The sequence below is a fragment of the Somniosus microcephalus genome, chromosome 3 (assembly GCF_052327205.1).
Source record: "Somniosus microcephalus isolate GS21.2 chromosome 3, FLI_Smic_1.0, whole genome shotgun sequence".
NCBI classification, from domain to species: Eukaryota; Metazoa; Chordata; class Chondrichthyes; order Squaliformes; family Somniosidae; genus Somniosus; species Somniosus microcephalus.
Window position 1 is genome coordinate 346,655,695 of NC_140989.1, and position 252,623 is coordinate 346,908,317.

Consider the following 252,623-nt stretch of genomic DNA (forward strand, 5'->3'; position numbering starts at 1 on the left):
TTGAGGGAGGAGCCTGGAGTGGATGTAGGTAGCCTGGTATTGAGGGAGGAGCCTGGAGTGGATGTAGGTAGCCTGGTATTGAGGGAGGAGTCTGGAGTGGATGTAGGTAGCCTGGTATTGAGGGAGGAGCCTGGAGTGGATGTAGGTAGCCTGGTATTGAGGGAGGAGCCTGGAGTGGATGTAGGTAGCCTGGTATTGAGGGAGGAGCCTGGAGTGGATGTAGGTAGCCTGGTATTGAGGGAGGAGTCTGGAGTGGATGTAGGTAGCCTGGTATTGAGGGAGGAGTCTGGAGTGGATGTAGGTAGCCTGGTATTGAGGGAGGAGTCTGGAGTGGATGTAGGTAGCCTGGTATTGAGGGAGGAGCCTGGAGTGGATGTAGGTAGCCTGGTATTGAGGGAGGAGTCTGGAGTGGATGTAGGTAGCCTGGTATTGAGGGAGGAGTCTGGAGTGGATGTAGGTAGCCTGGTATTGAGGGAGGAGTCTGGAGTGGATGTAGGTAGCCTGGTATTGAGGGAGTAGCCTGGAGTGGATGTAGGTAGCCTGGTATTGAGGGAGGAGTCTGGAGGGGATGTAGGTAGCCTGGTATTGAGGGAGGAGTCTGGAGTGGATGTAGGTAGCCTGGTATTGAGGGAGGAGTCTGGAGTGGATGTAGGTAGCCTGGTATTGAGGGAGTAGCCTGGAGTGGATGTAGGTAGCCTGGTATTGAGGGAGGAGTCTGGAGTGGATGTAGGTAGCCTGGTATTGAGGGAGGAGTCTGGAGTGGATGTAGGTAGCCTGGTATTGAGGGAGTAGCCTGGAGTGGATGTAGGTAGCCTGGTATTGAGGGAGGAGTCTGGAGTGGATGTAGGTAGCCTGGTATTGAGGGAGTAGCCTGGAGTGGATGTAGGTAGCCTGGTATTGAGGGAGGAGTCTGGAGTGGATGTAGGTAGCCTGGTATTGAGGGAGGAGTCTGGAGTGGATGTAGGTAGCCTGGTATTGAGGGAGGAGTCTGGAGTGGATGTAGGTAGCCTGGTATTGAGGGAGGAGTCTGGAGTGGATGTAGGTAGCCTGGTATTGAGGGAGGAGTCTGGAGTGGATGTAGGTAGCCTGGTATTGAGGGAGGAGCCTGGAGTGGATGTAGGTAGCCTGGTATTGAGGGAGGAGTCTGGAGTGGATGTAGGTAGCCTGGTATTGAGGGAGGAGCCTGGAGTGGATGTAGGTAGCCTGGTATTGAGGGAGGAGTCTGGAGTGGATGTAGGTAGCCTGGTATTGAGGGAGGAGTCTGGAGTGGATGTAGGTAGCCTGGTATTGAGGGAGGAGTCTGGAGTGGATGTAGGTAGCCTGGTATTGAGGGAGGAGTCTGGAGGGGATGTAGGTAGCCTGGTATTGAGGGAGTAGCCTGGAGTGGATGTAGGTAGCTTGGTATTGAGGGAGTAGCCTGGAGTGGATGTAGGTAGCCTGGTATTGAGGGAGGAGCCTGGAGTGGATGTAGGTAGCCTGGTATTGAGGGAGGAGCCTGGAGTGGATGTAGGTAGCCTGGTATTGAGGGAGGAGTCTGGAGTGGATGTAGGTAGCCTGGTATTGAGGGAGGAGTCTGGAGTGGATGTAGGTAGCCTGGTATTGAGGGAGGAGTCTGGAGTGGATGTAGGTAGCCTGGTATTGAGGGAGGAGTCTAGAGTGGATGTAGGTAGCCTGGTATTGAGGGAGGAGTCTGGAGTGGATGTAGGTAGCCTGGTATTGAGGGAGGAGTCTGGAGGGGATGTAGGTAGCCTGGTATTGAGGGAGGAGTCTGGAGTGGATGTAGGTAGCCTGGTATTGAGGGAGGAGTCTGGAGGGGATGTAGGTAGCCTGGTATTGAGGGAGGAGTCTGGAGTGGATGTAGGTAGCCTGGTATTGAGGGAGGAGCCTGGAGTGGATGTAGGTAGCCTGGTATTGAGGGAGGAGTCTGGAGGGGATGTAGGTAGCCTGGTATTGAGGGAGGAGTCTGGAGTGGATGTAGGTAGCCTGGTATTGAGGGAGGAGTCTGGAGGGGATGTAGGTAGCCTGGTATTGAGGGAGTAGCCTGGAGTGGATGTAGGTAGCCTGGTATTGAGGGAGTAGCCTGGAGTGGATGTAGGTAGCCTGGTATTGAGGGAGGAGTCTGGAGGGGATGTAGGTAGCCTGGTATTGAGGGAGGAGTCTGGAGTGGATGTAGGTAGCCTGGTATTGAGGGAGGAGTCTGGAGGGGATGTAGGTAGCCTGGTATTGAGGGAGGAGTCTGGAGTGGATGTAGGTAGCCTGGTATTGAGGGAGTAGCCTGGAGTGGATGTAGGTAGCCTGGTATTGAGGGAGGAGCCTGGAGTGGATGTAGGTAGCCTGGTATTGAGGGAGGAGCCTGGAGTGGATGTAGGTAGCCTGGTATTGAGGGAGGAGCCTGGAGTGGATGTAGGTAGCCTGGTATTGAGGGAGGAGGCCTGAGTTGAAGGGAGACTGTCGCATATTTCTGGAGGAACCTGGAATGAGTGGCGCGTTGCTATTGCTGGAGGAGCCTGCGTGCTGGATGTCCCCGGGATCTGGTAGTGGTGCTGTTTACAATTCAAAACTCATCCTTTGCTGACTGCTGCGTTCCTTCCAGCTGCATGACAAATGTTTTTTTCAGTTAGTAGGAAAGGAATGTAAAGTACTATTGAGCAACTTGTAACATTCCTCTGAAAAGTATTGCCGGAGCTTTTGATAAAATCACCCGAGTTAGTGGAATGATTGGGAGTAACCCGCTGCTGTGATTGGTGAGAAGGCAGGTCCGAGGTGTGTGTGCTGAGGCACAGGAGGGAGGGAGCTGAGGTTTCCAACGTGTGTCATTTCACTGGATAATATGAGAATGCAGCTACTGTCAACTCTTAGCGTGTTCAGGCCATGACTGAAGGAGATATGTGTCTGTATTAAACTGCCTATGCTGCTTTATCTAAAAAAAAGACCCAGTGATACCTGCAACGGCACAGCTGCTTATTGCTATCTGGTAAGTCTTCAGGAATGGCAACATTTACTGCATGGTTTGCGAGACTCTCCTTGAACTGTGGCGGAAAGGCATCTTGACAGCTGTTTGAGAGCAGGTGCTGTTACGAAGGTAGTGTTGAACTTTATTTCTCTTCTATAGTGTAACGAGTTCAAAGTGAAAACCTTCACAGAATTGCTGTCTTTTAAAAAAAAAACCCAGGCATTGTTAGATTTGCTTCGTTTGACTGGTTCCCGGGATTTCGGTGGGCACAATAGTTTCTATCAGGAGACCTGCCTTTCAGGTGTTGATGTTGTGGAGGCAGGTTGGAACAATGTAAAGAGCGCTTCTCTCATGGCTCAGCCAGGTTATCCAGTCCAGGTGCCGAGTCGCATGTCCCAGGTCAGTGCCGCGTCAGCTGGGGGTGCTGCAGTTGCACCGGGCACCTCTTGGGGTTTGGGGAGGTCCATGGGTTCCTGGTCCTGATGGTCATGTGGTGACTCCTTCGAGTAAGCCCATGAGTGTGGACATCGAGGGAACAAAAAAGTGAAAGACCGTGCGTGCATTTATATAGTGCCTTTCACATCCTCAGAATGTCCCAACGCGCTTCACAGCCAATGATTTTCCCAGTGTGTAGTCACATGTTTTGTCTGCATAACAGTCAGCCAATTTGCGCACAGCAGGATCCCACAAACATCCATGAAATGAATTACCAGCCAATCTGTTTTGGTGGTGTTGGTTGAGGGATAGATGTTAGCCAGGACTCCCCTGCTCTTCCTCGAATAGGAACTTAAAAACATTTTTTTTTATACTTGAAAGGGAAAAATTTACAGGGCTATGGGGAAATGGAGTGGGATTAATTGGATAGGATCTTTTACGCCCACCCGAACAGGCACACAGGGCCTCAGTTTAATGTCTCATCTGAACGACGGCACTTCTGACAATGCAGCACTCCCTCAACAGGAATGGGCTGAGCAGTGGTCACCCCCACGTAAGAATGAGGAAGAAACATAGAAACATAGAAGATAGGAGCAGGAGTAGGCCATTCGGCCCCTCGAGCCTGCTCCGCCATTCAATGAGATCATGGCTGATCATCCAAACTCAGTACCCTGTCCCTGCCTTCTCCCCATATCCCTTGATCCCTTTAGCCTTAAGAAATATATCTAACTCCTTCTTGAACATATTTAATAAGTTGGCCTCAACTGCCTTCTGTGGTAGAGAATTCCACAGGTTCACCACTCTCTGGGTGAAGAAATTCCTCCTCATCTCTGTCCTAAATGGCTTGCCCCTTATCCTTAGACTGTGACCCCTGGTTCTGGACCCCCCCGCCATCGGGAACATCCTTTCTGCACCTAGTCTGTCTAGTCCTGTTAGAATTTTATAAGTTTCAATGAGATTCCCTCTCGTTCTTCTTCTAAACTCCAGTGAATATAAGCCTAATCAACCCAATCTCTCTCCATACATCATTCCTGCCATCCCAGGTATCAGTCTGGTGAATCTTCGCTGCACTCCCTCCATGGCAAGAACATCCTTCCTCAGATAAGGTGACCAAAACTGCACACAATACTCAAGGTGTGGTCTCACCAAGGCCCTGTACAACTGCAGCAAGACATCCTTGTTCCTGTACTCAAACCCTCTCGCTACGAAGGCCAGCATACCATTTGCCTTCTTAGCCGCTTGCTGCACCTGCATGCTTACCTTCAGCAACTGGTGCACAAGGAGTAGGCCATACTGCCCTTCGAGCCTGCTCCGCCATTCAGTAAGATCAGGGCTGATCTTCGACCTCAACTCCACCTTCCCACCCCCAGCTGAAGATCCTGCGGACACTCGCTGCCAAGGACTAAATGGCCAGTTGGGTGCGGTATCAGGGGGCAAACGGTACTGATCAGTGCTTTTCGGAGAGGAGGAAAGGGGCAGATAACTGGTAAGGCGTTTAAGTTAAACTTTCACTGCCGGGCAGAAAATTGGCAGTCGTGGATCGGCCGCCCACGGACTTCAAGGGAAAGGAAAATCAGGCAGGGTGTAAAACGGGCCTCTGATCTGCTACTGCCAGTTTTATGCCTGGCGGTGAAAGTGAAAGTCGACCTTAAAGAAAATAGGGAAACATTTTAAAAACTGCTGCTGAAGAAGAGTGTGGGTAATTTCCTAACCATTTGCCAAAATCTCCGTAAACACAAGTGGCAAATTAAAATGTCAGAATTTTGTCGCGTGTAAGAAAATATTCAGTGAATACTGGAAAAGACCGGGAACAGTCCCATTGTGTTCGGACTCACTGATAAGACAGTCAATCTTTAACTCCTGTTCCTGAGGAAAGATAAAAGGTTAGTTCTCTCTCTCTCTCTCTCGCCCCCACATGCAGGGTATATCATTCCCTGAAAATGCAGACCATCTGCTTTGCTTTACTGTGGAATGTGCCCCTTAAAGCTGTAAGCACAGGTTCAGGTAGGAATAGAAAGTAGAGAGGTGAGGGGAGAGGGGGGCCACGCTGGGAGCCTCTCCACTTGAAACAGAACAGAGGAGTCTCGTCTGTATACTGTGATCCTGTAAAAACAGGGTTGGATCAGAAGTAGTTGCTCTACTGATACTAATTTTATTGAAGATTCTGGGAGACCGGAGTCTTGTGAGCCAGCTTCCTGAATTTACACTACTAAATCATAGACTCTTACAGCACAGAAGGAGACCAATTTGGCCCATCATGCCTGTGCCGGCTCTTTGAAAGAGCTAGCCAATTAGTCCCACTCCATTTCCCCATAGCCCTGTAAATTTTTCCCTTTCAAGTATATATCCAATTTTTTTTTGGAGTTACTATTGAATCTGTTTCCACCACCCTGTCAGGCAGTGCATTCCAGATCTAGCTTTCTTATCCCAGCACCAGAATTGTAGACCCACACAAAACTGTGTCTATGATTTTGTCATCAGGATGAGAGTTGGATTTAGTTATGTAAACTTTGCTCAAGGATTCTGGTCTCCCAAATCCAATCTAAAACAGCATTGGTATGAAAGTGGTTGCATACACACCTTTAAATCTTTCTGTTCCCTTATCAGAACTAACCCCATGCTTTTGGCAAATGACCTCATCTCATTGCGAAATCTTTCATTTTATGAAATGAGCCATAAATGTACCAAATTTGTCATGGGATGTCTTGGAACATCAAATAATTTGCCTTAACCTAAGGTGTCAGCCTTGGCTCAGTTGGTAGCACTTTCACCTCTAAGTCAGGAGGTTGTGGGTTCAAGTCCCACTCCAGGGACTTAGAGCACATAATGGCACGTCAGTGTGTTACTGAGGGAGCGCTGCACTGCCGGCAGGTGTCGTCTTTCAGATGAGACGTTAAACCGAGGCCCTGTCTACCCCCTCAGGTGGACGTAAAAGATCCCATGGCACTATTCAAAAGAAGATCAGAGAAGTTCTCCCCAGTGTCCTGGCCAACAGTTATCCATCAACTAACATCACTAAATCAGATTATCTGGTCATTTATCTCACTGCTGTCTGTAGGACCTTGCTGTGTGCAAATCGGCAGCCTCATTTCCTACATTACTAAAGTGACTACACTTCAAAAAGTACCTCATTGGCTGTAAAGCTTTGGGACGCCCTGAGGTTGTGAAAGATGCTATATAAATGCAAGTTCTTTCTTTCTTAATGATATGGTAGGCTCCCTAATGGCTTAATGAGAAACTTGTGCTGCCCAGTCTTCCACCCCAAGGGGTACTTAGGGCCACAACTGCTGCTCAGCTGTGCCCATGGATGGAACTTCAGTGCCATTCAATGTGTTGCATTTACCCACTGAGCGAGGTGCCAGTGCCATTCTTCAGCTCTGAGTGGCTGGGTGGGACCAATTCAGGACAAAGAAGGTGATATATGCTTAGAGGCGCAGGGCAAGGCTAGAATACTCAATGAGTACTTTGTATTGGTGTTTACTAAGGAGGTGGATGCTGACAAAATATCGGTAGCAGTGGAAAAGGTAGAAGCAATGGAAGGGGTGAAAATTGATAGACAGGATGTAGTACAAAGGCTGGGTATACTTGGAGTGGATAAGTTGCCTGGTCCAGATGGCTTGCATCCCAGATTGCTAAGGGAATTGGGGGAGGAGATGGCTTTTCCAATCTTCCCTAGATGCGGGGGAGGTGCCTGAGGATTGGAAAGTGGCAAATGTGACACCATTGTTCAAGAAAGGGTGTAAGGACAATCCTAGTAACTACAAGCCGGTCAGTTTAATATCAGTGGTGGGTAAAGTTTTAGAAACCATAATCAAGGAAAAAATTAACGGGCACTTGAAGAGGTTTAAGCTAATTATGGAGAGTCAACACGGATTTGTAAAAGGCAGATCATATTTGACTAATCTAATTGAATTCTTTGATGAAGTAACAGGGAGGATCGATGAAGGGAATGCAATGGATGTTGTCTACGTGGATTTTCGGAAGGCATTTGACAAAGTACCACATAGAAGGCTAGTTAACAAAATGGAGGCTCATGGAATAGGTGGGTCAGTGGCAGCTTGGATAAGGAATTGGCTTAAGGACAGAAAACAGCGAGTTGTGGTAAATGGCTGTTTTTCAGACTGGAGGATGGTAGACAGTGGTGTTCCCCAAGGGTCAGTGCTGGGGCCACTGCTTTTTCTGTTATATATAAATGACCTGGATATTGGAATACAAAGTCGAATTTCTAAATTTGCCGATGACACCAGACTTGGGGGTGTGGCAAACAGTGAGGATTACACCAATCGACTGCAACAGGACATAAAAAGGCTAGTAGAATGAGCAGACAAGTGGCAAATGGAATTTAACACAGAAGTGTGAGGTGATGCATTTTGGCAGAAGGAACAGGGAGAGGCAATATACACTTAATGGCACAGTTTTCACGAGTGTGCAGGGACAGAGGGACCTGGGAGTTAATGTGCATAGGTCCCTGAAGGTGGCAGGACATATTGAGAGAGTGGTTAGCAAAGCATATGGGATCTTGGGCTTCATAAATAGAGGTATTGAGTACAAAAGTAGAAAGTTATGCTGAATCATTATAAAGCGCTGGTTAGGCCACAACTGGAGTATTGTGTCCAGTTCTGGTCACCATACTTTAGGAAGGATGTGAAGGCCCTTGAGAGGGTGCAGAGGAAATTTACCATAATGGTTCTGGGATGGGGGATCTTAGCTACAAGGACAGGTTGGAGAAGCTGGATTTGTTTTCATTAGAACAAAGGAGGTTGAGGGGTGATTTGATAGAGGTGTACAAGATTATGACGGGTTTGGATAGGCTAGATGGGGGAAAGGCTGTTCCCACTAGTTGATGGTACAAGGACTAGGGGACACAGATTTAAGGTTTTGGGCAAGAGATACAGGGGGGGATGTGAGGAAAAAGTTTTTTACGCAGCGAGTGAAGCAGACACACTCGGCTGGATTTTCTCAGCCCCATGGAGGTGGGACTGCCGGGAACGTTGCAGAATTTGGGGCGAGTGGCAAACCTGCCCCCAACCCGCCTCCATGCCCTCTTGCCAGGAGGCGGGAAGCTGTCCCACCCCGGGTCCCATCTCCTTGAGGAGGAAAGGGATTAAAGCCTATTAGCTGCCTGTTAACAGGCAGTAAATAGGATTATCCCCATTTTTCATCCTGAAGTGCAGGCTTCCCGGCCTAGGGGAACCCCGCCGGGGTGTAGGAGGTGAGTAGGAGGTCTGCAGGGTTCGGAGGGGTCTGAAAGTGTGATGCAGAGGTGAGTGATGGGTGCAAGTATAGAGTGGTAAGTATGTGAGGTGAGTGTAAAGTGTTAGAAAATGCTAACTTACCATTGTTTCTACCTACAGCCTTCAGCCGCTGTGGAGCCGGAGTCCCCGACATCTCCATTGTAGTGATCACAGACTTCTGTTGCATCCTCCGATACAACAGCCAGCTGATTTCTGCAAAGTAGAAAGGTTTGATGAGTCCTGAACACAAGGCCTCATCAATCTACACAGAATGTCAGTGTTTGACAGCTTCACAGAGCTGTCAAACGATGACAGCTTAACAGAAAGTAACAATGATAAAAGTACCAGACTGAAAACATTCTGCTGCCTTTTGTTCACCGGCCGTTTACGACAAATTCAAAGCTAAACAAAGAAGTAGTTTACAGCAAGCCATCTGATTTTAAACACTTTGCCAGCATGAAGAGCTGATCAGGGCACGCTGCTGCTACAATCATGCTATTTGTGGATGAAAAGCACACATGACAAAGCGACTAAATCAAATTGACTTTACGAACAATGAGCGGCCCCCTAATAGGCAAGAACTCCTCCGCACTCTGACCCACCTGAACCCCAGAAGGATTAAATTGCTTCAAACCTTACACCTGCAGTGTTCCCAGTGCAAGCACAACCAGGCTGAGAAACCTTAATGTGTCAATGTACTTCTCCCACACGCTATCAAATGGTACAGTGGCTTCAGGAAATAGAGCGAGATATATATATATATATATATGAATTTCAATTTTGAAAATTCAATAAGAAAAAATGTGTTTACTGAGCAAAAGAAAATCTAAGGAGCTACATTAAGATACACTAACTGAATATGGAACTTGAACGATCAGATCTTTTGTCCCTGTGCAAAAAGCAATGATTGAAAATATGGTTTACCATCCAGAAAAGGATCTCACGATGGCTGATGCTTAGGAATAATGCAGTAAGGCCAACCCCACCGACTCATAAATAAGAGACAAACTCTTAAAAATCAAGAGATTTGGTATGTAAATCATGAGTTGCTATTTTTTTTAAACTTAAACCAATATAGATTAACAGTTGGCTTATAAACCTCATTAATGGCTTATTTAATTTCTAACAGGTCAGAGCTCTTTACAAAGATTACATGGGGAGTGGGACTAGCTGAAGCGCTCTTGCAGAGAGCCGGCATGGGCTCGATGGGCTGAATGGCTTCCTTCTGTGCTGTAACCATTCTATGACATTTCTTCTTTCAAAAGTTCTTGACAGATGTCACGTCATACGTTGACGTGCTCTGTCACTGACTTCCCCCTAATTGGTCTACTGAGCCCACTGGGTGTGCTTAACAAGGTCAATCAGGGGAAAATCCCGCTGGTTGGCCAGAAGCTGATGGAGGCGGGACTGAAACTTGGCAAGCAGCGGCCCCGCCTCCAAAAGCTTCCCATTCAGAAAATCCAGCCCTCAATGTTTTCAAGGGGAGACTGGATAGGCACTTGTGGGAAATAAACTTGCAGGGCTACGGGGATAGAGCGGGGGAATGGAACTGACTGGATTGCACTAGAGAGAGCTGGCACAGACTCAATGAGCCGAATGACCACCTTCTGTGCCGTTATGACTCTATGGGGGAAAGATTTGGTTGATTAGCGCCTCCCGTTAGCGTGGGGCGCAAAGCAACTAGCGCCCTGGCGTGGCGATGTTTGCGCCGCTTGCGAAATTGACCAGACATTTTGTGGCGGCGCTAAACACTACCGCCACGATCTCCTGTGCCGGCAGATCGTGATGTCAGTCGAGTGTGCAACGCCCCGGTAGCACCCCAGACTGGATATTGAGTGGCACACCCTTCCTTTCCGCCTGCCACCAGCAACAACAGGTTGAGGGGAACGTTTTGCAGTTGGGAAGCAACTGGGGGGAACGTATTTAAAGGTGGCCGCTTCCTGCCTCTTTTTGTCGGCGACATTTTTGCACCACGCATTCTGAGAGAGAGAGAGAGAGAGAGAGAGAGAGTGACTTCTGGAGATATTCAACGCTGTGTGAAGGAGTTTTGGGTACTGAGCAGCACTTTGCAGGTTCATTTTGATTTGACCTTGCATCAATTTAGAAGAGACCATAGGGGCTGCACTCTGAGCTCTTTCCCTGGGCCTCTCCATTGTTCTTTCCAGCAGATTTGATGTACAGGTCTCTCCAGGCCGAGATTCAAGGCTGCAATGAGCAGGGTGTAGATGGAGAGCAAGATCAACCCTCCCTTTTAAGAACTGGCCAGCGCCAGTGTGCCTGTGTTCCATTGCTGACTGACATCAGATGAGCTTCACCAGCGCTCTTGAATTAACGCCTTGAGAGGTGTGTAGCGCCTGATTTTAGTGCTCCAATCACCTCCAGGGGCGATAGAAGCCAAGTTTGCAGTCGGAGGTGATAATTAGCGGCACTCTAATGGGGTGCAAATCAACTAGCGCCTGGGCGCGGCGCTGCTAACGCCTCCTGCAAAATTCAGTGGGAGGTTAGTGGCGGCACTGCGCCGCTGGCAATGACGTCATCACCGTGTGCAGCGCTCTGCTCGTGCCCCAGCTGTAATATTGGGTGGTGCCCCCTGACTTACTGCCGGACGCTATGTCCGCCGGGGTCAGGGGGGCCTACCTGCGGCCGGGGCGGTGCTAATTAAAGGGGAGGTGGCGAACGGCCATTTTTGTTGCTGGCCGCCTGCCAGCACCTGCCCCCGTTGCTATCCCTGGCCCCTGTGAAGAACCCCCGCGGGGTGCCGGCTGCTGTCCATGAGGCCGGCACTTCTCTTGAGTGCTAGGCTCGTTTGCCGGCACTCCCGATCCCTGGTGGCCCAGATGGACGCCGGGACATGCTGTGCCAGGCCCCTCCCCCTTAAGGGGAGGAAGGCCTGCAGTACCACGATATTGGCTCGCAGCGCCCCAAGAGGGATGCCGGACGCTTCCCGTAGCGCCCCTCCTCCCTCTCTGGGCGCTACCTGGGAAAATTGGCCGCGGGGGTGCTAACTTTTTCGGGGAGCTACCCAACTTTTTCCCCAATGACTCTAAGTTTTTTGAATGAAAATCATTCGCACACCAAAAAAATTTCAACCTTAAGTGTAGCATCTCATAATTGATGTTATTTATTATATTAATATATTTATCAGTCTCAGAGCGCCCCTTGTGCTCAGTTCCCCAATCAGATTAGGGGTAGGGTGGTATAGTGGTTATGTTACTGGACTAGTAATCAGAGGGCTAGACTAATGAGTTCCAATCCCACCATGGCAATTGGGGAATTGAAATTCAATTAAATAAATCTGGAGTAAAAAGCTAATATCAGTAATAGTAACCATGAAGCTACCATTGATTGTCATTAAAAACCCATCTGGTTCACTAATGTCCTTTTTAAGGAAGGAAATCTGCCGTCCTTACCTGGTCTGGCCTATATGTGACTCCAGACCCACAGTAATGTGGTTGACTCTTATCTGTCCTGTGCCACTCAGTTGTATTCAACTTCTCTAGGGCAATTAGGGATGGGCAATTAATGCTGGCCTTGCCAGCAATGCCCACATCCCGTAAATGAATTAAAATAAAATCCCCAAGACCCTTCCTCATTTTGATCAAGCTCCAAATAAACACATGTCCTTTGGTGAGCTTAGAGCAGGAACAACAGAAAACGCTGGAAAAACTCAGCAGGCCAGGCAGCATCCGTGGAGAGAGAAACAGAGTTAACGTTTCAGGTCATTTTCTGTTATTTCGGATTTCCAGCATCCGCAGTATTTTGCTATTGTATTAGAGCAGGAACATCTGGGACATCTGGCTGTCAGTGACGATAACAACGCTGTCTGTGGCAACATGTGCACACATTCCCTGAACTTTGGGAGGAAAAAATCAGTCACCACATCTCCCAGAGAGAGAGTGGGAAATTTAAATCCTCTGATAACACACGCAGTGCCACTGACTGCAGTTCCAGTCTCACCAGAGCTACTGCTCTCTGCTCCTCAAAGGCCCTGCGCTGGGCCTTGGATTGAGGCTGTGGGTCTGGGAGCGGGGTAGGCTAAGGGTGGGTGGGGAAGTTGTGTGTAACGGTAGGTTTTGGGGCTGCAGGCAGTGCTGGGAATGCAGTCTTGGGCAGGTGTATCTTGCTGGGGGGGGATGTAGAAAAGCCTCACCTTGCGCTAACGATGAGGAGCTGCAGTGAGATAGAGGAGGGTGACTTGTCCTGCGCTTGTTCTCCCTGCTGGTGAATGGCTGCTCTGAGCTGTGGCATATTGCTGCTTTCCTGCAACTCTGTAAGCTGAGAGCAAAAAAACCAAAGATGAATTTTGCTAAGATAGTTTTTAAGCCATCAGCTGTAGTGCTGGCTGGGCCTTTCCCACCTGAATCTGATTTGCAAATAATTCCACTTAGTGGAGCAGCTGGACTGCAGATGGTACATTTATATTCCAGTGGGCTGTTGGCAGAGCAGTGCTTTCACATGTTTCAGCAATTTTGTTTGAAAGGATTTAGAAAAAGAGTTGAGTTTTTTTTAACAGCAACGTATTCTCGCAGACTTAAAAAGTGTCACCTAGGTGACAGGTGGTTGATATACTAATGGAAGTTGTTTTCCACAAAGCCTGTAAACGATAAACAATTTGTGAGCTTGTCTCAGTAATCAGGCAACACCTCACACCCATTGGAAGGCCGGAAAGTCTTTTATCCCTTTCTGATTGTGAACACCAAGAGACATAATACAAGAATGCAGGCAGTCGGGTCCCCTCCAAGTCACACACCATCCTGACTGGGAAATATATCGCCGATCCTTCATCGTCGCTGGGTCAAAATCCTGGCACTCCCTCCCTAACAGCACTGTGGGAGTACCTTCACCACACGGACTGCAGCAGTTCAAGAAGGTGGCTCACCACCACCTTCTCGAGGACAATCAGGGATGGGCAATAAATGTTGGCCTTGCCAGCGATGCCCACATCCCATTAACAATTTTTTTTTTTTTAAGTCAGGTTTTTCAAACGGAAGGGCCAATTTTAACTGCCGGCGGGAGTGGACAGCACTCATGGCAGTCTGAGGTATGAAAGATGTAGTCCTCTGCTCATTGGCCTTCCAATGGGGACCAGCAGTACACAGGTACAGTAAAAGGGGAAAGTATCGCTGAGGTTGCAGGCCTCCACTTGAGACCCAGCCACCGATGTCAAACTGCTTTTAAGACTTGCGTTAAGGGTGTTGGTGTGTAATTCCTTCTGATGCGCAGCATCTGTGGTATTTCTTGTTGCTTAACGTTGTCCTTTGCCAATGTATTGCGATTCAGAACTGATGCTGGGTAGAAAGTCTGCTCAACCTGTGGTAAGTGTGCAGGAACAGTGGGGAATCAGCCAGAATGTGTAACTTATTGCTTAATGTGACTGTAGTGGGTGGGGCGGAAAATTAGGTGAAAAACAGTTTGGGCGGCTCTGCTCCACCCGTGGTCACTTTCAGAATTGCCCTGCAGTGACATCAGATGTTCAATAAATCCGCCCAAATATAGGTGGGCATATTGAAATGACGTGCATCAATTACACCGTAGCAATGATGGGCTTTAGGAACTGGGTCTGTTCCTGGCATGCAGCTTTGCTATTGTCGTGTGGAGAGGGATTTGAAAAAGATCGTACGGAATCAATTCCTTCCAGCCCTGTGCTTTTAAGTTAAAAATGTTTTTGTCTATCCTGCGGGCAGTTGGCCATAACCAAGGCCTGTAAGAGAAATTTCCTTCGCTCTTCTCCCCTCCCCATCGAGGTGAGTTCCCAAGTGCAGGTAGGAATTCCACTTGGAGCTCGCCAAATTTATTGAAATAAGCTTGACCCCAGGAAACCCACTGAGGTGAGGGGTCACGTCTGGGCAGAAGTTACGCCAGCACCAAGGCCGGGAGGAAAATCTCCCCTCAAAAGGCACAGAGGCCACCGTGAGCCGTGCTGGCATCGTCACATCGGCAAGATGTCTCTACACTTCCACTGCCCAATAGGTCTGAATTACAGTCTGTGGGAATTTGATGGGGCTGCCTCATCAAGATTAGTTATCTTGTACCCTCTTATGAAAGCATGTAAGCTATAGAGACCAGCTTTGAAACACAGGAAGAATCCAGTTAGAAAGCTTCTTGAGGGCTGCGCTGTCAAAGCATCTGCCTCCTCGTGCCAGCATGAGTCACTGCCTTCAGGGAGGAGAGGTAATATGGGAAAGTGGAGGGAAAATTAGATTGTGGGGGGGGGGGGGAAAGATATCCGAGCCGGGAAAATGTCCCATTCTCGATCCCTGGTCTGTGTTGAATTAGCCGTGGTGGCCCTGGAGACTTTATAATTGGCCTCAACACCCTGGGTTGGAGGGGAAAATCAGTCAGGGGTCAGAGGCTACCTGCTGGATATACGTGTGAGTGGATGTTGGGTCAGACAGGATTACGCTCAGGTATCAGTCAGTCAGCCTGCCAGCACACATTGTCAAGGCTCGCACATGGATAATAGCCTCTTGGGCGTGATACCAAAGTGCAACCAATTGTCATATCTTAGTGAATGCTCTTGAATGAAAATCCAGGCTTTGAACAGTCATTGCTGAAAAGAGGATACCAAAAACAATAAAAATGTCTAAAATTGCTCTCTTGATTGGGGAGACCAAACAATTGAAAGTCTTCCATGTGTTGACTTGAAAATGGTGGGACATCACCAGTAAGTCCCTGCGTCAACTGTTTTCCTGAATATTCGACAGAGCTTTGGGAACAATGATGTTCCTCTCAGTGAGTGCGAATTGTCACATTGTCGAGCCTACATTCCCAAATCTGGGAGGTGTGGTGAGAATTGCTCCTCTTGTGGATAGTGTGTAGGCAGATCAGTTGGAACAAAATGTGGAGGTAATTTGGGAAAGTAGTGCTAATTCTTCCGAAATCTACCTGCCCAGTATTGCAATGGTTTGCAAGTGTCGGCCACTCTTCATTCTCCAGATTAGGTCGAAGCTGCTTATAGTTGTGCAGGTAAAAGCACGATGATTTCAATCTGTTGCCAATGGAAGAAGTTTGGTTTGTCAAACCCGCCATGAACTTGTCTTACAATTTCCCCCCCTCCCTAGAAAGCCTTGGGAACTCTCTGATGCATCACCCAATAGGCCCTTTAAAAAAAAAAAATAGAAACCCAGACAGTGTGTGTCAGCAAGTTATTCGATCACGGAGGGCAATTCTTCCGGGCCTGATCTTGATCTCGCACAACATCTGCACTCTTGCATATTGTTCAGCAGGAATTACTGGGCAATGATCAGTAGCAGGATCCCTGGTTGATTTGTTTTTTTACCCCCCCCCCCCCCCCACTCCCTATCCTGGGAGGCACTGAGACTAGTTATAGTGTCCCAGTTGCTGCTCTGGCTGGGACTAGCTAATGAACAAAACCTGTGGCCTTCTGGCTTGTATTGCTCAGTACCACAGCAAGCAGATAACTCCATCCAATCATTAGTTGGAAGAGCTTAGAAAAGTGTTCCCTTTGGTTGTACCCTCTGTCTCCTACTGCCAGTTCCCCCACCCCTGCACATTCCCGCAGTGTCCTCACTTGCCTAGTCTAGCTTCTTAATTATGTTTTAGTTTATTGCTTTCGTGCGCAATTTCTTTTCTTAAAGATAGTGTTTTGCACCTGCTAGCTGTGAGTGAGTCTGATTTAGCACCAAGGGATTGGGTTATTGAGTGTGAGGTGCAGAGAATGGTTATCAGGTGAGAGCACATGGAGCAGGGTAGGTCTTCCTACAGTTATCGGTCTGTTTGTCCTTCCATTGACAGGTATGCCATCAGCCACCTTGGTCCCATTCTCTGGAATTCCCTCCCTAAATCCCTCTGACTCTCCACCTCCCTCTTCTTTTACGATCCTCCTTAAAATCCACCTCCCTGACTAAGTTTTTCCACCCTTCCTAACCTCTGCTCCTTTGGCTTGATATCTGTTTTCCTTGCACCTCTGAAGTGCCTTGGGATGTTTTTCTACATTATAGGTGTTATTTAAATGACTTATTATTATTGCACAAGAGTGACCACAAGGACCTGGTAGACAATTCTGATCAAAGGGCTTATCCAACTGCTTATTGTACCATCTGATACCATACTGAGGTATACGAATCAGGAAAGTCCTGGGTTCGACCTTGTTTGTGCAGAGTTGACTGATTCCAGGCTAGAGAAGGAAAAAAAATCAGCCAGGTTCCTGCCCCTGATCTCTATTCAGTAACCTGTACTGGACACACACAAGTCTAGATGCTAGATGAGAATAGGATTGGCCTCATCGGTGATGCCCCCATGATCAGAACTCACAGTCTATACTGGGACATTTAGAATGGCTAGCTTGGCAAGGTATGGGTTCTTTTTGTTCCCTCTATTTTTTCCTCTTATACTCCCTGTAGGATGCTTACACACATTAACAGCACCCTAGCATAACTGGGGAGTAAAATAAAGGAAAACAACAAAGATCAAAATCACAGGCATTGCAGATACAGGATCTCGGGCACTGAAAGTATTATCAGTAACAACCAATATTTATACAAAAACAAAATACTGCGGATGCTGGAAATCTGGAATAGAAACAGAAAATGCTGGAAATACTCAGCAGGTCGGGCAGCATCTGTGGAGAGAGAAACAGAGTTAACGTATCAGGTCGATGACCCTTCGTCAGAACTGGGAAAAGTTAGAGATGGAACAGGTTTTTAAGCAAGTGTAGGGGCAGGGAAAGGGGGGAGGGGAGCAAAAAAACAAAAGGGAAGGTCTGTGATAGGATGGAAGGCAGGAGAGATTAAGGGACATTTATTTATATATCACCTTTCAGGCAACAAGGCCTCCCAAGGAATTTAATATGAGGAGCCGTGGACACACCAAGCAGGAAATAGAAGTTAAGGGAACGACTGAAGGCACAGTCAAAGATGTAAGTTTCGAGGTGCCTTTTGAAGGTGGTGAGAGAGAAAGTGAGGTGAAGGAGTTTAGGGAGAAAATTACAGTGTAGGAGCATGGTGACTAAAGGCACTGCCATTAGTAGTGAAACAGAGCGGAGGGGGGTGGAGGGATATTCCAAAGGTGGAAGTAAGTTGATTCGGAGATGGACTGGATGTAGGGCTTGAAGCGCTTCAAGACATCCAGTTTGTACAACTGCAAGAGTACAGTTGGAGTGAGCATCTGAGGAAGGAGATGAAATTAGCACCAGGGTGCGAAGTTTCCAGCGAGGGTCAAACAGCTTTGGTTGCCAACATTGAGCTGGAGTAAGTTCTGGCTCATCCAACAACAACTTGTATTTATATAGTGCCTTTAACATAGTAAAACGTCCCAAGGCGCTTCACAGGAGCGTTATCAAACAAAAGTTGACACCAGGTTTTTAAGTCAGAGATCCAGTCAGACAGCAAGGTGGCGGTTGTGGAATAACGGGTGGAGGTAGAGCGGTAAAGGAGAGTGTTGTCGGCACATATGGAAACTAACCGAACGGTTTAGCATGGCACTGCCAAAGGTCCACAAAAAGGTGAGAACTGGAAAGGGGGCCAAGGATGCAGGCTTAATTTATTAAATGATTTGTTCTCTTAGCTTTTATCCAAATTTTCAAAATTGCTTTCATGTTTTTTACACATTCATTGTTCACTGGGCCTATACTCTCTGGAGTTTAGAAGAATGAGAGGTGATCTCATTGAAACATATAAGATTCTGAGGGGGATTGACAGGGTAGATGCTGAGAGGTTGTTTCCCCTGGCTGGAGAGTCTAGAACTAGGGGGCACAGTCTCAGGATAAGGGGTCGGCCATTTAAGACTGAGATGAGAAATTTCTTCACTCAGAGGGTTGTGAATCTTTGGAATTCTCTACCCCAGAGGGCTGCGAATGCTGAATCAGACAGTATATTCAAGGCCGAGATCAATAGAGTTTTGGACTCTAGGGGAATCGAGGGATATGGGGATCAGGCGAGAAAGTGGAGTTGACGTCGAAGATCAGCCATGATCATAATGAATGGCGGAGCAGGCTCAAGGGGCCGTATGGCCTACTCCTGCTCCTAATTCTTATGTTCTTATTGCCTTACCTTTGATTGTGTCCCTTTTGTGTAACACAAACAGATCCCAGGGAGACAATCCCTTTGTGAATCTTTATTGGTAAAGAAAGAGATTGTGCTGCTCTTGTCCCTCCCATCTATTGGTTGTTTCCGCAGGGGGTTTAATGCCCGAGGTAGCTGGATTCCTTCCTCTTGTTCAACAAAGGACATAAACGACGAATAAGTCTATGTCAAACATCTCAAATGCTGACTCTCACTAAGTCTATTATTGTCTGACCAGCTATGCAAATCTAAACTAAATAAGTAGAGGAATCTAGTTTTAATCCCAAATCTGATTTTGAACAAATATTTTGGGACAAAGTTATCAATCCTCTGTAATTTGAATGTAGAGGATTTGCCAAAGTTTTGAAAGTCTTGTCATTCTGGCAGTGAGATTATTGCTAACTCACATTTGGAAGCATAGGCACATTACAGCCAATTAGCAGCAATGTCACCAGCATTGTGAAGAGCAGGAGGGGGACATCTTTACAAATGTTAAAAGCTTTTGTTATTTAGTTCCTTATTTGCCACGGTAACTGTAAAGCTGATTGAGGGAAGATGAGGCCATTTTGTTTTCCTGTTATCCCTAACATTCAGACGGTCAGTATAGGTACTGTCCTTGATGGGTAGAGAAAAGAGTCAGGAATGCAAGGTTTGATGTACTGAAAAAATGATTGACACTGCAGTTCCTCCTCCCATTGCTTAATTCCCTGTAACCTGACATTGTAATGTTGGGACTTGACTTTGCTAGATTGCATTGATGCCATGCCAAGCCAAGCAGGCAAAGATCTAGTGAGATTAGTTTTACTGAATTTATATTGCAGAATTGGTTCGGGAAGTGGTTCTGCAATACTGGCTGTAATTCCCATTGCTGAAGAAACTAACCTGCTTATTTGAGATGGGGGGTGGGGGGAGGAAGAGCAGTTACTGCAGCAACCAAATCTATGTTAAAACAAATGTACACGGGTGGAGAAAGTCTATTGAGGCCAACAGGAGCTAACCTACTTCTGCATTCTGGGACAAAAAATGCTTTACGTAATTCAGGGGGAGTCTATAACTGGGCTTAATTGAGGATGTTTTTGTCTGTTGAAATAAGAACTGATTCGAAATAAGTACTGGACAAATCTTTGACAGTGTAGACTAAACTAAACAAGCACCAGTGTAAAATTTGTCTTGATTTCAAAATTCTCATCCTTGCTTTCAAATCCCTCCATGGACTCGCCCCTACCTATCTCTCTAATCTCCTTCAGCCCCACAGCCACCAACCGCCCCCCCCACCCTCCCCCCCCCCCCCCCAAGATATCTGCGCTCCTCTAATTCTGCCCTCTTGAGCATCCCAGATGCTGCCTGACCTGCTGAGTATCGCCAGCATTTTCTGTTTTTATTTCAGGTTTCCAGCATCTGCAGTATTTTCTTTTTATAAAATTTGTCTTCAGTTGACCTGCATCCGGAAATACACAGTAGGTCATTCAGCCTCCGAAAAGAGAAAGAAAGATTTTAAAAATTGCATTTATACAGAGCCTTTCACGACCTCAAGATGTCCCAAAGAAGCTTTACAGCCAATGAAGTACTTTGTGAAGCGCAGTCATTGTTGTAACGTGGGAAACGCGGCAGCCAATTTGCGCACAGCAATCTCCCACAAACAACAATGTGATAATGACCAGATAATCTGTTTTAGTGATGTTGGTTAAGCAATGCCTCGATTTCAAAATTCTCATCCTTCTTTTCAAATCCCTCCATGGCCTCGCCCCTCCCTATCTCTGTAATCTCCTTCAGCCCCACAACCTCCCCCCCCCCCCCCCCCCCCCCGAGATATCTGCGCTCCTCTAATTCTGCCCTCTTGAGCATCCCTGATTATAATCGCTCAACCTTTGGTGGCCGTGCCTTCGGTTGCCTAGGCCCTAAGCTCTGGTATTCCCTGCCTAAACCACTCCACCTCTCTACCTCTCTTTCCTCCTTTAAGACGCTCCTTAAAACCTACCTCTTTGACCAAGCTTTTGGTCACCTGCCCTAATTTCTCCTTATGTGGCTCGGTGTTAATTTTTTTTGTCTTCTAACATTCCTGTGAAGCACCTTGGGACGTTTCACTACGTTAAAGGTGCTATATAAATACAAGTTGTTGTTGTTGTCATTGTTGAGGGATAAATATTGGCCAGGGAGAAAAGACAGGTTAATGTTTTGTCGAAGGGTTTAAATTTTTACTTTTCAAATGCTGATGGTGCAGGACTTGAGCATATAAATCTAGGCTGACACTCCAGTACAGTGCTGAGGGAGTGCTGTACTGTCAGAGGTGCCGCCTTTCAGATGAGACGTTAAACTGAGGCCCCGTCTGCTCTCTCAGGTAGACTTAAAAGATCACTATTTCGAAGAAGAGCAGGGGAGTTATACCCGGTGCCCTGGCCAATATTTATCCCTCAACCAACATAACAAAAACAGATGATCTGGTCATTATCACATTGCTGTTGGTAGGAGCTTGCTGTGCGCAAATTGGCTGCCGAGCTTCCCACATCACAACAGTGACTCCACTTCAAAAAGTACTTCATTGGCTGTAAAGCGCTTTGAGACGTCCGGTGGTCGTGAAAGGCGCTGTATAAATGCGAGTGTTTCTTTCTTTCTCTGTATTTGCAGCAGTTTCCATTTCGATTTCATATTTCCAGCATTTGTGGTTTTCTTCTCACGAGCTGGTATTGTGTAATATTTTGCTTTCACCAAGCCCCAGGCCCTAGATCTGGGATTTAGTGGATTGATGAGAGAAGCTCACTGTTTTACGCTGCTGTCCCTCGAGGGGGCGGGAGGAGGCAGTTCATTTTTATTTGTACTTCTGGATGTATATGATGCAGTGCTTGTCAGGTGCTGCATCTGTCTCTACAGTTGCTTTTACTTTGCTACTTGTGTAGTTTAGATTGTAAGAGGGTGCTGTCTGCGTGCTGGCTTTCATGTTTGGGATGGTAAAATTGAAACTCAAAAAAGGACGGCCCTCGCCTGCGAGCGAACCAAACAAGTGCCAATGTAACTGGGTCTTATCCTGCATGTGAAGAAAGCAAGAGAGACTTGCATTTATATAGCGCCTTTTACGACCTCAGGACATTCCAAAGCACTTTACAGCCAAGGAAGTACTTTTTGAAGTGTCGTCACTGTTGTAATGTAGGAAATGCGGCAGCCAATTTGCGCACAGCAAGACTCGACAAACAGCACTAAGATAATGACCAGATCATCTGTTTATAGGTGTTGGATGAAGGATAAACATTGGCCAGGACACTGGGAAGAGCGCCCCTGCTCTTCTTCAAATAGTGACGTGGGATCTTTTACATCTATTTGAGAGGGCAGGTGGGGTCTCTGTTTACCATCTTGTCCGAAAGATGGCACCTCCATAGAGTATCAACCTCGAACTTGAACCCACAACCTTCTGACTCCCAGGCGAGAGTGCTACCCACTGAGCCATGGCTGACACATGGCTGAGCGCGGTGAAAGACCTGCAATTCAGCAGCGCCACAGTCACTATACTCCCTGCGTTGAAGAGAGAGTGCCAAGGCCTTCACCACTCGGCCCAGCAAGTCAATGCAGTGATTAGTGGAGTCACATAGATGATGCTGTCTGACCTGTGTTCCGCATTTTCTACAAACATTGGTGGACAGGAAAAGACCCTCTGGTCCGTCCAGCCTGTCCCATACAACTGCGGTGCCTTTGTGCATCGCAATATATACACCCCATCTCCTGGGAGAGATTAAAAACCCAGGCCAACTTGGGGGAGGAAAAAAATCTGGGAAATTTTTCTCCAACCCCATTTTAGATGATCAAAACTAGTCCAGGAGATCATTCTGGCCCCAATCAATGTCATGCAGTACCTACCTATGAGGTGATCTCCGCCCCAGCCAGAAACAGGTCCAGCTCTCGCTTGAAGGAACTCCGCGAAACAGCGTTGACCGCCGGCAGACAGGTCCATTATTCTCTGGGAGAAGAACCACCTTCTGTTTTCATTTTAGACGATGAATGTTCCTAGTTCAATGCCCAGTCTGTGAGATGAGTCATCCCAGTCATGGCAATACCAGGGGAGCTATTGGCCCTGGAGTGGGAGGGGAAGATCATCCACATTTTCTGCGCCTGATTGTTATCGAACAATCTCTGCTGGAACTGCGCGTGGCTCGATGTCGGACGAGGACAGGATCAGGCTTAGTTGTGATACCGCCCATAGCCTGCTAGCGTTCACTGTCAAGGCTCACAGTTGACGAATGGCCAACTGGACAAGGTACTGGCACTGTGTAACTATACCCAGCAAGGAGTTAAGGCCTTCTGAAGAGGAAGGGAAAATGTTGATGAGGAATAACGTGGGAGTGGAGACACATTCTAGACCATAGCCACACCACCAGTGGAAGATGCGGAATGGAGGCAAAGCAGGATGGAAGGGAAAATTGGAGAAAGAGTGAACCCTAATCATGTCATGTTCCTTCTAGTGCCGAGTTATAGAGTGCCATTTACCTGGTCCATGATATAGGAGGCCCTAAAAGGGGAGGTAAAAATAACTGATTAAAGGAGGTTTAAATGATAAAAGATGCATGGTTCAATGTAGTTGAACTGTTGCAAAGGAAAATGGTTTGGTTCTAGTGGGGAATGAAGCATAGCATTCGCTCACTGATTGGTTGCTAATCATTCCCATGATGTTACTTCATGTGCTCGTAATAGTTAAGTGATATTTTTCTTTGTGAATGAAAAATTCCTGTACTCCCGTGAACGTCAAAATTATAAATCGAGTACCATATTCATAGTGTAAAAACACAGTTAAATACCAACACTTAGTACAACAAGTGAGAATATCTGTGGGAATATGTTTCCATGGAGATGCTGTGGTACCCAGTGATGCACTCATGAGTTTGATGAAAGGAGGTGACTATGACAGGGCCTTATAGCAGTTCACGAGATACTAAGTGCAATGGAAAAGGTTAACCCAAAGCATTATTTTAAGTTAGAGAGGAATATGGATAGGTACAAACTGGCAAAAGGAATTAAATCAGGAAGTATTTCTTCACTCAAGAGTGTGATCAATATCTTGAATGGCCTTCTAGTCAGAGTATTGGAGGCAAAACAATTCTGGACTCATTCAAGAGGCAGTTAGATGCTGTTATGGGGGGCTGTTACTTTTAATGGAAGGATAAACTAGATGGGCTGAAAAGCTTCCCTCATCTGTACTTATCTTTGTGACCTTTATGATGCTCATATGGAATGCAACCATCTTCAGCTGCTTCATCAATGAACTTCCCTCCATCATAAGATAAGAAGTGGAGATGTTCGCTGTTGATTGCACAGTGTTCAGTTCCATTCACAAGTCCTCAGATAATGAAGCAGTCCGTGCCCGCATGCAGCAAGACCTGGACAACATTCAGGCTTGGACTGATGAGTGGCAAGTAATATTCGTGCCACACAAGTGCCAGGCAATGACTATCTCCAACAAGCGAGCATCTAACCACCTCCCCTTGACATTCAATGGCATTACCATCGTCGACCCTCCCACCATCAAGATCCTGGGAGTCACCATTGCGCAGAAACCTAACTGGACCAGCCACATAAATACTGTAGCTACAAGAGCAGGTCAGAAGCTGGGTATTCTGCGGCGACTGACTCACGTCCTGACTCCCCAAAACATTTCCACCATCTACAAGGCACAGGTCAGGAGTGTGATGGAATACCCTCCACTTACCTGAATGAGTGCAGCTCCAACAACACTCAAGAAGTTCGACACCATCCTGGACAAAGCAGCCCACTTGATTAGCATCCCATCCACCACCTTAAACATTCACTCCCTCCACCACTGGCGCATCGTGGCTGCAGTGTGTACCATCTACAAGATGCACTGCAGCAATTCGCCAAGTCTTCGACAGCACCTCCCAAACCCGTGACCTGTTCCACCTAGAAGGACAAGGGCAGCAGGCGCATGGGAACGCCACCACCTGCAAGTTCCCCTCCAAGTCACACACCATCCGGACTTGGAAGTATATCGCCGTTCCTTCATCGTCACTGGGTAAAAAAATCCTGGAACTCCCTCCCTAACAGCACTGTGGGAGTGCCTTCACCATGCAGTCTGCAGCGGTTTAAGAAGGCGGCTCATCACCACCTTCTCGAGGGCAATTGGGAATGGCCAATAAATGCTGGCCTTGCCAGTGACGCCTACATCCCTAAAACGAATAAAAAACAATATGATGGAGTTTTCAGCTCTTGTCTCTTCACAGTGGGGGAAGAACTGAAACTCCATCTGACTCACCAAAGCAAGGCACTGCTAATGAAAGCAATCTGGAGGCCACTCACCAAACAATGAAGAAATGTTGGCAAAACTAGGTGGAATATCCAATGAGTGAATGAGGAAAATATTACAAATAAAACGAACTGTAACACGGTGTTGATGTACACAGGATAGTGACTCATAGGCTTGTAATTTAGTCCCAGATGTCAGTCACTAATAATTATTGTTTATGTTTATCAGAAATAGTTTACCAATATGCAGGAGGGGGAGGCATGTTCACATAGTTCATACCTGATTAGTCATTCAGCTCCATTCTCGTCTAAGCTTGTCATAGCGATTACCCTGAAATCGCATGAAAGCGCACACCTCAGCAATCTGGCCTCGTATGCAGGTAATAAGCACATTAAAGTGTTTACTTCGACAGGAGCATTTCTCCTGCATCCCCTTGTACCTTGACCCAGACAGCATACAGTTTTTAGCCAATCATGTGGAATGGCAAAAAGCTGTGTTGATCACTTCAAAATGCACACACTTAAAAGTGTGTTTCGGATTTAGTGTGCATTTGATTTTTCCTACGTTACCTTTTCTCTCCTGGAGGCAGTGACTCATGCTGGGGCGCTGCTCCGCAACTCTCGGATTTATAGGGCCAACAGCCCTCGGTATCTCTTCATGTGAGCACTGGCACACTGTTTAAGTACGGCAGCATCAGAGCCAATCCTGGCCTCATCTCGATTCACATGGGCTTCTTGCAGGAGCCAGTTTTGCATCCCTAACTTAGGGACAATAAGCCAAATTATTGCACCTTCCTCTCTACTGATGCCCTGACTAGTAAATGAGTTAGCTGATTTTTCATATTCCCTTCCCTTCAGCCGTCTAGGTCCCATGATCTGGCATTCCCTCCCTACACCATACAGGACAAAGCAGCCCACTTGATCGGCACCCCATCCACTGGCCTAAGTATCCACTGTCTCCACTACTGGCGCACAGTGGCTGCAGTGTGCACTATCTACAGGATGTACTGTAGCAACTAGCCAAGGCTTCTTCAACAGACTCCAAACATATGACCTCTACCACGTAGAAGGACAAGGGCAGCAGGTGCATGGGAACACCATCACCTCCAAGTTGCCTTCCAAGTCCCACATCATAACTGACTTGGACATATATCACAGTTCCTTCATTGCCGCTGGATCAAAATTCTGAAACTCCCTACCTAAAGGCACTGTTGGAGCAACTTTAACGCATGGACTGCAGCAGTTCAAGAAGAAGGCCCACCATCACTTTCTCGAGGGCAACTGGGGATGGGCAATAAATGCCGGCCTTGCTAGCGACGCCCACATCCTGAGAATTTTAAGAAAAACCCTCTAGGGGGCAATTTTGTGACTGGGGGCGCGATGGCGGCGGGACTGCTGCTTGTCGGGTCGATGTCCCACCTCCAGCGATTTGTGGCCAACCCATGCTATTTTCCCTTGTTTGACCTTGTTAAGCCTGGCCAATTAAGGGAAAGCCGATTGCAGAGCACGTCAACGTATGACGTTTCATCTGTCAAAAATTTTTGACAGATGAATTGTCATCGTTTGACAGCTCTGTGAAGCTGACAAACACTGACATTCTCTGTAAACATAGAAACTAGGAGCAGGAGTAGGCCGTTTGGCACTTCGAGCCTGCTCCGCCATTCAACGAGATTATGGCTGATCATCCAAACCCCAGCACCCGGTCCCTACACCGACAGCCATCCCACCCAAGCCCTATCCCCGTAACCCCGCAACCCCACGTATTTAATCCCCCCTAACACTAAGGGCCAATTTTTATCATGGCCAATAAACCTAACCCGCACATCTTTGGACTGTGGGAGGAAACCGGAGCACCCGGAGGAAACCCACGCAAACACGGGGAGAATGTGCAAACTCCACACAGACAGTCACCCGAGGCCGGATTTGAACCCGGGTCCCTGGCGCTGTGAGGCAACAGTGCTAACCACTACGCCACCGTGCAACATAGAACTTTTACAGAAATGAGATGTTTGTTGCATCTGAGAATGCAACGGCCATCTGTCATCTCCAACGCGGAGGTCTGAGACTCTCCGCATACAAACCGACCGAAGCCTGCAGGGAGAAACAAAAGTAAGTACACTTTTTTAAAAACAGTTTGCACTTACCTCAGATACTCACCTCTACACTCTTGCACCCATCACTTGCCTTCACAGCACACTTTTGCACCCCTCCGACCCCCGCAGACCCAGCACTCGCCTTGTTGAGCTGGTGGGTTTCGGAGCCATCGGGAAGCCTGCACTTGTGAGGGCAAAAAGGGGATAATCCTATTTTCTGCCTGTTAACTATCTGTTAACAGGCAGTTAATAGGCTTTAATCCCTTTCCGCCTCCAAGGAAACTGGACCCGGCGCGGGACGGCTACCCACCTCCTGGGAAGATAGCTTGGGGGTGGGTTGGGCACCTACCCCCAAATTCTGCCATTTTCCTGGCAGTCCCGCCTCCATAACCGCCTCCCCAAGGCTGGCAAAATCACCCCCTCGTCTCTCACCTCCCTCTCCTCCTCAAAACCCAACTTTGGCTTAATGTCCATTTTTTTTTTGATAATGCTTCTGTGAAGTTTTTCTACATTTAAAGGCCCTATATAAATGTTGCTGTTGATTTCAGCTGGTGCTCAGCAGTTATAGTTCTGTGATAGTAGATTGGCGGTTAGGATCAGATCAGCCATGATCTTATTGAATGGCGGAGCAGGCTCGAGGGGCCGATTGGCCTACTCTTGCTCCTATTTCTTATGTTCTTATGTTCAAGGTTCTATAATTGGCCTCCCTGTCCCAGGACCACTGAGGAGAGAAAAAAAATCAGTCAAAGTTCACACTATTGATCAGTAACCAGTAGCCCTTGCTGGAAGGGGTACGTGTTTTAGACTGGTGAGGGAAGAATTGGGCTCAACTGTGACGCCCACTATGGCCAAATAACCTAGTGACACATCACTAACAGGCACTCCAGCAAAGTATCATAAGAGCAACCGGTGCCCATGGAACTGCAAGAGCCGGCACCTTCAGGAAAGAAAGGGCGAAAAATTAGAAGAGCAAAACAAAAAGCAATGTGCTAGACTCTGTTCCACTATCGGGGGCTTTTATTTGGATTTGGGCCATTCATATAAATCCTTGGGCCATTCATATAAATTTTATCAGACGGGGGTTATGTGTAATCAACCTCCCAATCACTAGGATAAATTCAACTAGAAGATTGCTTGGCATTCTCATTCGCTGTCAATGTGGAGAGAGCAAAGTAAATTTATTCTGTGATTAGAAGATTAGGCAATAGGTTAGATACAACCTGGAATGAGTCAGTCTGCAAGACGGAGTTTGAGAAGCTGCTGAATGTACGGTTTTGACAGATTAGGCAAGATTCTAAAAGTATTTCACTTCCCTACAGCGAGGAGGACAGCACTAAAAAAAACAAATCTTCAAATAACTCAAAATACTGTATCGTGATCAGATCCAGTGAAGCAGTTAATCTGTGTGGTGACTATCAGTTGTATAAGGTAATTGTGGAATTGAACATAAAATTAGTTTCCTCCATAATCAACCTAGTTGTTGTTTGTTCATCTAATGCTGGATTATTGGGAATCCTAAAATCAAAATGACAAGAACTTTCATTGACTAGTGCTGGGGTCTTGGTTCCATAGAGCTATCACCTTGCACTACCGTGCTCATGTGTGAGCCTGGATAGTGAATGTCAGCAGCCTTCTTGACCATGAAGGGCATCACCGATGAGCTTAATCCTGCTCTCACCTGCTGCTCGCACAGTTTTAGTGATCAGGAGTAGGCATCCTGGGTTTTTTTTTCCACACCCTCATCCAGGGAGGTTGAGGCTAATGGCAGCACCCAAAGGAGAGACAGAGATGATTAAATGCGGTGTGGTTTTTGATTGTTCTGGAGTCGCTGGGATCATGGGGCTATCAATGCCAAGAAGGGAGGCAGTCAAGGATGTCTAATGGACATCCGTTAGACTATGTGCAAGAAGTTCTGGAGAAATCTTTATAGTAAATCCTTTAAGAAGCACAATAATACCGTGGTTATTTGCACGTTCATGTATTGCCATTTGCTGCTCAATGTGGCTCAGCAGGTGTGCCTGAAGTAGACTTTGTCTTTGATTACAGGGTCTTGAGCGTTTTAAGCCGAGAGCTTTCAAAATTGCAAACCTCGCTCAGAGAACATTTGAGAAATTAGTAGTCATTTGTTTGAGTTTTAAGCTTTGTTCTCTCATAAAATTGTAATTTGTGACTTTTCTGTGCTAAAGGAAGATCGTGATGGTATTATGTGACCTTCATCTTCTAATCCCCCTCCCTCCCAGTTTGAGCTGTGAGGCAGTACTGTAGTTGTTCAGGCTCCTGGGTCTCTTTCAGCACAGCAGTCTCGTGTGTGTGTCTCTCTCTCTCTCCCTCTCACACAGCCAGTGCTGTTCGAGGGTATGCTAGTCAAACAGGATAAACCATCTGGGTAAACACAGCTAATTCATTCAGATGGTAATCGTGCAGATAGCTGGTGTGGAGGGACATGCTCTGCAGTGTCATTTGTGCTGTGGAGTAAGAACAGGGAAGCATCTCGGAGAGGCAGCAGGAAACATTCATGGACGAAGTACTGTAGTTTGCGTGAGGTAGGTTAAAAGTCGCAGCCTGTGCTTCAGCAAGTATTCATTTGTTTAACAGAAAAATTAAGGGCATCACTGGAGGAGATTAAGAAATTGATGCATTATGTGCTTTCAATTGTAAGCTTAATAGTGAATGCATGAGGCTGCTTTGTGCAATTTTAATCTATTGCTGTTGAAGGCTGACATATTATGGGGTGCCGTCTGCAATTATGCAGTAATGAGCATGTTTGAGCAACCTGTGGAAGCTGTAAATGTTACTTGCTGTGCTCTTTAGCCACATGCAAGTGGTTTCTTTTTGATTTGTTGCCTTTTGCTGCGAGTTAAAAGCCTGACCACCCCACTTCTCTAATTCTGATCCTCAACTGTCTTGTTTCTTCTCTGATTTCACCGTCTAGGAGCATCGCCTTGTTTGTGTCTTTGTAACATGATGAGTAAGGGATCCTGAGAAATTGCTGACTCTTATTCTGCAAATGTTTTACTGGCTTCAGGTGTTCGCTTGGGAGGAGAGTTTGGGAGTTAAAGGTCACCTCATCTCTGATCTTCATTGAACTGATTGTTACTGCTCGACAATGAAACTGATTGTTCTGGTGCTAATATATCTACAGAGTTGTTCAGCAAGCCATATAAAGTAAAAAAAAAACACATCGGCTGAAATCGCACTGTGTGACATTAACTTCCTAACAAATCTATTTATTTTAAATGGATTAACGCCCTTGTTAAAACATTGGGCAGAGGAACGTCATATAAGCACATTTGTACACAGGAAACATCTTTGGAATATACCATTTTAAAACTGGTTAAGGCGTCTACTTTAGAGCACACTGATTATAAAACAGGCTAAAGTGGGATTGAATTTAAAGAGAGAACTTCCATTTATATAGCGCCTTTCACGACCTCGGGACGTCCCAAAGTGCTTTATAGTCAATGAGGTACTTTTTGAAGTGTAGTCACTGTTGCAATGTAGGAAACGCGGTAGACAATTTGCCAGCTCTCCCACCGCAAACAAGTTGGAGCCTTATTTCAGTCGGTGTGCTATGCCAGCAGTAAAACCCCGTTTCAATGTTCAGGTAACATCGGGTGGAGTATGCATGGGGAGCGGAATAACCACTGGTCCTTAAAGGGACTGGTGGAGGCCACTCCAAAACAGCACAATTAAGTTTTCTAAATGGTTCTTGTAGAATTAGGAGGAACAAGAATACTGGTCCTTCCGTGCTCTCCCCACCCAGGGATTGCTTCACCCCTGCCCAATTTGCACCAGAGTTAAAATTCAACCTCCAACCCCGATCAATGTGGAGACGTTTGGAGACCATCAGTACCTTTCATAGAATCATAGGAAAGGTACCTTCACGTTAAGTTCAGATCTGTGGTACCAATTTTCCAAATTACACCACTAAATCCAGCTCCCTCTTCTCAGAGCTAGTATTGTCTGTCCATATTTTCCTGGGCCTAGGGATAAGACAACAAGTTCGGTACACAGACATTGCTCACCCATAAACAGGAATACAGAAGCTCTAAATGTTTGCCTGCTCATAGCTTCTCCAGTTTGAGGGGCAAAATTCAGAAGCATATTGCAAGCAGATAATGATTCATCTGCAAGTAGGTGCTCATCAATGGTACAAGCAGCAAACTGCCCGAAGATGTCAGCAGGGGTCACACTGACATGTATGTGTAGGAATTGCCGAATTCCTAACTAAGAACTGAGGTCGACTCAGGCGATCAAACAAACAAGTTTTTAATGTAAAACTAAACGAGTTTAAACAGTTTGTCAAGATCGATACAGGAGAACTACGAAAACAGGTCTGTACAAGATGAAGCCTCTACGAGGACTGCCAGGGCGGTCCCGTGGATGACGTCATCACGTTTTCCCCGCGCTTGGGTGGTCACGTGATTAGCGGCATGACGTCATCACATTTTCCCCGCGCTTGGGTGGTCACGTGATTAGCGGCATGATGTCATCGCGTTTGCCCACGCTTTTAAAGGGACCCCGCCCCGTACATGCAAACAGTATGTACAAACACAGAAATAACTAACAGACTGGTACAGGCTTAGGTTGGAGTAAAACATCGTTAAAGGGAATGATATACAGTTGCTCAGAGTCCCTCAGTGGCTCTGCCACACATGCAGCATTTCCTAGTCCACACGCAGGAAGGTTTTCTCCGTGCACTCTGCACAGGGAAGTCATTGATGTGCCATTTATAAACAGGTTTGCAGTTCAAAGAGGGCATCATCCCAACATATGGCACTCAGAATGGATGGTGAGCAGCTTTTATTTAAATTGGGAAACATAGATGAGGGGCAAAGGCCCATCGTGCCTGCTGAGATTGAAAAGTTTACAATAGAAGATGAAGTTATATCAGGAAATAATGGTTAGATAATTCCCACCGAGATTGCAGAGGTAGGGTAGGGAAAGGGTAAGGTGGGATTCAAACACCAGGATGAGGATCTTCTGTTTGGATTGGTTGGGGTACAAGAAGGCAGTGGAGCTTGGCGGCGATGATGGCGAAAGAGGGGATTTGTGTGGAAGAGAAGCCAAGCTCTGGCGTTATGGGCAAGTTGTAATTTGTTTGCGACAAGGGAACCAAAAAAAAAAAAATCAATCTCTGTTCCTGGTCCTGATAATTAGCAAATGATCCCGTTAGAAAAATGTGCCTTGTGGACATAAGGTGCCAAAAGGAAAGAGCTTGATAGTGATTCTTCTCAACCACCCTCCACCCCACCCCTGCCGACCCAACTGATAGCTGAAATGTTTCTCAGCCTTCATTGTCTTCTCAGTATAGTGTCACTGGATGGGACTCCATCAAACTCCCTGGATACAACTTCAAGCCTGGAGGTGTGAAGCATCGCCATCCTGCTTAACCCCAAATCCAACCTGTTGTCATAAAAATAGCTGCAATCTGTGGTGGAATAAACGCAATGCATATTACTTAAGTGAATACCAGAACAAACACATATTGTAAATGGGAATAAGTACAGCACATATTGTACCAGTACCATAATAAGTACAATATTTATTATGGTACTGGTACAAAATGTGCTGTGCTTATTCTAAGCACATCAGTACAATATTCCTCAGTGATGGCAGAGGCAGAGTCAAGCACGTGAGTGCAAAAGACAAGGCTGAAGCATTTGCAACAATTTTCAGCCAGTAATGCCGAGTAGATAATTCTTGCCTTCCTCCTGAGTCCCCACCATCACAAATACAACTCCCGCCATCATAAGGTCAGAAGTGGGGATGTTCGCTGACCATCTCCAACAAGAGAGCGTCTAACCACCCCTGCTCCGCCCCCTGACATTCAACGGCATTACCATCGCCGAATCCCCCACCATCAACATCCTGGAGGTCACCATTGATCAGAAATTCAACTGGGTCAGCCACATAAATACTGTGGCTGCTAGAGCCGGTCAGAGGCTGGGTATCCATCACCTTAAACATCCACTCCCACCACCGTGGCTGCAGTGTGGGCTGCCTTCTTGAACCGTTGCAGTCCATGTGATGAAGGTACTCCCATAATGCTATTGGGTAGGGAGGTCCAAGATTTTGAACAAGTGACGATGAAGGAACGGCGATATATGTCCAAGTCGGGATGGTACATGACTTTGAGGTGAATTTGGAGCTGATGGTGTTTCCATGAACCTGCTGCCCTTGTCCTTTTAGCTGGTGGTGGTCATGGGTTTGCTTGTCGAAGAAGTCTTGGCAAGTTGCTGCAGTGTTTCCTGTAGATAGTACACACTGTAGCCACAGTGCACTGGTGGTGAAGGAGTTGAACGAAAGCTGGTGGATGGGGTGCCAATCAAGCGGGCTGCTTTGTCCTGGATGGTGTCGAGTTCCTTGAGTGTTGTTGGAGCTGCACTCATCCAGGCAAGTGGAGAGTGTTCCATCACACTCCTGACTTGTGCCTTGTAGATGGTGGAAAGACTTTGGGGAGTCAGTAGGCGAGCCATTTGTCACAGAATACCTAGCCTCTGACCTGCTGTAGTAGCCACAGCATTTATGTGGCTGGTCCAGTTGAGTTTCTGCTCTGTGGGCAAGTGACCAACCCCTTATTTGATGACTGGGAAATTGAATGTGTTGCTACATGAGGTGGGTGTGATGAGGGTTCCCCTGTTTGCCATGGCAACCACACCAGAGGGTGGCAGGGTACCAATCCTCACAGGAGGCTGTGGGCAAAGCCCAACACTGTCTATTGCAATGGTAGGACATAAGGACAGAATATAGTACACTAAGAAATTTGGCAAGCTAAGAATACCCAACAGTACAGGTACCAAGCAAATGGGCAAACTTTCATGCCACAGAGTGTTGCATGCCAGATTTGCTGCTCACCAAGGCTAAGAGCTCACACATTCCCTACAGTTCAATCATAGCATCTCATTCATACCCATACCTCCGGAGGACCACTCTGCTCCAGACCTAATTACAGCCTATGGACAAAAGAGCTGAATTCCAGATGTGAGATGAGAGTGACTGCCCTTGACATCAAGGCAGCATTTGACTGAGCGTGGCATCAAGGAGCCCTGGTAAAATTGAAGTCAATGAGAATCAGGGGGAAAACTCTCCACTGGCTAGAGTCATACCTAACACAAATGTTGGAGGCCAATCATCTCAGCCCCAGGACATTGCTGCAGGAGTTCCTCAGGGCAGTGTCTTAGGCCCAACCATCTTCAGCTGCTTTAACAGTGACCTTGCCTCCATCGTAAGGTCAGAAGTGGGGACGTTCGCTGATTATTGTACAGTGTTCAGTTCCATTCGCAACTCCTCAGATAATGAAGCAGTCCATGCCTGCATGCAGCAAGACCTGGACGACATTCAGGCTTGGGCTGATAAGTGGCAAGTAACAGTCGAGCCACAGAAGTGCCAGGCAATGACTATCTCCAACAAGAGAGAGTCTAACCACCGCCCCTTGACATTCAACGGCATTACCATTGCCGAATCCCTCACCATTACCATTGCCGAATCCCTCACCATCAACATCTTGGGGGTCACCATTGACCAGAAACTTAACTGGATCAGCCACACACATACTGTGGCAACAAGAGCAGGTCAGAAGCTGGGTATTCTGAGGCGAATGTCTCGCCTCCTGACTCCCCAAAGCCTTTCCACCATCTACAAGGCACAAGTCAGGAATGTGATGGAATACTCTCCACTTGGCTGGATGAGTGCAGCTCCAACAACACTCCAAAAAGCTTGACACCATCCAGGACAAAGCAGCCCGCTTGATTGGCACCCCATCCACCACCTTGAACATTCACTCCCTCCACCACCGGCGTACCGTGGCTGAAGTGTGTACCATCTACAAGATGCACTGCAGCAACTCGCCAAGGCTTCTTCGGCAGCACCTCCCAAACCCGTGACCTCTTACCCCCTAGAAGGACAAGGGCAGCAGGTACTTGGAAACGCCACCACCTCCAAGTTCCCCTCCAAGTTACACCATCCTGACTTAGAAATATATCACAGTTCCTTCATCGTCCCTTAATTTAAATAACCTAGGTGGGCAACACGCCACTCGGGGTGCAGGCCAGGTGTCTGCCCACTGAAGGAGGCTGGGAATACTGGCGGAGTGAGCTAGGTATAGAGATGATGACAGGCCAGCTACCTGCCGTCCCCACCTCCAGCAGCCCCAGAATGAAAAGGGCAGCTGAAAAATTTCAGTTTGTAAATCCCAAGCTATCGCCTAGGCCTCCGCCCAAAGGCGAGTCCCACAACCACCACTGAAGCAGCCACTTGCCCCTGCTTCCACTCGGGGTGTCATCCACCAATACTCTACTGGCTGAATCCCAGCAGAGGGGGAACATGGGAACTCTTGGCCTTGGAGCCAGCGCCTCTGACCATGCCCCCTGCCCCCCCCCCCCTCGCTGGTAACATACCTGGTCATTTACTGACATCTAAGATGGACACAATGCAGTAATCAGTGCCCCCTCTACAGCAAATGCAGCAGTGCGGTGATATTGGGCTGCTATGTCGTGCTATTCAGTGATAAAGGAGATGACCGTACTGGGCATACAGAATAATGCATTAGTTACCTGTTTGATCCACGTATGCAGCTGTACAATGCGCTGGTTAGACCACACCTGGAGTACTGTGAGCAGTTCTGGCCACCACCTTAGCAAAGATATATTGGCCTTGGCGGGTGTGCAGCGTAGATTTACCAGAATGATACCTGGACTCCAAGGGTTAAATTACGATGAAAGATTACACAAATTAGGGTTGTATTCCCTAGAATTTAGAAGGTTAAGGGGTGATTTGATCGCAGTTTAAGATATTAAGGGGAACTGATAGGGTAGCTAGAGAGAAACTATTTCCGCTGGTTGGGGAGTCTAGGAGTAGGGGGTATAGTCAAAAAATTAGAGCCAGACCTTTCAGGAGTGAAATTAAGAAACACTTCTACACACAAAGGGTGGTAGAATTTTGGAACTCTCTTCCGCAAACGGTAATTGATACTAGATCAATTGTTAATTTTAAATCGGATATTGATAACTTTCTGTTAACCAAAGGTATTAAGGGCTATGGGCCAAAGGCTATGATCTCATTGAATGGCGGGACAGGCTCGAGTGGCTGAATGGCCTACTCCTGTTCCTATGTGTGGGCTGCATATTGGCTAACATTGCAGCACTAGCGCGGCGTGAACCACAGGCACGATTGTTGAGCACAGTGATTATTTTGCCATTGGATCGATAGATTGTAATACCAAGTAAATTAAATTGGTCACCTGAAGTTACAATGACCCTTAAAAGGGTGAGTTAGTATTAAATGTTCTCGCATTCTGCACATCGGTATATAATCCAAATATTCCAAAGACGAGCTTGCGGTAAGGACTCTCGTCTGCCACCTGCACACATCTGAAAATTGTGGGCCAGGGTGTACTTACCGCCCATGCTGTCAATGACGGAAAACGCTAGTGTTATGTCCGTGTATCTTAATGTTGTGTCCTTCAATAATCAGACAACAGACTGCAGGGAACGTTTCAACAGCTGTTTACTGAATGAGGGTTACTCTAGAACTAACAATACAGATCACTACTCAGGGTTTATATACAGGTGTGGTCACTGCCGGTACTACAGTATACAGGAGCTGTAAAAAGTAGTTCTCTCCCTTAAGGTGTATATATACATTACAATTCCTCCCCTTTTTAGATTAACAGTACCATAATACTCATTTAACAATTAACATTTTTAATATACAATGTTATATGAAAATAGTCCATTCATATATTCAGTCTCTGGGGAGGCTTCCTGATTCTTTCTGGATAACGCCTTTCCCGAGTGTCTCGCTCTTGGTGCAGAGGCGATTCTAGCACCCTGTCGTCAGTTGATTCATCAGCTTCCAATGCTATTGTTTCTGAGGTAGATGCGATCTGTACGTCGGGTTCCTCACCAGGTACTTATGGCCGAGACATGGGGTTGACTCGTTCCTGTGACTCTAGGATCTGGTCAGCATGGCGTCTCACAATGTTCTCCCCAACATCCACTGTGTACATTAGTGGCCCCTGCCATGTGCATATTGTTCCTGGTTGCCATTTCTCTGTTCGGTAGTCGCGGGCCAAGACTGGTTGCCCTACATTGACGCTCCTTGTCGGCTTCTCATTGATGTGCTGGAATTGCTTACTCTCAACATCTCTTCGTACATTTGGTCTGAGCAAATCCAGACGAGATCGCAACCTTCGGTTAAAGAAACATAGAAACATAGAAGATAGGAGCAGGAGTAGGCCATTTGGCCCTTCGAGCCTGCTCCGCCATTCAATGTGATCATGGCTGATCATCCAAATTCAGTACCCTGTCCCTGCCTTTTCCCCATATCCCGTGATCCCTTTAGCCTCAAGAAATATATCCAACTCTTTCTTGAATATATTTAATGAACTGGCCTCCACCGCCCTCTGTGGCAGAGAATTCCATAGGTTCACCACTCTCTGGGTGAAGAAATTCCTCCTCATTTCAGTCCTAAATGGCTTACCCCTTATCCTTAGACTATGACCACTGGTTCTGGACTCCCCGGCCATCAGAAACATCCTTCCTGCATCTAGTCTGTCCAGACCTGACACAATTTTATAGGTTTCGATGAGATCCCCTCTCAATCTTCTAAACTCCAGTGAGTATAAGCCCAATCGACACAATCTCTCCTCATACGTCATTCCTGCCATCCCAGGTATCAGCCTGGTGAATCTTCGCTGCACTCCCTCCATGGCAAGAACGTCCTTCCTCAGGTAAGGTGACCAAAACTGCACACAATACTCAAGGTGCGGTCTCACCAAGGCCCTGTACAACTGTAGCAAGACATCCTTGTTCCTGTACTCGAATCCTCTTGCTACGAAGGCCAACATACCATTTGCCGCCTTAACCGCCTGCTGCACCTGCATGCTTACCTTCAGCAACTGATGCACAAGGACCCCCAGGTCTCTTTGCACTTCCCCTTCTCCCAATCTATTGCCATTCAAATAATAATCTGCCTTCCTGTTTTTGCCACCAAAGTGGATAACCTCACATTTATCCACATTATAGTGCATTTGCCATGTTTCTGCCCAATCACCCAACCTGTCCAAATCGTACTGGAGTTTCCCAACATCCCCCTCGCAGCTTACCCTCCCGCCCAGCTTTGTGTCGTCTGCAAATTTGGAGATATTACATCCAATTCCCTCGTCCAGATCATTAATATATATTGTGAACAGCTGGGGTCCTAGGACCGATCCTTGCGGTACCCCACTAGTCACTGCCTGCCACTCGGAAAACGACCCATTTATTCCAACTCTTTGCTTTCTGTCCGCCAACCAGTTCTCTATCCAAGTCAATACCTTGCCCCCAATCCCATGTGCCTTAATTTTGCACGCTAATCTCTTATATGGGACCTTATCGAAAGCCTTCTGAAAGTCCAAATACACCACATCCACTGGTTCTCCCTTATCTATTTTACCAGTTACATCCTCAAAAAAATTCCAGCAGATTAGTCAAGCATGATTTATCTTTTGTAAATCCATGTTGACTTTGTCCGATCCTGTCACTGCTTTCCAAGTGCTCTGCTATTACATCTTTTATAATAGACTCTAGCATTTTCCCCACTACTGATGTCAGGCTTACCGGTCTATAATTCCCTGCTTTTTCTCTACCACCTTTTTTGAATAGTGGGGTAACATTAGCTACCCTCCAATCCATGGGTACCGTTCCAGAGTCTATCGAGTTCTGGAAGATGATCAGTAATGCATCTACTATCTCTAGGGCCACTTCCTTAAGTACCCTGGGATGTAAACCATCAGGTCCTGGAGATTTATCGGCCTTCAGTCCCATCAATTTTCCTAACCCCATTTTCCTACAAATACTGATTTCTTTCAGTTCCTCGCTTTCATCCGACCCTATGTTCCCCGGCATCTCTGGGAGGTTATTTGTGTCCTCCTTTGTGAAGACAGAACCAAAGTATGCATTTAGTTGGGCTGCCATTTCCTTGTTTCCCATTATAAATTCCCCTGACTCTGACTGTAAGGGACCTACGCTTGACTTCACTAATCTTTTTCTCTTCACATATTTATAAAAGCTTTTACAGTCAGTTTTTATGTTCCCTGCTAGCTTACACTCATATTCTATTTTCCCTTTCTTAATTAATCCCTTTGTCCTCCTTTGTTGACTCCTAAACTGCTCCCAATCCTCAGGATTATTGCTTTTTCTAGCCAATTTATATGTCCTCTCCTTGGATCTTATGCTATCCCTAATTTCCCTTGTTAGCCACGGTTGAGTCACCTTTTTTGTTTTATTTTTACGCCAAACTGGGATGAACAAATTCTGTAGTTCATCCATTTGGTCTTTGAATGTTTGCCATTGCCTATCCACCGTCAACCCTTTGAGCGCCATTCCCCACTCAATCCTACCCAACTCGCTCCTCAGACCATCGTAGTTTCCTTTATTTAAATTGAGGACCCTTGTCTCTGAGTCAACTACTTCATTCTCCATCTTAATGAAGAATTCAATCATATTATGATCGCTCTGACCCAAGGGGCCTCGTACAACAAGATTGCTAATTAATCCTTTCTCGTTGCATAATACCCAGTCTAAGATGGCCTGATCTCTGGTTGGTTCCTCGACATATTGGTCCAGGAAACCATCCCGTAAACACTCCAGGAGTTCCTCCTCCACAGTATTGTTACTAATTTGGTTGGCCCAATCTATATGTAGATTAAAGTCACCCATGATGACTGCTGTGCCCTTATTGCACGCTTCTTTAATTTCCCTTTTAATGCCATCCCCAACCTCCACCTTACTGTTTGGAGGTCTATATACCACTCCCACTAATGTTTTTTTCCCCTTAGTATTTCTCAATTCTACCCATACAGATTCCACATCATCAGAGCTAATATCCTTCATTACAATTGTGTTAATCCCTTCTTTAACCAGTAATGCTACCCCACCTCCCTTTCCTTTTTGCCTATCTTTCCTGAATATCGAATACCCCTGGATGTTGAGTTCCCAGTCTTGGCCATCTTTGAGCCACGTTTCTGTAATCCCAACCAAATCGTATTCGTTTATCTCTATTTGCACAGCCAATTCATCCACCTTATTACAAATGCTCCTCGCATTAAGACACAAAACCTTCAGGCTTGTTTTTTTAACGCTCTTAAACTTATTAGAATTATTATTTACTGTGGCCACGTTTGATTTAAATCGTTGATTTCTCTGACTGCCACATTTGGTTTTTCTCCTTCCTATCTTTTGCTTTTATCCCTGTTTTCCTTTCCTCTGTCTCCCTGCTCAGGTTCCCAACCCCCTGCCATTTTAGTTTAAACCCCCCCGAACAGTGCTAGCAAACCTCCCCGCAAGGATATTTGTCCCGCTCTGGTTCAGGTGCAACCCGTCCGACTTGTACAAGTCCCACCTTTCCCAGAAGCAGGCCCAGTGATCCAGGAAACTAAAGCCCTCCCTCCTGCACCAACTCTTTAGCCACGCATTCATCTGCTCTATCCTCCTATTCCTATACTCACTAGCACGTGGCACCGGGAGTAACCCAGAGATTACAACCTTTGAGGTCCTGCTCTTTAATCTGCTACCTAGCTCCCTAAATTCTTGTTGCAGGACCTCATCCCTCTTCCTACCTATGTCGGTCCCAATGTGAACCACGACCTCTGCCTGTTCACCCTCCCCCTTGAGAATGCCCTGCAGCCGTTCAGTGACATCCTTGACCCTAGCACCAGGGAGGCAACAAACCATCCTGGAGTCACATCTACGGCCACAGAACTGTCTATCTGTTCCCCTTACGATAGAATCCCCTACCACTATTGCTCTCCCACTCTTTTTCCTCCCTTCCTGAGCAGCAGCAACACCCCTGGTGCCAGGAAGTGGGCTGCTGCTGCCGCCTTCCTCTGGTGAGTCATCCCCCTCAACAGTATCCAAATTGGTATACCTGTTTGAAAGGGGGATGGCCACAGGGGTCTCCTGCACTACCTGCCTGCTTCTACTGCTCCGCCTGGTGGTCACCCATTTCCCTTCTGCCTGTGCAGCCCTACCCTGCGGCGTGACCAACTCATCAAATGTGTAATCCACGACCCTCTCAGCATCGTGAATGCTCCACAACCCATCCATCCGCAGCTCCAGCGCCTCAATACGGCCCGTTAGTAGCTGCAGCTGGATGCATTTCTGGCACACGTGGTCATCAGGGACACTGGCAGCATCCCTGAATTCCCACATAGAGCAAGAGGAGCATAACACGGGGCTGGGCTCTCCTGGCATGACTTACCCCTTTAATTAATTTAAATTAATTCAATACCACCAGTTAAAGATATATTCTAGGGTGCTTATTTACCAACTGTCCCCACTACACCACAGAGACCCAAGAAAATATAAACCGCAGAATTTAAGCTTGTAATAAAAGAAATACTCACCAACCAATCACTTACCTGCTTCCTGGTGACGTCACACTTGGATTACTTTTTACCTCTCTCCTCTGCTGTTGAATTGGTATGCCTCTGCTGAATCTGCCGGTTTTAAGTGCCACCGGTCGCGCTGCTGCTCTCCCACAGGTCCAAGCTCTCTGACCTCGCCTCTGCTGAATCCGCCGGTTTTAAGTGCCGCCGGTCGCGCTGCTGCTCTCCCACAGGTCCAAGCTCTCTGACCTCGCCTCTGCTGAATCCGCCGGTTTTAGGTGCCGCCGGTCACGCTGCTGCTCTCCCACAGGTCCAAGAACATCATGGCCGGGGTCTAGTTGGTGACCGCATGTGTCGCATTTCTGTAGGCTAACAGGAAATTGCCCACCTTCTGCTGCAGTGGAATGTCGTCATCGCACATGGCCTTTACTGCTTTTTTAAAGGTTTGTACGAACCTCTCAGCCAATCCATTTGTGGCTGGATGATACGGGGCGGATGTGTAATGCCTTACCCCATTCCTTTTCATAAATCTTCGAAACACTTCGGACACAAACTGTGGTCCGTTATCAGAGCAAATCTGCTCTGGCAAGCCGTTCCTGGCAAAAATGGTCCGTAGGACTGCAATAGTTTTCTCCGTGGTGGTGGAGGACATTTTGATCACCTCAGGCCGCTTCGAGTGCGCATCCACGGCTATTAAAAACATTGAGTCCATGAATGGACCAGCAAAATCAATATGCACCCGCTGCCATGGAGATGAGGGCCACTCCCATGGGTGTAGAGGGGCACGTGGTGGTGCATTTTGGACCTTCTGGCATCCTGAGCAGCTCTTTGTCAGGTCCTCGATTTGCTGATCGATCCCCGGCCACCACACACAAACCCTAGCAAGGCTTTTCATTTTCACCCCTCCCAGATGACCTTCGTGAAGATCATTGAGCACTCTCTCCCTTAACTTGGGCGGAATTACCACTCGGGATCCACACATCAAGGTCCCCTGGCATACTGACAGCTGTTCTCTTCTGGATGAGAATGCTGGCAACAGTGAGTCGCCATGTGCTGGCCATCCCTTCACCGTCAAATCATATACCCGAGACAGTGTCGGGTCATTTCGGGTCTCCTTCTCTATACCAGCGTTAGTTACTGGCAAGCATTCAATTATAGTCGAATGAAATATTTCGACAGGATCCACTGCTGGTGCTTCCTCCGCAGTAGGCAGTGGCAGGCGTGATAGCCCATCAGCGTTTCCATGCTGTTTCGTGCCCTTATACTCGATTTCATATTGGTGCGCCCCTAGAAAAAGGGACCATCTTTGTAGCCGTTGCACAGTCATCACCGGAACGCCCTTCTTTGGATTAAAGATGGAGACAAGTGGTTGGTGTCAGTCAGCAAGGTGAACTTCTGCCCGTGCAGATAGTGATTGAACTTTTTCACTCCCCACACTAGGCTGAGGGCCTCCCTGTCAATCTGGGCGTAGTTACGCTCGGCTGAGGTTAGTGACCGAGGCGCAAAGGCTACTGGCCTCTCCGAGCCGTCTGGGAATTTGTGCGACAGCACCGCTCCAATGCCATAGGGTGATGCATCACACGCCAACCGAATTGGTAGTGCTGGGTTGAAATGAGCCAACACCTCTTTTGATGTGATCAATGCTTTGCTCTTCTGGAAAGCTCGTTTACATTCGTCACTCCACTTCCATGGTACCCCCGTTTGCAGTAGGGTGTTCAGTGGGTGTAGTACGGTAGACAAATTCAGCAAGAACTTATGGTAATGGTTCACCAGCCCGAGGAACGACCTCAGTTGTGACACATTTTCCGGTGCTGGAGCCTTGACTACTGCCTCAATCTTTTCAGGGGACTTATGTAACCCCTCTTTATCAATAATGTGGCCACAATACGAGATCTGCTTCTGGAAAAACTCACATTTGTGGCGATTAGCTCGGAGCCCATATTCCTTCAATCTAGTGAGCACCTGCTCCAGGTTGGCGAGGTGATCACTGTCATTTTCGCCCGTGACCAGGATGTCGTCCAAATAACACTCGGTCCCTGGAATCCCTTGCAGGACTTGTTCCATTGCCCTTTGCCAAATAGCCAGAGCTGATGCTACCCCGAACACCAGCCGGTTGTATTGGTAGAGACCTTTATGAGTGTTGATCGTGAGGTACTGTTTCAAGGCTACTTCTGCCTCCATTTGCAGGTACGCCTGGGCCAGATCAATCTTAGTGAAGCGTTTCCCTTCAGATAGCGAGGCGAAAATATCTTCAATCTGCGGAAGCGGATATTGTACAGTGTGAAGGACTGGGTTCACTGTCCCCTTAAAGTCCCCACAGATGCGAACCTTCTTTGGTTCCCCAGGCGGATTACTGAATGACCTCTTCATTACAGGAACGATGGGTGTAGCCCACTCGCTCCAGTCCACTTTGGACAGTACTCCTGAATGTTCCAAACCTTCCAGCTCTGCTTCGACGGCTGGGCGGATCGCATAAGGTACCGGTCTGGCCTTAAAAAAAACTTTGGGCTTGCATTTTCCTCTATTTTGATCGTCGCTGTTATGCCTTTTAGTGTTCTGAGTCCCTGCTGGAACACTTGTTGTGCGTCAGTTAGCATTTTTGACAGTCGTCCAGGTGTGACGTCGTCATCCTTTTTGGCATCTACAGTCAGTGCTTGTATGGAATGCCAATCTAGCTGTATCTTCCGTATCCATTCACGTCCTAGTAGTGGTGGTCCTCCATCTGGCAATACATATAGGTCTATTTTTGGTGTTTCCTTGCCGTTATATATAACGTTCACCCTTATTCTTCCTTTGGGGTAGACTTTTTGCCCCGTGTACGTCTTCAAGACAATCTTTGTATCTCAAGGGTATATGTGAGAATAGCCACTTGTAGTCCCTTCGGTTTATGACTGTTAGGGCTGATCCTGTGTCCAATTCCATTTTCACTTGGACTCCTGCTATGTTGAGCGTGACCCAGATAGTTTGGTGATCCTCCGTTTTGATCACATTATGTAGTTTCAGACAACCCAGCTCCTTGCTTCCGGAGTCTGTATCACTCTTCTGTTCGTCTGAACTACTCTCCGTCACCTTATGTACCTTCTTGTACTTCTCCTGTGGAGATTTCTTGCTGCTGGTTTTCTTTCCCGACCTGCAGACTCTTGCTATGTGTCCTACTTTTCCACACTGTCTGCACACTTTGTCCTTGAACCAGCAATCATTATGGTCGTGTGTTGTTCTGCCGCAGCGATAGCACTTCACTGTTCCATATGACATTTCATTTGTGCCATATTCTTGCGGTCTCCGTTGTATCTCTGCAGCGCCCCGTGCTGCTGCTTCATGTGATACTGCAATGCTGAAAGCCTTGTCCAGCGTAAGATCCTTTTCTGATAGAAGCCGTTTCTGGGTTCCTTCACTTTGAAGCCCACACACAAACTTGTCCCTTAAAGTATCTGCTAGTCCCGTTCCAAACTGGCAGTGTTTCGATAGCTTGCGCAGTTCCGTTAAATACTCAGCATTACTTTCATCTTTATGCTGGTTCCTTTTGTGAAACTTAAATCTTTCTGCTATCAGCAGTGGTGTGGGGTTTAAGTGGTCCTGTAGGATTGACACTATGTTTTCAAAATCCTTTTCCACTGGCTTCTCTGGGGTTACTAGGTTTCGTAGTAAGCCATATGTTTTTGCACCCATTGAATTCAACAATACCAGCGCTTTCTTGTCATCTGGCACTTCATTCGCCTTGCAGTATACTTCTATGCGTTCGACATATGTTGTCCAATCTTCGACTTCATTGTCGAACGCTGTGATACTGCCACTCTTCGGCATTTTTGGGTGTGGTTAGACTGGCTTAAAATGGCATCTCCCGCGCTTTCCTTTCTTCCCCGCTGCGGCTTAAAATGGTGTCTCCCGCGCTGCTGCCAACACCGCTCTCAGCGGTCCTCGTGGCAAATGGCGACGCCCTGTGGGTTTCGTGCGCTGCTGCTGCTGCCAACGCCGCACTCTGCAGTCCTCGTGGCAATGGCAGCGCCTCTCTCCCCCGTTGACGCTGCTCGGCGCTTGAACACCGGCTGCGCTCTGCTCTTTCTCGTCCCTCTCCCCTGTTGACGCCGCTCGGTCCTGAACACCGGCTGCGCCCTGTGCGCTCTGCCCTCTCTCTCTCCCCCGTCGACGCTGCTCGGCCTTTTTCTGTGCCGCTCGGTCGGGATCTAGCCCGCCGCTGTCCGGGAAGGGTCTGCGCAGTACCTGTTGCCAGCCCGTTTCGCTGGACCACCGTGACTGAAAAGCCAAGCCTGGCTCTCGACAGCCTCCCCTGCGATGCTCAAATCTCCGCTGGATGACTGGGCGGTTGCCCGTGGTCGACGCCCGTGCTTCTGGACTCGACCTTCTTCCACTGTTCTCCAGGAGCGAATCCCTGGGAGGTGATGCAGAGTTGCAGGTAGGTTTGAATCTGCCTCGTCGCCAATGTTATGTCCGTGTATCTTAATGTTGTGTACTTCAATAATCAGACAACAGACTGCAGGGAACGATTCAACAGGTGTTTACTGAATGAGGGTTACTCTAGAACTAACTGTACAGATCACTACTCAGGGTTTATATACAAGTGTGGTCACTGCCGGTACTACAGTATACAGGAGCTGTAAAAAGTAGTTCTCTCCCTTAAGGTGTATATATATATATATATACATTACAGCTAGGATTGTACTTTGCTTCTGAAATGGACCTGCTTGCTCAATACTCAAGAGTAATTCTCAAGATCTGGTTGCTGTATCCAGGTAAGAGGCATTAATTTAGTGAAAAAGCCCCATGAAGGAAACAAAAGTTACTTAATTTGCAGATCAGGTTGAAGTTTGGTTGGGTGCTGGTTGATATTTATTGATTCACTTTGCCCTTTGAAGGTGGCTGGGCAAGTTTATAAGGCTGTTCACAAATTCTACAGGGTCCTTGGCTTTATGAATAGAGGCGTAGAGTACAAAAGCAAGAAGTTATGCTAAACCTATATAAACCGCTGGTTAGGCCTTAGCTGGAGTATTGTGTCCAATTCTAGCCACCATACTTTAGCAAGGATGTCGAGGCCTTGGAGAGGGTGCAGGGGAGATTTACTAGAATGGTACCGGGGTGAGGGACTTCAGTTATGCAGAGAGACTAGAGAAACTGGGATTGTTCTCCTTAGAGCAGAGAAAGTTAAGAGGAGATTTAATAGATGTGTTCAAAGTTATGAACGGTTTTGATAGAGTAAATGTGGAGAAACTGTTACCACTGGTAGGAGGGTCAGTAACCAGAGGACACAGATTTAAGATAATTAGCAAAAGAACCAGAGGGGGGACGAGGAGAATTTTTTTTTATGCAGCAAGTTATGATCTTGAATGCACTGCCTGAGAGGGTGGTGAAAGCAGTTTCAATTGTAACTTTCAAAAGGGAATTGGATATATACTTGAAAAGTAATAATTTGCAGGGCTATGGGAAAAGAGCAGGGGAGTGGGGCTAATTTGATAGCTCTTTCAAAGTGCCGGCTCAGACACGATGGGCCCAATGTCCTCCTTCTGTGCTGCAAGAGTCTTGGACTACTTGACATCCATCAGATTAGTTGAAATGATCTGGTGAAATTTTGTTTAAAAAGCAATGAAATTTAAAGTGGAAGTGTGTGTGAGTTTACGCGTTTGTGCATGTGTGTGAGTAATGGATTGAGCGAGTTAAAAGGTAGCCGAAAAGTATTTTGTTCTCGTCAGTATAAACTGGCAAATTCAGCAATAAAAGGAACCTGATCAACAATAATGAAAGCACTTTCATTGGCCAGAAATATTACCATGAGCAATTGTTTGAATGCTGCTAGGATTCATGTAGCTTGCCCAGAAAGGTCCAACTTCAATTATTGAATTGCACTGTGAACGTGCAAAGCTCACCCAAGTCTTATTGGCTCAGCAGGTGAATGTATCCTTTAGTGTGGTACTGAGACATCCAGACAAGGTGGCACCTAGGTCAATCACTGGTCTGTGCTGAATTTGCCAATGTCAGCCATGGTGATGGGGGGGGGGGGGGGGTGGGGGAGAGCGCCATACAAACTGGCCTCGCCACACTTGGGCCAGGGAGGGCAGAAAGATTACATAGGGTTCCTGCTCTTGTTGGGTATTCAGCTAACCAGCAAGTGTCAGAACAGTACACGAAGATAGGATTATATACATTGTGGAGAACCATATGGTCGAATAGCTTAATGCCATTTACTGTCAGGGTTCACAGGTTAAGGATAGTTCCTTGGGTATGATCCATCAGCGTGTGCTGCTGCAATGCATGGAATGTACCCCAGCAAGAACTGATGGGAGGAGGCGTGAGAACAGAAATTAGCGGGAGTGTTGGAGCACAGAAATAGAAACTATCCAGAACTTACTTGTTGATTGGAAATGCAGAAAGGGTGACCTTGTTTTGTTTTTGTAGATTTATTTTTTTTGTAGCCTTATTTCCTTCATTTCAAGGTCTGTAATATGGCAACAGCTTAGCAGAGGTCTGCTTATCAGCTAGTCCTGTTCCAAACAAAAATATGAAGTCTAAAGTTTTATTTTGGTGCCGATGTAAATAATTGTTTAAAATATTTGCTGTCCGGTTGGAGACGATGCTGACAAGGCCACATTTGTTGCTCATCCTCAGTTGGGTCTTGCTTCCTAGTGATTGTTTTGTAACCGAGTGGCTTGCTGCATAGTTGATTCTCAATCGCCACTGAGCGGCCTAGCAAGTGTTTTTGTAGGTGTCGGCCATGGCTCAGTGGGTAGCACTCCCGCCTCTGAGTCAGAAGGTTGTGGGTTGAAGTCCTCACTCCAGAGACTTGAATACAAAATCTAGGCCGACACTCCATTGTGGTACTGAGGGAGTGCTGCACTGTCGGAGGTGCTGTCTTTTGGATGAGACGTTAAACCGAGGCCCCGTCTGCCCCCTCGGGTGGACGTAATAGATCCCATGGCACTATTTTGGAGACGAGCACAGGAGTTCGCCCCGGTGTCCTAGCCAATATTTTTCCCTCAAATAACATCACTAAAAACAGATTATTCCTACATAAGCACTTCAAAAAGTACTTAATTGACTGTAAAGCACTTTGGGACATCCGGTGGTCGTGAAAGACGCTATATAAATGCAAGTCTTTTGATGTAAGAAAAAGGAGACTTACCATCAAGTAACTTTAAAGTAAGCTTTAAGTAACTTATAAACACACTATATACACAAGAGAGGTCTTTACCATGCCTCTGGTAGAAGCCTCTTACAATACTGAACAGACCAGTATTTATACCAGTCCAACAGGAAGTGACATATGACAGGAAGTGAGGTATGTACACAGTTCATAGTTCACAGGAAGTGATGACATAACTTCCCGGAAGTTATCATTTTTATCACATCTTTTTTATCACATTGCTGTTTGTGGGACCTTGCTGTGCACAAATTGGCTGCCGCGCTTCCTACATTACAGTGATTACACTTCAGAAGTGGTTATAAGGTGCTTTGGGACATCCTGGTAGACGTTCTATAAATGCAAGTCTTTCTTTTTATACGTAGGGCAGACTGGGCAGGGTGGTCGGGTACCTGAAGGCCCATTAGGTTGTCCAATAAGCTGGCAGCTTTCAGAGACTTTTATTTTCAGCTGCAAATCCCCAAATTGTCAGATTTATTGAATTTCATTTCAGAATTTGCCATGGGGGGTTTGAAATCCCGCTAACCCAGTATCGCTACAGGACTGTTATTGGTACAAACAGTCCAGAATAGGAGCTGCGTGCCTCCTTGGCAGGGTTCAGCATCCTCGGATTTATCACATTGATGCACGCGTGGATATCTTTGGGGAGAGGGGTGCGGATGTTGTAGTTCTGCACTAATCTGATTGCCCTCCTTTCGAACTGTTGGGCGAATTACTTACATGGCCTTTTCAATCCTTTTTAAAATTCTATTTTTTCTGTCAATTTTTTTCCCTCCCCTCCCCTCCCGAAGCTGTTGTTCCCTTGCTGGTCTGGGGCACCAGATACCCCCTGATACTTAACCCAAATGTATGGCCCTAGAGAGTGACTGTCAGCTGGCTATATGCTCACTGGGGGACATCACGTGCTGTCCTCCCCGGCATCCTTGTGCGCACACATCTAACAGTCAGTGGGTAGAAATGGGAGTGAATCACCTCTCCTCTACCCAAGGGTGCTAAGACGAACTGTAACACCCCTATTGCCACCCCAACCCCGATCAGTTAATTCAGCACTGGCCAGGGATTGGATCTGAGACGTTCTAACCAAATGGCTCAGCCATTGACTGGATAAACTCAGAGGGTTTTTTAGGAGGAGAATTTCATTGTTACTGTGGCGCGTGAGTTTGGGATTAGCACTTGTCTGAGCTACTGGTGGAGCATCGTTAAACTGAGGCAATCTATCTGTAGGGATTAGTTGGAGAAGGGAGGGCGTTTAAAGCAGGCATCGCCTGCCCTGCTGTGAGAGTCCTTCCTGTTGCCTGGTCATAGAATGGTGTTGACAGTCAGGGAGGAGTTTGCAACCCAGCATCCAACCCAGCATCCCACCAAGAGGATCTGTGGCGGCAAGTGGTTCCTGTTGTTGTTGATTTAACGTCGAAGCAATGTAGACACGAAGGCCGCGAATTTGCCGGCGCTCAGAGGGTGGGTTTGGAGGCGGGTCGGTAGCGGAAATCTAAATGATTGACGGCAGGTTGCGAACCCACTCATGGGGCTGGGTAGCGTGCACGGCGGGCTTAATGAACCCACTTAAATGAAAATCTAGATTGGGGAGCGGCTGAAACCAGCAGCGGGACCGGAGCCCGCCCACCAGACAACCCGCCTCCTCCATTAAATTTGCGGCTGAAAGATCCAGCTGGAATTGTTTGGCAACATAACCGTACAATTAACAAACATTTGCATAGCGTGGAGCATTAATTGTAATTCGGTTACTCTGATGCAAGAGTGTTTAATTGTATTATCTCCATAACCCAAAACCAATAACTGGTCCCTCCCTGTCTAGTATGTTGGCGAATGGCTTAGTCAGGCAGTAAGTTTAGTGGTTTCAATGTGAGAACAACAGACTTCACTTCCTCCCTTGGGTAAATAGAAGTGAGATGTAGCCCTGTATTTAATATTTATATATTGCGAAAAAGACAAAGTGAGGGGTGAAATTTAACTTCAATGGGGGTGCAGAACGGGTGGGAGCAGATCGGCTGCCTGTTATACACCCGGTCGATTTTACTTTCCATAGACTTCAATAGAAAAATGGGGCGAGGTGTATAACAGGCAGCCGAGCCACCACTTTTGCACCCCACCGAAGTTGAATGCTATCCCCCTTTGTCTCTTTGCACATTCCCATTTCATGCCTGAAGACGGGTGGTCAGATCAACGCTTTTAGTAAACTCTGCAGGCAAATCAAAACCTTGAGAGATGAGCGGTCTGAGGGAGTGCTGCAAATGACTAAATATTTACAATACAGATAAGATTGAAGAGGTCCACAAGACGATGTCTTTCACTTTCATATCACGGAATGCAGTTTTGCTTTCTCGCTTTGCTTGTATTGAAAGTGTCCACTCTTTTCCCTTTTAACAGATTCTGGAGCTAGTTTGAGCAGCGCCTATGATGAAGCACCTGCCCATTTCCAAGTGGCTGGCCCAGCTGGGGCTCCCCGAATACTTCAAGCTCTTTGATGAAGAATACGATGGAGTGGAGGTGAGTGAGGCTAAGCTGACTAACAATTCCTAAAAGGACAGTAAACTTTCAACTAACTACAAAAAAAAATTCAGCTAATTTTTAAGACCATTTAATATACGTCAGAGCTTAATACCATATCTAGTTGTGGAAAACCCGGCTGATTTTTCACTCCCTAACCTTGGAATATGGAGGCTAATTGTAGCCCCCTTGCCACCCACCCATTGAGATCAGCTATCTCAGTACAGACTGGGCATCAAACCTGGGACCTTGCTGGTTGACAGGCTCAGGGCTCATTGTTTCTCTTCCCTCCCATTGGATAGCTCAAAGAGGCTTGGGTACGATCTTCTCCACTATCTTTCTGCTCTGCTCTTATTCTGCTTATCCAGTGTTGTAAAACTATTCCTATTATTCCATTCTAGTTACAATATTCTCCATCAGCCACTGTATTATGTAACAGGAATCTAAGACAGTTGGTAGCCAAAGGGTGGGAATTTCTCCTTTGATCTGAGATGCTAGCAATAAAATGATTATTAGCACCTGATATCACAATGATTCTCAATGAAAAATTCAGCCCCAAGTAAACTTGAAATGGCATCCAGTCAGTAACCAAGGGCTAACGAGTATCTTATTCAGTTTCCGGTAATGGAGGTATGTTGTGCAGAGTCGCCAGAAGCTGCAAATAGGAGCAATTGTTTTTAGAACATGCAAAATAAATAGCTGTTTAGCAGGATTTATTTATAGCTCTCACTTTGTTATAAACCTTCGGACGCATTGAGACTCCTCTATCATTTTTAGGAGATTTGTCATTATGGTTCAGATCTGTTAATACTATTACATAGAATTTACAGCACAGAAACAGGCCCAACTGGTCTATGCCAGTGTTTATGCTCCACTCCTCCTACTCTACTTCATCTAACCATATCTGCATATCGTCAACAAACTGGAGAAAGTGTTAGAAGCTAACCTTTGCTTTAAACAACCGCAACAACTTGTATTTATATGGCACCTTTTAATTGAGAAATAAATCCCAAGGCTTAAGCAAAATAATTCTGAGACAAAGGAGATATTAGGAGGGATGATCAAAGACTTGGTCAAATGTGGGTTTTAAGGAGGTTCTTGAAGGAGGAGAGTGAGGCAGGCAGACAGAGGAGTTGGCGAAGGAGGAGAGTGAGGCAGGCAGACAGAGGAGTTAGCGAAGGAGGAGAGTGAGGCAGGCAGACAGAGGAGTTAGCGAAGGAGGAGAGTGAGTCAGGCAGACAGGAGTTAGCAAAGGGGGAGAGTGAGGCAGGCAGACAGAGGAGTTGGCGAAGGAGGAGAGTGAGGCAGGCAGACAGAGGAGTTAGCAAAGGAGGAGAGTGAGGCAGGCAGACCGAGGAGTTGGCGAGGGAATTCCAGAGCGTGGGGCCTACGCAGCTGAAGGCACAGCGCCAACGGAGGAGACGCAAGAGGCCAGAATTAGAGGAATGGAGAGTTCTGGGAGGGTTGGAAGGCTGGAGGAGGTAACCGAGATAGAGAAGGGTGAAGCCATGAAGGAATTTAAACACGAGGATGGGAATTTAAAATTTGAGGCATTGGGGCAGCTGGGAGCCAATGTAGGTCAGCAAGGTCAGGGGCGAAGGATGAGCGAGACTTGGTGTGAGTTAGGATATGGGCAGCAGCGTTTTGGATTTACTGAAGTTTACAGAGGATAAAGGATGGGTGACCGGTCAGGAAAGCATTGAAATAGTCAAGTCTGGAGATACAAAAAACATACTAACTTGATTGAATTTTTTGATGAGGTAACAGAGATGGTTGATGAGGGCAATGCGGTTGACGTGGTGTACATGGACTTCCAAAAGGCATTTGATAAAGTGCCACATAATAGACTTGCCATCAAAGTTGAAGCCCATGGAATAAAAGGGACAGTGGCAGCATGGATACGAAATTGGCTAAGTGACAGGAAACAGAGAGCAGTGGTGAACGGTTGTTTTTCGGACTGGAGGAAGGTATACAGTGGTGTTCCCCAGGGGTCGGTTCTAGGACCACTACTTTTCTTGATATATATTAATTACTTGGACTTGGGTGTACAGGGCACAATTTCAAAATTTGCAGATGACACAAAACCTGGAAGTATAGTGAACAGTGAGGAAGATAGTCTTCGAGAGGACATAGACAGGCTGGTGGAATGGGTGGACACGTGGCAGATGAAATTTAACGCAGAAAAGTGCGAAGTGATGCATTTTGTTAGGATGAACGAGGAGAGGCAATATAAACTAAAGGGTACAATTCTAAAGTAGGTGCAGGAACAGAGAGACCTGGGGGTATATATGCACAAATTGTTGAAGGTGGCAGGACAGGTTGAGAAAGTGATTTAAAAAGCGTACGGGATCCTGGGCTTTATAAATAGAGGCATAGAGTACAAAAGCAAGGAAGTTATGATGAACCTTTATAAAACACTGGTTCAGCCACAACTGGAGTATTGTGTCCAATTCTGGGCACCGCACTTTAGGAAGGATGGTGAAGGCTTTAGAGAAGGTACAGGAAAGATTTACGAGAATGGTTCCAGGGATGAGGGACTTCAGTTACGTCGATAGACTAGAGAAGCTGGGGTTGTTCTCCTTAGAGCAGAGAAGATTGAGAGGAGATTTGATAGAGGTGTTCAAAATCATGAGGGGTCTAGACAGTAGATAGAGAGAAACTGTTCCCATTGGCAGAAGGGTTGAGAACCAGAGGACACAGATTTAAGGTGATTGGCAGAAGATCCAAAGGCGACATGAGGAAAAACTTTTTTATGCAGTGAGTGGTTATGACCTGGAATGCACTGCCTGAAAGGGTGGTGGAGGCAGATTCAATCGTGGTTTTAAAAGGCAGTTGGATAAGTATCTGAAGGAAAGAAATTGCAGGGCTACGGGGAAAGAACGGGGGATTTGGACTAGCTGAAGTGCTCTTGCAGAGAGCCAGCATGAGCTCGACGGGCCAAATGGTCTCCTATTGTGCTGTAATGATTCTATGGGCAGGATTTTCATTGGGCCGTGGAGGCGGGATCCCGCCCCAACCCGCCTCCATGCCAGTTTCAAAGGAGGCGGATACCCGACCTGTGCTAGGAGCCGCCTCCCCGAGGTGGGAAGGGGATAGTGGCAATTAACTGCCTGTTAACAGGTAGTTAACAGGCAGTTTTTAGCCTAATCCCTATTTTTATTCTGAAGTGGGGGATTCCCGATGGCTCCAAACCACGCCAAGTTAGCGAGGCGGACCGTCGGGCTGAAGGTCTTGGAGGGTTTGAGATGTCCGGTGTTCAGGTGAGTGATGGGTGCATGAGTGCAGAGGTAAGTGTGTTTGGTGTGTGTAAAGTGTTTAAAGAAGTTTTACTTACCTTTACTTACCTTTACAGCCTTCCTTCCTTCAGGTCTTGGGAGTCCCTTGTCTCACCGGCACAGAAAGCAGAATGGCCGCGAGCTGTCAAAAGTTGCAGCATTCAGCTTTCTGTTCTGGAGAGATCTCTAAATCAGCCTGAGAGGAAGGAATTAACTTAGAGTACAGATTGTCAGTGTTTGACAGCTTCAAAGAGCTGTCAAATGCTGATATTTCATCTGTCAAAAGCTCTTGACAGATGAAATGTCAATCTGTGACGTCACCTGTTGCCGGGTGGCCCTTAATTGGCCTGCTGAGCCTGCTGGGCGGGCTCAACAAGGTCAATCAAGTGAAAATCGCGTGGATTGGCCACAACTCGATGGAGGCGGGACTACAACCCCGAAAGTTGTAGTCACGCCTCCAGTATCAAAATCCAGCCCTATGATTCTATGAAATGTGCTACCGATGTTATGGTCTTTATGGCGGAGAGGATATGGGATCAGAAGCTCAGCTCGGAGTCAAATGGGGCGCTAAGGTTATGAACAATGTTCCCTCTAATTTTTTTTTTCATGCACGACCCATACAAATTTTCGTGACTGTGCGGATTCTTCAATTGAAAAGCCGGTGAGTGGCCTGTGCGGGACCTCCAGACCGCTGCGTGGCTGCACAGCTTAGTGGGAACGTTGGTTGCGAACAGTCTGGTTCAACGTGAGATGGTGGTCAGGGCGAGGGTTGGAATCGGTGGCTAGAGAATGGAGTTTGTGGCAGAGGACGAAGACGATGGCTTTGGTCTTCACAATATTTAACTGCAGGAAATTGAGATACATTCAAGACTGAATGTCAGACAAGCAGTCTGACAACACGGAGGCAGTGGAGGGATTAAGGGAGGCAGGGGTGAGGGAGAGCTGGGTGTTATCAGCGTACATGTATAAGCTAACCCCATGTCTGCAGATGATGTTGCCAAGGGGCAGAATGTAGATAATGAAGTTTAGGGATATGTTACTGTGTTAGTCAATGCAACCTTTAAATAATTGCCTTCTAGCTGAACTGGGTTTCCACGGGGACCACCTGTTTTGATGGTTTGGCGTTGTGAGCGCCTGTTTCTTCAGGTTACTGTGGGGAACAGCCGTTTCTTTGGGTTGCCTTGGGGGAGCACCTGTTTGTGTTCCACCGATTTCTGTTGGACCTGCACATAACCTTGAGTCACCAGCCAATCCTGCACTTGATGGCCATCGTCGGCATTTTAAAATGCTGACTCTAGATGACATCACGCTATAAATAAAAATAAATAATTTGGGACTAGTAGGAGGTACAAAAATAAATCTTCTCCAACAATTATTTAGGCAGATCCAGCTACTCCTGGCCAGCAATTCTTTTCATCTTTGCCGATTGATGTATGTGATGTTTAGCCAAGAAATGCTAATGTGTTGAATGAGTCCCGAGTCCAGTTGTGTGTTTAGTTGTGGCTAATGAAATAAAAGATTACAAAGACAGTTGGAGCAGAGCTCTATGTTTGCAATTTACTTTTTTCATTCCCATCTCTCATTCAGCATTATGTGGAAGATTCCCGTGGGACAGTGTCTGCAAAATCTTTCAAACTAGTTCATACAGGACAGCATTACAACTTTCCTTATCCATATCAGTAACTACATTAGCAATTAGACCCTCGAATTAGCTAACTGCATGAGGAATATATCCCCTAATTACTAATTGCTTTAGGAATATGATCTCCTAATTACTAGGTGCAGGAGAAATTTAATACCCTAATTACTAATGCTCTTGGGATTTAATCCTCTTATTAGTAAATGCATTAGGAATATCATCTCCTAATTACTAACTCCACTAGGAATTTAATACTGTAATTAATTACTGCATTGGAATAGCATCTCTTAATTATTAACTACACTGGAAATGTATGATCCTAATTACTAACACTTTGAATTTCTTATTCTAATTACCAACTGCGGCAGATAAACCTCCCCCTAATTACTACCTGCATTAGGAATATCATTCCTTAATAATTAACTGCATTAGGAATTTTATCCCTGACCAGTAACTGCACTTAGAACTACATCCTCTTATAACCAAGTGAACTAGGAATTTCATCCTGAATTCACAATGTTGACACATAACTGATTTGGTGATTTTCTACCTCCTGGATGCTGGTTGAACGGTTTGTATTGTTGTTGGTCATGGCACAGCAGATTGAGCTGACAGTTGAGTGTGACAAGAGTTCACTGATTAAAAGTAATGGTTATGTAAGCAACATGAAAATTGCCGGTCTACCTTTTTTATTAAATGATTTTCCGACCATTTAGATAAGTTTATCTCGATTTGAGGTTGTTATCTACATTACATTGTGGACAGAACAGAATGATTCATCATTACTAACTTTATGCCTCGTGCATTACCTTGTGATGTAGCTTGGAAGGGACTTTCACTTTCTCCCCAATTTTTTCCCTCAATTTTTCTTATCTGGCCCCTCCCTCCCCCTCCCAAAAGCATTGACTGCTCATTGGCATTTGGTTCAAGAGGCACTGCCCTACGGTACATTGTTCAAACGATCATTGAGCCTTGACAGTGAGTGTCAGCAAGCTATTTATCCATCACAGCCAAACTCCATCTGATGTTCATACAATCTCCCTTCCGGCGGATTTTTTAACAGTGACCAGGAGCGGAAACCCTGGCAGATATTCCCCTCCGAGACCCAAAAGCAGCGATGCCAACTGTTGCCCCACTAAAGTCCACTGACTCAGCACAGACCTGGACTCCACTCAAATCCAGGAATTTCCTGCTCTGCATTGCGTAATAAACTCGGGGTGGCGGCGGCGGCGGGAAACCTGGTGGAGGCTTTATTTAGGATTTGAAACTCGGCCAAGAGCCCAGTAGAATGTGATCAGAAGATAAGCCAGGCGTGGAACAGTACAAGTCATTTACTTTCCAAACTCTCTCTACCCTGGATGGATTGCAGGGAAATTCCACAGATGAGGTTATCTGTTGAGTTTAATTGCTGTCAGAATCTGACCTGATTGATATTATAGTGTTTATAAATCCACAGTCTAGCTTTCAAGTCTAGTTTTAAAGGTCAAACTACAGCTTATCTTAACTATAAGTGGCTGTAAAATCTGCTAGCAGTCATTTTGAAGAGACCTGTAAATGTAGTTTTATGAGTTTCGAACTGGAGCCTATGTGAAAGTAGGAAATGCTAGTCCTGATTTCATAATGAGGGGGTTGGTGTATTGCTGTGTTAACACCATGCTGAGTGACCCTGTAATCTGTATCCTGTCTCATGCTGGTTCGCACCTGATTCATGTCGGTGTAGGTACATTTACTTGCCGCCTACTGGTTTGAGAAAGGGATTAGTGTGTTTACACAATTCACAATTCAAATCGTTTTATTGGCATGATAAGTTACATCTTATGTTGCCAAAGCATCAAAATACATTTATGGTTTAGCACATAAACGCAGTTCTATTCATACAGTGTATAAACAGGTATATCTCTGAGTGTATAAATATACATTCGCATTGTTTATATATATTTTCTTAGTTTACTGGTTGTCCCTCTGTTCATGGCAAGCTGTAACATAGTGTGCCGCCAGTGTTATACAGCTTCTCTCCTCTCCCAGTAGGAATGGGAGTTTTTGGTTGTCATTCAGATTTCTGTTACTTGTCAGACGCTGTTACTTGTATGCACCGTCTCACACAATAGCTTGTCACAAGCATACACCTCAAACTAAGAAAATCCCGAAACAATCAAATCCTCCCAACGCAATACAATCTGCCAAAACAATATTGCAGTGAGCGAGTGGTCAATCTACGGAACAGGCTCTCTGGGGAGATGGTGGAAGAAAGCACAAAGTATCATTCAAATGCAAATTAGCTAGATTTCTTGCAGAAAATACTATTTTGGGATGCAGTATATGAGTAATTTAAGACATATGTGGTGAGTGTAGCATGCTTGGGAAGAACAGGTGACTTTGGACCTATGGTCCTCAAAGACCTCCACCACTGGGAGTTTTCCTCACGTCATGTTGTAGACTAATTGATTGCTACGATTAGTCAACAACTTACGAACATACAAACAATGGCAGACAGGAAAAGACCTTCTGGTCCATCCAGCCAGTCTCTCACAATTGTGCATGACGATATATAGACTCCGTGCCAATGTTTTTGTTTAGCCGCGCGGCCGCGGTCTGAAGCCCTTTAAGGGGCTGCGCACCCAAAAACAAATTAGAGGGAACATTGCTCCGCACTCCACCTGAAAGCCATGTGAGCTCCTGGGAGAGGCGGAAAATCAGAAAAAACCCTGACCAATTTGGGATTAAATGGGAAATTCTTCGCCGACCCCACTAGGCGATCAAAACTAGTCCAGAAGATCACACTGGTCCTGATAACACAACAACAACGTGTATTTATATCATGCCTTTAACATAGTAAAACGTCCCAAGGTGCTGCACAGGAGTATTTTAAGACACAAAATTTGACATCCAGCCACATAAGGATAAATTAGGACAGGTGACCAAAAGCTTGGTCAAAGAGGTCAGTTTTAAGGAGTGTCTTAAAGGAGGAAAGAGAGCTAGCGAGGCGGAGAGGTTTAGACAGGGAATTCCAGAGCTTAGGGCCTAGGCAGCAGAAGGCACGGCCCCCAATGGTCGAGCAATTATAATCAGGGATACTCGAGGGCAGAATTAGAGGAGCGCAGATATCTCTGGGTGGGGTGGGGTGGGGGGGGGGGGGGGGTGCTGAAGGAGATTACAGAGATAGGAAAGGCCGAGACCATGGAGGGACCATGCAGTACCTACCTTTTGTACAAGGTCATCGCCGCCGCAGCCAGAAGCAGATCTAGCTTCATTATCATTGTATTCTATGACTACCAGGATAGGAGAAGACAAATTAGATGGACCTTGGTATTGTTCTGTCTAGCAATTCCTATGTTCCATGAAACCACTGATGGATACTGGAGACTGCCATATGAAAGTTTTGCTCTTGCATATATGTTCCTTCCTTAGGCAGTCCTCGGAACCGAAGACGACTTGCTTCCACATTAAAAATGAGTTCTCAGGTGACTGATGAGTCCAATGCGGGACCTACAGTCTCTGTCACAGGTGGGGCAGATGGTGGTTGAAGGGGCAGGTGGGTGGGGTGCTTGGGTTGACGTGCGCTCCTTCCGCTGTTTGTGCTTGGCTTCCGCTTGCTCCCGGCGAAGAGACTCGAGGTATTCGGCGCCTTCCCGGATGCTTCTCCTCCACTTTGTACGGTCTTGGGCCAGAGATTCCCAGGTGTCAGTGGGGATGTTGCACTTTTTCAAGGAGGCTTTGAGGGTGTCCTTGAAGCGTTTCCACTGCCCACCTGGGGCTCTCTTGCCGTGTCGGAGCTCCGAGTAGAGCGCTTGTTTTGGGAGTCTCGTATTGGGCATGCGGACAATGTGACCCGTCCATCGGAGCTGATCAAGCGTGGTCAAAGCTTCGATGCTGGGCATGTTGGCCTGAGCGAGAACACTAACGTTGGTGTGCCTATCCTGCCAATGGATTTGCAGGATCTTGCGGAGGCAGCGTTGGTGGTACCTCTCCAGTGCTTCGAGGTGACTGCTGTACATGGTCCATGTCTCTGAGGCATACAGGAGGGCGGGTTCACGACGATATGCAAGCCGTGATCCTGACCAATGGTTCCACCACAGACCCAATTCATGTACGGACCGGGGTCAAGCAATGCTATGTCATCGCACCAACGCTCTTCTCGATCTTCCTTGCGGCAATGCTCCATCTCACCCTCAGTAAGCTCCCCACTGGAGTGGAGCTAATTTACAGAACAAACGGGAAACTGTTCAACCTCCGTCGCCTCCAGTCCAGATCCAAGGTCGTCCCTTCCTCTGTCGTCGAATTACAGTATGCAGATGACGCTTGCATCTGCGCACACTCTGAGGCCGAACTCCAAACCATCATTAACGCCTTCACCGAAGCGTATGAGAGCATAGGCCTTACACTAAACATCCGTAAGACAAAGGTCCTCTACCAACTTGCCCCCGCCACACAGTGCTGCCCCCCGATTATCAAAATCCATGACAAGGCCTTGGACAACGTGGACCGCTTTCCATACCTCGGGAGCCTACTGTCAACAAGGGCAGACGTCGATGACGAAGTCCAACACCGCCTTCAGTGTGCCAGTGCAGCCTTCGGCCACCTGAGGAAGGGAGTGTTTGAAGACCAGGACCTCAAACCCGGCACCAAACTCGTGGTAAACAGAGCAGTAGTAATATATGTTACAGATGTTTAAAGAAACAAAGAAAGAAAGACTTGCACTTCTATAGAGCCTTTCATGAACTCCGAACGTCCCAAAGTGCTTTACAGCCAATGTAGTACTTTTGAAGTGTGGTAATGTAGGAAATGTGGCAGCCAAATTGCACACAGCAAGCTCCCACAACAGCAATGTGATAATGACCAAATAATCTGTTTGTTGTGATGTTGACTGAGGGATAAATATTGGCCGGGATAACTCCCCTGCTCTTCTTCGAAATAGTGCCATGGGATCTTTTACGTCCACCTGAGAGGGCAGACGGGGCCTTGGTTTAAATCTCATCTGAAAGACAGAACCTCCGACAGTGCAGCACTCCCTCAGCACTGCACTGAGTGTCAGCCTAGATTTTTTTTTTTTTTTTTTTTTGCGCTCAAGTCTCTCGAGTGGGACTTGAACCCACTACGCCATTCCTCCCAAGGTTTCTGCCAATCTTCCACTGCAGGTGCAGCAGGAGATCTGGAGACCCCTGTGGAAATTCTCCCCCAATAAGTACAATAAATAACAAAAGAAATGTTACGTAGCTTTATTCATCAAGAAAAGGAGATGAAATACAAAGAACAGAAGGGTGTGTGTAATGAGGCTGCATCTTGTACAAGTATTTTGAACATTCTCACAGATGACTGGGAAGTCAGTTAACTGGAGTGCAGATAATGGATCTGCACAAAAATTAAATTGAGCCAGTGGTTCAAGATAAGTCTTGCTGTGGCAAACTGTTCAATGTACCCCATGAGTAGAGTTAATTGGCCCTGATATTTCCAGCCTTTACTTTGATTAAACTGTGGTGCAGATCTGGTGTGTAACCTATTACTTCCAACAGAATTTGTACAATGATCTTGGTTGAACGATAAACTGCTATGTGTTGACAGATAGTGTTGTGCGTGTGTTTTAACAAGATTACCACACCTGCCAGAGGCACAGGTTTTCTCAATTACCAGCTGCCTGTTTAGACGAGTAACAGATGACAGGCTCATTTAGAATCCATCCTTGCACATGCTCCCGTTAATGAACATGAGATGGCAGGAAAAATGTGAGATGGCAGGAAAAATGTATCTTCCCTGGGGCAGGATACTTTCCACATGCGCACCAGCAAAGTTACCCTCTAACATTGGTGCACTTTATACACAGTCATTCTGATGGTATTTTGCATTTCTAAAAATACCATTGCACTGGAAAATGTCTAGGAACTTCAGACAGATCGAGGAAGGGCTTCACTCAGATCAGCCCTAATCTGCCACAGACTCTATGCAATGCAGTAATCTGTTACATTTCAATCTGTTCCAATATATTTCCTTCTTGAACCTGATATGTAGCTTTAATTCACGGATACATTTTGGGGTCAATTATTCATCTGTAAATTGGTTGGCCTTTGTTTTAACCGGCCTATACCTAGTAAAGGTGAAGCAATAGAAGCCTCTTAATGGAAACGTCTTGATTTACTGCACAGGGCTACCCCCAATCGGAAGGGCTCAGGTGGAGGTAACCTTTATAAGTAGTGACTGATGGCAGTCCCATTGGAGGCATCAAGCCTCTCCCCTTGGGAGGGGGAATCACCAGGTGCTTCCAACCACTGGGTACTGCTGACAACACATTGGCTGGTCTGCCATCTTGGGCCTGGCTGTGGGTAGACTGACCTCTCGGTCTAATGGTCCAAATGTGTGCTTTCCCCATTTCAGGTCGGTATGGACCCCCCCCACCTCTGGTATCGGGGATCACCTGATCAGAGTGTCAAAATGATTTGGCACTGACTGACTGAGTTGTTTTAAAATTGTGTCCTCCACTCCTGCAGCAGCTGTATATGACTGAATGTCAGCTGTGGCTCAGTGGGCAGCACACTCGTTCTCGGAGTCAGAAGGTTGTGGGTTCAAGTCCCACTCCAGAGTCTTGAGCACAAAATCTCAGCTGACACTCTAGTGCAGTACCGAGGGAGTGCTGCACTGTCGGAGGTACCGTCTTTCGGATGAGACGTTAAACCGAGGCCCCGTCTGCGCTCTCAGGTGGACGTAAACGATCCCATGACGCTATTCGAAGAGGAGCAGGAGAGTTCTTCCTGGTGTCCTGGCCAATATACATCCCTCAACTAACATCATAAAAACAGATATAACAACAGAAAATGCTGGAAAAACTCAGCAGGTCAGGCAACATCTGTGGACAGAAATTTGAGTTGACGTTTCGGGTCGAACCCTTCTTCAAAACTGGAAAGAAAAGATAGATCGGAGGCAGGGCTGCGATCGGACAAAAGAAGTAAAAAAGAGACAATAAAAGGTGTTAGAAGCTAGACGAGATGGTAATAGGCTGAGATTGGGTGTAAAGTGTACTGGCAGGGCAAGGGATAGCTGCCAGGTGTGAGAGCGAAACAAAAGGAAAGAGGGAGAGGAGAGGGGGGGGGGTGGAAGGAGTGGAAAAATTACAAGAAAAAATGAAATGGCCGAGGTTATGATCTGAAATTGTTGAACTCGCTATTGAGTCCGGAAGGCTGCAGAGTGCCTAATCGGAAGATGAGGTGCTGTTCCTCGAGTTTACGTTGAGCTTCCGTGGAACAATACAAGAGGCCAAGGACGGTGAGGTCCGAGTGGGAATGGAGCGTTGAATTAAAATGACAGGCGATCGGAAGCTCGGGGTCACCCTTGCGGACTGAACGGAGGTGTTCCGCAAAGCGGTCACCCAATCTGCGTTTGGTCTCCCCAATGTAGAGGAGACCGCATCGTGAGCAGCGAATACAGTATACCAGATTGCGAGAAGTACAAGTAAATCGCTGTTTCACCTGGAAGGGGTGTTTGGGGCCCTGGACAGTGGGAAGGGGGGAGGTATAGGGGCAGGTGTTACATCTCCTCCGCTTGCACGGGAAGGTGCCAGGCGAAGGGGAAGGGCTGTTTGGGGTGATAGAGGAGTGGACTAGGGTGTCTCGGAGGGAGCGGTCCCTGCGGAATGCTGAAAGGGGAGGGGAGGGGAAGATACGTTTGGTGGTGGGATCACTTTGGAGGTAGCGGAAATGCCGGAGGATGATCTGTTGAATGTGGAGGCTGGTGGGGTGAAAGGTGAGGACAAGGGCAACCCTATTGTGGTTCCGGGAGGGAGGGGCAGGGGTGAGGGCAGAAGTGCGGGAGATAGAACGGACACGGTCGAGGGCAGTGTCAATCACGGTAGAGGGGAATCCTCGGTTGTGGAAAAAGGAAGACATGTCTGAAGCACTAGTGTGGAAGGTGGCATCGTCGGAGCAGATACGGCGGCGACGGAGAAACTGGGAGAATGGAATAGAGTCCTTACAGGAAGCGGGGTGGGAGGAAGTGTAGTCCAGGTAGCTGTGGGAGTCAGTGGGCTTGTAGTGAATATTGGTCGATAACCTATCCCCAGAGATGGAGACGGAGAAGTCGAGGAAGGGAAGGGAAGAGTCAGAGATGGACCATGTGAAGGTGAGGGAAGGGTGGAAATTGGAGGCAAAGTGAATGAAATTGTCAAGTTCAGGACGAAAGCAGGAAACGGCACCAATACAGTCATCAATGTATCGGAAAAAGAGATGAGGGAGGGGACCCGAGTAGGACTGGAACAAAGATTGTTCCACATAGCCCACGAAAAGGCAGGCATAGCTAGGACCCATGCGGGTACCCATGGCAACACCTTTGATTTGGAGGAAATGAGTGGAGTTAAAGGAGAAGTTGTTCAATGTGAGAACAAGTTCAGCCAGGCGGAGGAGGGTGGTGGTGGATGGGGACTGGTCGGGCCTCTGTTCAAGGAAGAAGCGGAGCGCCCTCAGGCCATCCGGGTGGGGGGATGGAGGTGTAGAGGGATTGTACGTCCATGGTGAAAAGGAAGCGGTTGGGGCCAGGAAACTGGAAACTGTTAAAGTGGCGGAGGGCGTCCGAAGAGTCACGGATGTAGGTGGGAAGAGACTGGACAAGATGATCTGGTCATTATCCCATTGTTGTTTGTGGGATCTTGCCGTGCACAAGTTGGCTGCTACATTACTAACGTACTTCATTGGCTGTAAAGCACTTTGGGTCATCCTACGGTCGTGAAAGTTGCTCTATAAATATAAATGCAAGTCTTTCTTTCTCTGCTATTGTCAAATCAGACCCGCAGTACAAATGGAGAAGATTTGATAGCGGGTGTGCTGGACTATATATTACCAAGCTGCTTCCATTGGAAGCAGTTCTGTGATATAAATGGGATATCAAAAAATGTCTTCATCCAGTCACTCCAGTTAAACAAGCACTGTGAATGTGTGAAGATAGTCTCTGGTGTGTAAGCAAAATCTTCCTTTTTAGTGTGAATTGTTAATAGGGTGTTGTTAACAGGCTGCAGCTGTAAGTAAACACTCTTTGTGCTCACATATTAGTCGCCATTGTTTTCACAGTAAGACAGCCAGTTAGTTATTTTTGCTAATATTCTCCCCTCACATTTACTTCTTGCTGAGGTACAGTTCCATAGGTTCCAACCTCCTTCGGCTTTCCTCACCTGACTCTCTGAGTGTCAGCAAACTGTTAAATCCAGAGAGGGATCCCGCTCCCATCTGACAACTACACTCGTGTACGTCCATGTTTTAAAAATATTCTGTGTGATAAATGAAACAGTTCTCCCACTGAGATGTATTGCATAGGAACAGTCACCATTCCCTCACACTTAGACAGAGAATGCAATTTATTTATTTTGCTTCATTTGTGCTTAGACTGCGGGACAAGTCTGCAGATTCTCAGGTTAAGTAATGTCGCAGATATAACCGTGCGTTTCAATCATACAGGAACCTTGTCAGCTTTTCAGCCGCCCTCGATGGATAGATTGAGCACCATGTCTTAGGATGTGGGCTGCAGGGACTGAGCAGGGCTTGCCACAAAGCTGAGGTATCCCTGGCTTGTTTGGCAATAAAACCCAGGACTTTATAAGCAGTTCATGCCTAATGGAGACCGAGCTATGCGAATAATCTCTCTCCCTCTCACTTTCTTTCTCCTAGGAACAGGATTAGGCCATTCAGCCCCTCGAGCCTGTTCCACCATTCAATTAGATCCTGGCTGATCTGTATCCAAACTTCATTTACCTGCCTTGGCTCCATATCCCTTATTAGCCTTGCCCAATAACCTTAAATACCCTTACCCAACAAATTTGCCTCAGACTGTGCTTTCTGGTCTGAATATACAGTAGTCAAGGGTTTGCTATTTAATGTTTTTTTTAAAATTTGAAATGAAAGCAGCCTCGAGCACATTGAGTTTCACATATTCATTGCGAGTACCTGTTGCAGCAGGTTTGAATGCAGACAGGCGTGCAGAGAGTGCGGTAACCCTCACTGACAATCGATCGATGATTCACGCACATCAGCACAGCTGTTATTGGCAGCTGCTGCCATCTATTACTTGACATCTGGGAATGAAAATTTCAGGTTAACCTAACGGAGGAAGCCAGCAGTATCCAGCTGCAGCATCTCTGTAAACGTTCCGCCAATGTATAAGCCTTCGGTGCCGGTTGTTGCTTTTCTTTTAAACAACTGTTGAAGTTAATACAAACAGACCTCAAGAGTACATCTCTGCTCTGCATCGACTGCAGCATAATGTAAATATGTAAAAGTTCCAAGGCAAAGCTCTTGGGTAATGTAAAATCAATTAGATACACTGCCCTTTTAATTCCCCAAATTAACCCATTATATACTAAAATCCACTTTTATCTGTTTTTGCCAATAACCATCCATGGCCTCGCCCCTCCCTATCTCTGTTACCTACTCCAGCCCTACAACCCTCTGAGAACTCCTTCCTCCAGTTCTGGCCTCTTGCACATCCCCGATTTCCTTCGCCCCAACATTGGCGGCCGTGCCTTCAGCTGCCTAGGCCCTAAGCTCTGGAATTCCCTCCATAAACAACTCTGTCTCTCTACCCCTCTCTCCTTTAAGACGCTCCTTAAAACTTACCTCTTTGACCAGGCTTTTGGTCACCTGTCCTAATATCTCTATGTGGCTCAGTGTCCGATAATGGTCCTGTGAAGCGGCTTAGGATGTTTTACTGCGTTAAAGGCGCTATATAAATACAAGTTGTTGTTGTTAACCCAAACGCCATGCTGCAGTGGAATCATAGAATTATAGAATCATAGAAACTTCCAGCACAGAAGGAGGGTCTTCAACATGTCGTGCCTGTGCTGGATCTTTGAAAGAGCGATAGTGCTCAGTCCCACATCCCCACATTTTGTCCGTAACCCTGTAAGTTCCTCATCCTCAAAGAATCAGCTTCCACCACCTTTTCAGGCAGAGCGTTCCAGATCCCGACAACTCTGAGTGAAAAAATTTCTCCTCATCTCCCCTCTCGATCAATGATTTTAAATCTATGACCTCTGATTATTGACCCACTCGCCAGAGGGAATAGTTTTTCGCTATCTACTCTATCAAAACCTCTCTTCATCTTGACGACCTCTATTACATTGGCGGACAAAATGTTTTAGGGTTCAATTTAATGTTGCCTGCTATTCATTTCTCGTAACCTCTCTTTGCCTCCCGTATTAACTTTTTCAAATCCCTCCTGTACCTTCCATAATCTATCTGGTTATTAACTGAACCCTGCTCCTGGCATTTGTCATAAGCCTCCTTTTTTTGTTTTATTTTATTTCCTTTGTGCTTCCAGGGCACATTTACTTTGGATGCTCTACATTTTCCCTTCAAAGGCATATGCCGAGTTTGTACCTGAACTACCTCTTCCCTGAATGACTTCCATTGCTCAGTTACTGCTTTACTCTGCAATCGCCTTTTCCAATCTACCTCTGCTAGGTCCCTTCTTAAATCACTGAAATTAGCTCTTCCCTAGTTGAGCATTTTTACCGTCGATATTTTCTGGTCTCTTTCCATAATTACTTTAAACTGAATTATGTTGCGGTCATTGTTAGCTAGATGATCTCCTACTGTAACACACTCCACTTGCCCTACTTAATTTCACGGAACCAGATCCAACACTGCTTCCTTCCTTGTTGGACTGGAGACGCATCGAGAAAGTTGTCCGATACACATCAGAAATTCCACTCCTTTCCTACCCTTAGCACTATGTTTTTCTCAGTCAATATTAGGGCAATTAAAGTCTCTTAATATTACTACTCTATTTTTGTTACATGCCTTTTGAAATTTGCAAACAAATTCACTCATCTATCTCCTTCTCACTATTTGGAACTCTATATAATAAAAACACCCAGCAATGTAACAGCTCGCCCTCTCTTCCTTAGCTCAAGCCAACTAGATTTAGTCCTAGAACCATGCAGAGAAACTCCAGTATGATTTGGACAGATTGGGTGATTGGGCAGATGCAGTATAATGTGGATAAATGCGAGGTTATTCACTTTGGTGGCAAAAACAGGAAGGCAGATTATTATCTGAACGGCAATAGATTGGGAGAAGGGGAAGTGCAACGAGACCTGGGTGTTCTTGTGCACCAGTCGCTGAAGGTAAGCATGCGGTGCAGCAGGCGATTAAGAAGACAAATGGTATGTTGGCCTTCGTAGCAAGAGGGTTTGAGTACAAGAACAAGGATGTCTTGCTGCAGTTGTACAGGGCCTTGGTGAGACCACACCTTGAGTATTGTGTGCAGTTTTGGTCGCCTTATCTGAGGAAGGATGCTCTTGCCATGGAGGGAGTGCAGCGAAGATTCACCAGACTGATACCTGGGATGGCAGGAATGACGTATGAGGAGAGATTGGGTCGATTGGGCTTATACTCGCTGGAGTTTAGAAGAATGAGAGGGGATCTCATTGAAACTTCTAAAATTCTAACAGGACTGGACAGACTGGATGCAGGAAGGATGTTCCCGATGGCCGGGGAGTCCAGAACCAGGGGTCACAGTCTAAGGATAAGGGGTAAGCCATTTAGAACAGAGATGAGGAGGAATTTCTTCACCCAGAGAGTGGTGAACCTGTGGAATTCTCTACCACAGAAGGCAGTGGAGGCCAATTCATTAAATATATTCAAGAAGGAGTTAGATATATTTCTTAAGGCTAAAGGGATATGGGGAGAAAGCAGGGACAGGGACATGGGACTAGGGACAGGGTCACTGGCAAGGCTTGGAAGCTAAGCTAGGGCCAGGCCTGGTTAGTACCTGGAGGGGTGACCATCAGGGAAGACCAGGTGCAGAAGGTCACGGAAGGAGCCCCGAGGAGGGGCGGTTGGTGAGAAGGTTACGGGAGGAGCGCCTGGTGAGCAGGCCCGGGTGTTGGGCTGAAGATTGTTGGACAGGAGGAATGGTGGAAATGGAATGGCGGCGCGCACCGACACAGCGGCTTTGCTTCTCCCAGTCATGGGAGCTTGCAAGATCACATTTTGTTGTTCATGTACTTGTGCAATGACAATAAAAGTTGAATTATTATTATTATTATTATTATTTGGATGATCAGCCATGATCTCATTAAATGGCGGAGCAGGCTCGAGGGGCCGAATGACCTACTCCTGCTCCTATCTTCTATGTTTCTTTCTATTTAGAATGGTAACATCATCCTTAATCATGCCCCACCTCGTTATCCTTCTCTATCATTCCTGAATACTTGGTAACCAGGAATATGAAGAACCCACTCCTAGACTTGTTTGAGTCATGTCTCTGTTAATGCAACCATGTCATAATCCCTTGTGACAATTTGTTCCTGCAGCTCACCAACCTTATTAGTTACACTACGGACATTGACGTACATACAATTTAATACCTCCTTCGTCACTTTTGCTATTTCCCTCAATCTGGTCCCTGCAATTTTTGGGATAATTCTAACTTTAAGGCTGTTTATATCTCTCCATGTCCTCTGATCTCATTGCTGCTCCTTTCTGCTATTTTCTGGTTCCCCTTCTCAGCAGGAAGGAGCAACACCTCGGGAACAAACTCCCAGGTTGCAGATTGTAAACTGGCTGCATATTCCCTGCAAAGTCGGCATCATCGTTATGATAGCGATGTCTTGTGGAACATGTGTAGAGACTGAGTTATGTATGTGCACAATGAACATCAGTAGAGATGTTCTGCTGCCATCTTGTACTGTCAATGAGGTCAGTATTATACTGTAGCAGAAGTGTTGAACCCAAATGACGATGCCTGATTGGATTAGGAAGGTTGAATAACAAGGTATAGTGTCTCAATAATACTGTGCGTTTGTCATTACTACAGCACCTATCTCGCACTCCACAGACACATAAATAGGCCGCGATTTTTTTCAATGGAGGCGGGTTGGGTCTGGGTCAGGTAGTTTCTGGCTTCCAGTCCCGCCCTCAACTGCATCCGGCCCACAGACGTGATTTTACGTCGATTGACCTTGCGGGCTTGCCGGCCAATTAAGAGGAAGCCAGTCAGATAACACGTCATTTGATGACGCGTCATCTGCCGGTTTCCTTAAAGGGATCACGCACAATTTTTTTTGACAGTTGATTTCTCAGTGTTTGACAGCATTGAGGTGCTGAAAACATCTGACGATCACTGTACAAAGGTGACCTCTTGCGCCCAGGCTCTCCAATGACTCCCTCCATAGGTTGGAATAGATGGCAGCTGCAGGTGAGGTGATAGAAGCGATCTGTCACTGGTGAGAGAGGTTCTCCCAATGAGGTGGCACTGGACATAGACTTCAAAACTTGTAATCTAAAGAAATGTGTAAATGTATTAAAAATGCATTTCCCAACATTTTCTTACCTTGGAGACTCACCAGTGCAACATTGGATCCTTCACACCACTTCTGCAGCTGTCATCAATCCAGAAACATTACAGCAGACTCACAACACCCCACACTTACCTGGCGTGGTGTCCGGATGTTGGGAAACCCAAGCCAGAAGTGGCAAAATTTTTAAAAATAGCCTATCAACTACTAGTATCTACCTGCTAATAGGCAGGTATTGCTTTTAATCCTCTTCCCGCCACTAGGGGTCGGGTCCATGCACAAATCAGGGACCCGACACGTGGGAAAATTGTTTGGAGGCGGGTTGATGGCGGGATTGGAACCCGCCGTCAGTCAAAACTATTTTAACCTTTGACCCGCCCTCTGAGCGCCGGCAAAATCCAGCCTATAGAATGGCTCTGCAAATCTTGCAATTTGGGTTCATCATGAGTCTACTTAAAAGTCTTGGTATTGCAACAGTAAGTCTGCACATCTACCACAATTCAGTGCACAATCATTAAAGATTATTGTTGTATTTTATGGGAAAGACACAATCTTCACCCTTGCGTATAAGGTTGCTCCTGAAGGCATTAGTGCCATTTTCTGATTGTCTTCCCTTCTGTCCTGTCATTAAAAAGCTGAATGGTTGACTGATTTCCTTTAGGGAAGGAAACCTGCCATCCCTATTCTGTCTGGCCTATACATGGCTCCAATTCCTCCCTGTGGTTGACTCATAATGTTTCCTGAAATGACCTAGCAAGCCACTCAGTTGTAAAAAAAATAAAATAACCAATTCTCAGAAAGGCCACCACCATCTTCTCAGAACAACTAAAGACAAATACGGATGGGCTATAAATGCAGCCTTGCCAGCATCACCTATCTCTGAAGAGCAGAAATAAAAAGTCCACTGGTACCTCACCATTCTTCATGGGCTGTCAGAAACCATAAATGTGGGGTTGTTCTCCTAAGAGGAGATTTGATAGAGGTGTTCAAAATCATGAATGGTTTTGTTAGAGTAAATAAGGAGAAACCGTTACCAGTGGCAGAAGGGCCTGTAACTAGAGGACACAGATTTAAGGTGATTGGCAAAAGAGCTGGAGATGACATGAGGAAACATTGTTTTACACAGCGAGTTGTTGTGACCTGGAATGCACTACCTAAAAGGGTGATGGGAAGCAGATTCAATGGTAACTTTCACAAGAGAATTGGATGAATACTTGAAGGGGAAAAAAATTACTGGGCTGTGGGGAAAGAGCCGGGGAGTGGGACTAATTGGATAGCTCTACCACAGAGCTGGCACAGGCACGAAGGGCCGAATGGCCTCCTTCTTCTGTGCTGTAAGATTCTATGATAAGCTTCTTCACGCTACCTGTCCACGGCGGTTTTCACAGTGAAGCCCAATCCTGTCCTCACCCAGTGTCTGCATTGTCCAGCAAGGATCACTGGACAGCGCTCGGCAGCATGAAGCCTGCTAACTGAGACTGGCTAATTCGACCGAGAATGAGGCTTGAAGCTGGGACCTCCCTGGCCTGTGCGGTTCAGCGGTGTAGTTTCATCCATGCCACTGGGAAAATCTCTGGTCATTTCTTTTTTGAGGATTTTTTTTAAATGCTAGAAAACTATTTTACCACATCTTCTGAAGTCGCTTCCTCCTCAGCAAAGTGATTTTAAGATGCTTGTCTTTCATTCGAAAGCCCTCCATGGCCTTACCTCAGTGAGCTACTCTAGATGTACATCCCGCTCACACCCTTCACTCATCTAACACAGGTTTACTCCTCGTTTCCCCACTCCCTCGGCAACACCAGCAGCCGTTGCTCTTTCACTCACTACAGCCCCCTTTCCTAATTCCTCCACCTTGTCATCTCCCTCCCTGCTTTCATATGGCTTCCTTAAAAATCCTTCTCTTCTGCCCTCTTCTCCCCTAACTTCCCTTTTGCCCTCTACCTTGATGCCCACTCTGTTCCTCCATGCTGTAAAGTGCTTTGAGACATCTTTCTGTACATGGGGAGCACTCTAGAAATATTTGTTGCGTTTAAGAGTAATATCCACACTTTAAAAACAAAAAATGCTTTCAATGTGCAGAACAATCTACCTATGGAATATATCAAAGTTTTGAACCATACATCACACTTCAGATGTCATAGCATTTAAAAAATTTAGATCACTTCCATATAGCGAGTACCTGAGCAGCGGCCTTAAAGAGGCAGGCCACCTACGCAGTTAAAGAAAAAAATACTTGCATTTATATAGCGCCTTTCATGACCACCGGACATCTCAAAGTGCTTTACAGCCAATGAAGTACTTTTGAAGTGGAGTCACTGTTGTAATGTGGGAAATGCAGCAGCCAATTTGCACACAACAAGGTCCCACAAACAGCAATGTGATAATGACCAGATAACTCTGCTTTTGTTATGTTGGTTGAGGGATAAATATTGGCCAGGACACCAGGGATAACTCCCCTGCTCCTCTTCAAAATAGTGCCATGGGATCTTTTACGTCCACTTGAGGGCAGACGGGGCCTCGGTTTAACATCTCATCAGAAAGACGGCACTTCCGACAGTGCAGCACTCCCTCAGCACTGCACTGGAGTGTCGGCCTAGCTTTATGTACTCAAGCTCCCTGGAGTGGGACTTGAACCCACAACCTTCTGACTCAGAGGCGAGTGTGCTACCCACTGAACCACGGCTGACACAGTTAAACATCACCTCCATGCGCTAAACCAAGACTGCCACAGGAGATCAGCTGGTACTAACCACAAATTTCTCTGCAATATTTTACATCGTCAGGTGGGGTGGTGCATAGTCAGGCGGTGAGGGGCATTTGCTGCTCCATAGGATAATACAGAAGATAACCGCCAACATTACAAATGTACTTTACAATGATGCTGTAAGAAATGAAAATAAGGGGAAACCCTCCCCCAACCTATTCTCACTGTTGCTGTCTGTGAATGTTTGGGCCAAGAGAGTCAGTTTTCTGATCACACGGTAACAAATTTAAGACATTTCTCCTGTTACGTTTCGCTGCTAGTCATCGCTCTAATGTTGGAGCATCTGTCCTTGAAATGTGTTGGTGGTCTGAATGCAATATTACAACATTGTGGAGAAAAGGCTTAGTGCAAAATTGATGACTCTGATAATGTCTTTCGATGGGTTGAAGTGTTTATGTCTGGAAGATGGTGGGATGTGAATGAGTGGTCATTCAGCGTGTGTGTGTTTACAGAACCGTTCATTAGCTGGGTTGTTGGAATCAGGTGCAGAGCCCAGCAGCTGACCGGCCACGTTTAACAGCCTTCACTTCCTGCAGCACAAAAGCCAGCAGAGATTGTTGAGAAGCACCTGCAGAGAAAAGCATTGTCAAAACACCAGAGCTCAAAGCAATAGAAACTTTTTTTCCAAGTCATACAAGAGGTGTGTTTGAACAGTCATAACATTTACAATAAGATAAGAAAAACAAAAGGCTACCAGGATAACGCAACAGCTATGATCCTAAAGCAGTTTGCCCCCAGTACCACTCAGCTTAACAGAAAGTAACAATGATAAAAGTACCAGACTGAAAACATTCTGCTGCCTTTTGTGCACCGGCCATTTACGACAAATTCAAAGCTAAACAAAGAAGTAGTTTACAGCAAGCCATCTGATTTTAAACACTTCGCCAGCATGAAGAGCTGATCAGGGCACGCTGCTGCTACAATCATGCTATTTGTGGATGAAAAGCACACATGACAAAGCGACTAAATCAAATTGACTTTACGAACAATGAGCGGCCCCCTAATAGGCAAGAACTCCTCCGCACTCTGACCCACCTGAACCCCAGAAGGATTAAATTGCTTCAAACCTTACACCTGCAGTGTTCCCAGTGCAAGCACAACCAGGCTGAGAAACCTTAATGTGTCAATGTACTTCTCCCACACGCTATCAAATGGTACAGTGGCTTCAGGAAATAGATTGAGATATATATATATATGAATTTCAATTTTGAAAATTCAATAAGAAAAAATGTGTTTACTGAGCAAAAGAAAATCTAAGGAGCTACATTAAGATACACTAACTGAATATGGAACTTGAACGATCAGATCTTTTGTCCCTGTGCAAAAAGCAATGATTGAAAATATGGTTTACCATCCAGAAAAGGATCTCACGATGGCTGATGCTTAGGAATAATGCAGTAAGGCCAACCCCACCGACTCATAAATAAGAGACAAACTCTTAAAAATCAAGAGATTTGGTATGTAAATCATGAGTTGCTATTTTTTTTAAACTTAAACCAATATAGATTAACAGTTGGTTTATAAACCTCATTAGTGGCTTATTTAATTTCTAACAGGTCAGAACTCTTTACAAAGATTATATGGGGAGTGGGACTAGCTGAATCGCTCTTGCAGAGAGCCGGCATGGGCTCGATGGGCCGAATGGCTTCCTTCTGTGCTGTAACCATTCTATGATTCTATATCACTGCAGCTGAAAATGCATTAAAAAAACTTTTAAAAAATTCTACCTGTTATCGCCACGTTGCTGTGCATCTCAGTTTAAGGTTACAATGACAGTGATTTTATACGTTTCCTTTTGTATTATAGTTTACTTCTTTATTAGTTGTGCCCCTCTTTTTAAAAAAAAGGGGGCACTTTTGTTTGATGGGAAGACCCCAGTGTCTCCTTATCGGCTTATTAGAAAAAGCAATAAAAAATATCTTGTGCAACCTGCAGCTACAGTAATGCGCGTTGCATCCTGAGCATTGCATGTGGTGCATTACCGCTTTAAGAATTGCAAAGTGGGGGGGGGAAGGAATCGAAACAAAGCCTGCCGAAGCTGGTCCCACCTTCTTTTGGGCGGCCATCGCTGATTGGACAGCGCAGACATCAGTCGAGGCGTTATGGTACCGGGACGTCGGCGACGTGCGAGCTTGACTTCCAGTGGGGGAGCGAAGCTGGCGAAACAAACGTTTGATTGTAGAGTGTAATCGGCTCTTCACTCGGCTTAGGCTTCATTTTATTTATTTGTTTTAATTCCCCAGCGGGTTATCAGGTGGTGGGGGGTGTGGGCGCGGTGAGGAGAGTGACTCCCGGCTACCTACTCCCGTTCATTACTGGTGGCAGAGAGAGAGAGAGGGATACCGGGCCGGATGCTTCATGTGAATCACGCCAGTAGATAAAAAAGCCCTGAGATTTGAGAGTTCTATCGCAAGATCATGAGTGGAGGCTTAATTTTACTTCGAAATCATATCTCTCACGATAAATTCATGAGAGTTGGCATGTCCGATAATGTGCTGTAAATTTTATGTTAAATATTGTAGTGACTATGGTGCTCAACATTCTAGGTTATTTAAAAAACGAGTCTGGGCCTGCTTTCAGGCCCAGGCTCGGCATTGAACAGGCAGCGTGCACTCAAACAATGAGGCCCAAAATTGGGCCTCGGGGTTCAGGCCTCAGGCCTCATCCCTCATCTAATTATTCTGGGCACGCTGCCAGTGCCTGTTGAGCCTCCATAGGCGGCTCACCTTTCCCCAGCATTGAATGTAGTGCACCAGCCCTCGGATAAGTCCCAGTGGTGGGGTGGGGTGGGGTAAGGACAGCGGGATGGGGCTGATTGCAGCTGGCAGCAGTTGTCGGAAGTACTGCAGAGCCAGGAGGAGCAATCCTGCACTTTTCAGCTCCACATAAAAAAAAAATGTGTTTTTGGTGGCAGCCTCACCCACGTCCAGAATACCCGAGCAGAGCAGGCTCGAGGCCTGCTCCACTCAGGGTGGCACAGTTTCTGGAAAGGGTCCTTCAACAGGTGCTAGACCCCTCATTAACCTATTTAAGGGGCCCAACGCCTGTTTTAGGCAGTCACCTGGGACGCCTAAAAAATGGGCCCTCTGGATTTAGAAGTGGAACCAACGCCTGCACAGATTGGACGCAGGCCGCCCCTTTGCTAAATTGGTATGCTTTGCACCTGTATTACACCCAATGCATACCAATTTCTACCCAAAAATGTCCAACCATCATATACCACTAATAAAAATAATGGCAGGATCGCGTCTTCTTTTCCCTGATTTTTCAAGCTGAATTACTTCACTTACTTTCCCGTCCTGAAGGCTCTGACTGTTGCCAAGATGTTTAACTATATATGGATCATTGTATGATATGTACTGTATAAGTTATGTGGAGAGACTGGAGAAGCCGGGGTTGTCCTCCCTAGAGCAGAGAAGGTTAAGAGGAGATTTGATATAGGTGTTCAAAATCATGAACGGCTTTGATAGAGTAAATAAGGAGAAACTGTTTCCTGTGGCAGAAGGGTCGGTAACCAGAGGACACAGATTTAAGGTGAGCGGCAAAAGAACCAGAGGCGACATGAGGAAACATTCTTTTACGCAGCGAGTTGTTGTGATCTGGAATGCGCTGCCTGAAAGGGAGATGGAAGCAGATTCAATAGTAATATTCAAAAGAGAATTGGATAAATAGTCGAAGGGAATACATTTGCAGGGCTGTGGGGAAAGAGCAGGGAAGTGGGACTAATTGGATAGCTCTACCAAAGAGCTGGCACAGGCATGATGGGCCGAATGGCCTCCTTCTGTGCTGTATCATTCTATGATAATAGTAATATGTTGTATACAGTAAAGTATGAGCACAATCCAAAATATATACAACATACTGATCATCACAAGATCTCAAAATTCTGGATGAGGAAGGTTTTTCAGACAATCTTAATTCATCCACAAAGACATGACAGCCTCCCCTCCACCCCCCACCACCCATTGCAGCATCTAATTATTACTTCAATAATTCCGGAGTTTTGACCTCCACTACTCCATCTACTCACCCATTCCATGTGTTGATCACCCTTTATGTAAAGAAGAAATTCCTTTTATTAGTCATAAATTTACCTTTTACCTGTTTGAACCTGTGATCTCCTGGTCCTATTCCTGCAACTTAATTTGAAGTAATATTCTGGATTTGCCTTTTTTATTCCCTTGACTATCCTATATAGGGGTAAAAGCAGGAATAAATTGTCAGAAAACATATTTGAAAGTTCTTTATCTGAATGCACGCAGCATTTGTAACAAAATAGACGAGTTGATGGTACAAATAACTACACATGGGTATGATCTGGTGGCCATTACGGAAACATAGCTGCAAGACGATCATGACTGGGAACTAAACATACAAGGGTATTTGACAATTAGGAAGGACAGACAGGAAAGAAAGGGAGGTGGGATTGCTATGTTAGTCAAGGATGGAATCACTGCAATAGTCAGAAATGATATTGGGTCAAAGGATCAGGATAGTGAAACAGTTTGGGTGGAGATAATAAGGAATAATAAGGGGAAAAAGTCACTAGTGGGCGTAGTCTATAGGCCTCCTAACAGTTGCAACTCTGTTGGTTGGAGTATAAATCAGGAAATAGTTGGGGCTTGTAATAAGGGAACAGCTATAATCATGGGGGATTTTAACTTTCATATTGACTGGACTAATCAAATTGGGCATGGCAACCTTGAGGAAGAGTTCATAGAGTGTATTAGGGACGGGTTCCTTGAGCAGTATGTAACTGAACCAACCAGGGGGCAGGCAATCTTAGATCTGGTCCTGTGTAATGAGACAGGATTAATAAAAAATGTCCTAGTAAAGGATCCCCTTGGAATGAGTGACCATAATATGGTTGAATTCCAAATTCAGTTTGAGGGTGAGAGAGTTGGATCTCAAACCAGTGTACTAAGCTTAAATAAAGGAGACTATGAAGGTATGAGAGTAGAATTGACTAAAGTGGACTGGGAAAACAGATTAAAGTATAAAACGGTACAAGAGCAGTGGTCTACATTCAAGGAGATATTTCACATCTTTCAAGATAAATATATTCCACTGAGAAAAAAGGGGAGTAAAAGAAAAGACAGCCATCCGTGTCTTAGTAAAGTAATAAAGGATAGTATCCGACTGAAAACAAGGGCATATAAAGTAGCCAAATCTAGTGGGAGGATAGAAGACTGGGAAGCATTTAAAAGCCAGCAAACAATAACTAAAAGATTAATTAAGAAAGGGAAGATAGATTATGAAAGTAAACTAGCAAAAAATATAAAAACAGATAGCAAGAGTTTCTACAGCTATATAAAAAGAAAACGGGTGGCTAAAGTGAACATTGGTCCCTTAGAGGATGAGATTGGGAAACTAGTGGTGGGGAACATGGAGGTGGCAAAGACGCTGAACAAATATTTTGTATCAGTCTTTACAGTAGAGGACACAAAATATCCCAACACTGGACAAACAGGGGGCAATGGGGGGGGAGGAGCTAAACATGATTAAAATCACTAAGGAGATGGTACTCGGTAAAATAATGGGACTTAAGGCGGATAAATCCCCCGGACCTGATGGCCTACGTCCTAGGGTCTTGAGAGAAGTGGCGGTAGGGATTGTGGATGCATTGATGATTATTTTCCAAAACTCTCTGGACTCAGGAAAGGTCCCGGCAGATTGGAAAACTGCTAATGTAACACCCTTATTTAAGAAGGGAAGTAGACAAAAAGCTGGAAACTATAGACCAGTTAGCCTAACATCTGTGGTTGGCAAAATGTTGGAGTCCATTATTAAGGAAACAGTAACAGAGCATTTGGATAAACATAATTTAATAGGACAGAGTCAGCATGGTTTTATGAAGGGGAAGTCATGTTTGACAAATTTGCTCGAATTCTTTGAGGACGTAACATACAGGGTGGATAAAGGGGAACCAGTGGATGTAGTGTATCTGGACTTCCAAAAGGCATTTGACAAGGTTCCACACAAAAGATTACTGATCAAAATAAAAAATCACGGGATTGGGGGTCATATACTGACATGGGTGGAAGATTGGCTATCTAACAGAAAACAAAGAGTTGGGATAAATGGTTCATTCTCAGGATGGCAATCAGTAACTAGTGGTGTTCCGCAGGGGTCAGTGCTGGGACCCCAACTCTTCACAATCTATATTAATGATTTGGAGGAAGGGACCGAGTGCAACATATCCAAGTTTGCCGACGATACAAAGATGGGAGGGAAAGCAGTGAGTGAGGAGGACATAAAAAACCTGCAAAAGGACATAGACAGGCTAAGTGAGTGGGCAGAGATTTGGCAGATGGAATATAATATTGGAAAGTGTGAGGTTATGCACTTTGGCAGAAAAAATCAAAGAGCAAGTTATTATCTAAATGGAGAGAAACTGCAAAGTGCTACATTACAAAGGGACCTGGGGGTCCTGGTGCATGAAACACAAAAAGTTAGTATGCAGGTGCAGCAGGTGATCAGGAAGGCCAATAGAATCTTGGCTTTTATTGCAAGGGGGATGGAGTATAAAAACAGGGAGGTCTTACTGCAGTTATACAGGGTATTGGTGAGGCCACACCTGGAATACTGCGTGCAGTTTTGGTTTCCATATTTAAGAAAAGATATACTTGCTCTCGAGGCGGTTCAGAGAAGGTTCACTCGGTTGATTCCAGAGATGAGGGGATTGACGTATGAGGAAGGGTTGAGTAGGTTGGGCCTCTACTCATTGGAGTTCAGAAGAATGAGAGGCGATCTTATCGAAACATATAAGATTGTGAGGGGGCTTGATCGGGTGGATGCGGTGAGGATGTTTCCACTGATGGGTGAGACTAGAACTAGGGGGCATAACCTTAGAATAAGGGGCTGCCCTTTCAAAACTGAGATGAGGAGAAACTTCTTCACTCAGAGGGTAGTAAATCTATGGAATTTGCTACCCCAGAGAGCTGCGGAAGCTGCAACATTAAATAAATTTAAAACCGAGATAGACAGTTTCCTAGCAGATAAGGGAATTAGGGGTTACGGGGAGAGGGCAGGGAAGTGGACGTGAGTCTAGGTTCGGATCAGCCATGATCCTATTGAATGGCGGAGCAGGCCCGAGGGGCCGTATGGCCTACTCCTGCTCCTATTTCTTATGTCCTTATAAAATCACCTCTAAGGTGCCTCCTTTCCAGGCTGAAAACAACAACAACTTGCATTTATATCGTGCCTTTTTTTGAGACAAAAATTGACAACGAGCCAAAGAAGGAGATATTCGGAGAGGCGACTAAAAGCTTGGAGCCCAGGTTTCTCCAGTCCTTCCTCATAACTCAGCGCTTTGACACTTGGATCAGCCTCGTAACTCTTCTTTGCACTGCTTCTAGTTTCTGAATGTCTCCCTAGTTTCTTGGCAACTAGAACTGGACACAGCTGCGGTTTAATTGTCCAGATTAATCACAACTTTTCCTGACGTGTATCCTACTGTTTTAGCCCTGTCGTTCAACATTCTGTTGGCTTTGTTGATTGCTGCTCTACACTGCTTCGACATAAGTGTAGAGTTTACTAAGACTCCTGGGTCTCTTTTTAACTTCACCCGTAGCTATTTCAACACCATTCATGGCGTACGTGTGTCGCCTATATTTCCTTCCTGATGCGGTACTTTGCACTTGTCTGCAATAGTTTCATTGGCCATTTTTCTGCCCATATGCATATTTTGTCCAACTCTGTCTGTAATCTCTGATCTGCCTCCTCTGATTCCAGTGCCCCTCCTAGTTTGGGATCATTTGCAAATTTGACCAGTTTCTGAATCCAAGTCATTCTTGTAAAATGGAAGCACTAAGCCTGGGGCACCTCACTCAGTACTTCCTCCTAGCCCAATATAACTTCTCTAACAAGTACCTCTTGTTTTCTACTTTTCAGCCAATGTCTTAACTATAGTTTTGAGTTTAATTAATAGAACATAAATATAAGACATAAGATGTAGGAGCAGGCGTAGGTCATTTGGCCCCTCAAGTCTGCTCCGCCATTCAATAAGATCATGGCTGATCTGATCTTGGCCTCAACTCTACGTTCCTGCCCGCTCCCCATAACCCTTGACTCCCTTAGCGTTCAAAAATCTGCTATCTCCACCTTTAAATATATTCAATGACCCAGCCTCCACAGCTCTCTGGGGAAGAGAATTCCAAAGATTCACGACCCTCTGAGAGAAGAAATTCCTCCTCCATTTCCAATTTAAAAGGGTGCCCCCTTATTCTGAAATTATGCCCCCTAGTTCTAGATTCCCCCACGAGGGGAAACATCCTCTCTGCATCTACCCTGTCAAGCCCCTTCAGAATCTTATATGTTTCAATAAGATCCCCTCTCATTCTTCTAAACTCCAATGAGTATAGGCCCAACCTGCTCAACCTTTCTTCATAAGACAGCCCCTTCATCTCCGGAATCAACCTCGTGAACCTTCTCTGAACTGCCTCCAATGCAAGTATATCCTTCCTTAAATAAGGAGACCAAAACTGTACGCAGTACTCCAGGTGTGGTCTCACCAACGCCCTGTACAGTTGTAACAGGACTTCCCTACTTTTATACTCCATTCCCTTTGCAATAAATGCTAACACTCCATTTGCCTTCCTAATTACTTGCTGTACCTGCATGCTAACGTTTTGTGATTCATGTACAAGGACCCCCAGATCCCTCTGTACCTCAGCATTTTGTAATCTCTCCCCATTTAAATAATAATTTGCTTTTTTATTTTTCCTACCAAAGTGGATAACCTCGCATTTTCCCACATTAAACTCCATCTGCCAGAGTTTTGCCCATTCACTTAGCCTATCTCTATCCCTTTGGAGATTCTTTGCGTCTTCCACACAATTTGCTTTCCTACCTATCTTTGTATCATCAGCAAATTTGGCTACATTACACTCGGTCCCTTCATCCAAGTCATTAATATAGATTGTAAATAGTTGAGGCCCCAGCACTGATCCCTGCGGCACCCCACTAGTTACAGTTGGCCAATCTGAAAATGATTAGTTAGTTAGCCAATCCTCTGTTCATGCTAACATATTACCCCCAACCCCGTGAGCTCTTATCTTGTGTAGTAACCTTTTATTTGGCACCTTATTGAATGCCTTCTGGAAATCCAAATACTGTACACCACATCTACTGGTTCCCCCTTTATCCACCCTGCTCATTACATCCTCAAAGAATTCCAGCAAATTTGTCAAACGTTATTTCCCTTTCATAAAACCACGTTGACTCTGCTTGACTATATTATGATTTTCTAAATGTCCTGCTATCACTTCCTTAATGATGGACTCCAGCATTTTCCCAATGACAGATGTTAGGCTAACTGGTCGATAGTTGCCTGCTTTCTGCCTCCCTCCTTTCTTAAATAGGGGTGTTACATTTGCGGTTTTCCAGTCCGCTGGGACCTCTCCAGAATCCAGGGAATATTGGTAGATACAACCAATATATATGGTATACTGGTCAGAGTCCAATATATACAGTATATATCGATCACAGTCCGATATATACAGTATATATCGATCACAGTCTGATATATACAGCAATATCGATCACAGTCCGATATATACAGTACTAGCTGGGGGGCCCGGTGTTGCCAAGGCTTTTTTGTAAAATGGCAGTTTGAAGGATTAGGCCCCGCTCACCCCGCAGGATTGGTCAACCATCAAGTCAATCAACGCTAATGAGCGGATTCCCCCGTAGGATTGGTCAACCATCAGGTTTTTGAATGTTTTTTGTATACTGCCCGAACAATTTTTGTCTGACCAAAATGTAAATATGCCTATGACACTCCCCTAATCATAAGCTTTCTTTTGATATAACATATGTGCAGGTACGCTCTATAACTTTTGAGTGTATAGCGGACATACACACAGACAGACAGACACGCAGACAAACAGACGGACGGATCCTTTTATATATATATAATATATATAGATATCGATCAGTCTGATATATACAGTATATCGATCAGTTTGATATATACAGTATATCGATCACAGTCCGATATATACAGTATATCGATCACAGTCCGATATATACAGTATATATATCGATCACAGTCTGATATACAGTATATCGATCACAGTCTGATATACAGTATATCGATCACAGTCTGATATACAGTATATCGATCACAGTCCGATATATACAGTATATCGATCACAGTCCGATATATACAGTATATCGATCACAGTCCGATATATACAGTGTATCGATCACAGTCCGATATATATAGTATACCAATCACAGTCTGATATATACAGTACTAGCTGGGGGTGCCCGGCGTTGCCAGGGCAATTTTGGGCCGCGCGGTTTACATCCGGGCGCTGCCGCTCCCCCGCTCTGTGTCACTCTTTCCCTCTCTGACCCTCTCTCTCTCCCTCCCCCTCTCTCTCCCTGCCCCTCTCTCTCCCTGCCCCTCTCTCTGTCACCTCTCTCTCTCCCTCCCTCTCTCTCCATCCCCCTCTCTCTCCCTCCCCCTCTCTCTCCCTCCCCGCTCTCTCTCCCTCCCCCTGTCCCTGGTTTACTCTCTCTCCCTCCCTCCCCCTCTCCTTCCCTCCCTCCCCCTCTCCTCTCCCTCCCTCCCTTCCTCCTCTCCCTCCCTGTCCCTTTCCTCGGAGCCCGGACGCGGATACGCGAAGCCCCCGATCACAATGCTAGATCGGCGATTTTCCGTCACTCACCTCAACGGCCCGCAGAGCCCGAGCCGAGGAAACTACAATTCCCAGACTTCTGTGCGTGCTCAGGTCCCGCTCCGGGCCGCCGCCGACGTTCACGCGCTCGCTGTCTCCCGCCCCGCTAGCCTTTACGAAGATGGCGGTGATCGCGGGGCGGGCCCAGCGGGACTGGCGGTGCCTAGCTCGGGCGTGGCTGGCGAGGAGAGGCCGAGGCCTGAGGCCTGCAGGCAGCTCATCCACCGCCGAGGGGGGGAAAGCCCGAATCCCCTTTGCAAAAGGATGTTTTTTTCTTTTAAAACCAACTTTTTTTTTCCTGGAAATGTATATTTCAAAATAAACACACAAAGTGGGAAAAATAAATGAATAGTTAGGAATCAAGATGGTGGCCACTCACCTCAGCTCAGAAGGATTAGGCCCACCCACACACGCAATGAAATGCCCCCAGTGACGCACCGATTGGTCAACCATCAGGTCACTCAACTGTAGGATTGGTCAAGCATCACGTCACTCAACGCTAATGAGCAGATTGTTTTCCATTTTTTTCCATTTTTTATCCACTGTCCGAACAATTTTTGTCTGACCAAAAAGTAAATACACCTATGACATTTCCAGAATCATAAGCTTTCTTTTGATATAACATGTGTGCAGGTACGCTCTATAACTTTTGAGTGTATAGCGGACATACACACAGACAGACAGACACGCAGACAAACAGACGGACGGATCCTTTTTTATATATATATATATATATATATCGATCAGTCTGATATATACAGTATATCGATCAGTTTGATATATACAGTATATCGATCACAGTCCGATATATATACAGTATATATATCGATCACAGTCTGATATACAGTATATCGATCACAGTCTGATATACAGTATATCGATCACAGTCTGATATACAGTATATCGGTCACAGTCCAATATATACAGTATATCGATCACAGTCCGATATATACAGTATATCGATCACAGTCCGATATATACAGTGTATCGATCACAGTCCGATATATATAGTATACCAATCACAGTCCGATATATACAGTACTAGCTGGGGGTGCCCGGCGTTGCCAGGGCAATTTTGGGCCGCGCGGTTTATATCCGGGCGCTGCCGCTACCCCGCTCTGTGTCACTCTTTCCCTCTCTGACCCTCTCTCTCTCCCTCCCCCTCTCTCTCCCTCCCCCTCTCTCTCCCTGCCCCTCTCTCTGTCACCTCTCTCTCTCCCTCCCTCTCTCTCCCTCCCCCTCTCCCTCCCTCCCCGCTCTCTCTCCCTCCCCCTGTCCCTGGTTTACTCTCTCTCCCTCCCTCCCCCTCTCCTTCCCTCCCTCCCCCTCTCCTCTCCCTCCCTCCCTTCCTCCTCTCCCTCCCTGTCCCTTTCCTCGGAGCCCGGACGCGGATACCCGAAGCCCCCGATCACAATGCTAGATCGGCGATTTTCCGTCACTCACCTCAACGGCCCGCAGAGCCCGAGCCGAGGAAACTACAATTCCCAGACTTCTGTGCGTGCTCAGGTCCCGCTCCGGGCCGCCGCCGACGTTCACGCGCTCGCTGTCTCCCGCCCCGCTAGCCTTTACGAAGATGGCGGTGATCGCGGGGCGGGCCCAGCGGGACTGGCGGTGCCTAGCTCGGGCGTGGCTGGCGAGGAGAGGCCGAGGCCTGAGGCCTGCAGGCAGCTCATCCACCGCCGAGGGGGGGAAAGCCCGAATCCCCTTTGCAAAAGGATGTTTTTTTCTTTTAAACCCAACTTTTTTTTTCCTGGAAATGTATATTTCAAAATAAACACACAAAGTGGGAAAAATAAATGAATAGTTAGGAATCAAGATGGTGGCCACTCACCTCAGCTCAGAAGGATTAGGCCCACCCACACACGCAATGAAATGCCCCCAGTGACGCACCGATTGGTCAACCATCAGGTCACTCAACTGTAGGATTGGTCAAGCATCACGTCACTCAACGCTAATGAGCAGATTGTTTTCCATTTTTTTCCATTTTTTATCCACTGTCCGAACAATTTTTGTCTGACCAAACAGTAAATACACCTATGACACTTCCAGAATCATAAGCTTTCTTTTGATATAACATGTGTGCAGGTACGCTCTATAACTTTTGAGTGTATAGCGGACATACACACAGACAGACAGACACGCAGACAAACAGACGGACGGATCCTTTTATATATATATAATATATATAGATATCGATCAGTCTGATATATACAGTATATCGATCAGTTTGATATATACAGTATATCGATCACAGTCCGATATATACAGTATATCGATCACAGTCCGATATATACAGTATATATATCGATCACAGTCTGATATACAGTATATCGATCACAGTCTGATATACAGTATATCGATCACAGTCTGATATACAGTATATCGATCACAGTCCGATATATACAGTATATCGATCACAGTCCGATATATACAGTATATCAATCACAGTCCGATATATACAGTGTATCGATCACAGTCCGATATATATAGTATACCAATCACAGTCTGATATATACAGTACTAGCTGGGGGTGCCCGGCGTTGCCAGGGCAATTTTGGGCCGCGCGGTTTACATCCGGGCGCTGCCGCTCCCCCGCTCTGTGTCACTCTTTCCCTCTCTGACCCTCTCTCTCTCCCTCCCCCTCTCTCTCCCTGCCCCTCTCTCTCCCTGCCCCTCTCTCTGTCACCTCTCTCTCTCCCTCCCTCTCTCTCCATCCCCCTCTCTCTCCCTCCCCCTCTCTCTCCCTCCCCGCTCTCTCTCCCTCCCCCTGTCCCTGGTTTACTCTCTCTCCCTCCCTCCCCCTCTCCTTCCCTCCCTCCCCCTCTCCTCTCCCTCCCTCCCTTCCTCCTCTCCCTCCCTGTCCCTTTCCTCGGAGCCCGGACGCGGATACGCGAAGCCCCCGATCACAATGCTAGATCGGCGATTTTCCGTCACTCACCTCAACGGCCCGCAGAGCCCGAGCCGAGGAAACTACAATTCCCAGACTTCTGTGCATGCTCAGGTCCCGCTCCGGGCCGCCACCGACGTTCACGCGCTCGCTGTCTCCCGCCCCGCTAGCCTTTACGAAGATGGCGGTGATCGCGGGGCGGGCCCAGCGGGACTGGCGGTGCCTAGCTCGGGCGTGGCTGGCGAGGAGAGGCCGAGGCCTGAGGCCTGCAGGCAGCTCATCCACCGCCGAGGGGGGGAAAGCCCGAATCCCCTTTGCAAAAGGATGTTTTTTTCTTTTAAAACCAACTTTTTTTTTCCTGGAAATGTATATTTCAAAATAAACACACAAAGTGGGAAAAATAAATGAATAGTTAGGAATCAAGATGGTGGCCACTCACCTCAGCTCAGAAGGATTAGGCCCACCCACACACGCAATGAAATGCCCCCAGTGACGCACCGATTGGTCAACCATCAGGTCACTCAACTGTAGGATTGGTCAAGCATCACGTCACTCAACGCTAATGAGCAGATTGTTTTCCATTTTTTTCCATTTTTTATCCACTGTCCGAACAATTTTTGTCTGACCAAAAAGTAAATACACCTATGACACTTCCAGAATCATAAGCTTTCTTTTGATATAACATGTGTGCAGGTACGCTCTATAACTTTTGAGTGTATAGCGGACATACACACAGACAGACAGACACGCAGACAAACAGACGGACGGATCCTTTTTTATATATATATATATATATATATCGATCAGTCTGATATATACAGTATATCGATCAGTTTGATATATACAGTATATCGATCACAGTCCGATATATATACAGTATATATATCGATCACAGTCTGATATACAGTATATCGATCACAGTCTGATATACAGTATATCGATCACAGTCTGATATACAGTATATCGGTCACAGTCCAATATATACAGTATATCGATCACAGTCCGATATATACAGTATATCGATCACAGTCCGATATATACAGTGTATCGATCACAGTCCGATATATATAGTATACCAATCACAGTCCGATATATACAGTACTAGCTGGGGGTGCCCGGCGTTGCCAGGGCAATTTTGGGCCGCGCGGTTTATATCCGGGCGCTGCCGCTACCCCGCTCTGTGTCACTCTTTCCCTCTCTGACCCTCTCTCTCTCCCTCCCCCTCTCTCTCCCTCCCCCTCTCTCTCCCTGCCCCTCTCTCTGTCACCTCTCTCTCTCCCTCCCTCTCTCTCCCTCCCCCTCTCCCTCCCTCCCCGCTCTCTCTCCCTCCCCCTGTCCCTGGTTTACTCTCTCTCCCTCCCTCCCCCTCTCCTTCCCTCCCTCCCCCTCTCCTCTCCCTCCCTCCCTTCCTCCTCTCCCTCCCTGTCCCTTTCCTCGGAGCCCGGACGCGGATACCCGAAGCCCCCGATCACAATGCTAGATCGGCGATTTTCCGTCACTCACCTCAACGGCCCGCAGAGCCCGAGCCGAGGAAACTACAATTCCCAGACTTCTGTGCGTGCTCAGGTCCCGCTCCGGGCCGCCGCCGACGTTCACGCGCTCGCTGTCTCCCGCCCCGCTAGCCTTTACGAAGATGGCGGTGATCGCGGGGCGGGCCCAGCGGGACTGGCGGTGCCTAGCTCGGGCGTGGCTGGCGAGGAGAGGCCGAGGCTTCGAGGCCTGAGCCCTGCAGGCAGCTCATCCACCGCCGAGGGGGGGAAAGCCCAAGTCCCCTTTGCAAAAGGATGTTTTTTTCTTTTAAAACCAACTTTTTTTTTCAAATCAAGATGGCGGCCACTCACCTCAGCTCAGAAGGATTAGGCCCACCCACACACACAATGAAACGCCCCCAGTGACGCACCGATTGGTCAACCATCAGGTCACTCAACTGTAGGATTGGTCAAGCATCACGTCACTCAACGTTAATGAGCAGATTTTTTTCCATTTTTTGAACGTTTTTTGTCTACTGTCCGAACAATTTTTGTCTGACCAAAAAGTAAATACGCCTATGACACTTCCAGAATCATAAGCTTTCTTTTGATATAACGTGTAGGTACGCTCTATAACCTTTGAGTATTTATACAGTATATCGATCACAGTCTGATATATACAGTAATATCGATCACAGTCCGATATATACAGTAATATCGATCACAGTCCGATATATACAGTAATATCGATCACAGTCCGATATATATATGCAGTATATATCGATCACAGTCCGATATATACAGTATATCGATCACAGTCACAGATATATGCAGTATATCGATCACAGTCACAGATATATGCAGTAATTCATTCATAATCTGATTTACTGTTGTGCCTTTTAACTTGTCACTCACTCTCCATTCTTCTCTCCAGGATTTGCTGCATTTGACAGAGGCCGATCTGAGGCAGCTGGGAATTCAGAACCAGACACATAGGACTCATATTGTATCCAGCATCTTCCTGCTTCAGGAGAGGGAGAGACGGAAAGGTACTCCAGCACCAGACCTTTACTGCGAGTGTGTGTGTGTGGAGAGACACAGTCATTTACAATCTAACTGGCTCAGAATTCAGTCAGTTTGTAGAATATCATTGGGCCGCGGTCCAGGTCCGGGTCCATGTTCACTGGGGGTTTGGCACATGTTTTCTGCTGAAATTATCCTCCCTCATGATAACGGTCCAATTATAATGAAAGCTTGGTAGCAAATAAAATGCATCAATAATTGTCAGCCATGGTTCAGTTGGCAGCACTCCCACCTCTGAGTCAGAAGGTTGTGGGTTTAAGCCCCACTCCAGAGATTTGAGAACAATATCTAGGCTGACACTGAGGGAGTGCTGCACTGTCAGAGGTGCCGTCCTTCAGACGAGAGGTAAAGCCGAGGCCCCTTTTCTCTCTCGGGTGGAAGTAAAAGATCCCATGGCAGTATTCGAAGAAGAGCAGGGGAGTTCACCCTGGTGCCCTGGCCAATATAGATCCCTCAGCCAACACCTGAGTGTGTGGGAGCTTGCTGTGGGCAAATTGGCCGCCACGTTTCCTACATCACAACAGTGACTACACTTCACATGTACGTCATTGACTGTAAAGTGCTTTTGGAGCATCCCGAGGCTGTCAAAGGCGCTATATAAATGCAAGTCTTTAATTTTCCACCCGCGGTTTCTCACCACGATTTGTAATGACCAAGTGATGACCCGGGCGAGCCTGCCAATCTCAATGTGCATCATCAACACAGCTGTTTTTCGGGCGTGTGTTTTTGTTAGGATAAGGCAAACTGTGCTATCCTTCCCACTGCTCCATTGGTGTGAACAACAATAAGGACTGGTTAAACCCACCTACAGAACGGAAAGAACTACTGCGATGGCAAAATCACTTTTCTTTGCAGCAAGCCCAGCTGTCGGTTGATATTTCTGACTGATCCAGAGTATTTATCTGTATTAAGTTCAAGTATAACAGTGACTGCAATTTCAAAGTACTTCAATGGGTGTGAAGCGTTTTGGGACGTCCTAATTGTTTCTTTCTATTCAATATTGTGCTGATTAATTTTGATGACTTTTTCAACTCATCGAGTTGAGGGATGTTGGAATTAGAACAGTTTTGGGATGTAATATTGATACTGGGCAGTTCACAGATGGGCAATGCATGGCCAGCGCAGAGTAAAACTCTCCATACTCGGCTCGAACTCCAACTGCAGAATATTCCTGTTGCACCAGCGTGAACTTCTCATTTCCAGCATCATCATCTTTGTGGCTTCCCGGCATCAGATTGCCAATTGAGTGCCAATTTGTGCTGAATTATTGTGCAGTTTGATGCCACGGACCAGAGGACACCAGGTACTGAGCTGTAACTGTCCAAACTCATTTCACAAAGGACCCCTATGGATCAACGGTGTCAGGCGTGGCTCAGTGGGTAGCACTCTTACTGCTGGGTCAGAAGGTTGTGGGTTCAAGTCCCACTCCGTGGGGTTGAGCACATAATCTAGCCTGACACCCCAGTGCAGTGCTGAGGGAGTGCTGCACTGTCAGAGGTGCCGTATTTCGGATGAGACGTTAAACCAAGGCCCCTGTCTGCCCTCTCGGGTGGACGTAAAAGAGCCCATGGTATTATTTTGAAGAAGAGCAGCGGAGTTTTACCCAGAGTCCTGGCCAATATTATCATATTGCTGTTTATGGGACCTTGTTGTGCAAAATTGCCTGTCACATTTCCTACGTCAAAACAGTGACTACACTTCAAAAGTACTTAGTTTATTGTAAAGGGCTTTGGGACATCCTGAGGCCATGAAAGGCACTATATAAATGCAAGTCTTTCTTTCTTTCTTCTGGTCAGTACTGAAATGAGATAGTATTACATTAGACCTGGTTAAAACTCATGTCTCAAAGTACCTCGCAAAATGAATGGATGGAAAATCACAGGCTGTATTGTCCACAATTTCCCTGCTAGTGCTACCAGAAGGAGCACCAGATCACAGCATCACCCCAATACTCCAATAGCCTTGGCCAGACGGAAGCCCCGTTTGGGTGAGGAAGGAGCTCCATAATTGCAAGAGGACAAGTTTGCTTTCCTGCTCTCCTCTGCCAAAACTGCTCACACTTCTAGGATCATCCTGGAATCCAAAGATAACCCCCGGCTTATTTTCGCTACTGCAAACCTCTCTCCCCTGCCTCCTCCACCCTCACCTCCAACAACAAGTGCGAGGAGCTCATGGACTTCTTTGTCACTAAGATTGAGACCATCCGATCAGCTGCCTCTGCCTGGCCCCTCCCCTCCCCTCCCCTCCCCTAGCCCACCGGGCCAAACTTCCTCTAAGGTTCCCCCCTGCCCGAGCCCTGAATTTGCATCTTTCTCTAGTTTCTCTCCTATCTCCCGTCATGCCCTCTCCGAGCTCATGTTGTCCACGAGACCTACCTCATGCTCCCTTGACCCTATTCCCACCAAACTGCTGACCACCCAACTTCCCTTCCTGACCCCCATGTTAGCTGATATTGTTCATGGTTCACTCTCCTCAGGTACTTTCCCCCTCTCCTTCAAATCTGCTGTCATCACCCCTCTTCTCCAAAAAAAATCCTTGATCCCTCCATCCTTGAAAACTACCGCCCCATTTCCAACCACCCTTTCTTCTCCAAAGTCCTTGAACGTGCTGTTGCCTTCCAAATCCGTGCCCATCTTTCCCAGAACTCCATGTTTGAATACCTCCAATCAGGATTCCGTCCCTGCCACAATACCGAAACTGCTCATATTAAAATCACAAATGACATCTTATGTGACTGACTGTGGTGAACTAGCCCTCCTTGTCCTTCTCGACTTGGCTGCAGCCTTTGACACAGTTGATTTCTATCCTCCTCCAAAGCCTCTCAACCGTTGTCCAGCTGGGTCAGACTACACTCACCTGGTTCCATTCTTATCTATCCAGTCGTAGCCAGAGAATCGCCTACAATGGCTTCTCTTCCAGCTTCTGCACTGATCTATCCTTGGCCCCCTCCTATTTCTCCTCTATATGCTGCCCCTCGGTGTTGGCCCCCTCCTATTTCTCATCTATATGCTGCCCCTCGGTGACATCATCCGAAAACACAGCGTTGGTTTCCACATGTACGCTAATGACACCCAGCTCTACCTCATCACCACCTCTCTCGACCCCTCTACTGTCTCTAAATTGTCAGACTGCTTGCCCGACATCCAGTATTGGATGAGCATAAATTTCCTCCAACTAAATATTGGGAGGACCGAAGCCATTGTTTTCAGTCCCCGCCACAAACTCTGTTCCCTAGCCACCATCTCCATCCCTCTCCCTAGCAACTGTCTGAGGCTGAACCAGACTGTTCGCAACCTTGGTGTCATAATTGACCCTGAAATGAGCTTCCGACCACATATCCGCACCATCGCTAAGACCGTCTACTTCCACCTCCGTAACATCGCCCGACTCCGCCCCTGCCTCAGCTCATCTCCTGCTGAAACCCTCCTCCATGTCTTTGTTACTTCTAGACGTGATTATTCCAACACACTCCTGGCCGGCCTCTCATCGTCTACCCTTCATAAACTTGAGGTCATTCAAAACTCTGCTGCCCATGTCCTAACTCGCAACAAGTCCCGTTCACCAATCACCCCTGTGCTGTGACCTACATAGGCTCCCGGTTAAGCAACGCCTCGATTTAAAAATTCTCATCCTTGTTTTCAAATCCTTCAATGGCATCGCCCCTCCCTAACTCCGTAACCTCCTCCAGCCCTATACCCCTCCAAGGTCTCTGCGCTCCTCCAATTCTGACCTCTTGCGCATCCCCGATTTTAATCGCTTCACCATTGGCGGCCGTGCCTTCAGCTACCTAGGTCCAAAACTCTGGAATTCCTTCCCTAACCCTCTGCCTCTTTCCTCCTTTAAGATGCTTCTTAAAACCTAACTCTTTTCCTACTCTAATATCTCCTTATGTGTCTCGTTGTCAAATTTTGTTTGATAACGCTCCTGTGAAATGCATTGGGACGTTTTACTACGTTAAAGGCGCTGTTGTTCCCAACACTAGACTCTTGTCAGCTCAACTACATCAAAGTTTGGTTTATGTTCTATTGAAAAGATTAGAACGAGGCCAGGAAGACAGTCTGTGTTAAGCTTGCTTATGTCAACTGGAGATCAGTGCCCCTGTGTATGGCGGGGGGGGGGGGGGTAAATCAGTCAGCGTTCCCGCTGCTAATTGCTATTCAGCGACCCGTGTTGGAAATGCGTGTGTGTGTGTGTGTGGACATTAACTGCAGACAGGAGCGGGGTTGGCTGTGATGCTGCCTGCAGTGGATCAGTTGGGCAACACTCATTCCCTAGGCTCGCCCATGATGGGGCAAAGTACCAGAGGGACTGCAGCCCAGCAAAGAGCCATCACCTTCAGGAGAGGGTGGGAAGGGAAAGATATTTGTCAAGCCAAAAAAATTACAGTTTAAATAACTAACTCTGTTCAGTCTGATGGGTAATTGAACCAGCAGGCTGGAGTACAATGATGTACAGTGTGGCAGGAAATATCAGTTGGCAAAGAGCACTGAGAAACATTGCTGTCACATTAGTCGCAGATGCAGCAGATAACGCATTTATTGCAATTCAGTTATGGTTTCAGAACAAAGCATAACAGGATATATCTACAAAATGAGGCTTTTACTTGCTCTGTGGGATATATCATTAACAGCAGCCATCACCTGGCAGGGAATTAGAATTATGGGCTAAGAGAAGGAGTCTAAGGACAAAGAAATGTGTCTTAATTCAGGCTATCCGTATCAGACAAAACGAGAAGCAGCAATAAGTAGTTCAGGTATAAGATGAAAGACACATCACAAAGTCATTAATTCTGGACACCAGGGGATGGTTCTAACTGAGATTAACTTTCCATCACTTTACTGCTTACCACTGTAGATTCTACTCAGCGGACAACCCAGAGACGAAGCCCTGCCTGAGGCTTCACCCCAGAAATTCACCCCTCCTTCCACATTTTCTCATTCTCCAGTTTTCTCCTCTCTTCTGATGGGATTCACTGCTTGTTGGCACGCGGTTCCACAGGAGCTGGCGTCCCTCCACATGGCCATTCTTCACACACGAGTGCTGGCAGGCTATTCAACCGTGGATTGCATCACGCATGCGCCGGAATCTGTCCTCGCTCAACTTCCACTCGTAGAATCACAGAATGATACAGCACAGAAGGAGCATCTTAAAGGAGGGGAGAGAGACGGAGAGATTTAGGGCAAAAATTCCAGGGCTTGGGGCCTAGACAGGTGAAAGCATAGCCGCCAATGGTGGGGCGAAGAAAATCGGGGATGCGCACCCTCCTGACTTGGATGTACATCTCCATTCCTTCATCATCACTGGAATCCGTTACTTAACACCATTCGGCCTGTAGTGTCTTTGGTACCCTTTGGTAGAGCTATCCAATTAATCCCACTCTCCTGGCCTTTCCCCATAGCCCTGTCAATGATTTCCCTTCAAATATTTATCCAATTCCCTTTTGAATGTTATTACTGAATCTGATTTATTTTTTGTTTCAAAAATATACTTTATTCATAAAAAAATTTGTTCAAATACATTCCAGTACAATCCACAAATCCTATTTTATATTGTACAGTCCAGGTTCAATACAATACATGGCAGTCTCGTTCATTTCATGCCAGTTACATAGAAAAATTTGTTCAAATACATTACAGTACAATCCATAGATCATATTTTACATCTTACTGTCCAGGTTCAATACATTACTGTACATGGCACTCACTTTCGTTTCATGCCAGTTACATTTCAAATGTTAGGTACATTTACATTTCAACAATTTGATACATACGACGCAAGTTTTTTTTATACTGGTTCCAGCCCCTCGGTGTACAGTGGCGGGAGGGCCTTAAACGTGGCCTTTCCTCACTGAGACTTTGCGGCGGCGGCACCAACCTTTAGTGCGTCCCTCAGCACGTACTCCTGGACCTTGAAATGTGCCAGTCTGCAACACTCGGTCGTGGACAACTCCTTACTCTGGAAGACCAGCAAGTTTCGGGCAGACCCAAGGGTGTCTTTCACCGAGTTGATGGCCTTCCAGCAGCAGTTGATGTTTGTCTCGGTGTGTGTCCCTGGGAACAGTCCGTAGAGCAGAGTCTTGTGTTACGGAGCTGCTCGGGATGAACCGCGACAAAGACCACTGCATCTCTTGCCAGACCTTCTTGGCAAAGGCACATTCCAGAAGGAGATGGATGACGGTCTCGTCCCCACTGCAGCCGCCTCGAGGACAGCGTGCGGTGGAGCAGAGACGCCGGGAGTGCATGAAGGATCTGACCGAGGAGGGCCCTTTTCACCACTAGCCAAGCTACGTCTTGGTGCTTGTTTGTAAGCTCTGGCGATGAGGCATTCTGCTAAATCACTTCAACAGTCTGCTCAGGGAGCCATCCGACAGGATCTACCATCTCCTTTTTATTACTGAAACTGATGCCGAGGGCAATCGTAGCACCTCGAACTACCGCCCCATCTGAAATTGGCTAAATTATTACACGTTATGGTTCGGATATGGCACCTTTTGGTCTGTATGAGTATAGCTACACATGGCAGAACCACCACTTTGATTCTCCAGAGTCGGGGCATTTAAACTGTCACAACTCGTGAAAACTTTCACAAGGCCCAGTGTTCGCCTGACAGTAGTGAAAGTACCGGGGTGGGTTGAACGGCCTCCGATGTTTCTACTCTATCCTATTTTATAATGTTCTGCTGCCCTTCTTCAGCCAGCGAGCAGATTCCATGCCAGCTGTCAGCACTGCCCCGAAGTGACCAAGAGGTGCAGCTCACAGGGTGGGCGGGTCTCCCTGTCGATATTTTTCTCACCTGAGCAGTGAGGAAAAGTTAGAAAAACCCAGACACTAAAGAGGTGAATGGCAGTGGACCTTACAGAGATAACGTGTAGAAGATGCTACTTGAATGTAGAAAAGGTTAATCCGCGACTGCAGGGCCAGGAGACAGAGGTACAAACTGGTAAAAGGCGAGTCCAGGAGAGCTGTCGGGAAGCACTTCTTTGCACAAAGAGTGATTGACGCCGCTATCAATGAACTCCGTACCCATCCCCTCCACCACCAGTGCACAGTGGCTGCACTATGTACTATCTACAGGATGCACTTCACCGACTCACCAAGGTCACTTCAACAGCAACCAAGAAGGAGAAGAGCAGCAATATCGTGGGAACACTATCACCGCCAAATTCCCCTCCAAATCGCACACCCTCAACAGCAACAACTTGTATTTATATAGCGCCTTTAGCATAGTAACACATCTCAAGGCACTTCACAGGAGCATTATCAGACAAAATTTGACACCGAGCCACATAATTAAGCGGAGATGACAAAAAGCTTTGTCAAAGAGCTAGGTATTAAGGAGCGTCTTAAAGGAAGAGAGAGGCCGAGAGATTTAGGGCGAAAATTCCGGGGCTTGGGGCCTAGACAGCTGAAAGCACAGCTGCCAATGGTGGGGCGGAGGAAATCGGGGATGCGCACCCTCCTGACTTGGATGTATATCGCCATGCCTTCATCGCCGCTGGAGTCCGTTACTTAACACCATTGTGGGAGCTCCATCAACACAAGGACTGCAATGGTTCAAGGAGTTCCACGCCACCATCTCAGGGCATCTAGGGATGGACAATAAATGAGGCTTTGCCAGCGTTGGCCACATCCCACGAGCAAATTAAAAAACATCGGAATCTCCACATACCACATCTGCACTTTCACTTGGCAAAATACTGTTTACACAAAATATGAGGGGAAAATGGCCTCTAGGTATTTTATTTTAGCAGAAGCAATGATGCAATTCTACAACAGCGGCAGCTCCAGGAGCACCTAGAATAATACTTAGGATAGAAAATGTGTGGAAAATTCACGGAATCCTTGGTCGTCTTAACATAACGTGAGTGAGAACAGCCTGAAATGTTATCACAGTGTAGGTCTGAAGACTCTTGGGGTTAGAAATTGGACCTTGCTTCGCCCAGGTTGTGGGGGTAAAACTGGTGTGACGGGGCCCAATTTCAGGGACCGGCATTCTGCGCCACGAGGACCACCTGAAAACCGTCCGACCCGAAATTGGGTCAGGCCGTTTTTCAAGCAGTCGCCTAAAACAGGCATTGGTCCCTTTGCATATGGTAATAAGGGGTTTCCACCACACCTCTGGCGAAGTTACTGCGGCAGAGAGGGAGCAGCTCCAAGCAAATTCCCGGCTATTCCTACTGCGGTCAGTGCTCCTCTGGACTTCCCTTTCTTGTTCCTCTTAAACTCAAAATATGCCATCCTGTACTCTCTCCTCCTCCTCCTCCCTGCAATCTTATTATGTCGAAATCAAGACATCCCATTGCCTCCTACTCTAATTATTTTTTTTCCCCAGACCTCAAAGCTGTGGAAATTCTCCCCTCCCACATCCTTCAGGCCTTTGAAAACAAATTTGGCACCACCTGATCACTGAGTGCTTATTTACATCATCTCTTTCTTCACGCCTGTCCACCTTTGCTGGTGCCTTTATACCATGGATCTCAATAAAAATACCCTGAAAATCTGCCTCGGAGTTGTGATCGGAAAGTCGGCAGTACCCCCACGGAAAATGCTTAAACAACCGGAAAAAGGGCTCGGTGTTTAATAAAGTGACCGCATTATCCTCTTAAGTAATGTCACGCTAATATGCTGCAACCTCACAGACGCTTTCATTCTGAGGTTTCAGTAACTTAACTTTAGAATAATTTTTTTGTTGCTTGAGTCTGGAGTCTGAGCTTCGGACATTGCGACACATCAGGGAGGGGGAGAAGTACCTGGACTTTGTGTATCAGGAGGTGGTCACACCTATGAAGTTAAATAATTCAGATGTAGCCCATGGTCAGGGACAGGACGGTGTGACTACGAGTGAGGCAGGTACGGGGATCCAGGAGGTAGAGCTGGAGGAGCCGCAGCCCTTGCTCTTGACCAACAGGTTCGAGGTTCTTACTCCCTGTGGGGATAGGAGCAGGGACTGCAGGGAGGATGAGCAACCTGGCCACAGCACCGTGGAACGGGGGGCCATTCAAGAGGGGGGAGTAAATAAAAATGTTGTAGTGGTAGGGGATAGTATTATTAGGGGGATAGATAGAGTTCTCTGCAGCCGAGAGCGAGAGTCCCGAAGGCTGTGTTACCTACCCGGTGCCAGGGTTAAGGACATCTCCTCTGGGCTGGAAAGAAACTTGCAGTGGGAGGGGGTGGATCCAGTTGTCGTGGTCCATGTTGGTACAAACGACGTAGATAGGACAAGGAAGCCGGTTCTGTTAAAGGAGTATGAGCAGCTAGGGGTCAAATTAAAAAACAGAACATCAAGGGTAATAATCTTTGGATTATTACCTGAGCCACGAGCGAATTTGGCTAGGACAAATAAAATTAGAGAGTTAAATGCGTGGCTCAAAGACTGGTGTGGGAGAAATGGGTTTTGCTTCCTGGGACACTGGCACCAGTACTGGGGCAGGAGGGAGCTGTTCCGTTGGGACGGGCTTCACTTGGCCAGTGCTGGGACTAGAGTCCTGGCGGATCATATAACTAGGGCTGTAGAGAGGGCTTTAAACTAACTAGTGGGGGGGAGGTTCCTAGAGAGCAAATAATAAAAATGACAACAGAGAAGGTCATAGACTTAGGTAGCAGTGGGGAAATTAAAAACCAGAGCATGTCAGGAAGGGGCAGAAGGTATGGAGTAAAAGGTAAAGTAATAAAAAGGGCAAAAGCAGGAACTAAGTGTCACAAAACATACTTGAAAGTTCTCTATCTGAATGCACGTAGCATTCGTAACAAAATAGACGAGTTAATGGCACAAATAACTACATATGGGTATGATCTTGTGGCCATTACAGAAACATGGCTGCAGGGTGACAATGCCTGGGAATTAAACATACCAGGCTATTTAACGATCAGGAAGGACAGGCAGGAAAGAAGGGGAGGTGGGGTGGCTATGTTAATAAAGGAAGGAATCACTGTAATACAGAGAAATGATATTGGGTCAAAAGATCAGGATAATGAAACAGTTTGGGTGGAGGTAAGGAATAATAAGGGGAAAAAAACACTAGTGGGCATAGTCTATAGGCCTCCGAACAGTTGCAACTCTGTTGGACGGAGTATCAATCAGGAAATAGTTGAGGCTTGTAATAAGGGAGCATCTATAATTATGGGGGATTTTAACTATCATATTAATTGGACAAATCAAATTGGGCAGGGCTGCCTTGAGGATGAGTTCATTGAGTGTATTAGGGATGGGTTTCTTGAGCAGTATGTAACTGAACCGACCAGGGGGCAAGCAACCTTAGATCTGGTCCTGTGTAACGAGACAGGATTAATTAAAAATGTCCTAGTAAAGGATCCCCTTGGAATGAGTGACCATAACATGGTTGAATTCCATATTCAATTAGAGGGTGAGAAGGTTGGATCTCAAACAAGCGTGCTAAGCTTGAATAAAGGAGACTATGAAGGTATGAGAGCGTAATTGAGTAGAGTGGATTGGGAAAATAGATTAAAGGGTAAGACGATACATGATCAGTGGTGTACATTTAAGGAGTTATTTTACAACTTCCAAAAAAAAAATATTCCACTGAGAAGAAAAGGGTGTAAAAGGAAAGACAGCCATCCGTGGCTAAGTAAAGAAATTAAGGATAGTATTCGACTAAAAACAAGGGCATATAAGGGAGCCAAATCTAGTGGGAGGATAGAGGATTGGGAAAACTTTAAAAGACAGCAAAAAATAACAAAAAGATTGATTAAGAAAGGGAAGATAGATTATGAAAGTAAATTAGCAAAAAATATAAAAACAGATAGTAAGAGTTTTTATAGTTATATAAAAAGAAAAAGGGTGGCTAAAGTAAATGTTGGTCCCTTAGAGGATGAGACTGGGAAATTAATGGTGGGAAATATGGAGATGGCAAAAACACTGAATGAATATTTTGTATCAGTCTTTACAGTAGAAGACACTAAGAATATCCCAACACTGGACAAACAGGGGGCTATATGGGGGGAGGAGCTAAACACGATCAAAATCACTAAGGAAGTGGTACTCGGTAAAATAATGGGACTCAAGGCGGATAAATCACCTGGACCTGATGGCTTACATCCTAGGGTCTTGAGGGAAGTGGCGGTAGGGATTGTGGATGCATTGGTAATAATTTTCCAAAACTCCCTGGACTCAGCAAAGGTCCCGGCAGACTGGAAAACTGCTAATGTAACACCCTTATTTAAAAAGGGCAGTAGATAGAAGGCTGGAAACTATAGACCGGTTAGCCTAACATCTGTGGTAGGTAAAATATTGGAGTCCATTATTAAGGAGACAGCAACAGGACATTTGGGTAATCATAATTTAATAGGACAAAGTCAGCATGGTTTTATGAAGGGGAAGTCATGTTTGACAAATTTGCTGGAGTTCTTTGAGGAAGTAACATATAGGGTGGATAAAGGGGAACCAGTGGACGTAGTGTATTTAGACTTCCAAAAGGCATTTGACAAGGTGCCACACAAAAGATTATTGCTTAAGATAAAAAATCACGGGATTGGGGGTAATATTCTGGCATGGATAGAGGATTGGCTATCTAACAGAAGGGAGAGAGTTGGGATAAATGGTTCATTCTCAGACTGGCAATCAGTAACTAGTGGTGTTCCGCAGGGGTCAGTGCTGGGTCCCCAACTCTTTACAATCTATATTAACGATTTGGAGGAGGGGACCGAGTGTAACATATCAAAGTTTGCAGATGATACTAAGATGGGAGGGAAAGTAGTGAGTGAGGAGGACATAAAAAACGTGCAAGGGGACATAGACAGGCTAAGTAAGTGGGCAGAGATTTGGCAGATGGAATACAATACTGGAAAGTGTGAGGTTATGCACTTTGGCAGGAAAAATCGTAGAGCAAGTTATTATCTTAATGGCAAGAAACTGGAAAGTACTGAAGTACAAAGGGATCTGGGGGTCCTGGTGCACGAAACTCAAAAGGTTAGTATGCAGGTGCAGCAAGTGATTAAGAAGGCCAATGGAATGTTGGCTTTCATTGCTAGGGGGATAGAATATAAAAATAGGGAGGTATTGCTTCAGTTGTACAAGGTATTGGTGAGACCGCACCTGGAATACTGCATACAGTTTTTGTTAGATCCGTGTGTTAATGGAGACACGGAATGCAGGAGTTGATTAAACAAGTGTTTACTGAACAAAGTCTGGAGGTGAACTAACTACACAAGACGCTATACAGGCTTATATACCCGAGTGGTCACTACTGGTACTACAGTATACAGGGGCTTCAAAAACATAGTTCCTCTTAAAGGTACATACACTACAATTCCTCCCCTTTTAGATAAATAGTACATAACATTTTAAGTAATCATTAAATAACATTTTTACAAGAACAATAATATACATATTTGCTGAAGTTAATCAATTACAAATTCAGTCTCTCTGGAGGCTTCCTGACTCGGTCCGGATAACGCCTCGGTGGTGTAGTAGGTTCTTTTGGCAAGGTCGATTCGGCTTCAATGCCAGTGTCGGGTTCATCTGGTTCCAGTATCACCGGATCGGAGGTAGATACTATGGGTATCTCTGCTTCATCACTAGGCATACAGAGTTGTGGTGTAGGTTGTCCTTTTTCGGATGACTCTATGATCTGGTCAGCATGGCGCCTTATTATGCTTTCTCCAATGTCCACGGTATACATCAGCGGTCCTAGTCGTGTGCAAATAGTTCCAGGCTGCCATTTCTTGGTATGGTAGTCCCGGGCCAAAACTGGTTGACCTATCTGGAAGGTTCTAGTTGGCCTTTCATTCATGCTTTGAAATTGCCGGTTCTCTACGTCCCTTCTGACGTTTGGCTTGACCAAATCCAGCCGGCATCTTAGGCTTCTATTGAAAAACATCATGGCGGGGGTTTGGTTTGTAACCACATGTGTTGCATTCCTGTACGCAAACAAGAAGTTATCTACCTTATGTTGTAGATTTATGTCTTCATTACCCATGGCCTTTATGGCCTTCTTGAAGGTCTGGACAAACCTTTCATCCAATCCATTGGTGGCGGGGTGGTATGGGGCGGACGTGTGGTGCTTAACCCCATTGTTTTTTAAGAACTTCCTGAATTCTTCGGATACAAATTGCGGTCCATTATCAGAACAGATCTGTTCAGGCAGCCCATTCCTGGCGAATATGGTCCTTAATACTGTGATGGTTTTTTCCGTGGTGGTGGAGGACATCTTTATTACCTCCGGCCACTTGGAGTGTGCATCCACCGCGATTAAGAACATTGAGTCCATAAATGGATCAGCAAAGTCGATATGTACCCTTTGCCATGGCGATGAGGGCCACTCCCATGGATGTAGAGGGGCTTGTGGTGGGGCGTTTTGGACCTTCTGACATCCTAGACAGCTCTTGGTCATTTCTTCGATGTCTCCATCGATACCTGGCCACCACACAAATGCTCTGGCTAAGTTCTTCATTTTCACTCCACCCAGATGCCCCTCGTGAAGCTCCTTTAGCACTCTATCCTTGAGTTTGGGTAGAATCACCACTCTGGATCCACACATCAAGGTTCCTCGGCACACTGACAGCTGTTCTCTTTGCGAGAATGCTGGCAACAGTGGTTCGCCATGTGCTGGCCATCCCTTCACCGTTAAATCGTAGACTCGTGAGAGAGTCGGGTCATTTCGCGTTTCCTTTTCAATGGTAGAATTTGTCACCGGTAGACATTCCACTACGGTCGAGTGGAACATCTCCACTGGGTCCACTGTAGGCGCCTCTTCCACCGTTGGCAACAGTAGGCGCGATAACCCGTCAGCATTCCCATGCTGTTTTGTTCCTTTGTATTCTATGTCATATTGGTGTGCCCCTAGGAAAAGGAACCACCTCTGTAGCTTTTGCGCTGTCATAATGGGAACGCCCTTTTTAGGGTTGAATATGGAGATGAGGGGTTGATGGTCAGTCAACAAGGTAAATTTTTGTCCGTGTAGGTAATGGTTGAATTTCTTCACCCCCCACACCAGGCTGAGTGCCTCCCTGTCGATCTGGGCATAGTTACGCTCAACTGAGTTCAATGAGCGTGACGCAAAAGCTATCGGCCACTCCGAGCCATCAGAGAATCTATGCGATAATACCGCTCCCACGCCGTAAGGGGATGCATCGCACGCCAGTCTGATTGACAGTGATGGGTTGTAATGAGCCAACACTTCCCTGGACGTGATCAAGCCTTTGCATTTATGGAAGGCACGTTTACAGTCTTCGCTCCATTTCCAAACTACTCCCGTTTGTAGCAGTGCGTTAAGAGGGTGCAGAACCGTCGACAAGTTTGGTAAAATTTATGATAGTAATTTACTAATCCCAGGAACGACCTTAATTGTGAGACATTTTCAGGCGCTGGGACCTTTACGACCGCTTCAATTTTTTCAGGTGACTTATGCAACCCTTCTTCCTTAATGACATGGCCACAATATGATATTTGTTTCTGGAAAAATTCGCACTTAGGGCGATTTGCTCGTAGGCCCCGTTCTCTCAGCCTCGTGAGCACCTGCTCTAAGTTGGCATGGTGCTCGTTGTCGTTTTCTCCTGTTACAAGGATGTCGTCTAGGTAGCATTGAGTCCCCGGAATCCCTTGCAGGACTTGCTCCATAGCTCTTTGCCAGATAGCCGGAGCTGATGCCACTCCGAAAACCAGTCGATTGTACTGGTACAGGCCTTTGTGTGTGTTTATCGTGAGATACCTTTTAGAGGCCTCCTCAACCTCCATCTGTAGATATGCCTGTGCTAAGTCAATTTTGGTGAAACGTTTCCCTCCGGATAGTGAGGCGAAAATATCTTCTATCCTCGGAAGAGGATACTGTGCCGTGTGAAGAACCGGGTTTACAGTCACCTTGAAGTCCCCACAGATGCGAACTTTTCTCTGTTCTTCAGATTTATCATTATTCAACGTTTTCTTCATGACCGGGACGATGGGTGTTGCCCACTCGCTCCAATCTACCTTGGATAACACGCCTGCTTTTTCCAAATTCTCCAGCTCTGCCTCGATGGCTGGACGAATTGCGTATGGCACCGGCCTTGCCTTAAAAAGCTTGGGAATTGCCGCATCTTCCACTTTTATTGAGGCGGTGGCGCCTTTCAGGGTTCCTAGTTCCTGTTGAAACACTTCTTTGGCGTTAGCCAAGATTTCTTTTAATCGTCCAGGTATGACGTCATCATCGTTTTTTTTCTTACTGGTCACTGTCAGTGCCTGAATGGAGTGCCAGTCTAAACGTATCTTTCTGATCCATTCACGTCACAACAACGGTGGACCACCATCTTGCAGAACGTATAAATACAACTTCTGTATTTCCTTGCCGTTGTATACAACAGGCACCCTTATTTTCCCTCGGGGTATACTTTCTGCCCCGTATATATCGTCAAGATAATGGATGTGTCTTTCAAAGGTATATGCGGAAATAGCCGCTCGTAATCCCATTGACTCATGACGGTCAGAGCTGATCCTGTATCTAGCTCCATTTTGACTGGGGACCCCGCTATCGTGCGGGTAACCCAAATGGTCTGGTAATCTTCTTTGGCAATTACATTATGTAATTTGAGACAGCTTAGTCTCTTGTTTCCGGAGTCGCTATCGCTCTTCTGGTCTTCGGAGCTACTGTCCGTCATCATTTGTACCTTTCTGCACTTTTCCTTATTGACCTTTTTACTGTCAGCGGATTTCTTTCCAGATCTGCATACACGTGCAATGTGTCCCATCTTTCCGCATTGCCTGCATGCTTTGTCCTTGAACCAGCAGTCCTTCTGGTCATGGGTGGATCTGCCGCAGCGATAACATCTCTCGAAACCCCGTGTCATTTCATGGGTGCCGAAGTCCTGTGGCTTTTGCTGTATCTCTGCAGCTCCTCTTGCTGCTGCTTCGTATGATACAGCCACACTGAAAGCCTTGTCCAGTGTCAAATCTTTCTCAGAAAGTAGTCTTTTCTGTGTTCCTTCGCTTAGGAGACCGCAGACGAATTTGTCTCGTAGAGAATCTGCCAGTCCTGCCCCGAATTGGCAGTGCTTTGACAGCTTTCGTAATTCGGTGAGGTAATCAGCGTTACTTTCATTCTTGTGCTGATTCCTCCTGAAGAATTTGAATCGTTCCGCTATCAGCAGCGGTGTTGGGTTTAAGTGCTCCTGTAAGGTATCAACAATCTCCTTAAAATTCTTGTCCATCGGTTTGGCTGGAGTGATCAAGTTTCGTAACAGCCCGTATGTCCTTGTGCCCATCAGATTTAGAAGTACCGATGCCTTTTTATCATCCGCTACTTCATTCGCCTTGCAATATACCTCCACTCTTTCCACATATGTCCTTGTGGTCCAATCTTCTATACCACTATCGAAAGCAGTAATATTGCCAGTCTTCGGCATCTTGAACATCTAAAATGGCGCTTCCCGCGCTTTTCCTCCGTCCCCGATGGATCAAAATGGCGCCTCCCGCGCTTTTCTTTCTTCCCCGCCGAGTTAAGATGGCGCCTCCCGCACTTTCCCGCCGCTGCCGCTGCTGCCAACGCTGTTCTCCGCGGTTCCCGTTGCGACCTGCAGCTTTTCGCGGTATTTCTATTTTTTTTTATATATCGCTTCAATAGTTTCTCCGTTACTTGGAGAACCGTTCCCGTCGTGGAGCGGACCCTCTGGGACTTTCCCCTCCCTCTGTTCAGTCCGAACGCCGACCTGCTTTGCAGCAGCGGCCGTGCCCTGAGTGCTCCACCCTCTTTCTCTCTTTGCTTCTGCTTCCCGACTCGCTGCCCGGCCCCGTTGCAGAGCCACCCGATCGAGCTCTAGCCCGCCGCAGCCCAGGAAGGATCAGTGCACGACCTGCCACCAGCCCGTTTAGCTGGTGAAACCACAGTTTTTTTTTCTTGCTTCTGGCTTCGACCTTCTCCTGAGGAATCGATCTCCTTGAGGTGCTGCCGAATTGCAGGTAAGTTCATTTCTAACTCGTCGCCACTGTTAGATCCGTGTGTTAATGGAGACACGGAATGCAGGAGTTGATTTAACAAGTGTTTACTGAACAAAGTCTGGAGGTGAACTAACTACACAAGACGCTATACAGGCTTATATACCCGAGTGGTCACTACTGGTACTACAGTATACAGGGGCTTCAAAAACATAGTTCCTCTTAAAGGTACATACACTACAGTTTTGGTGTCCATACTTAAGAAAGGACATACTTGCTCTCGAGTCAGTACAAAGAAGGTTCACTCGGTTAATCCCGGGGATGGACATATGAGGAGAGGTTGAGTAGATTGGGACTCTACTCATTGGAGTTCGGAAGAATGAGAGGCGATCTTATTGAAACATATAAGATTGTGAAGGGGTTGGATCGGGTGGATGCGGGGAGGATGTTCCCGATGATGGGTGAAACTAGAACTAGGGGGTATAGTCTTAGAATAAGGGGCTGCTCTTTCAAAACTGAGATGAGGAGGAACTACTTCACTCAGAGGGTGGTAGGTCCATGGAATATGCTGCCCCAAAAAGCTGTAGAAGCTACATCATTACATAAATTTAAAACAGAAATAGACAGTTTCCTAGAAGTAAAGGGAATTAAGGGTTACAGAGAGTGGGCAGGAATTTGGACATGAGTCTAGGTTCGGATTGGTCATGGCCCTGTGGGTAGCGGAGCGGGCCCAGGGGCCATGTAGCCTGACCTCCTATTTCGTGTGTCTAATTCTGTTAGATTCAGGAGATGGTTCTGTGATAGTAGATTGGCGGTTAGGATCAGATCAGCCATGATCTTATTGAATGGCGGAGCAGGCTCGAGGGGCCGATTGGCCTACTCCTGCTCCTATTTCTTATGTTCTTATGTTTTAGAAGAATCGAGCTCTGTGCAAACGAGCATTTACCTTCGAATCCTAACCCGTTGAAAGGGCACTTTCACATTAGAAGGATTGCAGCTGATAACAGATGTGCAGTTCTCCCACACAGATCCCACACAAACTCAGGATAGTGCGCATCCCCGATTTCCTTCGTCCCATCATTGGCGGCCGTGCCTTCAGCTACCTAGGCCCTAGGCCCCCAAGCCCTGGAATTCCCTCCCTAAACCACTCCGCCTCTCTAACTCTCTCTCCTCCTTTAAGACGCTCCCTAAAACCTACCTGTCCTGGCCAATAATTATCCCTCAACCAACATCACTAAAACAGATCATCTGGTCATTATCACATTGCAGTTTGTGGGACCTTGCTGTGTGCAAATTGGCTGCTGCGTTTTCTACATTACAACAGTGACATTTAAGCACTTCAAAAATACTTTATTGTCTGTAAAGCTCTTTGGGACAACCTGAGGTTGTGAAAGGTGCTATATAAATGCAAGACTTTCTTTCTTTACCTCTTTGAAAAGCTTTTGGTCACCTGTCCTTATATCTCCTTATGTGGCTCGGTGTCAAATTTTGTTTGATAATCGCTCCTGTGAAGTGCCTTGGGATGTTTTACTATGTTAAAGGCACTATATAAAAGCCTTGTTGTGCAGTTCTGTTCTCTGTACTCCTGTGTTTGTATTGTGGCATTGCCACATTGGGGAAACACTGTGTGTATGTAGATAAACCTGTATAATCCCCTTTTAACTGCTGTATTCCCCTCCCCCCGCAAGACAGTTGCAAGCTGAGAGGAATAAGGCACGTTCAGACTTGCCTGCTGCTGATAGAAGGAAAACCAATCAGGTTCCAGCAGGTGACCAATCCGTGAGTCATCACAGGTTCGCGGGCTTCACGAATTCAGCACAGTATTGTGAGAGTTGGAGTAAAGACCTATTTCTTGTAGCTCGCTGTGTTGCCTATTTCTTTACGCGGGAGACCGTAGTCCCCCACATTGGTGACCCCGAATGTCGGCGGCCGAAGCCCCCGACTCACGCAGCCCTACAGAGGCCAGCAATGACCCGATGGCAGCCAGCAGCAGCCTGATGTCAGCCGGCGCCGCGTCCTTGAAGCTCCCCACCTTCTGGGAACACCAAGCACCAGCTTGGTTCGCGCACTCGGAGGCCCAATTCACCCTTCGCAGGGTTCAAGACGATGAAGAAAGGTACCTCCACGTAGTCTCAGCACTAGCAAGCTCTACCGCCGCCGAAGTTCTCAACCTGCTGGGGAACCCACCACAGACCAGCAAGTACTCAACCATTAAGGGCCGCTTGCTGCAGGCTTACGGCCTGTCCAAGGAGGAGAGGGCCCGCAGGCTTCTCTCACTACCAGGCCTCGGCGATTCTACCCCAACCCAGTTGATGAGCCGGATGCTTGCGCTCCTGGGCTCTGAACCGCAGTGCTTTTTGTTTCGGGCCCTTTTCCTCAGCCTGCTTCCTCAGCAGGTACAGACTGCCCTCGCGGGGTCCCCGATCACGGACTGCGTACAACTGGCAGCCGCCGCGGACAAAGTTTTCGCCGTCGCCCAACTCGGCTGTGCAGCCGCAAGGCTCCCCGACACCACCGAGCGCACGCCGCCACGCCAGGCCGCAGAACTATGCTACTACCACGTGCGTTTCGGCCACAAGGCCCAACGCTGCAGAGCACTCTGCTCTTTCGATCAAACCAAGATGGCCGCCCGGCCCAACGCACCAGCTCCGCGCCGCCGCTTAGGCCCGCTCGACCGCACCCCCGCCGCCACGATGGCCATCGGCACCGCAGGTAAACTGCTGTACATAACCGACTCTCTTTCAGGGCGCAGATTCCTTTGCGACACCGGAGCCCAATGCAGCATAATTCCTGCCTCCCAGCTCGACATCCAGGCAGGCCGCAGCGGCCCACCCCTCGTGGCGGCAAATGGCACAGCCATCGCTACTTTCGGAAAGCGACGGGCCGAGGTTTGTTTCAACAGCCAGCAATTTACGTGGGATTTCGTGACGGCCTCGGTGGCACATCCTTTGCTGGGCACCGATTTTCTTTGCGCCCACGGACTCCTGGTCAACGTCCGCGACAGGCGCCTGATCAATGCAGCAACTTTCGCTTCACTGGCCTGCCAGCAGAGCAACAGCCCGGCCCTCGTCGGGTCCTGCTCCGCCCCGGCGCATGACGACTACGCCCGCCTACTCGCAGATTTCCCGAGGCTCACACAACCGACCTTCTCAGCTGCGGCAGCCAAGCATGGGGTTGAGCACCATATCGCCACTACGGGACCACCAGTTTTCGCTCGAGCCAGACGCCTGGACCCAGCCAAGATGGCGGTGGCCAAGGAAGAATTCGCCATGATGGAAAAACTGGGCATCATCCGCCGCTCGAACAGCCCTTGGTCATCCCCCCTCCACATTGTGCCCAAGCCGGGCGGTGGCTGGCGCCCCTGCGGCGACTACACACGGCTCAACAATGCCACCACGCCCGATAGATACCCCATTCCGCACATCCAAGACTTCTCGGCACACCTAGCAGGAAAGTCTGTCTTTTCCAAGGTCGACCTGATTCGCGGCTACCATCAGGTCCCCGTCCACCACGCAGACGTCCAGAAGACGGCGGTCATCACCCCCTTCGGACTGTTCGAGTTCCTGCGCATGCCCTTCGGGCTTAAGAACGCCGCACAGGCCTTCCAACGGCTCATGGACTCCGTCCTACGGGACCTGAGCTTCCTGTTCGTCTATCTGGACGATATCCTCGTGGCCAGTACCAGCAAGGCCGAGCACATCGCGCATTTGCGCTCCCTTTTCCAGCGCCTCAGCCAACACGGGCTAATCGTCAACCCGGCCAAATGCCAGTTTGGAGCAGCCCAAATTGACTTTCTCGGCCACAGAATCTCGCCAAGGGGAGCCATTCCCCTACCTTCCAAGGTGCAGGCGGTGGCGGACTTTCCCCAGCCCACCTCGGTTAAGGCGCTGCAGGAATTTTTGGGGATGGTCAATTTCTATCACCGGTTCATGCCCAAGGCTGCTGCACTCATGCGCCCCCTTTACGAAGCCACCAGGGGCAAAACGGGCAAAGAGCAACTCACCTAGTCCAGCGAGATGGCGACAGCCTTCCACCAGACCAAAAGCGCCTTGGCCAACGCCACACTACTGGCCCACCCCATCCCGGGCGCCAAGACCGCCCTCACCACGGATGCCTCGGATTACGCCGTCGGCGCCGTCCAGCAACAGTGGGTCGAAGGCGCGTGGCAGCCACTGGCATTTTTCAGCCGACAGCTGCGCAAGAACGAGCAGGCCTACAGCACGTTCGACAGAGAGCTCCTGGCCCTGTTCCTGGCAATCCGGCACTTCCGTTTCCTTCTGGAAGGCTGGCCGTTCACCGCATTCGTGGACCACAAGCCGCTCACTTTCGCCATGGCCAAAGTAACCGAACCCTGGTCCGCGTGCCAACAGCGCCAACTCAACTTCATCTCGGAGTTTACCACGGACATCCGCCACGTCGCCGGCAAGGACAATTTGGTGGCCGACTGCCTCTCAAGACCCTCGCTCCACGCAGTGCACCTGTGCGTCGACTACGCCAGCATGGCGAGAGACCAGGCTGCCAATGCGGAGATCCAGGCCCTCAGGACGTCAACTACCAGCCTCACCCTGGCCGACATCCACTTCCACGCAGCCGGCACAACCCTCCTGTGCGACGTCTCAGTCCCCTCGCCTAGGCCGGTCGTTCCATCCGCCTGGCGCAAGCGAGTTTTCGACATCATCCACGGCCTTTCACATCCAGGGATGCGTGCGTCTCAGAAACTTATGTCCACCAAGTTCGTCTGGCCTGGACTCCACAAGGATGTGAGAGACTGGACCAACACATGCGTGCCGTGTCAGCGCGCTAAGGTCCAGCAGCACACCAAGGCGCCATTGGAGTGTTTCCCGGTGCCCGAGAGGCATTTCGACCACGTCCACGTCGATCTGGTAGGCCCCTTGCCGCCATCGCACGGTTTTACACACCTGCTCACGATCGTCGACCGCACCACCAGATGGCCCGAGGTGGTTCCCCTCGCCTCCACCACCACGACCGACGTCGCACGAGCATTCGTCTCGACATGGGTGGCCCGGTTCGGCGTGCCGACTGACATATCCTCGGACAGAGGCCCCCAGTTCACCTCCCACTTGTGGAATGCCATCATCGCCGGCTTCGGCACCAAGTTGCACAGGACAACAGCCTACCACCCGCAGGCCAACGGGCTCTGCGAGCGCTTTCATCGTTCTTTGAAAGCCTCCCTCCACGCCAGCCTGGCCGACACCAGCTGGATCGACAAACTACCCTGGGTTCTCCTGGGATTGCATACTGCGCCCAAAGAGGACCTCCGCGCCTCTGCGGCCGAGATGGTCTACGGCCAACCGCTCAGAGTACCAGGCGACTTCCTCCCCCTGACAACGGAGCCGTGGTCGGCCGCCAGACAGCTTTCCCTGCACCAGGACGCGGCCCAGCAATTCTGTCCTGTGCCCACTTCGCAACACGGCCCGCAGCCGTCCTACGTGCCTCGAGACTTACGACATGCGGAGTTCGTCTTCGTGCGCTGGGACGTGCACAGAGGCCCGCTGCAGGCACCATACACCGGCCCCTTCCCAGTATTGGAGACGGGGGACAAAGCTTTTCTTATCGATGTCGGCGGGAAGCCGGACCTTATTTCAGTAGACCGCCTCAAACCGGCGCACCTGGACCTCAGCTTCCCGTTTCGGCTGGCTCTTCCCCCACGGCGGGGCAGACCTCCCGCGTTGGCGGCGGCCCCACAAGAGGACCAAGACACGCCCGAACCTTACTTCCCGGCCGCCGCCCCACCTTCGCCGGCAGACCAGCCGCCAGACCAGCCGACGAACCAACCGGCCGACCTCCCAGACAGCCCTCCTCACACGCCAGATAGCTACTACAGCCGCTACGGCCCCTTGGTCAAACCTCCGCAGAGACTGACTTTTACAGTTAACGAGGATTCTGGGGGGGCGTATGTGGCATTGCCACATTGGGGAAACACTGTGTGTATGTAGATAAACCTGTATAATCCCCTTTTAACTGCTGTATTCCCCTCCCCCCGCAAGACAGTTGCAAGCTGAGAGGAATAAGGCACGTTCAGACTTGCCTGCTGCTGATAGAAGGAAAACCAATCAGGTTCCAGCAGGTGACCACTCCGTGAGTCATCACAGGTTCGCGGGCTTCACGAATTCAGTACTGTATTGTGAGAGTTGGAGTAAAGACCTATTTCTTGTAGCTCGCTGTGTTGCCTATTTCTTTACGCGGGAGACCGTAGTCCCCCACAGTATAACCCGACCGGAAGAGGACTGATGGTATAGAAATTGTGAGTTTCTAAATCCCCACCAGATCAAGCACCTCTTGTTGCACAAGTTTAATTCGGGGAGTCTGCTTGCTTTGCTACACACCTCTACTGTTGGGTCTTTTGTGTTACGCTGCGGAGTGCAGTTGGGGAACTGTTAGCTGCCCATATCGAAACGGAACAAAGTCTCTCGCCAAAGAACGGAATCAAAATTAAGTAAGTGTGGAGTGTAGCAGTGACACAGTGCTTACAGCTTCAGCAGATTCCTGTACTTACAGCCTCCACTTCAGTTTCCCTTTAGGCATTAAATTCCAATCCTGGCAATCTAGGCGTGAGCTGGGGTTCACCCAGGATTGTCTGATAGACTGATAATTGAATCCTGTAGTCTTCACCAAGTGGTTGGCAACACTATTGTCTGATAATAATAATGACTCCTCTTTCTGTGCTGTACACTTCATGTAATTCTATGTAACATATAAACACTGGGGTTCAGATCAGGTCTCAACCAAATAAGATTTGCCCAGTATATTTATATGCTTGCCTACATTCACAACAGTGACTACGCTTCAAAAAGTACTTCAATGGCCATGAAGCACTTTGGGACGTCCTGAGGACATGAAAGGTGCAAAATAAATACAAACTATTTCTTTCTTTCTCTCGCTCTCTCTCTCTTTCATTCTTTCTTTCTCTCTCTCTTCCTTTCATTCTCTTCTTTCTTTCTCTCCTTTGTTCTTTCTTTCTCTCTTTCTCTCTCTCTTTCATTCTTTCTTTCTCTTTCTTTCTCTCCTTTGTTCTTTCTTTCTCTCTCTCCTTTCTCTCTTTCTCTCTCTTTCTTTCTCTCTCTCTCTCTCTCTCTTTCATTCTTTCTTTCTCTCTTTCTCTGTCTCTCTTTCTTTCTCTCTTTCTCGCTCTCTCTCTTTCTCTCTCTTTCATTCTTTCTTTCTCTCTTTCTCTGTCTCTCTTTCTTTGTCTCTTTCTTTGTCTCTTTCTTTCTCTCTTTCTTTCTTTCTTTCTTTCTTTCTTTCTTTCTTTCTTTCTCTCAAGTAGACCCAAGGCATGATTTGGACAAGAGGAAACGATTGACCAACACCTGCCATGCTGCCCAGTACTGTAGGGCCCAAGATATTGCTGGGGGTTGAGTAAGTCAGCCTGCAGGAGCCTGGTTTGAATCAAATTACTGCCAAGCTGGGGTTTTTTTTTAATAGAAAATCGAGAAAGTTTTCAAAATAGTTTGAGGATGAGTTGAGTGCATTCTATTTGTTAGAAGTATCCGGGAAGATTTTGAGTTTGACTTGGACCAGGGAGAGTGGGGAAGTTTCCAGAAGTTTGGCGAATGCATAACTGAACACACTGGAGCCGCAGGTGGGCACAAGCAGCTCACAAAAGGGATGTCAGCTCTGTAGAAACAAAACTCTCCCCTCTTCTCTGAAAGGACCGACTCTTCTCAGGTGACAGTTCTCCAGCCAATAGCAACTGCCCATCAGCTAGTCCTCATGTTTCAGCTTCTGATTTGATTTGTTGGCATGTTAATCGATTGCGGGGGGTGGGGGGGGGCATCATGGCTGTTCTCACCCACTGTCCAAATGTACAGACGTTCCAGCGGTGGTCGTTGGAGGGCGTCCTGGAGCAGGGAAGCGGCTGATTATTTTTTTCCCCTGGAGGGTGGGGGAGGGGCACTGAGATTGATTGTGGAGCCCCAACTCCACCTGGGGCGTTCTGCTCCGTATGGAAAGTGCATTTACCCATTGAGTCCGCGGGATGACTGACGTAAGAAAACTACTAGGCACTTGGTCTGAGTATTAAACAAGGCTTTAATCAACTGTTTTTCAACATGGAGATCTAGTTGTGTCCTTCACTAGTTCCTGTTAAAGAATGTCCTGAGCAAGCTGGGCCCATGCCCGAGTATTTATACTCTCCCTGGACAGCGCCACCAGCAGGCCGCCCAGTATCATTTCATAAGTCATTTCCACATGAATGACAAGATTCATGTCAATGACTAAGGATGCCAGCTGTTTGACAGAAATGACTAGAGTCTTACGATTTTCACAAGACCTAAGGAAAGGCATGAAGGATTTCTGAAAATGTTTGACAGGGTTAGATGCCGCTCCTCTCACTTACCTGAGGTGTCACTGCAGGGGAAAAGAAAGAGAGACTTGCATTTATATAGCGCCTTTCACGACCTCAGGATGTCCCAAAGCGCATAATAGCCAATAAAGTACTTTTGAAGAGTGGTCACTGTTGTAATGCAGGACTGGCGGAAATGGTTCTGTAATGTGCTGGGGCTCCCGGTGCATGGTGGGCTGGATTCCACAGCACTGGCAACTACACAGAACCAGCTGGGTGCATGCGGTGCCTTGAAAGTCGCAATCCCGGCTATCATTGCTGGTCGATGGTTGGAAGAGGCCTGTGAAAACCACATTGATGGCCTGTCTGCATTTGGGAGGGGGGAGGGGATGGTGGGGGATTGGGGGGTGGGGGAGGGATGGTGGGAGATTGAGGGGAGGGAATGGAAGGAGAGGCGAGCGATGCTGGCAGTAGCTGCTGACATTGGTTCTCTCCTCCTTGGTGGCAGCTAATGTGGTATAGAGAGAGCCGTTGACATGAATCAGTCATTCATGAAAGAAAGACTTATGAAATAATACTGAGCAGCCTGTGGGTGGCACTGTCCAGGGAGAGTATAAATACTCGGGCACGGGCCCAGCTTGTGCAGGACATTCTTAACAGGAACTAGTGAAGGACACAACTAGACTGCCATGTTGTAAAACAGTTGATTTAAGCTTTGTTTAATGCTTAGACCAAGTGCCTAGTAGTTTTTTTACGTCGGCCATTACTGAGACGAGGCAGAGCACCTTTGAGAAACGGTGTATTGAAACACATTTTCCTAAGTCAGTCCCACACTTCCAGCGCAGCACCATTTTTAGGCACTGATTGTGAGCATTCTTTCCAATGCAGCATATCGAGAAATTACTGCCCTGAAGTTAATATCAGTCACGGCGCTTAACCAGTCGACACAGTTAATAGAGCAACAGTAAAATAATCCAGTGATCATGATGTTACTGCTGTATGTTTTCTCTCATTGATAACGAACACCAACACTCTCAGGATGTTTCTATGAAAGCTCTAGTTATACCGGCTACTTCACTTCACAAGAAGTTTGCTTAATGCGTGAAAAAGCCTTTGCCAATGTTTTTTTAATGATTTCATGGGTGATGGTGCCCCCTGAGTACCTTGCCCGAGGGGACCGTGCTTTGTGTATGAACCTGGAGACTGAGAGTTACACGGCAATCAAAGGAAAAGGCTGCTGCTGCTGCTGCCGCAGTGTGAAAACACTAACTTGTCAGGAAATTTGTATTTTCTTTATTCTTCCAGAGTTAGTCAGGAAAGGGTTTTAACGCCAAGGAATCTGCTGTTGTCTGCCCAAGGCAGAGTCATGTTAAATCCTCTCTACTATTACCTGGGCGATACAGAATGGAATTAAATCAGCGATGAATATGTCACACCGCACATATTACGGCCCGGAATTTCCGTGAACTTTTCAGCGTAGATGCGGCGTAAGAGTGGAGTCGTGCCCTATTTTTCTGAGGAAATTGACTTCTGCCTGTTTTACGCCGAAAAATCGCTCCGCGCGAATTTCCTCAATCTTTGCGGCACTTCCGAGATACACCCGCTCATTTACATAGCCACGCCCCCATGCAAAAGACCAGCTCGTGCCAGTTTCCTGCATTCACACCAGTAATGCGCGGATGAAGATTTACCCCCAAAAATGGGACCCAAAGCCACCTGGCTGGAGGAGTGTCTGCATTTCTCAGGTCTGAAGCTTCAAATTTTTTTTTTTTTTTAAAGGGGCACCTTTATAATTATTGACGCTTCCTTGTTCAAAAATACTTGTTTTATTTCCTTCTATATAAATAATTTTAACTGTTAAATAGAAACTTGTCAGTGTTTGCCCTAGAGATTCCAATATTATTTTCCAAGTTCCCCTCCAGTGCACCATCAATAAAAATTCAACAAAATACATAAATTGCAAGATCTGGAAGATTCGCTATAGAACTGTGTTAGTGTACTCATAGAATCATAGAAAACTTACCACACAGAAAGAGGCCATTCGGCCCATCGTGTCCGTGCCGGTCGGAAAAGTGCTACCCAGCCTAATCCCACCTTCCAGCACTAGGTCCGTATCCCTGTAGGCTGTGGCTCTTCAAGTGCGTATCCAAGTTCTTTTTAAATGTGATGAGGGTTTCCGCCTCTACTTGTGTAGGTTCTAAAGAACTGTGTTCATGAAGTTTCATTTTACCCACTTACGTTTTGTAAATAACTGAAGCACAACTGCAGAGTTCGCAATTGCTGACTGCTTCATTGTTATCTGGTTTGCTGAAATAGAGATTGGTGGATTGGGCAGGAGAGATTTTGCAAGTTTTTAAAGCATTCTTGGGATGTGGGCATCACTGGCGAGGCTGGCATTTATTGTCCATCCCCTAGTTGTCCTGAGAAGATGGTGATGAGTGAGCTTTCTTCGTAGTCCTTGTAGCGGTTTGATACAACTGAGTGTTTGCTCGGCTAGCTCAGAACAGTTGAGAGTCAACCATGTTGGTGTGGGACTGGAGTCAAATATAGGCCAGACTGGAGTCAAATATAGGCCAGACTGGGTATACCCAGGTAAAGGTATATTTCAAAATACAGGAAACTCTTTTTTTATCTGGGACCGGCGTGGTGCCGGTTTATCAAAAAGTCCAGATTACAGAAAGGTATAGTAAAAGGTACGAGAGTCCCGTACACGGCCACAGATCCAGGCGTCCCTGTTGCATAGCAACAGGTGCAGGAACACCATCCACAGATCCAGGCGTCCCTGTTGCATAGCAACAGGTGCAGGAACCCCGGTTACACGGCCACAGATCCAGGAACGGCCACTAACATGAAGTAAAACTTACCTGAACCTACTCCTGAATTTTGCCGGTTAATAGAGATTTCCGGTTATTTTAAGTGCTGGTAAATCGAGAGTTTCCTGTAAATAAATATTGGTCCAATTCAGCAATGCAATTACTTGTAAAGATGGCTGTACAAAACCATTTGATCCCGTTGTAGCTACTGTTCTAATTTGGTTTTCTAAAAAAATCACATTTGGGCCTCTTTAATTAGTTGCTCTTATCAAACACTAACATCGTGAAGCACAAGGTTGAATTTATTAGAAAGTTTGATTGTTTAAAGAAAGATACCATGAAGTAAAAGTGGGAGCATACAGGTGTATAGTATTGCTCAACTTTATTAGGACATGACCAAAACAACCATTAATTTAAGCCTCTGTCCAGCCATTTAAACTACAGACAGTAGAATGCAAGATAATACTGGTGAATTTGTGCTTGTTTTACGTTCTACCGTAGGCACATGTGCGGCACAGGTCATTTGGGCGTAAGTTCTCGTCGGCAAGATCAACGCAGAAACTGCCGTAAATTTTGGTGTAATTTCTGCCTGTGCGATCCAGGAAACTCCGGGCCTATATGACGGTTGCTATTTCTACTCCTGCCTTGAAGGAACATAGGAGCAGGAATAGGCCATTCAGCCCATCCAGCCTGTTCCGCTATTCAATTAGATCATGACTGATTTACCTCAACTCCACTTTCCCGCCCTATCCCATATCCCTCGATTCCCTTAGCATCCAAAATCTATCAATCTCAGTCTTGACTACACACAATGACTGAGTATCCACAGCCCTCTAGGGTAGAGAATTCCAAAGATTCACAACCCTCTAAGTGAAAAGCATGAGATCCCCGGCCATCATTATTCGGGTCGAGTAAGTTATCAATCCAGGGATCTCCTCTGTGCACCGCAGGGACAGGCAGCTGATGATTTTTTTTACCCATCATTCCTCGATCTCTTTTCCCATGATTCCATGTATTAATTCATCTCCAGTTCTAACATTGCAGTTTGTACAATTCCTACCTGCAGCCAGTTCCAGGCTGGTTAATCCGAATGACTTATTCCCGCCCCCCCCCCCCCCAAGGTGTTGACTCCTGCTGAGGTACGCTTCCATGGGCTCTGTCCCCCAGACAGTAGGCAAACAGTCGAGGATGAACCTAGATTGTGAGGCCCTGAAATTCCATCGGGATAGTGGATACAGTAGCATAGTGGTTATGTTACTGGACTAGTAATCTGGAGGGCCGGATTGATGATCCAGAGACATGAGTTCACAATCCCACCATGGCAGCTGGGAAATACAAATTCAGTTAATTAAATAAAAACTGGAATAAAAAAAAAATCTAGTATCAGTAATGGTGACCATGAAACCACTGGATTGTCGTAAAAACCTATCTGGTTCACTAATGTCCTTCAGGGAAAGAAATCTTCCATCCTAACCCAGTCTGGCCTATATGTGACTCAAGACCCACAGCACTGTGGTTGACTCTTAACTGCCCTCTGAAATGGCAGCTCACCCCCACCTTCTCGAGGGCAATCAGGGATGGGCAATAAATGCGGGCCTTGCTGGCGACGCCCACATCCCATGAACGAATATAAAGAAAAATTATACCAATCTCCTGCCTCCAGCAGCAGACCGGCAAACTCCCCAGGGAAAGGGCGTAAGCGATTTATATAGGCTGTTTCCCTGGGGGGTTACCCCAGTCTCCCATGGGAGTTCTGGCAGAAGACTGGGATTTCAGGGCCATGGTATCGGGGGCCATTTTGCGATGGGGGCCATCATAGCTGGGTCTGATCCTGTCTCACCCGATGTCCCGTTATCAGCAGCAGTCACTGGGTAGCGAGCAGGAGCATGAACCCTGGCCAATTTCCCCCTCCCCAAGACCCAGGAGCACATTGGCCAATTGTAACACTGTTGCTGCTTTGGCTCAGATCGGCAAACCTGGCCCAGACTGGAAATTGAACCTGGGACATTCCTGGTCTGGATGACTCAGTACCACACTGGGCAATGTCTTCACTAAGTAAGCCTGCAGGAAGCATGAATTGTTGTTAAAGAGAGTGGGGTTAGACTAGATGGTGCAGACTTGATGGGCTGATTGGCCTTGAACTGTGCTGCGTCATGCAGTGGTTCTGGATGATATTACTCGGCACATTGTTCCGTATTTCTGTTTTTTTTTTAAATGTTCTAATTTGTTAAAAGTGGTAAAAACAGAGCAAGGGGCAGAGATTACAACAGGTCAGTTCTTTTCCAAGAAAAAAATACAAGTAGCAGAGTTGAGTCAAATCCTCTTCACAGCGCTGACCCTGAAACAGACAGCTGATATTGAGAGTGCTTTGCATCCAGAACTGCATTAAAAAAAACAACAGCCAATTAGGAACAAAGTCTGAGCCCAAATTGCCTCCTGCGACCGGCACCTTGGGACGTTTTACTATGTTAAAGGCGCTATATAAATGCAAGTAGTAGTTGTTGATGGTGGGCAGTGTCTAATTGACACAAAGAACAATATTACGATTTATAATTCTAATGTTTCTTTAGTTAATTGCACTTTATACCTAAGTTACATTCGTGGGAGCCTTCTCTCCACTGGGAAAAACACTGGGCCGACCTCTATTGGTTTATCAAAAGAGGCAGGGCCCTAATTGCTTGTGGATTGGTGCGGTATGGTTTGAGTAAGTTCAGTGACATGCTTTATAGTGATTGCTGGTCAGATGAGCAGCTCTGACTGGGTTCCTCAGTGCCCACACTGGGGTGTGGCTGTGAAGCAGTAGATGAGAGGTCAGAGCAGTGCCTCTTCGAGAAGTGTGTGCTCTACACTGACAGCAGCAGCAGCAGCAGCACTTTGGGACTGTGACTGTGGGGAGTGGGTGAGGGGGGGCGATTTAAAAAAAAAAAGCAGAACTTCATAAATAATTCTTCAGTGCTTTGATGTGTAATCTGGCAGAGAGCCCCAGGCTCAGCCTGCTGTGCATACACGGCTCAGTTGTGTGAAAGACACTGGATTCAGTGTGTGGAGCTCCATTTAAAAAAAACCCTCATCATTTATTGGAGGTAGGTAGAGATTGGTTCTCAAGTTAGCTGTCGTTGAAAGTTCCTGTTAACTTTGGGACCTACAGTGTCTTTGCCCATGATGAACCCATCTGTTTTCTCTTTAGACAGTTCAGTAAAACCGCACTGTGTTGAGAGATGATGGCTTAAAGGTTGCTACTTTAAGGCATAAATGTTTTCAGTTTGAGTGTTTCTTATATTTAGATATGTGTGTCCTAGCAGCTATTTTCTGGTGTGCTCCTCGATGTGACCATAGTTTTTACTTGGTTTACTTGTGAACGTTTCGATGTATCGTAAAATCTTGTTCTGTATTTCTGCCCCGGGGTCGCTGCTTCTGACATTAACATTCGTTAAAAGATAAGTGATTGTCGGTGACTTTGACGCGAGGCGCCCTATGGTGCTAATTGTTGGCCGTATCCTTTATCCTGGTGAAGGTCATGGTGCATGTTAATGCCCCACGTTCGTGGCCTTGTGCACATGTGGCCGGGTAAATGATTGTCTACTGTTTAAAGAGCGCACAAACTTGCCAGGGTCTGTCGGCGCGAAATGCTTAACTTTCTTTATGAAACACTTTTGTGCAGCAAGTGTTTATTGCCTCGGTTGCAATAGCCACTGCAGCTCTCTGCTGGACGGTCCTGCTGGGAATCTCTCTCACACTCAGCCCGGGGGGGGGGGAGCGCTGTGCTCAATCGACAGGCATCTGAGATACCCATTCGCCCTGATGAAGATTTGTTTCCCCTTTAACTTTACACCTAACGCTTGCCCTCGGTGGCCGAGGAAGCAGACTTGTGGATCGTTCCAAGATGTCTGGGTGATTTTAAAAAAAAATATTCTTTGGTGATCACACTGAGCATCATCAAAAACCTTCTGGAAGGAGCTGATTTTAGAAGTCAAAGCCTTTGGGGGAAGCCAGAGGTTGGGAGACATTCTTCTCCAGTTAAGTATGAAAAGCCAGCAGTGTAGGTTGCAGTGTGACACTATAGAAAACATTGTTCTCCTCAGCATTGTTCAGCGCAGAATGAATTGCCTTTTTGTAACGGTCCTTTGTGTGGGTTAAAGTGCCCTAGAGTCTGAAGTTTGTCTTGAGCTCATAAAATGGTGGCAATTTGTCTGCCAGTTTCAACTAAGCCTATCTGGGATTTGCTTTAAGGTTGTGGTGGAGGTTTGCTCCATTTCCCAGCTGTAATGATAGAAATCTGCCCCTGGACTTCAAATAAAAAAACAAGTGATCTACTCATCGTGTTGTTTATGTCGGTAAATTAGGTGCAATTTAGTGTAGATCAAATGTGAGCCGAGTGTTGTAAACCGCAGGGCTGTAATTTCAAATGTTTTATTTTAAAACTTGCTGTAGTGTTGGAAAGAGACAGGTGGTTGGATAATGTAACCAAACGACAGATTCAATAAATGCCTTTTAAGAACAGCGAGTTCACAATAGTACGATAGCAAAATACTGCAGATGTTGGAAATCCGAAATAACAACAGAAAATGCTGGAAAAACTCAGCAGGTCAGGCAACATCCGTGGAGAGAAATTTGAGTTGACGTTTCGGGTCGAAACCCTTCTTCAAAACTGGAAAGAGAAGAAAATAGATCGAAAGCAGGGTTGCGATCGGACAAAAGAAGTGAAAGAAACAAAAGAGCTAGACGAGATGGTAATAGGCTGAGATTAGGTGTAAAGTGTACTGACAGGGCAAGAGATAGCTGCCAGGTGTGAGAAAGAAACAAAAGGAAAGGGGGGGGGCGGGGAAAGGAGTGGAAAAATTACAAGAAAAAATGTGTAACGGGCCGAGGTTATGATCTGAAATTGTTGAGTTTGCAATAGGAAGCGGCCCCAAAATGATTCTCTCATTCTGCCAGAACACTTCACACCTAGTCTGAGCCGTCTTTTGTCTCCACTAGTCCTATCACCATCTCGTCTGGTTTTGAATACCTCTTAATGTCTCTTCACTTCTTTTGTTCCCTCCCACCCCTGCCTTCGATCTATTTCATTTCCTTTCCAGTTTTGAAAAAGGGTTTCGACCCGAAACGTCAGCTCTAATTTCTCTCCACGGATGTTGCCTGGCCTGCCGAGTTTTTTTCCAGCATTTTCTGTTGTTATTTCCAAAATGATTCTGTTTGGCTTTAAATTTCTCCGAAGGACAGAAGCTGCTTTTATACTGGCCGCTGGTTGAGGTCGGATTCAGGCAGACCTGCTCCTGGCCTTTCCACCACTAAATCCAGCTCCCTGATCCCAGCGGCAGAATCATGGTTCCGCCACTGCAGTAGCCGAGCCGGATGTAACAGTGCTGGGAGACAACCCATGGGAGATTCCGATGTCCCGGCAATCCGACCGACCAACAAGTGGCAGTATAAAAGCAGCGGAAGAGGCCGTGAAATCTGCATTCGAATTTGCCAGCGCTCAGTGGGTGGGTGTTCTCTATTGTCTGATGAGGTGCTGCTGAGCCTCGTAAACCAGGAAGACCCCAGGCTTGATTCCTAATCTGTGCTCAGCATTGAATGAGTTTTCCCTCAGAGCTGTTGAAGCGTGGGGAGGTCAATTGAAAATGTCAAAACTGAGATTGATTCATTTTTGTGGGGTAAGGGTATCAAGGGATATGGAACCAAGGCGGGTAAATGGGGTTAAGATGCAGATCTAATGGCGGAACAGGCTCGAGGGGCTGAATGGCCTGCTCCTGTTCCTACGTACAGTTGGTTTCAGCACCCTTGGGCACCAGGAGAAAAGTTAATGGTAGATCCCACTCCTAATCACGAGGGCAAATGATTCATTAACTCCAATCTGCTCAGACACCGGGTGCAGCTTCACAGCTACTGGAACGATTAATGCAAAGTCATGGTGTTCAGGTCACACGTGGCAAATGTTGAAATCTGGGGAATTTGTTGCTGATCGTCTCCCGCTCGTCAAATCACTTCCCCTCTTGATCGTTGTCCTATGACTCCTGCTGCTAAGTACAGAAGTGCGGACGTCAGGTTTGACTGTGCCGCCCTCACAGTTGATTAGCCTGCTGATGGAAATTGTCCGGGCTCACACATGAAAAATAATCAGAAATGCCAGTACAGTGTCAACATTCTCAAAGCTCCTGCAATAATATACAGACGCTGGTGGGTGGAGATTGAGTGATGATTGAGGGAGACAGCCAGCTAGTAGCAAATGTAAGTGGCTGCTGTAGGCCTCCCAGACCAGCCAGACGTGTAATTTGCATTGGACTTTGCAGCAGCATCATCCTGTGCGGACTTTGCCTGGGCAGCGAGAACTCCCTGCAACCACAATGGAGGTTCCATCACCAGATCTCCCGCCTCCAGGCTCCCACTATTAATCACCCGACATGTCCACCATGATCTCCAGGCTCCCACTATTGGTCACCCGACATGTCCACCATGATCTCCCGCCTCCAGGCTCCAACTATTGGTCGCCCGACATCTCCACCATAGAAACATAGAAGATAGGAGCAGGAGTAGGCCATTCGGCCCCTCGAGCCTGCTCCGCCATTCAATGAGATCATGGCTGATCATCCGAATTCAGTACCCTGTCCCTGCCTTCTCCCCATATCCCTTGATCCCTTTAGCCTTAAGAAATATATCTAACTCCTTCTTGAATATATTTAATGAATTGGCCTCCGCTGCCTTCTGTGGTAGAGAATTCCACAGGTTCACCACTCTCTGGGTGAAATAATTCCTCCTCATCTCTGTTCTAAATGGCTTACCCCTTATCCTTAGATTGTGACCCCTGGTTCTGGACTCCCCAGCCATCGGGAACATCCTGCATCTAGTCTGTCTAGTCCTGTTAGAATTTTATAAGTTTCAATGAGATCCCCTCTCATTCTTCTAAACTCCAGTGAGTATAAGCCCAATCGACCCAATCTCTCCTCATACGTCATTCCTGCCATCCCAGGTATCGGTCTGGTGAATCTTCGCTGCACTCCCTCCATGGTAAGAACATCCTTCCTCAGATAAGGGGACCAAAACTGCACACAATACTCAAGGTCTCACCAAGGCCCTGTACAACTGCAGCGAGACACCCTTGTTCCTGTACTCGAACCCTCTCGCTACGAAGGCCAACATACCATTTGCCTTCTTAACCGCCTGCTGCACCTGCATGCTTCCCTTCAGCGACTGATGCACAAGGACACCCAGGTCTCGTTGCACTTCCCCTTCTCCCAATCTATTGCCATGGGAGTCTGGTGGCGGGAGACCATGATGGACCTGTCGGGTGATTAATGCTGGAAGCCTGGTGGCGGGAGACCATGATGGATGACATAATAAAGACTTACTACACACTTGGTTGTACATAAAGCAAGGCTTTAATCGACTTGTAACAAAGCATGGAGGTCTAGTTAGTAGTCACTAGCTTCCTGTTTCTAGACTGTCTCTGGCCAAGGTGGGCCCATGCCCGAGTATTTATACTCCTCGGGCGGCGCCCTCAGCCTTCCTGTTTTTGCCACCAAAGTGGATAACCTCGCATTTATCCACATTATACTGCATCTGCCATGCTTCTGCCTAATCACCCAACCTGTCCAAATCATACTGGAGTTTCTCGGCATCCTCCTCACAGCACACACTCCCACCCAGCTTTGTATCATCTGCAAACTTGGAGATATTACATCTAGTTCCCTCGTCTAGATCATTTATTTATATATATATATATAATGTATGAATAGCTGCAGTACCCCACTAGTCACTGCCTGCCACTCGGAAAAAGACCCGTTTATTCCAACTCTTTGCTTCCTGTCTGCCAACCAGTTCTCTATCCAAGTCAGTACCTTGCCCCCAATCCCATGTGCCTTAACTTTACACGCTAATCTCTTATGTGGGACCATGATCTCCAGACTCCCACCATTGGTCGCCCGACATGTCCATCATGGTCTCCCGCCGCCAGGCTTCCACCATTAATCACCCGACATGTCCATTGTCATAAATTGCAACTTCTACAAGAAGTACTACTGAACGGCCAGCTGAGGGCGCCGCCCGAGGAGTATAAATACTCTGGTATGGGCCCACCTTGGCCAGAGACAGTCTGGAAACAGGAAGCTAGTGACTACTAACTAGACCTCCATGCTTTGTTACAAGTCGATTAAAGCCTTGCTTTATGTACAACCAAGTGCGTAGTAAGTCTTTATTACGTCATCCATCATGGTCTCCCGCCACCAGGCTTCCAGCATTAATCACCCGACATGTCCATCATGGTCTCCCGCCACCAGACTCCCACCATTGGTCGCCCGACATGTCCACCATGATCTCCATGCTCCCACTATTGGTCGCCCGACATGTCCACCATGATCTCCATGCTCCCACCATTGGTTGCCCGACATCTCCACCATGATCTCTTGCCCCCAGATTCCCACCATTGCCCACCCGACATGTCCACCATGATCTCCAGACTCCCACCATTGGTCGCCCGACATGTCCATCATGATCTCCCGCCGCCAGGCTTCTACCATTAATCACCCGACACGTCCAGCCTCGTGGCGCACCACCTTCCCATGCCAATATGAAAGCGAACAGACTCGGGGCGTGGTTTCAGGGCGGGGAGGGGTTATGGTTGGGTAACCCGGAAGTATGGGTAACCCGGAAGTATGGGTTTCCACGAACGTCCTGGAGTTTTAACTCCAGGGTGGGTTTGGTTTTCTTTTTCTTCCCCGGTTCCCCGCCTGACAGCCAGCCTGATTGACAGGCTTGATGCCTGTCGGACAGAGAACGGTGCGACACTAGGCTGCAGCCCAGGAGCAGGTAGGTTTAGTGGTGGCGAGGGGAGAGATCAGGGTGGAGGGGTGGGTAGCGCATGGTTGGGGGGCTCGGTCATCGCAGGGAGAGATTGGGGTCGGACAGATCGTGGGGTGGGCGGGTCGGTTTACTGGGAAGCTTGTTGGAACTGGAGGAAACACTCCTGCTCCTCCTGGCCCACAAGCAGTGCTGTAAAGGCATTTACCTCATCAATCCAGCCCTTTTCGCCTCCTTTTACCTGCCGGTTTCACTGAGGCCAGGGAAACCCGGCTGACAGCAGTTACAAATAAAAATCATGATAAACTGGAGGCACGTAGCCTCCTTAAAGGGTTTCAACCACCGGCCCGCCACCTGAGAGCGGATTGGTCGCCCGCCCTTCATCCCGCCGCTGTTAAAACCAGAAGTGGGCGGTTTTGAGGCGGCTTGAGTTCTAATTTGAAACTTTTAACATTTTCACTTCCTACCCGACCCAAACCCACCTGTTTTGGGGGTTTTAAATTAACCCCTTTGTTACCCGATTGGATAATTCTTGACTGTCAGTCAAGCAAACTTCCTCCCCGCCCCCCCCCCCCCGACCCCTCCAGTCGAATATTTGTATAGGAGAGTTTACACAAACTAGGGTTGTATTCCCTGGAATTTAGAAGGCTAAGGGGTGATTTAATCGAGATTTTGAAGATATTAAGAGGAACTGATAGTGTAGATAGAGAGAAACCATGTCCACTGGTTGGGGAGTCCAGGAGGCTAGGGGGCATAGTCTAAAAAATTAAAGCCAGGCCTTTCACGAGTGAAATTAGGAAACACTTCTACACATAAAGGGTGGTAGAAGTTTGGAACTCTCTTCCGCAAACAGCAATTGATGCTAGATCGATTGTTAATTTTACATCTGAGATTGATCGATTTTTGCTAACCAAAAATTGGACAAGGTATTAAGGGACATGGGGCAAAGGCGGGTATATGGAGTTAGTCACAGATCAGCCATGATCTCATTGAACGACGGAACAGGCTCGAGGGGCTAAATGGCCTCCTCCTGTTCCTATAAACCAATAAATGAAAGTATTCCAAGAAAATGAAACAAACACACAATTTTGTTTTATTACCCCTGTGATTTTTCTCCTGGTTTACTTACAGCAGCATCTGGGAGATTCGTCTTTAATTCCTGGAGACTCCAGGACAGTCTGGTAGGGTTGACAACTGAACTACCAACCCTTGCTGTTGAGACGCTCACATCAATAATGGCCAATTGGACGAGCTATCAGCGGGCAAACTCTACTCTATTATAAAATTCTAACAGGACTAGACAGACTAGATGCAGGAAGGATGTTCCCGATGGCGGGGGAGTCCAGAACCAGGGGTCACAGTCTAAGGATAAGGGGTAGGCCATTTAGGACTGAGATGAGGAGGAATTTCTTCACCCAGAGAGTGGTGAACCTGTGGAATTCTCTACCACAGAAGGCAATTCATTAAATATATTCAAGAAGGAGTTAGATATATTTCTTAAGGCTAAAGGGATCAAGGGATATGGGGAGAAAGCAGGGACAGGATACTGAATTTGGATGATCAGCCATGATCTCATTGAATGGTGGAGCAGGCTCGAGGGGCCGAATGGCCTACTCCTGCTCCTATCTTCTATGTTTCTATGTTACCCATGGAACCTCACTTGGGAAGGGGAGTAAAATTAAAAAAACATTCCTCCACATAAGATATTGGACGGAGCAGGAACACAAAAGGAGCTTTGTGTTGTGGCCTAATCTCAAAGACTAAAGTCGGCAGACATGAATAGAACCAAATTATCACAGTCATATCAATCCTTTCTGAAGCCTGATATGATGTCCAGTCAGATTTTCAGAAATCTTTGGACCTTTGGAGTTTCTAAAAAAAATCATTTGTAAAGTGAGCTGTTAGTCATTACTGTTAGCTATCGTTAATGGACTCTAATTACCGTGAAGTCTTAAAAGCTTCTTTTGTGCAATGATTAACTGGCGCCTGATTTGTTAATTGTGTCTGTTTGTCTTTCGAAATGCAGAGCTGAAGATGATGGCTGCAGGGAAGTATGCGAGCTTACCTCGCAAGCCCCACGCTGCTCGTAAGTGCTCGCTCACATCTTCGATGGAAGTACTCAACACTTTCACCAATCAGCATTCCAGCTCCCTCCAGAGTATTTCTATCCATGGCACACTCCCGAGAAAGAAAAACGGGAAGGTGTCCGTCATACCTTGTGGCACGTACAGCCCCACGGAAAATCAGTTCCAGTCCCCGCAGCCCCGGTTTCGCAAAGCGTCTTGTGACATCATCGAGGAGCATCCGTTACATGATGTCAAGGAATTCCATTCCAGGTAACTGATCGTGGCGTTAGTTATGTCAATACGCTCAGGGTGGATGGGGAGTGATTCAAACTGGCTGCGAGGGTGGGGGGGCCTCAGGAGGAGGACGAGAAGGATCACCGCTCAGCACTTCTCACGGAAGATGCTTTTGAATGCTTCATCCCTATCTTCTGCACTCACGCACCATCGTTGAGACGTTCATGGAGCTTCCTCCTCCCCTTTGGTGGTCCATAAACTATAGCTTTGCCAACCTGCGCATAAACTCTCTGGAGTTAGGTTGGTGGGGTGTGTCCCTACAGGGAGAGTGTGTGTACTCCATATCAGGGAAACAATCGCACAGGTTAAACACAGAGATGGGTTTCTGCATGTGCCAGATAACCAGCTAGCCAAATTAAAAAAAAATTATTGCACTGGCCGCGCTCTCCATACCTGATTTTATCTTGCTTTGTGTCCGTCTGCATCGTGCCCCATTCCTTGAAGAAATAAGGTGGGCACTGTCCTGGGACACGACCTTGAACCACCAGTAGGACGTGGAGAAGGGTGTCACAGGTTAACGCAGTCTCTGCCACCTTCAGCAATTGACTAGACGGCAACAATAAGGTCTATCCAAACTAAATCTGATCCGACTACCTTTACTCCATCCCTGCCATCTGTGTCCTTTTCACCCGCTCCTGGCTTCTCGTCCTGAATTCCCAGCCTGCAATAATAAACTAGACAGGACACAGTTGGATTCAATGGTTTTTTGAATATTTTGAGTCAAACACAGCTGTGTTTTGCATTATGCAGTTAGGGTTAGTGTCGACCCATGGCCTTTCCAGTTGACTTAGCCCTGTACCCTAGGTTGGCTTTAAATAGTCTTATGCAGGAACTGGAGGTACTTTGATAAAAAGCAATTGTATTACTCGATCGCTGTTTGCAGTATAACCAAGTTGTTAAAATTATTTAAGCATATTTCCTGTGTACATTTCCCTTGTGGAAACCGCCCATTATAAACCCTGGGCCATGCAGCCCAAGAAGGTCGCAAATATAGAAGATTAAGCGATGATCTAATTGAGGTGTTTAAGATGATTAAAGGATTTGATGGGGTAGACAGAGAGAAACTATTGCCTCTGGTGGGGGGAGTCCAGAACAAGGGGGCATAACTTTAAAATTAGAGCCAGGCCGTTTAGGGGTGATGTCAGGAAGCACTTCTTCACACAAAGGATAGTGGAAATCTGGAACTCTCTCCCCCAAAAAGCTGTTGAGACTGGGGGTCAATTGAAAATTTCAAAATGGAAACTGATAGGTTTTTGTCAGGTAAGGATATTAAGGGATATGGAACCAATGTGGGTAAACGGAGTTAAGATGCAGATCAGCCAGGATCTAATTGAATGGCGGAGCAGGCTCGAGGGGCTGGATAGCCTACTCCTGCTCCTATCTTTCTACGTTCCCATGTTTGGCTTCCCCAGTCAGCTGGTGATGTTTGTGGAGCTTCAGTTGGCCTCAGCACCCCTGGGCAGTGGGGAGTGGAGCAGGTTGGAGGGGGGGGGGGGCGGTTAGGGGGGAATCAGCAGCCAATGACCTGTGCTGCAAAGTGGATATGTTGACATGGGGAGAGGATAGGATTGGACCTTCCTGTAACACTTTCCCTCTGTTTCCCCTTAATCGAATGACCGACCCACACTCACTGTCTAGGATCACGCATGAGGAGCAACCATCGAGGTGAGCTACTGGGAGGTGTCTGCAGAAATGTATCTCAACACCAGTCACTGCCTTCAAGAAAGCTGCGTGTACAGAAATATTTTTAACTATGTTACTCGCTTGTATTTACTTTTTCTTTTCATTTGTCTTTATCTTCGAACTGTGATCCTTCCGTAAGGGTAAGCTGTATGTACCTTTGCTGGAGCTTATCAATAGCTGAACCTTGGTTAAGATGGAATAGCTTGTTTATAGGTGTTTGCACATAGCTTTGCCACTGGCAGGTTCTTGCAGGTTTGGCTGTCAGGCTGAAAACATGCATTGTGGAATGATCTATTTGGAAAATCTTGTTTCCAATGCTTATTTCAAAAGTGCATTTAAGTAACATATGATAAAGACCCATAAAAGTACTTGGTTGAGGCTGACTTATTATCACATATTTTCACTCGGTAACTGTCCCATTCCGTGATTCTCCCACCCTTTCCATTCTCACTCTCTGCCCTCTTCACTCTGGCCATCTCAATCTCTGCCACTCTCGCCCTTTGTCGGTCCTTCCCTCTTCATTCTGGCCATCTCAACCCCTGCCACTCTCACCCTTTGTCTGTCCTTCCCTCTTCCTTTCTCACCAGTGCTCTACTTGTTACTAATAGCCCAGTTGCCGGTAAGCTGTCAGCTGAGGCTCGGGGGGTAGCACTCTCAATACTGGGTTAGAACGTCATGGGTTCTAGTCCCACTCCAGAGATTCGAGCACCCTGGCACTGTCGGAGGTGAGATGTTAAATTGAGGCCCCGTCTGCCCTCTCGGGTGGGCATAAAAGATCCCCCTGGCGCTATTTCAAAGAAGAGCAGGGGAATATAAATGCAAGTTCATTTGCTCTTTTTTTCCTCTTTCTTGTATCTCACATTCTGACACATTCAGCGTTGTGGGTTAATATTACCGACTCTAGACGACATATTTTACTTTCCAAATAACCAGAATATAATGCATTTAAGGGGAAGTTAGATAAGTACATGAAGGAGAAAGGAATAGAAGGACATTGATAGGCCTACATTTCGTTGTGCTGCACCTGTGCACTAACAATGACAATAAAGTTGATTATGATTATGAGATGGTGGGAGGAGGCTCATGTGGAGCATGGACTAGTTGGGCCGAATGGCCTGTTTGTGCTGTTAAATTCTGTGTAATAATATCTTGGTTAACACAAGAAAGTTAGCTGTACTGTGCCCAGGTCTGAGATGATTTCCCTATTTATAGCCTTGGCGGTTGAGTAAATCACTGCACGAACATGCAGTTACTGGCGGGTTTAAATAACCCGCTGATGCTCTGAAATTCGCCCCATTTGCACTGTGCAACATTGCCTTGGCACACAGAGCCTTGGCGACTGAGAGTGACCAACCCTGCATGTTTGCCGCTGGTGACGCCATCCCTTCGCCGGTGTGGGAAGGGCACTTCCTCTGGTGATACTCTGCACTGCCAGGCACGCTTTTGCCATCTCACCTTACTTATTTACTAATTCTTAGTACCGTGAAGTCTTAAAGTGCTCGTGTGTGGGGTGGGGGGTGGGTATCAGGCCAAGTAATGCTGAGCCATATCCCCACAGGAGAGACAACAGGTTAATCGGCGCGTTCAAACTGAAATGTAGATGTGTGCTTCCTTGAGGTGGTATACAGAGTGACATTACAGCAAAATAACAACAGAAAATGCTGGAAAAACTCAGCAGGCCAGGCAACATCCGTGGAGAGAGAAACAGAGTCAATGTTTCAGGTCGAAACCCTTCGTCAGGACTGACATTACAGCAGCCTGGGATCAGAGTCTCCATGAGTGAATACTTATCGCACAAAGTGAATGAAAACTAAGTCTTGAAATTTAGCGGGGGAGTGCTGCCCTTATAATGTGTGTCAGAAAAGTTACATTAGCATCAATCAAATTATATACAAAAGAAAGTTCTAAATGGGTGCCATGATTTTTTTTTGTTGCATTTTAATGTACTTTTAATAAGTTGTGTGAAATTGTTCCTGTTCTAAGGGAGATTTCTTGTTGCCAAGGTTGAATATTTGGTCTGACGAGCAGCATGTGCAGATGTTATCATGGGCGAGGAATGTTACTGTGAGTAATGGAGCGAATTTCTGCTCCCCAGATAACCCACCGCCGTGATAGATAGATTAGCCTTTGAATGCCTGGGGGGGGTGGGGGTGCGGGGAGCTGCTTTTCAAAGTCTCGCTCTGAAGTGCTCCACTTTGTTTTAATTTAATGGGCTTTTAGTGAGTCCTATCCGTTACCTGAATAATAGAAAGCCTTACTGTGCTTTAAATGATTGCAGTCTGATAAGCAGGCTACAGACAGCGGCAGAGCGGTTCAGTGCCGCTTGTGCAGTGACACCGATGTGTGTTTGATCCCCTCCCCTATGGCGTTGAGCTTCGAGTCTCTTACCAACTGTACTGTTCTAGGGAGGTAGTACACAGAGGCCAAATGCCTCCTCTTGACAGGTTGGGGGTGGCGAGAATGGGGTTTAGTTGGATGGAGAATGGTTTCCAGGCCAGCATTGCACACTTCATTGGGGTTGGCAGTGTTAGCTGCCACGGAAGCTGTCAACAGAGGCTCCCATCAGTAGTAGGGAAAATGCTAGGATCTAATATTAAGGATGCGGTAACCGGGCACTTAGAAAGTGATAATAGGATTGGGCAGAGTCAACACGGATTTATGAAAGGGAGATCCTGTTTGACAAACCTGTTAGAGTTTTTTGAGGTTGCAACTAGCAGAATAGATAAGGGCGAACCAGTGGATGTGGTGTATTTGGATTTTCAGAAGGCATTCGATAAGGTGCCACACTAGAGGTTAGTAAACAAAATTAGGGCTCATGGGATTGGGGGTAATATACTAGCATGGATTGAGGATTGTTTAATGGACAGAAAACAGAGAGTAGGAATAAATGGATCATTTTCGGGTTGGCAGGCTGTAGCTAGTGGGGTACCGCAAGGATCAGTGCTTAGGCCTCAGCTATTCACAATCTACATCAATGATTTGGATGAGGGGACCAAATGTAATATATCCAAGTTTGCTGATGATACAAAACTGGGTGGGAATGTAAGTTGTGAGGAGGATGCAAGGAGGCTTCAAGGGGCGAAAGACAGGATAAGTGAGTGGGCAAGAACATGGCAAATTAAATATAATGTGGAGAAATGTGAAGTTATCCACTTTGGTCGGAAAAATAGAAAAGCAGAGTATTTTTTAAATGGTGAGAGATTGGGAAATGTTGGTGTTCAGAGGGACCTGGGTGTCCTCGTCCACGAATCACTGAAAGTTAACATGCAGGTACAGCAAGCAATTAGGAAAGCAAATGGTCTGTTGGCCTTTATTACAAGAGGATTTGAGTATAAGAGTAAAGACGTCTTACTGCAATTATATAGGGCCCTGGTGAGACCACACCTGGAGTATTGTGTACAGTTTTGGTCTCCTTACCTAAGGAAGGATATACTTGCCATAGGGGGAGTGCAACGAAGGTTCACCAGACTGATTCATGGGATGGGGGGGATTGTCCTATGAGGAGAGATTGAGTAGACTAGGCCTATATTCTCTAGAGTTTAGAAGAGTGAGAGGTGATCTCATTGAAACATACAAAATTCTTACAGGGCTTGACAGGGTAGATGCAGAGAGGATGTTTCCCCTGGATGGGGAGTCTAGAACCAGGGGGTCACAGTCTCAGAATAAGGGGTCGGCCATTTAGGACTGAGATGAGGAGACATTTCTTCACTCAGAGGGTGGTGAACCTTTGGAATTCTCTACCCCAGAGGGCTGTGGAGGCTCAGTCGTTGAGTATATTCAAGACAGAGATTGATAGATTTTTGAATATTAAGGGAATCAAGGGATATGGGGATAGTGCAGGAAAGTGGAGATGAGGTAGAAGATCAGCCATGATCTTATTGAATGGTAGAGCAGGCTCGAGGGGCCAAATGGCCGAATCCTGCTCCTATTTCTTATGTTCTTATCATGGTGGGTGCCACTATCATGTTCATGGAGCTGACCATTTGGTCAGGTTGGACGGAATGGTCTCCATGCTCAGAGCAAAGCCTTGACACAAGTTGGGAGCTAAGCTGCTACCATTGACTTCCTCTGCAACCTCTTCCAACTGGCGGTTGAGGTGTTGCCTGAAGTCTTTCAGTCCCCTGGGGAGAACAGGATCTCCCTCTTCCTGTCCATCGCCTGCACCAGGGCCTCCAATGCGGCATCAGAGAACCTGGGTGCCCTGTCTGGACCTCTTCCAGCCATCTTCTTGATTCTGAGGAATTTCCCCATTGTCAGCAGCCAGAATGCACCTCCCCTTTAAGAGTTGCTGGCTGCCTTTAAGTGGAAGAGACACCTTATAGCCCGCCCTCAACCAACCACCCCCCCCCCCCACAACATAACGTGCAGCCAGTGAATAGTGCGGGTAGCACTGGCTGCATGCCTGAATCATTTTAATGAGGTCCCAGACCAATTTTAACCCAGGACCATGGTTTTGGGCATGTTAGAATTTCTAGGCCAATGAAACTATTGGTACGTCTAAAATAGGAGATAATTCCTTCTCTGTGTGCAAAGTGAAAGGCAAAGAACCTGGCAAAACTATTCTAAAATGTTGCACCTCAAGTCCTGGAGTCTCCTTAGCAAGCGGAAGTGTAGATTGTACTGTCTATCACAGAGAATGTTGGCTTTCCGTGGTTGTCATGAGCTCCAATGTGGTGCTTGGTCGCTGGGTTAAGTGACTGGTATCAGAATCGGGTATTGTTCTCTGCTCGCTCTAAGAAGAAGACTTGCAGTGGACATTTTACTCGTGAATTATATTTTAAAGCTGATTGACGTAATAAAGACTCACTACGCACTTGGTTGTACATAAAGCAAGGCTTTAATCGACTTGTAACAAAACATGGAGGTCTAGTTAGTAGTCACTAGCTTCCTGTTTCCAGATTGTCTCTGGCCAAGTTGGGCCCACGCCCGAGTATTTATACTCCTCGGGCGGCGCCCTCAGCTGGCCGTTCAGTAGTACTTCCTGAGTTACTTCTTGTAGAAGTTGCGATTTATGACACTGATTATTTTTTCAAAGAATTTAAGAGCGAGACAGAAACCCCAGAGAACAGGGCAACAGCAGCAGAGGCTGCAAGTTCAATCCCCAGCGCCGACTGACCTCAGTCACGTTGCTGGAGGGAGGAACTGAGGGAGAGAGAAAATCAGAGGCCGAGCTGCCTCTCGGCTGCTGTCCCTTCTTCTCAGTGAATGGCGGCAGCGGCCTAGAAACAGATTGGCCACAGGTACTGCACGGCAAGATCAACCAGGGCAAATAGAAGGGCACATACTCTCGTGAAAGGAGAGAGAGAGGTCAATGCAAATTGGTTTTGTGAGACTAGCTGAAGGCAAGGTTCGGCCGTAGGTTTTGTGCGGTTATGAATTTGTCAGAGATTGCACAAAAGAAGCACTCAGTTCTTTCATAAATCTGTGCCCAGGGCACTGTAGCCTCGAATCACTGTTGGCAATATTAGCAGAGGAATGTTTAACACATTTTTTTGACATTCCCCATACCATTATTTTCACACAGACTTTAACCAGGGTTATTTTGAACAGGTTACTCTAGCATCGAAGTAGCAACGACAACTTGCATTTATGAAGCGTCATCAGACACCAAGCCAAAGGGTGGTGGTTGTACAACAATACAACAAACATTAGGACAGGTACAGGAGGAGAGAGAGGTAGAGAAGTTAGGGAGGGAATTCCAGAACTTGGGGCCTAGGCTGCTGAAGGCACGGCCACCAGTGGTGGGGGTGAAGGAAGTGGGAGAATGCACAAGAGGTCGGAGTTGGAGAAACGTAGAGATCTCGGAGGGTTGTGGGGCTGGAGAATGTTACAGAGATAGGGAGGGGTGAGGCCATGGAGGGATTTGAACACACAGATGAAAATTTTAAAATCGAGGCGTTAATGGACCAGGAGCCAATGTAGGCCAACAAGCACAGGGATAATGAACTAATTGGACTAGCGGAATGAGAAGCGTCATAAGAACACACGTGCTAATTTCACCAGGGGTAATTTCTAGGCTCGTATCTGCTTTTGGAGCAGTGGTGTTCACACGTGATCGGCACTGATAACTGTTGCATAGAAACTTCATGGAGAAAGAGGGAAAATTTCAGAAACCTCAATGATATTCAAACGGGAAGCATGAATAGGCCAATCTTTCCGTTTGTTACTGTTGCATGAGTATAAATGCTTCATCACTGGGCTTCAGTCTCATCTTAAAGCCACAAAACCAATTTACAATAAGCGAGATGATACAACATCTGTCCTTCTGAGTAAGCAATCTATAAATGATGTGCTTGCATAATCATATCTACAACCCATGAAATTACTTAGATTTTTCTCCCTCTTTGGTACCTTTCTCTATCTGATATCACTGAGAATTCCATTCTGGGGAATGTATGCACCGTGTCCCATAGTCACAACCCCAAAAGTATATTTATGCCCTGTTACACTGCACTTTGAGGCTGGTTTGACAGTGGTTTTATTTACTCTTGCCCAAAAGTGCAGTGTAACGTTGCTGGTCCCACCCAGCCATCACTTGGCCACTGACCTTGAAGAAAAGGCCTAACATTGGTTTGTCTTTGTCCTCAACCATAGTATTAATACACAACACTCACCCTTTGGGTTACTGTATTTATGCACAAATAGCACGCATATAACAATAAAAAAAAATCTGTTTTGAGTCAGGGTATGAAATATGTAAGTTAATTTTTTTCAAGGGGGAGAGTGTGGGGCTCAGGTTTGGGCTGCGGGCTGAAAGCAGGGTGACTATATCACACCCGTTTCTATCACAGCCACTTTTAAACATGCGCCATCTTCTCTGCTGCCATTCTATTTCCCTCTGATCGACAACCATCCTGTCAGTTCTCTCCAATCACAAAATAATGCCATTCATTCTCGTTACGAGAGCGACATAACTCAGCATAATTGGTTTGCAATGTCACGCTCACTTGGTACAAACCTGGCAGTGAATGGGGCTATCTGTTGGAAACTGGCTGTTTTCCTGTGTTCAGTCTTGGTTTTTATATGACATATACCCTACACTGGTGCTGTACTGTCGTTACACCAGTGATTAAATGAGAGTTCACTGCGGGCTCTGTCCCATCAACCTTTTGAGTTGTTTAAAATTAAATAGGTCTTGCTGCTAGGAGTAAAGCTACATTAGATCTAATGCCAGCTAAGTTGGCCTAAAGGCATCAACCACTGTTGCACTAAACCATACAGACCGGTGAAGAATGACACTTTGGCACCCTCACCCTGCACTGCGCTGAGCTCGCTGGTCTCAGGAAGTGGACAATTGCTCTCCGTGCCTCTGGGTGCACGAGGGGGAAATTAACCACTGAACAGCTTGCTGACACCGTCTGGAATCTCAGCTAAAGAACAGCCATTTGGGCGAGGTGCTTGTGAAACTATATCCCAGCAGCGAGTCAACACTTACAGCAGAGGCGAGGAGGAAGACACGAAACTACTTGCGGCTGCGCATCGCAGCAACCTGAAACTGAACAGAAAAGCGAATGAGGAGGTTCGAGATTAATGACCTTTTGAAGTTCAATTTTATCTCTCTTCATTCTATGGATAGCTGAGTAGAGTGAGGAATGCCGGGATGGGCAAGAGCTAGAACTATGGCATTCTGTTAACCCACATACTTGGTTGGTTCTCTGACACCTGGATTCACTTGCCCTTTTTTTCTCTCTGTTCTTTCTCCGTGTTTGTTTTTTTTTTTTGCTTTCCCATCTATTCAGAGAATGTGCCACGTTATAAAAGGGGGTAGTTTAATGATCAGAGCTGGTCTTTCATTCACCAGTTTTCAGTAAGAAGGTCAGCCTTCATCCGGTACGTGTGTCAGCTCCTGACTTTGGAAGCTGAGTGACGGTTCTGTTCATGGCTTTCCATCCAAGATCGGACGGGTGTTGGCAAAAATGGTTCCTGTCGACACCTGTTATTCCCTGTGTTATGTGCTCAGTGCTGTGTGGGAAGCATTGGTATCAATTTGACATTTACCCAAGCTGTTGTATGTAAACCGTGACTGTCACAAAATGTACACACGGCAGCTGTTCCACATCTTTTGACAGGTTTTCAAGAGACCGTATCCCAATAGTGTCAGCTTGGCTCAGTCGTAGGACTCCCGTCTGTTGAGTCAAACCCCACTCCAGTGACTTGAGCACATGATCTAGGCTGGCACTTCATAATCATAATCATAATCAATCAATCATAATCAACTTTATTGTCATTGTTAGTGCACAAGTGCAGTACAACGAAATGTAGGCTTGCGGCTCCCGAGAGTGTACATTTAGATTAAGACATTTAAACATTCAACACACATTTGGCTTGTAATACATTAACATAACCATAATAAAGTGCATTGGCAGATGTGCAGGCTTTAGAGTTTATTTGTGGAGTTCAGTAGGATGACAGCCCTGGGAAAGAAGCTGTTCCTAAATCTGGTCGTACGGGTGCGAATGCATCTGTAGCGTCTCCCAGATGGCAGGAGGGCAAACAGACTGTGGCTGGGGTGGGTAGGGTCTTTGATGATGGTCCGTGACCTCTGTAAACAGCGTTTCTGGTATATGTGCTCTATGGTCGGTAGCCGGGTGCCGGTAATGCGTTGGGCAGTTTTGACTACCCGCTGCAGGGCTTTCCGGTCATAGTAGCTACAGCTGCCATACCATACTGTGATACAGTTCATCAGGATGCTCTCTATTGTGCAGTGGGAAAAGTTAGAGAGGATCAGGGGTGACAGGTTACATCCCTTCAGCCTCCTTAGGAAATATAGGCGCTGCTGGGCCTTCTTCACCAGAGAGGAGGTATTGAGGGACCAGGAGAGGTCTTCCGTGATGTGGACTCTGAGGAACTTAAAGCTGTCCACCCTTTCCACCACAGCCCCATGGATGTGGATGGGGGTGTGACTTCCGCCTTTAGACTTCCTGACGTCCACAATGATTTCTTTGGTTTTCTTGATGTTAAGGGCCAGGTTGTTATCGGCGCGCCACTTCACGAGATGCTGGACCTCCTCCCTGTAGGCTGACTCATCGTTGTTGGTGATCTGGCCTACTACCGTGGTATCATCCGCAAACTTGATGATGGTGTTGGAACCATGAACAGCCACACAGTTGTGGGTGGAGAGGGCTCAGCACACATCCTTGTGGGGCCCCCGTGTTCAGGGTCGTGGGGGCGGGGGGGGGGGGGAGGTGTGGTTACCTAATTTGACAGACTGGGGTCTGTTTGTTAGGAAGTCCAGGGTCCAGTTGCAGAAGGAAGTGTTCAGGCCAAGAGTGTGGAGTTTGGTGGCCAGCTTGTTGGGGACGATAGTGTTGAATGCTGAGCTGTAGTCTATGAACAGCATTCTGATGTAGGTCTCTTTACCATCTAAGTGATTCAGTGCAGAGTGTAGAGCAGTTGTGATTGCATCCTCCATTGATCTGTTTGCACGATAGGCAAACTGGTGTTGGTCAAGAGAGGTGGGAACACTGGCTTTGATGTGAGCCAGGACCAGTCTCTCTCAACACTTCATTATGATGGGTGTGAGTGCGACAGGTTGATAGTCGTTCAGGCACGTCACAGCCGTTTGCTTTGGCACAGGAATAATGGTAGCGGTCTTGAAGCATGTAGGGACTACTGCCTGGGCCAATGACAGATTGAAGATGGCGGTGAAGACATCAGCCAGCTGATCAGCACATTCCTTGAGTACCCGTCCAGGGATGCTATCCGGTCCAGCAGCCTTTCGTGTGTTCACTCCGCGTAGAACACCCCTTACGTCGGAGGTCGACAGAGTGAGCACCTGGTCTTCCAGGGGTGGCAAGGCTTTGGTAGCCGGCTCCCTGTTGTCCCTGTCGAAGCGAGCGTAGAAGTTGTTAAGCTCCTCCGGAAGGGAGGCATCGCTAACCGGGGGGCTGGTGTTTTTGCTCTTGTAGTCAGTGATGGACTGGATGCCTTGCCACATGCGCCGGGGGTCCGAGTTGTTGTGGAAATGATCCTCTATCCGCAGTGTCTGTTTCCTTTTGGCAGTCCTGATACTCTTTTTTAGATTGGTCCTAGCTGCACTGTAAGCCGCCGCGTCGCCAGATTTAAATGCTGCGTCGCGTGCTTTCAACAGCGAGCGGACCTCTCCGTTCATCCAGGGTTTCTGGCTGGGGTATGTCCTGATATTTTTATGGGTCGTGACGACCTCGACACAACTGTTAATGTAGAATAGCACTGTGGATACGTATTCCTCGATGTCATTATGGGCAAACATGCCCCAATCAGTGTGTTCGAAGCAACCCTGAAGCTCCGAGACTGCCCCCTCTGGCCATACTTTCACTGATCTCACTGATGTTCTCACTCTTTTGATGAGTGGTTTGTATGCCGGGGCTAGGAACAGGGAGAGGTGGTCAGACTTCCCAAGGTGGGGGCAGGGAATGGCCTTATAATGCTCGTGTAGACTTGATCCAGAGTGTTCTCCCCTCTTGTGGGGCAGGAAACATTCTGGTGGAATTTCGGTAGTACAGATTTTAGGTTTATATGATTGAAGTCCCCCGCAACGATAAAAGCTCCGTCTGGGTGCGCAGTTTGTTGTTCGCTGATGGCCCTGTAGAGGTCCTTCAGTGCTAGTTTGGCATTAGCGTGTGGTGGGATGTAGACCGCAGTGATGATAACAGCCATGAATTCCCGAGGCAGGTAGAAGGATATCTTGGCCTTGGAGGGGATGCAGCGCAGATTCACCAGAATTCTGCTGAGGCTAAAAGGGTTCAATTACGAGGACAGGTTGCATAGGCTAGGCTTGTATTCGCTTAAGTATAGAAGATTAAGGGGTGATCTAAGGAGGTGTTTAAGATAATTAAAGGGTTTGATAAGGTAGATGGAGATAAATGATTTCCTCTGGTGGGGGAGTCCAGAACAAGGGGGCAGAACCTTTAAATTAGAGCTAGGCCGTTCTGGGGTTGATGTCAGGAAGCACATCCTCACACAAAGGATAGTGGAAATCTGGAACACTCTCCTCCAAAAAGCTGTTGAGGCTGGGGGTCAATTGAAAATGTGAAAACTGAGATTGATAGATTTTTCTTAGACGAGGGTATTAAGGGATATGGAATCAATGCGGGTAAATGGAGTTAAGATACAGATTAGCCATGGATCTAATTGAATGGTGGAACAGGCTCAAGGGGCTGAATGGCCTACTCCTGATCCTATGTACAGGAAACTCTTATTTATCCGGCACCAACGGGACCGACATGCTGCCGGTTGATCAAAAAGTCCGGATTACAGAGAGGTATACTTACTAAGGTACGAGAGCCCCGTACACGGCCACAGATCCAGGCGTCCCTGTTGCATGGCAACAGGTGCAGGAACCCCGGTTACACAGCCACAGATCCAGGCGTCCCTGTTGCATGGCAACAGGTGCAGGAGTCCCAGTTACACGGCCACAGATCCAGGCGTCCCTGTTGCATGGCAACAGGTGCAGGAACCCCGGTTACACGGCCACAGATCCAGGCGTCCCTGTTGCATGGCAACAGATCCAGGAACCCCGGTTACACAGCCACTAATATGAAGCAAAACTTACCTGAACCTACTCCTGAATTTTGCCGGTTAAGAGAGATTTCTGGTTATTTAGGTGCCGGTAAAAAAAGAGTTTCCTGTAATTTTAAATTGATGATCCCTTGTCACTGATTCCCCAATCAGAGGAAATAATTTTTTCCTATTTACCCTATCAAAACCCTTTTTTTTTTTAAAAAAAAGATAAAACCTCTAAGATCTCATCTTGAGTTTCTCTGCTCCAGTGGCGATAGACCCAGTATCTCGAGCCTTTCTTCATAACTATAGTTTCTCAGCCCCATGCGAATCTACTCTGTGGCCTTCAGTGTATTTTCTAGTTGGGTCTAAACTTCATGAATGAGTAATGCTGCGACCTAATCCTGATATTTTAAAATAAAATTCCCACAGAGGAAAACACTTGTAAAAGCAGCACTCGCACTTGGCCGATTGGCGCGCGCCCAAAGCAGTCCCTGAGAATGTGATCGGGAGGCGAGCTACTTCTGAATACTTGGTTAATTATTGGGACTTGGTTAATAAGTGTGTGTTTGTTCAGGCTGTGTGAGAGATGGGCTGTGTGTGTGTGTGTAAAACTGATCGACAGTGCTATTGCATAGCAGCATTGCCTGCATTGTAGACGTTAAATGGAATGTAGACTTGGAATGATTCCACATCACCTCCCAGTCTACTCCTTACATTGTCTCTGTAATCCACATGGAGCAAAAAACAGGGAGAGGAGCAGCTCCATTCAAACAAATCTTTACGGGGCTTCCTCTTTTTAATTTGACTGGAATAATATCAGCAGTGCAGCTAACACTATAAGGGAGGATAATGCTAGACTGTAAAGATATTTAAAGGATGATACACAGAGCCAGAAGATCTGTGCTGGTCTCAGTTGTAACAAAACATGGAGGTCTAGTTAGTAGTCACTAGCTTCCTGTTTCCAGATTGTCTCTGGCCAAGTTGGGCCCACGCCCGAGTATTTATACTCCTCGGACGGCGCCCTCAGCTGGCCGTTCAGTAGTACTTCCTGAGTTACTTCTTGTAGAAGTTGCGATTTATGACAATTGAGCTCCGGCTCCTGGGTTAGGCAAAGTGGGCCAGCGTCCACTCCTGATCACTGTCCAGTGGCCCTTTCTGGGGGGTGGGCTTATGTGGATGTGAGGTCAGGCTTGGCTGTGCTGATTTCCACACCTCGCCCCCAACTAACAGTCGAATATCCTGCCAACATGCTCTGCCAAGGCTCACATGTGAATAATGCCACTTAGACGAGGCATTGGAGGTTGTTCGGTGTCTGTAGAATTGTCCCCCAGCCACGAGGCAACAGGACTGGAAGGGAGGGGAGAAGGATTTTTTTTTTTTTTAAATGGCCACTGATCTCCTCTCGAGGGGAGAAAAATGAAACTGCTTCCTCTGGTGGGAGAGTTCAGAACAAAGGGGGGCATAACCTTAAAATTAGAGCCAGGTCATTCAGGGGTGATGTCAGGAAGCACTTCTTCGCACAAAGGGTAGTGGAAACCTGGAACTCCCCCAAACAATTGTTGAGGCTGGGGGGAGTCAATTGAAAATTTCAGAACTGAGATTGATTGATTTTTGTTGGGTAAGGGTATTAAGGGATATGGAACCAAGGCGGGTAAAAGGAATTGAGACACAGATCAGCCATGAATGGCGGATCAAGCTCAAGAGGCTGAATGGCCTACTCCTGTTCCTGAAAAAAAAACACTCCCACACCGGTGAGAGAGTGGACTCCGGACTACTCTCACACGCCCCTTGGTGGCTGACTGCAGAATAGCATTTGACAGAGTCCTGGGGTGACTCCAGTATGGGCAGTGAGCACCAGGCAAGGGAAGGGCACAGAACACCTTTTAGTAAAAGAACCTCATTCATGCCAACAAAAAAAGTGCAATGTGGAAACCGCTGACCGTCAAAGCAAATTAAAGACAAAAAAAAAGCCCACTTGAGTTTTTGCTATTGTTGTTTACATGATAAAAGCTGCTGATTTGTGAGGCTGGAACAGGCAGCTGATCACCAGCCGTGTATCAGATGGTGGAAAGCATGGTGCCGAAGTGATTGTCTGGCACACGGTGTATTCACAGGTTTAGGCTTGACTGGAAAACGCTCCAAATGAACTTTTGTAACATGAAAATGACTTTCTGTGAAATCCACCCCAGCTCCCTGTGGCCAAACTTACTTCTTTCTATTCATGCACCACGGGTGTGCGGACAAACTCCATGATACATTTACAGTTTTGTATTCAGATGTTGCCATACATTCCATTGTTTGCCCAACTGATGTGCCTCAATTATTCCGGAAAAGACACAGAAAACAGGCAGTGATGAATGGAATATATTTCATCACACCAACATTTCATCTTCAGTGTTTTATTGCATAAAGCGTTTGTTGTGCAAACGGCATTCTTGAAGGAACAGGGCTCCTGAGAGACAGCTAAAGAGCTCCATGATTTGGTCGTTGTTTGGTCGTTCCCACTCATGGAATAGTCAGTGTAACCTCCATTGCTCCCTCACTAGAGTGACCTCCGTTAAATAATAGGCTCATTTAATAATCTAGATCTGAAAACTGGATGTTCCCAACAGTGAGCTAAGAATTCCTGTGATTGCAGTGTGCCGTAACATTGCAAGTTTTGTGAAATGTCCTGATACCTGTTTACAATGAAACTATAAACACATTTTTAAATGAAAGCAGTTATGATTTTAAATATGGAACAAAAATCTTAATGAACATATTTACAGAGGACTTACTTTAATTTTGTTTTATTCGTTCCTGGGATGTGGGCGTCGCTGGCAAGGCCAGCATTTATTGCCCATCCCTAGTTGCCCTCGAGAAGGTGGTGGTGAGCCGCCGCCTTGAACCACTGCAGTCCGTGTGGTGAAGGTACTCCCACAGCGCTGTTAGGGAGGGAGCTCCAGGATTTTGACCCAGCGACGATGAAGGGTAGTGGAGGCAGACTCGATCACGGCTTTCAAAAGGGAGTTGGATAAGTACCCGCAGGAAAAAAATTTGCAGGGCTACGGGGAAAGGGCGGGGGAGTGGGACTAGCTGAAGCGCTCTTGCAGAGAGCTGGCACGGGCTCGACGGGCCGAATGGCCGCCTTCCATGCTGTAACCATTCTATGATTTTATGAGGGAACGGCGATATATTTCCAAGTCAGGATGGTGTGTGACTTGGGGAAATTGGAGGGGGTGGTGTTCCCATGCGCCTGCTGCCCTTGTCCTAGGTGATAGAGGTCGTGGGTTTGGGAGGTGCTGTTTAAGAAAAAAATGTTTTTGGTATCTAATTCTCAAGAAAGTACTTAGTGCTTGTGGGAGGAGTGCATTGATATATTCAGGGTAAAGGATACTTTCATTTAATTATTTTTTAAATGCTGCCAGACGGAACCTGAATTTGCAGATGTACTGTGAGGTGAAATCATTTGTTGGTCATCAAATAGATGTATGAGCTCCTTATGTTTTCTTATAAATCATTCTGATACTCCAGTAAACGTCACCAACACTCCTTTTCTCACCTACAGGGACAAGCACATTATGGACTTTGCCCTTGAATACGTCAAGGTACGTAACCTGTTTTCAAATATCGTGCATACAATGATGAGATTTACTATAGGCGCAACTGGTTGCTACTCTGCTTTAGAGTTGATTTGTGGCTGGCTTATCTTGCCTTGTTGCGCCCTTATCAAGTACTTTCCTTTAGAGAGCACAATAACGTTACAGTTCCAGCTCTCTGGGAGTTTAATTCCCATCAGGTGGCACAATGGCCAAGGCATTCATGTTCGGGTTAGCGACTGCGTGAAACAGGACACAGAGCAACTTACATGGCCACATTAGCCAACACAGCCCTTGAGTGTAGTCGGAACATTACACACTTAAGATGTCTGGCCTGCCATAATATTATTTCTCGTTCTAAGCTGTTTCCGAGAACTGATCAAACAGCCTTCCTTACAAAGGTCCACCCGCTATTCAGCTGCCCTGGCAGTTTGACACTCCGCACCTACCTCTGTTAATCTGAGAAAGTATAACCCCATAAACTGGAATGAATTGAAAAGCGGGATCAGGGTTCAAGACATTATGGACTTAAACCTACAGAAAGATAATAAGCTTTTCACTGACCGCAACGTGAAAAGCATTTTAATTAAATCATTCTCGACACTTGATCTGTGTGGCATTTTAAAAACCCTATTTGTGAAATGGCTTCTTTGGAAAATTCACCGATTGTCGCAGCAGTTAGATCTTGCCATTCTATGCGAGATTAAACTGTTGACAAGTCAGACACGGATTTGTAAAAACAAGGGACGCTTTGTTTTGCTTTGTGAGATTTTGTGAGCTCCATGAACTAAATAATAGGCAACACTGGACGACTTTCCAACTTCAGACCTTGGTCACAGAATCTGAAGAACAAACTTGTGTCTCCTGCCTTTTTGGAAGCTGTGAGGCTGTGTCGGTGCCAGAGTCGGTGTGTGACTGCTGTATCACAGCTGGATTACAGAGGGCCCTTTCTTAACAGCAAGCTCTAACATGCCAAAAAAACACAGGGAGCAAAGCTTCTCTCAGCAGTTTAAAAATCTCTCCAGTTACCCTCAGCTGACCCCTTTGATGTGAGTCGCAGGAGAAAAATGACCAAGAACTTGCAAAGTGTTTGTTTGTTTATGGTGATTACTGAAAGTCAAATAACATAAGTGGCCAAGCAATTAGTGCAATTTGTTGCACGAACTAGGAAGAAACAACATAAAAGTGATTATGGAGCACGTTCTGTGTCTAATTACGCCGTTGCTCCAATTCTGGCCTCTTGCACATCCCCGAATTTCTTTGTTCCGCCGTTGGAGGCCATGCTCTCGGCTGCCTAGGCCCTAAGCTCTGGAATTCCCTCCCTAAACCTTTCCGCCTCTCTCACCTCCTCTGAGACGCTCCTTAAAACCTACCTCTTTGACCAAACGCTCGGTCACCTGTCTTAATATCATGTTGTGTGGCTCGGTGTCAAAATGTTGCCTGATAACACTCCTGTGAAGAGCCGTGGGACGTTTTTCTACGTTAAAGGTGCTGTATAAATTAAAGTTGTTGTACAGTTGACCAGCAGGGCTGGTGGTTATGGCATTTGACTCTGGTACTCGATTCTAACAAATGGAGACAGTCTGGCCTTCAGAACACAGTGTGCAGTGCGGTTCATCCGTTCAAAGCTGGGCAGCGCTGGTACATAAAGAAAGAGCGACATTGTACCGAATGGCCACGGCACGGTGACGGTGACATTGGTCGTTAAAGGGCGAGCGGCTGAAGAGGCCAGCTCCACACAACAGCAGTAACCTGCATTCCTACAGAGCTGCTTCTGTCAAGAGCGACGTCTCTAGGGGCACTCGACAAAGTCAGTGATTTATTGCTGCTAGTTTATTATACATGTGTGGTTCATAAGAGCACCATCCATCCAGTGCGGCCGCCAGGAGTCTGCACTTCCACTCGTCTCAAAAGACCCTCCCTCCTCTTTTTGACCGTGCTTTCACCCTTCTTAGTGTCTAACTATTCGTCCACCGCCCTGTGAAATGCTTTGAGACACCTGTCTGCCCACAAGGAGCCATGTACGTCGTTGTTGTTGTCGGGCTGTAAGTTCCTGTTGCAAGTCTTAACCACTGTTAATTATCTTGCTTTGCCAATCTTAAAGAATTCTGGGTGTAACTCGCCCGTCGGGGAGTAACAGGGTTGACGGTGTGTTGAAACACTGTACAATATTCGTCGACTGATGCACCAGGTCATTCCATTTGGAAAATAAGCACTCAGTAATAGGCCAAATCATAGAGTGAGAGTTGGCGCCCTCTAGTGGTAACAACTAGACTGTCCTCCTTGATTTAAGGTTGCATTAATGAACCATGATGGATGGATTAATCACATTAAGTGATCAGGCTGTCGGAGAATATTAATCCATGAAAAAGAGCTCGTACTTGTAAAATGAGCACCATAAGGTCTGGGCAGCACTGTGCTGCTTGCGAAGTCCTCTCTGTTATGTTGGGTTTTTCTCTCGCTGGGTGAAGGAGTGAGAGCAGGACAGTGTTGGGGTTAAAAACAGAGTTGAGACAAATCAAGAAATAGGTGATGCCAAATTTGAAGATTAGAATAGGAAGGGATGACTAGAGGAGGTAAGGAGTTTCTGTAGTTTGGAGTTCCTGGGAAAAAATGGTTAGTGTAGAGTCAGTGAATCATAGAATGGTTACAGCACAGGAGGCCATTCCGCCCGTCGAGCCCGTGCCAGCTCTCTGCAAAAGCACTTCTGCTAGTCCCACGCCCCCGCCCTTTCCCCGTAACCCTGCAAATACTTTTCCTTCAGGTACTTATCCAATTCCCTTTTGAAAGCCACGATTGAATCTGCCTCCACCACCCTTTCAGGCAGTGCATTCCAGATCCTAACCACTCGCTGCATAAAAAAGTTTTTCCTCATGTCGCCTTTGGTTCTTCTGCCAATCACCTTAAATTTGTGTCCTCTGGTTCTCGACCCTTCCGCCATTGGGAACAGTTTCTCTCTGTCTAGACCCCTCATGATTTTGAACACCTCTATTAAATCTCCTCCCAATCTTCTCTGCTCCAAGAAGAACAATCCCAGCTTCTCCAGTCTAGCCACATAACTGAAATCCCTCATCCGTGGAACCATTCTCGTAAATCTTTTCTGCACCCTCTCTAAGGCCTTCACATCCTTCCTAAAGTGCGGTGCCCAGAATTGGACACACATACTCCAGTTGAGGATGAACCAGTGTTTTTATAAAGGTTCATCATAACTTCCTTGCTTTTGTATTCTATGCCTCTATTTATTCAGTGCATGCAATGAATCTTGATTTCAGCATAGTGAGGAGGCAGGGAGCAATATGCATATTTGGAGTTTCGAGGGAGCAAACGAGGAGTTCCGAGGTGAAAGGGCCAAATTGGTATTGATAGACCTGAGAAATAAGAAAGGTTGCAATTGGGAGACAGCAAGGCTAGAGGGAATGGGCCAAATCTTGCTGGAGCGGGGAATCTCACAGCATGCGCTGTTAATTAGACGTTTTCCTGCAGCCTTCAGCTTGAAAAGATTTTGCGCTGTAACTCGCTGGAAGTGCGAGCTGATAACGGGGCATCTGGGACTTTAGTGAATGGCGGGACCGACCTTGACCAATGGGATTGAAGGATTGAGCAAGAAACCGAGAAGGAGAGTGAATTAGAGCCAAATCAGGTACAGAAAGAGAAATAAAGAGAGGGAAATAAAGAGTGGATTAAGAGGGACAGAAAAATGAGACAGATAGGAAAAGTAAGAAAAAAATGTAATGTTTGACTTTTTTAAATCTCCAACAACAAATTACTACATGCAGGAATGAGACTCAGCAGTTTTAAATTGTTCCCTGGGCTGGAGAGATTGGTATTGCATTAACAATTACCACACCGTTAAAATGATAGTTACGTTATTAATTATGAGCCCTAACTTTCTGCGGTGAGGTTAATGGACAATTATCGTTCAAATCCAGCAAGTTCTTAAAAATAGCGGGGAGGCTAAGGGCGAGATGCCGTTTGTGTGAAGCAAACAGTCGAGCGGCGTAAATCAACCAGCAAGTTCTGGAGATTCGCAACTCATGGCGTATCGCTTACTCCCCTGACCTTGCTGGCCGATTTACGTGTTAATACAGCATAGAAACATAGAAGATAGGAGCAGGAGTAGGCCATTCGGCCCTTCGAGCCTGCTCCGCCATTCAATGAGATCATGGTTGATCATCCAAATTCAGTACCCTGTCCCTGCCTTCTCCCCATATCCCTTTAGCCTTAAGAAATATATCCAACTCTTTCTTGAATATATTTAATGAACTGGCCTCCACTGCCCTCTGTGGCAGAGAATTCCACAGGTTCACCACTCTCTGGGTGAAGAAATTCCTCCTAATTTCAGTCCTAAATGGCTTACCCCTTATCCTTAGACTATGACCACTGGTTCTGGACTCCCCAGCCATCATAAACATCCTTCCTGCATCTAGTCTGTCCAGGCCTGACAGAATTTTTTAGGTTTCGATGAGATCCCCTCTCAATCTTCTAAACTCCAGTGAGTATAAGCCCAATCGACACAATCTCTCCTCATACGTCATTCCTGCCATCCCAGGTATCAGCCTGGTGAATCTTCGCTGCACTCCTTCCATGGCAAGAACGTCCTTCCTCAGGTAAGGCGACCAAAACTGCACACAATACTCAAGGTGCGGTCTCACCAAGGCCCTGTACAACTGTAGCAAGACATCCTTGTTCCTGTACTCGAACCCTCTTGCTACGAAGGCCAACATATCATTTGCCTTCTTAACCGCCTGCTGCACCCGCATGCTTACCTTCAGCGACTGGTGCACAAGAACACCCAGATCTCTTTGCACTTCCCCTTCTCCCAATCTATTGCCATTCAAATAATAATCTGCCTTCCTGTTTTTGCCACCAAAGTGGATAACCTCACATTTATCCACATTATAGTGCATTTGCCATGTTTCCGCCCAATTACCCAACCTGTCCAAATCGTACTGGAGTTTCACGACATCCTCCTCACAGCTTACCCTCCCACCCAGCTTTGTGTCGTCTGCAAATTTGGAGATATTACATCCAATTCCCTCGTCCAGATCATTAATATATATTGTGAACAGCTGGGGTCCTAGGACCGATCTTTGCGGTACCCCACTAGTCACTGCCTGCCACTCGGAAAACGACCCGTTTATTCCAACTCTTTGCTTTCTGTCCGCCAACCAGTTCTCTATCCAAGTCAATACCTTGTCCCCAATCCCATGTGCCTTAATTTTGCATGCTAATCTCTTATGTGGGACCTTATCGAAAGCCTTCTGAAAGTCCAAATACACCACATCCACTAGTTCTCCCTTATCTATTTTACCAGTTACATCCTCAAAAAATTCCAGTAGATTAGTCAAGCATGATTTACCTTTTGTAAATCCATGTTGACTTTGTCCGATCCTGTCACTGCTTTCCAAGTACTCTGCTATTACATATTTTATAATAGACTCTAGCATTTTCCCCACTACCGATGTCAGGCTTACTGGTCTATAATTCCCCGCTTTTTCTCTACCACCTTTTTTGAATAGTGGGGTAACATTAGCTACCCTCCAATCCATGGGTACTGTTCCAGAGTCTATCGAGTTCTGGAAGATGACCAGCAATGCATCTACTATTTCTAGGGCCACTTCCTTAAGTACCCTGGGATGTAGATTATCAGGCCCTGGGAATTTATTGGCCTTCAGTCCCATCAATTTTCCTAACACCATTTCCCTACAAATACTGATTTCTTTCAGTTCCACCCTTTCATCAGACCCTATGTTCCCCGGCATCTCTGGGAGGTTATTTGTGTCCTCCTTTGTGAAGACAGAACCAAAGTATGATTTTAGTTGGTCTGCCATTTCTTTGTTTCCCATTATAAATTCCCCTGATTCTGACTGCAAGGGACCTACGCTTGACTTCACCAATCTTTTTCTCTTCACATATCTATAAAAGCTTTTACAGTCAGTTTTTATGTTCCCTGAAAGCTTACTCTCATATCCTATTTTCCCTTTCTTAATTAATCCCTTTGTCCTCCTTTGTTGAATCCTAAACTGCTCCCAATCCTCAGGATTATTGCTTTTTCTGGCCAATTTATATGCTGTCTCCTTGGATCTTATGCTATCCCTAATTTCCCTTGTTAGCCACGGTTGAGTCACCTTTTTTGTTTTATTTTTATGCCAAACTGGGATGAACAAATTTTGTAGCTCATCCATTCGGTCTTTGAATGTTTGCCATTGCCTATCCACCGTCAACCCTTTGAGTGCCATTCCCCAATCAATCCTACCCAACTCGTTCCTCAGACCATCGTAGTTTCCTTTATTTAAATTGAGGACCCTAGTCTCTGAGTCAACTACTTCATTCTCCATCTTAATGAAGAATTCGATCATATTCTGATCGCTCCAACCCAAGGGGCCTCGTACAACAAGATTGCTAATTAATCCTTTCTCATTACATAATACCCAGTCTAAGATGGCCTGATCTCTGGTTGGTTCCTCGACATATTGGTCCAGGAAACCATCCCATATACACTCCAGGAATTCCTCCTCCACAGTATTGTTACTAATTTGGTTGGCCCAATCTATATGTAGATTAAAGTCACCCATGATGACTGCTGTGCCCTTATTGCACGCTTCTTTAATTTCCCTTTTCATGCCATCCCCAACCTCCGCCTTACTGTTGGGAGGCCTATATACCACTCCCACTAATGTTTTTTTCCCCTTAGTATTTCTCAATTCTACCCATACAGATTTCACATCATCAGAGCTAATATCCTTCATTACAATTGTATTAATCCCTTCTTTAACCAGTAATGCTACCCCACCTCCCTTTCCTTTTTGCCTATCTTTCCTGAATGTCGAATACCCCTGGATGTTGAGTTAACGTGTTGTTATTTTTCCAGCAAGATTTGGCCCAATATGTTAAGGATATAACTGACTTTGTGTAGCTTGTTATGCAGGTTCCTGGGTAGAATCATGTCTGTTGTGCAAAAAGTGCATAAATTTCAAGGATGTGGTCTTGGGAGAGGGGAATGCAACTGTTTTATTTCTTGTGTATCTTTGAGCTCATATAAGGGTGAGAACCGAGCAGACTGAGGGGTGACCTGATGGAGGTCTTTACGATTATGAAAGGGTTTGATCGGGTAGACGTAGAGAAGATGTTTCCACTTACGGGGAGACCAGGACTAGGGGCCATAAATACAAGATCATCGCTAATAATTCCAATAGGGAACACACGTGAAAACTCTTTACCCAGAGAGTGGTTAAAATGTGGAATGAGCTACCACAAGGTGTAGTTGAGGCAAATAGCATAGAAGCATTCAAGGGGAAGCTAGATAAACACATGAGGGAGAAAGGAATAAAAACAGAAAATGCTGGAAATACTCAGCAGGTCCGGCAACATTTGTGGTGAGAGAAACAGAGTTCATGGGCTGGATTTTGATTCTGGAGGCGTGTAGGAGGCGGGACTACAACTTTCGGGGTTGTAGTCCTGCCTCCATCGAGTTGTGGCCAACCCACACGATTTTAACTTGATTGACCTTGTTGAGACCGCCCAGCGGGCTCAGCAGGCCAATTAAGGGCCACCCAGCAACAGGTGACGTCACAGATTGACATTTCATCTGTCAAGAGCTTTTGACAGATGAAATATCAGCGTTTGACAGCTCTTTGAAGCTGTCAAACACTGACAATCTGTACACTAAGTCAATTCCTTCCTCTCGGGATGATTTAGAGATCTCACCAGAACAGAAAGCTGAATGCTGCAACTTTTAACAGCTCGCGGCCATTCTGCTTTCTGTGCCGGTGAGATGAGGGACTCCCGAGACCTGAAGGAAGGAAGGCTGTAAAGGTAAGTAAAGGTAAGTAAAACTTCTTTAAACATTTTACATACACCAAACACACTTACCTCTTCACTAATGCACCCATCACTCACCTGAACACCGGACATCTCAAACCCTTCAGCCCGACGGCCCGCCTCGCTAACTTGGCGTGGTTTGGAGCCGTCGGGAATCCCACACTTCAGGAATAAAAATAGGGATTAGGCTAAAAACTGCCTGTTAACAGGCAGTTAATTGGCGCTAATCCCCTTCCCGCCTCGGGGAGGCGGGTCCCAGAACAGGTCGGGTATCCGCCTCCTTTTGAAACTGGCATGGAGGCGGGTTGGGGCGGGCTGGGTTCGTGCCCCCCGATTTCGGGATTTTAACCCCCCACACGCCTCCAATCCCGCCTCCATGGCCAATGAAAATCCCGCCCAATGTTTCAGACCGATGAAGGGTCATCGACCTGAAACGTTAACTCCGTTTCTCTCTCCACAGATGCTGCCTGACCTGCTGAGTGTTTCCAGCATTTTCTGTTTTTATTTCACATTTCCAGCATCCGCAGTATTTTGCTTTTGTATTGGAGAGAAAGGAATAGAGGGTTATGCTGATCGGGTTAGATGAAGTAGTATGGGAGGAGACTCGTGGAGCATAAACACCGAATGGCCTGTTTCTGTGCTGTACATTCTATGTAAATCTATTCTAGTGCTGGGGGATGGGCGACGGTGTTGGTGCTGGGCCACAGTGTCAGTGCTGGGGGATGGGCCACGGTGTTGGTGCTGGGAGCAGGGCCACTGTGTCGGTGCTGGGCCACAGTGTCGGTGCTGGGGGATGGGCCACGGTGTTGGTGCTGGGAGCAGGGCCACTGTGTCGGTGCTGGGCCACAGTGTCGGTGCTGGGGGATGGGCCACAGTGTTGGTGCTGGGAGCAGGGCCACTGTGTCGGTGCTGGGGGATGGGCCACGGTGTTGGTGCTGGGCCACGGTGTCGGTGCTGGGGGATGGGCCACGGTGTCGGTGCTGGGGGATGGGCCACGGTGTCGGTGCTAGGGGATGGGCCGCGGTGTTGGTGCTGGGGGATGGGCCACGGTGTCGGTGCTGGGGGATGGGCCACGGTGTTGGTGCTGGGCCACGGTGTCAGTGCTGGAGGATGGGCCGCGGTGTCGGTGCTGGAGGATGGGCCGCGGTGTCGGTGCTGTGGGATGGGTCGCGGTGTCGGTGCTGGGGGATGGGCCACGGTGTCGGTGCTGGGGGATGGGCCGTGGTGTCGGTGCTGGGCCACTGTGTCGGTGCTGGGCCACGGTGTCAGTGCTGGGGGATGGGTCGTGGTGTCGGTGCTGGGGGATGGGTCGCGGTGTCGGTGCTGGGGGATGGGCTGTGGTGTCAGTGCTGGGTGCTGGGCCACGGTGTCGGTGCTGTGGGATGGGCCATGGTGTCAATGCTGGGGATTGGCTGTGGTGTTGGTGCTGGTGGATGGGCCATGGTGTTGGTGCTGGGGGATGGGTTGCGGTGTCGGTGCTGGGGGATGGATCGCGGTATCGGCGTTGGGGGATGGGCCGCGGCATCGGTGCTGTGGGATGGGTCGCGGTGTTGGTGCTGGGGGATGGGCCATGGTGTCGGTGCTGGGGGATGGGCTGTGGTGTCAGTGCTGGGCCACGGTGTCGGTGCTGGGGGATGGGTCGCGGTGTCGGTGCTGGGGGATGGGCTGTGGTGTCGGTGCTGGGCCACGGTGTCGGTGCTGTGGGATGGGCCACGGTATCGATGATGGGGATTGGCTGTGGTGTTGGTGCTGGTGGATGGGCCATGGTGTCGGTGCTGGGGGATGGGTTGCGGTGTCGGTGCTGGGGGATGGATCGCGGTATCGGTGCTGGGGGATGGATCGCGGTATCGGTGCTGGGGGATGGATCGCGGTATCGGTGCTGGGGGATGGATCGCGGTATCGGTGCTGGGGGATGGATCGCGGTATCGGTGCTGGGGGATGGATCGTGGTATCGGTGCTGGGGGATGGGCCCCGGTATCGGTGCTGGGGGATGGGCCCCGGTATCGGTGCTGGGGGATGGGCCACGGTGTCGGTGCTGTGGGATGGGTCGCGGTGTTGGTGCTGGGTGATGGGCCACGGTGTCAGTGCTGGCGGATGGGCTGTGGTGTCGGTGCTGGGGGATGGGCCACGGTGTCGGTGCTGTGGGATGGGCCACGGTGTTGATGCTGGGGATTGGCTGTGGTGTTGGTGCTGGGGGATGGGCCGTGGTTTCGGTGCTGGGGGATGGGCCATGGTGTAGGTGCTGGGGGATGGGCTACGGTGTCGGTGCTGTGGGATGGGCCACGGTGTCGATGCTGGGGATTGGCTATGGTGTCGGTGCTGGGGGATGGGTTGTGGTGTCGGTGCTGGGGGATGGATCGCGGTATCGGTGCTGGGGGATGGGCCACGGTGTCGGTGCTGGGGGATGGGCCACGGTGTCGGTGCTGGGGGATGGGCCACGGTGTCGGTGCTGTGGGATGGGTCGCGGTGTTGGTGCTGTGGGATGGGTCGCGGTGTCGGTGCTGGGGGATGGGCCACGGTGTCGGTGCTGTGGGATGGGTCGCGGTGTCGGTGCTGGGGGATGGGCCACGGTGTCAGTGCTGGGGGATGGGCTGTGGTGTCGGTGCTGGGTTGCGGTGTCGGTGCTGGGGGATGGGTTGTGGTGTCGGTGCTGGGGGATGGATCGCGGTATCGGTGCTGGGGGATGGGCTGCGGTATCGGTGCTGGGGGATGGGCCACGGTGTCGGTGCTGTGGGATGGGTCGCGGTGTAGGTGCTGGGGGATGGGCCACGGTGTCAGTGCTGGCGGATGGACTGTGGTGTCGGTGCTGGAGGATGGGTCGCGGTGTCGGTGCTGGGGGATGGGCTGTGGTGTCGGTGCTGGGGGATGGGCCACGGTGTCGGTGCTGTGGGATGGGCCACGGTGTCGATGCTGGGGATTGGCTGTGGTGTTGGTGCTGGGGGATGGGCCGTGGTTTCGGTGCTGGGGGATGGGCCACGGTGTAGGTGCTGGGGGATGGGCTGTGGTGTTGGTGCTGGGTGCTGGGCTACGGTGTCGGTGCTGTGGGATGGGCCACGGTGTCGATGCTGGGGATTGGCTATGGTGTCGGTGCTGGGGGATGGGTTGTGGTGTCGGTGCTGGGGGATGGATCGCGGTATCGGTGCTGGGGGATGGGCCACGGTGTCGGTGCTGTGGGATGGGTCGCGGTGTCGGTGCTGTGGGATGGGTCGCGGTGTTGGTGCTGTGGGATGGGTCGCGGTGTCGGTGCTGGGGGATGGGCCGTGGTTTCGGTGCTGGGGGTTGGGCCACGGTGTCGGTGCTGGGGGATGGGCCACGGTGTCGGTGCTGGGGGATGGGCCACGGTGTCGGTGCTGTGGGATGGGTCGCGGTGTCGGTGCTGGGGGATGGGCCGCGGTGTCGGTGCTGGGGGATGGGCCGTGGTTTCGGTGCTGGGGGTTGGGCCACGGTGTCGGTGCTGGGGGATGGGCCGCGGTGTCGGTGCTGGGGGATAGGTCGCGGTGTCGGTGCCGGGGGATGGGCTGCGGTGTCGGTGCCGGGGGATGGGCTGCGTGTCGGTGACGAGCATTTCCAGGTTAAATTCAGGGTAAAGCTCCTTCCGCTCTGCGCCTCAGCCTCAATCTCGGAAGAGCTCCCTCTACTGGACCAGGACTTTCTCCAGATTCCACACTAACCATCCTTGGGCCTCTTTGACTGAGATTGCCAATTAGCACCAAATGAGGGGTTGTTTTGTACTGTGGGTCCATACCCAAGAACAGGATCAAGACGAGGAAATTAATTTCATGTCGGACCCTTGAATTCAGAAGGGAAAGCTCACAACCCAGTAAGAAGTAGTTGTAAGTGGGTTTTATTTAAGTACGAAATTGGGCTGGAAAAGAGCAGCTGCTCCGACAAACCTGCCCCACACACCATGATGGCCAGAGCATCATGACTCAACACTCCTCCCCCGCAGCCATGTAATCTCTTGGGAGAGGCAAAAAAATCCAGGGCCAATAAGGGAAAAGATGGGAAATATTTCATGTTCTACTCTGCACTCCCCTCTCTTTCCTTTTGCCTCTCCTCTCCTGATTCATACTGGGGTACAGTTCCACAGACTCTGATGGGTGTCCTCCACCACTGTATTAGATTTCACTTTGTTACCCAGACGGTGAAGGACTGCAGGTCACGCGACAGTTGGGTAGGAGGTCCATGGGGTCTTCTGCAGCTAAAGCTGTACAGACAGGCATGTTTAGCAGCAGGGTTCCTGGAGAGCAGTCAGGAGTGGGGGAACCTTGGCCAGGCCAAAGTGTCTGTCTTCACAGTAGAAGACACAAAAGCCTAAAAATTCGGTTGCTTTGCGCCTCCCATTAGCGCCCTAAGAGTAACTAGCGCTCGGGTGCGGTGCCGCCAACGCCTCAGCAAAATTCCGCGGGAGGTCAGTGGCGGCGGTAACCGTTAGCGCCCCGTGGCACTGCGCCGCCGGCGATGACGTCATCGCCGTGCGCAGCGCCCCGGCCGCGATCTTCGGTAGCGTACCCTGACTTACCGCCGGACGCTATGTCCGACGGGGTCAGGGGGGCCTACCTGCGGCCAGGGCAGCGCTAATTAAAGGTGAGGTGCCGTGCTGCCATTTTTGTTGCTGGCCACCTGCCCCCGTTGCCGCCCCCGGCCTCCTCTGCACCACCCCCCCCCCCCCCCCCCGCGGAGTGCCGGCTGCGCTCCATGAGCCTGACACTTCTCTTTTGCCAGCACTCTGATCCCTCGTGGCCCAACTGGGCCCCGGGTCGCGCTGCGCAAGGCCCCTCCCCTTTAAGAAGGGGAGGAAGGCCTGCAGTACCGTGGCACGTAGCGCCGTGATATTCCCTCGCAGCGCCCCAAGAGGGAGGCAGGGTGCTTCCAGTAGCGCCCCACTTCCCTCTTGGGGCACTAGCAATGAATTTCGGCCGCGAAGTTAGCGCCCTAAAGGGGGCGCGACTCAATTTTCCCCCCAAAGAACATACATCAGTAGTAGGGAAAATACTAGAATCTATTAATAAGGACGTGCTAACAGGGCACTGGTAAAATCACAATATAATTAGGCAGAGTCAACACTGTTTTATGACAGAGACATCATGTTTGACAAATCTATTAGAGTTTTTTGAGGATGTAACTAGCAGGGTAGATAAGGGGAAACCAGTGGACACAGTATATTTGGATTTTCAGAAAGCATTGGATAAGGTACCACATAAGAGGTTGTTACACAAGATTAGGACCCATGGGATTGGGGGTAATCTATTAGCATGGATTGAGGATTGGTTAACAGAGGGCTGAGGATGCTCAGTCGATGAACATATTCAAGACTGAGATCGATAGATTTTTGGGCACTAAGGGAATCAAGGAATATGGGGATCGGGAGGGAAAGTGGAGTTGAGATAGAGGATTAGTCATGATATTATTGAATGGCGGAGCTGGCTCGATGGGCCGTATGGCCTACTCCTGCTCCTATTTCTTATGTTCCACCGACCCCACCCACCGTGCTGACTACGGTCAAATAACCACCTTTAGTTCAGGGAGCCTACTAGGGAGCATCAGGTGCCTCAGTGTCACATTAGCTGGAATGTATTATTGAGTCTGTGGTTTCATCTGTAAATTCTTTGATGAGCAGCTCGAGCAGTGAGCAACTTTGACATGGTAATTAGCTACAATTATTGTTTGTCATTGCCATTAATGATTTTGTTTCTGGGCTGTGTTAGTATCATGAGCACATTGAGGATACGTGTTTGTCATCATACATAAGTTTCATATAAGGGAGGCAAGAGCCCTTGTGGAGCAATGCCAAGCAGAGAGCAAGTGCTTCCTCCCAGGGAAGAGAGGCAAAATCAAACAGCAAACCAGCCCATGTCACTCCCAGGCCTCTGCCGGCAGCAGGTAGCTGATCAGCACTGGCAGGAAGCCTCTGAGAGCAGACCTCTTGTCCCGGGTATGGGTACTTTCTCTCCTTTTCTTATTTGTAGGGAGGGCGGAATTCTACTGTATATTAACCAATGACTCATTCAAAAATCTATTTTAATTTGGTGTATTTATATCCAGTTGTGCAGCTAAATATTCTCTCTGACTCACTGGATGACAAGTTATTGACTCATTAGGGAAAAGAACAACAAAAGGCCCATGAGGGGTGACCTGATAGAGGTTTTCGAAATTATGAAGGGGCTTGACAGGGTAGACGTGGAAAAGATGTTTCCACCTGTGGGGGAGACTGAAACTCGGGCTCATAAATATAAGATAGTCACTAATAAATCCAATAGGGAATTCAGGAGAAACTTCTTTACCCAGAGAGTGGTGAGAATGTGGAACTCACTACCACAGGGTGTAGTTGAGGCAAATAGCATTGATGCATTTAAGGGGAAGCTAGATAAGCATATGAGGAAGAAAGGAATACATAGAAACATAGAAGATAGGAGCAGGAGTAGGCCATTCAGCTCCTCGAGCATGCTCCGCCATTCAATTAGATCATGGCTGATCATCCAAACTCAGTACCCGGTCCCTGCCTTCTCCCCATATCCCTTGATCCCTTTAACCTTAAGAAATATATCTAACTCCTTCTTGAATATATTTAATGACTTGGCCTCAGCTGCCTTCTGTGGTAGAGAATTCCACAGGTTCACCACTCTCTGGGTGAAGAAATTCCTCCTCATCTCTGTCCTAAATGGCTTACCCCTTATCCTTAGACTGTGACCCCTGGTTCTGGACTCCCCGACCATCGGGAACAACCTTCCTGCATCTAGTCTGTCTAGTCCTGTTAGAATTTTATAAGTTTCAATGAGATCCCCTCTCATTCTTCTAAACTCCAGCGAGTGTAAGCCCAATCGACCCAATCTCTCCTCATACGTCATTCCTGCCATCCCAGGTATCAGTCTGGTGAATCTTCGCTGCACTCCCTCCATGGCGAGAATAGAAGGATATGCAGGTGGGGTTAGATGAAGTAGAGTGGAAGGAGGCCTGTGTGGAGCATAAACACCAGCATAGACCTGTTGAGCCAGAAGGCCTGTTTCTGTGCTGTAAATTCTATGTAATTGTGTGCATTGTCCACAGTATTGTGCATGTCTCAGAAGCTGAGGCTGGGTTGCACTCTGTCCCTACAATATACCCACTCCCCACCTACGAACAGCTCTTCCTGCACCTAGTCCTTCCCTCCTATTGCCTGCAATGCCACCAGTTTGTCTCCCTTGCTCTCTCTGGCTCAAAAGCAACACGCAATTAAAAAAAAAAAATTATCATATAGACGTATAAGTTATAACATCCCAATGTCATCACAATATGGCTTCAAATGATTTTTCTTGCGCGACAAAAAAATGCTTATTTAAAATCATTTTCATCAGTTCAAAATCTGCTGCCAAGCCACCAATTGGCTCAGCTGGTACAGACTAGATCAGTGTCGTCCAACAGAAATCGTTGACTGGCCACAGGCGTGGCTACCACCACACCGCTTTGGCCACGTGCACACATTTTAGTAGAAATCATCTTACACACATTACAGTAAATGTATTTACGTGTATGTTTACTTAACAAACATCTACCACCATTCAGTGTGAAACTTTGCAGTCTTTCCCTTGCACCAAAGTTTGGATTTCTGGCATGAATTTATGAGACTGTACATCTTAGTGCAACTTCTGGGTTTGTGTGCAGCAGTAGCAAACGGTACTTTGACCTCCGAGTGTTTGCTGAGAATGTTGACTCGCACACCGTGACACGCCAGACCCGCCCCTACTCCATCCAGAACACGGTTGGACGGCACTTGTCCATTGCCATGACCCGCCTTGTTGTAGATGCTTGTCCTTTGCCATGACCCGCCCTGTTGGAGAAGCATGTCCTTTGCCATGATGCGCTCTGTTGGAGAAGCATGTCCTGTGCCATGACCCGCCCTGTTGGAGATGCGTGTCCTGTGCCATGACCTGCCCTGTTGGAGGTGCATGTCCTTTACCATGACCCGCCCTGTTGGAGACACGTGTCCGTTGCCATGACCCGCCCTGTTGGAGATGCGTGTCCTGTGCCATGACCCGCCCTGTTGGAGGTGCATGTCCTTTACCATGACCTGCCTTGTTGGAGATGCATGTCCTGTGCCATGACCCGCCCTGTTGGAGACACGTGTCCGTTGCCATGACCCGCCCTGTTGGAGACACGTGTCCGTTGCCATGACCCGCCCTGTTGGAGGTGCATGTCCTTTACCATGACCTGCCTTGTTGGAGATGCATGTCCTGTGCCATGACGCGCTCTGTTGGAGACACGTGTCCGTTGCCATGACCCGCCCTGTTGGAGATGCATGTCCTGTGCCATGACCCGCCCTGTTGGAGACACGTGTCCGTTGCCATGACCCGCCCTGTTGGAGATGCGTGGCCTTTACTCTGACGTGCCCTGTTGGAGATGCTTGTTATTGGTCAGGCCTGCTTAATTCTGCTGACCTGGAGCAGTTAATCCGATTGGTCGAGCTGGTCATGATGACAGGTTCCCCTCTCCATACAATGTTGGTGATTCATGATGCTGAAGTCTGCTGTTTTCACCCGTGTTACACACCATTTTAGCAGGTAACCAATAAGCAGTAACCAAGGAAGTAAAGCACTCACAACGATCAAAAAAACATTTCCACACTCTGCTTTTGGTTTTACCATTTTACCAACAAATGCACAAAAAGGTTAAAGTGCACCTGCATATGCCATGCAAATGAGTATTGAGATCACATACCCAACAGTGGTGGTGTCTATTACTCATCTTTTATTTGCTAATCAAAAATACAATTGGCTACATCTGGATTCCAAATTAGCCATCTGTGACGAGTGGCTTATGTATTGGACAACAGTGGACTGGAACCCTGGTCATTAGGAATTAGCTGGCCTTTGCTGCAGCGTCAGTGAGGGCACTACCATTAGCCTGAACGTACTCAAGCCAAGAATGACAGCGGTACTGGGCCTACGGAATTGTATCTCGGCACGAATCGCCTGCTTCAGGAGAGGAGGCCGAAGGAGAGAAAAAGGTCAAGGGAGGGGGAATAAAAGGTAGTGGGGGGTAAACGGCTGCAAATGGTATCGCTCAAACCTGTTATGATCAGCCATAAAGGATGACAAATGCTTCAATTGTGAAGTAACCGTGGGTTAGTTGTGACTCTGTCACTGTGGGTACAGTTATGACCATATCTATAGTTGACCATATGGTGTGCTATCTAGAGCAATACCATTTCTTACAGCAACACATGCTTACATGGTGAATTCTCTGTTTTTCTAATGTTTTATTTTTCTCTGTAAAGGGGAGTGTCGCTTAATTTACCCCTTATCAAACATCTTGGTATGAATGATAGGAATGAGCGATAATGTTATAATTGCAGACTAAAAACATTAGTTGATTTTACTGATGGACACTGATAATCTGAGTGAGTCTCCATGGTGACCTGAACTCGTAAGAGTGCAGTTTGAAATCGATTTGAACCTTCTTTGCTGGTCAGCATTGTTGTAGTGTTGTCCTTCATTTTCATAAAAGTTTATTCCAACAGAAATATTTTTCTGTTAACTTTGCTCATCTTACCCAGTTTGTTGCTGGCATATAGCTAGAGATTTAAAGAAATAGTCCCGAAGCGCTTTACAGCCAATGAAGTAGTTTTTCAAGTGTAGTCACCGTTGCAATGTAGGAAAGGCGGCAGCCAATTTGCGCACAGCAATCTTTACACTAAAGAGCGGAGAGACATATATTACAGTGTACCCGTTGATGGTTCAGCTCTCCAGTGGGATATTACACTGACTGTACTCTGAAGTATCAAAGAATTGTCCAGCCACCCAAGGCCCTGCGGTGGTAGGTTTGGGTCCTGGCTAAGGTGACACCAGCCTGCGTGCCAGTTGCTTCTCTAAGCCACTTTGCTTGCTCTCAGTGTTGCAGTGAAGCAGAAAGGGACTGGCACCTGGCCACTGCCCGCAGTCACAAAGAACATTCTTGTGACATTTTCAAATCAGAAATTTGCTCTCAACCAGAACCAGTCTTGCATTTCTCCTCTATTACTGATGAATTGCTTAGTAGCACGTAATTCCCCTAAAGTCACTTGTTCTTAACCCCTCCCACCTGGTGCCCTGTTGATGCCCAGAGCAATGTTCAGTTTTTTTTCCCCTCCTTTTACCTTGAAGCTGTTCCATTCACCAGATGTGGGGTGTTCTTACCAGTGAGAACAATCACAGGATGATTTGGACAGGTTGGGTGATTGGGCAGAAGCATGGCAGATGCAATATAACGTGGATAAATGCGAGGTAAACCACTTTGGTGGCAAAAACAGGAAGGCAGATTATTATCTGAACGGCAATAGATTGGGAGAAGGGGAAGTGCAACGAGACCTGGGTGTTCTTGTGCACCAGTCGCTGAAGGTAAGCATGCGGTGCAGCAGGCGATTAAGAAGACAAATGGGATGTTGGCCTTCGTAGCAAGAGGGTTTGAGTACAAGACCAAGGATGTCTTGCAGCAGTTGTACAGGGCCTTGGTGAGACCACACCTTGAGTACTGTGTGCAGTTTTGGTCGCCTTATCTGAGGAAGGATGCTCTTGCCATGGAGGGAGTGCAGCGAAGATTCACCAGACTGATACCTGGGATGGCAGGAATGACGTATGAGGAGAGATTGGGTCGATTGGGCTTATACTCGCTGGAGTTTAGAAGAATGAGAGGGGATCTCATTGAAACTTCTAAAATTCTAACAGGACTGGACAGACTGGATGCAGGAAGGATGTTCCCGATGGCCGGGGAGTCCAGAACCAGGGGTCACAGTCTAAGGATAAGGGGTAAGCCATTTAGAACAGAGATGAGGAGGAATTTCTTCACCCAGAGAGTGGTGAACCTGTGGAATTCTCTACCACAGAAGGCAGTGGAGGCCAATTCATTAAATATATTCAAGAAGGAGTTAGATATATTTCTTAAGGCTAAAGGGATCAAGGGATATGGGGAGAAAGCAGGGACAGGGTACTGAATTTGGATGATCAGCCATGATCTCATTAAATGGCGGAGCAGGCTCGAGGGGCCGAATGGCCTACTCCTGCTCCTATCTTCTATGTTCCTAACTGCAAGCCTGAGGTGTAGGTGGCCAGAGACATTGGTGGCCACATCTTCACAGCAATATAATATGCAAAATGCTATGTCCAGCTGCGCAATTCTATCACTTGCAGGTTGGAGAGTATAAAATGCTCCAATGTTATTCTAGAGGAGTACAAACATTTACACATTGTGGTATATTTATGAATATTCAATCATTAATTAGCAATTGTAATTTGTAAGCAAGTCAATCCAGATCTTTATTCTGTTTTTCCCACAAGTCTGTGGCTCTGACTGATCAGTCCTCGGGTTCTGATGCTATTACCAGCATTCAGGCTCTCATTGTCTGGTGTGGTGGCCTTAGATGTTGTGTGTGCAGTAGGGAGAAGCCAGGTAAATGCTGGTGAGCACTGCTAACATCCTCATCAACTATAGAGACAGAATGGAGTCAAGGGATGTTCTTCCTCAAACCAATATAACACAACACTGACCTATGAAGCAATCAGTTCCTCTCTTCATTATTGAGCTCTTCATTGGAAATACATTCAACCGTCCTTCTGAAATATGATTCTGAATTACATCTTGAAGGAAATAAACTTGCAGGGCTATGGAGATAGAGCGGGGGAATGGGGCTGACTGGATTGCTCTACAGAGAGCCGGCACGGACTCGATGGGCCGAATGGCCTCCTCCTGTGCTGTTATGACTCTGTCCGTGCAGCAAAGAGCCTGAGAAATCACCAATCAGAAACGGAAGACTGTCAGACCAAGGTATATCGGCAATTGCAGATTTTAATACTTATTTCAGCTGGATAAAGTCTTACTCTTGTCCTGTTGAATAGAAAGTAAATCCAAATGTTGGAGGAATTGATTTGGTAATTGTGTAACAGCAGCATCAATGCATTCAAAAAGAACAAAAGGCCCAGAGGAATTTTCACTCCATTAGAAGTGGCTGGTCCTTTTAAGGAGTTAAATTAGGACACACTAGATTCCCTCCAAAAAACCACTTATCACTAATGGATGAATAGATGCACCAGTGTTACCATTTTCACAAGCCATCTGTCATTTTTTGATTTAAATGTAATTTCCCTGCCCACTTTGCAGCTTATGTGGGTCCAAAGGCCATGACCGATACCTTGGTCAGTGGTGGACTGTAATTGTACACAACCACTCAGCACATCTCCAGGCTTTCAGTGCGTGTATTGAGGTGTTATTTCTTGTTTTAAGCCTCTTTCTGCTGGGCCCCGAATGAAGATTTAGTTTGATATCTGATTCTCAATCTGCTGCTGTGTATATTACCGAGCTTATAGATCTGCAGTGGCCCCAGTGCACTCACTCTGCATAAGCTGCGCTCCCAGTATATTTAAATAATGAACGGTAACTATTTTATCAGGCACATTGTTTCTTAAAGATTTTTTTTTTTTTAACGGCAAAGGGATAGGAAACGCCTCTTCCATTTCCCCATGCGATAGGAATGCTACAAGTGGAGGGGGCAAGTTTCAGCAGAGTAACCGAATGCTTGGGTGGGACATGACACAAAACTTCCTGGTACACCAGTCATGCATTGTATTGACTGATGATCCGGGTGTGTCCCTCAGTTTCAGTTATCGCAGTTTATGTTACAGTATTTACTGTGGTGCACAGAGCTAGGGCTGTAATTAGCCTAAGTGCAGGGAGATCTAAGCTCAGATGTTTGTCTGATCCATTTGTGTGCACGTTTGAAGGTCCCTTTGAGACCGTGATGAGGGTGATGATTGTGGCTTGTTTAGGAACAGTAACTTCTGGTTGGGTGTAAAGAGCAAACCTATTATGTTACCACAGTAATGAGTCAGAAAAATGTCATTATCAGCAACTGCCAATACAGATTGATTTTCTGAATGCACGCACGCGGTCCGATTAATGGACGGACAATTTTGGGGAGAGAAAAGAAAGACTTGCATTTATATAGCGCCTTTCACGACCTCGGGACCCTCCAAAGTGCTTTACAGCCAATGAAGTGCTTTTGAAATGCCCGCAATTTCCTGATATGCTCTCCCCGTGGGTGAGGCTCTATGCCATGAGCATATGGAAAATTGGCCCCTCTCTCTCTCTGCAGCGGTAGACTTTATGAATTAGCACTCCCAGTGCAGAGCCTTGCACAGTGGGAGCACAAACTGGGAATTCATGTTGGAAAAATCACTAACCCCTGCACCTGAATTCCTGGTATGTGCTCCCATTGCGCGAATCTCTTGTCAGGACAGCTCATTCGTACAATCCACTTCTTTGTGTCTTTCCTGCTCTGGCGCTCGATCTCCAGTGCACTCCGTACCTCACCGTCTCTATGCAGGTGGATTTCGGCTCCTGAAATTACACCTGCTCATTCCGTCACATCGCCTCATTAAGTTCCTCTTTGCCTTCCTCTTTATTCTATTACCATCAGCTTTCCAGATAATAAATGTCTTATTAGGCAGCTCAAGTAAACTGCTTTATCTGCCAGCTATATTAGAATATTATTCATAGAATTACATATTATTTACAGCACAGAAACAGGCCATTCAGCCCAACAGGCCTATGCTGGTGTTTAAGCTCCACACGAGCCTTCTCCCACCTTACTTCATCTAACCCCATCAACGTATCCTTTTCCCCTTTTCCCCTCATGTATGTATCTAGTTTCCCCTTATATACATCCGTGCAACTATTCATTTAAAGGCCCATTTTGGGGGAAACCCTTTCTTTGCGGGTACCACTGGCTTTGCCCCTTTTTAAAAAAAATTATTTTTGGGATGTGGCCATCGCTGGTACGGTCAGCATTTATTGTCCATTCCTAAACCCCATTTTGGTTGGTCCTCAGACCGACGTCTTCGAGCGCGCGTTCGAATCGCGCTGCCCATTTTCACGCCAAAAATCGGCACTACTCAAATTTCTCCTCCTTAGCAGCTGAAGAATATTGATTTGAATCAGTCGCAGATTTGTGTTATGAATTTCGTATACTGTTTAATAAGATGTACAAACTATTCCGGTTAAGACCTGGTTGGAACTCGATTGCAATATCTGTTGGCCAGGCTTGGATACCCTGGGAACATCCAGCGATCTGTGGGTGGTTTGCAGGACAGTCTGGTCCAACTAGGAGTGGTTGCTGGGTGGTTTCGGGCTTCTAGTTGAGGCTGTATTTCTGGAGAACGTTTACCAAAACAAATTTCCATCCAATTGTTTCCCACTCAAACTTTCCTACAGTTTCTGTAAACCACGCGTGTTTTACTTACTTACTTATGTTTCTTTCCTTGTTCTAACTTTTATCCTTTCATTACTTGTTGTTTTTGCGCCTTAATGGTGGGAGCTCTTACCCATGCTCGTTTTCATCAGGGACACTAAACCTACCTCTCCGCCACCACCACCCTTGGTTTCCTGACCATCACCGTGCTCACAAACTGCCTCTCTGACACCCAACTTCTGGATGAACCTGAATTTTATTCAGCTGAGCACCAGCAAGATGGAAGCCATCCTTTTTGGCTCCCACCAGTGGTTCTGCACCTCGGGTACCAATTTCATCTCTCACTTCGACTGAAATGGAAATTGTGCAAACTTACTGTCCCGTTTGACCCTGCGTGGAGCTTGAAATCCCACACTCACTGTAACTTCAAGACTGCTTACTTCCACCTCTGGAACATTGTTTATTCCATTGCTGTTTGCGGGACCTTGCTGCGTGCAGATTGGCTGCCACGTCTGCCTACATAACAGTAGCGACTACACTTCAAAAGGAATTCATTGACTGTGAAGCACTTTGGGACATGAAAGGTTTTGCATAAAAACAAGTTTGTTCATTCTTTCTGTTCTACTATGTCTTCCTCCTCCCCTGCCCCACCCCCCACCTCCTGCTGATCTCTCCATTCCACTATTGGTGGCATAGTCCACAGTCACCATACCCTTGCACTCTTATCCTAAACCTCACTGGCCTGTTACTACCATTCTCCCCACCTTTAAAATCATCCCTAAAACATAGTTTGTTTTGCATTTATTCACCTGACTTGATCACTAATTTTTCTCCTACTTCCTACTTGGTGTCCATCACATTATATTGTTGGTTACCTGAGTGTCTGTTATTCATAGAAACCCATCACTCTGTTTAAGGAGCCCCAAACCAATCCCCAGAGAAATCCGCAAAGTTAGAGGATCTCTGTTTACCCCGAACAGAATACACGCACTCATAGAAACATAGAAGATAGGAGCAGGAGTAGGCCATTCAGCCCCTCGAGCCTGCTCCACCATTCAATGAGATCATGGCTGATCATCCAAACTCAGTACCCTGTCCCTGCCTTCTCCCCATAACCCTTGATCCCTTTAGCCTTAAGAAATATATCTAACTCCTTCTTGAATATATTTAATGAATTGGCCTCAACTGCCTTCTGTGGTAGAGAATTCCACAGGTTCACCACTCTCTGGGTGAAAAAATTCCTCCTCATCTCAGTCCTAAATGGCTTACCCCTTATCCTTAGACTGTGACCCCCTGGTTCTGGACTCCCCCGCCATCGGGAACATCCGTCCTGCATCTAGTCTGTCTAGTCCTGTTAGAATTTTATGTTTCAATGAGATCCCCTCTCATTCTTCTAAACTCCAGCGAGTAGAAGCTCAATCGACCCAATCTCTCCTCATACATCATTCCTGCCATCCCAGGTATCAGTCTGGTGAATCTTCGCTGCAGTCCCTCCATGGCAAGAACATCCTTCCTCAGATAAGGCGACCAAAACTGCACACTCTCCCTCTGCAGGGACATGCCCCAACTACCTAATTCTGGAAAGGTTGGGGGCAAGAGCCAAAGTTTCAGGGATCACCCAAGTGTGCTTAAGGGCACTGCTAGAGCTTAACTGGCTAAAACTGCGCATCTCACCAGCACCGGTAAGCTTCCCATTGCTTATCTAGAGAGGAACACCCTGCTCTTTAGGACATTGGCCAGATGGGGAGCATTCCAGCCCATCATGGTGTCCAATTAATGAGCCAGGCAAGCTGGTCAATCATCAACAGTGCCCTGGAGAACAGCAGACCTGCCTAGCTCAGGTATTGAATCACTGGGGGTAACCGAACCCACCTGACGGGAAACTGACAAGATCAGGTGGAACGGTGGTTTTGTATCCCGGCCAATATTACTCCCCATTGACTTCAAAGTTGGGTGGGGTCCTAAAACTAGCGTTGCACCCGATCTCGCCAGCTTCCCGACGGCTGGATTAGGTTACAATTGGCCCCCATTGAGTCTGTCTTGGAGCATTGACTCAGTTTCAACTTTGCATCACTAAGAATGTTGTCTTGAAGCCAATTCAACCCCAAAGACATCCCATTTACCTACTGCCCCCACTCTTAAGGACGCTAACCATTTGATAGCTGGTAAGTGTGGGCTTGAGCCACCACGAGATGGAAAGGAAATACAAGGAACTTCTCATGACTGACTCGATGAACAGCACAATCACCATACAATGGAGCTGTAATACTATAAGTTGTTGTATAGAAAGCTCCTGGAGTGCTTTGTTGTCGTGGCTAAGGCTCATAGCGTGGCCTTAAATTTCTGAACATGGATTGGGTAACAGTTACCACACAACAATGCCTAGCAACCAAGTGTGAGCAGGACTGGAGGTACAAACAATAGGAATCAAAGTAAGAATATCACCAGTTACTGAAGCGCTGTAAGTACATTGGTGTTGGACTGCCCTGTGTCATGGAGTAACGGGGATGTTCCCAGTCTCATCCATACATACCACTGGTGTGTAACAATGAGTACAAGATCTTCACATTCTAGAAGAATGATTCATCATAAAACGCCTGCCCTGGAGCATCCTATTTCTAACTCTGCATTTCCTGGTTAACTGTCAAGAAGGTACGTAGAAATACATGGAAACAGGCCATTTAGCCCAACCTGTCCATAGACCTTTACACTCCATGCAAGCGAAATAGTTACATATATAATTACATATATATATCCCTGTTCCCATATCCCCTTTAACCGCTCTTCCCTCATCAACCTAACCAATCTAACCTTGAATGTGGAAATAGTTTCTGCCTCAACCATTAACCCAGCCTCTCAAGTCTCTGTGTGAAGACGTTTCTCCTGCCCGCTGTTCTAAATCTCTTACGTTTAATCTTGTATCTCTGGTCCCTCCTTCTTGACCCCTCAACTACTGGGAACAGTCTGCTTCTAGCTACCCTGTTCCATCCTTTCATAATTTTAAACACATCTAATATATCACCATGTAATCTAATAAACTTATGTTCTAATGTATATATTTTTTGTTTGTTATACAAAATATTTTATAATGCCAATAAAATGAACAATAAGATGTTATTGCTAGGGTTTCAGGTATTTGATTATTTTCAGAAACTTGTGCGTGCCTGAGAAAAGTAGCTCGCAAGTCTATGACAGATAATTTGACACTGAAATAGTAATGGGGATGCATTAAAATGTTATTTAGCTTCATTATTTTGTTTGAGTATGTGTGTGAGGGCAAGGAGGGTCACTGACTGCTCTAACTTTTCTGCTCAAATTATAGAGGTAGATAGGAATGATATAAATAAAAAAGAAAAGCATGAACTTGCATTTATATAGCGCCTTTCACATCCACAAGATGCCCCAAAGTGCTTCACAGCCAATGAATTACTTTTTGAAGTGTAATCACCGATGTTATGTAGGCAAACACAGCAAGAGCCCACGCACAGCAAGAGCCCACACACAGCAATGAGATAAATGACCAGTTATTCTGTTTTGCTGGTGTTGGTTGAGGGATGACTATTAGCCAGGATACCAGGAGAACTCTCCTGATATTCTTCAACTAGGGCTAGGGCGTTTTTCACATCCACCTGAACAGGCAGAGAGGATCTCAGCTTAACATCTCATCTGAAAGACGGCACCTCTGACGATGCAGCACTCTCTCAGTACTGCACTGAGGTAATTTTAGGTAAGACGGGAGTAAGAAGCTCTTCATGTAAAGAGCGACTTACACCTGGAATGGTCTCCTGGGCAGCGAAAGATTCATTCAAGAATCAGTTCGATGAGGTGGTGGCGGTGGGAGAAATTAATGTTTTATTTTTGGCTGGATGCTCAGTCGAATACTCTCTCTGAACTGTATTTATCTTGTGAGAGTGGTTTGCCTGCTTGCATTCTAGAATGGTGCATGTCCTGGGTCAACCTGTAACAAGAGAGGGGGGGGGGGGATAACGAGCGACCCCTGATTATTGTAACACGCTCATTCACTCATAATACTGAACCAAGATAGCATGCTATATAATTACAGACATGTTGGTTCCCTTTCTTCTGAACTCCAGCTTTCTGTCTAAATACCTGTGTGTTAATAATTAGTTTGAAGAAAATGTAATGTATGTAGGGCTGTAGTTAATCTCGGTAGTAATTACTTCTTAAGATAGCTCATGTTGTTTGCAGTTTATATCGAGGACTGAGGTTTTGCAACTTTTATGTTCATGCTGCTTTCGAATATATACAATTGGCAATTAGCCAGGAGTTGCTTCATTAACGGGAGGATGCGAAGGCGTTATCTGCATATTTCGGATGAGTAAATCTTTCAGAATGTTGAAGCTTCAGTTATACCTAGTTGTCATTTAACTGCGGGACTATCAGTTGAGCTGGACCCTCTCGGCCCATCGCAGCCCTGGGAACACTGTCCTTAAACAGCTGTGACTGCAGAGAGTCGTCACAATGGTCTTCCAGGTAAGCCTCAGACAGTGAGTGGGTGGGTAGGTGGGTAGCTGACAGCTCTACAGAACTTACAATTAAACCCTCTCTGCTTAAGGGCTGTTCCCGGATGGTGGGAAGTGTGTTTGCCAGTGCAGAGTACGCGGGATCACATGAGGAGCCCAGCCCTCCATACATGGACTGCTTAAGGGTAGCGTGCCAGGAGGATACAGAAAGAGCCCCAGAGTCTGATTCGCCAGGAGACCCGCTGAAGCAGAGACGTGTGGATAAGAAGGGCTCCCACTCACACATAGAATGGGGAAGATGCGCGGGTCCCTGTGATGGGCTTGCCTCTAGCTGTGGAATACACGGTTTAGTCCAGTATACTAGGAACCTTTTTTCCGTGGGTTTATTTTTAAAAAAAAAGACAAAAATAACGGACTTCAACATCTTCAAAAATGACTGAGAGATGCAGTATTTTAAGAGCTCTTTCGGCAGCCCTGTGCTGTTTCTACCGGAACTCCTACATTGGAGTCAAGGTATGTACTTTGAATTCTCGGCACGGGGGAACAGTAACGCAGTTGTATTACTAATGAGGTATTCAGAGAGGCGAAATATAGTGTAGAGCATCGGTTCACAGCTCGGAGCCTGCGAGCCCTGTCATTACACTGTCAGCAGAACCCGGCCAACACAATTTTAATTTGATTTGTTTAAGTTTCATTTGAAGTTTGTTTAATTTACAGTTAAATTTGTTTAAAGTGCCCAATAAAATAGTACACTGTCAGGAGTCCGGAGCCCAGACAGGGAGAGTTTGGTGAATGGCAGGTTGTGTTCAGATTTCCTCTTTCCTAACTAGTTGCACTCTTGCTGGGCTCGGCTCCCCTCTGTTCACACCGGTTGATGCGGGACTCCTTCCAAGTGTTTAGCTTGAGTTATTCAGAGGAAGGCAGCGTTTGGTCCCCCCCCTCCAATGTCTGTTCTTCGAGACTCGCGGAGCTTGTTTAACTGCACGATATGAAGCAATGTTGCACTGCTTAGTTTGGCGTGAAGTGTTAATACCTAAATAACTGGAGAGGTTGTCATGGGAACTTTCCATTCAGTTGGGAGCCAGCTCTCCTCTCTCTCTGGGTGAGCGCTACGGTATTATTAGTGTTGGATGGGCTCTGGGTCCAACCAGCGTTTTTGCTGAGGAAATGATCCACAAATAACCCTCGCACCACAAGTAAACTGCATGCTAAAAAAACCCCCAATCGTTTAAAAATAAAGATCGGGCCGTTTTTTGTCGTCAGCTGGAAGGCAATTGGTGCATTTTCCCAACTGAATGCTGTGATTCACGGGGAGGGGAACGGCCTTGAGACTTGTTTGGCTGCAGCGTGAATGTGCAACTTGGGAACTGGTAGCTCGCACTTTGATTGCATTTTTGTATACACTGGACTTGGGAGCAATGAAGTCAGCGAGACTCTTCCAGGGAATCAATTTCTGGATATGATTGAAACCCATCAAGTCGGCACAGCCTGGCGGAGCTGGCTTCACTGAACCCTGCCTCCACAGCAGCCCCCCGTATGATTTGAAAGGGGCATGTTGACAAGCCCACTGGGCAACTGATAGTCTGCGAAACTGCCCCTTCTTCCGACCTTGCTCCTGTCTAAACACAGGCGGTTTTTTAAAAAATTCCTTTTATCTATGTTTTAGATACGAAATCCGAATAAAGATACATTTAAACCCCGCTCCTCCTCCCCCTTTTTAATCCCAGATGGACAGAATTCACAAATTGGAGGTGATTAATCGCAGCCAGAAAGCCGAGAGTCTGTGAGACTGCTGTGTGTTTCATGTGGGTTTCTGTTCACGGCTGCCAGCGGTGCAAAGAGCACGTCTTCTCCTAAATGACCTTCCACATGGGAGTTGAGGCTTGAAAGCTCTCAGCCAGCAGAAGTTGATAACGACAGGCCAAGGGAAATCTCAGCGGAGATTTTCTTTTTAGTTTACAGATTGACAGGAAGGGAGAGAGCCAGAGAAACTGTCGAGCGGTCAGATAATTCACATCATTTGATAGAGGACCAGGGTGGAACCTCATGCACAGAGATTGCCCCGATAAGGGCTGCTTTTTTTTTGTCGGATGGAAAGTTTCCCAGAGAAATGTGTTGACCCCCGAGGCACATTCATTTCTTTACAGTGAGGCCAATATTAGAACAGAGGCGAGGGTTCGTTTTGGCCGATACCGAAAGGGTGAGAGGTCACAGTGCACGATGATGAGCGGTTCATTGTGAAGAGTGGGTTTAGATTATTAGTGACAGCCTGTGAACTGTGAACTGAAGTCACTGGCTGAATTTAACCGAGCCCATCCATCTGAAACCAAAGCTGACATCGGGTTTTATGGGGAGAATATGCACAGGTTGCCTGGATTCTGCAACTTTCTTATTACAGGATTTCTCCAAGAATTCTATTGCATCAGCTTTACATAAAATGTACAGCACACAAACAGGCCATTCGGCCCAAATGGTCTTTGCCGGTGTTCTAAGGATAAGGGGTAAGCCATTTAGGACTGAGATGAGGAGGAACTTCTTCACCCAGAGAGTGGTGAACCTGTGGAATTCTCTACCACAGAAGGCAGTTGAGGCCAGTTCATTAAATATATTCAAGAAGGAGTTGGATATATTTCTTAAGGCTAAAGGGATCAAGGGATACGGGGAGAAAGCAGGGACAGGGTACTGAATTTGGATGATCAGCCATGATCTCATTGAATGGCAGAGCAGGCTCGAGGGGCCGAATGGCCGACTCCTGCTCCTATCTTCTATGTTTATGTTCCACACGAGTCTCCTCCCACCCTTCTTTATCTAACCCTATCAACATATCCTTCGAATCCTTTCTCCCTCATGTGTTTATCTAGCTTTCCCTTAAATACATCTATGCTGTCCGCCTCAACTACACCATGTGGTAGCTTGTTCTACATTCTTACAGCTTTCTGTGTAAAGAAGTTTCTTCTGAATTCCCTATTGGATTTATTGGTCACTATCTTCTATTTATGGCCCCTAGTTTTGGTCTGCCCCCACAAGTCAGAACATCTTCTCTATGTCTACCCTATCAAACCCCAATCTTAAAGACCTCTATCAGGATTTCTCTTTTCTAGAGAAAAGAGGCCCAGCCTGTTCAGTCTTTCCTGATTTGGTATAATCTCTCAGTTTTGGCATCATCCTTGTTGGAATCAATTTCAAGATGGTACGAGGTGTTTCCAAATCCCCAGGGAGTGAAGGGATTTAAGAGGGGAGGCCAAAGGCAAAGAGTTAGAGATTTGAATTTACGTAAGGGGAGATGTTCCACTATGGTGTTCCTGCTGCCGAGGAGCCCATTGGGAGCGCATGTCAAGAAGTTGCTCATCCCAGCCCGTGAGTTTTCACCCATTAATATAAAATGGGCGGGGAATCACCAGCTGGGGACATCATCGTCCCCTTTTTGGGAAATCTTCTCCCAGTCCCACACCCCAGCCCGCAACTCTGAACTGCTGTTTGTCCAACGCTCCCATTACACTTCTACCCGCTGGAATTCTCTTCCCAAAGCACTTCATCTTTGCTACCTCGTGCTCTCTGCATTCAAAGACCTCTGAAGGAATTTGCCCACATTACATCAGTCGCTGCATCACAGAGTCACTCATTATATGTGAAGGGGTTTGAAACATATCTAAGAGGTGCGATAAGACACTGTGGGGTAGATTCACTCCCTCGGTACCCAGTGCAAAGGCGCACCAGCTGGGAGGGCATATGGGGAAATTCACACTCCCAGCCTGGAGTCGTATCGGGAAATTGCTTGTCCCCCAACTGGTGATTTCACGTCCATTTTATATTATTGGGTGAAAACTCACGGGCTGGGATGAGCAATTTCTTGACATGCGCTCCCAATGGGCTCCTCGGCAGCAGGAACACCATAGTGGAACATCTCCCCTTACGTAAATTCAAATCGCTCTATCTCTCTGCCTTTGGCCTCCCCTCTTAAATCCCTTCACTCCCTGCTAGCTGGCCACTGCAGCTGTAAAGCGCTCTGGGATGTTCTTTTACATGCGCAGCACTAGATAAATGGGGAGTTGTTTTGTTGCTGTTGACCCATCAGCTCCAGATCCTGCTTATTGTTTGTGCAGACATGGTCACACTGCCTATTTCAGGAAAGACAAGAGCGTAAAGCCTGGATTGGGTGTTATATAAGGTCATCGTTAACCCATTAAAATTTAAAAAATAATAATTCTCGGTTTATGGGTGCCACTAGCAGTGCCAGCATTTATTGCCCATCCCTAGTTGCCCTTGAGAAGGTGGTGGTGAGCCGCCTTCTTGAACCGCAGCAGTCCGTGAGGTGAAGGTGCTCCCTACAGTGCTGTTAGGGAGAGAGTTCCAGGATTTTGACCCGGGCACAATGAAGGAGTGGTGATATATATGCAAGTCCGGATGGTGCGTGACTTGGAGGGGAACTTGGAGGTGATGATCCTATGTGCCTGCTTTGGGCGAGTTGCTGCAATGGTTCCTGTAGATAGTGCACACTGCAGCCACGGTGCGCTGGTAATAGAGGTGTTTAAGATGGTGGCTGGGCTGCCGATCAAGTGGAACAGGTTTAAAATGAGCAGGTTAAAGTGCTAGTGTTAAAATAACGCAGATTGGAAAATCTCCTATTCACTGAAGCATGCATTGGCCAGCTCATGGAAAAAGAATGTAAGGCACTCGGGCCCCCTAATGCTGAGTTCTGGAGGTATTTTGTCTGACTCTGTCTGGCTTTCACCTGTATTTGTAGATGGAAAAAGCAGTCATTACAGGCAGCTGAAGTTCTATAAAAAGCAGCATGTAGTGGGGCGACTGACCACATGTTGTTGTTATTGTGGAAATACAGTGGGGGACAAGAGTAGTTTGCTCAGATTTACAACAGCTCGACCATTTTAATTTCGCTTTGATTCTCCCCCCCAACCTTTGATTCTAACAGCGGTGGGCTTTAACCTTGTTTTTGGTTTGTTCTGTCACACAATCAGACTCCCAGGTGAGAAGTAGAGGTAGATCCTGATCGTCAATAGAAATAAATGCAGAGATGTAAAATGGGCTGACGACTCAATTATCACCTGATTTACACTGTCGCAGTCAAGTTCTACCCCAAGTAAAAATTCTGAGGAGGAGGAATTCCTGGAATGTTTTCGGGACGGTTATCTGGACCAATATGTCGAGGAGCCGACTCGAGATCAGGCCATTTTAGACTGGGTATTGTGCAATGAGAAGGGACTTATCAACAATCTTCTTGTACGAGGCCCCTTGGGTCAGAGCGATCATAATATGATCGAGCTCTCAGTCGAGATGGAGAGTGAGGAAATTGAATCAGAGACTAAGGTCCAGAACTTAAATAAAGGGAATTACGAGGGTATGAGACGGGAATTGGGTAAGATTGATTGGGTGGTGTTTCTGGGGGGATTGACAGTGGATAGACAATGGCAAGCATTCAAAGATAGAATGGAAGAATTCCAGAACATGTTTATACCGGTTTGGCATAAAAATAAACCTAAAAAGGTGGCTCAACCGTGGATAACGAGGGAAATTAGGGACAGCATAAAATCAAAAAAAAGGGCATATCAACTGGCAAAAAAAAGCAGCAGACCGGAAGATTGGGGGCAGTACAGGATACAGCAAAAGAGGACAAAGGGATTAATCAGGAAGGGGAAAATAGAATACGAAAGTAAACTTGCAGCAAACATAAAGACAGACTGCAAAAGCTTTTATCGGTATATCAGGAGGAAAAGACTGGTAAAATCCCAAGTCGGTCCCTTGCAGTCCGATTCGGGAGAATATATAATGGAGAATAAGGAAATGGCAGACCAATTAAACTCATACTTTGGTTCTGTATTCACAAAGGAGGACACAAATAACCTCCCAGGAATATCGGCAAACATAGGGACTAATGAGAGGGAGGAGCTGACAGAAATTAGTATCTCTAGGGATATGGTGTTGGGTAAGTTGAGGGGACTGAAGGCCGACAAATCCCCGGGGCCTGATAAACTACATCCTAGGGTACTTGAGGTGGCCCTGGAGATAGCAGATGCTCTAAGGATCATCTTCCGGAACTCCATTGACTCGGGAACAGTACCCGTGGATTGGAGGGTAGCTAATGTTACCCCAATATTTAAAAAGGGGGGTAGAGAGAAAGCAGGGAATTATAGACCAGTAAGCCTTACATCGGTTGTGGGCAAAATGCTAGAGTCCATTATTAAGGATAAAATAGCGGAGCACTTGACAAATGGGGAAAGGATCGGACAGAGTCAACATGGATTTACAAAGGGTAAATCGTGTTTGACTAATCTGCTGGAATTTTTTGAGGAAGTAACTGGTAAAATAGATGGGGGAGAGCCAGTGGATGTGGTGTACCTTGACTTCCAGAAAGCCTTCGATAAGGTTCCACACAAAAGATTATCATGCAAAATTAAGGCTCATGGGATTGGGGGCAAAGTATTAACGTGGATAGAGAACTGGCTGGCGGATAGAAAACAGAGAGTTGGAATAAACGGCTCGTTTTCGGAGTGGCAGGCAGTGACCAGCGGGGTGCCGCAAGGATCTGTCCTGGGACCCCAGCTGTTCACAATATATATAAATGATCTGGATCAGGGAATTGGATGCAATATTTCCAAATTCGCTGACGACACTAAACTAGGAGGAGGGGTGGGCTCTGATGAGGATGTCAGGAGGCTACAGTGCGATTTGGACAGGTTGGGGGAATGGGCGGATACGTGGCAGATGCACTATAATGTGGATAAATGCGAGGTTATCCACTTTGGGGGTAAAAACAGGAGGGTAGATTATTATCTAAATGGCAATAGATTGGGAGATGGGGAAGTGCAGAGGGACCTGGGTGTTCTTGTGCACCAGTCACTGAAGGAGAGCATGCAGGTGCAACAGGCGATTAAGAAGGCAAATGGTATGTTGGCCTTCATATCAAGGGGGTTCGAGTATAGGAATAGGGATACCTTACTACAGCTGTACAAGGTGCTGGTGAGACCGCATCTGGAGTATTGTGTACAGTTTTGGTCGCCCCATCTGCGGAAGGATGTTCTTGCCATGGAAAGAGTGCAGCGGCGATTCACCAGGCTGATACCTGGAATGGCGGGAATGACCTACGAGGAGAGATTGAATAGTTTGGGCTTGTACTCACTGGAGTTTAGAAGATTGAGAGGGGATCTCATCGAAACATATAAAATTATGGCAGGCCTGGACAGGCTGAATTCAGAGAGAATGTTTCCAATGGCAGGGGAGCACAGAACCAGGGGCCACAGTCTAAAAATAGCGGGCAAATCATTTAAAACAGAGATGAGGAAGAATTTCTTCACTCAAAGAGTGGTGAGCCTGTGGAATTCCCTGCCACAGAGGGCTGTGAAGGCTAATTCAATAAATATTTTCAAGAGAGAATTGGATATATTTCTGAAGGCTAAGGGGATTAAGGGTTACGGAGAAAAGGCGGGGACGGGGTACTGAACTGGTAAGATCAGCTAAGATCTCAGACGAAGATCAGCCATGATCTCATTGAATGGCGGAGCAGGCTCGAAGGGCCGAATGGCCTACTCCTGTTCCTATCTCTATGTTTCTATGTTTAAGTCTGTTAATACAGACAAAAGTTACAGTTTTACAAACCCATTCACAAGAACACCAGAGTCTGGCACCCTAATGTATTTGAGGTGTATCAGACTGTGTCAATAAAAGTGTCATGAATCTTACCATTCATGAAGAAATGACTCATGAAATAACAGTGGGCGGCCAGCTGGTGGCGCCGTCCAAGGAGTATAAATACTCGGGCGTGGGCCCAGCTTGCCCAGGATGGTTTTTGTAACCAGGAACTAGTGATGTAACTAGAATCTCATGGTTGTGAAACAGTTGATTAAATTGATGTAAGAAAACTCATTAAGCCTTGTTTTATACTCAACCAAGTGGCATAGTGGTTAGCACTGTTGCCTCACAGCGCCAGGGACCCGGGTTCGAATCCGGCCTCGGGTGACTGTCTGTGTGGAGTTTGCACATTCTCCCCGTGTTTGCGTGGGTTTCCTCCGGGTGCTCCGGTTTCCTCCCACAGTCCAAAGATGTGCGGGTTAGGTTGATTGGCTATGATAAAATTGACCCTTAGTGCTAGGGGGATTAAATACGTGGGGTTACGGGGATAGGGTGGGATATGTGTTGGTGTAGGGATTACGGGGATCGGGTGGGATATGTGTCGGTGCAGGCTTGATGGGCCGAAATGGCCTCTATCTGCACTGTGGGGTTTCTGTGAATTCTGTGAAAAGTGCTTAGTGAGTTTTCTTACGTCAAAAAGTATTTTATTTATTATTTTAGCCATGAGCACTTTTTTTTGAATTGGGAAACAGTACTTAATAGGGAAACAGTACTTAATAGGTTACATTACATAACTAGGAATGAGCTGGAGAGTGGGATTAGACTAGGTGACTTGTGGAGGAAAACACTGGCCTGATGGGCCGAGTGGCCAGTTACTCTGTTGTATCACTCTCTGACTCTCTGTATACTGTGCAATGTATAAATCAGTGGCACCTTATCACAGTGAGCGGTGGGACTGCCCTAATATGTAAAATAATCCGGTGGGTCCTAGGCACAAATCTTACATGTCCTGTTTACCCACAAAGGTGAGGCCTTTGATATATTTTATTGATCTGTAAGGGCTTTTAACTAGCGCAGCAAATAGTGTCAAAAGGCACAGATTATTGAACCACAGGAAATGGTAAGCAGTAAACATTTTTAATCACAGTGAAAGAACATCTATTTGAACACCACTTGTACATGTTATTAAGTTAATTCCCACTCTCTGATGCTGACATTAAACACCTGATTAAAAGTTCACTACGCTGTCTCCCTAGCGCTCAGTGAGTCACCCAGTAAGGAGCAGGTCTATGTTGAGTCGCCTGGCCTGAGCTGGTGCTACTAGTGTTCACCACGTCACTGGGTTAGGGAGGGATAAAAAAAATCTGCCTGGGTTCCCACTCCTGATTGCAGTTCAGTGACCCCCCCCCCCCCCCCCCCCCTACTGGGAGTAAGCATTTGTGGACATTGGGCAGAAAAACAGAAGTGGGTTTGGAGGTGATGCTTCCCATAGAAGTAGGTGGAAGTTATAACACGAAATAGGTCGCTCGATCCAACCAGCGTGTGTCTCCATTTACCCACCTTGTTCCCATATCCCTTTAGCCACTTTTCCTTCATCTATCCAACCTAACCTTGAATGTTGACAGTTTCTGCCTCCACCACTAACCCTAGAAATGGATTTCACAGCTTCAAATCTCTCGAAAGAAAGAAAGCCTTGCATTTCTATAGCGCCTTTCACGACCACCGGACGTCCCAAAGCGCTTTACAGCCAATGAAGTACTTTTTGGTACTTTTAGTCACTGCTCTCTATGTGAAGAAATTGCTCCTGCCCTCTGTTCTAAATCTCTTCGGGAGAAATTCATTATAGCCCCGTTTAGGGTGCTAACTTTTAAAAGTTGAAAAAATTAGCGCCAAGCACTAATGTCTTTCAACCTTTAAAAAATGTGGTTTTGTGCTCCAGGAAGGAAGTGGAGTGCTCAATCCAGCGCTCCACTTCCTTCCTGGAGCGCAGCAGGCAGGGCGGTAGGTGAGCAGCACTGCCGCGTTGGAAGGCTCCTTCCCTCCCTTAAAGGGAAGGGCCATCACTGCAGGCTCTGCAAGGGGAAAACTTACCTGGTCCCCGACGGCAGCCACGATCTGGCCCGATCAGCCCGATGCACTGCAGCAGAGTGCCGGGCTGATCGATCGTTGGGAGAAAAAAAAAGCAAAAAAAAAAAAGAGAACGAGCATTTCAGGTTTTTTTTCCTACCTCGGTCGCCTCGCCTTTAAGTATCACCCCCGAAACGCCCGGCCTCCCGATGAACGCCTCCTGCGGCTGCCGGTGTATTCACTCGGCGATGCAGCAGGGGGCGGAACCGAAGTTTGGGTCCGGGGCGATGCGCATGGCGATGACGTCACGATCTCCAGGCGAAGGAGATCGGAGCGTAACGCCATACTGCCGCTGCAAACCTCCCGCCAAAGTTAGCGGGTGGTGATATTCTCGCCGCGCCCGGGCGGTAAGTGGTTAGCTCCCCTTTATCGCCCCCCCGGAGGCGCTAACAGGAGGTGCTAACCAGCTGAATTTCTAGCCCCTTCTATTTAATCTTGTATCTATGGCCCCTCATTTTAGACCCATCAACTACTGGAAACAGTCTGCTTCTATCTACCCTGTTCCATCCTTTCATAATTTTAAACACACCGAGTATATCACCCTATTATCTGCATTGTTCTAACATTAAAAGGCCCAATTTTTCAAGTCAGTCTTCCTATTTGTATTTCTTCACACCAGGCAGCATCCTAGTGACCCTGAGCTGTACCCTCTCTAAAGCCTAAATCTCCAGAGGGAATAGTCTACTGACACTCATTGTCTAGTCTCGTACCCGAAGAATGGCCGCTTGAGTGAGCTACGAGAGTGTGGCGGCGCCCATAGAACCATACCCCAGCAAGGAGCTACTGTCTCCTGAAGGGGAGAAAATTGCCAAAAAAGGATCCAGGGGGAGGGGGAATCAGCTGGAGTAAACTGAGCGTGAATTGGGAAATGATGAACGAAGACATGGTTGAAAAGGTAGTTCTGAGGATGCTTTTGAAGAATGGGCAGAGGGAAGTCTGGGGAGCAGGGTCATGATGGTTCAGGTGCTCTGCCTGGGGGAATGGGAGTGCACAGTAGTGCAGAGGGTGCGAGGTATGATGTAGGGCTGGAGGAGGCGGCAGAGGCCGGAGAGCGGCCCAGCCAGCGGCTGCTGGCCGGAGAGCGGCCCAGCCAGCGGCTGCTGGCCGGAGAGCGGCCCAGCCAGCGGCTGCTGGCCGGAGAGCGGCCCAGCCAGCGGCTGCTGGCCGGAGAGCGGCCCAGCCAGCGGCTGCTGGCCGGAGAGCGGCCCAGCCAGCGGCTGCTGGCCGGAGAGCGGCCCAGCCAGCGGCTGGTGCCCCTTAAAGGGACCACTGCGGGTCACACTAGAAATGGCAACAAAAAAAAATCTGTGGCACTAATTTTTGTGGGGCCCAAAGGAGCATGAATGCTCATTGCTAGCCCCACTATAAAACCTTCCCAATCACTGCCAGTTGCTCCGTGTCCCCCACCTGCATTTCCAGACACTGCACACAACCCCTCCCCCCCCCCCCCCCCATCCCACCCCACCACCACCACCATCGAGCTGATTGTCAGTACTGTTTGAGCGCTGGCAGCTTGCCAATAGTATTGTACTGAAACCCGACCATGGAAATGGTTTGAGCCTCTTGCTGGTGCCACGGGGGAGTGTGGGAGGGACATGGAATGGGGTGGGGGTGGGGGGTTATGCTCCCTTTAAGCATTGCGGCCACGCCGTGCTCTGCAGCTCCCACGCAGCCGGCTCACCGGCTTTTAAATAGGAAATGCTGCACAGCCCCTTAAACGGGCCGAGCACCCAAAAACAAAATTAACTGGAACATTGGATCCCATTGGCGATCGCTCTGCCCCCTTGTCTACCCAAACTGAAAATTCCCCCCTCCCCCACCTCACTGTGATTTGGGGGTGACAGTGGAGTTCAATGAGAACAGGGGTGATGGATGAGCAGGACCTATAGTTATAGATAGGATGTGGTCGGTGAACTTCTGGATGAGGCAGGTTAGGGATTCCCAGAGCTGAATTCTGCCATGATATTTAAAACCCATCGGTTAACACATTTGCGTGGAACTCCTCTGATTACTGATTTAAAAGGTATGTTGAAACACCAACAGTGAAAAAGGGTCATTCGAACCATGGAATGGTTACAGCACAGAAGGCGGCCATTCGGCCCGTCGAGCCCGTGCCGGCTCTCTGCAAGAGCACCTCAGCTAGTCCCCATTGATTGTATTAAACTAGAGAACAGAGGAATTTCACGTGAACGCATTAACCGATGGGTTACAAATACCACCCAGCAGACAATCGGCCACGTTCTGAAGCTCTGCAGTGACCTGGGGCCTGTAATCTGTACTTCCGCACTCCTCAGTATAAGGGCTGGCTGCCTTCCATTCCATTCTTGCTCCGAGTTCCTCCCCGCTGGCCTTGCAGCCTCTTGATATCAGGCATTCCATAAATGTCAAAACATTCAGAGACTGCATTGGCCCTCGTGGCACTCCAGCAGTGATGAGGTGGTCTAGGCCTTAAAAACAAACCGTCACCAGGCAGATCCCATTAAGGCCTTGTTTGCAGGAACTATTGATAATCTTTAAGATGCAATATTCTAGTAACTTGTCCGGTAATACACCAGGGATTAGCTTCTTCCTGTAGCATGTGCAGATGAACTTCTTTGTATCTGAGATCAGTTGAACCCCGATGAGATCGCTCCCTGTGGGAGGTTGATGTGTAACCTCGATTGACTGTTCTCTTACCATTGCCCCATATACTTACTCCATCATAAGCTACACCAGCTGTGGCACACTTCCACAGGCTGACTTCAACAACAACAACTTGCATTTATACAACGCCTTTAATGTAGTAAAACGTCCCAAGGTGCTTCACCGGAGTGTTATCAAACAATATTTGACACCGAGCCACATAAGGATAAATTCGGGCAGGTGACCAAAAGCTTGTTCAGAGTTAGGTTTTAAGGAGCATTTTAAAGGAGGAGAGCGAGGCGGAGAGGTTTAGGGAGGGAATTCTAGAGCTTGGGGCCTAGGCAGCTGAAGGCACGGTTGCTAATGGTGCAACGATTAAAATCGGGGATGCGCAAGAGTTGGAGGCCAGAATTGGAGGAACGCAGAGATCTCGGAGGGCTGGAGCAGGTTACAGAGATAGGGAGGGGAGAGGCCATGGAAGGATTTGAAAACATGGATGAGAATTTTAAAATCGAGGCGTTGCTGGATTGGGAGCAACTGTAGGTCAGCGAGCACAGGGGCGATGGGTGAACGGGGCTTGGTTCGAGTTGGGATACGGGCAGCAGAGTTTTGGTAATACAATAGCAAAATACGGCGGATGCCGGAAATCTGAAATAACCACAGAAAATGCTGGAAACACTCAGCAGGTCAGGCAGCATCCGTGGAGAGAGAAACAAAGTCAACGTTTCAGGTCTATTTCTCTCTCCACGGATGCTGCCTGACCTGAGTGTTTCCAGCATTTTCTGTTGTTGTTTCAGAGTTTTGGATAAGCTGTGTACAATCCACTGACTGCACTGTACGTGTGGTAGCTGGCTGCGTGTGCCTGGGATCAGTGTGGGTGAACGTCATTCCTCAGAATCTGTATTCCCCCTCTTGCTTTCTGTGTCTGTAAGTTGGGGTTCTAAATCTTAAAACTAGTGTGAAATGATTGTAATGTGGCGTTTGTGGTGGAACCCTGTTAGACTGGTGAATGCTCCTTCAATTGACTGCAGGCTGCTCCTGCTAATTCAAAGTCGTTAATAGTGCCAAAAATCAATCAAATTATCCAGCAGTTCAAATTAAGACATTTTAACAAAGCAGCACAGGAGTTTTTTTTAATAATACAATTTCAATTCAAGTTAACAAAATAATTCAAATTAAGCAACTTCAGACTAAGAGGAGTAGACTAAATTTGAATCGACTCCAGCTTGGATCTTCTCTTAGGTTGGTGGATCCCGCGCGATATAACTTGTGTCCATCCCTCCCTCTGAATTATTGGTGTCTGACCAACAAACGGCACTGTCGTTTTGCACACTGAAGCACAAACACCTCCTGGCACAGCAGGAGTGGGACGAGGGATCCATTCAGCTGCCCTCCTGATCTCAGCCACTGGTTGCGGTGAGGAGGTCAGAGAGAGACTCTTCTCTGGTGAGCTCTCGTGCACTGCCTGGCAGCTGGGTCAGAGTGGCACTTGGAGGCCTGTGAGCGGGTTTCCCACCTGCGCTTTTAGAGATGCTGCCTAAGACCAGCAGAACTGAGAGGTTATACTATCAGGGAAAGATTGAACAGTCCACCTCTCTCTCCTCCTTTTAAGGTGCTTCTTAAAACCTACCTCTTTGACCTATCTCAAGAAAAGAGAAGACTGAGGGGTGACCGGATAGAGATTTTCAAGATTATGAAAGGGTTCAATAGGGTAGACGTAGAGAAGATGTTTCCACTTGTGGGCGCGACCAGAACTAGGGGCCATAAATATAAGATAGTCACTAATAAATCCAACAGGCAATTCAGAAGAAACTTCTTTACCTAGCAAGTGATTAGAATGTGGAACTCGCTACCACAGGGAGTAGCTGAGGTGAATAGAGTCGCCTGAGAACTCATATTTTTAATGTGGAAGCAAGTCATCCTCGGTTCCGAGGGACTGCCGAAGAAGAAGAAGATGCATTCAAGGGGAAGCTAGATAAGCACAAGAGGGTGACTGGAATAGAAGGATATGTTGATGGGGTGAGAGGAGGCTCGAGTGGAGCATAAACACCAGCATGGAATGCCCTGTTTCTGTGCTGCAAATACTTGGTAATACTTTGAAAAGAATAGAGGCGGGTTATACTCTAAATGTTTTTTTTAATTGTATTGAAGGAGGAGAGAATGACTCAACAGGCTGATGTCAAGATTCCATTCCGAGTTTCAATTGCTTAACTTGGGAGTTGATGAGAAGCTGTGGCAATAAATCTGTAAATTGTTTTTCTTTTATTCTCGGGATGTGGGTATCACTGGCAAGGCTGGCATCTTCTTGCCCAATCTCTAGTTGCCCTTGAGAAGGTGGTGGTGGGTTGCCTTCTTGAGCCACTGAAGATACTCCCACTACTTTCTACTGGGATTTCCAAATATAATATAGATTATATAGAGTACCACCACTGGAGGGCGCCACAGTGCAAGGACACCTTCTTGGAGTTTAACTCCTTCCATGGCATTGGAGAGACAGGTCCGTATGAATATGGCTTCAGGGTGGCTTTCTGTTATGTCAATTCAACTCTTTTTCTTTTATAAGAAAACGAAGCTCTTTTAAAGAGTTGGGACAGGCACAATGGGCTGAATGGCCTCTTTTGTGCTGTATCATTCTATGATTCTAACTTGTAATTAAACAAAGTAATGGTATTGATCAAAATGAGGAGCATCACTGCTGGGATATTTCCCTTCCCTTTTTGTCCTCAGTACAACTGAGTACACACCTCACGATGTATTAACCCACTGAGCCATTAGTGGAGCATTCAGTTATAATTTAAAAATAATGGGCATGTTTTGAGCTAGGTCTCCAGGGAGCCTAATAGAAGAGGCTTGTAGCCAGACAGCAAGGAGCTGGAGTTCCAGGGCAGCCTGTCACTTAGGCCTGTTTGGTAGGGTTGCCAGGTCTCGTTGAAAGTATTCCTGCAGGTTTGATCACGTGACGGCAGCAGCACCCGGGAGATCCCTGCCGCATTCCGGGAGACTCCCGGGAGATCCCTGCTCCACTCCAGGAGACAACCGGGCAATCCAGGAGAGTTGGCAACCTTACCGCCCGGCCCAATGAGAGCTCGTTTCATCAGTTAGACAGAAGACCTTCGTATGACGGGACACTCCTCCCTCCCCCTCCCCTGAGGGAGGAAGTGATGAGGGGAAATAGGGAGTGGGCTGGAAATTTCACAAGGGGGTTCTCCCGATCTCCCGCTGTAACTTCAGCAGGAGGCCAGCATAACCCCCAAGTTAAAAACTGCTAACCATGCTGTTCCCTTTTTGAGGCTACATGGGTCTCAGCCAAAGTTACAGTGGGGACTGGGAGAAGCCCCGCAGAATTTCAGACCTAATGGGCAGGATTTTCATTGAGCCGTGCAGGCGGGATTGGAGGCGTATGGGGAGGTTAAAATCCCAAAATCGGGGGGCACGAACCCATCCCGCCCCCAACCCACCTCCATGCCAGTTTCAAAGGAGGCGGGTACCCGACCCGCGCTGGGACCCGCGGCAGTTTTTAGCCTAATCCCTATTTTCATAGCTGAAGTGTGGGATTCCCGACGGCTCCAAACCACGCCAAGTTTGCGAGGTGGGCCGTCGGGCTGAAGGGCTTGGAGGGGTCGAGATGTCCGGTGTTCAGGTGAGTGATGGGTGCATGAGTGCAAAGGTAAGTGTGTTTGGTGTGTGTAAAGAAGTTTTACTTGCCTTTACAGCCTTCCTTCCTTCAGGTCTCGGGAGTCCCTCATCTCACCAGCACAGAAAGCAGAATGGCCGCGATCTGTCAAGAATTGCAGCATTCAGCTTTCTGTTCCGGAGAGATCTCTAAATCATCCTGAGAGGAAGGAATTAACTTAGAGTACAGATTGTCAGTGTTTGACAGCTTCAAACAGCTGTGAAACGCTGATATTTCATCTGTCAAAAGCTCTTGACAGATGAAATGTCAATCTGTGACGTCACCTGTTGCCAGGTGGCCCTTAATTGGCCTGCGCTGGGCGGGCTCAACAAGGTCAATCAAGTCAAAATCGCGTGGGTTGGCTGGAACTCGATGGAGGCGGGACTACAACCCCGAAAGTTGTAGTCCCGCCTCCTACCCGAATCCTCATTGAAAATCCAGCCCAATGTTTCCGACTCCACAACAGGCCTGCCCTTTGTCAGAAGAGAAAGAAAGACTTGCGTTTGTGCACAGCCTTATCACATCTTTCAGAAAAACCTCAAAGCCCTTCATCGCGTAGAATGAATTATATCGAAGCGCATTGACTCTTGTTATGTGGGCAAACGTCAATGGAGTGACATGGGGGAGAAATCTGTAGCCTGCGGTGGACCACAGTCTTTTTAAGCTGATTAAGCTGCAGGGAACCGAGTGTAAAATCTGGTCAGACCCAAGATGCAGAGGTACCACAAAGTCATTTCCATAAGCCAAACAAGCACTGAGAATATTAGGAATGGGAAGTTCTTGCTGGTATTTTGTTAATAACTTGCGGCTGCACATTTATTTGATCAACAGAAGGAGACATGGCCAGTGACAGAGGTGAGACAGCTCATGGAAACATCCTGTTTTATTAGAATAAAGGCAGAGATGGAGTGACAATTAAACCAAACTGCGATAACAAGCCAAACACTGGTCCACTCTGGTTTTGTTGAACTAATAAATAAAGATAAATGAATTATCAGCTCATTAAATTGACAGTAATGGAGTACAGTTGCAACAGGAATCAGAATCTGCTCATAATGCTCAACGTCAAACTAGGCCACGCGCGCACAGAATTAAAGAAAGTAATGGTACTGATCAAAATGAGAAGCGTCACTGCTGGGATATTTTCCTTACCTTTTGTCCTCCGTGGAACTGAGTACACACCTCATTATGTATTAACCCATTAGTGGAGCATTCGGTTATAATTTGAAAATAATTGGCATGTTTTGAGCTAGGCCTCCAGGGAGCCTAATAGAAGAGGCCTTGTAGCCAGACAGCAGGGAGCTGGAGTTCCAGGGCAGCCTGTCACTTAGGCCTGTTTGGTAGGGTTGCCAAGTCTCGTTGAAAGTATTCCTGCAGGTTTGATCACGTGACGGCGGCAGCAACTGGGAGAACCCTGCCCCATTCCGGGAGACCCCTGCCCCATTCCCGGAGACTACCCGGGCAATCCGGAAGAGTTGGCAACCCTACTGCCCGGCCCAATGAGAGCTCGTTTCAACAGTTAGACAGAAGACCTTCCTATGGTGAGCCAGCTCATGGAAACATCCTGTCGTTAGTATAAAGGCAGAGATGGAGTGACAATTAAACCAAACAGCGATAACAAGCCATGGAGGGAGTGCAGCGAAGATTCACCAGACTGATACCTGGGATGGCAGGAATGACGCATGCGGAGAGATTGGGTCGATTGGGCTTATACTCGCTGGGGTTTAGAAGAATGAGAGGGGATCTCATTGAAACTTATAAAATTCTAACAGGACTAGACAGACTAGATGCAGGAAGGATGTTCCTGATGGCGGGGGAGTCCAGAACCTGGGGTCACAGTCTAAAGATAAGGGGTAAGCCATTTAGGACTGAGATGAGGAGGAATTTCTTCACCCAGAGAGTGGTGAACCTGTGGAACTACCACAGAAGGCAGTTGAGGCCAAGTCATTAAATATATTCAAGATGGAGTTAGATATATTTCTTAAGGCAAAAGGGATCAAGGGATATGGGGAGAAAGCAGGGACAGGGTACTGAATTTGGATGATCAGCCATGATCTCATTGAATGGCGGAGCAGGCTCGAGGGGCCGAATGGCCTACTCCTGCTCCTATCTTCTGTTTCTATGTTTCTATGTAACAAGCCAAACACTGGTCCACTCTGGTGTTTTGGTGAACTAATAAATAAACATTAATGAATTATCGGCTCATCAAATGAAGTTGCATCAGGGATCAGAATCTGCTCATAATCCTCGATGTCAAACTAGGCCACACACACATATATACACAGTTTGAAAGGAGCGGGAGCCGGAGAGGGAACCCGGTTACCAGGACGCCAAGTGGGACAGCCAGGGGTAATCTGCAGGCCAGGTGTGTGGAGGAGACACGCAGGCTACTAGAGTCACCAGCGCCATGGAGAGGACATTAAAGAGTCGCTGTCAGCCCAGTAGATGGCGTCCGTACCACGGCGGCTGAAGACTGCCGGGCAGAAGTGCGGGAAAGGCGGAGCGAGGCGAGAGCAGACCCTATTGTGATGGCGCCGATGAAGATGGCTGCCGTCCTTGCGGGCTCCGTGCGTACCAGCAGCTAAGTGTCCTTTGCTGCTTGGTGCGCTCGGCTTGTTAAGGGAAAAAGCATTTCACTGACTGGATTTCACTTGTTGTATTTGGTTATGTGACAAATGAAATTGAAATTGAAATGTACATGTATGAACACACTCACACAAACACACAATGGAAATTACCTTGAGGGATTGAATGTGCCTTTTTGGCCACCATGTCAATTTTTTGCTTCTTACCTTTGTAAAGAAGTATGACCAGAACGTTGGAAGTGAATCATCCCTTCGAGTTCTGCAGGATAAAGAAACGAGGGTAGATATAAGCGTTCAATTGTTACATCTCCAAGCAACTGCCTGAATCATATAAAGCTGCTCCTGGGCAAAGACAATTTTATGGCATCAAAACCGATTTTTCAGAGCTGTGAACAGAGCATATAATAGCACCCAAAATATGTAGCGACGGAAATTAATTATTTTGTAACTAAATATAATTGAGTCAGCAAAGTGCAAATAAAAGCGTCATTAGCAGCTCAGGAACAGATGCCATCCTGTAAGAGAACAGTGAGCGGAGCAGTTAGTGCCTAATCTGGCAGTATTAGCCCGACGAAGCTTGGGTATTTCCAACTGCTAATCATTAACAGTGTGACCCAGCGCAGTCTCCTGCGGCTATTGATTTGAGATTAAAAAGGATGGGTAAAGCACCAGCTGGATAATGGGAATCGCGACCAAGTGAGTTTTTGGAACCCACGCGGGTTTGATGAGAAAATCCGATTGAAGCGCGGAGCCGCTACCTGCGGGAATCGGGGAGGGATGCTGACTGGCTCTTTGATGTTTCTGCCCTTTTGTTTTTAGTTCTCAAAGGAAAGGTACATAATGGATTCGCCGCCTGAGAAACTGAAAAAGGAGCTGGAGGAAGAGCTGAAGTTAAACAGCGAAGACCTGCGAAGTCACGCCTGGTACCACGGTCACATTCCCAGGCAGGTATGCTGCTGAACATTAACTTTTTGATCTGGATCGCGCTGTTTACTTTCTATTGAGCTGTGATTGTTCGCTTCACTTGAATACTTTGCATAGTCCTGCTAGAAATGACCACAGAGAGAAGAGCTAGAGCCATGTTTCCTATACAAGACTCCTCCGGAGTTCCCATATGGTTTTGAGTCAGTCTAGACTATATAGTATCACTTAACGCTGATTATTTCAATATAAGCGATGAGATCATTTTCCCCAGAGCCCCAATTTCACAACGCTGTTGTGCTGGTTAATAAATGGAAAAACACAATCACATTAAACCAAAGTTGCCTTTTATCTTTTAAAGTATCAAATTAGAAGCCTTCCCCGTGGCTCAGAGGTTATGTCTCTGGGGTTGAAGTTGGTCCTCGTTAGTAGAGCAAAGCGGGCGGTATCCTATCGAGCGCCCTTTATAATCCCTGCCTGAATCTCGGTTCCATTGCCTTCAGTAGGTCTGAGTATCAGGCAGGGTGTATAACAAACGGCCGATGCTATAACGCCCAGTTTAGCGCTACCACCGAGGAGAATTCCCCCCCCTGTCTCCGACCGGTCCTGATCGAGGAGGTCACCCAGGGTTGATTCTGAGCCGGTGCTGAGAGCAGTGATCACGGCTGGGGCGACGGTGGAGCTCGTCCGGTTGGAGGCAGCAACATCAACAGCCTGCATTTATAGTAAAGCGTCCCAAGGCACTTCAGGCCAGATTGTGTTCCCTTAAGCAGAGAAGATTGAGGGGTGATCTGATCGAGATGTTTAAAATGTTACAAGAATTCACTGGGGAAGATTCAGAGAAACTATTTCCTCTGCGGGGGTGGGCACATAATCTTAAAATTAGAGCCAACCATTCAGTCCTGCGTTTGGGAATCCAGCGCCCCCTGATTGAAGCGTGCAAATGATGATTGTTTTTACGGGTGGCTGCCTGATCCTTTTGAAATAAGAAACACACGAGCAGATGAGTGCATCTATTTTCTGCATTTGCAGAAGTCTTAAAAATAGATATATACATGGTTACTCCATCTGGAATACTGCATTCAGTTTTGGACACCGCATGTCAGGAAGCATATATTGGCCTTGGAGAGGGTGCAGCGCAAATTCACCAGAATGGTACCGGGGTTTAGAGGGTTAAATTATGAGGCCAGGTTGCACTAAACCTTGAGTATAGAAGATGAAGCGGTGATCTGATCGAGATGTTTATATAATGTTAAAAGGATTCAATAGGGTAGATACAGAGAAACTATTTCCCCTAGTGGGGGAATCCAGAACGAGGGGGCATAATCTTAAAATTAGAGCCCGGCCATTCAGGAGTGAAATCAGGAAGCACTTTTTCACACAAAGGGTAGTAGAAATCAGGAACTCTCTCCCCCAAAAGGCTGTGGATGCTGGGACAATTGGAGATTTCAAGACTGCAATTGCAAAATTTTTGTTAGGTAAGGATATCACAGGATATGGAGCTAAGGCGGGTAAATGGAGTTGAGGTTCAGATCCGCCATGATCTAATTGAATGGCGGATCAGGCTCAAGGGGCTGAATGGCCTATACCTGTTCCTAATATTCCATTTGGTTTTGTTTACTACTGTATGTGAAACATTCAAATAGCTACCAGGTTCTTGAAAACCTGGATATGCTGTGAGCTGCTGCGATGGAAGTGGATGTGATGATGTGTAGCAGCCCTGCGTATAAATGTCCTTACGCCCTCTCTTGAGTCACGCTGACCGTGTTTATGTTTGTAGATGGCAGAGACCCTAATTCAGAGAGATGGAGACTTCCTCATCCGCGACTCTCTCTCCAGCCCGGGAAACCACGTCTTGACCTGTCAGTGGAAAAATGCTCCTCACCATTTCAAGATCAACAAAGTGATCATCAGGCTGAATGAAGGCTACTCCCGCCTGCAGTACCAGTTTGAGCGGGAGAGCTTTGACAGCATCCCCGCTCTCGTCCGGTGCTACGTGGGGAATCGCAAGCCGGTCTTCGAGCAGATCGGGGCCATCATTTTCCAGCCCATAAATCGGACCCTTCCACTGAGGTGTGTGGAGGAAAAATATGGGACGGCTGCTCCTGTCGGGCAGCAGTTCTGCTCTACGTCAGACGGGAAGGTGGACACAGCAAAGCGGCTGAGCTTGAACATGTCAAATGAGCTCAGTCAGGAGCGGATTCTATCAGCAGGAAACCTTTTGAGGTGGGTTTCCTGGAAGGAAATAATTCATTCCCTGCAGCAGGTTAAGATTCAAGTTATGGATGCCTTTCTGTTTAACAGTATATCTTATAAAATTAAACTGTACTGAATCACACACTGTGCAGAAATCTCTCGGTTGCTTTCATCAGAGTTACTCACTACCTTTTTGCTCAGGTGTGGAGATGCCGGTGTTGGACTGGGGTGGACAAATGTAAGAAGTCACACAACACCAGGTTATAGTCCAACAGCTTTATTTGAAATCACAAGCTTTCGGAGCGCTGCTCCTTCATCAGGTGAAGTGAAGAGTTGCATATAAGCACAGCATATATAGTCAGAGAGTACTGCCAGATGATTGCAGGTAATCTTTCTAACTGCCCTTTATCACACCTCGGCAGAGAGATAATCACAGCAATCACAGGTGTGAATGGTGTCCAAACAGGTCAGTCAGGAAAACATTACATCAAAGAACAATGAGGTGGGGTCACAAGGGGTCAAATGTTTCAGATGCTGGGGTCTGTAAGGAAAAACAAGAAACAAACAAAAAACTTTTTTTGCTGGAAAATAGTTTTTTGTTTTTTTGTTTTTCTTACAGACCCCAGCATCTGAAACATTTGACCCCTTGTGACCCCACCTCATTGTTCTTTGATGTAATGTTTTCCTGACTGACCTGTTTGGACACCATTCACACCTGTGATTGCTGTGATTATCTCTCTGCCGAGGTGTGATAAAGGGCAGTTAGAAAGATTACCTGTAATCATCTGGCATTATTCTCTGACTATATATGCTGTGCTTATATGCAACTCTTCACTTCACCTGATGAAGGAGCAGCGCTCCGAAAGCTTGTGATTTCAAATAAAGCTGTTGGACTATAACCTGGTGTTGTGTGACTTCTTACATTTTTGCTCAGGGTCACAGTTCCCTGTCCATTGATTGGCTCAAGGGCTGCTCTTACACACCCAGCATAAAAATAATCTTGTGTGCTTTTTTAAAAAGCACAGCCATTGAACGAGCTTTCCATTTAAAGAATATGTCTTGCCTGTTAACGATTAGATGTCGGACTGGTTTCCTGTTTGGATTTGTTGTAATTGGCTTCCTGAAGTAAAAGCTTAAATAAACATACATGCATGGTCTCTCCCTGACCCCGCCTCCCCTCCCTCCTCTCTAATCCCAGCTCCAGCAACATCCCAGCACAGGCAGGTGGTGAATTCAGGTGCATGGGCACAAGCAGCAGCAGCAGGCTGGCTGAGGGTCACAGCCGGTGAGGGGCAGGGTGGGCTGCAGCCAATCCCCCCTTCCCCTCCCATCCCACATTATTATGAGCACCCGTGGTTTAAATGGATTTTGTCAATGGACCCTCTCCCATTCAGACATTTCCAACCTCCCAATTGTTACCGTAGAACCATAGAAATCTCAGCACAGTGGGAGGCCATTCAGCCCCACACCTGGCCACTAGTAGTGGGGCTGCCTACCTCTAGTCCCATTTCCCTGCTCTTTCTACTCTAGTCCCATTTCCCTGCTCTTTCTACTCTAGTCCCATTTCCCTGCTCTTTGTATCAATTCCCTTGTGAAGACTGCTATTGAATCTGTATCCACCACCCTATCAGGCAATGCATTCCAAATCCTAACCACTTGTTGAGTAAAAAAGCTTTTCCTCATGTTGCTACTGGTTCATTTGCCCATCACCTTAAATCAGTGCCCACTGATGATAAACCCTTTAAAATTATTCTTCAAGTGCTCATCTGATTCTGCCTTAAACCTTCTGGGTGAGAAAGATTGAACTTAAACCCAAAGTATGAATACATTTTATATTGTATTGTATTTTTGCTAAGAACAATAGATCAGTTGGGAAAGGGTAAAGGCCATCAAATGTTGTCCAGCTAGTACCCTAACGCTGACAACCTTGCATCCAACGCCATTAAGAAGTGCAACAAAAATAAAGTCTGATGAAGTTTAAATGGGATTGGACACCTTGCTGCCTTTGCGGTATCTTGCTGGATTAGAGTATGTTACTTTGGCCTAAATGAACAGGAAAAAGGATTCTTTGCCAGGAGTCTCCCGCACTGTTCTTTACCCACAATGTTACTAATTCAACTTTGGACAAGGAAACTCATACATAACTCGCTGGTGTAATCCTCGGTGCAATCCGATTAAAATGAAACGTCTCCTCGTTAATAATTGATTCGAAGTTTTTCCATCTTCCAACATAATCTGTGTGACCTTTGCTCTTAAAAAGATTTGTATTCTTGTAGCAATTTAAAGTGACGTCATTTTTTCCCATCTTTGACCTTGGGGAGATTAATGTCTTTGTAGCTGTTTCAAACGAGGATGTACAGCAGGTTAAGTTGTTGATGTTTTTTCCGTACCGCGGTTTGTTTTACATCCTTCTGCTGAATTCCTTCAGCTAGATCATGGGGATTCAGTACATTTACGTTTTTATAGGCAGCTTAACAGCCCCTTTCGTCTTCAGCTGCCTGTACTCCATACTGTACCACTGCTTGAGGTGTGAGCAAAAGAAGCCTCCCGTTGAAAAGTACTTGAGTTTCGATGCACTTGGCAAAGTTTTGCGCCGCTCCAAAGTTTTTAAAGTACCGTAAGGCAGCAGACGTACAGGTTTTAAAAAGCTTTCTTTTCTCTGTCGCCGCAGGAATAAAGACAAGAGTGGGAGCCAGCCTGCGAGCCTTGACTATGTGCAGGATAGACGACAGCCCTTGAAGTCCCATCAGTCCGAAAGTTACCTTCCTTTGGGTGAGTTTTCAATCACTCGCAGTTTTAGACGGCAGTGCCACTGAAGATGTGCATAACTCTTCAAAGACTTTACAATAGAAAGACCTCAACATCGTCTTTCTGTGCATAAAAATGACTGTGACAATTACTAAATTCCTCACCCTGTCCAATGGTCGGTGTTGACCTGTATGTTTATAACGTGAGGAGTTTGCTGCTTGTTTACCAAATGTAAACCGCAAAGAATTGTTTTATTATTTGAACCATTACCCTTTCCTTCCCCTGCTTAAAGCTAACCTTCCTGTACTGCTATACCAGTTCTAATGGATTTTCAGTCACTGTAACACGTGAGTCTTGTCCATTAATAACAGAAAACCAAAGTACTTAATACAATAAGTCATCCAGGTATTTGGCTGTAATTTTTAAATATATCCTATCGACGAAAGAACCTGCATATATATAGCTCCTTTCATGACCACGGGGCATCTCAAAGCGCTTTATAGCCAATGAAGTACTTTTTGAAGTGTAGTCACTGTTGCAATGTAGGAAACGCGGCAGCCAATTTGCGCACAGCAAGCTCCCACAAACAGCAATGTGATAAATGACCAGATCATCTGATTTTTTTTTAATGATGTTGGTTGAGGGATAAATATTGGCCAGGATACCGGGGATAACTCCCTTGCTCTTCGAAATAGTGCCATGGGATCTTTTATGTCCATCTTAGAAGGCAGACGGGGCCTCGGCTTATCGTCTCATCCAAAAGACAGCACCTCCGACAGTGCAGCACTCCCTCAGCACTGCACTGGAGTGTCAGCCTAGATTTTGTGCTCACGCCTCTGGAGTGGGATTATGAACCCACAACCTCCTGACTCAGGCGAGAATGCTACCCACTGAGCCACAGCTGACGCTGACTATGGTTTACATGTACATGGTGTGCATGTACATAGATCCCTGAAGGCAGCAGGACCGGTAGATAAGGTGGTTAAAAAGGCATATGGGATACTTGCCTTCATTAACCGAGGCATAGAATATAAGAGCAGGGAGGTTATGATGGAGCTGTACAAAACGCTAGTTAGGCCACAGGTCGCTGCACTATAGGAAGAATGTGATTGCATTGGAGAGGGTGCAGAGGAGATTCACCACTTTTTCACCCAGCGGGTGGTTGGAATCTGGAACTCACTGCCTGAAAGGGTGGTAGAGGCAGGAACTCTCACAACATTCAGGAAGCATTTAGATGAGCACTTGAAACGCCATAGCATACAAGGCTACGGACCAAGTGCCGGAAAATGGGATTAGAATAGACAGGGCTTGATGGCCGGCACAGACACGATGGGCCGAAGGGCCTCTTTCTGTGCTGTATAACTCTGACTCTACTCCTCTCTTTACTCCAGGAATTAGGTCTCCGCAACATCAGCACCAGCCGCAGCAACAGCACCACAAGGGATTGGAAGGAATTGCACGTGTCAAATCCCCGGTGTTTAGAACAGGCAGTGAGCCCGTTCTCAGTCCAACATTTGTCCGATGGCCCAATTTGGAATCGCAAGCTGGGGAAGCACTGAGAGGGTCTGATAGTCAACTTTACCCTAAACCACCACCAAAGCCCAGCAAGGTGCCGTCTCTGAGAATGCCACACTCGCCTTCATTAATGAACAATCCTCAGAGAATCAAGTATGCTGAGATGAGTGCCGGTACAGCAGAAAGGGGTCACTACTACTGTGAACTAAAACATGACGCCCCAGTGGACAGTGCAGCGTCAGCTCAGCATTTCTTACAGTCTAACAGTTTTGTAGAAAGACTAAAAACTGAGGAAGCATCAAAGATCTTCTTTCAAAGATCCAAATCTGTCCTCAGCATTTCGGAGGAGAGCCCGTTCCAGTTCACATTGTCTGCTATGGACGATGAGGAAGAGGAGAGGGGCCCAGTCTTCTTCAGACCCGTCTTTGAGACTGTCTCCTGCTTTAAGCCCAATGACTTCAAATCAAAATTGCTTCCCCCTGACAACAGGCCCCTGGACACCTCGGTAATCAGACGTGTCAAAGAGCTGTTTGCCAATAATGACCCCACGTCTATTGCCAAGCACATCCTTAAAGTGGACAGCCAGGTAAGAGTTTGCGTTAACAATTCACACTACAGATTTATAAAGCTGCATAATTCCATCCTACTTTACAAGCCTTTGTATTCAGAGTAATAAATCCAACAATCTAGGAGTCAAGAAGGGCAAATAAAGGGTCACCTGGACTGTTATGTGATGATGTCATTTGTACACATGACAAACCAAGCACTGAGGGTTTGTTTCCAGAGGGATAGAATTGAAAAGCAGAGAAGTTCTGTTAAACCTGCACAGAACCTTGGTTAGACCACAGTACTGTGAACAGTTCTGGTCTCCATATTGTACAGCCGCAACCAAGGGGGCTGATCATTTTTAAATACCATCAACAAATTGCTCCTCTGTTGGTTGGTTTAACTTGATCAGTCTCAATCAAAATTGTAATTAAATAGTGTTTGCAGCACAGAAACCGAAAATTCAGGCCAACTGGTCCACCCCGATATAGAGGCACTGGAGAAGATGCAAAAATGATTTACCAGAATGATACCAGAACTGAGAGGTTATACCCATCAGGAAAGATTGAAGAGGCTGGGGCTCTTTTCTCTAGAAAAGAGAAGACTGAGGGGTGACCTGATAGAGGTCTTTAAGATTATGAAAGGGTTTGATAGGTTCGACATAGAGACGGTGTTTCCACTTGCGGATGAAACCAGAACTAGGGGCCATCAATATAAGACAGTCACTAATAAATCCAATTGGCAATTCAGGAGAAAGCTCTTTACCCAGAGAGTGGTTAGAATGTGGAACTCGCTCCTGCAAGAAATTTGGTGAACAGCAAAGATGCGTTTAAGGGAAAGCTAGATAAACACATGAGGGAGAAAGGAGTAGGAGGATATGTTGATGGCATTAGATGAAGAAGGGTGGGAGGAGGCTCATGTCGAGCATAAACACCGGTGTGGACCAGTTGGCCCGAATGTTCGGTTTCTGTGCTATAAATGCTATTTAATTACAATTTTGATTGAGACTGATCAAGTTAAACCAACCAACATAAGAGCAATTTACTGATGGTGTCTAAAGATGATCAGCCCCCCTCGATTGCGGCTGTACAGTAATGGGAGTTGGAGGGGCAGAGTGATGGAGGAATGGGGAGGGTGCTGATTGTTTGGAGGCTGCTGAGCTCTTCATTCCATAAAGCATCTGGGTCCCAGACCTGAAACGTTGACTCTCTTTCTCTCTCCTCGATGCTGCCTGGCCTGCTGAATGTTTCCAGCATTTTCTGTTGTTATTTCAGATTTCCAGCATCCGCAGTATTTTGCTATTGTGTTGTGTGTGTTCTATCTGTTGCTTCTATTATCTTGTACTGTAGTTTGATTCACTACAAAGCGTAAAGCACCTTTTGTTAGAACACATCTTTCACAATGCATAAAAATTTAAGTGTATAAGCTGCCTTTGTATTCATAGAATTAAATGAGAACACGTTTCCTGGGAGGGTTAACCACATCACTTAAACCTCAAACAAATGTCCGATGATCATGGTGTTCCAGTGAAGTACTCGCATCCACCATGAGTCCAGAGGAACAAGCGATACAGCTGGTGGTAAATGTTAATAAATGCAACTGATGGACCAGTTGTGCTTTGATTGCTTTGCTCCCAGAAATCTAAGTACGACTGCACAACATTGCATTAGAAAAACCAATGATGTTCATTGGTGACGTGTTGCAGAAGACATAGAAAACACTTTTTTGTTTATTAACGGGGTGAATTTCCTCGCTGTTTTCAGCGGTGCATAAACAGCACAGGACATTTATTCAGACAGGAAAATCAGACGGAAGCGAAGTTGCCGGCAGTCCTGGGGCGGCAGGGTGGGGGGATGCTGTGAGAGATTTGGCACTCAGTCCCAGCGCTACCTCCCTCCAGTTGGCACAACTACCATCCCTGGCACAAACGCCCTGGAGTCACTCATTCAATTTCCTCGAGGAGGTCGGAGACAGAGAAATTCTTTCTTCTCGTGTGCCCGGGTGCCGCGCCCTGCTCCCTTGTTCCGCTGCTTGCTCCAGAAGGGCCCGCAAAAGTTTCATAAAGGGATTGATGAGACAGGCAGCAAAGTTACCCGAGAGTCAAGTGAGTGAGCCGAGCGCTGCTCCTTCCTGACCTGGTATTCCCATCCCGCCCAGCCTGCCGCTGAAGTGTGGTGGCTGAGCTGCCTTTTTAAAGGCTGCAGCGCGGTTTCCATACACTCCAGCAGCGTACACCTGTTTTACCTGAGCTTACCTTTTCGGCAGTCACTGCTCCAGGAAACCTTGGTGTGAATCCCGCTCCGCCCCTCCCCCCAGCCAGCGCAGATCTTTTTGAAACGGTGTAATGGCAGCGCGAATCACCGCGTGGAAAATTCTCCCCAAACTATCCACTAATGTGCACTGTGAGGTTTCTACAGATGATGGATTGCTGCTTCCTGAATAGGGAAGAGGTGAATCTAACATGGCTCCTGTTACTATGGCAACACTTGCCATTTATCCAGACGGGGCGGGGTGGGGTTAGAGATGTATATAAATTCACGTTTTACATACTGAAAGTGATATTTATAGTAATCCTTGTGTCTCAAATAGCTCCATGGTTAGCTTTCAGAGAATAAGATACCCAGGAAGTTTTTAGCAATAAAGATAGCCTCTCTATGCCGACACTGGCATCCTTGACGTGTGAACCTGACAATGTTACCAGCGACTGTTGATTCTTGCCACTGAAATGCTGAGTATGGAGAAAGAAATAATTAAAAGAAGCTTATTTGTAATTAATAACATTTTCACAACAGAAAACCAGCACTGGCAGGGGGAGGTGAGTGCGGGCCACAAGGCCCCATCTACTGCTGGTTATCTGATCCCACTCCACCCCTTTACTGAGCATTGCTTTGAATGGATGATGCCTCATACTGGCGTGATAAACTGAAATCCAAGTTCAATGGCTGGCGCCCTAATAAATGATTCAACTCAAAAGATTATTGTCGCTCAGCAACAATGAAAGTGTAAGCAACAGGTCCTGTTCTGGAGGTACAATCAGTTTGAGCTGTTTGAATTCCTCTAACAATGTGTAATTTTTTTTTTAAACTGCCTGAACCTGAAGGCTCATTGAAAGACCGGTGCAAAGATCATTCGGAGATGCTGGGTGTCCCTTAGATGTTCTGTCACAATTGAAAGAATGGGTTGGTTCTGGTGACCAACACTGCAGGATCCAGCACTGGATGCACCACAGCCGAGGCCAATCCTGCCCTCAGTGGATTTGTGTGTGCACACCCTTCTAACAGGGGTCACTGAGTACCAGGGCCACAGAGATAACAACTGTAGCACCCGCATAGTCATCCTGAGCGAGATCCGCTCACCACGGCACAGAGCAGCAGTCAAAGCCGAGAGCTTTCGGTCTGTATGGTCTCGGTACCACACCGGGGGCATTCAGTCACCCACACGGCCAGCAGAGGAATCCTGCACTGATTCAAAGCTCAACAAGAAATGGTGGCTTTGATTTTCCACTTTTGAGGAACTGGGGAGCATGCTGGTCTTCTGGCTCTCCCGAAGGTGCACCCGCTGAACCCAGCCGATTTTTTTTCCAGCCATACGGATCATTTGCATAGTTTTGGCAAGTGTCTACCTGCAGTGGAGTCGGTCACTAGCTGGGACAAGCCTTGAGGCCATTTCAATCTTAAATGACCCTTGCTCTGCCCAGTAGAGACAAGCCGGCACCCCTTGATCCATTGTTGCTGTGGCCTAAATGATGGGAAATACATTGGATGATGATATTTGCCTCATTTGTACATTGTAACAATATGGCCGCCCATATATGGTCGCCAGCAGGAAATCCAATGGGCGGGAAAATCAGTGAGGTCAGTCCTCTACCTCCGCCTATCCCGAAGGAGGAGGGTGGAAATTCCAGGCTTGCATATTTAGAAAGCAAATTCTACCGAATGGATCTAATTTTACACTTTGTTTGTACAAGTCTAATTTTGGGCACAAACCCTAGTGCCAGCGCTGCTGACATGACTCCAAGTGCTGACTTACTATTTTCATCTACTGCGCTAACTGTCACCAGTGCAAACCCTCTATTGCACCCACAACAAGGGTGAGTATCCCTTTGCACCTTAGCATTTGGATTCACTGGGGGTCAGTGTGACTTTGTGCGACGGGTGTTAACGAGTCGGCAGCCTGTTTTCCATCTTTCCCCATTTTTATTTCCATTGAAGTCAATGAGGAGAGATGTAAAACGGGCTGACGACTCACTGTCACCCATTTTACACTATCGCACAAAGTCAAAATGACCCCTAGTGTCTCTGGATGATGTTACGTGGCTACCCTTTATCTATTAACACAGCACCTTGGTTAGAACAGCACCAAGGTATCGAACCTTGGTTAGACCACACTTGGTGTACTGTGTACAATTCTGATCGCCATATTATAAAAAGGATATAGAGGTACTGGAGAGGGTGCAGAGAAGATTTATAAGGATGATACCAGAAATGTGAGGGTATACATATCAGGAAAGGATGAACAGACTGGGTCTCTTCTCACATGGAAAAAAAGAAGGCTGAGAGGTGACCTAATTGAGGTTTTTAAAATTATGAAAGGTTTTGCTAGAGTGGATACAGAGAGTGTTTCCACTTGTGGGGAAGAGCATAACTAGAGGCCATCAATATAAGATAGTCACAAGAAATCCAATAGGGAATTCAGAAGAAACTTCTTTACCCAGAGAGTGGTGAGAATGTGGAACTCGCTACCACAGGGAGTGGTTGAGGCGAATAGTATAGATGCATTTAAGGGGAGGCTAGACAAGCATGAGGGAGAAGGGAATAGAGGGTTATGCTGATAGAGTTAGATGAGGAAAGACTGGAGGAGGCTCGAGTGGAGCATAAACGTTGGCACGGACTGGTTGGGCCGAATGGCCTGTTTCTGTGCCGTATATCCATTGTAATCCTATGTAATCCACCCTTCGAAATACAGCTTTGAAAATCAAATCCTGGAAATTGCTCGTGGTGATCATTGCACAAATGCTTAATGTTAGTTTAATAGAGGTGCTTATTACGCCTGTGAATGATTGAGACACGGACAGCAGGAGTGGAACAAAATAAGTCTTTACTGGTGGAAGTCAATAGTGAAACTAAAAACACAGAGGCTCACTAGCGCCTTTTATACAGGGGTGGTCACTGCCGGTATTGCAGTCTGAGACCAGTTATTCTCTTAAAGGTGCATACACAACAATTCCGCCCCTTTTTAGATAAACAGTACATAACATTCATTTAACAACTAAATGATAACTAATTACAATCACAATTACGGTTGCTAGATACATTGGTTAAGGTTAAGTAATTATAAGTTCAGTCTTTGAGGAGGCTTCCTGATTCTGTCTGGATAACACCTCTTTGGGGTATCAGGTTCTTCTGGCAATGTTGAGTCGAGATCAATGTCGTTGTTTGGTTCATCTTCCAATATCACCGATTCTGCGGTAGCTGCAATTGGTACGTCGATTTCATTGCCAGGTGTATCAGATCGTGGTGTGGAGTTGACGTTTTCCAGTGACTCTAGAATCTGGTCAGCATGGCGTCTTACAATGCTCTCTCCAACGTCCACGGTATACATGAGAGGTCCTTGCCGTGTACAAATCGTTCCTGGCTGCCATTTCTCAGTGCGGTAATCCCGGGCCAAAACTGGTTGACCTATCTTAAAACTCCTGGTCGGCCTTTCATTCATATTCTGAAACTGCCTGTTCTCCACATCTCTTCGGACGTTTGGCTTAACCAAATCCAAGCGGCATCGTAGTCTTCGATTGAAGAACATCATGGCTGGGGTTTGGTTGGTAACCGCATGTGTCGCATTCCGGTAGGCAAACAAGAAGTTGTCCACCTTGTGTTGTAGGGGTATGTCTTCATTACACATTGCCTTGATAGCCTTCTTGAATGTTTGGACAAACCTCTCGGCCAATCCATTAGTGGCTGGATGATATGGGGCAGATGTGTAGTGCTTAACACCATTGTTCTTTAAGAACCTCCGGAACTCTTCAGACACAAACTGTGGTCCATTGTCAGAGCAAATCTGTTCAGGCAGCCCATTCCTGGCGAATATGGTTCGTAAAACTGTGATAGTTTTTTCCGTGGTGGTTGAGGACATTTTTATTACCTCTGACCACTTTGAATGTGCATCCACCGCAATTAAAAACATCGAGTCCATGAATCAACGTGCACCCTTTGCCATGGAGATGAGGGCCACACCCATGGATGTAGGGGAGCTTGTGGTGGGGCGTTTTGGACCTTCTGGCATCCTGCACAGCTCTTGGTCATCTCTTCGATTTCTCTATCGATTCCCGGCCACCACACAAACGCTCTGGCTAAGTTCCTCATTTTTACCCCACCCAGATGACCCTCATGAAGCTCATTGAGCACTCTATCCGTCAACTTAGGTGGAATTACTACTCTGGATCCACACATCAAGGTTCCTCTGCACACTGACAGCTGTTCTCTTCTCGGCGAGAATGCTGGCAGCAGTGGTTCGCCATGTGCTGGCCATCCCTTCACCATTAAATCATAGACCCATGATAGTGTCGGGTCATTCCGTGTTTCCTTTTCTATGTTTGCATTCGTCACGGAGACATTCGACTATGGTCGAGTGGAATAACTCCATTGGATCCACTGCAAGGTCTTCTTCTTGCAACGGTAGGCGTGACAATCCATCAGCATTTCCATGCTGTTTAGTTCCTTTGTATTCGATGTCATATTGGTGTGCCCCTAGGGAAAGGGACCATCTCTGCAGCCGTTGCGCTGTCATTATCGGTACGCCCTTCTGAGGGTTGAAAATGGAGACAAGAGGTTGATGATCGGTTAGTAGAGTAAATTTTTGACCGTGCAGGTAGTGATTGAACTTCTTCACCCCCCACACTAGGCTGAGGGCCTCTCTGTCAATCTGAGCGTAGTTACGCTTGGCAGAAGTTAACGAGCGTGACGCAAAAGCTATCGGCCTCTCTAAACCATCAAGGAATTTATGTGACAGTACCGCCCCAATGCCGTAGGGAGACGCATCACACGCCAGTCTGATCGGCAGTGCTGGGTTGTAGTGAGCCAATACTTCCCTTGAAGTGATTAAGTCCTTACTCTTCTGAAAAGCACGCTTACAATCATCGCTCCATTTCCATGCTACCCCCGTTCGTAGCAGGGCGTTCAGTGGGTGCAAAATTGTCGACAAATTCGGCAAAAACTTATGATAGTAATTCACCAATCCGAGGAATGACCTCAGTTACGACACATTTTCAGGCGCTGGGGCCTTAACCGCTTCAATTTTGTCAGGGGACTTATGTAACCCCTCTTCATCAATCACGTGGCCACAATACGATATCTGTTTCTTAAAAAATTCACACTTGGGGTGGTTGGCTCGCAGCCCATGTTCCCGTAGTCTAGTGAGCACCTGTTCTAGGTTGTTAAGGTGTTCACTGTCATCTTCACCTGTCACAAGGATGTCGTCCAAGTAACACTGAGTCCCCGGAATCCCTTGCAGGACTTGTTCCATCGCTCTTTCCAATATCGCCGGAGCCGATGCTACTCCGAATACCAATCGATGATGCTGGTAAAGACCTTTGTGAGTGTTTATCGTGAGATACTTCCTAGAGGACTCTTCAACCTCCATCTGCAAATATGCTTGTGCTAGGTCAATTTTTGTAAAACGCTTCCCTCCAGACAGTGAGGCGAAGATGTCTTCTATCCTTGGAAGAGGATATTGTACTGTGTGAAGGACTGGGTTCACCGTCACCTTGAAATCCCCACAGATGCGAATCTTCCTTGGCTCCCCGGACTTATTGCTTAACGTTTTCTTCATGACAGGAACGATGGGTGTCGCCCACTCGCTCCAGTTGACCTTAGACAACACGCCCGCCTTCTCCAGATTCTCCAGCTCTGCCTCGACGGCTGGGCGAATTGCATATGGTACCGGTCTTGCTTTGAAAAACTTGGGAACTGCATTCTCTTATATTTTTATCGAGGCGGTTACGCCTTTAAGCGTGCCCAGTTCTTGTTGAAATACCTCTTTGGCATTAGCTAAGATTGTTGACAATCGTCCAGGAGTGACATCTTCATCTTTTTTACCATCCACCGTCATTGCATGAATGGAGTGCCAATCTAAGTTTATCTTCCTGATCCATTCCCGTCCCAATAACGGTGGTCCACCATTTGGCAGTATGTAGAGATACAATTTCCGTATTTTCTTGCCGTTGTATTCGACAGGCACCCTTATTTTTCCTCTGGGGTATACTTTTTGCCCCGTATACGTCGTCAAGACGATGGAGGTCTCTCTCAAGGGTATGTGTGAAAATAGCCGCTCGTAGTCTCGTCGATTCATGGCGGTTAGCGCTGATCCTGTATCCAATTCCATTTTAACTTGGGACCCTGCTATCGTGAGGGTGACCCAAATGGTTCGGTGATCCTCTTTTGCGATTACATTGTGACGTTTGAGACAGCTTAGTCTCCTGTTCCCGGATTCACTATCGCTCATCTGGCCTTCGGAACTACTGTCCGTCATCTTTTTTACTTTCTTGTACGGTTCCTTAGTAGCCTTTTTGTTGTCGCTGGTCTTCTTCCCAGACCTGCAAACTCGTACAATGTGTCCCATCTTCCCGCATTGCCTGCATATTTTGTCTTTGGACCAGCAGTCCTTCTGATCATGGTTAGTTCTCCCGCAACGATAACATTTTGCAAATCCCTGTGTCATTTCGTGGGTGCCGTATTCCTGTGGTTTTTGTTGAATTTCTGCAGCTCCCCTGGCTGCTGCTTCATACGATACTGCCACGCTGAAAGCCTTATCTAGCGTCAGCTCTTTCTCTGAGAGTAACTTCTTCTGTGTTCCTTCACTCAGGAGTCCACAGACAAATTTGTCCCGTAGGGTATCTGCCAGTCCTGCTCCGAACTGGCAGTGCTTTGATAGCTTGTGTAGTTCCGTATGATACTCCGCATTGCTCTCATCTTTGTGCTGAGTTCTCCTGTGGAATTTAAACCTTTCTGCTATCAACAGCAGTGCAGGGTTTAGGTGTTCCTGTAGGACAGCAACAATTTCGTTAAAACTCTTCGCCTTCGGTTTAGCTGGAGTAATCAGGTCCCACAATAGGCCGTACGTTCTAGCGCCCATTAAGTTTAGCAATATCGATGCCTTTTTCTCCTCCGCTATTTCGTTTGCCTCGAAATATACCTCGACTCTTTCCACATACGTGGTCCAGTCCTCTATTGTATTATCAAAAGCAGTGATACAGCCAGTCTTCGGCATCTTGCAAATCTAAAATGGCGCCTCCCGCGCTTTGCCTTCTTCCCCGCTGTTGTTAGCGCTGCTTTCCACGGTTTCTTGCGCGTTTAATATTTTTCTTTATTATTTTCCCGTCGTGGTGGGACACTTCCCTCCCTCTTCTTAGGTCCGAACACTGCCCGGCTTCGAAGCACCGGCCACGCCCTGTGTGCTCCACCCTCTCTCTCTCTCTCTCTCTCTCTCTCTTTGCTTTCCCGACTCGCTGCCCGGCCCCGTTGAAAAGCCACCCGATCGAGCTCTAGCCCGCCGCAGCCCAGGAAGGATCAGTGCACTACCTGCCACCAGCCCGATTAGCTGGGAAACCACAGACCGGGGAATCAAGCCTGGCTCTTGACAGTCTCTCCTGCAAGTTTTCAATCCGACGATTTGGAGGGTGGTTGCCCACGGTCGACGCCCGTTTCTCAAGTTTCTTTGGATTTTATTTTTTTTTCTTTCTTCTGGCTTCGACCTTCAATAACGTCGTCTGAGGTGCTGCCGAGTTGCAGGTAAGTTCGTTTCTTACTCGTCGCCAGTATTACGTCCGTGAATGATTGAGACACGGACAGCAGGAGTGGAACAAAATAAGTCTTTACTGGTGGAAGTCAATAGTGAAACTAAAAACAGAGGCTCACTAGCGCCTTTTATACAGGGGTGGTCACTGCCGGTATTGCAGTCTGAGACCAGTTATTCTCTTAAAGGTGCATACACAACAGTGCTAACTCAATTAAAATCAACAGATTAATCCTTCTGCTAAAGTGGCACAGTGGATTTGATAATGAATGTATTAAGCTATTGTGCTCTGACCTCAAATCAAATTCCAGCCTCAAATCACAGTAAAAATTCTAAGCAATATATTTCCAATCACTCGTTATTTTTCTTAGAACCAAACTGTCTAATTGGGAACAAAGAAACAGGAGGAGGCCATTCAGCCCCTCGAGCCTGTTCCGCCATTCAATTAGATCATGGCTGATCTGTACTGAAGTAATAGCAGTTTACGTCATCCAGACCTTCAACCATTGACTTGCTGGAATTTAAAACAGCACGGTGCAGGATGTGGAACTGATGCAGCATAACCTCCTGTCACAGCTTGAACTTTAATGTTACTTTGTAAAGGTGAACTATTTCAAAGAGTCCAGTCTATGTACTGCCGACCCGTCTGCCCATTGTTCCAATACGGCTACAGTGTCTAATGGTACTGTATGGACGTCAGTTATTACAGGTTACGAGCTACACGAGCTGAAACTATGTTAAAGAAAGAACTTGCATTTATGCAGCGCCTTTCACCAAAGCACTTTAAAGTCAATGATATTCCCCCAAAGAGCAGCCACTGTTGCAATATAGGAAACGCAGCAGCCAATCTGTGCACAGCAAGTTCCCACAAACAGCAGTGTGACAATGAGCAGATAATCTGTTGGGATCACAGTTTCGTTGAGAACCCTTTGAAATGCAACATTTTACTAACAATGATTAATATGATTCATCAATCAGGACACAACTTTCATGTCGAGCTACAAAGTGAAGGGGTATTTATCATGTTCTGCCTATTTGTTGCAAGTGTCAGCTTGGCTCAGTGGTAGTATTCTTGCCTTTAAGGCCGAAGGTTGTGGGTTCACAGCCCCCCTTCCAGGAGCTGAGCATGTAATCCAGGCTGGTGCTTCAGTGCAGTACTGAGGGAGTGCCGTGTTGTCGGCATGTTGTCGTTCTGATACGGGACGTTAAGGCTCCATCTTCCTGTTCAGGTGGATATTAAAGACCCTGTGGACAGTATTTGATGAACAGCAGGGAGTGCTCTTGGTGTCCGCCGGGTTAATGTTCATCTTTCAACCAATACCAACAAACCGCTTTACTGGTCATTTATCTCATTTGGTTTGTGGGACCTTGCTGTGTGCAAATTGGCTGCTACCTTTGCCTATAAAATAAACAGTGACTGCAGTTAAAAAGTAGTCCATCGGCTGCATGCTAAGGCATGGTGCATAGTAACGGGCTTGGTGTATTGGAGCTGCATGCAGCCAGTGCAGCAGAACTCAACCCCAAAGAATCCTGAGCAGTAACATAGAAACATAGATGATAGGAGGAGGAGTAGGCCATTCGACCCCTCGAGCCTGCTCCGCCATTCAATGCGATCATGGCTGATCATCCAAATTCAGTGCCCTGTCCCTGCTTTCTCCCCATATCCCTTGATCCCTTTAGCCTTAAGAAATATATCCAACTCCTTCTTGAATATATTTAATGAATTGGCCTCAACTGCCTTCTGTGGTAGAGAATTCCACAGGTTCACCACTCTCTGGATGAAGAAATTCCTCCTCATCTCTGTCCTAAATGGCTTACCCCTTATCCTTAGACTGTGTCCCCTGGTTCTGGACTCCCCGACCATCAGGAACATCCTTCCTGCATCCAGTCTGTCCAGTCCTTTTAGAATTTTATAAGTTTCAATGAGATCCCCTCTCATTCTTCTAAACTCCAGCGAGTGCAAGCCCAATCGACCCAATCTCTCCTCATACGTCATTCCTGCCATCCCAGGTATCAGTCTGGTGAATCTTCGCTGCACTCCCTCCATGGCAAGAACATCCTTCCTCAAATAGGGCGACTAAAACTGCACACAATACTCAAGGTGTGGTCTCACCAAGGCCCTGTACAACTGCAGCAAGACATCCTTGCTCCTGTACTCAAATCCTCTCGCTACGAAGGCCAACATACCATTTGCCTTCTTAACCACCTGCTGCACCTGTTGAGGCTTGCTTTCTAATGACAGGCCCTGGAGCTGGTGCAGTAACACCCAACCTTTCCATTTTTGACACGTTTTATTGCTAGGTTTTGATTTTTACAAACGTGTGACAGTAAAGTCGGGTAAATCATTTCAAGTTCGAATGTTTGAATTTTTTTTCCCTCCCCTTTGGACTGGTTACTGAGAGACAGCAGCCAAAAGGTGAATAAAATCCCAATGTCTGGGATTTCCTTACATAGTTGGCTCCCCCATCTTCCTGTGTGTTTTTTACATTTGATCTACTTGTGTCCCCTGTTGCCTCAGGCAAAGATATCCTGGAATTTTTGTTTTTTCTTTTTAAAAAAAAAAAAACCCCACATCGTTTTCCCATTCTGTGCAAAGGCAGTGAAATTAGAAATGAGGTTATTGACAGCGGGACTGTATTTCAGTAGTAATATAATTAGTCATTTAGTCTCTGCACATGGAAAATGAACCATTTAATAAAACAGCAATTTCCTGACTGCAAATAACAAAATTTGAACTTTTGGTCTTCCCAGGTTGCTAGGATACTTAATGTCTCGGAAGAAATGAAGGAGCAGATGGGAGTGAGCTCCGGTCTGGAGCTTATTACACTGCCTCACGGGCACCAACTGCGTCTGGATCTAACAGAAAGGTAAACAGTACAACTGCGCTGTTTATACAGTCTATTGTAACAGCACCCTGTCTTCCAAAGACTATATTTGAAAAGCTCCGCCACAGTGTGGGCAAAAGGAACAGGGAGGATTAGTCCAGCAAAAGCTAATTAAAATGCCTCCCTTTCTTCCACCGCGATAGCGCAGTTGCTAAATATGCTGCTAGTTGTGGAACTGAACTGAGCCACACAGAGGGGTCTCGGCTTCACTCACTGCTCTGTGCAGAGTTAATAGATCGCAACCAAGGAGGCTGTGGGTGGGGGGTTTGCTACAATTGACCTCAATGCCCATAGGCTGGGGTGGGTGGGGGGGGAGGGTCAAATCAGCCAGGATTCCGGCTCATGATCACCATCTCTCCCTGAGGTCAACGGAAATAATAACTGGGAGAGATGTAAAACGGGCTGCCGTGTTACACTATCGCACAAAGTCAAAATCTACCCCACAGACCTTTTTTTCTGATCCCTGCATGGAGTTCATCTTCAGTTACCATGAGACATGAATCAGTCATTCATAAAAAAAAGACTTATGAAATGATACTGAGCGGCCTGCGGGTGGCGCTGTCCAGGGAGAGTATAAATACTCGGGCACAGGCCCAGCTTGCGCAGGACATTCTTAACAGGAACTAGTGAAGGACACGACTAGACCTCCATGTTGTAAAACAGTTGATTAAAGCTTTGTTTAACGCTTAGACCAGTGCCTAGTAGTATTCTTGCGTCACCATGTTTACAAATGAAAAGGCCATATTGATAACTCCCTGCTCTCTTAACAGTCCCAAACAATTGGTGATTTTCCTTACTAAAGATTTCCAACAGACACAGTGGGGCAGATCTTGACGTTGGCCGATAATGTAAACCGGGCAGCCGACTCGCCATCTCCCGTGTTACGCTATCGCACAAAGTCACGATCTCCCCACGTCTTAAAGATGTTCTTACCAGCAGCTCCTGCTGCCGATACCGCTCGAGCTGAAACACTCACGGTAACCAGCACAATTGTAAACAAGCCGCTCCCAAGTGGAAGTAACATTTGCACCTGCTGCAGAACCAATTCCCCTGCGGTTTCTGTCTGTATATAATTATTTACTTCATAAAATTATTCTCAGTTTCCCCCCCAGTGATTTCATCCAGTCACACAGACCCAGGAAGATCTTGGATGTAATTCCAGCTCTGAGTTATGGCAAGTTAGTTGATTTCAGCTGAGGCACTAGCTGGGGCGCTGCAGGTAGCCTCGGGATGAGAGGGCTGTCCCATGAGGAGAGATTGAGTAAATTGGGCCTATACTCTCTGGAGTTTAGAAGAATGAGAGGAAATCTCATTGAAACATATAAGATTCTGAGGGGGATTGACAGGGTAGATGCTGAAAGGTTGTTTCCCCTGGCTGGAGTGTCTAGAACTAGGGGGCATAGTGTCCGGATAAGGGGTCGGCCATTTAAGACTGAGATGAGGAGGAATTTCTTCACTCAGAGGGTTGTGAATCTTTGGAAGGGCTGTGGATGCTGAATTGTTGCGTATATTCAAGGCTGAGATAGATAGATTTTAGAACTCTAGGGGAATCAAGGGATATGGAGATCGGGCGGGAAAGTGTTGAGGTCGAAGATCAGCCATGATCTTATTGAATGGCGGAGCAGGCTCGAGGGGCCGAATGGCAGAGCAGGCTCGAGGGGCCGAATGGCAGAGCAGGCTCGAGGGGCCGAATGGCGGAGCAGGCTCGAGGGGCCGTATGGCGGAGCAGGCTCGAGGGGCCGTATGGCGGAGCAGGCTCGAGGGGCCGTATGGCGGAGCAGGCTCGAGGGGCCGTATGGCGGAGCAGGCTCGAGGGGCCGAATGGCGGAGCAGGCTCGAGGGGCCGAATGGCGGAGCAGGCTCGAGGGGTCGTATGGCGGAGCAGGCTCGAGGGGCCGTATGGCGGAGCAGGCTCGAGGGGCTGTCTGTCCAACTCCTGTTCCTAATTCTTACTTTATGTTCTTACGTTAGGGAAGAGAGAATTAGCCAGCGTTGCTGCTCCTGAACATTATCCAGCAACCCTTGCTTGGTGCACACATGAGGGGACAGAATTAGGCTTGGCTGTGATGCCAGATCATAGACTCATAGAAGATTACGGCACAGAAGGAGGCCATTCAGCCCATCATGCCTGTGCCGGCCGGGGAAAAAAGCTATCCAGCCTAATCCCACTTTCCAGACACTTCAAGTGCATATCCAAGTACTTTTTAAATGCAATGAGTGTTTCTGCCTCTACCACCCTTTCAGGCAGTGAGTTCCAGACCCCCACCGCCCTCTGGAAAGAAAATCGGGCAGGGTGTATGACGGGCGGCCAATCCACTACCACCAGTTTTCCATCCCGCCAACGTTATAAATTCCCCCCCGTGGTGTCATTGTACACTTCAGTTTCTTAGTCCTCTTTCCTGCTGTTTAAATGACACAGTAGGGGAGAGTGACTGTCCTACAACACCCACAATCACTAGGAAATAGTACAATGTGATGGGCTACTGAGGATTTTTTGTTCTTGGGATGGGGACAACATTGGCAAAGCAGCATTGATTGCCCTCCTCTAGTTGCCCCGAGGGGATTAAGAGTCAACCACAGAGTGTGGACTGGAGTCACGTGTAGGCCAGACCAGGTTAGAGGTGGCAGGTTTGCTTCCCTGAAGGGCATTAGTGAACCAGTTGGGTTTTTACAGGAAGCTGGCAGCTTTTATAGTCATTTCTGATGCTAGCTCACCAATGATCAGAGGACTGAATTTAGTTTCATAACTTGCCAGATTTGAGCTCGTAACCTGTTAGTCTAGGACCACAGCCACTAGGATACCCCACCCATACCTAGATGTGTGGGTGGAGGGGGGAGAGTGGGGGCAGTATTTGAGGATCTGACCGTGAACACTGCTCATCGTGGCTCAGTGGGTAGTGCTCTCGCCTTTGAGTCAGAAGGTTGTAGGTTCAAGTCCCATTCCAGAGACTTGAGCACTTAATCCAGACTGACTTAATGAATTCTTGATTAAGATGGAGAATGAAGTAGTTGACTCAGAGAGTAGGGTCCTGAATTTAAATAAAGGAAACTACGATGGTCTGAGGCGCGAGTTGGGTAGGATTGATTGGGGAATGTCACTCAAAGGGTTGACGGTGGATAGGCAATGGCAAGCATTCAAAGACTGCATGGATGAACTACAGAAATTGTTCATCCCAGTTTGGCATAAAAATAAAACAAAAAAGGTGACTCAACCGTGGGTAACAAGGGAAATTAGGGATAGCATAAGATCCAAGGAGAGGACATATAAATTGGCCAGAAAAAGCAGCAAACCTGAGGATTGGGAGCAGTTTAGGATTCAACAAAGGAGGACAAAGGGACTAATTAAGAAGGGGAAAATAGAATATGAGAGTAAGCTTGCAGGGAACATAAAAACTGACTGTAAAAGCTTTTATAGATATGTGAAGAGAAAAAGATTGGTGAAGTCAAACGTAGGTCCCTTGCAGTCAGAATCAGGGGAGTTTATAATGGGTAACAAAGAAATGGCAGACCAATTAAATGCATATTTTGGTTCTGTCTTCACAAAGGAGGACACAAATAACCTCCCAGAGATGTCGGGGAACATAGGGTCTGATGAAGGGGAGGAACTGAAAGAAATCAGTATTTGTAAGGAAATGGTGTTAAGGAAATTGATGGGACTGAAGGCCGATAAATCCCCAGGGCCTGATAATCTACATCCTAGGGCACTTAAGGAAGTGGCCCTAGAAATAGTAGATGCATTGCTGATCATCTTCCAACATTTGATGGAATCTGGAACAGTACCCATGGATTGGAGGGTAGCTAATGTTACCCCACTATTCATAAAAGGTGGTAGGGAGAAAATGGGGAGTTACAGACCGGTAAGCCTGACGTCGGTAGTGGGGAAAATGCTAGAGTCCATTATAAAGGATGTAATAGCTGAGCACTTGGGAAAACAGTGACAGGATCGGACAAAGTCAACATGGATTTACAAAAGGTAAATCGTGCTTGACTAATCTACTGGAATTTTTTGAGGATGTAACTGGTAAAATAGATACGGGAGAACCAGTGGATGTGGTATATTTGGACTTTCAGAAGGCTTTCGATAAGGTCCCGCATAAGAGGTTAGCGTGTAAAGTTAAGGCACATGGGATTGGGGGATAGAAAACTGGTTGGCAGACAGAAAGCAAAGAGTTGGAATAAACGGGTCTTTTTCCGAGTGGCAGGCAGTGACTAGTGGGGTACCGCAGGGATTGGTCCTTGGACCCCAGCTATTCACAATATATATTAATGATCTAGACGAGGGAACTAGATGTAATATCTCCAAATTTGCAGATGACACAAAGCTGGGTGGGTGTGTGTGCTGTGAGGAGGATGCTGAGAAATCCAGGATGATTTGGACAGGTTGGGTGATTGGGCAGAAGCATGGCAGATGCAATATAACGTGGATAAATGTGAGGTTATCCACTTTGGTGGCAAAAACAGGAAGGCAGATTATTATCTGAATGGCAATAGATTGGGCGAAGGGGAAGTGCAACGAGACCTGGGTGTCCTTGTGTACCAGTCGCTGAAGGTAAGCATGTAGGTGCAGCAGGCGGTTAAGAAGGCAAATGGTATATTGGCCTTTGTAGCGAGAGGCTTTGAGTACAGGAACAAGGATGTCTTGCTGCAGTTGTACAGGGCCTTGGTGAGACCACACCTTGAGTATTGTGTGCAGTTTTGGTCGCCTTATCTGAGGAAGGATGTTCTTGCCATGGAGGGAGTTCAGCGAAGATTCACCAGGCTGATACTTGGGATGGCAGGTATGACGTATGAGGAGAGATTGGGTCGATTGTGCTTGTACTCGCTGGAGTTTAGAAGAATGAGAGGGGATCTCATTGAAACTTATAAAATTCTAACAGGACTGGACAGACTAGATGCAGGAAGAATGTTCCCGATGGCCGGGGAGTCCAGAACCAGGGGTCACAGTCTAAGGATAAGGGGTATGCCATTTAGGACAGAAATGAGGAGGAATTTCTTCACCCAGAGAGTGGTGAACCTGTGGAATTCTCTACCACAGAAGGCAGTAGAGGCCAATTCATTAAATATATTCAAGAAGGAGTTAGATATATTTCTTGGGGATCAAGGGGTATGGGGAGAAGGCAGGGACAGGGTACTGAATTTGGATGATCAGCCATGATCGCATTGAATGGCGGAGCAGGCTCGAGGGGCCGAATGGCCTACTCCTGCTCCTATCTTCTATGTTTCTATGACATTCCAGTGCAGTACTGAGGGAGTGCTGCACTGTCAGGTGCTGTCTTTTAGATGAGAAATTAAGGTGAGGCCCCTGTCTACCCTCCCTCAGGTGGACATAAAAGATCCCCCTGCAGTATTTTGAAGAGGAGCAGGGGCTTTTTTCCCAGTGTTCCCAATCCTTTAGCCATCACTACTAAAAATACAGATGATCTGGTCATTATCACATTGCTGTTTGTGGGAGCTTGCTGTGCGCAAATTGGTTGCTGCGTCTCCTACATTACGACAGTGACTACAGTTAAAAGGTATTTCATTGGCTGTGAATGTTTTGGGACATCCTGAGGTCATGAAAAGCACTATATAAATGCAAGTCTTTCGATGATACGAGTTAGTAGTGCGCTATGATGAGAATATTTTTAAAAGCTAAAGACATTAATCAAGTTATTTTAGCTTAAAATTGAAATATATTTGAAATCTAACCTGCTTAAAACTTTAATCTTCAGATAGTATAACGAATAGAATTGGCATACCGTTCTAGGGTCGGACCATGAAATAAAACCTCTTGCATTTTCTCAGGCATAATACCCTGGCAATCGGAATTGCAGTGGATATCCTGGGTTGCACGGGAAATATTGAAGAGAGAGCTGCAGTGTTAAACAAGATCATCCAACTGGCACTGGAACTGAAATATTCCATGGGAGACCTGTACGCTTTCTCTGCTGTAATGAAAGCGTTAGACTTGCCACAGGTATTTTCTTTCTCATTGTATCTTAAGTTAAGCACCAAACTGCCCAGCCAATCCAGTTATTGCTGAATATATTCAGCATTTTGTTGATCAAACACTCCTTCAGCTATGAAGTGAATCAATCATCTGTTTTATTTTTACCTCCCTTGTTAAATAAATCGGAACCTGTATGTGCAGTCACAGCCCAATGTTCCGGTGGGCCTTCTCTGTCAGTGGAGAGAGGGAAGGTCCAAAGCCGCACCACAAGTGTTTGGGGGGGGGGGGGGGGGGAGGGAACCATCAGGCTGTTCCTAGGTCAAAGAGAAGAAGGTTTAAAATCTATGTCTTCATCCCCGAAGGGAATCATCCGCCAGAGAGCTAGGGAAATTGATCCTCCAGGATTGATTACCATTGTCTGTGCAAGGTCAGGGCTCTTTCCTGGGGCCTCCTCGTGCTTCATGCCAGCTTTTGGCCTTGAGGCCTTTTGAGGTATACCGGGGGTGGAATCTCCCAAAACACCCCCAGGCACTCCCCCTTGACTAGGGGTGGGTGAATGATTTGCCCTCTCCCACCACCCCACTCCTCACCCTCCCTGCCACAGTTTTGCTGGCCAGTGTCAACAGGCCAGAATTAGGTCCCACCCCAAATTTCAGCTCCTGTCAGGTGAATTTGCTCGAGTTGAGCCCTGGGCCCGACCTGGATTTCAGGCCCTTCGTGTCTCCCTGGCTTCCGCGAGGTGTGCAGATTGTCTGCTATAGGCCTGAAAAGGCGAAGTGATCGAGAATGTACCCAAAGAATATTATTGAACTTCTCCAGCGGCCCAGCAAGTCTATCCGATCAATACCTGAGCGATACAAAGAAGGAAGTTCCCAGGTTTGATCCCATATTTGGTTGGGTTTTAGATGATCGCAGCCAGTTTGTAAGAATTCCTCAATTGGCTTCCCTGCACCCCCCTGCATTAGGGAGAGGAAAGTCAGCCAGGGCTGAGTGCCGACGACAGCTGAGAGTAGGTTTCCATCACTTTATTGCTATCTGTGGTATCGTTACCAGAAACCGTGCACGTGTGGTGAGGACAGCATCTGACTCAGCTGTGATGCCCCACTGTGTGCCTGCCCACCCAAGCTGGCACATGAAGACTGGCCAATGGAACAAAGTGCTGGAGAGCTGATGGCATCCGTGGACTTGAACTGAGGGAAGAAAGTTGGGCTCGCTGACGTGGGGGGTCGGGTGGGGAATATTTTGCTGAGATTGAAGTATTGCTGCAGACTGTTTTGGTGGGGCCTGTTCGTTCAGCGCAAATATTGTTGTCACGTCACTCTTTTTTCTTCCCCGCACAGATTACACGGTTAGAACAAACCTGGACTGCACTGCGCCACACACACACTCAGAGTGCCATTGTTTATGAGAAGACTCTTAAACCGTGCATCAAAGCTCTAAACGAGGGAAGAGGTAGGAAGGAGTTCCTGCAAAGTTTCATTGGGACAGTTCCCAAGAAGCACCAGTCCATTTAGTCTAAAAGGGGATGCACGGCGGGTGGCTTTAGTTCGTATTTCTGTCTTAATTCTTGGTTTAATCAAAATTTCACACCTGAATGAATCCTCTGGATGAAATTGTGCAGGATAGAGGCAGTCCAAAATAAAAAGAAAGACTTGCTTTTATGACCACCGGATGTCCCAAAGCGTTTTACAGCTAATGAAGTACTTTTTGAAGTGTAGTCACCGTTGTAATGTAGGCAAGGCGGCAGCCAATTTGTGCATAGCAAGCTCCCACAAACAGCAATGTGATGATGACCAGATAATCTGTTTTAGTGATGTTGATTGAGAGATAAATATTGGCCAGGACACCGGGGATAACTCCCCTGCTCCTCTTCTTCGAAATAGTGCAATGGGATCTTTTATGTCCACCTGAGAGAGCAGACAGGGCCTCGGTTTAATGTCTCATCCGAAAGACGGCACCTCCAACAGTGCAACACTCCCTCAGCACTGCACTGGAGTATCAGCCTAGATTTTTGTGCTCAAGTCTCTGGAGTGGGACTTGAACCCACAACCCTCTGACTCCGAGGCGAGGGTGCTACCAACCGAGCCACAGATGGCAATAGTGTTGATGAATGTTGGTTGTCTCTTCACAATAAACAGACCCCTTAGTGGTGCCTTAGTAAGTGAATGGATCAGAGAGTCCAGGAAAGCCCCAGGTTTGATCTTTGGATTGCACTGATATAGATGATCTCAGACAGAGTAACAGTGAGGCTGATACAATTAGCGTCAGCTTTCCCTGGCTAAAGGAAGGAGGGGGAAAAAAAATCAACCAGCATTCCCATCCCTAATTACTGTTGGAAGGTGCGCATGCGTGGACATTGGGTGAGTCCAGGATCAGTCTTTGCTGTAATAAAAACAGAAAATGCTGGAGATACTCAGCAGGTCAGGTAGCATCTGTGAAGAGAGAAACAGAGTTAACGTTTCAGGTCGGAGACCTTTCGTCAGAACTTTGTTGTGATGCTCCCAGAGTTGAATCGCTGACTGACTCGTGGCTGCTTCGGTTCTCAAGTGAAGAATGACCGCTTGAGCGCGCTACCCGAGTTGCCCAGCACGCGAGGGACTTCAGCAAGAATCAGTGCCTTCGGGAAAGGTGGGGGGATAAAAGTGGAGGAGATGTTTAAAATTAAATAAAAATAGCTTAGTCTTGTGCCGGGATCTTCTGGATAATCACGTGAAGTACGAAATGGTGTTCTAATTATCATTGTGGAGGAAACATCTGAGCTTCAAGGTAGCTGAAAGTATGTTTTTAACACGTTGTCGTCACCTGGCAGATTGACAGTTTATACTTTTTTTCCTGTTGATTCTTAGAGGAAATCCCATTGAGTAAGACAACAGTTCCACTCCTCATGCCTCTCATTACTCTGATGGAACGGCAGTTTGTTACCTTTGAAGGCACTGAATTGTGGGAAAGCATTGACCAGAGCTGTGAAATAATGCTGCAACACCTGGAAAACGCACGCTCCATCACCCACAATGCTGCTGTGTACAAAACAAATGCAAAACGGATTCTTGCAGGTGAGGATACTGTTCAGTAAAAGGAGGAAGATATTCGGTCAGCCGGTTTGAGTCCGAGTCGGGGAGAATTCTGAGATGGTGCTGATGAAGCTGGAATATTGAAGTCTGTAACTAGCACTGGTAACAATATTAGATTAATTGTACGCTGCATAGCAATCATTATGTTCTGGGGTCGCTATGTTCTGAATGGCTATTACAAAGCAAAGGTCAGCATCATGTTTTCTATAAAGTATAGCCAGCTTGAACCAGTTCTGCTGTCTGTGTTTTGTAAGATGCTTTATGCAGACGTAAAGAAGTTACCAAGAAGTCACTGAATGAGCCGTTGATAAGGGACATCACTACAGCTGTGAACTGGGACTGTTTTGCCACTTGTTTCCCCCGCAAGTCCTGTTGGGTTCTCTGTTGGCCACTTGTTGCCCCGCAGGTCCCATTGGAAATGGGTGATGCCTTTATAACAACCTGCTCTTCAAACTGCTATTTAGTCTGCTATTTTGAAAACAAACCCTTTTTTGTACATCAGGAGCAGGAACATTGGACCAGATTTTGCTGCAAAAGTAACAGTGTGTGAAAGACGCTCACCGTTATTAATGCACAAATCGGTCAGCAACTTGTGGCGAGCAAGAGAATCCCCATGAATTGTGAATCGCCATAAGTTACTGACCGATTTGCGCCGCTCCACTGTTACCTTCGCAGAAACGGCATCTCGCCCTGACCATCCCTGAGAGTTTCATGAAGTTGCTGCAGTTGCACATTAATCTCGCCACAGAAAGTCAAGTCTTATAATTCTCAGTGTAAGTACCCTTTCATAGGAACAGGAGTAGGCCATTGAGCCCCTCGAGCCTGAGATAATTATTAATGACCGTCAATCAACCTCTGACCCAGGAAGTAAACAAATTTAAGTGTAGATTCTCATTCCTTCAAGTTGTGAATTGTTTTAGGAGATTTTAAAAATGTCAAATTTCATATTTTTAATTTTTTTCTTTTCTGCTTTTTTTTTCTCTCTCTTAATCCAATCTTTCTTTCCCTCTTTATTTTTCTACCTGATTTGACATTGAATTCACTCTCCTTCTCAATCTGTTTATTTCTCAATCCTTAAATCTCATTGGTTAAGGAGATACGCGGTTTGTCCCGTTGTCCACCAAGGTCCCAGGTGACCTGTTGCCCTCGCCTCGATCAGCTCACACTTCCAGCAACTTTGTGGGCAAAAATTTGAAAACCTAAACGTGCACGAACAAGTCTAACTAATGGGGCACATCGCTAGATGCCCCGCTCCAACAAAATACTATAATCACTAAATAAAACTTCCGTGATGCGGGAGGTCAAAAATGCCAAAGTACATATGGGAGGGAGGAATATTGAGCCTATCTGGCTTACCCTTCCATAGAAACCTTTTGATTTCCCCCCATCTCATCACCTAACTGCTTCTTGAATGACTCCACAGTTGTTGCCTCCACTGCTCTACCTAACATTGACTCTTATCCTGTAAGGTACAGAACATTTCTCAGCTCTCTTTTTTTTGCTCTTAGGTTTCGAGTCAGATGAAGAAATGCTCGAGACATTTCAGACTGATTTTGCAATGAGGCTGTTGTGGGGCAGCAAAGGAGCACAGGTTAACCAAACCGAGCGATACGAAAAGTTCACGATGATTTTGACAGCTTTGTCACGGAAACTCGAACCACCACCTTGGCATCCAGGCCACTAGAGATCATTGGCAATACAACCCAGTTGTCAAAGCACACTTCATAATAAACAGTCCCACTTCTACATATCAGTGTTTTAGCTACTCGCTGCCTAGCACTGTATCTCAGTACTGTAGCTTCTGCTTGCACATGTTTAAACATTCCCAGTTAATTCTTAGTTGTGACTAACCGCAGTGTAGCGTGCGGAAGCACTCGTGGAATGTTACTATCCTCTTCTAATAAGCCTTTGAAATATGGTTGTGATGGTTTACTTTGTGTTACAAGGTGTATTGTAGCCAAGGTATTAAGGATACTCGTAGGTGACTCTTTGGAGCGACTTTGTACATGTTCCTAGGCGGTGCTTCAGGCCTGAGCCTGAACGTTGCTGGCTTGCATTGTGCGCCATTGGGTAAATGGTCGGGTGATGTTTGTTTTCATGTTGGCCATTGTAAATATCAAATAAGAAGGTAATCTCTTTTGCCTGAAGGTTTCAGCCATTTAATATATTTTCTTACTGTAATATCAAATGTGTAAATAAAATTCTGTAAAAAAAAAAGACAATTACATATGATATTTTATGCAGTATTGCAGAATTACAGTACGGATGGTGTATTAATGTGATCCAGTAAAATAGCACCATTTCTTTACAAGGTCTGAATGTTTGATTTTTTTTTTAATGACTGGTTGATCTCTCGTGGCATTGCACATGGGGGAGTCAAGACCAAGTGAATCGGGTTAGAGGGTGAGAGCTAATTGAACTGGAGCACGCTAGTAATTCAGTCCCTATTTTAAAGTTGTATATTCTATCCTTTATTTTTACATTTTGCTAATTTTCCATTAAAAGTTCCAATTTCCACATATTTATGTATACAAATTGTCGATGGAAACTTATGATGTAATTACACTTTCCCACCAGTTGGGACCCAGCACACTGTTGTGATGTCACAAGAGAATTAAGGATGAGAAAGATCATCATCCATCAATCCAGAGAGATCCAAACATCCCCCTGTCCCATCCTGGCATCTAATGGATTGTTAAATGATTCCAGGGTTTTACCTCCACTACCCAATCCCACCAAGAGTCAACGGCTTCAAAAGGGATGGAATTTGGGAGGTGGGGCTTATTGCCCACAGAAAGCAAGTGATTTCAAGACTTCTTATCTGGGGTTCAAAATATCAGGTTCAAAATGATGCCGGCGTTTTTTTTTATCTGACCCTCCATCAGTTTACACCCTTTACTATCCCAATGTCTGTTGGGTTTGTTTCTGAAAACAGACACCCAAAGGTGCCTTAACACAACATCTCAATCATTTTAGCCAGTCAGTCAACATAAAAAATATCACTCGCCCAGGTGTTACCTGTTGCTCACACGCTGATCTGAATAGGAGGTTGAGCTGGGTGCACTAACAGAACCTGCTGCACTCAGTATGAAATAGGGCTGGGAGTGTTACATATTGCAGAGGCATTAATGCCTTTAAAATAAATGGGCTACCGCCTCTGCTAAAATAGAGGACTAAAGAATTTCAGACAAACACATTAAGCGTTCAGATGCTATTATCCCACAATGTGGTTTCAGTCAGAGTTGTTTTTTTTTGTTCAGTTTCCATGAGTTTTTAAATGCAATCAGCAGCTGATGTTTTACAAAATTGAACGCCATTATTAGTTGCAAATCATATTTCAGCTCATTCAATGGAAAAGTGTTTACCCGCAGGCAGTGCTGCAAATTATCGGCTGCAGGCCAAGTGGGCCCACTGATGTTGCGTTGAATAAGATGAGAGAATTATTGCTTTCATTTTACGCTCTATTAGCTGGACATTGGCAGAACTTGTTGCTTCATTTTGTGTGTGATAATTTTAACAAGCAGGCCAAAATAAAGGGGAAAAGTGCCTAATGTTGGAAAAGTTTCCAATTTCACAAAACAATTCTAATGTGTTTCCATGTGAAATGGATGTTAAAAATGTGATTGCTCAGAGGTTATGGCTCTGTCTTTGAGCCAAAGAGGATTTCCAATTCAATTAGCGAACAGTGCTGAGTTCAGCTGATCTCATAAGGGCACTTCAATCAGCCACAGTCCTCCCCTGACTTGTAAAAGAGGGATCAGCTCGCGTTCCTGTTCTTCATCACAGCACACAGTAGGGACCAACTGGATAATGATTAGGAGCAGGAACCATGGCTGATTCTTTCCCCTCCCTTGCTGAGGGACATCGAGGCTAGTTACAACAACTCCCCCTCCCCCTGCTACTGCCCTGCCTGAGAGCAGCTAAGCTAGCATACACCAAGGATCAAAGCTGGAGGCTTGCTTGGTCTGGGTGACACAGCACCACATCGTCCATTTGTGCATTAACCCTTCAGTTAAGCCTTGCACTGCTCGGTGTAAAAATTTATACTGATCTGCAGCATACGTTCAACATAACGTATGCTGTTGTATTAAAACTTATTATCTGTATGGAAAAAGCAATGTGCTATAGTTAAAACATCAGGGGACAGTATGTCATTCAGCAGAATGCCAATAACACTGGATAGATTACTAAGAGTTACTGAATAGCATAATGTCACACTGACTCGGCCAATAAATTTGCATTTATAAATGTGCTACAAAGCAAATCCTTCTGCTGTATATTTACAATATAATATACAGCACAGAAACTGGCCATTCTGCCCAGCTAGTCTGTGCTGATGTTTATACTCCACACGAGATTCCAGTCTTTCAGCATATCTTTCTATTCCCTTTTCTCTCATGTAGTCATCTAATTTCCTTTGAAAGCATCTAAGCTATTTGAACTACTTCCCGTGGTAGTGAGTTCCATATTCTAACCACTCTAAGAAATTTCTCCATATTTCGCTATTAGATTTATTAGTAACTATCTTGTATTTATGGCCCCTAGTTTTGGATTCTCCCACAAGTGGAAACGTTCTCTCCACATCTACCCTGTCCAACCCATTCATAATGTTAACGACCTCTATCAGGTCTCTCCTAAGTCTTCTCTTTTCTAAAGAAAAAAGCCCCAACCTGTTCAATCTTTCCTGATAGCTGTAATCTCTCAGTTCTGGTACCATACTTGTAAATGTTGTTTGCACTTTCTCCAGAGCTTCTATGTCCTTTTTATAGTATGGAGACCAGAAATATGCACAGTACTCCTGGGGGAAGTGTGGCCTGACCAGAGACCGATACAAGTTTAACATAACTCCACTACTTTTGAATTCTATATCCCTATAAATAAATCCCAGGGCTTTGTTAGCATTTTTAATTAACAGAACAGATGTTCATAGAAGGGAATAGTTGGGAGGATTTGACCTAATTCCCACATTATGACATTGACTACATTTCAAAAAGTACTTATTGGCTGTAAAGTGCATTGGGATGCCCTGAGGTTATGCAAGGTGCTATACAAATGTAAGTCCTTTCCAATCAAAAACGACAAATCTCTACATTAGCCCTCCAATATGCAAATGACAAGTATCAGATCTTAGTTGTGCCGTTAGAGACAAGTGTGAAAAGGAGACCTAGGATCTAACTATAGTGGTGGCCGATTGGGGGGGAACTAGAGCCCAAGTCACTTAAAGGCTGCTCTCTCACACCTTCTGATATCCATATTAGAAAGCAGATGGCGCCTGTTCCTGAAGGACCTGCAGAGGGAAGAGAGACACACTTGAAAAATTGAGCAACCCCTTCTGCCAAACCCTCAGCAAATCCACTTACCTTTCACTGCAGTTGGTATTGTATCTCAATGAATTTTGTCACAAGCAATAAATGCAATCATATAAAAATATAATTTCCTTTCAAACATTAAAAAAAAAATCAAGGGAGAAACACACAAGCTTGTGTTGTTTGCTGTCTCCATCCTGTGGCCAAAGCTGGTTTTGTACAGTGGAAGTACAGATGGTGGACGGAGTGCTACAGGAGCCCTGGGGGCAGCCAGTGAATCTTCAGTGGGGTGTTACACAGTAAGACTGGGTAGGCCATGGACCTCACTCCTAGGGGTCCTACAGATAGACAGTTTTCTACCTTATTCAAAAATGTTGTGTGAGGGGATGCTTAAACGTGAAATAGCAATCAACTTACATTTTTAATATAATGCAAATTACACTGCAACAAATAAGATCATTTCCTTTTTTGTAGATATTAATTTGCAGTCCAAAAATACAATCCTATGACAATTCTTAGTTTATTCTTACTCCTCTAAGAAATGTATTAGAACATGGTTTTAATTATATTAAGTCACAATACTCCCAGTACCAGGCAGTTTATTGGATGCTTCATTAAAGAATTTGTACTCCAACCTTATTAATAAGCACCTTATTATGTGTAACAACATTTTAATTCTAACCTCTGATCCTCTCTGCTATCATTTTAACAGTAACTGCTGAGAACAACAATTGTAACATCAAAGATCATCAGAATCCCTTACCTGGGTAACAACCTCACAGCACACTTACATTTCAATATTCTGCATTGAACAGGAATACATAAAGTAGATAATGGGGGAAAACCAGAAGTACAAGGCTCATCAGTCAGGACATCGCCACTTGCAGTCTGAGCAGGCAGCCTTACATTGCAGCAAACGTGTTTTTTAATTCATTCTCGGGATCTGGGCATCACTGGCAAGACCGGCATTTATTGGCCATCCCTAGTTACCCGGGCCTCTGGATTACTAGTCCAGTAACATAAGCACTACACCACCAGGCCCACTTAAAGTCTTGCAGAGATACTCCAAAAGTCAACGTAGGTAATTTACAATCTGGTCTCTGCCACTAAAATCTGGCCATCCTGGTGAATTTTCAGTATCTTGCACTGTTTTATAAGCTCAAGGTTAAAAATGGTCTGTAAACAGTTCTGGACTCCATATTATAAAAAGGATATAGAGGTACTGGAGAAGGTGCAAAAAATGATACCAGAATTGAGAGGTTATTCCTATCAGGAAAAATTGAACAAGCTGGGGCTCTTTTCTCTAGAAATGAGAAGACTGAGGGGTGACCTGTTAGAGGTCTTTAAGATTATGAAAGGGTTCGATAGGGTAGACATAGAGACGGTGTTTCCATTTGCGAGCAAGACCACAACTAGGGGGTCATAAATATAAGATAGTCACTATTAAATCCAATAGGCAATTCAGGAGAAACCTCTTTGCTCAGAGAGTGGTTAGAATGTGGAACTTGCTACCACAAGGAGTAGTTGAGGTGAATAGCATTGATTCTAGGGGAAACTAGATAAGCACATGAGGGAGAAAGGAATAGAAGGATATGTTGATGGGGTTAGATGAGAAACAGTGGGAGGAGGCTCGTGTGGAGCATTAACACCGGCACAGACCTGTTGGGCCAAATGGCCTGTTTCTGTGCTGTTAATATTTTGTAATTAAAAAGACATAACTATTTTATTAAGTTTCTCTATTCCATTTAATTAAATGTAATTAAATAAATCAAAGTCATATAGGGATGGCAGTGCAGGCGGTGTGCCGTAACTGCAGCACGTGCGAGTTTGTGGAGAGCATTATGATCCCGGACAACCACGTTTGCAGTAATTGCCAGCATCTTGATGAACTTCAGCTCAGAGTTTTTGAGCTGGAGTCTGAGGGGCAGACATTGCAGGGCATCAGGGATGGGGAGAGTTATCTGGAAACTTTGATCCAGGAGGCAGTCACACCCCTTAGGTTAGGCAGTGGTACAGGTCTGGTTAGTGGTCAGGGACAGGAGGGTGTGACTGCAACTCAGGCAGGTAACAGGACCCCAGGTGCAGTGCTGGAGGAGCCTCAGCCTTTGCCCTTGTCCAACAGGTATGATGTTCTTGCTGCCTGTGTGAATGAGGGAAAAACCTGTAGGATGGATGAGCAAGCTGACCATGGCACCATGGTGCAGGAGGCCATTCAAGTGGGGAGAGTGAAAGGGAAAGTAGCTGTGGTAGGGGACAGTATAGTCAGGGGGATAGATACTGTTCTCTGCAGCCGCGACCGAGAGTTCCGAAGATTGTATTGCCTGCCCGGTGCCAGGGTTAAAGACATCTCCTCACGGCTGGAGAAGAACTTGGGAGTGGGAGGATCCAGTTGTCGTGGTCCATGTAGGAACCATAGGTAGAACTAGGAAGGAGGTTCTGCTGAGGGAGTTTGATCCAAATTAAAAAGCAGAACCTCAAAGGTAATAATCTCTGGATTGTTACCTGAGCCACATGCAAATTGGCATAGGGACAAATAGATTAGAGGTTTAAATGCGTGGTTCAAAGAGTGGTGTGGAAGGAAGGAGTTTTGGTTCATGGGGCACTGGCACCAGTACTGGGGAAAGAGGGAGCTGCTCCGTTGGTACGGGTTCCACTTAAACCGGGCTGGGACCAGTGTCCTGGCGAACCAAATAACTAGAGCAGCAGACAGGGCTTTAAACTAATGAAGGGGGTCGGGAGGATTCAGGAAAGAGTAAAGTTAAAAGCAGCGAGAGAAATGTCAAGGCTCTAGAGAAGAGTAGAGTTTTGGGCAAAAATAAACAGAGGGGGTCAGGAAGCGACAGAGAGGGTAACAAAGGTAATAAGGCATCAGTGACTACGGTGACATCAGGAAAAAAGAGAAATAAGTCAAAGCTAAAGGCACTATATCTGAATGCACAAAGCATTCACAACAAAATAGATGAATTAATAGCACAGATAGAAATGAACAGGTTTGATCTAATAGCCATAACGGAGACGTGGTTGTAAAGTGGCCAAGGTTGGGAACTAAATATTCCAGGATACATAACTTTTAGAAGGGATAGGCAAAATGGAAAAGGAGGAGGGGTATCCCTGATAATAAAGGATGGGATAAAGACAGTAGAAAGGATCTTAGCTCTGAAAATCAAGAAGTAGAATCAGTTTGGGTGGAGCTAAGAAACAACAAGGGGCAGAAAACATTGGTAGTTGTTGTTTATATGCCCCCAAACAGTAGTTATAATGTAGGGCAGAGTATAAATCAGGAAATTAGAGGTGCATGTTAGAAGGGTAATACAGTAATCATGAGGAACTTTAATCTACATATAGACTGGGCAAACCAAATTTGCAGTAATAGTGTGGAGGACGAATTCATGGAATGTATGCAAGATAGTTTTCTAGATCAGTATGTTGAGGAACCAACTAGGGAACAGGCTATTTTAGATCTAGTATTATGCAATGTAAAAGGATTAATTAATAACCTTGTAGTAAAGGGGCCTTTAGGGAAGAGTGACCATAATATGATAGAAGTTTATATTGAGTTTGAAAGTGACTTAGCTAAATCTGACACTAGGGTCTTTTAAATCTAAACAAAGCAAACTACATAGGTATGAGAGGCGAGTTGGCTAAGGTAGATTGGAAAACTGCATTAAAAAGGTATGACAGTGGACGAGTAATGGTTAGCATTCAAAGAATTAATACATAATTTACAACAAATATACATTCCTTTAAGGCACAAAAACCCCACAGGAAAAGTGGTCCAACCATGGCTAACAAGAGAAGTTAAAGATAGTGTTAGATCAAAGGAAGAGGCTTATAATGCTGCCAAAAAGAATGATTGGGAAGATTTTAGAATTCAGCAAAAGAGGACCAAGAAATTGATAAAGAAAGGGAAAATAGAATATTGTGGCAAAGCCACCAAAGAGACTCTCACAGTAACTTGTACAATTGTCTTTAATCATTATTGTTACCTTTTAATGTTTGCCCTGTTTAAACAGCACGGGATCGATAAAATTGCGATCTGACGCGATTACATCATCATGTGGGTCACATGACGTTCCCAATGGCGGGAAACGTGATGACGTCATGACATCAGGGTTGGAGGGCGTTTCCAGTTAGTCCTCATGGAGTGAGCTAGTGTACAGACCTGTTTGAAGTTTCTCCTGCGTTTTTGTTTTGTAATACTTTCAGTGCATTAAACTAAGTTTGTTAACTACCAGTTTAGTTCACAGTGTTTTTGTTAGGAGTGCACAGACTCCTACATTGGTGACCCCGAATCCTCGCGATCGTTTTTCGCGGTGGACACGGAACGCAGGCCAGTGATGGATGCCAACGCTGTGGCCTTGAAACTCCCCCAATTCTGGGAACAACAGGCAGCCTTCTGGTTTGTGCAGGCCGAGGCGCAATTTGAACTCCGCAACATCGTGCAGGACCAGACCCGATATTTGTACGTGGTCTCCGCCCTCGATAGCTTGACGGCGTCGAGGATCATCAGCCTTCTGGAGAACCCCCCGAATGCTGACAAGTATGTAGCCATCAAGACTCGGCTGCTGCAGGTATTTGGCCTTACCAAGGCGGAGCGCGCTCGCCACTTACTGACACTACCAGGGTTAGGTGACTCCAAACCCTCGGAACTAATGAGCCACATGCTAACGCTCCTGGGGTCCGAACCCCCATGTTTCCTGTTCCGCGAGCGGTTCCTTACGCAGCTGCCCGAACACGTCCAGGCAGCCCTCGCCAGATCGGACACCGGGGACTGCATCGCGCTCGCCGAAGAGGCGGATAAAATTTTCGCAGTCCGGCAGCCATACTGCGCCATCGCGCAACGCCCCGCCCCGAGGGGCCCGGCCCCGGCGCCTCCGACGGCCGGTTACTGTTACTACCACACTCGTTTCGGCCCAAAGGCCCGCTGCTGCCGACCACCGTATGGTTTCGTGCCCAGACCGTCGAACAGACCGCCGCAAGTCAAGAACACTGGGTCCGGTGCGTCCCCCGCGGCCACGATGGCAATCGGCGACTCCGGGAATTTAGGAGTCGGTCAAACAGGCTTGTCCGACCTCCTCGGCGATTGACTTTCCTCATTAAAGACAATTCTGGGGGGGCGTATGTGGCATAGCCACCAAAGAGACTCTCACAGTAACTTGTACAATTGTCTTTAATCATTATTGTTACCTTTTAATGTTTGCCCTGTTTAAACAGCGCGGGATCGATAAAATCGCGATCTGACACGATGACGTCATCACGTGGGTCACGTGACGTTCCCAACGGCGGGAAACGTGATGATGTCATGACGTCAGGGTTGGAGGGCGTTTCCAGTTAGTCCTCATGGAGTGAGCTAGTGTACAGACCTGTTTGGAGTTTCTCCTGCGTTTTTGTTTTGTAATACTTTCAGTGCATTAAACTAAGTTTGTTAACTACCAGTTTAGTTCACAGTGTTTTTGTTAGGAGTGCACAGACTCCTACAATATGAGAGTAAACTAGCGAGACATAAAAACAGACTGTAAAAGCTTCTATAGGTATGTAAAAAGGAAAAGACTAGCAAAAGTAAATGTGGGTCCCTTAAAAGCTGAGACAGGAGAAATTTTAATGGGGAATAAGGAAATGGCAGAGAAATTAAACAAATACTTTGTGTCTGTCTTCACGGAAGACACAAAAAACTTCCTGGAAATAGTGGACAACCAAGGGTCTAGTGAGAATGAGAAACTGAAAGATGTTAGTATTAGTAAAAAAGTAGTACTGGAGAAATTAATGGGATTGAAAGCCAATAAATGCCCTGGACCTGATGGCCTACATCCTAGGGTTTTGAAAGAGTTGGCTATAGATTGTGGATACATTGGTTGTCATTTTCCAAAATTCCATAGATTCCAGAACGGTTCCCGCCGATTGGAAGGTAGCAAATGTAACCCCACTATTTAAGAAAGGAGGGAGAGAGAAAATGCGAATTACAGACCAGTTAGCCTGACATCAGTAGTAGGGAAAATGTTAGAATCTATTAAGGACGAGGGCTGTGGAGGCTCAGTCGTTCAGTATATTCAAGACAGAGATCGACAGATTTTTGAATATTAAGGGAATCAAAGGGATAGTGCAGGAAAGTGGAGAGGAGGTAGATCATCAGTCATGATCTTATTGAATGGCGGAGCAGGCTCAAAGGGCCAAATGGCCGACTCCTGCTCCTATTTCTTATGTTCCACCTGAAGGTGTTGACTCCTGTTGGGGTGCAGCTCCACAAGCAGCAATCACTCTCCAGTATCTTAACCAAGTAGCCATTCTTAGTGTGTGAGCTGAGACAGCAAGTGTCAGTATGCTATTTGACTGTGGGAGGGCACCAGAGCCAAGCCTGATCTACACAGGCGCACTTCACAGCAAAGGTCACTGATTAGCAATTAGGTCCAAGAATCCGAGCTAGTTTTCCCCTATGGAGATCAAGGCCAGGGAGGCCAATTGTAGTGCTCTTACTGCCACAGCAACTACGATCAGATAACTGTGAACTTAAATCTTGGAGCTTTATCAAGTTATCCGTGCGGGTAGATATTATTCCCCATTTAAAAAATCTGGAGTAGAGTTCCACAGGCACCAGTCACACTTTGTATCTTGCCCAAACGGCCATTATTCCTGCCTGAGCTTTGACTGTGAGTGTTGGCAGGTTATTCCAATGTGTAGGGTATCATAGTCAAGTCTGATCCTAACCCAATAACCATATGTGCATGCACTTTCAACAAGGATTTCTAGATAATGATCAGAAACAGAAACTTTGGCCTATTTTCCCCTTCCTGTCAGACTATTTGCCCAACATCCAGTTCTGGATGAGCCGCAATTTCCTCCAGTTAAACACTGAAACCATAATACTGTATATGGCCCTTGCCACAAACTCCGTACTCTTGCCATCAATTCCATCCCCCTCCTTTGCCATTGTCTCAGGGTCTCTATTCTATTTGACCCCAAATTGAGTTTCCCACTCCATACCCGCTCCATCACAAAGACCCCCTACTTCCAGCTCCATAACATCCCTGCTTCAGCCCACCTGCTGCTGAAACCCTCCTCCATGCCTTTGTGTCTTCCAGACTCAACTATTCCAATGTTCTCCCGGCCAGTCTCCCATCCTGCAGCCACAATAACCTTCAGCTCATCCATTATTCTATCCCACACCAAGTCCCAACACCTCAAATTTAAAATTCTCATCCTTGTGTTTAAATCCCTTCATGGACTCATGCCTCCCTATCTCTGTAATCTACTCCAACCCTACAACCTTGGAGAACTCTTCATTCCTCAACACTGGCCTATTGTGCATCCCCCACTCCCTTTGCCCCACCACTGACAGCTGTGCCTTCAGCCATCTAGACCCTAGACTCTTGAATTTGCTCTCCAAACCACTCTCCTTCGCCTCCTTTAAGATCCTCCTTAAAACCCACCTCTTTGAGATTTTGGTCACCCTCCTAACTATTTCCTTCTTTGGGTTGGTGTCAATTTTTGTCTAATTACACTTCAGTGAAGCACTATGGGATGCTTTTCTACTTTAAAAGGTGCTATCCAAATGCAAACTGTTGGTGTTCCTAACCCAGGGATGTGCAGGCAAATTGTGGCACATCTACTGTCACCCACTTAAGAGCAGCCAATTGCAGCAATGATCGAAAACCTTCCCAGACTGTACTCCTTGGCTGTCACTGGACAACCTCAATGAACCATCAGGCAAGCCTACCAATTTGTTTGCTATTTCAAGCATGCTCCACATTTTTAAATCACTGTAATAATGAAGTCAACTACTGATGGGCCTACTTCTAAAATAGATTAATAAAGTTACCAGCTGCTGGATTTTTGAATTTGTGAACTCACCCAGTATCAACATGTAATCTACAAGAAAATAACTACTTCAGTTATAATTAACGTAACTTTTGAGTCTTTTGGTGTTGTGCATCTGTGATAAACAGCTTTCCATGTAATGAATCACATATGCATGCAGGGAAGCACATATGCCCACTCATTAGCAGATAAGAGCATTTGCACTGAAATCTAAATTAAAGCACTAGTTACTTACAGCTAAATGTTTGTTTGCATTTTGGCTGCCCACAGTACATTAGCTTGAATAGGTTACTTAAAAGTTAATTATGAAATACACTTCAAGGAAGTGATAACAGTTTTAATCGTCAGGCCAGGATAGCAAGCTAACTTTCTTCCCTTCTGCAATATAAACATTAGTGAACCTCTTGTGGCATTCCTCACTGTAAATCAGAGGACAGGGGGGCAATCTTAACTTTAGACGAGTGTAAAATGCGTGCTATCAGCTCGGCCAGCCTTTAAACACCTCTCCCAATTAGAGTCATAGAGTTATACAGCGCAGAAAGAGGCCCTTCGGCCCATCGTGTCCACGCTGGCCATCAAGCCCCGTCTATTCTAATCCCATTTTCCAGCACTTGGTCCATAGCCTTGTATGCTATGGCATTTCAAGTGCTCATCTAAATGCTTCTTGAATGTTGTGAGGGTTCCTGCCTCTACCACCCTTTCAGGCAGTGAGTTCCAGATTCCAACCACCCTCTGGGTGAAAAAGTTTTTCCTCAAATCCCCTCTAAACCTCCTGCCCCTTACCTTGAAACCATGCCCCCTGGTTATTGACCCGTCTACTAAGGGGAAAAGTTCCTTTCTATTTACCCTATCTATACCCCTCATAATTTTGTACACCTCAATCAGGTCCCCCCTCAGCCTTCTCTGCTCAAAGGAAAGCAACCTCAGCCTGTCCAGTCTCTCTTCACAGCTGAAGCGCTCCAGCCCAGGTAACATCCTGGTGAATCTCCTCTGCACCCTCTCCAATGCAATCACATCCTTCCTATAGTGTGGTGACCAGAACTGCACACAGTATTCCAGCTGTGGCCTAACTAGCATTTTGTACAGCTCCATCATAACCTCCCTGCTCTTATATTCTATGCCTTGGCTAATGAAGGCAAGTATCCCATATGCCTTTTTAACCACCTTATCTACCTGTCCTGCTGCCTTCAGGGATCTATGTACATGCACACCAAGGTCCCTCTGAGCCTGTCCTTCCTAGGATCCTACCATTTATTGTGTATTTCCTTACCTTGTTAGTTCTCCCAAAATGCATCACCTCACACTTTTCAGGGTTAAATTCCATTTGCCACTGTTCTGCCCATCTAACCATCCTATCTATATTGTCCTGTAGCCTGAGGCTTCCCTCCTCGCTATTTACTCCACCAATTTTCATGTCATCTGCGAACTTACTGATCATACCTCCTACATTCACATCTAAATCATTAATGTACACTACAAACAGCAAAGGACCCAGCACCGATCCCTGCGGTACACCACTGGACACAGGCTTCCAGTCACAAAAACAACCTTCGACCATCACCCTCTGCCTCCTGCCACTAAGCCAATTTTGGATCCAATGTGCCAAATTGCCCTGGATCCCATGGGCTCTTACCTTCTTGACCAATCTCCCATGTGGGACTTTGTTAAAAGCCTTACTGAAGTCCATGTAGACTACATCAACTGCACTACCCTCATCCACACACCTAGTCACTCCCTCGAAAAATTCAATCAAATTGGTCAGACATGATCTCCACCTGACAAAGTCATGCTGACTATCCCCGATTAATCCCTGCCTCTCCAAGTGGAGACTAATTCTGTCCCTCACAATTTTTTCCAATAATTTCCCTACCACTGGCCTGTAATTCCCTGGTTTATCCCTACTACCTTTCTTGAACAATGGTACTACGTTAGCTGTTCTCCAGTCCTCTGGCACCTCCCCTGTGGCCAGAGAGGTTCCAAAAATTTGCGTCAGAGCTCCTGCATTCCTCCCTTGCCTCACACAGCAGCCTGGGATACATCCCGTCAGGGCCTGGGGATTTATCCACTTTTAAGCCCGCTAAAACCGCTAGTACCTCCTCCCTCTCAATACTAATTTGTTCAAGTATATCACAATCCCCCTGCCTGATTTCTATGCATACATCGTGCTTCTCCATAGTGAGCACAGATGCAAAATATTCATTTAAAACCTCACCTACATCTTCCGGCTCTAAACACAGATTGCCACTTTGGTCCCTAATGGGCCCTACTCTTTCCCTGGTTATCCTCTTGCCCTTAATATACTTATAAAACACCTTGGGATTTTCCTTTATTTTGCCTGCCAGTGTTTTTTTATTCCCCCTCTTCGCTCTCCTAATTTATTTTTTAAGTACCCCCCTGTATTTTCTATACTCCTCTAGGGCTTCCACTGTTTTTAGTCCTTTGCATGTGTCAAAAGCCTCCCTTTTTTTCCTAATCCATTCATGTATATATTCCTTGACATTCAGGGTTCCCTGAGTTTGTTGGTCCCATCCTTGACCTTTACGGGAACATGTTGCCGTTGTACTCTCTCTATTTCCTTTCTGAAAGGCTCCCACTGCTGTGATGTGGATTTTCCTACAAGTAGCTGATCCCAGTCCACTTTGGCCAGATCCTGCCTTATCATATTAAAATCGGCCTTCCCCCAATTTTGAACCTTTATTTCCGGTCCATCTTTGTCCTTTTCCATGACTACCTTAAATCTCACCGAATTATGGTCACTGTCACCAAAATGCTCTCCTACTGACACTTCTACCACTTGCCCGGCTACATTCCCTAGAATTAGGTCCAGTACCGCCCCCTCTCTTGTAGGACTTTCTACATGCTGGCTCAAAAAGCTCTCCTGGATGCACTTTAAGAATTCTGCGCCCTCTAAGCCTTTCACACTCTGACTATCCCAGTTACTATTGGGGAAGTTGAAATTCCCTATTATTACCCTATTATTTCTACACGCCTCTGAGATTTGCCTACGTATCTGTTCCTCTATCTCCCCCTCGTTCTCATTTTAATTGTGGAAAGGAAAATTAGGAGGTGTTTTAACGGGTGGCCGTGCAGATAGCGCACATTTTACATTATTGTCTAAAGTCAAAATTACTCCACTCTGGTTTATATATATCTTGTAATGCATAAAATATTGGCCCAGAAATTCGGGTCGGGGGTTTCCCGCGGGTGCAAGTCTGATGCACTATCAATTGCTACAAAAGACTGGAGATTGAGAAAGTAATAAACAGGCTTTTATCACCAAAGAACAGAGCATGCCTCTTGTGGTTGCCTGGTATCCAAAAGGGCCGGAGGCTTCTGAGCAGCGACCTTTATACCCAGCCATGAGGGTGGAGCCAGGGGCGGAGTCAGCTGAGGCATGCACAGACAAGTACAACAATATGCAAGAGTGAACAACAGTACTAACAGTGAACAACAGTACTAACAACAGTGGTGAACAACAATACTAACAACAGTGGTTTACCACATTCACCCCTTGTTTAGAATTGAGTCCGGCGGGGTGAAGTGCACTAAAAATTCGTGTACTGAAGTCTATCAGGAGGCCTTGTAAGCCGTCCTGAGCGTCGCAGCAGCGGCGGTGATGGTGCAGCATCCAACGGTGAACCCAGTGTCTCGTTCAGAGGAGGTGTAGCAGGTGGCGGACCCTGGGGCTGCTGCATGCCGTCTACAGGGGTCAGAGCATGGGTAATGGGAGGTAGCGATGGTGGTCTCTCAGAGGCACCCGAAGGTGCGAGGTCTCGTGCGGGGACTGTGTCCTGGGGGTAGGCAGGAGTAGCGGTGGGTGGCGAAGAGGGTGTTTCAGGAGCACCTGCAGGTGCGAGGTCTCGAATGGAGACTGTGTCCTCCCGCCCGTCCGGGTACACCACGTAAGCATACTGCGGGTTGGCGTGGAGGAGGCTCACCCTCTCGACCAGGGGGTCCGCCTTATGGGTCCTCACGTGCTTCCGCAGTAGGACGGGACCTGGAGAAGTCAGCCATGTTGGTAGCGAAATCCCCGACGTGGACTTCCTGGGGAAGGAGAACATTCTCTCGTGAGGAGTGGCATTGGTGGGTGTACAGAGCAGCGACCGAATGGAATGGAGCGCCGCAGGGAGGACCTCCTGCCAGCGGGAGGTCGGAAGGCCCTTAGATTTTAAGTTTAAAAGGACTGCCTTCCAGACTGTCGCATTCTCCCTTTCCACCTGGCCGTTACCCCGGGGGTTGTAGCTGGTGGTCCTGCTTGTAGCAATGCCTCTCGCGAGCAGGTACTGCCGAAGTTCGTCGCTCATAAAAGATGAGCCCCTGTCGCTATGGATATAGCTAGGGAAACCGAACAAGGCGAAGAGGTCATTCAGACATTTAATGACCGTGGTACTGGTCATGTCCGAGCAAGGGATGGCAAACGGGAAACGGGAGTACTCATCAATTATATTGAGGAAGTACACATTGCGGTCAGAGGAGGGGAGGGGCCCTTTAAAATCGATGCTCAGCCGCTCGAAGGGGCGCGTGGCTTTGATCAGGCTCGCTCTGTCTGGCCTATAAAAATGCGGCTTGCACTCGGCACAGATCTGGCAGTTCCTGGTCATGGTCCTGACCTCCTCGATGGAGTAGGGCAGGTTACGGGATTTGATAAAATGGAAGAACCTGGTGACCCCCGGGTGGCAGAGGTCATTGTGGAGGGTCTGTAGCCTATCAACCTGCGCGTTGGCGCACGTACCACGTGATAGGGCATCTGGGGGCTCATTGAGTTTCCCGGGCCGGTACAAGATATCGTAATTGTAGGTGGAGAGTTCGATTCTCCACCTTAAGATCTTGTCATTCTTGATTTTGCCCCGCTGCTTATTATGAAACATAAAAGCCACTGAACGCTGGTCAGTGAGCAGGGTAAATCGTTTTCCGGCCAGGTAATGCCGCCAATGTCGCACGGCTTCCACAATGGCCTGGGCCTCCTTTTCGACAGAGGAGTGTCGAATCTCGGGGCCCTGGAGGGTCCTTGAGAAAAAGGCCACGGGTCTCCCCGCCTGGTTAAGGGTTGCAGCTAGGGCAAAGTCGGATGCGTCGCTCTCCACTTGAAAAGGAAGGGACTCATCCACAGCGTGCATTGTGGCCTTCGCAATGTCTCCTTTTATGAGAGTGAAGGCTGCACAGGCCTCTGCTGTCAGGGGGAAGGAGGCGGACTTGATGAGGGGTCGGGCTTTATCCGCATAGTTGGGCACCCACTGAGCATAGTAAGAGAAAAACCCCAGGCATCTCTTCAGTGCTTTCTGGCAGTGGGGGAGGGGGAGCTCCATAAGGGGGCGCATTCTATCGGGGTCTGGGCCGATGACTCCGTTCTCCACTACGCAGCCAAGAATAGCAAGGCGCGTAGTACGAAACATACATTTGTCTTTGTTGTATGTGAGATTCAGCCGCTGGGCCGTCCGGAGGAATTTCTCTAGATTAACGTCGTGGTCCTGCTGGTCGTGGCCGCAGATGGTGACGTTGTCTAGATATGGGAAAGTGGCCTGGAGCGCGTTCTGGTCAACCATCCGGTCCATCTCCCGTTGGAAGACAGAAACTCCGTTGGTGACGCCGAAGGGAACTCTGAGAAAGTGATAGAGCCGACCGTCAGCTTCAAAAGCTGTGTACTGGCGGTCCTCAGCCCTGATGGGGAGCTGGTGGTATGCCGACTTCAGATCAATCGTCGAGAACACCCGGTATTGTGCTATCTGATTGACCATGTCAGATATGCGGGGGAGTGGATATGCATCCAGCTGGGTGTAGCGGTTGATCGTCTGGCTGTAGTCAATAACTAGGCGCTGTTTGCCGCCAGCCTTCACCACCACCACTTGTGCTCGCCATGGGCTATTGCTGCTCTCGATAATCCCTTCCTTCAGGAGTCTCGCTACCTCGGATTTAATGAAACCCCTATCCCCGGCACTGTAACGCCTACTTTTGGTAGCGATGGGCTTACAGTCGCGGGTGAGGTTAGCGAACAAGGAGGGGGGGGAGACTTTAAGGGTGGAGAGGCTGCAAATGGCGCGCGGCGGGCGATTTAAAAACTGCTGGCTGCAGACTGTGAGAGGGGGGAGGGGTCCACCATACGCTAAAGTGACACTCTTAAGGTGGCACTGAAAATCCAACCCCAGTAGGACGGCAGCGCAGAGATGGGGCAGGACCAGAAGTTTAACATTTTTGTATTCAGTACCCCGCACTGAAAGAGTCACCATACAGTAGCCACCGACGTCCGCTGACTGGGCTTTGGAAGCCATAGAGATGCGATGACGCGTCGGCAGGACCGGGAGAGAGTAACTGCGCACCGTGTCAGGGTGTATAAAACTCTCCGTGCTCCCGCTGTCAAAAAGGCAGGTAGTGGCGCGGCCGTTTACCGTAATGTCCATCATGGACCTGGACAGTTGATGCGGGAGAGATTGATCCAGCGTCACGGAAGCCAGCGTATGTTCAAGCGTGTCGATGCGGTCGTCCGATGAGGCGGTGGTGGAGTCCGGGTCCCCCGTAACCAAAGTCGGAGGCGTCCAAGATGGCGGACAAAATGGCGGCGCCCACGGTCCCGATCCCCACGCGGCTGGGGGAGCCCAAGATGGCGGACAAGATGGCTGCGCCCACGGTTCGCACGCAGCGCTGCTGGCGTTAGCGGTCTTCCCTTTGCAGGCGCTAACGTAGTGACCTTTCTTCCCGCAGCCGGAGCAGGTAGCATTCTTCGCGGGGCAGCGTGCTCTAGGGTGTTTAGCTTGGCCACAAAAATAGCATTTTTGTGCCTTGGACATCGCTGCAGCAGTCGGAGGTGGCGGTCCCATGGCCCAAGATTGCGGCGTCCACGGCGCGGGGCGATGAGGGGAGAAAGCGTCCATATTTCTGTGGGCCGCGTCGAGCGAGAGCGCGAGGGACACTGCCTTTGTCAGGTCTATTTCACCCTTCTCCAGCAGCCTCTGCCGGGAGTAGTCGGACCTTAGACCCGCAACGAAAGCGTCTCGTATCAGTCCCTCCGCATGTGCCGCGGCCGATACTTCCTTGCAGTCGCAGCCGCGTCCGAGTACCTGCAGTGCCCGTAGGAAGGCTTCCACCGATTCCCCGGGCTGCTGTCTGCGAGATCTTAAAAGGTGCCTGGCATAGACCGTGTTAACCGGGCGTGCATACTGCCCTTTCAGTAGGTCGATAGCCGCCGCGTAGGTCGTCGCATCTTGGATTAAAGTATAGACTTGGTGGCTCACCTTCGAGGCCAGGATTTTCAGTTTATTTTCATCAAGAGTCACGGTCGAGGCTTCCAGATACGCCTCAAAGCAACGCAGCCATTGTGCGAATTTAGTCGACGAACCCGCTTCTTGGGGGTCTAGGTCCAGGCATGTTGGTCTGAGGGCTCGCAGCAGCGCCTGCTGCTCAGCGTTTTGCGCCATCGGTTGATCAGCATCCGCAGCCAACATTTAACTTTGGTAATAAAATTGATGCACTATCAATTGCTACAAAAGACTGGAGATTGAGAAAGTAATAAACAGGCTTTTATTACCAAAGAACAGAGCATGCCTCTTGTGGTTGCCTGGTATCCAAAAGGGCCGGAGGCTTCTGAGCAGCGACCTTTATACCCAGCCATGAGGGTGGAGCCAGGGGCGGAGTCAGCTGAGGCATGCACAGACAAGTACAACAATATGCAAGAGTGAACAACAGTACTAACAGTGAACAACAGTACTAACAACAGTGGTGAACAACAATACTAACAACAGTGGTTTACCACAAAGTCCCCGACCTGCACTTACCTTGCGTGCCGGCCGTTGAGCTGTGGGCCTCCGTGGAATTGCGATCCTGGGCCTGCTCCAACTGCCAGCGCACAGTGCTTGCATATCCCAGGGGCGCAGTTAGTTCGATGCGTCCCCTGGGATCATGTGGACCATGGAGAGCTAATGGTAGCAGGGAATGCTTCATTCATAAGTTTGACAGGAAGACCTGTCAAACTTATAAATACTATAAGCCCCAAAACATCACTAAATCTTCAAATAAATTTTTAAAAATCACGTTTTTTAAATAAACTATAAATTACATGAAATAACTTTTAAACAAAAAAAAAAAATTTCAAAAATTTAAATTATTTTCTAACGGGGCTAAAAATAAACTTACCTTTCTTTAAAGTATTTAAAAATAATAAACCTGTGGAAAAAATGTTTTAATTTTAATTAATTCACCACTTACCTTGCGACTGCTTTTTACATGTCTAACTTCTGGAGACTTACCCTCCTGGGAAAACCTGCAAAAAAAACGTAAGTGCGACGCGCACGTGTTCGACCTCTGAACCCCTTCTTTCAGGGGAACGGAAGTGCCAGTTTCCTGCGCATGCATGCAGGAAACCGGCACTTCCATTGGGCTTACGGGTGAGTACCCCATGCGTACTCACCCGTGGAGACCTGAATTTCTGGGCCATTATATATTAAAGCTGATCTCCAACTGCATTGTTGAATGACAAAATAAGTTTCCCTTCTTATAACTTTGTGTAATTCATTCAGTCTCCCTTTCTGTTTTTGTTTGCCTTCCTAGGTTTGTCTTCATCCCTGCATACATTTTGTTCTTGTATGCCTGGATTTGTTATTTTCTCTCCCTCTGTTCCTTTGTGCAAGTCTATCCTTGTACCTCTCTTCTGTATTCTTCCAATCTTTCTGTAAGCCTCACACAGTTTGCATCCTTCCCTATACATATTTCATTTTTTGCATCTCTGGTGCTTAGAACGCTTCTCAGACTCTCGATTTATCTTTCTTTGCCTCCCTGTTTTACACACACTCCTTTTCCTCTCACCTGTCACCGAGCTGACGCCAGCCTGAACAATTATCTCATCTCTCTCTCTCTGTGAGTGGGGCATCTGTCAGAGGGAAACAAATGGCTGGAGCCTGCTGCTGGAATAAGAAGGATCCCTGGGATTGTAGCTCTGGCTTTGTTATTAATTAGTAATATATTGTTAGTCTGTGTGTCATCTGCATGTACCACTAGCTAAAGTTGGTGCATATTACTGTTACTGTGTTGTGTTTAATAATTATTCTATATTACTGGCCAGATGCAGTTTTACTTGCAATTATTATTGCTATGTAGGAGAGGCAAAGTTCAGGAGCAGGAGTAGCCTGGGGCTGGGAGGACTCAATTCAAATCATTTTATTGGCATGACAAGGTACATCTTATGTTGCCAAAGCATCGAAAAACATTCATGGTTGAACACATAAATATAGATCTATCCCTCCATACAGTGTATAAACAGATATATCCCTGAGTGTATAAATATACATTCATATAATTTGTATATACTCTTTTCTTATATTTAGTGGTTGTCCCTCTGTTTATGGCAAGCTGTAACATAGTGTGCCGCTAAGGTTACACAATTTCTCTCTTCCCCTAGTAGGTATGGGAGTTTTTGGTCGTCATTCAAATTTCTGAATTCCGGGCATATTTTTGTGAATTTTGGGTAGAAATTCTCCCTTATGCCCTGATATTTTCTACAAGCTGTGAGGAAGTGCATCTCTGTCTCCACCACTCCCTGACTGCAGTGAGAGCATATCCTGTCCTCTCTTGGTAGCCGGGTCTGCCTGTGTCTACCTTTTTCGATCGCCAGGCTATGTTCACTGAGTCTGTACATTGTCAAGGTTTTTCTCAGTTTGCTATCCTTTACCATGGTCAGGTAATCAGCCATGTTGTATTGTCTGTTTAGGGCCAAGTAGCAATTGAGTTTGTTTTGGGTTTTTGTTGTTTCTGCCCAATATGACAGATATTTTTCCTTTTGCTTAGTGACGATTGTGTTGGGTCGAATTCTTTGTGTTACGCTGTCACTGTCCTGGGGCTGGTTATTGTTAGTAGTGTTAGTAGTTACTTCACTGAGTCCCAGGACTAGTTGACTGAGGGTATTCTTCTTTATGGTCCTCTCTTGGCATTTCAGGGCTTCGTAATGATAGCAGTAGGGGTTGCTCATTTTTAGGTGTTTCCAAAATTTGGTGGCTCTTTTTTGGATAGTGATTATTAATGGATATTGGCCTAGTTCTGCCCTGCATGCATTGTTTACGGTTTTCCTTTGAGTCCGGAGGATACTTTTACAGAATTCTGCATGTAGGATCTCAATTGGGTGTTTGTCCCATTTTGCAAATTCTTGTTGTGTTAGCGGTCCCCACACCTCACTGCCATAGAGTGCAATTGGTTCAATTACTGATTTAAAAATTTTGAGCCAAATGCTAATTGGGATTTCTATTTGGATTGATTTTTTAATGGCATAGAAAGCCCTTCTTGCTTTCTCTTTCAGTTCATTCACAGCCAGATGAAAATTTCCCGTAGAACTGATTTTTAAGCCCAAGTATGTGTAGTTAGTGGTTTGTTCAATTTTGGTTGTTCCTAGTGTGAAATTTATTTTGGGTCCCTGAGGTCTGGATCTTTGCTGGCACACAAGGACTTTGGTTTTTTGGGGATTTATTGTCAGGGCCCAAGTCTGGCAGAACGACTCCAGCAGATCCAGGTTCTGCTGTAGACCCTCCTTAGTTGGTGACAGCAGAACCAGGTCATCTGCATAGAGGAGGAATTTAACCTTGGATTCATATAGGGTGAGGCCGGGTGCTGTAAATTGTTCAAGTAGTTTTGCCAATTCATTTATGTAAATATTAAAGAGTGTTGGTGAGATGGGCGAGCCCTGCATCACCCCCCGCCCCTGTGGGAAGTATTTTGTTTGTTTGTCTCCAATTTTAACTGCACATTTATTGTTTGTATACATTGATTTAATTACATCATATGTTTTTCCCCCTACCCCGCTTTCGATAAGTTTCAGGAATAGACCGTCATGCCAGATGGAATCGAAAGCCTTCTGGAAATCTATAAAGCATGCGTAGATTTTGCTTTTGTTTTGATGAACATGTTTGTCAATTAGGGTCTGTAGGGTGAAGATATGATCTGATGTTCTATAGTTTGGTAGGAATCCAACTTGGCTTTTACTCAAGACATTGTGCTCCTCAAGGAAGTTTATAAGTCTTTTGGTTATGATACTACAGAATACCTTCCCCAGGTTACTGTTTACACAGATGCCTCGATAGTTATTTGGGTCGACTTTGTCCCCACTTTTGTATATGGGCGTTATGAGTCCTTTGTTCCAGATATCAGGGAAGTAACTGACACTCAGAACCAAGTTGAAGAGTTTTAGGATAGCCAGTTTCATTTTATCGTCTGTGTGTTTAATCATCTCGCTTAGTATGCCGTCTGCACCACAAGCTTTTCCTGGTTGCAGGTCCTTGAGTTTTTCAAATAGTTCTTTTTCTGTTATTATGGAGTCTAGTGGGTTTTGGTTATCTTTTATGGCCATTTCGAGCTTTTCCAGTTTTTTGCATATTTGGTGTTGCTCTGGCCTTAGTGTGTTTTTCTGGTATAATTTTTCAAAGTGGTTTTCCCATGTGTCTCCATTTTGAATGGCCAATTCGTCATGTTGTTTTTTGTGTAATGTATTCCAGTTGTCCCAGAAACAATTGGAATCAATGGATTCCTCAATGGAGCTGAGTGTATTCTTAATATACTGCTCTTTTTTGGTTCTGAGTGTGTTTCTGTATTGTGTTAGTGTCTGACAATAAGTAAGGCGTAATTCCTCATTTTCTGGCTGTCTGTGTTTTTGGTTTGATATTTTTCTAAGTTTTTTCCTCATGTTATGGCAATCTGGGTCAAACCATTTTTCATAGTTTTTTGTTTTGGGTTTGTTCTTGCGAGCTTTCAAGTTTGACCTTGTTGCCAAATTATCAAAAATATTATTTAGGTTATTCACTGCCCGGTTTACGCCTTCTTTATTGTGAGTGTATATGTTTTCCAGAAAGGTGTCCAAGAGAGCTTGAGTTGATTGATTGCTAATTGCTTTCTGGTATTTTTCCGTGCTGTTTTTGGCCCATCTGTACGATTTTTTGGTGTTGTACAGCTTACTGGGTTGTGTTTCTGTGTTGGTTGTTTCTGTCTTTTTAAGATACATAGTAATTTGACTGTGGTTTGACTGGTTTGAGGTGAGCAATAGGTCGATCTTCCTCGGAGGTCTCCCATGAACCTACCATTGACAATGTACAGACCCAGGCTTCGACAGAGCTGCAGGAGCTGTTTTCCGTTAGTATTTGTCTGTTTGTCGCAGTTATGCCTGTATGGATGGGAAGGGATATCGAAGTGGTTTTTCCCGAATATGTAATTGTTTCCCTGATTATTGGTGAAGTCTGGTTCTTCGCCAGTTCTTGAATTGAGGTCACCACAGATCAACACGTTCCCCTGGGCCTGGAATTGGATAATCTCCCTCTCAATGTTGGAGAAGGTGTCCTCTTTAAAGTACGGGGATTCCACTGGGGGGATATAGAGTGCGTAAATGAAAACATCTTGAGTGTTAGAGATAATCCCCCTCTCAATTTTGAGCCACATGTGATTTTCGCCCTTTTTTATAAATTTGATGCAATTCTTAAGCTCTGTTTTAAACCCAATCAGTATGCCTCCAGAGTCTCTGCCTTGGGTTACTCCTGGCAATTTATTGGAGGGGACCACCAGCTCTGTGTACCCTTGGGGACAGCCAGTGTGTCCTTCTCCTCTATACCAAGTTTCCTGTAAAATGATAATATCCAGATCTTTAGTTTCATCTATGAACTCTGGGGTCCTACTCTTCCTGTTGAGCACTGAAGAGCGTAGACCTTGGATATTCCAGGTCGAAATATATAAGGATTTCATGTTAAGTTTGGTCTTTTACTATGATAGGTTAAAGAATGATATGTGTTTGTCATGTCTAAATGGGGGAAAAAAAGATCATCTCAATTGTCTATAAATGCTAATACAGGTAGACTACCTTTTATCCGAACTTCCGAAAACCGAAACCCTCTAAAAACCGAAGGTTTTTTCGTTCAGCGTAAGTCGTGCGCACGACCCCGACCCCCGCGGACCCCGACTCCCGCCGACCCCGACAACCCCCCCGCCGACCCAGACTCCGCCGACCCCCACCCCCGACGGACCCCTGCCGACCCACCCCCGACAAATTTCCCAGTCTTATAAAATACCTTCCGAAATCCGAAATTTTCCAAAAACCGAAACACGGCTGGTCCCGAGGTTTTCGGATAAAGGATAGTCTACCTGTACTACTTGGTTACAACTCTTTCTGGTAACTAGCCCTTAATTTTTTTTTTTCATTTTCTGATCCATAAGGCGGAAGTAGATGCTGCTGCATGTCTGCCTAGTGTCTCTTAATGGACTGTCTCTGCCTGAGGTATTGCGTACACCCTGTGCATCTCTCCCTCTGTCTGGCTGGGGGCGGTCCTGTTCCCCTGTACGACAGGAGTGGTGCAGGTCTGATATTGTTGTGCATGGGGATCCTCTCTGGTCCCGGTTGGTGTGGTGGTGGTCTCTGTAGTAGTCCTGGTATGTACCCCGCTGATCTCTGGTGGTCGGGGGGGTCCTCCTGGAGTCTGGGTATGGACCCGGTTAAAAGCGACGTCCTTCAGGGCTTTAGCAAAGATCGATATTCGTTTCCTGTGGGTATGGACGTGGTCGTGAAGACATTCCACATCGAGGGTGGGGTGTTGGGCCAGGTGCACGTTGTATTTTAATTCACAGTCTCTTGCTATGCTGGCATTTATCTCACGAATTGTTTTGTTGTTAAAGTCTGTTCTCGGCAATATTGTGGAAACAGTGATTCTAGTGTTTGGGAATGTATTGCTTGCCTTCTCAATCACTGCTCTGAGCGATGTTACTACCCCTTTCTGCTGGGCCTTTAGGTCATTTGTGCCAGTGTGTATTATTATGTGTTGGGGGGAGCCTAATCGGGTTTTGGTCAGCCATTCCAGGGCTCTGTCTGTTGTTGGGCACCGGATCTTTTTTACTATATGTCTAGGGAAGAGCTTTTTCTCCCATAGAAATTTCCCATTTGAGTCTGAGTATTACGATGTCAGCCTTGTTGGTGTTTACTGTCTGGTGGCTTTCGCCTGGTTGTGTGTTGGACTGGGGTGGTCGTGTCTGGTGTGTGCGCTCCTCTTGTGAGTGGCTCGCTTGTGGTTCCACAGTGGTGGGGGAAGACTGAGCTTCAGTATGCTGGTCAGTCTGCTGCTGTTGTTCAGTGTGGGAGTGCAGCTGTTCAGTCGGGCTCTGAATTATCTCTAGCCTCTGGCTGCTGGTCTAATGGTGCTATCTCTCGCCTATGGCTCTCTTTGTTTTTCTGCAGCTCTTTCACCTGATTCCCAAGTAGATTCAGCTCTCTCCTGTATATCTCCCTCTCTTGCTTTTGTTCATGTTTCAGTTTAAGGACCTCCTCTCTAAGTTTAACCAGCTCTGTCTCCAACTGGTTAAATTTATCCTTTAGTTGTATCTGGCTGTATGATCCCAGGGTGTGTGTCCGGTCGGCGCTGGAGGGCTCACTCACTTCCTGGCTAGGCTGCTCTTCTCTTGGTGAGCTGGAAGTGGTGGGGGGGGGGGGTAGGTGTGGCTTCTTCCCTGGTAATTACACTGGGGTTGGTCAACTGTACCATGTGGCCTCAGGGTGAGTGTCTGGTTAGAACTGTGTGGCTCGTTCACCTCCTGACCAGGCTGATTTACTCCTGGTGAGTTGTCAATGGTGGGGGAAGTGCGAGTCGCTTTTTCCGTTAGCCACTCTGGGGCTGTTCCTTCCCCTCTCAGTTATTTCTTTCAGTGTCTTGAAGGCCGTTTCAAAGTCGTCGAGGTTGCCTTGCACCAATATTGTTCCGTTATTGTACATGTTGACAGTCGTGATTGCACTGTCCGGGTCCCCTGGTTTCTTAATTTTCAGTTTGGACCCATTAGCGGTTCTTTCCTGCTTAACCCTAGTATAGTGTGATCTTATTGCTGTGATCCAAGCCACTGACTGATCTGAGTAAAAAATGAGATTACACTTTTTCCCAGTGCTGTACCAGTCAGCAAAAAGAGTTTCTGGTTTTGCTCTCAACTGGTGTTGGTTGAGCAATTTTTTAGCATTTTTTTTGGTGTTGGGGGGAATCTGGAAGAGTTTGCTCTCAGTGTGCCTCGGGAGCTGCTGTGGCTCCTCTGATTCGCTCATTTTTAGTAGTGTAGAGTTAGAAATTATTGTTGACCTTAGCATAAGCTTTTCTAGGGCCCCGGGTTTGATGTTTCCCCTCTCCCGGCTCGCGAACTTTCCCAGGCCCCGGACTCGCTCGCTCTCCAGGCCCTCCCCAGGCCCCGTACTCACTGTCCTGGTCTGCGTCTGGGAGTTGCTGCTCCCCTCCCCCTCAGAGGTCTCTGAGCCTCTGTCTTGGCCCGGCTCCTCGGGCCTTTCCCTAGCTTCAGGCTCCCTCCCCAGGACCCGTACTCACTGTCTGCGTCTGGGAGCCGCTGCCTCACAGTGCCTTCGGGCTGCTCCCCTCTCCCTCAGAGGTCTCCAGGCCTCTGTCTCGGCCCGGCTCCTCTGGCCTTTCACTGGTTTACGGTCCTGTGTACCAGGCTAGAAGCTAGAAGCTGGGAGGTAGTGAGGTCCCTGCTGAAATAAATCAAGTTAAGAACTTAAGCATACCTTTTAGTGACTAAGACAAACTCTTAACTACCAGAGCAGTAAAAAAATCATATACTGAGTACAATCAGAGACTACGTTCCACACAATCTACTACAGTTACTACCTAGAGTGTCCCAACCCCACCTCCCCCCAAAAGCAGGATGCAGGTTAGTAGGTTAAACACGCCCTCCTCATCCACTTTACTACCGTACATCCTAATTTTCTTTCCACAGAAAGTTTTCAGAAAATAGTTGGCACAAGCTCCCAACTTCAAATATTTATTGTAGCCAGGCACAATAATAGCAATTTCCTAATTACCACAAGCAACAGAATAAGCTCAGAATCCAGGAAATATCAGCAGGGAAGCATCGGGACCTCGGTAGACCTCCAGTCATGGAGACAAAGGAAGATGAAGTTGTAGAGAATTCAAAGATAAAGTAGGCAAATCGATGGCTGTAAGTTAAGAATTTTGTTTGTTACAAATTTAATTTTCAGATTATATAGTCAGTGGTTCAAAAAGCAACAAGGCCAGCAAAAGCAGTCAGAATAAAATATTAGACAGATTTAATTGAGCAAGTTTGTGATACAAATTTGTGAATGGTAGCTTTGGAAAATAAAGCTAAACAAATGATTGGTCAGTTTTATGATTTCTTGTTGATTTTCCTAGCTGTCGAGTGAATGGAACTGGTTTTTGAGTGGCTCAAAATGAAAAGATGTGTCATTTGAATTAAACATGTTTTCTTGACCTCAGATTGCATGAAACCTTTGAGATGTGACATTATGGTCCACGTGCAAGGCAAAAGGTATATGTAATAGGTTTCAACTAGATGGGTTGTGCTAACCGACAGCAATTAATGCTAGATCAGTTGTTAATTTTAAATGAAATTGATAGATCTTTGTTAACCAAAGGCATTAAGAGATATAGGCCAAAGGCGGGTATATGGAGTTCAGTTGCAGATCAGCCAGAATCTCATTGAATGGCAGAACAGAGGCGAGGGGCTAAGTGGCCTGCTCCTGTTCCTATGTGATGCTTTTACTTAGGTGATGATGCTCTCTTCGCTTAATCAACTGATGTTGATTTACAAATTTAACATTTTTTAATGTGACTGATGTACAGATAAGGGAATATAGATGTAGTGCATAAGGATTTCCAGAAAGTATTGGAAAGGTGTTTCACAGGAGATTGGTTACAAAAATGTAGACACATGGCTGCAAGAGGAAATGTAGCAGCATGGATTAAGAGAGTAAATGAAGGGCTCTGGTTAATGGGTGTTGCTCAGAGGTTGAGGGTGGTGTACCCTGTGGTCAGTACTGGATTAATTTTTGTTCTCAGTACATAGATGATTTGGACTTGAGTATAGGGAACATCATTTACAAACGAGTAGGAGGACTGTAAAAGACTTCAGAAGAATATAAGCAAGTTAGCGGAATGAGTAGACAGGTGGTAGATGCACTTCAATACAGAAAAGTGTGAGGTAATGCGTTTTGGAAGGAAAACAATAAAGTCAAAAAATGCTGAAGGGTGTAAACACACAATTCCTTGAAGGTGCGAGTGCCAGTAGGTAATAAAGCTATATGGATTTTATAAATAAGGACAAAAATTACAAGAGCAAGAATGTAAGGATATTATAGAAAGGATATTGAAGCCATAGTGAACATACAGCATAGATTCACCAGGATAATAAACTCGAGTTATGAGATGTGAGACTATTTTCACTCAAGCAAAAAAGGCTAAGAGATTTTAAAATGATGCTGGGTTTTGATGGAGTGAGCAGGGAAAGACTATTTCCTCTAGTTGGGCAGTTAGTGACATGGTGTTAGAGTGAGGAGAGAGAAATTCCTTTACGCAGAGTTGGGCATTGTATGCATTGCTACAGGGAGTAATTGACCCATGGACGTTTACAGCTCAGATGGTGATTCTGCCCAGCACATCCATGCCAGCTCTTTGTTACAACAATCCAAATGTCCTATGTTCTCCCCATAACTTTGCATCTTCCCTCTGCTCCAAATATTTATCCAATTTTCCCTTTAGTCACGTTGGTCTCGGCCTCGACCACTCTGACAAAGCATTTCATGCTCCAACGACCCTCTGCGTAAAGAAATTTCTCCTAACCCTCAGTGGCAATTTTAAATTGACAAACACTCGTCACGTAGAGGCGGAGATCGCTGCTTCTTTTAGGAAAAAGAGTAGATAAATATTTGAAGCAGAAGAAAATAGTGCTGGGTGAGACAGGTCAGCAGAATTAGTTTTGGACTGCTTTAGCAAAGAGCTGACACAATAGGCCAACTGTGCTGTAAGCTTCTATAGTTCTACAGTTAGAAAAAGGGAGATGTTGGCACATTTGGACCTGCAGGATCCTAGCTTCGTCCTTGGTTTGTACTCAGCTCATCTCAGCCAGAGTGACAGTGGGGGCAATACAATTAGTCCAGCACCCTTGTAATAGGGAGGGGTGGAGGGAAGAAAAAAACCAATGATCATGAGCAAGGCCACTAGTTGATTATCAAAGGAGCAGTGTTGCTAAAACTGCATGTGTAGACAGGATGTGGTTCAGTTGCAGATCGTCTGTTAACACTCACCGTTGAAGCTGAAATTTAAGTAATTCCAACTCCAGCAGGGGTCACTAGATAACAATTAAGTGCAGGAACCCTGGCTGATTTCACCCTACCCAGCTGATTGGGCACTGAGGCGAACTGCTGCCCCAGTATCGAATCAGTTGAGCACAGATTGAGAATTGAACCTGGGACCTTCTGGTCTGTATGGTGCCCTTGGCCATAAGGCCATCGGGGGAGTTCTTCATTCACCATTTCAGATGACATATCAGCCTTTATCTGCAGAAACTCACATCATGGCTGATATTTATGGATACTCAGGGACACAGCAAATTTGTGGTTAGTGGGGAAGAGGAAAATGAGGCAACTCCACATGCACAATGGATTTCATAACATCGTTATTTGCAAGTGTAATAACTATAGTTATATTACTTACAAACATAAAATAACAATTGTGTTGGAATGAATTACAGGCTATATTCCAATCTCAGTATCAAATTACACTGTAAAGCAATTTATGGTCCATTCAAAGTTGAAATGATTGAAGCCCTGGATTATATTAGTGTTACAACTAATTCTATGTGCTATTTTAAATATATACTTTGTATAGCACCCAGTATGCAAAGAATTGTGTAAGCATAGGGTGGCACATCAGCAAGATATCTGCCAGCCCCACAACCCAACTCCATTCCCCCAACAACTACTTTCTGATTAAAATCTTTTGTATGCAAACGATTTTAATCAGAAACCTCTGCTGATCTCAGATTGGCATGCACAATGAGGTAACACCTTTCACAACCTCAGGAAGTCCCAAAGTCCTTTACAGCCAATGACTTACTTTTGAAGTGTAGTCACCGTTGTAATGGAGGAAACGCGGCAGCCAATTTGCGCACAGCAAGGTCTCAAAAATAGCAATAAATAAAAGATATAAATAACTAAATAATCAGTTTTAGGTGTTGGTTGAGGGTTAAATGTTGGCCAGAGCACCGGGAGAACTCCGCTGCTCCTCTTCGAATAGTGCCATGGGGTCTTTTACGTTCACCTGAGAGGGCAGTCTCATCCAAAAGGCGGCACCTCAGTGCAGCACTCTCTCAGTACTGCACAGAAGTACCAGCCTAGAATATGCGCTCAGGTCTCTGAAGTGGGACTTGAACCCACCACCTTCTGACTCAAGAGGCGAGAGTGCTACCACTGAGCCACGGCTGACATCTAATGTTCTTCCCTCCTATCCTGAAGATGCAGGCTTATGCTGCACTGACAGAACTCTGCTACCTTGCTCAAGTAGCCATTCTTCATGCGTAAACCTGGCACCCCCGCCAAGCCTATCCTTGCCCAATGTCCACACATCATCGGTTTCCAGCAGGGATCACTGGATGTCAATCACGAGGAGGAATCCAGAGTAATTTTCTTATATGCCTTTGCTAGGGGACAATTATACCAGCTGTAGTATCCCTACCATCATCTCAACTCAGATGAGATCAGGGATTAAAACTCATCTGTATGGCTCTGTACCGCACCACATTGTGCACTTACCCACAAGTCACTGGGAAGCCCACAGCTATGCTTTTGTTGCCAAAAGTACACACACGTTATAAGCTGCCTTAGATTGTTCATCGTTAGTGAAAAGCTGGGCATGAAGATTCCTCTGCCTATTTTTAATTATGGAACACTATTTCAAGTTATACTATGATGGAAGGTCAAAAGAGCCTGGATTCAGATTGGCCAAAGACAAGTTGAAATGTGCTATCAGAAAGTTCTTCATACAGAGTGGTTAACACTTGGAATAACCACCCAGATTGGGTATTGGTGTAAAATGCCTTCGACAGTCAGATGTTGTGTT

The 252,623-nt window shown here is 46.7% G+C and overlaps 1 protein-coding gene across 6 annotated transcripts; it reads left to right on the plus strand.

Moving 5' to 3' along the window:
• Positions 1 to 2,808: 2,808 nt before the first annotated feature.
• Positions 2,809 to 221,948, plus strand: bcar3 (BCAR3 adaptor protein, NSP family member). Of its 6 annotated transcripts, XM_085983300.1 has the most exons (15): positions 2,809 to 2,974; positions 50,884 to 51,003; positions 88,926 to 89,040; positions 127,872 to 128,181; positions 129,844 to 129,870; positions 144,920 to 144,959; positions 190,860 to 190,988; positions 192,742 to 193,187; positions 195,829 to 195,929; positions 197,297 to 198,006; positions 210,504 to 210,619; positions 216,422 to 216,593; positions 217,907 to 218,018; positions 219,413 to 219,619; positions 221,146 to 221,948. In XM_085983300.1, exons 2-15 carry the CDS (start codon positions 50,911 to 50,913, stop codon positions 221,319 to 221,321), a joined length of 2,754 nt encoding a protein of 917 aa, XP_085839426.1. In that variant the 5' UTR covers positions 2,809 to 2,974; positions 50,884 to 50,910; the 3' UTR covers positions 221,322 to 221,948. The 6 variants fall into 6 exon arrangements, with proteins under 6 accessions (XP_085839426.1, XP_085839427.1, XP_085839428.1 ...); XM_085983301.1 differs by lacking the exon at positions 129,844 to 129,870 and having other exon boundaries at positions 2,810 to 2,974; XM_085983302.1 differs by lacking the exons at positions 2,809 to 2,974; positions 50,884 to 51,003; positions 88,926 to 89,040 and adding an exon at positions 119,822 to 120,135.
• Positions 221,949 to 252,623: the final 30,675 nt, after the last annotated feature.

Coding starts and splice junctions, on each gene's coding strand:
- bcar3 (XM_085983300.1), top strand. CDS start 50,911: ATGATGAAGCACCTGCCCATTTCCAAGTGGCTGGCCCAGCTGGGGCTC. Junction 89,041..127,871: donor GGAGAGGGAGAGACGGAAAG/GTACTCCAGCAC, acceptor TTCGAAATGCAG/AGCTGAAGATGATGGCTGCA. Junction 129,871..144,919: donor CATGAGGAGCAACCATCGAG/GTGAGCTACTGG, acceptor TCTCACCTACAG/GGACAAGCACATTATGGACT.